Source organism: Chelonia mydas, chromosome 2 (genome assembly GCF_015237465.2).
Source record: "Chelonia mydas isolate rCheMyd1 chromosome 2, rCheMyd1.pri.v2, whole genome shotgun sequence".
NCBI classification, from domain to species: Eukaryota; Metazoa; Chordata; order Testudines; family Cheloniidae; genus Chelonia; species Chelonia mydas.
The window spans coordinates 31578213-31866570 of NC_057850.1; the positions used below are offsets into that span (position 1 = coordinate 31578213).

General features: G+C 41.6%; 3 protein-coding genes across 9 annotated transcripts; 1 reads left to right on the forward strand and 2 right to left on the reverse strand.

Moving 5' to 3' along the window:
- Positions 1 to 13706: 13706 nt before the first annotated feature.
- On the reverse strand, positions 13707 to 21474 carry ENY2 (ENY2 transcription and export complex 2 subunit). Of its 6 annotated transcripts, none has more exons than XM_037892120.1 (6): positions 21337 to 21474; positions 18361 to 18456; positions 16741 to 16811; positions 16224 to 16271; positions 15033 to 15107; positions 13707 to 13974 (listed from the first exon to the last, which is right to left on the reverse strand). In XM_037892120.1, exons 2-6 carry the CDS (start codon positions 18426 to 18428, stop codon positions 13898 to 13900), a joined length of 339 nt encoding a protein of 112 aa, XP_037748048.1. In that variant the 5' UTR covers positions 18429 to 18456; positions 21337 to 21474; the 3' UTR covers positions 13707 to 13897. The 6 variants fall into 6 exon arrangements, with proteins under 6 accessions (XP_037748048.1, XP_037748045.1, XP_037748046.1 ...); XM_037892117.1 differs by lacking the exon at positions 21337 to 21474 and adding an exon at positions 20973 to 21125; XM_037892118.2 differs by lacking the exon at positions 21337 to 21474 and adding an exon at positions 20516 to 20949.
- Positions 21413 to 166246, forward strand: NUDCD1 (NudC domain containing 1). Of its 2 annotated transcripts, none has more exons than XM_007065303.4 (10): positions 21413 to 21546; positions 35154 to 35308; positions 73153 to 73338; positions 83007 to 83190; positions 98977 to 99162; positions 102240 to 102444; positions 128740 to 128884; positions 137001 to 137126; positions 159012 to 159171; positions 164456 to 166246. In XM_007065303.4, exons 1-10 carry the CDS (start codon positions 21429 to 21431, stop codon positions 164767 to 164769), a joined length of 1779 nt encoding a protein of 592 aa, XP_007065365.2. In that variant the 5' UTR covers positions 21413 to 21428; the 3' UTR covers positions 164770 to 166246. The 2 variants fall into 2 exon arrangements, with proteins under 2 accessions (XP_007065365.2, XP_037748044.1); XM_037892116.2 differs by lacking the exon at positions 35154 to 35308 and adding an exon at positions 73823 to 74058 and having other exon boundaries at positions 21422 to 21546.
- Positions 166247 to 272707: 106461 nt separating this feature from the next.
- Positions 272708 to 285717, reverse strand: TRHR (thyrotropin releasing hormone receptor). The gene is made up of 2 exons (XM_007065302.2): positions 284609 to 285717; positions 272708 to 273230 (listed from the first exon to the last, which is right to left on the reverse strand). The coding sequence occupies exons 1-2, from the start codon at positions 285398 to 285400 to the stop codon at positions 272805 to 272807; spliced, it is 1218 nt and encodes a 405-aa protein (XP_007065364.1). The 5' UTR covers positions 285401 to 285717; the 3' UTR covers positions 272708 to 272804.
- Between the last annotated feature and the right edge of the window lie 2641 nt (positions 285718 to 288358).

Consider the following 288358-nt stretch of genomic DNA (forward strand, 5'->3'; position numbering starts at 1 on the left):
AAGAAGTGTGAGCAATTTCCCTTAAAGGGTTACCTCACCTTTTGACAGATAAATTTGATACCACAAATATCTGTAGAACCTAAAATTAAATTTTGTTGAACTTTTTATTGTTCTGTGCTTTTCATTTCTCACCTATATTTCCTTTCTTAAACACAGCTATCAGGTGTCTTTAACAGATGTTTCCACTAGCTATAATTAGTTATATATATTTATTATAAAATTGCTTTTATGAGTAAGTTTTTCACTAAGCAAGCTCCACGTTTGGCTAATCCACTTGCTTGTAGGCATCCAGACTTACATTTATTATGCTGAAATTCTTAAATTTTAGTACAGTCCAGGAATGGAACTGTGTTCATTTTCCATTATTGCAGTCCTTTCAATTCCATGACATGCTTAAATGTTTTGATGAATAGGATGGACATACTTCAAATTAAGAAAATATTTACATGCTTGGGTAGGAATTTAGACACAACATTTTAGAAACAAAAGGTAACAGATACAAGGACAGAAACTGGCTAAGAAACACAAAGTGGTTGTTGGCTTTTTGCTAATTCCTATGCCTTCAGTAAGAGTAGTCTCGCTTAATTTATTTTATGTATTAATACTGTGCATGTCTACTCATTTCTCTCTTAAAAGGAAGTAACATAGCTCCTTCAAATTTTCCCGACTGCTCTTATAAGTTAGAGCAAGAGCTTTGAATGAGAGCATTACAAAAGCTCTGCAGAGTGCTTCTCTTCAGGCCTGATCTAACACCTATTGAAGTAAATGGAAAAAAATCCAGCTTCTCTGATTCTACAGCAACTGTGAAGTACAACTAGAGCAAAACTACATCAGGTGACATTTAGGGCTTTTCTAGTTGGAGAGTTAGTGCACGGCAAGCTGTCATAAATCTACAGTGCACTGATCTATTCCTTTTTCAAATGGGAGTAGATTAAAGCACACTAGGGAACCTGAATGCATAGCAGCAGGGTCCACAAGGACAGTTAGCCAGTGGCATGCTACTTACACTCCTGCTTTTAGCATACTAACTCTCTGTCTAGATAAGCCCTTAGAATAATCACCAACATCCATTGTTCCTGAGACAAGCTACCACGGCAAGTTTGTGAGAAATCTAAAGAGTACAGAGATCTCCTACTAGAACTTGAACTCGAACAAGGGTAGAGGCATACATGTAGAAGGTTGCTTTAAAAACTGTTAATATAGAAAAGCTACATGACCAACAATCTAGCTTTCTGTCTTGGGAAACAGAAATAAGGGGGGGGGGATCATTTATGTATACACATATGCTTTTATATGGATCTGTAAACTCTGAGAAATAAAGTGAGCATGCTAACTGAGTGGCAAAACGACAAGCATGGCACATTGGGAATTATTGGCATTATGGGCATAGCCAGTGACACTTGTTAGGAGCATACAACCACTCTATGAACATTACAATCTGTGTATATACATGGGAAATAGTTCACTTCGAGGATAAATCAACACTTTAAACATATGCAAACACATGCATATTTTATAATTACATAGGCTCCCTTTCACACTTTAAAACACAGACCACTCTGTGATTGTCATATTAATGATGAAAAATCCAGGAAGTTTTGACAAATCTGTAATATTGAATAACTACCATCATGAATTTAAAAAAATAATCATGCAACTTCAAATGTAACATCTATATTTCTAGAAGGAAAAAAATAGGTAAAGATGAGGAAAATCTATTAGGATCTACAAAGAAGCATCTGTTCAAAAACACAATTAACATGCTGTTTTTAAAAAGGAGAGTTCCTTTGGATCATTTGGTGAATAATAGTGGTGGAAGTCGTCCAAAAGAGAAGTCTTCTGATGTTGCCAAAGCCTTATGTCTTCCATTGCTATAGCAACTGTATTACAATTGCAATAAGCAACTCAAGTTCATCAGGGAATGAACTGGAAAATGCCAATTAAAACACCTACACTGTCCCTTTGCAGGATTTCTAATGCGTTGTGCAGTGCCACTTTTACATGGTTAAAGCAAAATGACTTTATCACTTAATTCAGAAGATTGTCCCTCAACCACTGGCAGAAAGTTATTGGGCTTTTGTTCGTTTGTTTTGATGACATTCAGATTCAAATTTACTTTCAGTAACTTCATCCCATTTCTCATAGCTGTAAAGCCTATATCTCCCAGATCAGGATCCCCCTGATATCAGTGCCCATATCCCTCCTGGAGGAGGACCCTGAGGAGCTGCCAGGACTGCCATTGGATGAGTATCCTGAGGAGCTGCTAAGGTTGCTGAATACCCAAGTGAGATGGAGGACCCTTGGACTACAGAGCCTATCTGCAAACTGTGATAGGAAATAGCCCAGGAACACCAGACTTTAGTCTGGCTTTGCTGTCAGAGCGAGTCATCGTGTTTCGGTGAGATCCCCGCTGACCCAGTGGCAGAGCCCTCCGCCACTGTCAGGGCCCTGGGCTGGGACCCCTGGAGCAGGGTGGGCCCAGGTCCCACTACTGCCTGCTGCCAGCCCTGCCCCTGAAGGTGGCAGCCTCCCCATCTTAAGCCAGATGGCCTGCATTTGCTTATCGCTGTGCTGTACCTGAGGGCCAGAGCCCCCTAAACTGCTTACTGCGCTGCCCTACCTAGAGAGCCAGAGCCCCAGACTGCTTATTGCTCTGCCCTGCCCAGAGGATTGAGCCTGACTGTTGATTGCTGCCTACTCTGCCAGAAGGTTGGGCTAAAGGCAGCTCCTTGTTCTGCCCTCCCCAGAGGGCCAGAGCACCAGACTGCACTTGCTGTCTGTCCTAGCCAGGAGGCTAGGATAAAGACTGATAGTAGCAAGGCCCCACCCAAAGGGCCAGGCTATAGACTGTTAATCTGCTAATTCCCCTGCTAATTAACTTTGTCCTCTGGTATGTAGCGAGGCAGAGGGGCCTCCCTCTGAGCCTGAGGAGGAGGGATGACCACCAACACACTACACTCCGTGAGTACGGAGGAGGTGAGAAAACGCAGTTCTCAGGCTAAACAGGCATCTGTGAAGATCCTGGTATCTGATGGTGAAGCGGGAGCTGAGTTCTTGGATGAAGCTCTCGGTTTACAGGTCACTCTGTGTCCCTGTCCTCTCCTATGCTCATGAACTTTGGGTAATGACCGAAAAGACGAGATTGCGGGTACAAACAATGGAAAAGAGGTTTCGGTACAAGGTGGCTGGGCTTACTCTCTGAGAGAGGGTGAGGAGCTTGGCTATTCAGAAAGGCCTCGGAGTAGAATCACTACTCCTCTAGATCAAGAGGAGCCAGGTGAGGTGATTTAGGCACCTGATAAGGATGGCCCCCGGGAGGCTTCTTTGGAACTTTACCTGGCACGTCCCACTGGGCGGAGGCCCTGAGGCCGACTCAGGACACGCTGGAGGGATTATATTTCCTGGCTGGCCTGGGAACACGGGAATCCCCCAGGAGGAGCTGAAACCTGTTGCAGAGGAAAAGGAGGTCTAGTCCTCCCTACTGTCCATGCTGCCATTGCAACCCTCTCCAGGAAAAGCGACATAAAGGAAAAAAGAAAACGACGACTAATCCTCTTTCCTGAAGGTGCAGGAAAGATGCTTTTGGATCTCATCACTCCGGGTGGGAGCAACCCTGGATGCCACCCCCAACCCTGTATGGGTCTCAATGGCCATATTAGGATCCCTAAGTAGCCTATCATCAGCAGTTTTCTAGTACCCCAACCCTATCCCATTGGGATGATAAGGAGACCAAAGTTCCCCGCACACCTGGCAACAAGAGGAAACATTTGAGGAGAAAAAGACCCAGGCAGACAAAGAAGCTATGCCTCAAACCACCATCTTGTCCTCTTCACCAGATGAGGCCCTGTTACCTCCCCCTCCATCAATGGCCAATGATTTTTGGCAGTTCCAGGACCTCGTTAAGCAGGTGGCAGACTCTCTGCAGATATCCCTTGAGGAGGTTGGAGAACCCCAACACAAGCTGTTGGACATTCTATGCTCTATGACACCATCTAGAGTTACCCTCCCCATTAATGAGGCTCTATTGGAATCCACTAGGACCATCTGGGAAACCCCAACAACAGTGACACCCACTTGAAAGAGGGCCAATGAGAAATATTATGTCCCCACGAAGAACTCTGAATTCCTCTTATCCCACCAACCTCCCAATTTTCTGGTTGTAGACATGGGGAACAAGCGGGGCAAACAATATTGTTATAGATCAACCCCATACTACAGAGACCAAAAATGCCTGGACCTCTTGGCAAGGACCTACTCATCGGCTACACTGCAGTTCCACATTGCAAATTACCAAGCATTGCTGGCCAAGTACAACTTTATCAACTAACAAAATTTGGGTCATTTATTGAACACCTTCCTCCAGATCAAAGGGAACAATTCCAGGCTACTATTGTTGAGGGACAGTTATTGGCAAGAACATTGTTGCAGGTAGCACTTGATCCTGCAGAGACCACAGCCTCTTCTGTTTCTAGAGCGGTGGTGATGTGTACGGCTTTGTGGCTAAAATTGTCTGGCTACTCCAGAGAAATCCAGAATACAGTCAAGGATCTCTCATTTGACGGATAGAAGTTGTTTGCAGAGAACACCGACGAGTCGTTAACATACCCTTAAAGATTCCAGGGCCATTTTATGCTAGTTAGGCATCTAAACTCCTGCAAACAAATGGAAGTTCAGCAGATTGCAGATGGCTCAAAGATTCCACCCCACACAATTCTCTAGATTCCAAAGACTCCCAGGAAGAGACACAGATTCCAGAGGAAGAAAGCCTCTAAGCAATCTGATGTGGCTTCACAACAGGTGTCATCATCAAAGCGCCAGTTTTGACGGAACAGTCAAGGATTCAGATTCCCCGCTCTCAGCCTGCCAGCTTTATCATTTTGCTCATCTTCCCCCATTTGGAAACCAGCTTTCCAACATGCAAGGGAATGTGTCACCTCAGACAAATGGGTGCTGGAAGTAACATAATTGGGCTACACCATATACTTTACCTCCCTCCCACCTCCTCATTCCCCTTCCCTCTTCAGAGATCCCTCTCACAAGTGCCTGCAATGCAATACAGGAAATAAGGAAACACCCTTCTTTGTTTGGGGGCCATAGAACTGGTACCTGCTCAATACAGGGGAACATTTACACAGAAATGTTTAGTTCCACAGCCGAAGCCCCATGAGCCTGAGTCAGCTGACCCAGACCACCCATGGACATGCCACAGGGCTTTTATCTCTGTGTAGACATACCCAGAGTGTCAGAGCTAAACATAAGGTTACTTATATGGCCTTCGTCATTATAGCAGCCAGCAGTGAGATAATAGGCAGAGACAGGTGGAATTAATATAAATAAATAGACAAAGGATATTGCGGGGCAGGAGAAGCCATCTTCTCGTCTAAAAATTTAATTTTATCTAAAGAACTCTCTTTCCAAAGGAAGTGTCTGGAAAGGTCAGCTTATACTACTCAAGATAAATGGATGCTGAAGACTAGGTGGGTGCTTTCCCAAATTCTTCTTCTAAGGCTCTATTTATCCTAGATATTGCCATTTCAGGACACGGGAGGATATTTCAGGTTTCTGGTTAACACTTTGAAACGTAGTCCTTGGAGACATAAAAGGCTTTTCATTTACTATGGTAAGTGAGCCCAGTGAAGGAGACTTATGCAATGATTTAGGCTTTTGCTAACCTGTTACATGGTTTGTCTTGCCCTTTGAGAAGGCCATACTCACCTAAGCAGACTGTACAGATCTGGGTTTGTTTGTCTCTGAGCCCCAGTCTCTGGTATATGAGGCTCTGAAGACTGGAGCTGAAGAAGGATGATTCCTCTTCTGCAGATTGCTGAAGGGTCCTTGACAAATTGAGCACCTTTTATTCTTTGACCAATGTTATTAAGACTGCTCTGCCAGTTTAGATAGAGTAGTGGATGTAACTGGGAAAGAGTACTCTGGAGAACAGTCTCCAAGGAAAAATAGAATGTCATCTTTTAAAATTTTTTTTAGCCCAAGTTGCCAGGGGCCAGGAGGAGATGAAAAGTTAGGCAGAAACCATCTCTGTCCAGCTGAAGTGCAAAGAAAAGGAGGAGGAAAAGGAAACCTTGAACCACTGTACCTGTGTTGGAGGCAGGACTTCTAGGAAGGTGCCAGATAGGTAGGACTTGTATCTGGTGATGCTAACTGCCTCTGGTCTTTGCATGAAGAGGCCTCATTGTCCGGCTGATGCCTTCAGGTTGCAACTATCATAACTATCGGGGTAGCCTAAATTCCTCCTTACCTGTAAGGGGTTAAGAAGCTCAAGTAACCTGATTGGCACCTGACCAAAGGAACCAATGGGGACAAAAGATACTTTCAAATCGGGGTCGGGGGGGGGAGGGTTTTTTTGGGGTTCTTTGTTTCTGTGGCCATTCGCTCTTGGGACTAAGAGGGTCCGGACATCAATCCATGTTCTCCAAATCTTTCTAAACAAGTCTCTCATATTTCAAACTTGTAAGTAACAGTCAGGCAAGGTGTATTAGTTTATCTTTGTTTTCTCAACTTGTGAATTTTCCCTTTGCTAGAGGGAGGTTTATCCCTCTTTTGTTGTAACTTTGAAACTAAGGCTAGAGGGCGTTCCTTTGTGCTCTTTGAATTTTCTGCTACTCTGTAAGGTTAACTACCAGCCTAAGTTTACAGAGGTGATTTTTACCTTCTTCTCTTTAAATAAAATCCTTCTTTTTAAGAACCTGACTGATTTTTCCATTGTTCTAAGACCCAAGGGTTTGGGTCTGTAGTCCCTTTGTAACCAATTGGTGAGGATATATCCTCAAGCCTTCCCCAGGAAAGGGGGTGTAGGCTTGGGGGAATATTTTGGGGGGATAGGACTCCAAGTGGTCCCTTCCCTGATTGTATGTTAAATCACTTGGTGGTGGCAGCGATCCCAAGGCAAGAAAGGAATCTCTGCCTTGGGGAAGTCTTAAGCTGGTAAGAATAAGCTTAGGGGGTCTTTCATGCGGGTCCCCACATCTGTACCCCAGAGTTCAGAGTGGGGAAGGAACCCTGACAGGGATAATCTATGTTATTTATCTTTTTTAAAAGGGACCTCAGTGCTCATAGAAGTTGCTAGAACCATGTCAAGGTTCCTCCCCCACTCTGAACGCTAGGGTACAGATGTGGGGACCTGCATGAAAACCTCCTAAGCTTATCTTTACCAGCTTAGGTCAGAACTTCCCCAAAGTACAAAATATTCCACCCTTTGTCCTTGGATTGGCCGCTACCACCACCAAACAAATACTGGTTACTGGGGAAGAGCTGTTTGGAAACGTCTTTCCCCCCAAATACTTCCCAAAACCTTGCACCCCACTTCCTGGACAAGGTTTGGTAAAAAGCCTCACCAATTTGCCTAGGTGACTAGTGACCCAGACCCTTGGATCTTAAGAACAATGAACAATCCTCCCAACACTTGCACCCCCCCCTTTCCTGGGAAATGTTGGATAAAAAGTCTCACCAGTTTGCATAGGTGACCACAGACCCAAACCCTTGGATCTGAGAACAATGAAAAAGCATTCAGTTTTCTTACAAGAAGACTTTTAATAGAAATAGGAGTAAATAGAAGTAAAGAAATCCCCTCTGTAAAATCAGGATGGTAGATACCTTACAGGGTAATTAGATTCAAAACATAGAGAATCCCTCTAGGCAAAACCTTAAGTTACAAAAAAGATACACAGACAGAAATAGTTATTCTATTCAGCACAATTCTTTTCTTATCCATTTAAAGAAATCATAATCTAACACATACCTAGCTAGATTACTTACTAAAAGTTCTAAGACTCCATTCCTGGTCTATCCCCGACAAAAGCAGCATATAGACAGACAGAGACCCTTTGTTTCTCTCCCTCCTCCCAGCTTTTGAAAGTATCTTGTCTTCTCATTGGTCATTTTGGTCAGGTGCCAGCGAGGTTACCTTTAGCTTCTTAACCCTTTACAGGTGAGAGGAGTTTTCCTCTGGCCAGGAGGGATTTTAAAGGGGTTTACCCTTCCCTTTATATTTATGACAAACCACAACACCTAAGTGTCTTTGGGACTCGATCCTGCAAGTTCCTGAGTTGAGGACACTCAGCTCTTTCAAGCAGGTGCTCATTACCTTGCAGTACCAGGCCCTTTACCCATGTAACAGGTACAGCTCAGGAACTGCTCCATCTGTATACTTCAGCTCTGTTCTGGAGGGAATCCAGCTAGAGGTAAGCATGTTGTTCAGTTTCCGTGCCATCCAAAATATGTAATAAATAAAAACCTTACATAGCAGCTTTCCATCTCAAAGTATTTTACAAATTAACAACTGACCCTATGGATATCGCTAAGGGAAAAATCTCCGACTGTGTACATGGGCACGCACACACCTAGAATGGACATGAGCAAGTACTTGAAGAAGCATAAGTGCTTAATTCTGATTGCTGTCCAAAAAAACAAAACCATACTTTTGAGTCCGCACATATCTGTATATTATCAGATCATAAAAGTGCCAATTGTGATGGAAAGGACACTAGGAACTCTATTGAATCTACTACTTAATTTCACGTACCAGCTGCTGAATATCTCAAATGGTTGTTACTCTCTAGGGTCCAGATGTTTCCATAGCCCTTAATCATTCAGCCCCAAAGGCTTCCAAACCCCATGTTTTAGGATTTTTTAAAATATATGCAGAAATCTAAAAGGAGTGGCACACCAAGCATAGCAAAGTTATTTTGTGAGTAACTGAACCCAGTACTATCAAGTTGCATGACAAGGAGCAAATTATAATGAATCCTGTAGTACACTGTCAGATATTGGCTGGCTGGAGCAAAGATGAAGAAACTTCGAGATGGCAAAACAATTTCTATGGACAAAAAATGACATTTAGCATTCTATTATATATCTACAATTTATACAATTGTAGAAAATAGCTACCATTTGTTTACATTCCCTCATTACACATTTGAAATGTGCCCATCACCACAAAATTTAGTTTGACACACATTTCTTTTAAAACAAAACCTTATTGGTATTTCATATTTAAAAGCTAATTCTACTAGGACACCATTCTTGCTGGTTGCTTTATCATTTGATTTCCAGTGTAGTGTGTTAAGAGTCTTTCTGATATAATCCAACACACATTTAGCAGTGACTTGAATGACAAGAATCCCTTTTTCCAGTTCTCAGATTCATGTGGCTTCTCTTTATAAAAAAATTTGCCTCATTCATCTCCTGCCTCATTCATCTCCTGATTGCTCCTCCTCCATTCACTCCTGCCTATCTGATTATCTCCTGAGTGCACTGCTAACTCAAACTGAACATGGCAAAAGCCAAACACGTCTTCCCTCCTGCAAGCCCTTCACCCATCATCCTTGCTCATGGTCATTTTAGGGTTTTATTACTGTAAGATTTCTCTGCACTGATTTCCATGCCATATTTTGCAGAGGTTTTATCCAGTCGTTTCACAAGATTGGCGAGCTGACGTGATGGGATCAGCTCACATATCACTGTCAGTGGACAACAGCTGGAGACAGTGAAACAGTTCAAGTATTTGGGGGCAGTCATCACTGATGAAGGATCCAAGGCAGAAATTCGGGCAGGAACTGCGCAAACAGCAGCAGCAGTGGCAAAGCTAAAGCCAATTTGGAGGAATAAGAACATTTCCCTGGAATCCAAACTGAAACTGCTACATGCATTGGTCATCTCCATTTTTCTGTATGTGTCTGAGACATGGATCCTCATGGCAGAATTTGAATGGAAAATACCGGTAGTAGAGATCAGATGCTTCCATAAAATCCTGGGCATCTCCTACTTCGACCCCGTCACTAATGAAGAGGTCCGTAACATCATCACCCAATGCTCTGGGTCATATGAAGACCTCCTGACGACGGTGAAGAAGCGCAAGCTGAAGTGGTATGGCCATGTAGCAAGATCCTCTGGCCTATCCAAGATGATCTTCCAAGGGACAGTACAGGGGAAGAGAAGAAGAGATAGACAGAATAAGAGATGGATTGACAGCAGGTTGGATAAAAATCAATGATTTAAAAGAAAAAAATTTAAAAAACGGATTTTTTTTATTTAAATCAAATTTTTTTGATAAAATGCTTTTTGAGGAAAAACCTACCTAAAGAAAGATGTATCATAGCTCAAAGATATCTCATCATGGAATAGGGATTATACATACTAATTCTATAGTATGAGACAATATATTCATGTAATGTTTAAGAAAAGTTTTGTAAAGGAGTTCCAATAGTTCATGGATTAGGACCCAATTTTATGGGATTCCAGGGGCTTCTGTATAGATTATTTAGGTTAATCTTTCTATCTACCCAATGGGACTCAGTGCTCAGTCTAGAAGATACCATCAGAGATGCTTAGTTTTTCAGTTCTCAAACTGTGGATATGTCTCTCCAGAGATAACATACTTGTTAACAGCAAAAATGTTTGTAAATAAATATATAGAGGTGAGAAATAACAGACCTCAACCCTATTGTCCCTCTGCAAATTTGTGTACACAGAGTAAATCCCTTACCTCTCTCTAAAAGTGTAAAGTTTCAAAAAGGTCAATGAATAGAGAAGATTGTTGGGCGTGGAATAGATCTGGATAAGGAGAAGTAGTCTGGAGATAAATGTGAGAAGGGAGGGACAGGCAGTAGAAACAAAAGTGAAACGGTTTGAGCAGCATATTCCAGAAGTCTTGAGTGTAGCCTTCATTGATTTGAGATCTACCATACCATTGTCTCACTAGAAGGGCAAACCTATAATGGCAGCAGGCCGTAAAAGAGACCCAGTTTAGGAATAAGAACCATTCAAGAAATATATGCTTGCTCCTGATGTTTTAAAAAAGTCACACCTGTGAACTGGTGGAAGTCACTTAAGCACTTGGATTCAGTGACTGTTGAAGCAGTAATCTCACTTTTAACAGCAGTAGTTTCTTCTGTCGGTGTAGAAGGAATATTTTCTTCCTTTGGACTAATTCATTCCAAATTGAGAAATTGTTTGGGACCTGCCTGAAAAAGCAGGAAAGCTCTTTTTTTTTTTCTTTTCCCTATTATGAACAAATAGGAAAATGAAGGTGAAGACAACTGAGTTAGCTCCAGAAACCAATATTTTAAGTTTCTCATGTTGACCTGGCTGACACTGAAATATTTTTTTTTAAAAAATTGACTTAACTATTTTAGTTAAAAACAACTTTAACAAAAACAAACCTGATTTTAAAAAATTTTAATCTTTAACTAAATTCAAAAATTCATATGTTTGTTTTGTTAAAATATTGTATGTTTGCTGTTGAAGAAAAAAATCCAGAATACATAACGTCGTTGTTTTGGTTAAATAAAACAATTTAAAAGTCTGTCTGGTGATGTTCTCCTCCTAATACAGCATGGCAAAAAAATCCTCCAAATATTAATGATTAATCTGTTGAATTGGAGATAGTTCCCCTCTCAATGACTTCCTAAATATCTGCTTCAATTACCTTTATGAAATAACCAAACAATCATTCATTTTCTGATATAGCTGTAAAACTAATCTGAGAAGTTTTCAAAATAAATCACTTTAAAAATATATAGTGCGTGTATCTTCTAAAAATGAAACCTATATCCATCTCTGAGTTATGAAGAATATGTATTAAGGTTATAACAACCAACAAGAATGCTCTTTTATTTAGAAATCCATGATTAAATCGAGTCTTCCTGACTAGTGATTTAAATCAATTTGATTTAAATCAAATCCACCTTGACTGATAACATAAAAGAGTGGACAGGAATGGACTTCGCGGAGACTCAAGCACTGAGACACAATTGTCAGGGATGGAGAAAATTGGTTGATTCCTTATCAGTGATGGTGCCCCAATGACCAATACGGCTATGGGAGTGATGATGATGATTGTAAGTTATTTCAGTACAGTTATTTATTGTTTCAATTTGTGTCTGTTCTAGTCAGAATTTTAGATTCACCAGCTTGATGAAAAAGAAAAAAATTTGCCAGTATGTAGTACCTTTATCCAGAACGGCCTCTCTATATGAAGTGTACTGAAGCATAACTGGATCTCATACACCACTGGAATGCTGTAAGGGTGGAACACTGCAGTTGTTATGCAGCAGTAGCAGCATTTCTTTTTAACTAAAGAAAGAAGTTAAAGCAGCTTTTGGTGAAGCTGGAATGTGGATCCAGGTTCAACAATTATCCACAAGTCCTATAAATTATATACCTAAAAAAAACTCCAAAGAAAGTAACTTTCTGTCACCATATGGGATATTGGTTAAGTACTTGGTGGGAAGAATGTCATCAACAGAATTTTGTACAGAGTCCTTATTTTGCTTGGTGCAATCCAACTATTGACCATACTAAACAGGATTTATACAACAGAATACTGTTCTAATGTCCAGATAATTACTTTTTACAGATCTGCATTTCTATTATATTTACACACATTTTTGAAAGAGTGAATATGTAGTAGTAGGATTTTATGTTTGTATTTTGTATAATTTAGAATGAAGGATATATTAACGTAGCATGTAATAAATGTATTAATGTATGATTTGAACATATCCTGCCAGCCACCCTTTTTGAATAGCAGAAAGGAATGACCTAAGGGGCCATTGGTAGAAACGCATCAGACAGGCTGCCTGTGTCTGAACTGATGTTAAGGCAGGAACAGACCAGAACAGTCCTTATGGCTGATAATGGTCACCTTTTGTTTTAGGATAAGTTTACATCACAGTATTTGCTATAAGGTCTTGTTTCTTATCTGCATTGCAAACGAAGTTGTGTAAGGTTCTTTTGTAATCCCTTTAATAACTATATAACCACTGTTCCCTCTAAGCTGTGCGTGTGCGCGCACACACAGCTCCGAAACCCTGCGCATACAGCAAAACACTGTGCGCACAAAAATTTGCACAGAAGCACAACAATTTGCACAGAAGAAATTTTTTGCGCACACGGCCTGTCAAAAATTAGAGGGAACATTGCATATAACCCTTTCTAAAATGTAAACTTGTCTGAAATTTTCTGTAAAATTGTTTGGTGTGAGTAAAGGATGTGTGCATGGTTAAGGATGAGTGTGAAAGCCATCACAATGTCCAGATGGTCAAGAAGAAGTGAGAGACTTGGAGAGACAGCAGGAAACAATCAGAAAACATCCATTGCATCTGATGCTAAACGAGTTAGCAGCACTGACGACCTCAAAGGTGAGGCAAACACCCCCGAAGGCGAGACAACAAATAAGAGATAACAGTGGAAAACCCCAAGATTAACACCACTTACAGACTCAAAATCCATAGACTAACGTGGGAATTTACAAGTATAAAGCTGGGGTGTTTTGCCATAGAACTCTGGGTTCAGACCTGCAAAATCTCGGAGCATCGGATCGCGAGTGACAGAGCTCAGCTCCTCACTCGTGCTCAATCTAACTGGCCATTAGAGTGACTCGAGCTATGACACATTGTTAACTATAAGACCATCTGCAGGACGTGTGTGAGAGATTGAATGCATATGCTGTTGTATTTTCAAAAAAGGCGGCATGTTGCCTTTTTCCCTGAAAAAGATCATGTGTGCTTCTTATAAGCATAACAAATGTGTTTGTACTTACTAGGTTGATGTATTCAAAAATCATAAAAAATGTATTGATTTAATGTAAATGACTTAGTGCAAAGTAGCAAAAGATGCCTGGAAATTAACATGTCACCAGCTTAAAAATCACTCAATATAACAGAAGATAAGAGCCTTCAAAACATACATAACCACAAAAGTTTTTTTTTTTTTATTAAAACAGCAAGTTTAAGAAATTAATGCAGTGTAATGATACACCTATAACTAATCGTACAAAAATGAACTTAAATTCTAAAACATGAAAAATGTATTCCAATTTCTGGCATGACTTACATAATACAGACACACAAAAATACTGTACTCAGAATTAATGTCAATCTTAAAGACTGGCATGCTGGGCAAGGAAGGTTCTTATTCTTTGTAGGAGTTCTTTCTTTACACTGTCTGGTACCAAAGCTGAAATACAAATAAAAAAAAGCAGGTAAGAAATAGGGAAAAAAGAAAAAGATATATGTAGCGCAGTATATCATAAGTTGACCCTGCAATTCTGATGCATGATAGACTTTCTTAGAACTCCACCAGCCAATTCAGCAATCTCCTGTTGGGGTTGGAGAGCAGTCAAAAGAAAAAAGGAAGGATTTATATTCGGCAGTAGGTGGAATGCAAACAGGAGCAAAGGATCTGACTCACTTTCTGCCCCATAAGCTCTGTTCTCCCCCATAAGCTCTGTTCTCTGAAGAGAAGAGCTAGGGCAGCGATTCTCAAATTTCATTGCACCGTGACTCCCTTCTGACAACAAAAATTACTACATGACCTCAGGAGCCTGCCCAGGGGAGCGGGAGACGAGCCCCACTGCCCCAGGTGGGCGAGCTGGCCAAAGCTGAAGCCCAAGGGCTTCAGCCCTGGGTGGGTGGGCCTTTTTTTATTTTTTTTTTTTAAAGCAGCTTTACCTTCTTTAACACTAGAGGTTTCCTAGATGGCCTGACTGGCTGTGGGGCAACTGAATGGACTGCAAAAAGGAGACTAACACAAAGCACTTTTCTTCATGAGATGCAAATTGTCTCTCTTGCTGCTGCTCTTGTTATTGCCCCCTCCCCCTGATATTCTTACTGCCCTGTTAACCCAGCCTCACAGAGGTCTCCAGCCAAAACAACAGAGATATGAAAACATCTCTCCCATACACCACATGCACTTAATTCTAGTACTGTCAATGAGACCACTGGGGGCATTTAATTGTAAGCAGATTCTTCTGTCTTTTTCAAAGAAAGTTACATATAAAAATATTTTTTTAAAATACATGAGTCAGCGCAGAAACAGTAAGGCTTTCATGGCAACAGGAATTTACACATGTAGCCCATTTGTGATTACTAGTTAGGCTATTATATAGTTTCCCCTACATGCAATGTGGGCAAGTTATTGGTGCTTAGACAAAGTTTCTAGAGTATTTAAATGTGTAAGCTTAGTGTGGAATTATAGGTGTTTTTTTTTGCATTAAGTGACATTACTTTTCTTACCTCTACCTTTGGGAGTGATTTCTGCCACCAAGTCATCAACAGTAACATGCTCTAACCCTTTTTCTTTGATTACATCTAGGGAAGACCAAGAAAACCACTTGAATAGTTTAAATCCATTCATTAGAAAAACAGACCTATTCAAAGATTATAATACAAAACCTGCATATGTAGGTTAATCATATATATGTAATCCTATAATTAATCATATGTATGTTATCCTACTGTGGATTTAGTCTATTACTATATCAGTGGGCGTGGTATAAGAACCTGAAAAGGCAAGTGCACAGATCCGTAAACTCACTTGACCACCATTTAGCAAATCTATCCTGTATGTACCAATGACAGGCACTGTCTGGGCATGTAGCAATGCAGCAATTATTTACAAGTCTTTGAACTGCAGCCAGAACAAGGCTGTAATTTCAGTTAAATATTATATGTAACATTAACCAGAAGCACAACTGTAAAGATTTGAAGACAATTAAAGAGATAAACACACTAATACTACACGGTCAATTGCTCAGGAATATAACAGCAATTTTGAAAGTACTCCTTTAGAAAGATCAGACTACAGCAAACATATACACAGTATTTTCCCTGCTTTCCATGTTTTAGTGTTCTCAGTATGCATATTAGGATTATTTTTCAGAAAATCACTTTCCTTAAACATAGTAAATATTTTTGGGGAAAGGAATTTCAGCTTTGATCAGCACAGTCCTGCACTGTTGGAATGTGCTCTGTATTGGTAAATAATGACTGCTGTAACCAATACTGTAAAATGTTTCAGTTGACAAAAGAACTGAATAATCCTAGCACTATAAACTATTGAAAAATGTACTGTGACTGCCATAAAAAATGCCATTTGGGTAGAGTAAATCTGATCAGAAGAAACGTTAAAAGTCAATATTCAAAGTTTTTTGTTTTGTTTTGTTTTTTTGCTCTTAACAGGAAAACAATCATGTGCTGGTTTAGAAAGCTATTAGCCCTCCATGGAAGCTGAACATTTTGGTAATAAGAATTTTATCTAAATTTAATACATTCACTATTTACCTTTACTATAGACACTTGAAAACAAAATTTTGGTACTTAGCAGTTAATCTGATGATGTTTTCCTTCATCTAAATCGGTCATTTTCATGAAAAATTTTCACAAAAAAAGAAAGCACAAGCACTCCTCCTATTATTTATGGCATACCTCTCTTCTTGCTGCTTTTGCTTTTATCCTCTTGTGAAATGAAAATCACTTGTCAAAATGAAAAACTGTATCGGAATCAGTTATTTAGATGTTAGCAATCAAGCAGTCACACATTTTAGAACCTTAAATACAACAGACCTTGGCAACTACAATGAGGTCCAAATCAGAGGAAATATCAAAAACTCAACATCAGCCAAAGATGTGAAAATGCATTTTGGGCTACCCAGGTTGCCTGAGAATTCGTGAACAGAGATACATCCAAGATTATTCCAAAACTACAAATCACTTTTTCACAACACCGTACTCACATTGGTATCCCATAAGAAAGCATTCATACCCTGCCTCCCACATTTCTCCAAGATGCTCTCTTGCCCAATAGCATCATCTCCGTCTTATTCAAACTGACTTTCAGGTAGTCAAGCTTTCAACTGGAACTTTTATTTGGCTAGCAGTGATGCACCTATTCTCTTACCTTAGTCAATAACTAAGGGTATTGAATGTAGTTAACCTTAATTACCTTTACAGTGTGCCTTCAACTGATCCTTCCAGCCACATTCAATTAATTTGGCTCTTAGCAGCTCTTTAAGGCTGTAAAGATGACAAAATTAAACTTACTAGAAGAAAAAGTGGTTTTAACAGCAAAGAAAGAATATTTCACTTCAAAGCAGGTTATAAAAAATACATCACTGTAAGCCTTTGTATGCACAGCTGCACACTAATTCATGCTGCAAAATAAAAGAAGCTACTGTATTCAAAGGGATCCAAGACGGCCAGGAGTAAGAGTAAGTGACTTTCAGTGTAAGTGACTTGATTTCAAAGAAACGCTTGCAACTCTAAATCTGAAGTCTCCAAACTATGTTTTCATTGGAGATTTAAACTGGGCATTGAATATCCTATGATATTTTTATCATCAGAGAAGTCTAGGAAAGGGGGAACTTGCCTGGTATATAACCTCCTCTCAGCACAATCAACAAGTGCTGAACAAAACTGAAAAGGATTCAAGACAGGTTCACTCTATTCTATTCCTTCAGCTATTTGTGAAGGAGCACAGGAGCAACCCTCCTTTACTGCCAGGGGGTACACTGGATATGGGAAAGCAGTGGGATAATACTTAAAGAGGTGAAGGAGAAACAAATTAGAATAAGATGTCGTAAACTAGCATAGTGGCTTAGTAGCATAAATTTCAGTCCTTTACTCCATGGGCTGGGAGCGCACTTAACCTTCGACTATCCTGCTTTGCTCAAGCAATCCCCCATTTTTAACTGAAGGAGCTGGACCAACAGTCTGAAGCGTGAAGTCTAGTCCTCTTTGACCAGTAAGTTGTTAAGAGGTAAGATGTTTGGATGAGGAAGGACAAGGTAGGGGATTCTGGAAGACCAGTGGTTCTCAAACTTTTTTACTGGTTACTCCTTTCACATAGCAAGCCTCTGAGTGCGACCCCTCTTATAAATATATAAAAAAGGTGTTTTTAATTTAACACCATTATAAATGTTGGAGGCAAAGCGGGTTTTGGGGTGGAGGTTGACAGCTAGCGACCCCTCATGTAATCACCTTGCGACTCCCAGAGGGGTCCCGACCCCCAAGTTTGAGAACCCCTGTGGAAGACCAAATTAAAGCAATTGTGGTTGCTTTGTCGTTTTGGATAATTTGAATTCAAGAAAAAATTCTACTGCTCCACCATTGTATGTAACAGAACACAATCCTGATACCGTGCTTAGATTTTATTTGTGCAATAAGGAGACTGCACCTCTCCCTCTTGGCCTGAAAAAAGAATAAATTGGAACCTCGTTGTTTAACAGTGTAATTTTAGATCCGTACAAAGATGTTTTCTCCATTAACAACATCATCGGTGTTCACTTGGGATTTATAAGCCAACTTTCCCACCTCTTATTATTTTACCAGCTTTTTTGTTTTAGTTAAAAACTGGCCGAGAGGGTTTATTTTTCCTTACTTTTGAATATTTTAATTAAGTCTTCTTTACTGGTATAACACACAAGATTTTCTCAACGGTTTTGTAGCATTTAGAATTATAGGAGGGATTTGGCCTTTTTTACTTTTTAGGACATCCTTCATGCTACATCATTTTATGACATTTAATGAGCATAAAAATCATATAAGAAAAAAAAAATCTACTTACCGTTCTCGCTCTCCTGTTTCTATTAGTTTTTGGTTAATAGTTGCTCTCATCTGTGCATCTTTATTCATTTTGAAAACCTAGATTTCCACAGCAAATCTATAAAATTATAAAAAAAAAGATTTTAATAGCACTGTTTACTAATCATTTGCAACATAAGAAAACATGTATGTAATTAAACAATTAAATTTCCCTTACGCTCTCTACAGTTTGTTAGGCCTGGTCTAGAGTAGAAAATTAGGTCGGCTTAACCATGTCAGTCAAAGGTGTGGAAAATCCACTCCCGGAGTAGCATTGTTAAACCGACCTAGGTCCCCAGGTGGCCAGTGCTAGACTGACAGAAGAATTCTTCTGGCAACCTGGCAATCACATCAGGGAGGTGGATTACCAATAAGAGAACCCCTCCTGTCAGCATAGGTAGCACCTGCACTGAAGTGCTACAGCGGCGCAGCTGCAGCATTTTGAGTATAGACCCCTCTGTTTCTGGCATTTGTTTAATTTACACAATTAGACAAGAGAGAGATGTTAACTCAAATTACTGAAGACAGTCACAATAAGTCATCAGTCACACATTGTTTATATCAGAAATACTGATTAACAGAACTCAGCAAAGTGATCACATATGAGTGAACCTTACTGTCCTCACATAAATTCAGAAACTACTGTTCACTGCTGATGACCCAGCCAAATTGTATATGATAATCTTTGCTTCCTGATAAACTAGTGTTTTCTGCACATTCACCCCCACTTTAGAATGCTGGTAAAAAGAGAAAAAACTGTCACAGTTCTTAAAGTAGTGATGCTATAGCCATGTTGTTCCCAGGATATTTATCTCTTTTGTTGGATCAACTTCTGTTGGTGAGAAAAGCTACGGAACTTACACAGAGTTCTTCTTCAGTCCAGAAGAGCTCCACGTAAGCTCAAAAGCTTGTCTCCATCACCAACAGAAATTGGTCCAATACAACAGAATCTGAGAGTTATGAACACTTCAGGAATGGAGGTTGTTCGTAACTCTGAACAAAACGTTATGGTTGTTCTTTCAAAAATTTACAACTGAACATTGACTTAATACAGCTTTGAAACTTTACTATTCGGAAGAAAAATGATGCTTTTAACCATCTTAATTTAAACAAAACAAGCATAGAAACAGTTTTTTTACCTTCTCAAATCTTTTTTTTTTTAAACTTTCCCTTTTTCTTTTTTAGTAGTTTACCTTTAACACAGTACTATACTGTATTTGCTTTTTTTTTTTTTTTGGTCTCTGCTGCTGCCTGATTGCATACTTGCAGTTCCAAATGAGGAATGTCGTTGACCAGTCAGTTCATAACTCTGGTGTTCGTAACTCTGAGGTTTTACTGTAAAAGCTATTACCTTAACCACCTTGTCTCTTTACAGTTATTAAATCCATGGCTCTAATTAGAGATCGCCAGAAATTTTGATGAAGGTATGTAGAAAACTTTTGCTCCTAAATACCAGATCTGCCTGTGATAATCTGTTCTCATGATAATTTCTCCACCACTAAAGGAAAGGGAGGACAGATAAAGAATTATAGTTTAATGTTCATAAAAGGACTAACAGAACTAACTCACTTGAGCCACTTCAGACCCACAGCTCTATCACCTTACTTCGAGCCCTGATATTTCAGCCCTGATTTGAGGAAAGGCTGCTATCTACCCTGAACTATGGAGTGATTCTCTGACATGGTCAAATAAGAAACTGGAGACCATCAAATTCAGCTGTGCATGTGTCAGTCTTACTGAACTGATCGCTCTCTCCTCCCTGTATAATGATGCAACAGCCAGCACAGAGGGCTGCAGCACAGATTTAGCAAAGTGGGGGTGAGATACTATAAAGTTAGAAGAGTTGAGCTCAGATAACATTCAACCAGAGGTCCTTTGTACTCTGCTGCCGAGCCTCTACAGGAGCAAGATAGAGACTCCATAGCACATCTAATAGAGAGGGACAACCATCACCACTCCCCAATAACCTGCCGTCTCCCCACCCCCAGCCAGTGATCAGACCCCCCTCCCTCCCATCATCAGCCAGTGACCGGACCCCATTCTCCCACACTTCCCCGCCCAGTGACCCACCTTCTCCCCACCCCCCACCGAGTGACCACCTCTCGGGGCAATGACCAGACCCCCCGCCAGTGACCTACCCCAGGCCCTGTGAGTCGGGGCTGAAGTACACCCACTGCGGGGGAGGGGTCGCCACAGCGCAGCCGCCGGGCCCCGCCAGGGAGTCAGAGAGTATCAGGGGTGGAAGGGACCTCAGCAGGTCATCTAGTCCAGCCCCCTGCTCAAAGCAGGGCCAATCCCCCACCCCCGAGATCCCTAAATGGCCCCCTCAAGGACTGAACTCACAACCCTGCGCTTAGCAGGCCAATGCTCAAACCACTGAGCGATCCCCCCCAAAGCACGGGGCCAAGCCAAGGCTCGCAGCCCTTTGCGGCCCGCGGCGTGGGGAAGCTCGGGCCCGGCCCCAGAGCCGGGAAACCAACCGCGCGGCTGCGGGTGGGGATTTCAGGCCGAGCCCCGCGGCTCCCCACCCGCTCTGAGCGCGCCCCGGGCCCCGCCTGCGGAGCGTCGAACCCCGCTCGGGGCCCCGGGACTCACCCCCGCGGCGGCGCGCCCAGCTCTGTGGAAGGAGAAGCGACGCCGCCTCCCCGGCAGAATCCAGCCCGGCCAAGCTTCTGCCCGCCCCTTCGCGCGGGGGACCCTGGGAAATGGAGTGCGGGACGATGTCGTCCCTCGCTCAGTTTAAAAACTACAACTCCCAGTGTGGCCTAAGGTCTGGGCGGCCGGACGTGCCGGTTCCCTCGGAGGCTGGAACTACAACTCCCAGCACGCCCCGCGTTTCGGGCGCCCCCGTGCGGCATACAACTCCCGACATGCCTGGCGACTGACAGCAGCAGTCCCTTGCGGCTAGAGCCCTAAAACTACCATTCCCAGGGGGCTCCACGCTCTGCCTGCGCCTTACCTGAGCCAGTAAAGGCCCCCGCGCTTCTCACACAAAGTCTCCTTTCAAACTTTCCCCCTCGTCGCAGGCGGTAGCTGCGGGCCCGGCCGGGGATGGAGGCGGTGGCCAACTGCTCCCTGCGGGTGAAGCGGCTGCTCTTGGACCCCAAGTTCGAAGGCTACAAGCTCTCCCTGGAGCCGCTGGCCTGCTACCAGCTGGGGCTGGACTCGGGTGAGGGGCGCGGCCGCGGCCGGGGTTGCTCGGGCTCCTGAGGGGGAGCTGCCTCTGGCAGGGGAGCCCCGGGGCGGCAGCGCTGCGGGTGCTGCTGGGGCCGGGCCTCGCCTTGCCTTGCCTTGCAGGAGCCTGCGTTTGTTTGCCCTTGTTGTTGAAGCCTTCTCCCCGCCGCGGGTTGCTTTGCTGCGCCCCAGCTGCTGGCCCCCGGGCAGAGGTGGCTGCCCATCCGTGCGGGGTAAAGTCATTCCCGCCCCAGGTGGCTGGCAAGCTGCTGTTGTGCTCGCCTGCAGGGCAGGGGTTGGGGAAACAGTCTCCGGGGCCTTGGGGCAGCCCCTCGCCACGGAAAGCCCCAGGCCGGCTGGGAAACTTAAGATGGCTGTTCCAGGTCTTGGGGCATTCGCCTCTAGGCAGAGGTCGCCGGTGAGGCCAGGGCCGCTATCCTTGACTGATAGAGCTGTGCTGGCAGAAGCCTTCTCTACTCCTGGTGTAGGCCTGCGCTTTCTCTAGAGCCTAAATTTGTTAGTCTAGGGTGCCACAAGTACTTCTTTTCTTTTTTCTCGAGTCTCTGTTGGTGTTCAGGTCACTTCTGAGTTTTGTTGGCTTTGGGGGTTTTAGCATTTCATCGTTAATATTTTGTTAACACGTGGTTGTGCTTGTAATGCTCCCCTCTCCCCATTGGCCTTCATCAGTAGTATCCTGATGTCCTCTTGTAGTGGGGTCTTTGGAGCCTGCACTGGGCTCCATCTTTTAGATCAACCCCTTCCTAATAGGTGTCCTGATGAATTTGAAGCCCTCAGATCTTCTGGTTTCTGGAAGGGAAGGAGGAGCCCATTTTTTTTCCTTCCCATTCTGAGACTTCTGACAGTGTGTTTGTCTCCCAAGCTCCTATGGGTTAAGGTTTTTTCTGTATTCTTCCCTCAGCCCGTATTTTTTGGGAGTCCTTGTTCCTGGTGAATAGCGCTAGTGTCTGTATTTATAGCCTGCCTAAGATATGAACTGTCACATGTGAAATTTACATGTTCTTTGTTAGTTTCAAAGCTGCTCACAGAACAGCAGCTCTCAAACTGACCTTGAGGCCTTACAGCTCACTTCATCGGTATTTTCCACTGAATGCAGCTGATGAAGTGAGCTGTAGCTCACGAAAGCTTATGCTCAAATAAATTTGTTAGTCTCTAAGGTGCCACAAGTACTCCTTTTCTTTTTACTGAATGTTATGAGATTTGTGATAAAATTGTAAAAATTAGCATCACTAAAACTCTCCAAGAGATTGCTGCATTGGTTTATGCATTTGGAAGGTTACCTGCACAATCAACAGTGCTGTTTTGTTTTTTTTGTTTGTTTCTTTTAAACTTAAAGCTTGAATTTTACAGAATTTGATGTTCGAGGCTTGGAAAAATTGCCAGTTGTCATTGTAATACAATTAACAAATAGTGCCTAGAGGCCCCAGTTGGGAATCAGAGTACCATTGTGCTAGATGCTGTACAAACAGCAAATAAAAATAGCTCCTGCCCCAGAGAGCTTGGAGTCTAGGATTATGATTGGACCCGTCAGGTGAAGAAATAGAAGAAACTGGGGCATGGAATGGGAGGACAAGAGGATGGTAAATGAGCATATTTTGCTTCTTTTTTTGCTGTAAATGTAGCTGAGTTGCAAAGTTTGTCTGTGGAGGTTTCAGAAGATGGTCTTCAGAAAACCTTTGATTTATTTTATAAACGATAGGTCAATTACTTTTCCACCCAGGTTACAATTTCTTAGTCCTGTATGTAGTAGGGTCTAATTTTTATCACTGAAGCTCAATATCTGAGCCCAACGTGTGATCAGAAAGGAAAATGGCTTATTCAGCTGATAGTTATATTATAATTACAATCAATATGCATTGTTGGAATGCACTGTGTGTTTCATATTTCAAGGCATGTCTTGTAATAAAACATTAATCATGTTGTCATGGGCGAGACATCTTATTGATCAGTTTTGATTCCATACTTTGTAAATCTTTTATAAATAAGATGTCTTAGGACTGTAAAGTGCTTTAACTTGAAAAGCAAGACTTTAATGTTCAGCCCATGCAAAGAGCACATTAGACATAGCTGTAGTTTTAGTTGGTGGTTTTGGAGTAGCTGAAATCTAAGTCCTTGTATAGTTTATTATTTTTTATTATGGTAATGACCAAAATATGCTAGGTTATGTACCGCAGAAAGACGGAGACCCTGTCCTGAAGAAGTTGTAGTCTGAGGACTTGATCTTGCACTGGGAACCATGAGGATGGATCCTGTGCACGTGTGTAGTCCTGCTGAAGTCATGAGGTATAGTCAAGGAGTTCAGTGTGCTGTACTGGAGGAACCTAAGAGTATTGCAATAGTTAAGGGTTCTTGAAGATGCATGCAGAGATGTTTGCAGTATTCTATTCTGGCAGCACTTCTTAGATGATGGCAGTAATAAGATCAGTAAAAGAACCTCAAACACTGATGTGTGGAACTTTATTCATGAGAGTACATTAGAACCTGTCTGTTGTCTAGAATCAGAGGCAGGAGTGTGGCCTAAATAGACCAGTTGTCTGATCTGGAATTCTTGCTCTTATGTATTATATATATGTGTTGGTTTACTGTACAGACTGAACATTGGGGTAACTTATTGGGTAGAGTCTGTTCCATCGGAGTGTTCTTGTCCACTTTTCATTAGACACTTATAATGCAGTATCAAGAAAAGGAGTACTTGTGGCACCTTAGAGACTAACCAATTTATTTGAGCATGAGCTTTCGTGAGCTACAGCTCACTTCACCGATGAAGTGAGCTGTAGCTCACGAAAGCTCATGCTCAAATAAATTGGTTAGTCTCTAAGGTGCCACAAGTACTCCTTTTCTTTTTGCGAATACAGACTAACATGGCTGTTACTCTGAAACCTGTCAATGCAGTATCAGTTTACATTGCTGTGAAGTTACTGATAAACAGTTATGTTAGTACTGTTTGACTTCATCAGGGCTTTTCTTTTACAATTCAGTTTGATAAGAGAAATCTATTGTATAAGCACATGAATGTAAGACTTGAGGTGTACTATGAGCACACACAAACTGTTAAAAGATATTATTAAGGTTGTAAAACTAAGCACTCAAAGTTAGGAAAAGCCAGAATTAAGGTTGCCTGTGCAACTTTAATTTGGCTTCCTTTTGTGTATGCATTCTGATGGTCACATACAATCTTTTCCACAGGACTCCCTAATGTTCTTTTTATCATTTTTTTGTGTGTAAATTGCAAGCTAGTTAAAAAAGTAAACTGCAAAGACAAATTCCATCACATTATGTTGACACTCACATGGCTCATCAGCAGAGTTGGAACCTTCAGATCCACTGCATAGACCTCTGCTGTTTGAGCTAATGGAGTAACTAATAGCATTAGTAGGTTGTCATTCTCTGTGTGGACCAGCACTAGAGGTGGGATGGGACACTTGGCCAGTTAGTTTCACATATATTTTCTGTCATGAGAGGAATGGTGAGACTCAAATCTTGGATTCCATTCCAGTTTCTAGTGAGCACAGTCTGTTCTGTCCTAATTCTGTCTCTCCCCCACCTCAGGCTCCTCATCTGAGTCCCATTCTCTTCACCTAACTAGTCCCAGTCTCTACTCCTGGGGCTTCTCATCCTACTCCCAGTCCCTGCCCATAGCTCTTCATCTGATCTCAGTCTTCCCTCCTTCCACTTCACTTGTTCAGTCTCCCAACTCCTCATTCCAATCCGACCCCAAGCTTCCAGTTCCAGTCTCCACACCTGGCTTCATGTCAGTGATCCAGTGCTGGTTTCCTTCTCCCACTCCCTGCCACCCTCCAGTCCTATCCACAACTGAGGTTCCACTCTTGTTCCCTCTGCATTCGAATCAGGCAGCTTCCTTCTCCACTTTGACTGAGCTCAACAAGGGGGCATTAAGAATACAGAAGAGACAGGCTCCCTGCTCTCCTCCATTCAGGTGCTCAGTCCCAGACTGGAGCATGTTCAATGTGGATGTGATCTTATTGAATTGAATTGCTAAAATATAGGAAATCTTTACTGAGCATGTGTAAACTGATTTTTACAAAGGCTTTTAACTTAACCAAATGTAGGTGGATTTTCACAGGGACTTCAAAAGGCACTTATGATGCCAAATTTTAAATCCCTGCTCCAAAGCATAGGCGCACTAGAGCTGTTCAGAAAAGGTCTCCGGAATGTTTTAATGTGTACAACAATGTATTTTTACTAGTCTCCCTCTCGGACATGGCTGAAATTAAAAAAAAAAAAAAAAAAAAAAAAAAAAAAAAAGCAGCCTGAGGCAGACTCCCAGCATTAAAATTTCATCCTAAACAAAAGTGTCCACATGCTGACTTAAATTTGATGCTCCTGTGTCCAATATGGGTGCAAAAGAAAACCATTTCATTTTGACTGTATAATTTGCACATTAAAAAAGTACTCGCTAATCTTTTTAGAAGTATAAATAAATGGAGGTAAACGTCATGAGACACTTTTTTTCTCCAGAAATTTCTGAACATGGATGAGTGTCACCTAATTAAAAACATGCATTTGACATTTTCTTGATGATTAAACTGGTGTCATCTCTGAAAAATTACTCCTGAGGGTATTCTGCACTAAAAAAAGAAAAATTATGTGCCAAAAAAAAATTATGCACACAATATTTTAAAATTCTGCAAATTTTATTTGTCAAATAAAAGTGGAGGCTCCAGTATGACACCGGGGAGCACAGGCCACTGGCTGTGCAGAGGTGGGAGATAACTCTGCAGCTCCGCCCGCAGGATACGGACTCAGCGCTGAGGCTGCACCCGACCGTGGCACAGCGCAAGGACTGGGCATGCCCCAGAAATACCGCAGAAATACCCCCTGTCCCTCTATGCCAGGTGCACCAGGAGTGGGCAGGGAGGCTCAGCCCAACAGAATCCAAGTGTAGAGGGATACAGGTGTGAGTTGAGAGGGTTGTGTGTGGGGCAATCTGGATGTGGGCAGCTCATGTGGTGGGTGCAGGGGGGATCTGGATACATAGGTGCTTTTTGAGGGGTTCTGAGTGCAGTGGTAATGGGATTCTGCAGGGGGGTCCAGGTAAAAGTGGTTAGGGCTCAGCTGGGGGAGTCTGGGTGCGTGGGGGGGAATAGAGCTCGGCAGGGAGGTCTGGGTGTGGGGGGTTTGGTGCGGGGCCCAGATGCTGGGGGAGTGGGGATCTGGGTGCAGGGGGCTCGTTGGGGTGGTCTGGGTGCAGGGGGGAGTGGGGCTTGGCAGAGGAGGTTCTGGGTGCAGGGGGGTGAGGCTTGGCAAAAGGGTCTGGATGCACGTAGTTAGGTGGATGGGGAAGCAGCTCCCTGTACAGTGATCCCTCCCCCTGCAGCTGCGGAGTGATGGGTGCAAGAAATGGGGTGGTGGTGGGTGGGAGTTTGCAGAACTTCCTGAAGCCTGGGGAGAAATCTGGGGGTGGGTCTGACCCGACCCTGGATGCTGTCCGAGAAAGTCCCGTCCTCCCCAACCCAGCTGGGACTAGCAGCTGAGCCCAGCACAGGGTAGGAGCCACCAGCCAGGTTTTCCCCAGTCCTGCCCCACAGTGATTTACCTCTCTGTCAGCTGCTCTGGGCACCCAAAACATACTGCTGGGCAGAGTTGCATGACCGCTTTTTTGTGGCTTCCCTGTCAGAAAGTCATTTTCCTGCGCGGAAGCAAAGAAGACGGCTTATACTGCTTATACAACCGATATATTTGGACAACAAATGAGAGCTACATGGATTGACACAAGCTGAGAATTGATATGACCTTTTTCTAGTGCAGTATTTCGATAAGCATACATGAAATATTAGGTTTCATCCACAGGGTGGCATTGCAAAACAAAGAATAACAATATGTGGGAGCATAGTAAGCACTTTGTGTCCAAAATGAAGGCAAGTTAATAAACTGTTTTAAAAATGTTTACTAGTAGTTTTTCAACCTAGAATGTATTGAAGACAATAAAACATCTAGAAAAGCTTGTGAGACAGTTACTTTGCTGCTGCTGGTTCATTGGACAATGCTTATGGTGACAGACCTTTATCAGATTTCATTTTAAAAAAATCACTTGTGGGACAATGCCCTATTGCTACAGAAAAATAGTTAGTATCAATTAAAAAGACCCAAAAAACAAATACCAAAACTTTCAAAGGTGGGTAAGGAGGCCTGGTTCCTTCTGAAAGTTCTTGACACACTTCTTAAAAGGTAAACAAAAACACACTACAGTACTAGTGCTGATGAAGATGCTGGTTTGAGTGTCCTGGAGGCGCTTCCTCACATTTAAGCCCCTTTGCTTTCAGTTTAAACCAATTTTTACTGAAAAAATCCCAGGTTTTACAAAAAGTATTATTTGTGGGTTTTTTTTTTCCTGGATGGATTTGAACCAGTGAATCAAACACTGTGTTTCCTGAAGCGTTCCTGTTCTTCAGAATTAGTATTTTTTTTTTTTTTTTTTTTTTGTAGAAACAACATTTCTTTTCTGACCTGGCTTAAATTCTCAGTCATTTTCTTTTAGCCTAACCTCTGTTCCTGGTTTACCTCCTTTAATCTCTTAGCTCCCTTTTTATTTTTTTCCCTCAGTTCTTTTGCTTTCCTCTTCATCTCTCTTAGGACTGCCAAGAAAACTTGAGCCTTCTGGACTGTAGAAAGAAAGGGCTAAACTTCCTCATCGTTTAGGCCCTTCTCCCATAAACACTACCTAAGCATTTGGTAAAATGACAGCAGATGGCACTTGTGCACAGGCTTCTTTTATTTGTAGAACCTGCTTCATTTTATTTACTTAGGGCTGAAGAGTTTCTTAAGCAAAACTTTTTGGTATAATCTGAAGGATACTTATTACTATGCCTGGGGGAATTCTGTGCCAAAAATTAAAAATTCTGCATATTTGTCAAAATAACACAATATAATCATACCAGTTTCAATTATTTTGGTAATTTATTTCAAAATATCTCTCAACAAGTACGTCTAACAATACAGACAACCAAAAAGATAGAGCAAAGGTTTTTTGACAAAGAGATTCTTTAATATAGAACTATGAGTAACAATTCATTTAAACTACAATACAGAAATGGATTTCCTGCACCTCTCAGAAGCAGTGCAAAGGCTTGGGAGAGTCTGGGTTAATGGAGAAACTGAGGGAGGGGGAAGTAATTGCTGGGAAGGAGCCTGGGAGTGAACCAGGAATGTTGCTGGGTTGGGTGGGAGAAGTATGGAACAGGGTTTTTTTTGGGGGGTGGGGGATGTGTGTGTGTTGGGGGTGTTAGGGAGTTGACCTTCCCCATGCAGACCCTGGCCTGACCCTTAGTCTCTCCCATTCAGTCAGGCACCCTGTCCCCATGTGTCCCTGCACTCCCATTCAGCCCCTGTCCCAGTCTGTCCCCCCACTAGCCCTTCTGAACCTCCATCTGTGACTCCCAGCAGCCTTATGTGCCATGCTCTGTCCATATCCTGTGCCTCCTCACTTGGTTCCGCAGGCAGGGTGCTGTGAAGAATGCATACTCTCCTCTCTATCGGTTGCTGGTCAGTGAGCCAGCTGCCCTCAGTTCTGGTGCCACAGCAGACCCTGGCGGGTGAAAGGCATAACTGCAGTGCCTCTTTGACAGAATGTATTTTCTATGGAGGAAAAAAAAATCTGCAGGGGACATGAATTCTGCATGCGTGGAGTGGTGCAATATTCTCCCAGGAGTAGTTTACCGGCGTCTTATTTCAGTTATTTAATATAACCATTAATTTGGACATTTTTAAAAAAAGTACAACATGAGACCTTAAGTCCCACACTTGGGACTTGTTTAATAACATCTCAGTTTCATACAATACCTGGATCCCATTAATAGATTTTATATAAACTAGTTTCAAGTGTTCAGTGTTTTCTGAAATTATTTCAGGAGGGAAATTAAACAGATTAGTCCATTCACTGAAGCACATGTCCAAATCATCCAGTATCTTGAGTAATTGGTCATTCCAGATCTATGTATTATCTTTTTGTGTGCTGCAAGAGCTCTGTCCCCCATTCTCATGAGTCTCACCCTTGTTGATATAGCATAGCTTCATAGAAGTTGTAGTTGCATAAAGGGAGCATGGGGGTGGGGAGAGTTCCATGGAGTGCTTTGAATGTTGAGACTAAAATCTTGAATTTAATGACATTATTCTAGAGGGAACCAATGCAGAGAGCAGAATGTTCATAGCGCACACTGTTGATGAACAGGCAGATTACTGAATTTAGAGCCAAGTGGACCTTTTTCAGAATTGGTGGCTTTATTCCTAGGCATGATGCATTGCAATAGTCAAATTGTGAATGTGTGAACTGCTATGGCCAAATCAAAATCTTGTAGTATGAGGCACAGACTTCTGGCCAGTTGTGTTTCAGAGTTTTTAGCAGCCATGACTATTTGTCTAATTTGACTATTAGTATGTAAAAGTAACAAGGAGTCCAAAAAGACCCATGATGACTGAATGGCAAATTACTATGATGGAGGAGGGTAACATAGATATGGGGAATTCTTTGCAATTCTTCTTTTCCCCCATCATGCAACCTCCATCCTGCAGCAGTTTAGTTGTAGTCAACTGTTGATAGGATTGGCAGAATTCAATTTTTTCATGTGGTTTCGGTGGATATCTGTTTTTAAGCATTTTTCTATTTTTATTGATTTTAATTTTTCAGTTGTGCAGTATTATGGGTTTTAAGCATTTTTTTTTCAATTTTTCTGTTCAAATTTTCACAGATGTGGGAAAATATGGGGAGAGGTCAGACAATTTACTGACAGTAAATGCTGAGTTTCAAAAAGTTAAAGCTTTAAAACTGTTAAAGCACAAATTGTCAACATCATGTGAAAATTTACAAAGTATCCTTCAGTCTGTCAAGAATTATTTATCTTTGCATAGGTGTAAATTTTAATTATCAATGGAAATATTTTTTGTTGGTTTTGTGTGTGGTAAAATTGACATTTACCGATAAAAATCGAATCCTTCTAAGCCTCATATGGGTGCTGATGGCTCTTAAGCATCAAGATAGTAGGAGTAATTGCTGTTAGCATTTGATGTTAGCAAAATGTAGAGCTGGGTGTTGTCTATGACTGCTGGCTTTTCTGCTTATGCTATTTCAAAATCTCCCCCTTCAGCTTCTTGTAGGTGTTGAATAGAGTAGGAGAGGGTTGAGCCTTGTAGGACTCCACAAGTGAAAGTTCTAGACGTAGAAGAATAGTTGCTCTTCAACCCTGTGGATTCAGTCTGAAAGGAACGGATGGAGCCATCTGAGTGTTCTGTTCATCCCTGCTTTCTCTCTGAGACACAACAGGAGTATTGATGGCCAGCATGATCAAATGCCAGAGACATCCAGCAGTATAAGTAGTAGTTTGATATTTGTATCACAGTAGTGCCCAAAGGGTCCAACAAGGATCAGGCCCTCACTGTGGTAAAAATATGGTTCCCTCCCCCCAAGGAGCAACCCTATGCAGAGACTCCCTTTTCAAAATAGACTAAAAGAAGCAAAATGTTAATGGTATTTATCTTGTTGTTCGTATTCCCCTATCTAGGTGCTAATGTGCTGCAGATTGCTAATCCAATCCAATCCAATCTTTCTTCCATCCTGCCCATCCCGCAGAAATAAAATTGGGCTGCGTGTGTGAGAGAAGCAGCCAACCACATGATGCTTGTTTTACAGAGGTGCTTCTGTTACAAAGGATGGTCTTTCCCTCATTTTTAATGTGAAAGTTCATACTTGCAATGGTTCTCAGCAGGATAAGTGCAATTGATAACTTTGATGAAACTTGATTTAGAATAAGTTTTAAGTGCTGGGAAACTGTGCACAAGCAGAATGTGAATTACCACACATTTTAAGCAATGCACTGAAGTGAATTAATAATTGCGTCTCTATGGGTTACTGCAGCTTTCCTAGTAGTCCTTTGTGTTCTGGCAGTAAGTGTGAAGAGAAAAGCTTTATGTTCTATCTTGCTTTATTGTTCAATTATACTTACAAAAATGGTATTGGTATTTAATCTATGGAAAATAAATGTAATTTGTGGGGGAGAAAGCCTGTTTATGCTAATATGATAGGCTGCTATGTTATAGAAGTTGATTAGGACATTTTTATTGTAAATTGTGATTTATAATCCATTCCCCGGTAAACTTACGCAATAGGACTGAAATATTGTTTAATTTCTTGTATAATTTCTTATGAGTGAATGTGCAATAAAAGGGACCCAAAAATGGTTTACTACTAACCGGTTAGTCTATACGAATTAAAATGAATCACTGTTAAGCTCTACCTCCCCATTCTATTCACACCTACTCTTCTTCATACTTCCCTTGCCACTTCCATTAGTGCCCATTCTAAACCTCTTTGTAAACAATACTTCCCAAAAATGTAAAAGTTGACCATTTAAATAGCTGGACCTTTTCTGCCATGGTTTTTTTGTTTCATTTTAATACCTAAACTATTCTTTATAAATTGATTTATATGTTTCTGGAATTTAAAGTGTTGTGGAAACACTAATATTTTATCAAGAGAATAATACACTTTTTTCAAGGATGAAATTTCTTTTGTATTACAGTAAAAGCTGTGTTATCCAGTACTTTACCAACCGGAAAGCTCTATAAACCGGCATTTCTGATCTTCATTAAAAGTCTGGGTTATAGTCTGGTTGGTGTGGGGCAGGCAGGCTCCCTACCTCGCTCTGCGTGGCTCCCTGGAAGTGGCAACATGTTCCTGCTGCTCCTGGGTGGAGGCATGGCTAGGTGGCTTTGCATGCTGCACTGGTTCCACAGCTCCCATTGTTGTGTTTGAAAAGCTTGTTATCAAGTGAGACAATATTTATTGCTTCCTAGGTGAAAATCCTTCAAATGCTTCAGTATAGGAATTGTACTATGCCAAAAAGATTAGTTTTGTTAATATATCAGTACATGGAGCAGATGTTCCAATTCTTTGGTTCCACTGAAAGAATTGTCTTGGACGATCTTTCCTGTTAGTTTTTAAATAATTACAATATACTCACCCTATTCTCTGGTCTTTCATTTTGGGGATCATAGCCATATAGGGCTGGAAGGATCCTTGAGAGGTCATCCAGACCATCCCCACACTTAGGTAGGACCAAATATACCTAGACCATCTCTGACAGGTGTTTGTCTACCCTATTCATGAAAATCTCCAGTGACTGGGATTCCACAACCTCCCTTGAAAGCTTATTCAGGTGGTTAACTACCCTTGTAGTTAGAAAGTTTTTCCTAAACTACGTCTCCCTTGCTGCAGGTTACCTCTTGTGCTATCTTCAGTGCACATGGAGAACTATTAATCACTGTTCTCTTTATAACCAACCTTAACATGTCTGAAGACTTATCATGTCCTCCTTCAGTCTTTTTTTTCCCCCTCACTAAACATATCCAGTTTTTAAAAACTCATTAGGTCAGGATAACATCTCTTTGATAAAGCTTCATTTCACAAACACTTCTAGAGTGCCATTTGGCACTAGCTGTCTTTAATTTATCTTTGAATATTTTACAATAGTTAGCACTTAATTAATATGAACAAAAAATAAGAAAAAGGCTTACTGATTCCAGTCATCGCTGGTATGTTTTTTTTTTTTTTTCTCTTTCCATTTTTGATACTTTAAGAAAATCCTCTGAAAGCTTGTGGAATGGGACAGTAACTTCTTATTCACTGCAGAGAAGCTGAAATCCATTGTACAATTCTGCAAAGCCACGTGATTTGGGCTGCTGCGGGGTTGCTATTGTTAAGTTGCAAGTATCAACAGCTATGAAAAGGCATGCTTACATAGTCATTTTATAAAGGTTTTATATGAGAATATGACAGGATTTTTTCAATTAACTTTCTCGGTATAGACTGTGCCCTGGTCTGAAACCTAATGTCATATGTTGATGTGTGATTCTTTGTTGCTACTTTATCAGTGACTTTTGTAGGAGTGGGCAGATTAAAACACCTCATCCAGAGAAGTGACCCTGCTAAACTACCCAGGGAAAAAAATGCTGAGAGACCTTAAGGATTGAGAAGTTTTGGTAGGTTTGTTTGTTTGTTTTGTTTGTTTTGAGGATTGGATGGATGATAGTATTTTTCAAAGTGAGTGGTAGATTTGCTTCTCTGAAGGAGGTGTTGGTAACTTCCATTAGCCGTGAATAGTTTGATATTTATTAGCCAAGAGGGACGTTCAGTAGACTCCTTCAGCTTCAGTGAGTGTGAGGCCATATACCATCAAATAGTGGTATGGTGGCTAATGCGGTCAACTCTGGTTCAGAGTTTTCTGCCTTGTAGTGGCTGGTGATTTGACCCAGTGGCTGGATTATGAAGTCCAGATTGCCAGGCGGAATAACCCTGCTGGCTGTGGTTTTGCAACTGTGATGGAGGTAGAGTAGACACTTTTTTTTCTTTCCTTATTATGGTGGTGTACTTCTGTCAGAAACCTGTATGCTCTTGAATGGATTTGTAGTGAGTTTTTCACAACTGATGTTCTCACCTGCTGCCTATGTGCTTCATCTGCTGAAGTTTCATGGTGATTTCCTCAGCATGTGTGGGGGAGGGACAGTGTAGAGCCAAGTCACAAATGGTAGTGGTGATACGCTGGAGGGTAGGATACACAGGGACCTAGACAAATTAGAGGATTGGGCCAAAAGAAATCTGATGAGGTTCAGCAAGGACAAGTGCAGAGTCCTGCACTTAAGACGGAAGAATCCCATGCACCGCTACAGACTAGGGGCCGAGTGGCTAGGCAGCAGTTCTGCAGAAAAGGACCTAGGGGTTACAGTGGACGAGAAGCTGGATATGAGTCAACAGTGTGCCGTTGTTGCCAAGAAGGCCAATGGCATTTTGGGCTGTATAAGTAGGTGCATTGCCAGCAGATCGAGGGACGTGATTGTTCCCCTGTATTCGACATTGGTGAGGTCTTATCTGGAGTACTGTGTCCAGTTTTGGGCCCCACGCTACAAGAAGGATGTGGAAAAACTGGAAAGCGTCCAGCAGAGAGCAACAAAAATGATTAGGGGACTGGAACACATGACTTATGAGGAGAGGCTGAGGGAACTGGGATTGTTTAGTCTGCAGAAGAGAAGAATGAGAGGGGATTTAATAGCTGCTTTCAACTACCTGAAAGGGGGTTCCAAAGAGAATGGATCTAGACTGTTCTCAGAGGTAGCAGATGACAGAACGAGGAGTAATTGTCTCAAGTTGCAGTGGAGGAGGTTTAGGTTGGATATTAGGAAAAACTTTTTCCTTAGGACGGTGGTGAAGCACTGGAATGCATTACCTAGGGAGGTGGTGGAATCTCCTTCCTTAGAAGTTTTTAAGGTCAGGCTTGACAAAGCCCTGGCTGGGATGATTTAGTTGGGGATTGGTCCTGCTTTGAGCAGGGGGTTGGACTAGATGACCTCCTGAGGTCCCTTCCAACCCTGATATTCTATGATATTACACTATTAGCCTTTTGACCTTGTAGTTGGGTGGTTTGCCTTTCAAATTTATGCTGAAAGCTTAAGGGTTTTAAAGTTTTTTTTGCATGCAGACTGGCTTAAGGAGACTGAGGATGGGAGGAATTATGTTTAACTGTATTTTCTAGTTGTTAAAATAGAAGTAAAATAAGTCTTTCTGGCTTTATTTTTCAGCTGTAGCAGAAGTGAAACTTCGAGATGATCAGTATACCCTGGACCACATGCGTGCCTTTGGCATGTATAATTACCTACACCTTGATTCTTGGTACCAGGATAATGTCTACTATGTTGATCAACTTGGAAGGGTTATGAATTTATCAGTGACTCTGGTAAGAATAAAATTTCTTTTTTAAAAAAATGAGAGGTGTGGTGGGACAAGAGAAAAGAAAATGAAATATGCAAGCACAAAAAACTGAAGAGGGGAAAATCTTGGGGGAGGAGAGTGTAGAAGGGGAGCGGGGGGAATCTATAAGGGAAGTTGAGGGGGAGTTCTATGGCTTTTGTTATATGAGAGGTCAGACTAGATACCAAGATCAGAAGGGACCATGGGTGGTTTTCTACGACTTGGAGAAAGAGAAGGGTGCAAGGTAGGGTGTGGGGTTTGAAACAAAAACCAAGGAAGTGATGGGTTTCAGTACTGTTTTCTCCCAGCTCTTCCTTTTCTGAAAAGGGTCCTCCTTTATTTTCATTCTGAAAGGGGAAGAGGAGGGTGCCTAGTTACTGGATGAAGGGAAAAAAAGAGCGGGCACCCTTTTCTAGTTGGCAAAATGGTCCTCCTTAATTCTCCTTCATGTTCTTTGTTTAATTTGAAAAATCTCTTCAGTGTATAAGCATAAGAAGAGAGAGGTTGTGATGGGTGGGAGTCAGTGATGAGGGCACCTCTGGCATGTACAGACCAAAAACTTAATTTGGGCCAAGTAGATGGGTGAAGGACCTTTGGGTTTACTCAGTGGAATCTGAGTAAATTAGACCAGTGGTTTTCAAACTCTTTTTCTGGGGACCAGTTGAAGAAAATTCTTGATGCCCGTGACCCAACGGAGCTGGGAATGAGAGGTTTGGGTGTGGGAGGGGCTCAGGGCTGGGGCAGAAGGTTGGGGTGCAGGAGTGAGGGCTGCAGGGTGGGGCTGGGAATGAGGGGGTCAGGGCTCTGGGCTGGGGGTGCAGGCTCTGGGGTGAGGCTGGGGATGAGGGGTGTGGGGTGCAGGAAGGAGTTCCAGGTTTGGGGGGGGGGCTCAGGGCTGGGGCAAGGGATTGGGGTGTGGGGTTGTGGCACGGACTTATCTCCGGCGGCTCCCAGTCAGCAGCACAGTGGGGGTACAGAGGCAGCCTTCCCACCTGTCCTGGCACTGCGGACCACGCTACGCCCCGGAAGCGGCCAGCAGCAGGTCCAGCTCCTAGGCGGAGGCGCACGACCCTCACTCGCAGGCACCGCCCCCCTCCTCCCCCCCCTCGGTTCCCATTGGCTGGTTCCTGGCTATTGGGAGTGCAGAGCCAGTGCTTGGGGTGGGGGCAGCATGCAGAGCCCTGTGGGCCCCCCTGCTGGACCCGCTGCTGGCCACTTCCGGCCGCAGCATGGTGTTGAAACAGGTAAGGACTAGTGCTGACCACAGCGACCCAGTGCCTGACATGCCATGACCTAGTACTGCGTCGTGACCCGACCTTTGAAAAACGCTGAATTAGACTAAACCAGAAAAGATGGTGGTTCTGTGGTTTTATATCAGCATTCTCCAGTAGTAGAATCTATGCTATATTTTGAGGCTGTTTTATCTGGATTTAGCAATTTCCATTATAAGGTAATTCTGCAAGAGGAAATACTACCTGGACACAGTGTTTCTGATAAACGTCTGGTGTTGTACTTAACAATAATTGTAATAAGCAGACATTGGGATTCATGGGGAATAGGAGAACATGTTACTGGTGATATTAACTTTTGTAAATGCCATTTTAGTATTTTTAGCTTTGGACATGTCCATCCCCTGTGAAGTAAGTCTATATTTCTCACAATTGAGGCTTATATTTAATTGGACAACCTTTACAGGTAGTGTGATGTAAGAACATGGCTGAAAATTTGTGATTTGGTGTTAAATTTATGTTTTGATTGACTCAACACTTTTCACTTATCGATATGGATTTAAACATTTTCTTTTGTTTAGATAAACACTTTGTTCATAATTGGATCTAGTTAATTTAAACAGCAGTGCCTCATGCATTTTCTTGATTAACATTTTACAGTAAGAGGCAAAATGAAATACTGATAGATCATTCACATGATAAAGTTTTCTCTGGTAGCGAATGACTCAGCAGCTAATTCTGTTTTCAAAACAGTGATAAAGTTATATAACGTGTCAGTGGAATTGTGGAACATCGTTACAGCTTGAGGATTATAGAGACTATTAAACCTATAAAATACAAATTTGTCATTCACTATTCGTTTCCTGTTCCTTTCTCATATCCCATTCCTTACTGAAATGTGGGGGTTTTCCTAGGCTATGTTTGGGTTTGAAATGAAAGCCATTAAAGATTTTAGAAGGTAGGAGGGAATATCTGTAATCACTTAATTATAATCTTGTAGATGTTTAAAATCAGTGGTGATTACATATACTTTCCAATTTGCCTTGATTGAAAGCAAGTTGGCTGCAATGATGAGGATGAAGAGTGGCATTGTTAGAGACGAAAATGGAGGGGAATCCTTAAGTGACTCAAAAAAGGGGAAGAGGAAGGAGATCGTCTGTCTCACCAAAAGATTATCCAGATACCCTATTTTGCCTGTCTTCCTTCAAAAGGCCTAGACAATTTAACTTTTAGATACACAATCTTCTGCATAGTTGCTTTCAGCACCATGCAGTCTTTTCATACTCTTATCTCTGAACTCTACAGAACTTGGTTTAACCCTGCTCTCATGGATTTAAGCCACAATTACACTTAGTGGCAGTAATGAGATATCTGACCCTTTAAGACTGAGCATGCGAGTCTCCATGGCTATGCTAATCCATTTCAGTGATTGGACTGCAAAACAAATCTATGGGCTGAAAGAAACCACCACTGAGAGATTAAGTGGGTCCACAGTGGCAGTTCATAGTTAAGAGGAAACCCAGGTTGCTCATTCTGTTTAGGACTTGAAACTGGAGCATTCAAGTATGTGGATGGGTTGGTGCTCCCCTCTTTCTTGAGCTAAAAGTGTTTACCCAAAGCTACTAGGCATGAAATACCCCCATAGTAGGGCTTTCTGGGAAGAGTGACACTCTATAAGCTGCTTTCCCCTCATAAATTGAGGCTGTAGAAGGAGTTGACAGTCTCTCCTAGAGATACAGAAACTTTACCTGTGTGTTTTGGACTTTGCCAAATCTCAGGGGACAGTCAGTATACCCAGCAGAAATGCCTGGGAGAAAGAAACCTATCCAAGGGAAGCCTTTGTGAAGAGTGGGCTTGCAACAAGGCCAATTTGTAGTTTTACTGTATTGCAGGGCTGAGAAAGGAAGGGTTTTATGGATCCCATCATACTGAAGTCTAACTTTTTCCTTTGTTAAAAATAGTGAAATACTCTATCCAACTATAATTTTTTGAGCATTTAATCAAGAACATAATTACCCTACTTCCCAAGAGACAGTAGTTGTCATCTGTCATATGCAGTTAATTGAAATCATATGGATATTCTTTCATACTACAGCTCACTCTACAGAAATCCCTTGGCAACAATTAGGGAAATATCACAAAGACTCATTAATATCCTCCCATGAGTTTTTTTTTGTTCTATTAAAGTCTGATTACTTGTCACATTCTCATATTCTAAGCAGAGAAATCACTTGTTTCATGACTGTTTTGTTTGAGATGGAGAGAGAACTTTTTAAAGGTATGAAAATGAATTTGTATACAGAAACTTCAATAAGATCACTCACTATGAGCATGCTTCACTCATATCTATCAAATGTATATCTGTACATGATACTCATTGATATCATGTAGTTAAGTAGTGTTGCCATTGACTTAAGTGGCAATATCTATCAAAATAAAAAATGAAATGAATAAATATATTCTAAGTCCTGATTCATTTTCCAAGGGGATAGATCTTGTGCCCTTCCTTCATTACTTATCAGATTTTAAAAAAAGCAGGTAAATACCTTCTCTTGTGCTAGAGTCTACAAGATATCTACTTCTGTAGCAACTTTCCTCTGAGGATCAAAGTGCTTTACATACATCAGCAAATGTGATGTAAGTAACTGTTATAACTAGCTTACTGAAGATGCCATCCACAAATGCAGAGATGAGGACAAGGAAGTCTTTGCCACTTTTTCAGATGACAAACATAAAATGAAAAAGATGAGCGCTAATCATGATCATGTGCAATTGTTCTAAACTGCAATGTGGTGTTCAGAACACTCTTTAAACCTAGTTGAGAGAAAAGTAACATCATCTTGGCCAAAAGCACAGTGTGGAAATGTAAAAATTCTTCCACTATCACATTCAGCTTCATGGTGGTTTAGGAGGACTGATGCCTCAGTTTCTCAGTGATATTCAGTGGAACTCTTGAGAGTATTGTACTTCTCCATTTGCATCCAAGTATCATATGTTGAAATTTGCGTTGAGGTTGGGAAGGACTTTATGTAAAATGTATATTTTATCTTGATCAACTTAACTGTGTGGGGTATTGTAGGCTGCTGTGAGCCCTGTGCGGGACTTGCAGCTGGAGGCCCTCCCTGCTGCTGGGGGCTGACAGCCTGAGCTGTGAGTCATGCGCAGGGCTCATAGCTGGAGGCTCCCCCCCGCTGCCAGGGGCTGACAGCCAACAGGCAATGGAAGTAATGCAATGTCTACAAAGATACTGTATCACCCTAACTACATTGATCTAAGAGCTATGCCTCTTGCAGAGGTGGAGTTATTAGATTGGCTTAGGGGGCGACTTACATCGGTAGGATCAATGTTGTAGTGTATGGAGTTAGGTCGACCTAACCTGTAGTGTAGACCTTATTATTCAGGTCTTATTCAGAAGTAAATTTATTTTAGTAGTTCTTTGAGTGGTTGCAGATGTGTATTCCACTCAAGTGTATGATTGCCTAGTGCACAGAGAGCTGGAGACATTTTTCTTGTAACAGGATCTGTTGGGGTGGCATGCATGCCCTATAGTCCTTGTGGCTCCTCTCAAAGCTATATAATGTTGGCACTGCCCTGACCCCTCTCCCTACAGCTCCTTCTTACCACCTGCAGCCTGAATCAGAATTCCCTGTGTTGGTTTTCTCCTCATGGCTTTTCTTCTGCATCATAGTTTGTGGCTCAGACCTTAGTAGTGTAAATTAGCAGCAGATAGGAGTTGTAGTGTAGTTTTAGTGTAGTGTTAGTTTATTACATTCGGTTTAGAGTTCATAGTTAGTTTTTGTGCTGCCCACCACTGTAGGTTAAGCAGCACTCCATGGGCTTCAAATATTGCCCATCACGTGGGCTGTGACCTGCTGCTTTTTTCTCCTGTGGAACATCTCTAAAGTTGATTTGTTTGTTACAGAAGAAAACAAGAAATGTCACCACTTTTGTTCTTGGTGAGTGAGCCTGGATTGTGACCCTCCCAGTGCCTTTATGTTGGACTGAATCCAGGTTCTAATGTACGTTCTCCCCAGTCCATCAGATCCCACAGGTCGTTCACAAGTTGAGGCAAGACCATATCAGATTCATCCTGACTGGTCTGGCCAAGACAGTACTGTTTTTTCAGACCTCCTCAGTCTCTCTGTTCAGCTTCCTCTCCCTCTGCTCCTCCTCCCAGAGCTACTATCGCAGCAACACAGTCGAATGCTACATCCAGATTTGTGCAGAATCCACCTCACAGCATGGCTTATGAATGGTTAGATTAGGAGGAGTGGGCTTGTTTCTTTGTAGTTCAAAAGATTGTACTCAACACCAGAAGGCAATTAACAATGGTATACTTACCTGGCCAAGTGGGAAAGGTTCTCCGTTTGGCCCACTTCTCATGGGATACAACCAGCAGAAGCAAGAGCATTTTTTACACTTGAAATGCTCTGGCATTTTATTGAGTTCTCTGAGGGTGCACCTTGCTGCAATCTCTGCTCTCCATTCCTCAGCACAAGAGGGCTTGGTATTCTCCAGTCCTACGGTGGCTAGGTTTCTCAAGGGAGTCACACGCTTCTATCCATTTATTAAAGACACTATCCTCTTGGGACCTCACTGTATTGGTGGTGCTTATGGATCTGCTGTTTGAGCTCTTGGCTTCACTGAAGCTATGGGGTCCTAGAGCATAGTGTCACTTGACATTATGCAGTTACTGCCACTTCCAGATCTGATGTGAACTCTGATATAGCAATATTGCAGTTCTTGTTTAGACTCTGAATCCACCTTCAAGTGGTAATGCTTTGGAGCCACTTGAAAATACACATCTGCAACTGTTTGAAGAAGAAAAAATGGTTACTTATTTGTTCAGTAACTGTTGTTCTTTTAAGATGGGAATGTAGATGTGTATTCCGTGACACACGCTCTGTCCCTTCATCGGAGTATTGAACATCCTCTTTGGTGTGAAAGAAATGAGAGGTGCTGGGGAAGCACTGCCCTTATATAGCCTTGGGAGGTGTTACAAGGAGGTGTAGGGCATCCATGCCACCCTACTGGGTATTGCTCTCTGTGTGTGTGTGTGGGGGGGGGGGGGAGTGGAAGTGTCTCTGGCTGTTGGTACACTAGGTGTCCTCACACCTGAGTGGAAAACAAATCTGCATTGCATCTCCAAGAACACTTACTGAAGAACAGGTGTTTTTCATTGGAGCTTTATCCTCCTTCAGCTACAGTGAACTAAGGTCACACTACTTCTGAATGAGTGTGCCCACAGAGGTTTAGTATACTTTAACTAATGTGCTTTCATGTCACACCTCTGGTTAATTTGTCTTAATTTTCCTGGCTGTCCCCATGTAGACAAGCCCTTACAGAAGCAATTGAAGGAGGCTTGGGAGGCACTTGACAGAATAGAAGCAGACACTACTGTTGCAGTCTAAGTGGAAATCTGGTTTAATCTAATTAATAGCAAGGATATAGAACTACGTGAGGACAAAATCTAAAAATTTGAGAAGCTGTGGAATCTTTTTTTAATCATTTAGGGCTTGTCTACACGGTGCATTAGTATGCACAAGCTAAGATGTAAATTGTAGTGCACGCCAGTGTGTAGTGTACTAACTATTTATGTGAGACTACATCAGCACTCACTAAAGAACTTCTAGTGTTCACAGGGTTTAACAGGGTTCACAGAGACAATTAGTGTGCAAAAAGATGGTGCACACTGGAATTTACACCCCAGTTGTCGCTTACTAATGCACTGTAAATAAGCCTTTATCCAACAAGACTGATCCCAAGTACACGGGTCATAGGTGGACCAGAACAGGAAGAAGAGCAGTATTGTCGAGTCTCATGATTTTACTGAGAATCTTGCAATATTTACTGTATTTTTCTTGAGGCTCAGCTCCTGAAGATGGCATTACATGAGAATCTTGACTCTCATAAACAAACTAGGGAAATACAATCTAGCTGGAGCTACTATAAGGTTGGTGCATAACTGGTTGGAAAAATGTTCCTAGAGAGTAGTTATCAGTGGTTCACAGTCAAGCTGGAAGTGACTGTGGTTCACAGTCAAGCTGATCAAATGGGATCCCGCAGGGATCAGTTCTGGGTCTGGTTCTGTTCAATATCATATCTTCACCAATGATTTAGATAATGGCATAGAGAGTACACTTATAAAGTTTGCAGATGATACCAAGATGGGAGGGGTTGCAAGTGCTTTGGAGGATAGGATTATAATTCAAAAAGATCTGGACAAGCTGGAGAAAGGGTCTGAAATAAATAGGATGAAATTCAATAAGGACAAATGCAAAGTACTCCACTTAGGAAGGAACAATCCGTTGCACACATACAAAATGGGAAATGACTGCCTAGGAAGGAGTTTTGTGGAAAGTGATCTGGGGGTCATAGTGGATCACAAGCTAAATGAGTCAACAGTGTAACACTTCCAAAAAAAAGTGAACATCATACATCTCAGAATTAGCAGGAGTGTAGTAAGCAAGACACAAGAAGTAATTCTTCCACTCTACACTGTGCTGATTAGGCCTCACCTGGAGTATCGTGTCCAGTTCTGGGCACCACGTGTCAAGAAATGTGGACAAATTGGAGAGAGTCCAGAGAAAAGCAACAAAAATGATTAAAAGTCTAGAGAATGAAAACATTGGGTTTGTTTAGTCTGGAGAAGAGAAGATTGAGGGGGGACATGATAAAAACAGTTTTCAGGTACATAAAAGGTTGCTACAAGGAGGAGGGAGAAAAAATTTTCTTTAACCTCTGAGGATAAGATAAGAAACAATGGCTTAAATTGCAGCAAGGGCAGTTTAGGTTGGACAAAAACTTCTTGACTGCCAGTCTAGTAATCACTGGAATAATTGCCTAGGGAGGTTGTGGAATCTCTCATTGGATATATTTAAGAGCAAGTTAGACAAGGATGGTCATGGATGGTCTAGATAATACCTAGTCTTGCCATGAGTGCAGGGGACTGGACTAGAAGACCTCTTAAGGTCCCTTCCAGTGCTTCAATTCTATGATTTTTTTTTTTTTTTAAAGTAAGTTTCTAGTCCCCATAGATGTGGAGAAAAGCTGGAAGATGTGACCAAGTTTAGCTTAAAGGCTCAAAAACCAGAAGACAAATCCCAAATTTATTATTTTTCAGAAAGCTCATGATAAAGTCTTGTGATTTTTTTTTTGCCGGGGGGAAGGTCCTAACTCATGTTGTTTGAACACTTGGGATTGGCAGTACTGGAATTGGCTGAAATGTGGTTGATGGAACATAACCCTGAATTTCATTTTTCTTTTCTCTCTCCTTCCAACAGTTACATTTGGGGTTGAAATCTGGGCCTCCAACTTTGTTTGCAAAAAAGGTTTTGTGACAATTCATTTTGGTTAAATGCTCCTTTTAAGATAGGTACTTCCGAGTGTGAAGATTATTTTCCATATTTTTTTAATCTTTTACATTAGATCTGTCAGGTACTGATTTCCCTGTTCTGGTTGGAGGAGTGAAATGTGATCTTTGAAGGACCAGATAGGTGATGTCGTACAGTTCTGAAACCTGAATTTGAGACTATTTGGATACTTAGAGTTAAGACTCCCTATTTCCTCTCTTCTCAATTAGAGGTTGAAAGGTGTGTGGTCTCCTGTGACACAACCCTGAGCATAACCCTGTGTCATTGCTGTATTGTTGACACTTGTATTTGAGTTGTAGGGTGTTACAGGGGTCAGGAAAGACTTGTTTCTCTCACATATTCGTCAGTGCGCAACTTGCTAGATATTATAGCCTACTTCACCCTATAGAAAATCCGATGTTTCAATGGAAGCTTAAAAATCAAGTCAAAATAAGGGAGCTGAAATGACTGACTTCTGCTCTTGCTTGCTCTTTCATTCTGCCCTCCAAAAAGCTTTTTAAATAAGTGGTGTAGTTCAAGCAGTGTAGTGATGCAAATACAGCAACTCAGTATATCACCGTTAGGGAATTAATTTGGAACTTCTCAGTTACTAGCTTTCTAATTGCTCTGACAGCTTTGTGTAATACACTGTCATTTCTAATCTGAATTCAAGTAGGCCCAAAAGGCAGTTGAGCAATATGTTCTTACATCGGCTCATCAGCCAGTCCATCTTGCTACTGCTTATTAAAATGGTTCTTACCTTAAATCCAATTTGTTTTGTATACCCGTGTACATATTGTGAATTCAGGCCTAATTTTTAATTACATCTGGAAGATATCAGGAGTTTCAAGTCCCTTCAGAAATACAGTGGGTCAAAGGCAGACACAGCCTAGGTTTTCACAAAAATACATAATGGGCACAGATGATGAGGATCACTAAATACATAGACGTTGTTTAAATAGTATGATTGTGACTTCAGGATATGTAACAAGACATTTCTCATTTATCAACAGTGCACTGTTTCCTTGATCTCCTGCTGACCCTTTTTATACAAAAATGGTGAATTTGGCCTCAAACACAAGTAAATTACTGGAGAAGTTGTCCATGTTTTTTATATGTACCATATTTCCCCAGGATTTTATAAAAGCGGATGTAGCTTCCATTGTTGCACCAGAAAATATTTTGGTGGCATTAGGGTTTCTCATTTCAAAATGTAGTCCCCTCCCACCACTTTCATTATAAAAATATGCAGGTACTCAATTGGCAGTACTCCTTTTTAAATATATTGAAATATAAAATATGTCTCAACCAGCAGTCTACATCAGGTTCTGTCCCTGTCCTGTTTCTCGTTCAGGTATTATTTTTCCAGCTCTTTTTTCCTCAGTTTTTTACTTCCAGTTGTCTCCTTATTACGCTTGTCAGTTCTTCCTTAATTCCTGATTCATTTCTTTGATTCTATGTTGCTTTACTTAGCACTAGTCTACACTAGAAGTGCTATATCAGCGCAGCTGCAGCGCGTCTGGTGAAGATGCTCTATGCCGAAAGGAGAGATTTCTCCCGTCGGCATAATTACTCCACCTCCATGGGAGATGGAAGCTATGTCTACAGGCAAGCATCTCCCACCGACATAGTGCTTATGTGGACCGTGCTTAGGTTGCTGTAATTTGCATTGCTCACGGGGTGGCTTCTTCAAATCCCTGAGCAACATAAGTTATATCAACATAAGTGGTACTGTAGACCTGCCCTTAGTTTGATCTTCGTAGTCTTTGTTTTTCTCATGTTCCTCTTTGTTTAGTCTGTATTGTACTTCCTCCTTTTTTTTGTCTTTTTTCCTTTTCTATCTGCAGTATAGGAAGTATCCAGAATAATGCCTCATTTGAAGTGAAGCTGCTGTGATAAAACACCAATAATTGTTTAACACTTCAGATGGTTATATTTTTAATGACTACTGAATCAGGGCTGTCATATCATTAGGTGTTTTGGAGGAGTTCATTAGTCTCACATTTCCTTTTTTAGATATGGAAGGCAAGGAGATAATACAGGAAAAAAAGGGAATTGTGCATAAATTATAACCTTAATGTCAGTTAGAGATGCTGAATGTGCAGCACTCTTGAAAATCAGATCACTCATTTTGGTGTCTAATTATGGATTTATGAGCCTAACTTCAGGGTCCTATTTTTGAAAATCTGAGCATCTTCATCTTGCTTTTTGCATTGGCAAGATACCAGACTGGATAAATGATTTCTTTGTCCTGGTATATATTTTTCTTACGTTTTAAACATGGTCCATTCATGATTGTATTGGGTAGGGAAGTTGAATTTGGAAAGGGAAAAAAGTGATCCTGTCAGTCTCAAATAATATACATGGACAGAAGACCAACAGGTTGTATTTAAAACACAAACAATAGGTGATTTAAGTAAATGTGGGTCAAAGCTGATCTGCAAAAGGTTTTTAAAAGGATCTTCTGGGTGTTTTTATGATGTCTAAAAGTGAATGAGAGAGGAAGGGTTTAAGGTTTTACTTGATTTTTATCTTAGAACAGTGGTTCTCAAACTGGGTCGGGACTGCAAAGTAGGTCACAACCCTGTTTTTGTTGGGTCACCAGGGCTGGCTTAGACTTGCTAGGGCTGAAGCGGAAGCCCGAGCCCCACAGCCCGAAGTCATAGCCGAAGCCCGAGCCCCACTGCCCAGGGCCGTAGTCCGAGGGCTTCAGTGCTGGGTGGTGGGACTCAGATTACAGGCCCCCTATCTGAGACTGAAGACCTTGGGCTTCTGCTATGACTCCCCCCACCTGCGGCGGCGGGGCTCAGGTGGGTTCAGGCTTCAGTCCCACCATCTTGGGGTCATGTAGTAATTTTTGTTATCAGAAGGGAGTCTCAGGGTATGTCTACACTATGAAATTGGGTCGAATTTATAGAAGTCGGTTTTTTAGAAATCATTTTTATATAGTCGATTGTGTGTGTCCCCACACAAAATGCTCTAAGTGCATTATCTCAGTGGACTGCTTCCATAGTACTGTGGCTAGCGTCAACTTCTGGAGCGTTGCACTGTGGGTAGCTATCCCACAGTTCCCACAGTCTCCGCCGCCCATTGGAATTCTGGGTTGAGATCCCAATGCCTAATGGGGTAAAAACATTGTCGTGGGTGGTTCTGGGTACATGTCCTCAGGCCCTCCCTCACGTGAAAGCAACGGCAGACAGTCGTTTCGTGCCTTTTTTCCTGAGTTCCTTGTGCAGACGCCATATCACAGCAAGCATGGAGCCCACTCAGCTCACTGTCACCGTACATCTCCTGGGTGCTGGCAGACGTGGTACTGCATTGCTACACAGCAACAGCCCATTGTCTTATGGCAGCAGACGGTGCAATAGGCCTGATAACTATCGTCGTCATGTCCAAGGTGCTCTTGGCAACCTCGGTAAGGTTGGTCTGGAGCGCCTGGGCAGACATGGGCGCAGGGACTAAAATAGGAGTGACTCGACCAGGTCATTCTCTTTAGTCCTGCCGCAGTCCTATTGCACTGTCTTCTGGCGAGCAGCGAGGAGATGAGGATGGGTAGCAGTCCTACTGCACCATCTGCAGCCAGCCAAAGATGTAAAAGATAGATGGAGTGGATCAAAACAAGAAATACACCAGATTTGTTTTGTATTCATTTGCTCCTCCCCTCCCCCTCCGTGAAATAAATGGCCGACAATCGTTTCAGTTAGGCCTGTTAGGGGCACCTTGAAAAGTTTAATGGAGATTCAATCCTGCCTGAAATACTAGGGGGAGGGATAGCTCAGTAGGTTGAGCATTGGCCTGCTAAACCCAGGGTTTTGAGTTCAATCCTTGAGGGGGCCATTCTGTATGACAGTTATTTTTGTTTCTCCTTGATGTAAAGCCACCCCCTTTGTTGATTTTAATTCCCTGTAAGCCAATCCTGTAAGCCATGTCGTTAGTCGCCCCTCCCTCTGTCAGAGCAACGGCAGACAATCGTTCCGCGCCTTTTTTCTGTGCAGATGCCATACCACGGCAAGCATGGAGCCCACTCAGATCACTTTGGCAATTAGGAGCACATTAAACAGCACACGCATTATCCAGCAGTATATGCAGCACCAGAACCTGGCAAAGTGAAATTGGGTGAGTAGGCGACGTCAGCGCGGTGATGAGGACATGAACACAGACTTCTCTCAAAGCACGGGCCCTGGCAATGTGGGCATCATGGTGCTAATGGGGCAGGTTCATGCAGTGGAACGCTGATTTTGGGCCCAGGAAACAAGCACAGACTGGTGGGACCGCATAGTGTTGCAGGTCTGGGACGATTCCCAGTGGCTGCGAAACTTTTGCATGCGTAAGGGCACTTTCATGGAACTCTGACGTGCTTTCCCCTGCCCTGAGGTGCAAGAATACCATGATGAGAGCAGCCCTCACAGTTGAGAAGCAAGTGGCAATAGCCCTGTGGAAGCTTGCAACACCAGAAAGCTACTGGTCAGTCGGGAATCAATTTGGAGTGGGCAAATCTACTGTGGGGGCTGCTGTGATGCAAGTAGCCAACGCAATCAAAGATCTGCTGATATCAAGGGTAGCGACCCTGGGAAATGTACAGGTCATAGTGGATGGCTTTGTTGCAATGGAATACCCTAACTATGGTGGGGCCATAGACTGAACCCATATCCCTATCTTGGCACCAGAGCACCAAGCCGGCGAGTACATAAACCTCAAGGGGTACTTTTCAATAGTGCTGCAAGCACTGGTGGATCACAAGGGACGTTTCACCAACATGAACGTGGGATGGTCGGGAAAGGTGCATGACGCTCACATCTTCAGGAACTCTGGTCTGTTTCAAAAGCTGCAAGAAGGGACTTTATTCCCAGACCAGAAAATAACCGTTGGGGATGTTGAAATGCCCATAGTTATCCTTGGCGACGCAGCCTACCCCTTAATGCCATGGCTCATGAAGCCATACACAGGCAGCCTGGACAGTAGTCAGGAGCTGTTCAGCTACAGGCTGAGCAAGTGCAGAATGGTGGTAGAATGTGCATTTGGACGTTTAAAAGCACGCTGGCGCAGTTTACTGACTTGCTTAGACCTCAGCAAAACCAATATTCCCATTGTTATTACTGCTTGCTGTGCGCTCCACAATATCTGTAAGAGTAAGGGGAGACGTTTATGGCGGGGTGGGAGGTTGAGGCAAATCGCCTAGCCACTGGTTACCCACAGCCAGACACCAGGGTGGTTAGAAGAGCACAGGAGGGCACAGTGCGCATCAGAGAAGCTTTGAAAACCAGTTTCATGACTAGCCAGGCTACGGTGTGAAAGTTCTGTTTTTCTCCTTGATGAACCCCACCCATTTCCCTCCTTGGTTCACTCTACTTCCCTGTAAGCTAACCACCCTCCCCTCCTCTTTTCCATCACCGCTTGCAGAGGCAATAAAGTCATTGTTGCTTCACATTCATGCATTCTTTATTTATTCATCACACAAATAGGGGGATAAAGGCCAAGGTAGCACCGGGAGGGTGGTGGTGGAGGAGGGAAGGACAAGGCCACACAGCACTTTAAAACTTATTGAATGCCAGCCTTCTGTTGTTTGGGCAGTCCTCTGGGGTGGAGTGTCTGGGTGGCCGGAGGGCCCCCTCCCCCCAACCGCATTCTTGGGCATCTGGGTGAGGCTATGGAATTTGGGGAGGAGGGCGATTGGTTACACAGGGGCTGTAGCGGCAGTCTGTGCTCCTGCTGCCTTTCCTGCAGCTCAACCATACGGTGGAGCATATTAGTTTGATCTTCCAGTAGCCTCAGCATTGAATCCGGCCTCCTCTCATCACACTGCTGCCACCTATCCGCTTCAACCCTCTCTTCAGCCCGCCACCTCTCCTCCCAGTCGTTTTGTGCTTTCCTGCATTCTGACATTATCTGTCTCCACGCATTCGTCTGTGCTCTGTCAGTGTGGGAGGATAGCATGAGGTCAGAGAACATTTCATCGCAGTGCTTTTTTTTTTCACCTTCTCATCTTCGCTAGCCTCTAGGAAGGCGAAATCCTGTGATCCTTGAAACACATGCAGCTGGTGGAAGAAAAAAAAGGGACAGTGGTATTTAAAAAGGCACACGTTTTACAGATCAATGGGTACACTCTTTCATGGTAAACCTTGTTGTTAACATTACATACATAGCACATGTGCTTTCTTTACAAGGTCGCATTTTGCCTCCCCCCACCGTGTGGCTAACCCCTCCTCCGTCTCCCCTCCCCGTGGCTAACAGCGGGGAACATTTCTGTTCAGCCACAGGCAAACAGCCCAGCAGGAACAGCCACCTCTGAATGTCCCTTTAAGAAAAGCACCCTATTTCAACCAGGTGACCATGAATGATATCCCTCTCCTGAGGATAACACAGAGCAATAAAGAACGGATGTTGTTTGAATGCCAGCAAACATACACTGCAATGCTTTGTTCTGCAATGATTCCTGACTAAGAGCTACTGGCCTGGCATGGCAAAGTGTCCTACCATGGTGGACGGAATAAGGCTGCCCTCCCCAGAAACCTTTTGCAAAGGCTTTGCGAGTACATCCAGGAGAGCTTTATGGAGATGTCCGTGGAGGATTTCCGTTCCATCCCCAGACACGTTAACAGACTTTTCCAGTAGCTGTACTGGCCGCGAATGCCAGGGCAAATTAATCATTAAACACGCTTGCTTTTAAACCATGTATACTATTTAAAAAGATACACTCACCAGAGGTCCCTTCTCTGCCTGGCGGGTCTGGGAGGCAGCCTTGGGTGGGTTCGGGGGGGTACTGGCTCCAGGTCCAGGGTGAGAAACAGTTCCTGGCTGTCGGGAAAACCGGTTTCTCCGCTTGCTTGCTGTGAGCTATCTTCCTCGTCCCCAAAACCTGCTTCTGTGTTGCCTCCATCTCCACTGAAGGAGTCCAACAACATGGTTGGGGTAGTGGTGGCTGAACCCACTAAAATGGCATGCAGCTCATCATAGAAGCAGCATGTTTTGGGCTCTGACCCGCAGCGGCCGTTCGCTTCTCTGGTTTTCTGGTAGGCTTGCCTCAGCTCCTTAAGTTTCACGCGGCACTGCTTTGGGTCCCTGTTATGGCCTCTGTCCTTCATGCCCTGGGAGATTTTTGACAAATGTTTTGGCATTTCAAAAACTGGAATGGAGTTCTGATAGCACGGATTCCTCTCCCCATACAGCAGTCAGATCCCATACCTCCCGTTCGGTCCGTGCTGGAGCTGTTTTGCGATTCTGGGACTCCATCATGGTCACCTCTGCTGATGAGCTCTGCACTCACCTGCAGCTTGCCACGCTGGTCAAACAGGAAATTGAAATTCAAAAGTTTGCTGTTCTTTTCTTGTCTACCTGGCCAGTGCATCTGAGTTGAGAGTGCTGTCCAGAGCAGTCACAATGGAGCACTCTGGGATAGTTCCCGGAGGCCAATACCATCTGATTGCATCCACAGTACTCCAAATTCTACGCGGCAAGGCCGATTTCAGCGCTAATCCCCTTGTCAGGGGTGGAGTAAAGAAATCGATTTTAAGAGCCCTTTAAGTTGAGAAAAAGGGCTTCGTCGTGTGGATGGGTACAGGGTTAAATTGATTTAACGCTGCTAAATTCGACCAACTCCTAGTGTGGACCAGAGCTCAGTGCAGTGAAGTTTGAGAACCCCTGTCTTAAAAGTATCAAGAATGTGAAGTCTGGTCTTCCTTGGTTTTGCTGGAGGATCTCATGTGGGGATCAGTTCATGCCTATTGTAAACTCTCACACATTAATGGAAGGGGTGAGGAGGTGTTCCATGAAGAAATCATTTATATAATGTTAATCGCTGGAGTTTTAGCTATTAAACTAAACAACACAAAAATACTCCAAAGCAGAATTTTAAATATAAAAATATTTTCTGTCTTGATTGTTTGTTTGTCTCAATTTTTTTGATGTCATAGCTTCACTAGTTCTACCTTCACTAATCTTTCAAAATGTAAAAGACTTGAATTCCTAGGCTGTGTTTTTATTAGGAGAACAAAAGCGTGCTCTTACCTTGGCCTAATTTTTAATTTAACCTGTTTAACTCGTGAAAACTACAAACTACCTGGTCTTCATTAGGATTTTACCTCCAGTTAGTTAAAAATACAGCTATTTTTCATAATCAGCACAAAGCCCTACTAGATTTTTTTTTAAAAAAAACACCCTTTACTTAAGAGATTCTGTAATCCCATAAAGACACAAAAAAGGGCACAAGCCAAATATACTTTCTCCTACCCTCCTTGTACATTCTCCTTTGTATTGGGTTAAAAACCTCTCAACATTGTGTTTGCCATGTATTATGTCTTGCGTAGAAGATTGATTTGAAAGAGCTGTTACTCTTATGTGTTTGTTTACACTTACTGTGAGCAGTGGTGATTGCCAACTATGTTGGCTTTAATTACGGCTGTCAATTAATCGCAGTTAACTCACGTGATTAACTCCAAAATTAATTGCAAGTAAAAAAAATTAATTGCGATTAATTGCACTTATAACAATAGAATACCAATTGCTATTAAATATTTTTGGATGTTTTTCTACATTTTAAATATTGATTTCAATTACAACACAATACAAAGTGTACAGTGCTCACTTTATACTATTTTTAATTACAAATATATGCACTGTAAAAAAGAAAATAGTATTTTTCAGTTCACCTCATACAAGTACTGAAGTGCAATCATGAAAGTGTAACTTACAAATGTAAATTTTTTTGTTTTGTTACATAACTGCACTCAAAAACAACAGTGTAAAACTTTAGAGCCTACAAGTCCACTCAGTCCTCCTTCTTATTCTGCCAATCGCTAAGACAAACAAGTTTGTTTACATTGACAGGAGATATTGCTGCTTGCTTCTTATTTACAGTCACCTGAAAGTGAGAACAGGCATTCACATGGCACTTTTGTAACCGGCGTCGCAAGATATTTACGTGCCAGAATCGCTGAAGAGTCATATGTCCCTTCATGCTTCAGCCACCATTCCAGAGGACGTACTTCCATGCTGATGATGCTCCATTAAAAAAATGTGTCAATTCAATTTGTGACCTGTACTTCTTCGGGGGAGAATTGTATGTCTCCTGCTCTGTTTTACCTGAGTTCTGCATATATTTCATGTTATAGCAGTCTCACATGATGACCCAGCACATGTTCATTTTAAGAACACTTTCACTGCAAATTTGACAAAATGCAAAGAAGGTACTGATGTGAGATTTCTAAAAATAGCTCCAGCACTCTACCCAAGGTTTAAGAATCTGAAGTACCGTTCAAAATCTGAGAGGGATGAGGTGTGCCGCATGCTTTTAGAAGTCTTAAAAGAGCAGCACTCTGATGCGGAAACTACACAACTCAAACCACCAAAAAAGAAAATCAACCTTCTGCTGGTGGCAGCTGACTCAGATGATGAAAATGAACATGCATCACTCTGCACTGCTTTGGCTTGTTATCAAGCAAAACCCATCAGCATGGAAGCATGTCCTCTGGAATGGTGGTTGAATCACAAAGGGACATATGACTCTTGAGCGATTCTGGCATGTAAATATCTTGTAATGCCAGATACAACAGTGCCATGCGAATGCCTGTTCTCACTTTCAGGTAACATTGTAAACAAGAAGCAGGCAGCATTATCTCCTGAAAATTGTAACCAACCTTGTTTGTCTGAGTGACCAACGTGGCTGACCAAGAAGTAGGACTGAGTGGACTTGTAGGAGCTAAAGTTTTACATTGTTTCATTTTTGAATGCAGGATTTGTTTGTACATAATTCTACATTTGTAAGTTCAACTTTCATGATAAAGAGATTGCACTACAGTACTTGAATTAGGTGACAATTTTTTAGTTTTTTATAGTGCAAATATTTGTAATCAAAATAAATATAAAGTGAGCATGTACACTTTGTATTCTGTTGTAACTGAAATTAATATATTTGAAAACTTAGTAAACATCCAAAAATATTTAAAATAAATGGTATTTTATTGTTTAACAGCGCGATTAATTGCGATTAATTTTTTAATCACTTGACAGCCCTAGTTTTAATATGCATTTTTATGGGATTATAATAGAGGCTGCACTGCAATTTCAACATTTGCATGTGACATTTTTCCAGCTAGCTGTTTATAATTGAATTAAAATGAATAAGACCGCATTAAACAGAGTTTCAAATTACCTTACTAATCTCCTGTTTGTGATAAGTAGATATATGCAGTGTCACGCAGTAGCTGACAGCTATTTATTTAGTTATTTGGAGAGCTTTCCTCGTTGCTGGGTGGAAAAAAACCCTATGTTTAATATGTAGTTTAATATGAAGACTATAATGCTCATGAGGGTGAGGCAGACACAGTGCAAGCTTTTTTGCTTGTCCAAGTATTGCAGCTTATTCATACCTATGCTACAGATAATCCATGCCTTAAGCATCACTGCTAATTGAGTGAAAAAAAAAATCTTCCTTCGAAGATGCATGGCAGATCCAGACTCTGTGTTCTTAAAGTCACAGATCTCCACATTTGGATATGAAAACTTTTTGGAGGCAACATCTGAGGTATGGATCTGAGAAGTTTGTCCTTGAAGCTTGTTGAACTGTATGTGAGCTAATGAAAGGTTCCTTCTCGCTCTCTCCTACTGGCTCTTTTCTTTACAGCCTTTTTCTTCCAAATCAACCCCTCCAATCACTTCTCAGAGATCTGCCTGCCCTTTTTGTGAAGTGATCATCTGTTCTCCTTGAAAGTCTGTCCCAACTTCTTTGTACCCTGTTAACGTTTTCCATCCTGTTCTGGTGTAGGAATGCCAGATGAAAATTTAAAATGAGATGTGGGCTTCCACTCCACAGTGGGATGAGTCTGACTTGAAGTGCAGCACGACTTTTCATCTGATGGCTCACCCCACTGCATTTGTCCCACAATTTTTTCTCCCCCTTTCCAGAGGGACTTGCTGCCCTCACTACCTGCACCATACTGATATGGTTTGTTTATTTCTATTATGGTAGCCCCTATTTAATAAGTTTATACAAAATTAAAGATCAGGGTCCTGTTATGATAGGCACTGGACTAACAAGAAATAAAGAAGACTGCCTGCCTGAGAGGATTTACAATCCAGTCATCTGATATGAAACAGTCATTGGGCTCAGACGGAAGTTGGGGGGGTGGAGTTGAGAGGATAAGGTAACAATTAAAAAATGGAAGTCTTGGCTCACGTGTTGCCTAATCAGAATTGGTGTCTTAATAGTACTGTTCATCTCCATGATTCTTTTCTCTCACTGCCTCCCAACACATACACCTTACTTCCTTTTCCTTCTAAACGTAAGCATGATGCTCCTTAAAAGAATATACTCTACCTTCATTGTCTGTTTCTGGGCAGATTACTGCCTCCTGGACCTGAAGATGGCATATCCGTATGGCTTCGTCAGCTCTATAGTACCGATCTTATATATTGCAAGGATTCCCAATCATCTGGACATGTTTAAAATTGTAGGCTTGTGGGGGGCAGGTACTGTCTAACTGTGTATCTTTCACTGGCAAACAATATTGTCACAGTATTTCTTATTTGTTTATTAACAGTCTACTATGTCCCAATGTCCCTTTTGCATGGCCACATTTTTTTTGTGCCACTGTACTCTAGCAGTTCAAACATTTATTCACAAAAGACCACTGCAAAATTAGACCTGCTTAGATAGTTTTCACTGACATTAGGACGTTTTCAATGCAATTGTGTGACTATTGACAGTGTTTCTGAGTTACAGTCACTGCAATCTGCATCTTGTCTTATATCCCCAACATGCAAAAGCTGATGTGGATAGGAAAAACACAGCTGAGGACATGAAATCCAGGGCTGGGGGCTGAAGAGTATGGGTGACTTGCCAATGTAAACACAGGCCTATTGTTGCAAACACTACTATAGCTCCCTTCAGCACCGAGCAGAAATCAGCCGTTGCTACTGGAGCAACAAAATTGTTCTTCCCCTGAAATAGGGCATGACAGAGTGGGATATATCAGAGTTCCGAATTTCACACAATTTTGTTTTGTGTGGAAATATTGGACACTGACTGACTGCACAAGCCTGGACATGCTCACAGACAATCTGTTTTACTGCATTCCAAACAGATGCCCTCCCCAAGAAAGATGTTTGATACCTCACTGAAGGGCTATCATTAAGAGAAACCAAAGAACACAATCTGGGGCCAGTGATTTTGAGTGTCTTTTGACTAATGTCCTACCCCCATGAAACAATGGGTTTTCTACCAGAAGCCCTTGGGGGGAAAGGGGCAGGTGGGTAGATCTATAACTTTCTAGGACTGGGGTGGCCAACCTGAGCCTGAAGAGGAGCCAGAATTTACCAGTGTACATTGCCAAAGAGCCACAGTAATATGTAATGATTATATATGTTTAATGGCCAGGGTCAGTTACAGCGGCCCTTGCGTTCAGGTCAGCATGGCCTGGTGGCCGAAGTCAATATAACAGCCTCCAGACATGAGGCAATGCGGCCTAGCGACCGGAGTCAATATCATGACCCCCAGGCACAGGGCAGTGTAGCCTAGTGGCTAGAACCCGGAGGGTCTGCCACCAGGTGGGGGCGATGGCCTGGGTAGGACCGCTCAGGCCCACGTGACTCCACCAGACCCCGACCCAGGGCCCTAACAGTGGCTAAGTGGTCCACCTCTGGATCAGTGAGGAATCCCACCGAAACACACTGACCTCACTCAGGTGGGAAATACCACTCGTTCACCCGCCCTGGGTCATTTCCTGCTGTGTTTTCCGAAGCCGCAGTCCATGGGGTATCGGGGTCTTGGGCTCCTCAGTGTGGATGATTCCCTGGGACTCATCTGGTCACAGACCTCCAGTCTGACTCTCAGGATCTCTGGCTCCTGCAGACAAGGACTAGGACAGCTCTTCAAGGTCCTTCCCCTCCAGCAGCCAGTCCTGAATGAGCTGCTCCCTTTTATACCTAGTCTCCAGCTGGAGCATGCCCAGCAGGGCTGTGGGGGCATGGCCTCCTCAGCCCAGAGAGTGGCGTTAACCCTCACAGTATCAGTGCGGGGCAAGTGTGCCCCGTCACATGAACAGATTTCAATCTGTCATCTTACAAAATTCTGTTATTTCCATCTGGGATGTATGACAAAGCTCCGACCTTGTCTCAGTGGGTTCTGCGCTTCCAGGCGGATTACTTTAGCCTCAGAGGCTCACTGTGACCCTTCACGTAGCCCTTCTCTCTCGAGAGGCAAGGATCACACCCTACTGAGCCACTTTCATCATAAGCCAGGAAGGGAGGTGGGAAGAAGCAACCCTCCCTCGCACAGTCTCTGTTGTCTCACAGTCTGTGATTAATCAGGAAAAGTGGGGGCAGAAGAGGGGGGTTGGGAAGCCCAGGCCTGCCTTCTACCCTAATATAACAGCTATCGGTAGCTGACTTCTTGAAACCGGACGAGTACAATTCTCTGGGCCACTTCCCCACAGCAGCTCCCCCTCCCCCCCCCCGCCCCAACATCTACTTCACCCTTACCTCAGGACCTTCTTCCTTGTGCCTGATAGGATTTGTACTGCCCAGCTTCCCCAGCAGCGCGGCTTCCTCCTAAAGCTGCTGACATGCGTCTCTAACTGGGAGGCTTTTATCTAGTTCCAGCGAGCCCTTGATTGGCTTCAGGTGTCCCAATCAACCTAGCTGTCTCCACTGCTTTCGAGAAGGATCTTAATTGGCCCCAGGTGTCTTGATTAACCCGGAGTAACTGCCATTTGGTTACCATGGTAACAGGGATTTGTTTAGCTTGGGGCTAACATACCTATTTCTCACTATTTTCCTATAGTCATCTGGCCTTGCCCCGTCACTGATGTTGCTTCGTCAGTGACTAAAGGGGACTTCAAACAATCGGCTTCAGCACTAAAAGGATCAATCAGAAATCTGATTGAGGTCTTTTCCGCTGCAAATCTTGGAATCTTTCCTTAACTTTCCCAAACTATCCTTAAGATCTTTAATCACACTCGCTTATCAAGTTGTGCTCCGTTTTAGGGGTTCTTCTGCACCTTCTTTTGATCGCTTGAAGTTGTGGCATTTAGGGAAAGTGTCAGCTCTCTCTCAAGCATTTGTCTGTGAAACAACTGCAGTTTGTTCATTAATGCAAATATGCTTTGCACTAGATCAGACAGCAACTGGAATTTTCCTTGTAAGTCCGTATTTAGTTTATCCAAATGCAGCGGCATTTCTTCAAGAAATGTTAAATCTAGAACCCATCCAGGAGCTGTAAGCTCGGGGTGTATTCTGTGCTTCTTCTCCGTAAACAATTTTACTGGTTCCAGGAGCTTGAAAACACGGGAAATAACTTTACCTCTGGAGACCTATTGAATTGTGCAGTGAAATGGCAAATTAGCAGGAGAGTTGTCTTCATCCTGTTCTTCAATTACAATTTGAAATTGTCTGTGATTTGAGTGCATTTGAGTGAATGAAATTCACAATGTACAAGTGAGGTTTCATGACGTGATCAAATCTGAGATTTGTAGATACCAGTTGCTCCTGGTGAATAATACAGTGAAATGTCCAAAATTCAGGAAAGCTCTCATCAGACTTACAAAGCCCTACTAATCCATTCACAGATCCCCACATGGCCTGAGCCCCGTCCATTGCAATGGCACTGAGCTTCTGTAAAGGCAAGTTTTTTTGTTTTTTTGTTTTTTGTTTTTTTTCAACTACCAACATTAACATCTCCTTTAGATCTTGTCCACGAGTTCTGTCCTTTAGTGACATGATATCGAGGAGTTCTTCCCTTACAACATAGTCGTCAGACATAGTGTGAACAAATACCGATTGTGATGGATTGGATCACAGAAACCCCCTTTAGGACTGCCACCTGATGTGCTGAGACTACTCCTGAACCTGTTTCCCCTGGCAGCTTGGGACTTCAGTGCCCTGCCTGGTTTAAGCCAGACACGCTAGCCTGCTGCAAACCCAGACCTAGGTCTGAACCACGTTCCTCAACAGCTGCAGGCTTAACTGAAAACAGCTTAAGTTCCTGTCTTTAACACTCAGATGCCCAGCTCCCAATGGGGTCCAAACCCCAAATAAATCTGTTTTACCTCGTATAAAGCTTATACAGGATAAACTCATAAATTGTTCGCCCTCTAACACTGATAGAGAGAGATGCACAGCTGTTTGCCCCTCCCCCCCCTTCCAGGTATTAATACATACTCTTGGTTAATTAATAAGTAAAAAATGATTTTTTAGTAAATGCAAAAAGTAGGATTTAAGTGGTTCCAAGTAGTAACAGACAGAACAAAGTAAATTACCAAACAAAATAAAATAAAACATGCAAGTCTATGCCTAATACAGTAAGAAAGTGATTACAGATGAAACTTCACCCTCAGAGATGTTCCCATGAGTTTCTTTTACAGACTAGCCTCCTTCTAGTCTGGGTCCAGCAATCACTCCCACCCCTGTGGTTACTGTCCTTTGTTCCAGTCTCTTTCAGGTATCCTTTGGGCGGTGGAGAGGCTATCTCTTTAGCCAGCTGAAGACAAAATGGAGGGGTTTACAGGGGCTTAAATAGACTTTCTCTTGTGGGTGGTCCCCCTTCTCTCTCCTATCCAGAATTCATCTCCAAGATGGAGTTTTGGAGTCACATGGGCGAGTCACATGTCTATGCGTGACTGAGTTCTTTACCAGCCAGGCCACATTCCTGGGAAAGCGCAGATGTGGAGTGGCATCTCCCAAGTTCGTTGTTGGCTTAAGTGTTTCTTGATTGGGCACTTAGTGAGAATAATCTTTTTTTAGCAAGCTTACCAACTGTTTCACTGAGGCTACTTAAAATTAAACAAGTACATAGCCAATATTCATAACTTTGAATACAAAAATGATACATGCATACAAATAGGATGAATATATTCAGTAGATCATAACATTTAGAGATATGTTACATGGCATATGTAGCATAAAACATATTTCAGTTATGTCATTGTATACATTCATAGGCATGTTCCCATAAAGCATTATGGGGTGCAACGTCAACCGATAATTGAGGTTTATCCTATACATCACACGACTCATCCAAAGCGATCTCAAATATTCACACTGCTGAAGTTGAGTGCAGTTGTGATTTGATGTCACTTTCCAGGTCACAGATTTGGCGTTCTATTGTGTGGTGTGAAAGCTGCAGGCCAGAAATTTTCTTTTGTAGATTCTCGTTCTCTGGTGACAGGATTGAAATCACATCAGTGAGGCACGTTTTTATAAACTCGCCTTCAGAATGTGGCTTTTTCACACGGACTATGTGCCAGGCCACTTAATAGGAGGCTAACATTACAGCCTACAATCTGTTTGCACATCTGGTAAAGAACTGGGCTTCTACATACGTATGTTTGTTTTTTTCAAAGTTTTCAGTTTTAAAGTATGGCGTTCAGAACCTTGTGGGAATTCTTGATCCATATGTACATGGCTCGAAGTGAAATGGTGCTGCAAGGTTAAAGATTTGAATTGAGAGATACATGTCTGGCAAAGAAGACACATGGCCTTACCATTATGTTCAACAAAAAAGTACTTATTCTCCTAGTCCTGTTGGAAGCCTCGATTTTCATCTGCGTATTTTTTTTCCATTTTCACCTGCCTTCCATTGTTAGATGGTGTAAGAAAAATTTTGATAAAAATTTCCATAGCAGCACAAACAGTGTTTACACTCCCATTTCCGAGTCCAAACTGAGTAATCTGCTCACCGTGAGCAGTTGTGTAATGTCACAGGAGTGATGTGACATAACAACTATGGAAGCTACTCATCATCAGCTTGTGCAAAGATTCAAGGAGACAGGTGCCCACTTTCCAAAGTGCTGGGGGGTGCTCGACCCCCAGCTCTGCCCCGGCTTTGCCCCCACGCCACCTCTTCCCACAACTCTCCAGCCCCACCCTGCCTCTTCCTTCCCCCGAGCACCACATCCTTGCTCCTCCCCCCAGAGTCTCCTCTATGCTGCAAAACAGCTGATTGCGGTGGGTGGGAGGCATGGGGAGAGGGAGGCGCTGATTGGCGGGGCCGCTGGAGGGCAGGAGGTGTTGGGGGAGGGAGGTGGGGGCTGTTAGGGCTGCTGGTGGGTACTGAGCATGTAGATGGGTGGGAGACTGGGGGAGGAGCGAGGACGTGGCACGCTCGGGGAAGGGGGCAGGAAGGGGCAGGAGCCTTGGGGGAAGGGGTGGAGTGGGGGCAGGACCTGGGGCAGAACTGGGGGTTGAGCACCCCCTGGCACATTGGAAAGTTGGCGCCTGTGGCTCTAGTCCTGGAGTCGGCACCTATGCAAGGAGATGTATATTAACTTCTGAAGAGCCTCATGCAGCTCTGGAGCTGCTGGTTGGCCACCTGTGTCCTAGGAGCACAGGGGGAAGACATAGGTCTGTTTAAGAGCGGGATTCTGCTATGTGTAGGGGGATTGACCATGTGTGAGCAGGACTTGCACGAGAGAGGACAGGTGGACTCTGCCCATCCTGACACAGAATCCCAGAAAGGGTGAGCTGAGACTGGGTTTGTGTGTCTCAGGACTTATGTTTTCAAAGGTCGGTGACACTCAAGTGCTTTAACAAAGTCACTGTGGTTAAGAAATTCTTTTGCTTAGGGCTTGGCTTCAGTTGCGAGTTACAGTACAATAAAGCAGCTCCAGGCGCCCTAGCTCACTCCCCGTTCACACTGGCAAGGCTCTTAGAGCGCTCTAACTCCGCGGCTATGGTGCTGCTGGTACTCCACCTCAGCGAGAAGATTAACGCTTGTTGCATAGTGGCTGAAACGCCCAGGCGTCAGCGTGAACGAGGTGTTGCATTACTGCACCCTACATCCCAAGGAAGGGTGTCAGACCACAGATCTGACCCCGAGAGTGTGCCCTCCCAAAGAGTCCCAGAGCTAGGAGCAATGACCAAAAAATGCTACCCAGACCCAGTTGGCCTTGGAAGCATGTGGCACCCAGAAATTGTCTCTATGCACGATAGACTGGTGAAGGGGTCTTGGGCCAGGTTATCTCTCAGAGCGTTCCCTGGCTTTTAATCCTAGGAATAAAAGATGCTTCCACTGAAGCCCCTTTCCTACTTGCCCCCATGTGATAGCACATGTCACTACTGATGCCTTATTGAGCCTTTTCTAAACTGTTAATATTGATACGTTGGTGGGTGAAAAATATTTAAAATAAACACTTACCATATTTGTAGCCTTACAAAAGAACATCTTAAAATTGTTACATGGCCTGCCCATCGATATGTTAAAATAATACACCAGTAGGCAAATCCAAAGAAAAAAATAATTGCTGATTTAATATTTGGGGTGGATGGGAGGAATGTGGGACAGTTCTGTAATTTAGCAAGGTTAGAGATTGTTGAAAAGATGTACATCTGTGTAAACAAGTTATTGCATCATACATTGAGAGATAAGAGAAAAATTCAGTACTACTGCTGTGGAGATTTCACGATTGGCTTATAAAATAATACTTTTACCTTAGTGAAACTGGCAGTACCCTAAGGAATATGTTTCTGTTTCTAAAAATTGTGCTTGGGTGTGCTGCTTTAGAGTATCTGTGCCTCCCTTGTTTATTAATAGCACTCATAGCTGAAAAGTTAGAGTGACATACTGATCTAACTGCAAATTGATTCAGGAAGCAAGTCAGGAATGTATTCAGTGTGTTTGTTGCTTTACCCATAGTAAATGCTAACCATTCAGGCATGGTTACCTTGGAGATCTTGGTTATGAAACAGACCTTTAGATTTTAGGTAAATAGAAGCTGATATGATGATGGAATTGATTTTTAAGGGAAGAACATCTTCTGACCTTTGGCACCGTCTAAGAGAGCTTCTTTGATATTTTATATTGGTGCGACGATACACAGATTGAACTGTATTTGACAGAAAGCCTGGCCATACAATTGAATAATGTAGTATGCTGTCATCAATCCTATGTATTTTGTCTAATAGCTAAATAGCACTCATCACCATGGTGTCTTGGTGCTAGGGTATAGGCATAATATAATTTAAAAAAATAAAGGCAACATATATTTCATCTTTCAAATAGGTAATGAGCAATTTTTCTATACAGTGCAGTTGCAAGGCTTTATATGTAATTTTAAGATATTGGCATTCAGCTTTCTGTGCATAAAATGGACACCTGTTTGTGAAGATCAATGTTTGTTTTCCTGTTAGTAATTACATGTATAAGAAATCAATTGTATTTGATGCTTACAATTGGTAAGAAAAGAAGATGCATCAGATAAAATGTAGAGTATTACATATCAAGATATAAAATCCCATTGTATCTTTTTATTATAACAACACAAAACTTTTGTTTGAGTGGTTGAAATGTCCATTACTGCGTGCGTGTGCGCGCATGCATGTGTACCTTATGCACTGGTATGGGAGAATTTTCCATACCAGTAGGGGCAGCCATGCCAGCGACCTTATGTCCCTTGTACTCCAAGCCGAGGGTATAAATGGCGGTGCTGCCCTGTCCATCCTTCAGTTCCTTCTAACAGGTATGGATGATATTCAGAGAGTGATGTCAGCTTGATTCCTCCTGTGAAAGTGCCTTCGTAGTTAGTTGTCTATCTGGTTATAGTTAACCACACTTCTTTTGGGGTCCCTTTGGATCCTCTTTCATTTTTTCCCCTTTTGTCCCACTCCCCTCCCTTCCTCTTTTTTGTCAATAGTTTATGCGGTCCGGGCTGTGCCCTGTACTTGGGAAGCCTGTAACAAGGCCTTCCAACTTCAAGCCCTGCTCCAGGTGTGTCACATTGATGTCCATGAGTGATCCTCAGTCTTGCTGTTTTGAAGTGCTTGGGTGAGGATCACATCAGGATGGGTGTCCAATTTTCCAGGGCTTCCAGACAAGAACTAAGCAGCAAAGAGAACAGTATCTCAGATACATCCTCATGGAGGTCGCCCTTTTGCTTCGCATCAGACCCACTTGTGTTGGATCAAGGGAGTTCCTCAATTACTCCTTTCAGGAGTGGTCCTATGGCCTTATATCTATGGACATACAAGAGGAGATCCCCCTCACTGGAACAGTCTTCAAAAACACACAAGCATTTTGAACACCCTTGACCTTCAAAGCTTATAAAGAGGATAGCTTCAAGATCATCAGAATCCTTGGTATGGGACTCCTCTGCTACAGAAGTTAGCCATTCCGATACCGAAGATAGCACCCTTCAGCCTGCCGCTTCCCAGTACCACTCTTTTAGACTCTGGTGACTCTTTTAGAGCTGAGTCGTTGTCTCTGGTACCTGTTCCAAGACTGTTAGGCCAGCTACTTCCTTGACACAAACAGTGGAGCTATCGACCCTTTTCACAGTAAGGCAGAGACCCCTTGCAGTACAGACCACTCTGGAGGCTTGTTCAGCTGCAAAAGATCTTCTGAGCTTCTTGATACTGCCCTTGCTGATCATCCAGACCAACAGTGTCCTGCTGGGGCAGTTGCACATGGTGCCCATATCTGTATGTGTTATGGCACTTGTGACTTCAAGCTCAATATTGCTTCCCTCGATCCCCTAATGCCAGCTCCAAGATCACCATGGTACTGATGGCCACTGATACTGATAGCCAGGAAGGCCCTGATGTTGCCACCAGTATGTCCCATCATAAATCACAGTCTTGATCTCGGTATTGCACCACCCTTGCTTACAGAGTCCTGAGAGTGTGAAATGGATTCCTGCATTTCCCACTTCAGAAAATCCAGGGCATCCTCCAGGAACCATTTCCCCTCTCATCAAAGTTGTGCTAACAAGAACAGGTTGAAAGACTGGAGTCCTGGTGTAGACACAACTGGTGTCTGGTGCTATACCAGCCATACATTCACGTATTCTCAATGCCTGAGTTCAACTGTGCCTGACTTGCCTCATCTATCCAAGTGGCCATCAGTGCCCACATATCCACTTCAGATCAGCTGGCAGCACAGTCATAAGAATGCTACTGCGAAGACATGCTATCCAAAGAAATTGATTTCTGGGGAAACAGCACACAGTGTGCGCAGTGGTATGTGCTCAGATAAGTAGCTTCTAGAAACCATGACCGCTGTGCAGTGGAGTTCAGAAAATGGGCCTGACAGACCAGTTAATCAGTGACCTGTGCACTATGGGCTAGTACTGGGGAAATTATTTGCACCATAAGTACTATTATTCCAGCGTTACCCATCCATAATGACACTGCATTATTGGTATTTGGCACAGCAGAGAACTATATGGTGGTTAGAAGCCAATCTAATCCAAATGGCACTATGAACAGCTGTGTATTGTTGGGAGTAACTCTATATGTGGACATGAGGTATATTGCAGGTGTGTCGGGGAACCGAGCGGCAGTTAGCATGACACATTTCTGCAGTATTGATAAGGCCTTCATTAGGAAAAATAAACGTTTGCTAGTTCTCCCCATGAATGGGTCCATATGCATGACTAGGGATCAGTTTGGCTTGGGACTGACATTCTGAGTCATGGGTAAATTCACTTCATTATTTCTTTTGTGGTCCTTTTAGTGGCTCAACTCTGCTTGCTGTTGCCAGACTTCTCTCCTCCCTGCATGCAGGTCCCTTTCTCCCCCTTCACCTGACACTCTCTTTCTACTTCTATGGAAAATCCTTCCCCAGGTGGTTAGCAAGTCAATGACTGTATGTGGAAGTTTTATTAAAATAGCTGACAAATTTATGACCTATAGGAGTGTAAGCTAAGCCACTAATAACTGTTTATGCTTCAGTGTGTAAACTAATTCCTTGCAAGGGTAAGGAAGGAAATCGCTCTTAACACCCCACCATAAATAGTACAGTGCAGCCTGATGGTACATTGTGTATTATTTCATGCACTGGCAGAAGCAGGATATTAGGCTAGAGGGCCAGTGGTTGCATGTGGTATAGCACCTCGTACCACATGGTCAATTGTTGTAAAGCGATGGCTGCACTGTGAGGCAACAAGAGCCAATTTTATAATTTCTCAAGATTTTTAGAAATTTACTCATTGCGATTTCCTATTATGCTAAGAGTCTTCTCAAATTCTGTATACTGATGGAGTATACAGTCCTCCCCTCCCCCACCCCCATTTGTCAATAAACTAGTTCTCACCAATTTTTAAAACCAGGCACAGTATAATGTGCAACCATAATAACTTCCTAATTTAATTGTCATAAACAACATAGATGCTTCCTGTTAGTATTATTTTAAATGTACAAAATGCTGGAAAACTGTACTGGTTAGAGTCAGAGGCTGTGACAAACTTCTTCACACAAAACTGCCAAAGTACTTTGTTTTAGTCAGCTATCCCAGCCCTTCGTTCTGTTTCAAATCAAAGTTGCTGGTTGTGCCTAGCTGTGTGGTGATTTTGTCATGTAGTCAAACATTTAGCAAGATCTAAGGTGTGAAGAAGCCCAGTCAATTGCTCGTGCATTTTCTAATCTTGCCATCGCACTTCCAGGCACGTGGTATTACAGAATTAGACTTCCAAAGTTCTACTGTTTCAATATAATTAATATTCAGGTCAAGGTTGGGTAGAATTACCTTCTCATCTCTGAGCCATTGTTCATTCCAAATCAATTCAGACTTCCTCCTGCTAACTCTGGAGCTGAGAAAATACAACAAGGGAAGGCCAGAGACACAGATGCTTGAAAATCTTTGGACAGTCCCTTTACTGCCTGTTCAGACAGTCACTCACACAGCTAATGAAATACCAGCCACACCATTGGCCTTTCTGGAGATGCCATCAATGTCCAGGTCCTTGTCTCTGCTGCACTTCTGAAAGACATCCCGAAGAAGGGAAGTTTCCCCATCTGATACCAATGGACTGTTCAAAGTCAGTACTGAGCAACCAGTGCATTATAGAAATATGCCCGTCAAAGATGGAGATTTCACCAGATGATAATGACAGACCACTTGGTGTTGGTAACGAGCTTCTGCTGGGCACCAAAGACCAGGTCTGCCCACTGCCTGTATTAGCTATGTCTTCTACATTGACAGTTAAAGACCATCTTCAGGATGGTCCTAGCCTGCTGCCTCTGAATGCTTCATCCTTGTCACCATTCGAGGCTCTGGTACCAAACACACCTAATGATTTTAAGTCCTGTAAAAACTCCTGAAAAGGATGGCTATGTCCCTTGGTATACAAATGGAGCTTGTGGAGGAGAAAAACCTCACAAACTCAGACATTTTACCCCCTGCCTCAAGAGGGAAAGTTGTCCTCCCTATAAATAAGTCAATTATGTAACCTATTAAAGCCTTATGGGAAATTCCATCATCTATTGTGCCTGTGGCGAAGTGTACAGAATACAAGTACTAGGTTCCATTACATGGGTTCAAACAGTTCTGTCAGAACCCCACCAGGCTCCTGGGATTGTTAGCAGTAAATGAAAGACTTTGCGAAGATAGAGCAAAAGCTACACCCGAAAGAAAAGAATGCAAACAAGTTAAATATTTTTGGTAGAAAGGTTTATTAAGCTGAAGGTTTATAGCTCTGCATAACTCACCATCAGGTCCTTTGACCCGTTATAAGTAGGATGCTATGTCCAGGTTCATCAGTAAACTGCCTGAAGACTTCAGAGGCGAGTTCCAATTCCTCCTGGTGAAGGGTTGATGGGTTCTAAAGTATGCTCTGCAGACTTACCTGGATGTTATAGACTCAACTACCAAAGTCAGTGATGGCAGTAACCATGAGCTGCTTGTTGTGGCACCAATTGGGGATTCCTGTGGAAGTACAAAAGATATTGAAGATCTCCCCTTCAAAGGCTGTGCTTTAGTGTCCTGAAGACTGATGAAACATTACATAGGTTAAAAGATTCCAAGGCAGTGTTGAAATTGCTGTATAAACCATCCACCAAAAGAGCAAAGTTTTGACCTGAGTTTCAACTGAGGCAGTGGTATTCTAGTAGACAAGTAGACCAGTGTAGGCAAAAACAGGCAATGAAGGAGGAGTAGTTTTTGAAAACCAATTTAATCACATATAGGATCCTTCTAATCTGAAGAGATCAGTCATGTAACCAGGTAATATATGACTTGAGATCTTAACCAATAATCACACTGCTGCCAATCTGAGGAGGCTGCAGGAAGAGACATCTGGGCGAAATGAGTCTCTTCTATGGCCCATTGTGAGAGCTAAGGGTATGTCTACACTACGAAATTAGGTCGATCTTATAGCAGTCTATTTTTAGAAATCAATTTTATACAGTCGATTGCATATGTCCACACTAAGTGCATTAAGTCAGCGGAGTGCGTCCACAGTACTGTGGCTAGCATCGACTTTTGGAGTGTTGCACTGTGGGTAGCTATCACACAGTTCCCACAGTCTCCGCTGCCCATTGGAATTCTGGGTTGATCTCCCAGTGCCTGATGGGACAAAGACATTGTCGTGCATGGTTTTGGGTACATATCATCAGTTGCCCCTCCCTCCATGAAAGCAACGGCAGATAATTGTTTTGCGCCTTTTTTTCCCATGCAGACACCATACTGCTGTCAGCAGACGGTGCAGTAGGACTGCTAACTGTCGTCCTCCACCGCTTCTGCAGCAACTCTGCTCTGCTGCTCTTGTCTCAATAGCTAATTTCTCCATGTTGTCTGTCATGTGCTTGTGTTCTTCCTTGGGAAACGTGCGCGGTGCTAACCGTCGTCCTCCACCGCTTCCGCTGCAACTCTGCTCTCCTGGTGCCATGAATCCACCTCCCAAGTCCTCTCGTCGTTCTGTATAAATATCTATTCTCGTGGCATCGGTTGTCATCCTGTGCTTCCGCTGCAACTCTGCTCTCCTACGGATGCCATACCACAGCAAGCATGGAGCCCGCTCAGTTCACTGCTGCTATTGTGAGCATTGCAAACACCTCATGCGTTATCCTGCAGTATTTGGAGAGGGTAAATCTACTGTGGGGGCTGCTGTGATCCAAGTAGCCAACACAATCAGTAAGGTGCTGCTATCAAGGGTAGTGACTCTGGGAAATGTGCAGGTCATAGTGGATGGCTGTGCTGCAATGGGGTTCCCTAACTGTGGTGGGGCGATAGACGGAACACATATCCCTATCTTGGGAACAGACCACCTTGGCAGCCAGTATGTAAACCTCAAGGGGTACTTTTCAATGGTGCTGCAAGCACTGGTGGATCACAAGAGACGTTTCACCGATGTCAACGTGGGATGGCTGGGAAAGGTGCATGACGCTCGCATCTTCGGGAACTGTGGTCTGTTTGAACAGCTGCAGGAAGGAACTTACTTCCCAAACCAGAAGATTACCGTTGGGGATGTTGAAATGCCTATTGTTACCCTTGGTGACCCAGCCTACCCCTTAATGCCATGGCTTATGAAGCCATACACAGGCACCCTGGACAGTAGTCAGGAGCAGTTCGACTATAGACTGAGCAAGTGCAGAATGGTGGTAGAATGTACATTTGGGTGTTTAAAAGCTCGCTGGCACAGTTTACTGACTAGGTTAGACCCCAGCGAAACCAATATTCCCATTGTTATTGCTGCTTGCTGTGTGCTCCACAATATCTGTGCGAGTAAGGGGTAGATGTTTATGGTGGGGTGGGAGGTTGAGGCAAATCGCCTGGCCTCTGGTTACCCACAGCCAGACACCAGGGCGGTTAGAAGAGCACAGGAGGGCACAGTGCGCATCAGAGAAGCTTTGAAAACCAGTTTCATGACTGGCCAGGCTATGGTGTGACACAGTTCTGTTTGTTTCTCCGTAATGAAAACCTGCCTCCTTGGTTGACTCTCCTTCCCTGTAACCCAACCGACCTCCTTCCCCCCCCCACCCCCCGATCACCGCTTTCAGAGGCAATAAAGTCATTATTGTTTCAAAATCATGCATTCTTTATTAATTCATCACACAAATAGGGGGAAAAGTCGCAAGGTAGCCTGGGAGGGGTAGGTGAGGAGGGACGCACTGGGTGGGGTGGTGGATGAGGGGAGGAGGGAAGGTCAGGCTTGACAAAGCCCTGGCTGGGATGATTTAATTGGGGATCGGTCCTGCTTTGAGCAGGGGGTTGGACTAGATGACCTCCTGAGGTCCCTTCCAACCCTGATATTCTATAATGACAAGGCCACACTATAGTTCAAAACTTATTGAATGCCAGCCTTCTGTTGCTTGTGCAATCTTCTGGGGTGGAGCGTCTGGGTGCCCGTAGCCTCTCCCTGTCCCAGTACCCTCTCCTCCCCCCTCCCACCCCCCCACCCCTCCGCGTTCTTGGGCATCTGGGTGAGGAGGATATGGAACTTGGGGAGGAGGGCAGGCAGTTATACAGGAGCTGCAGTGGCGGTCTGTGCTTCTGCTGCCTTTCCTGCAGCTCCACCAGATGCCTGAGCATGTCAGTTTGCTCCCCCATTAGACTCAGCATTGCATCTTCCCTCCTCTCATCGCACTCCTCCCTCCTCTCATCGCATTCATTTAACACTTTCCTGGTCTCTGCCATTGTTTGCCTCCATGCATTCTGCTGAGCTCTTTCAGTGCGGGAGGACTGCATGAGCTCTGAGAACATTTCATCGTGAGTGCATTTTTTTTCACCTTCTAATCTGCACTAGACTCTGGGACGGAGATGATAGGGGGAGTGTAGAAACATTTGCAGCTGCAGGAGGAAAAAAAGAGAGAGTAGAATTTAAAAAGATACATTTTAGAGAACAAAGGGAAGACTATTTCACACTGAATCAAGCGATTCACATTACATAGCACATGTGCTTTTGGGACAAGGTCTCATTTTACCTCTTACATTGGGTGCCTCCCGGTTTGGTTGCTCGGCTGGGCAACAGAATTCGGCTTACAGGCAGCCATGGTAAGGCAAAGGGTTTCAGCTTCTTCAACCTTCATAACATGTGGGAACGGTTTCAAACAGCAACACCCTCCTTTCCCATACTAATCAAAGCCTGTTGGGTTGGCCATTTAAAAAGAGGGGCTGCGGTTTTAGGGTGAATGTGCAGCACAACCCCCGCCCACCCCCCACATGGCTGGTATCAGGGAAGATCCCTGTCAGACACATACAAACAGCTCAGCATGAACGGGCCTCCCCCCCTTAGCGTGGCTAACAGCGGGGATGATTTCTTTTCAGCCAAAGGCAAACAGCCTAGCAGCAACGGGCACCTCTGAATGTCACCTTAAACAAATTTCCCGTATTTGAACCAGGTGACCATGAATGATATCTCTCTCCTGAGGTGAACACAAAGAGATAAATAATGGATGTTGCTTGAATGCCACCAAAGCCCGGGCCCATTCGCTGCAATGCTTTTTTCTGCAATGATTTTAGACTACTTGCTACTGGCTTGGCGTGGTAAAAGTGTCGTACCATGGAGGACGGAATAAGGCTGACCTCCCCAGAAACCTTCTGCAAAGGCTTTTAAAGTACCTCCAGGAGAGCTTCATGGAGATGTCCCTGGAGGATTTCCGCTCCACCCCCAGACACGTTAACAGACTTTTCCAGTAGTTATATTGGCCGCGAATGCATCCCGAGTCTTGAGGGCAAATTTAATCATTAAACACGCTTGCTTTTAAACCCTATATTATATTTACAAAGATACACTCACCAGAGGTGCCTTCTCTGGCTTCATGGTCCGGGAACCTGCCTTGGGAGGGTTGGGAGGGTATTGGCTCCAGGGTGATGAACAGTTCCTGGCTGCCGGGGAGAAGGGATTCTCCGCTTGCCTGCTGTGCGCTATTCTCATCTTCCTCATCCACAAAATCCTCATCCCTGTTGCATGAGACTCTCCCCCTGCACGTGTCCACGGACAGTGGTGGGGTAGTGGTAGGAGCGCTCCCTAGAATTCCATGCAGCTTATCATAGAAGCGGCATGTATGGGGCTCTGACCCCGAGCGACCGTTTGCATCCTTTGTTTTTTGGTAGGCTTGCCTCAGCTCCTTAACTTTCATGCGGCACTGATATATGTCCCTGTTGTAGCCTCTGTCCATCTTGCCCTTGGAGATTTTGGCAAATATATTGGCATTTCATCTTTTGGAAGGGAGTTCTGCCTGCATGGATTCTTTTCCCCATACAGTGATCAGATCCAGTGTCTCCCATTCGGTCCATGCTGGAGCTCTTTTGCGATTCTGGGACTACATGGTCACCTGTGCTGATGAGCTCTGCATGGTCACCTGTGCGGATCAGCTCGTCACGCGGGCCAAACAGGAAATGAAATTCAAAAGTTCCCGGGGCTTTTCCTGTCTACCTGGCCAGTGCATCTTATTTGAGAGTGCTGTCCAGAATGTTCACAATGGAGCACTCTGGAATAGCTCCCGGAGGCCAATACCATCGAATTGCATCCGCACTACCCCAAATTTGACCCAGCGAGGTCAATTTTAGCGCTACTCCCCTCTCCAGAGAGGAGTAAGGAAATTGATTTTAAGAGCCCTTTAAGTCGACAAAACAGTCTTGGTCACGTGGACAGGTGCAGGGTTAAATCGACCTAACGCTGCTAAATTCAACCTAAACTCGTAGTGTAAACTAGGGCTAAGGGTCTTTATTGGGTCATGAAGCTTGAGTAGTCCATTCACTAGACTGGATGTAAACTACCTTGGGTGTTACCCTGGGAACAAACACACTTGAAATACAGCTATATAGCCAATATTAATCCAGAGTAACCTTTCAGTATTTACAGTTCCAATTATTTTTCTTTCAATAAAGACCTAGTGTCTGGATGAAGTAGAGTACCCACAATTCACTGTTGCTTTGAGCAGGCAGGCTTGATAGTACTGTATAATATTTGGAACAGCTACGTCCACTCTGTTTGTTAGGTCTGCACGTAAAGGAGATTTTTGGGACTCATTTGAAGTCTGATCCCTTCTTGATCATTAAGTATCAGCACAGAGGACTAGACTTGATAACTTCAATATTTCTGTGATTCTATCCCCTAGCACTTCTTATGAGAATAGAGATGTTAACTTTCACACTTCTGGTTAAATTCCAACTTGGGCTGTTATATTCTAACTAAAATGTTTCTGCAGCTTTAGGTAAATGTGGTGGTGGTCAGTTCAGTCCTAAACAGTCTAATGTTACTGAGAGCTGAAACATGGAAATGGCTTCATCTTAGATGAAGTGTTCCCGTGTTTGTACTATATGTCTATTTCAGTTTGTAAAGTGCTTTAAGATGAAAGATAATGTTTAATATAAAATATTTAGCATTTTCGTGGCGACAGATGTAAGAGCTAGCTATAAAATAGAATTAGCTTGTTCTGTACCATGCAGTTAAATTTGAAATGTGGATATATTTTGATTTATCAGTGGTTTTTAGTAGAGAAGCTGGTCAACAGGTGTAATAAAATTGGGTGTAATAAAACAGCTATTCATGAAGTGCTTTATTCATATCTAATTCTGCCAACATCTCATTGCTTTTTGCTTATAGGACACTGCCCTTCGAAAGCCAAGAGAAGTATTCAGGCTACCTACAGACTTGACAGCTTGTGATAATCGCCTTTGTGCATCAATACACTTTTCGTCTTCTACCTGGGTTACCATTTCAGATGGAACAGGAAGATTGTATCTTATTAAAACGGGCAAACGTGGAGATGCTGCATCTGAAAAGTGGGAGGTAAGTTTTGCTAAAATATTAGTTTTATAAGTGTCGTTCTCATAGTATTCCTGTTTTAGGATTCAATCTTGCAAAGGGCTGCACACTTTTCAGAGTAGTTCATACATTTATAAGCTCAGAAGGGACCACTGTCATCTAGTCTGACTACCTGCATAATACAGCCCACAGAAGTTGCCTGAGTTAGTTCCTGTTTGAACTAGAGCATGTATTTTAGAAAAACATCCAATTTTGTTTTAAAAATTGCCAGTTTTGGAGAATCCACCACAACCCGCAGTAAGTTGTTTCAGTAGTAAATTACTCACTGTTAAAAATTTGTGCATTACTTCCATTCTGAATTTGTCTAGCTTCAATATCTAGCCATTGGATCGTGTTACACTTTTTATCTGTGCAATTAAAAAGTCCATTATCAATTTTTTTTTGTTCCCCATATAGGTACTTATAAATTATGAACTATGATAAAGTTATACCTTAACCTTCTTTCAAGGGCGGCCTGTGGACACCCATTTGGGGAGGTTAGACCCTGAGCAGATCTGTAGTTGGTTGGCATCCTGTGTCCAGTTGATAAAGTCCTTGCATTCCCTGATGCTACACAGACTATCCAGCTCCTCCTGCAGCTTTCTTACCTGTTTCCTGAAGACTCCACCAAAAGATGTCTGTCACACTGGCTGGTGTCCCCCCCGCCTGGCTTTCGTTGGCAAGGACATGCAGGCTGAATTCCCAGTAAGTCAAGACCAAGGCCTGGGAGGAAGCCTCTAGGGTCAGGATGCCTGTGTGGCGGGGAGGCCCCACGGGCAGGGAGAGAAGAGCTAGCAGTGTTTTGTCAGCACGCTGTTTTTATCCCATAGCAGGTTCTTCCTTTTAGAGCACCAGTTGGAGTACCAGTATCAAGAACTGTTGCAGAGGGTAATGGTAAAACTTCAGATTCTATTAGAAGAATTGGATGTCCTGCAGCGCACTGAACAATTTTGGGTACTTCTTCCAGTGAATGAGGCCATTATGGTACTAGCTAAAGTGGTATGGCATACATTGGCAACATGTGCCCCTACCTCTAAAAGGGCTGAGAAGTGCAACTTTGTGCCTGCAAAAGGGGCAGAATTCTTGTTCACCCACCCTGCCCTCCCCAACTCACGAGTAGTACAAGCAGCCACAGAGGGATCCAGGCAGCAATGTCCTAAGACCACCCCCGCAGACAAGGGAGCTAAATACCTTGATCTTCTGGGGAAGAAGATATTCACATTCACCAGCTTCCAGTTCAGAGTCTTTAACTACCAGGCTATGTAAGCAAAATACAATTTTATGAACTATTTGAAGTTCAATAATGGGTCCTGTCCTGCTGGGGGAATTTAATTCCCAGCCCTTGTTGAGGAAGGTAGACTTGCAGATAAACCTCACTGCATGCTGATCTATAGTGACCGCAGCAGTAATGCATCAAGAGTCACTGCTTCCCTCTTCAGTTTCCCAGGAAGGTACAGAACACTACTGAGGATTTGCACTTCGGTGAAACCAATCTCTTTAACAAGAAAACAAGCTAACTTTTGCACTCGTTAAGTTTCCAGGACATTCCTCCACACCTTGGGCATTTATACTCCAGCCCCAAAGAGGAAGCACCATGAACAGATATATAAGCCACAGCCTCTTCCATAGCCTTTCTACCACCAACAATCATTTAAACTGCCCCATAAGCACCAAACAGTGCAGAGACCAAGGTATGCAGCTGTGATGTTCCCCTCTGGTGTTATCTGGACCGGTGATCTGCTAGGTCACTCCAATCCTTGACTCTGGGAGCCAGCCTTACCCTGCTCTCCTGTGCGAACCCTCAATCCTGAGCTGTTAACGCACAGCCTCTGGCATGTAAGCTGCTCCTTGGATTGTGCAACTTAATGACACTAGCCAACATCTCTGGTCCCAGACACAACCCTAGCAATGTCCAGTTATGCCTGCTGGATGCTGCAAGCTTATATGAGTTTCAGTTCAACAAATTGATATGTACCAGGCTTGTTATCCCAAGGGGTGTGTCTGACACGCTTCAAACCAAACGCACTGTTTCAGGTAGAATAAACAAACAGATTTATTAACGAAAAAGATAGATTGTAAGTGATTATAAGTCAAAACATAAGTCAGATTTAGTCACAATGAAATAAATGCAAAACGCATTCTAAGCTGATCTTAACACTTTCGGTGCTCGTACAAACTTAGATGCTTCTCACTACAGGCTGACTGGTTGCTCTTCTGCCAGGCTCTCCCATTTGATCAGCACTTCAGTCACTTGGTGGTGATGTCTGTAGATGGAGGTGGAAGAGAGGAAGAGCACGGCAAGTGTCTCTCACTTTTATCGTGTTCTTTCTTCCCTCTTGACTTTGTCCCCTCACCCTTTCAGAGTCAGGTGAGCATTACCTCATCACAGTCCCAAACTGACCAAAGGAATGGGGAGGTGACTCACTCGAGAGTCCAACAGATCCTTTGTTGTTGCTAGGCCAGTGTCCTTTGCTCCTGTGATGCTGGGCTGGGTTTGTCCCATCCCTGCCTTAATGAGGTGTGAACTGCCACTCTGCTCTTAGAGAGTTTTTGCCTGGGCTTGCTTTAAGCCATGAGGACACATTTTCAGCCTCATAACTATATATATGAAATTACAACCTATAACATTACTATAACGTTATCATAACAACAATGCTCAGTACATCATGGGCCTTCCGAAGACACCCGACATGACAAACTTTGCATTAGATATCACACAATCATATTATAAGGATGAACATGGGGGTGTAGGGTGTTCCCACGAGGTAGAGAACATGTCAGAAGCCCCATCCTTCTTGAAGATAGCTATCCTTCTTGCAACCTCATCTACTGGCTAAAAGTTACTTGTGACAGGACGCTTGGGAGTTGCACACCATTGCAAGGATGTGATCCCCACCAGTTTCCAAAGTCAGCTTTGGTGGCCAACAAGTGTACTTTGCCTACAACTGGGGAGCTACAACAATGGACAAGTGTGTACTAGATATCTTCCACTTTGGCTATGCTGTCAAGTTTTTCTCCACCTCCTCCAAAACCCCATTTCTGAGCTCCCTTCAGAGACCACTCACAAGGAGATCCTCTAACCAGAAGTGGAATCTCTTCTCAAGTGAGGAACTGTGGAGTTAGTGCCACCTCAGCAACAAGGGAAAGAGTTCTATTCCAACTATTTCATAGTTCCCAAGAAAAAGGGAGGCTGGAGGCCCATTCTTTACCTATACCAACTAAATATTTTTATTTGCAGATTAAAATTTTGCATGGTTACATTGACATCAATAACTTCCTCCTTGGAAAAAGAGAGTCTGCAGCTCTCAACACAAAAGAGGCTTACTTTTGTGCAGACATTCACCCATCCCACAGAAGGTTTCTCAGGTTTCTGGTAGAATAGGAACTTTACCAGTTTAGGATACTCCCATTTGGTCTGGCAGTTGCATCCAGGGTCTTTACAAAGGTCTTCACAGTGGTGTCTGTACAGATTAGATGAATGGGCTATGCCACCTTCCCATACTTGGACAACTTGTTTTTAACAGGTGGATCCTGTCTGGAGGTTTAGTCAGCAACCTTATCTTTCTCTGCCTCCTAGCATTCTTGGGTATCTGCATAAACATGGAAAAGTCTACTCTGAATGCTCCGCAGATCATAGACTTTATAGGGGCATTGGCATCCTACCTCCACACCCAATGCGGTGGTGATCACAGATGCATCCCTCGTAGGCTGGGGAACCCACATGGGCGTTCACACAGAACAACGCATATAGACACCTTGAGAAGCCAGAATGCATATCAATCTCCTGGAATGAGTGGTGGTCAGATGGGCCTGCAGTATACTCTTGCCACTCATAAAATCCCGACATGTCCAGGTAATTTCAGACATTACAGCAGTCTTCAATATAACCATATGGGGACAAAATCCCTTCTGCTGTGCATAGAGGCGGTCAGCTGGAACTAGAGTATCTGGAACTACGTCATGGTCTCTGCAACGTTCCTTTCCAGGTGCTTAGCATGCGCTTGTAGACAGTCTCAGCAAGTATTTCACCTCTGATCAATTACTCCTGAGGGTATTTTGTGCCACTGTGCAGGCACAGAATTCATATCATCCTCAGATTTCTTTGCTTCCCCACAGAAAAATGACTTCTGAGGGGAAAGAAAGGGAAGCCGCAATAGTGGTCACTCGCTCCTCCCTGGCAGCCCTGAGCTTCGTAATGGGAGCCAGATGGTACAACAACTTTTGTGCACCTCTGGAGTAAGGACACATAATCTGAGAAGCAGCTTGGAATTTGGAAAGGAGGAATCCAGAGTCAGAACAAGCTCTGTGAAAGTTTGCAAGTTAAATTACCTTGCATGGATAGTTAGTGACACAAGATCACCCCCTTCTGAACTACTTCTCAGACTTCTTGCCGCTACTTTGCTAAAACACAACCATACTTGATTAGATACTGGAAATATGCAACTGGGCTGCACTGTTGCCATTCGTTTATTTAAAAAAATATATCATATAGTTTAGTACAACAACTGAGAATTAATCATGTAAGAGAGCTCTTCAAATATGACAGTGTTTTTAAAAAAAATGTGTTTGTCAAATTGGGAAACTGGAGTGCCATTCAACTATGCTGCCAACCTGGAAAGGCACACTCAGAGGAGTGTGTTGCATTTGCTTTAGAAAAAATATTACAGACTAAAAATAATAAATGACGACAACATGCATGCAATTCTGGTGAACCCACATCAAGAAGTCTACTAAACACAAAGTATTTTGGACTCCGTGTTCACAACTAAGGCAACTACAATAACTATTGATGAACCTACTTTACTGGATGCTTGCCTAGAATTAATCACTGTAAATGGAAGACCATTTAAACTAATGGAGGATTCAGGATTTTGCAAAATTGTTGACCGTTTACTGGAAGGCCTGGGGAGGAAACTTAAACGGAACGGTGAATGTGTACGAGACAAAATTGCCACTGTAGCACCAACCATTCCGGAGGGGATCAAAAAAGAAATCAAGGGATGATTAATTTAATTGAAAGTGTATTGTGCCACACAATTTGGCTGATCCCTTTTAGGGATTAACATTTGATACATTATTGCGGAACAATTTGTTCTTTGGACCATAGCATTGAAAGAGGTCAAAGAAAGACACATCTCTGAATATTTAAAAATCTATGATTGTTAAAGTGGTTGGTATGTATGAAATCACCCCAAGCCATGTAAAATTTATAATATAATAATATATATATAAAAATATGAAAGCGGTGAAGATAATGACTGATGACCAGGAAACTGGAAAAACAGAATAACAAATTCAGAATGAAGAACAAACAAAGTTTACTCTTTTAGGAAGATGTTAAAGAAGATATGGACCAGATCAGAATGATTTGATTCATATGGTTGAAGAAGCTGTACTTAATATATCTGCTGAGGCCATGGGTGTAAGATTGAAGGGAGTTTACTGTCCTGCCCATACACTACATCTTGCAGTTGAAGACTAATTCAAGGAATATACAATCTGACCTTATTCATAAAGCTCAATATGTCTGTGTTTAAAAAAACAAAAAACAACCAACCAAACAACAAAACTGAGAAACCAAACAATATTGGTAGTGATCAGAAAATTCAAATAAAAAGCTCACTCTTAGATTGTCCTACCAGGTGGCGCTCAATTTATGACTTGAGTGACTCTTGGAGCTCTGGGATTTCTGACAGGACCTGGCCACATCAAACCATGAGCTTTATATGACAAAAAAAGAATGGAGTGCCATTGAAGGCATCACAATTGCATTGAAGCCTGCTAAAGTGATGACAAAGATTCTTCAATATGAACAACTGACCATGGGTGACTTAAGGTGCTTGGTTAGAATTTCTACTGGAAGTATCAAAAGTCTCTTTTCCTTTTACTGAATCGTTACTGGCTTCAATGAAAAAATGAAGAAAAAAAATCTGTTTTTGAAAATTATATCTTTCTCTTATGTATATAGCTTGATCCTAGATATCAGCTACTACTGTCAGAGGAGGACAAAGTCAAAGCAAAATTTCATTCCACTAAAATGTGGACAAAAATGGAAATGCTTCAGTCAGAAGTAAAAAATGTGATTTGAATCAATATCAGACCTGTCTAACATTGAAAGATCTGAGGATGAATTGGAACTTCTTAAAGCTTGTGAAATATCCAAAAAGGAAGATTTCTGGATGAAGAAAAGGATTGGGCCAGTTGATTCATTTGTGGATGAGCCGTGTCTCAAGTAAGAAAGAAAACATATTAGGCTGTTGACCTTTTCTTGGCAACATAGATTTTTCCATGGCAACAAAATCTTATGAGTGTGGCTTATGCTGAATGCCGTTGATGCTAACAATGTGCAAACCCAGCAGAACCAGATAGTGAGGATTGAGTGAATTGAGAAATTGCTGTAACCTTCTCTTGTGATTACCTCAAAAAAGTGTGTGAGGATCCATTTTTCCTGTGCCTTTTTAGAGCTCTTTACCACGGCTAGAGAGCACAGTTCCAATGAAAAGCCACCATTTGAATGTGAGCTCTGATGCACAGATTGGTTATAAAGCCAGAAAGAATCAGAAATCTACCCACTCAGTGATGATAGGCAGCAGGTTTAAAACAAACAAAAGGAAGTATTTCTTCACACAACGCACAGTCAACCTGTGGAACTCTTTGCCAGAGGATGTTGTGAAGGCCAAGACTATAACAGGGTTCAAAAAAGAACTAGATTAAATTCATGGAGGATCGGTCCATCAATGGCTATTAGCCAGGATGGGCAGGGATGGCATCCCTAATCTCTGTTGAAGCTGAATTGACCACGGGGGATGGGTCACTTGATGATTACCTGTTCTGTTCATTCCTCTGACGCATCTGGCATTGGCCACTATTGGAAGACAGGATACTGGGCTAGATGACCTTTAGTCTGACCCAGTATGTCTGTTCTTATGGTTCCCCATTTACAATTACATTGTGAGACACATCAGGCAATTTTAAATTTTTTAATGTGTGCCATGTTGGATTTGTATTGCTCTGGATATTTCTTAATCAAAATGTCGTTGTGCAGTACCAAGGCAAATGATTTACAGAAGTCTAAGCATATTATAATGACGTTATTCCCTTTTCAGAGTAGCAGCCGTGTTAGTCTGTATTCGCAAAAAGAAAAGGAGTACTTGTGACACCTTAGAGACTAAATAAATTGGTTAGTCTCTAAGGTGCCACAAGTACTCCTTTTCTTTTTGTTATTCCCTTTATCAACCAAATTTGTAATCGCATTTTAAAATATCAAGTTAGTTTGGCAAGATCTATTTTCTATAAAATGTGTTAATTAGCATTAATTATATTAACTTTATTTAATTGTTTGTTAAGAATCCTTTCTCAGCTGTTCCATTATTTTGCCTAGGATCAGTGTCAGGCTGAAAGGCCTATAACTGCCTGGGTCATCGTGTTAACTCCTTTTAAATGTTGGCACAAAATTATTTTTCTTTCACTCTTCTGGAACTTCCCGAGCATTTTGAGAGTTATTGAAAATCAATATTAATGATACAGAGAGCGTCTTGGCCTGCTCTTTTAAAACTTTTGGATGCAAGTTATCAGGACCTGCTGATTTTAAAACGTCTTGTGTTAGTAGCTGTTGTTCAATGTTCTCCGTAGTTACTGTTGAAATGGGAAGTATTTCATCATGATATGAATGTATCTTCTGTTTTTACAGAATAGAAGTATTACAGAACAGAAATATTTATTGAACAAGTCTTCCTTTTCTGTATTGACAGCTGTATCATTTCCATCTAGTAACATATCAGTGCCATTGTTAGGATCACTTTTGTTCCTAATATACTTGAAAAAACTCCTTTATTGTCCTTAACTTTGCTGGCCATCCATTTCTGCTTGTTCTTTTGCTACAATTTCTACAATTACTAACTTGATTTGTAGTCATTGCTATCAACTTTTGCTTTTTTTCCATTTGCCTTTTCATTTGTTATACACTGTGTTTTTAATTTTTATAACAGCTTTCACTCCCCCTCTAAGCCATATTTTTTTTTAATTTTTTTTTCTCTTAAACCAGTGTGGCCTTCTTTATCAATTGTGACTTTTGGGGCATCTAATAAAATGTTCATAAACAGTTGCCCATTATCATTCACACTTTTCCATTCAAATTCTTTCTATCGGCTGCCTTGGCTTATCATTGTTTTCAGCTTTGCGAAACTGGTCCTTTTAAAGCACCAGCTATTACTGGTTTGGACTTGATTCTGTTTGCACATGTGACAATTTGGGGGAAGTCTGTAAAACGTACGAATTCTGGTTGATATTGTGAAGTTGTTGCTCTGAAAAATTGCAGTGTCATAAATTACCCTGTGTGTGTGTGTGACCGACCATTACGGATAGACTAGGGACAATTGTTGCTTGTTAAAATTCAATGACTGCTTATTCAATGTGAAGCACCATGGAACAATGGGTTTTCTCCATCTTGTGGGTAGGTGCTTAAGGAGATAGTCATCCTGTTTTCTAGTGTGATTTGGTGGTCTGTCGCAGACACATAATAGTACCCTGTCTTTATTTGTTACGACATTGATCGGTCAGCATGCAAGATCATTTTCTTCTGAGTTGTCAGTGACTTGGAAATCGGTAATCTCATTTTTGACAGTTTGCCATTCTCATCCGCTTCTGTGCACTCCATTCTTCCTAAACAGGTTATAACCATTGATTTTAACATTACTGTCATGCCAATCGTCTCACCAGACTTCAGCAGTACCAACTAGGTTTAATTTTTGTTCAGAAATGAGCAATTTCTAATTCCTCTTGTTTTATTACACAGGCTCCTCGTATAGATGTATAGGCAATTAAAAAATTCCTATCTTCATGTCCTTTTTTGTCTTGATCAATTTTCTCAACATTTTGATACTGTGCTTGTTTTACCTGAGACAGAATAAAAAGATATATGGTCTCCAGAACCAAAGTTTCTATTACTGTAGCTCCCACCTCTGGATCAGTTTAAATGACTGAAACTCTTGGACTTTTCTTCTGCAACAATCCCACATTCTAATACATTCATCTGGTAACCACTGTATCATTCAAGATTTAAGATCAGGCTGTTCTGATCTGCTTTCATCAAAATGTGGGAGCAGAATGGGCTGCTCCAAACTCCACTCACAGATTTTAATAAGGAACTCCCCCATCTCAGCAATTTCAAAATCATTAATTTCCTCCTCTTCCTCCATTTAATAATAGGCATTTATCATACACAGTTTTCTACAGCTGTCTAGTAAAGGAACCCTTCAAAGTTTAATGATAAACAACTCGTTAACCAAAGAAGGTTGTTTTAAAAAATCTGATTTTGTTTTCCACAATTGATTTATTGTCAAAATCATCATGTATCCACTATCTTACTGTGTTTGCATAGTACCGAGCATAATAGGCCTTTTAGCTGCTACTGCATTATTAATTTGTATATTAAAGAGAATGTCAAAACTATGTGGGAAAAGCAGGCAGGACGAACAACCCAGAGGTGGAAGCCACTGAGTGATCTGTGTTGGCAGTGAAATCCTTGGGGTAGCTTCAGTAAACTTTCTCATTCCTTTTCTAGTGGATAGCAAAGTAGCTACTATGGACTCTTCTCTTTCCCCTCCAACCTCTCTTTCTTTCTTTCTTTTTTTTTTCTTCTTTCTGATTTACAGATTATGTTTAATGAAGAATTTGGGAGTCCCTTTGTTATAGCCCACAGTGTTTCCTTTGTAAAGTCAGATGTGCATTCAGTAGCTGGGCTTCTGCTTCGAGTAGAAAAAGATGAACTGGATGCAAAAGGAAGTGGCTTCCATGTATCCTTGGAGTGGGTTACAATCACAGAAGTAGACAAAGAGGGTGAGTATTTTGTTTATATTCTTGGCAGATATTTTGAAAAGCTGCAACCTCACTATTTAAAAAAATTATTGTATATGATTTGTCATTTCACAAGGCTAGTTATTTTAATTACGTTTTTCAAAACTTTAACTCAGTTTCTATCTTGATTATTTTTTTTTTCCAATTTGAGTTGGGGGTGGGGAATGTAAACCTTTAATTTGCTAAATATCTCTGAGGCCAATTAACGGATAAACAATACAGACACTTATTTGATGTGGGTGACTAGAAGAAAAGGTCAGTGCAGTAGTACTTCACATATGGAGATGTAAATGCAAATTCCCAGAGTGGTCCCAAATAAAAATGTTAGGTCCTCTCACCGTAGTCTTAGCAAACCTTTGTTCCAATCTCCAAACCACTGGACAATTAGGTACTGTTTTCAGCCTCTGGTCCTGGAACTTGAATGGTAAGGGGATTTACAAATTAGGATTAGAAGATGAATATAAGGGGACATAGTATAGGTATACAAATCAGTGGTATATAGAGAGAACATTGAATGCTCTTTAACCTTTTCTATAGTAAAAAGAGCAAGGAGACATTCAATTAAGTTGAAAGGCAACATATTTAAATCTGGCAGTGATTTTTGTATACAGTGATTAAACTGGAACTCATTGCACTTAGATATCATTGATGCCAAGAGTTTAGTAAAATCCAGCAAAGTATATATGTATAGATATATATGGCGAGATAGCTAGATGAATGAGTTAATAATATAAACATCCATAGTTGCATTAAATAGGCTAACTTTTTTATAAAGAATCTAAGACCACATGTCTCGGAATATAAGCCAACGAGTAACTCATTGCAGGGGTGGGGGAGCTCATTTTTGAAGTTTTAGGAATTAAATTATTCATGGCTTTTAAGGATCATAGAATATCAGGATAAGTAAAGTACAGAGCAGCTAATTTACTTTTTTCTGTCATCTTGGTTCGCTCTCTCCCCGCCCCCGCCTGTTCCCCTCTTTCTCTGTCTTAACATGTTTTCTGTTTTTTTTTTCTCCAGCCTTTTCTCCCAGATCAAATTTCTAAGGGTCTGTTGCAGCCTAAATAGCATATCTGTGCCTTCTGGTCCATAAGCGTTCTTTTAGACTCTTGGATGCAGAAGATACTGAGTTAACAAGACTGGACTAGTTTCAGAGTGGTAACCTTGTTAGTCTGTATCAGCAGAAAGAACAGGAGTACTTTTGGCACCTTAGAGACTAACAAATTTATTTGAGCATAAGCTTTCGTGCACTTCATCAGATGCTTATAGTGGAAAATATAGTAGGAAGATAGATAGATAGATACACACAGAGAACATGAAAAAATGGGCCATACCAGCTCTGACGAGACCAATCGATTAAGGTGGGCTGTTATCAGCAGGAGAAAAAAAACTTTTATAGTGATAATTAGGATGGACACAAATCAGACATCAAGAATTAGAACATTCAAAAACCAGTTGGAGAATACTTCAGTCTCCCTGGACACTTAATTACAGACCTAAAAGTCGTAATTATTCAACAAAAAAAGTCAAAAACAGACTCCAACGAGAAACAGCAGAACTGGAATTAATCTGAAAACTGGACACCATTAAATTAGGCTTGAATAAAGACTGGGAATGGATGAGTGATTGCACTAACTAAAAACTATTTCCCCATGCTAATTTCCCCCCTAATGTTACTCACACCTTCTTGTCAACTGTTTGAAATGGGCAATCCTAATTATCACTACAAACATTTTTTTCTCCTTCTACTAATAGCCCGCATTAATCGATTGATCTCATTAGAGCTGGTATGGCAACCCCCATTTTTTCATGTTCTCTGTGTGTATCTATCTATCTACTGTATTTTCCATTACATGCATCTGATGAAGTGGGCTTTAGCCCACAAAAGCTTATGCTCAAATAAATTTGTTAGTCTCTAAGGTGCCACAAGTACTCCTCATTCTTAAGACTGAATTATTTGATTCTGCTCAGCTCTGTTACCATATATAGTATCCTAGCTCTCAGGGAATTAGACTCCATTGAACATGCTTATGAGGTCTCTAAATGTTTTAATATTAGAGGAGACTCTTTTCTAGATGACTTGTCAGTTAAGAGGGAAATAAATGGCCTGAAGATGTAATAATAAAAAAAAGGTTTGGGTATTGTTGAGGAGGATTCTCCATCTCCTCCTTCCTTACCACTATGCTGAAGCACTCTAAAGATCAGGATGAAGGTCCCATGCTGCAATTCAGTGGTTGCAGGAGAGGAGCTCTGTACCCAGAAGTCCCACATTCTTTTTGAATTTATAAAGAAGCATCTAATATTAGCCACCCCTCCAATAAGGCTCAGCTGGGCACTGTGGGAGAACTATTCCAGCCTAGATCTACGTTAATTCCTCTTTGCATCATAGCAGTGGGAGGTGGGGATTTTAAAGGGAGTTGAGAATCTACAGTTTGGAGCATGAGATTAAGGAAATGACTTTTATGACCTCCCCTCCTCCTGGATGAGTATAACCTTCATCTGGGGTGTTGACACTGTTTGTGTTGCTTTTTATGCTGAAATTTTTTTGGCTAGATAGGCCTACCTCAGAGCTAGGATTTAGGGCTTGTAAAGAAAGCCTGCTAGTATTTTCAGCTGAATTTAGCTCTAATGTTGTATTGTTTATCTGTTTCAGTTGATTATACTTTTGGTTTTGTTGAGTCTTCCTTGTACTATCTTTATTTCTAGTTTAACTTCAATTTTTGTTTCGAATTTTTACAAAAATTCTTGGAGATCCCCTAATCAGTTGATACAGAAGAGTAAAGATGTATTCATTCCTATGTTCTAGTTAAATGACCTTTAAATTTCTTTGTATTGACTGCTGTTTTTCTTGTTACTTTTTGGGGGTAAAGATCTTCTTTGCTCCTTATCTGTCCTGCTTATTGTAAAGTACAGCTTTAAAGAAGAGAGTAATGCATACTTGTATATATCCCCTGTATTCCCATCTATGTGAGCATAACTGAGCATAACTGTGTGCTCATCCTGGTTTAAGTTTAGTGAGAGTATAAGAAATCATCTACTCGTAAAGAGGAATTTTTTCACTACGCTGAAAACTCCACCAGTGTTAGCAGGGAAGTGCAGTGTTACCGTACCATGCTAGCTACCAGCATTGACATTTAAGATGGCACGTCTGCTTTAAGGCAATCTATGTGCGCAGAAGGAGCCAATTCTATTGTACTGAGCTTTAGAAGGTTTTATACTATATTCCTTACTAAAGGTTGAGGGTCTTCAGCTTTCTCCATAGTCATTTTAAAGAACTAATGTGAACATTAAATGTTTAAAAAGTCTAAACAATGTTTAAAGAATATTCCCAGTCAATGGGAGCTGCAGAACCAGCACTTGGGGCAAGAGCAGCTGGCAGAGTCCCCTGGCTGCCCCTAGGCATAGGATTCCGGGAGCCACGTGAAGTCACAGCATTCACGGAGCAGGTCAAGTCCCCGACCCCACTTCCCGGCTGGAGCGTCACAGCAGGTCTGACGGGCTGGATGCAGCCCACAGGCTGTAGTTTGCCCATCTCTGGTCACGTGGGAACACTGATATTCATCCCAGTATTCTATGCTGCCTTCATATGTGGATTTTCTTTTTCCATTAATAAATTTGGTTATGTAAAAAGAGCAAAATATTAGAGCTGAAGTCAGCTATGGAAATCCAAAATTATTATCTTACTCTAACTTTATGTACACCACTAGAAATATATGGAAAAATATTTTTGTTTAGATAATACTTTAGGGAATAGGAATAATTCATTTTACCTGGAAATAACATGGCTGTTCTAATAAAATCATTTGTGCCTCTCTTCTTATCCTCAGTTAAAGTTTACAGAGTAGATAACCTTGAAGAAAAGGCTTTGCAAGAGGGCTGTAGATTAAAGGCAGGTGAAAATACCAATTTTTTACGAAAATGTTGGAGTTTCTTTAATTTTCTTCAGACTTCACCATAATGTTTTCATACTTTTTTTGTGAGTAACTTGGGAAAAAATCAATTTCCAAAAACTAACCCTTTTTGGTTTGGTTTTGTCGGAAAACCAGAACATTGTCAAATACAATTTTTCTGTATTAAAATATATATATATATATATACATATATTTTTACAAAAAGCCATTTTTCAAAATTTTGACCAGCTCTACTGTAGATGATACATGGACTATATACCTCAGAATAAGTTTTGCTTCTCTTTCAAAGAGCCATTTATATTATTTACTTTAATCTAGCAGGTAACACAAGGTATTCTTGTTAGTTTTCTGTGTAACAAGGTTTTTATCAATGAAAAGACTCAAACCAGCAAGAAGTAGTGATCAGTCCTTTCGACTGTGAAGTTAGGCAACGTAAACTTCTTCAATAACTTGGTACTGGTATAATGCCTTTTGTCTTCAAAGTGTTCTACACACATTAATTTTAAGAACCTAATACAAGATATTTTAATGTTAGTCATAACATTATTTAAATGAAAATTGTTCAATGTTACTAGCTGGTTGTATAATTGAAAGTGTACATTGAATAATTGAATATTTACACACTTATGGCTGTAGCCTTTACTCAGTTCATTCCATCAATAGGCATTCTGCATGGGGTAGGCTCTTACTGTTTGTACTGTACACCCCTATGAATCCAATACCTGTCAAAAAGCTCAGTACCATTGTGTGCGTCTGAGCTGTGGGAATCCATACCCCAGTTGTTCCCTCTCTTTTCTATAAAATGAAAAGCCCAGCAACAGCTTGGACTCTGAACTCCTAGGATGTTAAATGAATGTCTCATTGATTTGGTGAATATTTCTGCATGTCTTTATGCCTTTACAAGAATGACAGGTTGCCCTGCCACCTTAATGCACAGAGAGATTGCATTTACGTGAAATTTTAGGGTTTTGATAAGGGAAAGCTTGCACTGGAAAAGGAAATCTTGATGAATTTCCTTTGAATAAATTCGAGTGATAAAACAGCTGAAATTGAGACTGATTATAGATAATTTGCAACTCACTGAAGAATATAGCTTGGGATATTTGTTTCATTGCTGCATAATTTGATGATGTTGATTGAAGACCCTGGTTACAGGAAACTCTTCCTATCCTTGAATATTAATGATAAACAGGCACATTTTCTAACTACAATCAATACAAAAATAACTATGAAGTTTCAAAAAGCAAACTTAAATTGTAAAGAACTATATTTCTCTTTTTAAAAATATAATTCACAGTGATGGATGAGCCTGACTTGTAGATTAAATTAAGTAAATACATCCATGTGAAGTTGAATTGAGGCAATACAAAAGCCTTAAGTAAATTTTTTATAAGTGGGAGATCATGATGCTTCATTTTTGTTGCCACCTTTGAAGAAAATTCTGTATCACAGAAATATATGGATGAAAATATGAAAACTTTCAAAAGTGAAAGCTGGGAAGTCCTCCTTCAGAGAAGATTTTGGATGAACAATGTCATGCTCACTTGAAACTGTGTGCGAACCATCTGTGGTAGAAAACTTCACTTAGTTGTGAGGTATGCCCTTCAGGACAGACACGCTACTCTTGTGCACAGTGCTCAGATGATGCATGTTCTTTGTCCAACCCTTATCTTTTGATCTGGATGTTCCCAATTTCTGGTTGTCCCTCTTGGCCCCTTTTTCATTCTACCTGAATTCCACTAATTGGGACGTCTTGTTTTCAGATGTGTGATCTAATGTTTTAAGATTCTGGGAAAACTAGAAATTTTTGGTCAGTGTGTTATATCCTCAAGCTACTCCCTGGCTAGCCTGTGATCCACGGGTACCTCTAGTTCCCCTGACATCCTGGGCAAGAATGATTGAGACTAATAACTAATCCCCCTTTTCCTGGTTGGAAACAGGTTGCCAACTGCTCCTGGCAGAGGTGGTATAATCTTTTGTAGGGCTCTGGGCCAGAGCAAGTGGGGGCCCCTCTGCACCCCTTCCACATGCAGTCTCCCCCAACCCCACCTATGCATCTGCCGGGGGGTGGGGTCAGGGCGCAGGGGCTTCTCCCGCTCCCCAGCAGGAGTGCTGGGCAGGTGGAGCCCCTTTTTCCAAGGTTCCCCCTCAATTGGCCAGGGCACCTGGACATGGGCCCAGTGACTAATCCGCCACTGGCTCCTGGCGGAGTTCAGATGCACCTGTACAGAGCTTATAAATTCTGTACTGCTCTATTGGCTCTTTTAACTATGCACTTCTTTAAGACTGCTGTTGTTGCACGCAAAAACTGTGCATGTTTCATAGCGGTTAGGAAATACAAGTAGATGTTAGTTAACTTGGCCATATTACATACACTTTCCTTGTGCAACGTTGTCACACTTATGTTCTTCTTATGTTTTTGCATTTCCTGAGTGTGTGTTGCACTAGCCTAGTATTGTTCCACCTTTAACGTTGTATTAAGAATAATTTTGATTTATTGTAATTATAAAGTTCAGTGAAGGAAAAGGTGTGATTAATCATTTAAAAACTAAATTACAATTGTCAACATGCAGCAAAATTTAATAAGAATTATAATCTTTCAACCACATTTTTTTATAGTAAGCAATTAAATTCTCTAAACCTAGAACAAATATTATAGTGCTGTACTTTTTAGAGGGAAGTATAAAACTTGATCAGCAGCAAAACTTTATTTAAGGTTTTATATCAGGAGCAACTGCTATTTAATCACATTTTTATCAGTATACATATTTCTTTTTCCCTTAAATATAGTAGGAAATTTTTCTTTTTCTTATTAATTATACTGCTCATATCTGGGGTTGTCCACATCTGAAAATGTATTCATATCACTACTTTGATAGACTGGATGAAATTAAGGTATAAATCTAGATCTCACACACATTGAAGTGTCTAGACAGTTACTGTTTGGTGTGCAAATTTTTTCTTGTTTGAAAATAACTTCTATATTTGTTACCTGTTAGAGGAAAAAGTGTGTTTCTATCCTTTCATCAGGAATGTTGATTCATAATCACTAAATCTATATAAAACAGAGGATGTGAAGCCTAATAGAAACCAAAACAAAAAGTGAGGAAATGCCAAGTTTAGGCTGTGAACCTCTGTGCTTTAACTAGTTTCCAGGTATTTTATATCGGGGGTAGCCGTTTTAGTCTGTAGCCGCAAAAACAACAAGGAGTCCGGTGGCACCTTAAAGACTAACAGATGTATTTGGGCATAAGCTTTTCTAGTCCACTAAAGCTTATACCCAAATACATCTGTTAGTCTTCAAGGTGCCACCGGACTCCTTGTTGTTTTTCAGGTACCTAATGCATCTCATATCTGAGTCAAAATATATCTCTAGTGCTTCTCTGTGTATCAGATGTGTCCCAGTAGAGAGAGACAATTTGTCAGAGCTCTGACTGTCTTAAGTGCAAATGAACTGTGTGTGCACATGCATGCGTGAGGTTTTTTTGTTTTTAACACTACCAGATATCTCTTGTTCATGGTCCAATTGCTTGATAGGTTTTTTTTAATTTTGTTAGACCCCTGAAACATCTTTTGCTAACCGGATGACAGCATGTTTAACTAGTAAACCACAATACATGCTTCATAATCTATATAATAAAACTGCAGGATTGTCACTCTGAAGCCTAGAACGTACTTTGAGTCAGTGTGATGCAATGGAAGCATGGTTGAGAGCTTTTTTGTTTTGTTTTGTTCAGAGTATCACCAGGTTGAATCATCACTGCATTTTAGTCTATTACTATACAGTTTTTAATTTCTCAGCCATTTTGACTTTATGAATTACACCAAGAGCTTTAACCAATGTGATGTCAAAGTTAACTCAATCAGTCCCCACTCTTACTCTACAGCAGTGGTTCTCAAACTGTGGGTTGGGACCCCAGAGTGGATTGCGACCCCATTTCATGGTGTTGCCAGGGCTGGCGTTAGACTTGCTGGGACCCGAGACCAAAGCCCAAGCCCCCACTTCCCCACTGAGCGTCAGGGCTCAGTTTACAGGTCCCCTACCTGGGGCTGAAGCCCTTGGACTTTTGCCCACCTCCACAGGCTTTGGCTTCTCCCCTTCCCCGACCCTGGCCAGGGGGGCAGGGCTCAGTCAGGCTCAGGTTTCAGTCTCCCCCCTCCTGGGGTCATGTAGTAATTTCTGTTGTCAGAAGGGTGTCGCAATGCAATGAATTTTGAGAACCCCTGCTCTACAGATAACTTTATTGCAACAGTTTCATGGGCTGTGTGAGCGAGACTGCACAGGTGGTAGGTTACTTGCCTTAACTGCCGTACTCAGCACCCAACTATCACTCACACCAATCAACACAAATCTCCTGCCACAATCTACTCCAGACACAAATCAACACACCCAGCATACACAATAACCCCAAACAGCACTCTGAAGCCTAGAATATCTGAGGCCTTGTCTACCCTTGGAAAGCTAAAGCCGGACAGCTGTAGCGCTTCAGTGTAGACACTACCTACGCCAATAGGAGAGGTTCTCTTGTCAGCGAAGGTAATTCACCTCCCCGAGAGGTACTAGTTAGATCAATGGAAGAATTCTTCCATCAACCTAGTGCTGTCTGCACCGGGGGTTAGGTCAGCTTAGTTACATCACTCGGGGTATGGATTTTTCACACCCCTTAGTAATATAGTTCGGTTGTCTAGCTTTTTAGTGTAGACCCAGCCTGTGTCAGTGTGACATGACGAAAACAGCTGTAAGCATGGTTGAGAGCTCTTTATGTTTAGAATATCACCAGGTTCAATCATCACTGGGATTCGTAGTCTGTTACAGTCCAGTTAAGTTCTCAGTCATTTTTGGTGTTGGTCACATATGGCTTTACAAATTAAACCTGTGTGATCGTATAGGCTTTCAGCTACTAGTTTAAAGTTAACTAACTACAGTAACTCCTCGCTTAACATTGTAGTTATGTTCCTGAAAAATGCGACTTTAAGCAAAACAATGTTAAGCGAATCCAATTTCCCCATAAGAATTGATGTAAACAAGGGGCTTAGGTTCCAGGGAATTTTTTTTTTTGCCAGCCAAAAGAATATATATATACACACACACACAGACACACACACAGTATAAATTTTAAACAATTTAATACTTGTACACAGTGATGATGATTGTGAAGCTTGGTTGAGGTGGTGGAGTCAGAGAATGGGATATTTTCCAGGGGATGCCTTACTGCTAAATGATGAACTAGAGCAGCTGAGCCCTCAAGGATTAACACGTTGTTAATGTAGCCTCACACTCTACAAGGCAGCACAAATGGAGGGGGGGAGACAACATGGCAGACGGAGACACACACCCTGTGTGTGTGTGTGTGAGAGAGAGAGATGTGCATTGCCCCTTTAAGTACGCTGATACCACTCTAAGTACATTGCCTTTTTAAGTAGATCAGCAAGTTGAGACAGCAGCTGCTGCCAGCATGCTCCCTCCGTCCTGAGCCCTATGGTGTCCTGTCCCGTCCCCGCCAGCTCTATGGAGATGGGGTAAGCAGGGGTAGGGGGACGCCCTGACGTTAGCCGCCTTCTCCTCCCCCCACCCCCTGCAGCAAGCAGGAGGCTCCTGGGAGCAGCTCCAAGGCAGAGGGCTGGAGCAGCACGTGGCAGTGGCGGGAGGGACAGCTGAACTGTTGGCAACTGATAGCCTGCTGGGCGGCTGCCCCTCATCCTGCAAAAGAAGTGGACAAAGCAGGCGGCTGCCAAACAATGTTCGAAGGGAGCATTGTGCAACTTTAAATGAGCATATTCACTAAATGATCAGCAACGTAACAGCGAAACAACATTAACTGGGATGACTTTAAGTGAGGCATTACTATGCAGTAGAACTTCTTGGGAATGAGGTTGTTCGTAATGTCTGAAATGTTCGTAACTCTGAACAAAACATTATGGTGGTTCTTTCAAAAGTTTACAACTGAACATGAGACTTAATATAGTTTTGAAACTTTTCTCTTAATTTAAATGAAACAAGCATAGAAACAGTTTCCTTACCTTGTCAAATGTTTTTAATTTTTTCCTTTTTTTAGTAGTTTATATTTAACTCAGTACTGTACTATATTTGCATTTTTTTTTCCCTCTTTCCCCCGCCTCTGCTGCTGCCTGATTGTGTACTTCTGGTTCCAAATGAGTTTGTAACTCTGATGTTTGTAACTATGAGGTTATACTGCATTTTGAAAAGTGGGGTGGGGGAGGGAGCATCATTGCTAAGATCTTGTATGATATACTTCTATCCTGGAGCAAAACATTATGATCATCTTCAAAAAATAAATTAATAATAATAATGACATAGCTCTTCTATAGTGCTCTTTTATCATAGACTTCAATATGGTTTTTTTATGCAAGTGTTAGTACAACTTTAATGCTCGGCATTTACAAGTACTGCTTTACATTTTTTCAAAGTATATTAATAATACTAGTTATTGCCTCTACATCCTGTTGAAGTAGATAATTAGGGATAATATTACCTACCTTGTAGATTGGGAGTCTGAGCCAAACAGGTGACTTGCCTGAGTGGGCATAGTTGGGATTACAACTTGAGAATTTTTTGGCTCCTGGCACCACTATTACACCAGTAGGTCACACTGCCTCACAGTTATAGTGATTGTGAATTTTTTTTAATAACTTGATTCGAGGATCCTAAATCATTGTATAAATGTAATGTTGGCAGGCATCACTTTGCTTATTGCTGAGATGCAGCTACCTGTGTGAAGAAATGTGCTGGCTGTCTATTAGTGCTCAAAAACAATACTATGTCCAAATTGATCAGACCCCTTTTGGTGGGGATTTAGGTAGGCAGAATATGATTTGATTTCTTTTTTTAAGAGATCACTTCCAATGTGCAGCTTTTCCCTAACATTATGCCGAACGATGAGTATAATAGAGTATGTGCTCTTAGAGCCAAACAGATTCCAGGATCATTAATGCTGTCCACATTGTTGTTGTCTGCTGTTTTCTGGACAATGTCTCCAAGGACAAAGTGAACCATTTTGCCAGGAATGGACTCTATACAACTGAACTTCTAGATAGGTAGACATAGCCAAAAAGTGCACGTGTCATTATTGGGGTAGAATCCACACATGCAACAGAAATCAGAGATGCTTTGTGCATTCATATAATGGGTTTGCATGGTCCAGTGAGTTGGGGCAATTAAATAAATTATGTATATATATGTACAGTAATATGAGTGAATAGGGAATGAAATAGTATTTGTAACTGTGCCACAGTCATTCCTTGGGTGTAGGCCAGATCTAGAAGGTGGGTTTTTTTTTCTGAATTTGTATTATGCGTTTTGTATACTCAAGTCACATACCTCATCACACGGTTTGACTGTCATAGTATGTGTGAAAACTTTCATGCTGGTCTATAAAACCTGGCCATATACTTAAACACACAGCTTAATTGTGGGATTGATACTTTGAAATTTATGAGGGCTTTTTATGCGTGCTGTTTAAACTCAAAGCAGTTTATGGATTACTGTGATGAAGTTCCTCCAAAGTAAATGTAATAAACCACGATAATGACACCTTGTGTGCATGTTGAACTCTTTATTTGTAAACAAGCGTGTAACAGAAACTCACAATGTTAAAAACCTGATAGGCAGACTAGCTGCCAGAAAAACGTACAACGCAACTAACAGTGCAAAACCCACCGAATAGTGGATTAGTGGAAATACAGTGCACAATGGTGCAAAACACTTAGACACTGGCACTGAACAGAGTTTCTGTTCTTTTTGGCCTTTCTAGTGCATTTCATGTGCACAGGCTGCTACTGGACTAGAGTGAAGTGGAAGACCGTAGAGGATATGATTTAACTGGGAATTGGTCCTGCTTCGAGCAGGGGGTTGGACTAGATGACCTTCTGGGGTCCCTTCCAACCCTGATATTCTATGATTCTATGACAATTCCAACTACAGGTCATTCCTTGTGATATAAACCACCCAAGCCCGGTGTTATCCAAAGGGTGCATGGTCTGCAGGACAAGGTAGCATGGGGCTACCGTAGGAAGAGATCCAGCTGGAGCCTGCAGTCTTATTGCCATGAGCATCATCTCACACAGTTCTTTCTATGTGCTCTATCTTCCTCAACTTGCATTCCTGCTCCAAAATTTGCACTGCCAATTTCTTTATGCTGTTCAGCCTTTCTCTTTTCCCACCCCTGCCAACCACACCACCCATGCCTTGCATCTTTGTCTCTTTGGTATTCCAGCTGCTGGTTGGCCTTCTGCAGGATTTCACCCATTATTTTGACTTGTGCTTGCTTCCTCTGTGCCCGCGCAGCACAGTTCACACTCCAAGGCTCCTTGTTGCCCATGCAGGTCTTGCCCACATGCTCAGTGTCTAATTGCCATATTTGGGGTCGGGAAATAATTCTTCCCTGGGTCAGATTGGCAGACTCTGGGGGGTTTTCACCTTCCTCTGCAGCATGGGGCACAGGCCACTTGCATGTTTAAATTAGTGTAAATGGTGGATTTTCTGTAACTTGAAGTCTTTAAATCATGATTTGAGGATTTCAGTAACTCAGCCAGAGGTTATGGGTCTATTTCAGGAGTTGGGTGAGGTTCTGTGGCCTGCAGTGTGCAGGAGGTCAGACTAGATCAGCAGTTCTCAAACAGTGAGTTGGGACCCAAAGTGGTTCATGATCCCTTTTTAATGGGGTTGCCAAGGCTGTCTTAGACTTGCTGGGGTCTGGGGCTGAAGCCAAAGCCTGAGCCCCACTGTCTGGGGCTGAAGCCTGAGGGCTTCAACCTTGGGCCGTGGGGCTGACATTACAGGCCCCCTGCCAGAGGCTGAAGCCCTTGGACTTCGGCTTCGTCCTCCCCTCCCTCGCAAGGCAGCGGGGCTTTGGTCCCCCCACCCGGAGTGGCAGGGATCAGTCAGGCTAAAGCTTCGGTCCCCCCTCCTGGGGTTGGGTAGTAATTTTTGTTGTCAGAAAGGGGTCGCGATGCAATGAAGTTTGAGAACCCCTGAGTTAGATGATCGTGATGTTCCCTTCTGGCCTTAAAGTCTGTGAGGTGGAATGGCCTGCTGAGGCAAATGAAAACATGTTACAAGGAAAAAAAAAAATACATTGCATTTGCTGCATCTGGAGGGGCGTTGGCAACCCCAGGTGAAAAGATGCTACTTTTTATCATTGGGTTTTGTTTTTCACATGCAAAAATTTATTGGCTCACACAGTCCTGTGAGCTCTCCCCAGCTCAGCATCAAGACTTCAAACATCATGATAAGATGCACTTAACAAATTCAATGTAAATCATTTACAAATCCCCACCATTTTCCCCTGGGGTTGTGTGGGGTGGGTGCCACTCTCTCTGCTTTACTGCCTGTGGTTTTACTGTCTTTTTAGGCAGGGCAACCACTGGAGAATGTGTTAGTTCTGGAGATCCCTGACTGGCAGTGTAACTTTTCATCTGATGGCTGCTGGTCTTCTCTGGTGGTTCCTCTGACTTTGGGGATTAAAAAGGTGCATTGCCATACACCATTATGGGCTTGCTTGCTGAAGCCCTAGAAGCTACTCAAATGCTCATAGAAGAAGCAGTTAAAAAGCAAGTTCTCAGAGATGCTACTATCCCTAACCTTGCGGTAGTTGGTTTTAAGCCACATAACTCGATCTCTGTACTGATATGTGATCCAGATAATATCCCAAGCTTTTTTGAGATTTGTTTGTACACATGATCATTTCTTACACTCTTACTGAAGAAAATATCTTGCTCGCCTTCCAGTAAAGATTGATCAGAATTCATCTGTGTTCCTATGACTGGCTAGCAGTGCACTTGTAGGACTTCTTCCTATTGGTGGTCATAGCTAACATAGGAGACTGTTTTTAAATGTGTTTCCAGGTGAGTGGTGAGAGTGGAAAGGCAGAGTTAAATGCCAAGCAGCTGCATAGGAACTGTATTTGAACCAAGAGGGGATGCTTCCACTTCTTAGTAAGGGCTGAGAAACATAGGCCCAGGGGATTGTGGGATAGCATTGGCCAACTCTCCGGTCATGAATTTGGGGATCCAGCCTTGAGCTGCATCCATACTGCACAATGTCAGTGCTTGGACCCAAGTCCCAGCAGGACTAAGGCCTAGACTGCACCCAGTTTCCCTCGTGAGGGTTTGCTAACCTGAGTCAGAAAGATTTGAGTGTAGACAATAGGGGCGTTTGGGTTCAAACCTGAATCCAGGTTTACAACACAATATAGACATATCTATACTGACTCTTAGTGAATTGTGCCACCTACTGTACAGTGTTATTTCCTATAATAGTATCTTAATTTTCCTTGGACATAAGAACGGCCATAGTGAGTCAGACCAAATGTCCATTATAATCAAATAGTGACCACGCTTGAACTTACGTAACTTGTCTGTCATTATGTATTCTAATACAGTTTTCATATGTATAAAAATATGTCTAGCCTTTATATTGAAACATTGCCTTGGCATACAACATTTGGCAGATCTAAAATATTTGCTCATACTGGTGTTTTTGCTGGTTTTAAAAACGGATAACACCACTATATTTTGAGGAATAATAATATGTCCTTGTATAACACATCTCAACTTCCAGTAACTTCTAAGTTAGTCAGGTAATAACCTACTTACAAGTACGATAGTTTCATATTAAAGGAAATAGAAGTTAAATGTGGAGTACTGAAAACAACTAGAAATAAATGATCAAGAATAAATTTACGATCTGTAGAGAGCTTGAACAAGATCTAAAATATCTAGCTAGCTTCTCTGATATCAGTAGTTATTCAAAAGTGATTAGTTACTATAGAGCTGAGTGGATTTAGATGCTGAGGCAGAGGGGGAAATGCTCATACCAATGTCAGCATGTTATGCTTCTGTTTGTCTCAATGTATTTTGTTGGAAGCACAGCATGGGATGGATTGGTAGCTGTACATTTTGTACAAATGCTGGACAAGATGAGCATTTTGCACTAAGAAGAGCTAGTTAGCATTAACCAGCATTTGTGTGGAAGACCTGTAAAAGGCATTATCAGTTAAATACGGGCCATGCATATATAATGTTCTGCAAATGATTATTGAAAATTGTATTCTGCTCTGTATTTCTCAAGGAAGACAACTGAACTGATGACTCCAAATGCCATTAAAAATTAAAATTTCCTTAAGTTTGACAAAAACAAGAAAGCAGAAGCCGATTTCTAAAAGCTGAAAAACAGAACTTTACAATAGCAAGGCCGAATTCCATGTAGTAGTGGAGAAAACAAGAATTATGCTGCATTTTTAAGAATGAGGAGGCAGTGGGGATGCTGTGATTGCTGCTCACTATAACAAATTAGATTCACTGTTACTTGTTCTCCCTCATTCCATTGTTCATCCCCACCCTTTGGTTCATAATACGTTAAGATTGTAAATTGCATGGGGCAGGGACTGTCTTTGTTGTAATAGTTGTAGCACAGTGCCTAGCACACTTGGGCTCTAATACCTGCTTGGAACGCTAGATAATACAGAAGTAAAAATGATAAATAATTACCATACTGGAAGAAACTAATGGTCCATCTAGTCATTTATTTATCATGTATCTAATAATGGGTAAAGTGGGAGGCTAGAAAAATAGGTGGGAAAACCTACAGTGTACCTGATTGCAGAGCTTTAATTTCAATCTTAATTAATTTCAGTCTGCTATGGCTGCTGGATATAGGTTTGTGTAGCAGATCTCTTGTTTTGAGGACAGAGATGAACTGCTGTTTCAGGGCTGCAATATTATGAATTGACTGATGTGGCTGTATATTATTTTTAGGTACAATCCATTTGTCACATTTATAATTGAATTTTTTCCTCCTGGAAAATATTACTTTTCTGGTTTTGTATTCCTTTTACAGAAAATCAAAGATATGAAATCTTCAGGCGCAGAGTTCTCCGAGGAAAGTCAGTCCCTCATTATGCAGCTATAGAGCCAGGTGGGGATGGTCTAATGATTGTCTCCTACAAACCCTTCAGATTTATGCAGGATGAGGAGAATCAGCTTGAAGAAAATGAAGATGGGAAAATAGCAGATAAAAAGAAAGGTAATATTTGTTCTGGTCACGTTTTCCTAGACTTCTGTAACGAAACCATCCTTCACTGTAACAAAATAATGCTAGATGATTTAATGAATTTCCATATATTAGGACAATATTTTTTTTCACCGTCTTAAATTTCATTGTAAATGTTTACTTCCTGGACAAAGAGATTTAAATATTTATATTATTTTATGTATATAATTTCTCTTTGTATATGGTGTTTGCCTTTCTTAATGATAAAAGATGCCTTGTGCATAGAGATGTGCAAAGAGTTTTGCTCTGCAGAAGACACACAAAGTTTACGCTTTCATTGCCTTTGCATGAAAAATGAGTATTACGCATGTAGAAATAGAGATTGTAATTGAGCTGTAAGTGTCTGTGGAAAGAGGACATTAATTGAATTCTAACTTCTTCATGTGCAGATCAGTGGTGTGAAGGGCAACCACTAGCTCAGCAGGAAGACAAAATCCTCCATGTTTTCATCATCAACATGCTGAGTGATTGTACCAGTTAGCACAGAGGACCTGATCCAGTGAAGTCTGTCAGTGTCTTCTCATTGACTTCTTTTGGGATTTGAATCAGGCCCATGCTCTTTAGATTGGCTTTTGCTTTTCTAAACTGTTTGCCAGTTAATGCCTCCATCCTAAATAACCTCTAAATCATTTTCAAATCCTCTCTTTAAAAAAAAAAAAAAAAAAAGTTCTCTCTACAGGTAGTCATATTGGTTTGCCTATTGGGTGTATCCTAATCAGGATCATTGGTGGGCTATTTTATGGAAAACACCATTTATGGGTTATTTTCACATGAAAACATTTGCTGTGGTTCACTGATGTGTATTTCAAACCTTCCACAAAGCTGTAGCTAAAGGAAGCCAGAAACGTGCACAGGCTAGGTCTGTTAGAAAGGTGTGTGGGTTTTTTTGTTTTTGTAGGATTGTAGGCCTGGAAGGGACCTCGAGAGGTCATCTAGTCGAGTCCCCTGCATTCATGGCAGGACTAAGTATTATCTATCCTAAGTGTTTGTCTAACCTGTTCTTAAAAATATCCGATGATGGAGATTCCACAACCTCCCTAGGCAATTTATTCCAATGGTTAACCTCCCTGACAGATGGAAGTTTTTCCTAATGTTCAACCTAAACCGCCCTTCCTGGAATTTAAGCCCATTGCTTCTTGGCCTATCCTCTGAGGTTAAGCCGAACAATTTTTCTCCCTCCTCCTTATAACAACCTTTTATGTACTTGAAAACGTTTATCAGATCCCGCCCATCCCCCCTTAGTCTTCTCTTCTCCAGACTAAACAAACTCAGTTTTTTCAATATTCCCTTGTAGGTCTTGTTTTCTAGACCTTTAATAATTTTTGTTGCTCTTCTCTGGACTTTCTCCAATTTGTCCACAGCTTCCTAAAATGTGGCGTCCAGAACTAGACACCGTACTCCAGTTGAGGCCTAATCAGCATGGAGTAGAACGGAAGAATTACTTCTTGTGTCTTGCTTACAGTGTTCCTGCTAATACATCCCAGAATGATGTTTGCTTTTTTTTTTTTTTTTTTTTTTTGCTGCAGTGTTACACTGTTGACTCATATTTAGCTTGTGATCCACTGTGATCCCCAGATCCTTTCTGCAGTACTCCATCTTAGACCATCATTTCCCATTTCAAGGTATACCACATCTACTGCTTCCCCCCAAGCACAAAGCTTGTTACCCTGTCTAAGAAATCTATCAGTTTGGTTTGACAATGATTTGTTCTTGACAAATCCATCCTGGCTGAAAGGTCAGAAAATAACCACCCAAAGGTGATCTAAACAGGTGTTGGACTATATTAGCCTTTGCTGTACAATAGCTTGCCTGGACCCTCTGTGCAGATTAGAGTCCATTCCACCAGAGTTCAAGCAGCCTCTGCTGCTTCCCTACTGGACATTCCAATTTTGGAGATTTATAAAGCAGCTACCTGGAGTTCAGTTCACATGTTCACTCAGCACTACTCCTTGGTAGAGGGTTCCAGATCTGATGCCCACTTTGGCAGAGCTGTCTTAGTCATGGGCTCACTAAACTGAGCACCCACTTGGAGGACATGAGATCTCTTCTTATGAGTCGTCATCTAAAATGGAATCCATATGGACAACTACTCCAAAAACAAACTGTTGTTTACAATACAGTAACTGGTTTTTGTGATTTGTTGTCGTAGAAATGTAGGGATATAAGGGACCTCAAGAAGTCAAGTCCAACCCCTGGTGCTAGGCAGATCACATTAAAAAGCCCATCCCTGACAGGTGTTAGTTTTTAAGAAGAGATTTAACAACCAATATTGGGGATACCACAACCTTCTTTGGAAGACTATTTCCGGACCTTAACTACTCCTATAGTTAGGTTTTTCCTAATACAGTATCTAAATGGACACATGTATTTCCACAACCCACCCTCCTTCCCAGCTGGATTCTGTAGTTAGGAGACTGAAGGCTAGTTACGTCTGTCCTCCCCTTTATTCCCTTGGCTACAGTGTGCGAGAAGATATTGGGGCCATGCCTGCACCCAGTATGAACACTAGTATTTAAAAAGATTCAGACCTCACACACATGGGGCACATGTATCGGAAGTGGAATATATGTGGACAACACATCTCAAAGAACCACTGTTACTGTGGAGTCATGAAGATAACTCAAAGGGTGCTGAATCTAGATAATGGGATTAATGCTCACTGAGACGTAGTGCCTTTGCTTATTTGAATGAATTTTTGTATTGATTTCATAAAGTTGTGACTATTTAAAAATGCCATTTGAAATGTAAAAAAACTACAAGTGCATATTTATATTGTTCAGCTGAGTGTACACCTGCATATTTAAATATACACATGAGTGTAAGCAACTCTCCGTAACTGAGACACAAGTGGACTTTGGTCAAACACCTACTGGTAGCCAGAAAACGATGTTCCTCTCTATTTTTTATAGATCAGAATAGCTTTCATATGAAGTTTTCAGAGTAGAAAGTGAATAAACACACTTTACCAGATTTCTTTTTCCCACCCCATCAACCATATACTTTGTATTTTGTAACTGACTTTGCCTTTATATGTATGTTTCCATTTGTAGACCCTGTCTATTACTGGCAACAGACTGAAGATGATTTGACCGTAACAATTCATCTTCCCCAAGACATCACTAAAGATGACATACAAGTACAGTTTTCTCCTGATCATATCATTGTAGCATTGAAAAGTCAGCCTCCTTTGGTGGAAGGAAAACTCTGTTCATCTATTGACCATGAAAGCTGCACATGGATAATTAGAGATAATAGGTATTAATAATCTACATGTTGATTTTACTTTTCGTATTAATATATATTAAGTCAAAGTACAGTTTTATTTTTTTTAAAAATCCTATTTGTTTCTCTCCAATCCAGTCCTTGCAACAGGCACCATATAAAATCCATTGAAGTTGATGTCAACTAGTGAAGGATCAGGCCTTTATTCAAAAAGGGCCTGCTCCTGCAAACACTTCTGTAAGTTACTCATGCATGAGTAGTTCAACATGCACAATTGTCTCATGATTTTCCAGTCATTCTTTCTCTCCGAAATGAAAATGTTTTAAAAATTTCAAATTGACACACATGTAGAACTTTATAAGCAATAAGGTGGTTTGGAAGAAGAAAGGTTTTGAAATAAAAAGCTTATTCAGTCTTTCATCCCTATTCACTATATTGCCATCAGGGTCTGCAGAATTTGCACATACAAAGATCAGCTGTGGGTTCAAATTAGAAAGTTAGAGGCATAAGTACTCAGACTGCCACCCACAATTCATTCCTCCAGATGCAAATAGTGTGAGCTCCATATGCATATGCTAAAAGGGAGGCTGGAGCTCCTGCCCTCTTAAAAATGTACCCCTTTAAAAATTTTTGGTTATACAGTTTCAAAGAATGAAGCCTTAACTGGCTCAGCTTGTAAGCCAATTTCTTTGTTATTGTTAAAAGGTACAGTGAAACTGCCATGTATACACATTAATGTCAAGGTTTTAAGAGCGCCTTAAGAATTTTTGTTGAACTAAATTACTGTGCTTTCAAGGCAACCACTATTCAGAATGGTTTGATTTGATGTATTTAGATTGGTGTAAAATGGAGGGCTACTTATGGGATGGAAAATTCTTTAACGTTTTCTTTCTGGAGCAAAGGTTTGTGACATCTTAGCGGGAAATGCTCTCTAGTAGCCTCTTGGTTTGGAAAGAGGCTGTTCAATCAGACAGCTAAAGAAAGACAAATCTGGGAGCCAAATGGTTATTCCACCTGCAGCAAACTTGGCAAAAATATTCAAACATTTTTTCAACCTTCTTAATATTCATATCTTCACAGACATTAAGGACAAAAGGGACCATTATGAGTATCTAGTCTGACCTTAAATGAGGAGTTGAATAAATGTATATCTTCAAGATCTTTTGTTTGTACAATTGACAGTAGTGCAGCTGCTTCTCTTCTAAAATAATTGACGTTTGGTGATTGAATTTACCACCTTGTTCTGCCCTGTTGACTGACCCTTCAAGTATTTTGTGTCTCAGTGTTCTTTCCTTGTTTTTAACATATGATTAAGAGCATAATATACATGGAAATTAATTTTGTTTAAATATAAAATTATACTACGTTAAGTATCAGACTGCAGTGTATGTCAAGGAATTGTTGACACAAATTTTAATTTTAACACTTTTTCAAGAAGAAAGAGAAAACATATCAATGGGGTGCCAAATAACTAGCGTCATTAGCTTTAGGTGTTGTTCCATGAGCAAAAGTGGGCAGCCAAGAACATCTATAGTGTTCTTCTAAAAGCCACTGAGTCAAGTGCAGCTCCTGCTGATTCAATGCCAAACATCTGTTGAGTTCAGAATCTGGTCTTCTGTATTCACAGTCTAATATTCTGACACCAGAGCTTCATTTTTTTTCCAATAAAAGACACTTATTGTTGGGTAGATAGGTTTTTGACTGCACTGAATATGTTTGGCAGCCTGAGAAGCAGATACAGTTCTCAGCAGCCAGTTAACTGAAAAAATTGTTTCCGATCTGAATGTGTTTTTGTATCGAGGCGTGGATTCTGTTCCAACTGGGTATGAAATTATTTCCCTTATTGTTCAAAAATGGTCCTTTTCCTTCCAAGAGCAATTTTGAAAATGAAGAGTTCTCATAGACATGAAGGTCAGAAGGGACCATTATGATCGTCTAGTGTGACCTCCTGCACAATGAAGGCCACAGAATCTCACCCACCCACTCCTGCAATAAACCTCTCACCTATGTCTGAGCTACTGAAGTCCTCAAATCGTGGTTTAAAGACTTCAAGGTGCAGAGAATCCTCCAGCAAGTGACCCGTGCCCCATGCTGCAGAGGAAGGCGAAAAACCCACAGGGCCTCTGACAATCTGCCTGGAGGAAAATTCCTTCCTGACCCCAAATATGGTGATCAGCTGAACCCTGAGCATGTGGGCAAGATTCACCAGCCAGACACCCAGGAAAGAATTCTCTGTAGTAACTCCGATCCCACCCCATCTAACATCCCATCACAGGCCATTGGGCATACTTACCGCTAATAGTCAAAGATCAACTAATTGCCAAAATTAGGCTATCCCGTCATACCATCCTCTCCATAAACTTATCAAGCTTAGTCTTGAAGCCAGATATGTCTTTTGCCCCCACTGCTCCCCTTGGAAGGCTGTTCCAGAACTTCACTCCTCTGATGATTAGAAACCTTCATCTAATTTCAAGTCTAAACTTGAGTCTCCTTTCATAAGACAGCTTTTCCATTCCTCGGATCATCCTGGTAGCCCTTCTCTGTACCTGTTCCAGTTTGAATTCATCCTTCTTAAAAATGGGAGACCAGAACTGCACACAATATTCCAGATGAGGTCTCACCAGTGCCTTGTATAATGATATTAACTCCTCCTTATCTCTACTGGAAATGCCTCGCCTGATGCATCCCAAGACTGCATTAGCTTTTTTTACGGCCATATCACATTGGTGGCTCATAGTCATCCTGTGGTCAACCAATACTCCGTTACTTCCAATTGATACATTCCCCAGCTTATAACTAACATTCTTGTTATTAATCCCTAAATGCATGACCTTACACTTCTCAATATTAAATTTCATCCCATTACTATTACTCCAGTTTACAAGGTCATCCAGATCTTCCTGTAGGATATCCCGGTCCTTCTCTGAATTGGCAATACCTCCCAGCTTTGTATCATCTGCAAACTTTATTAGCACATTCCCACTTTTTGTGCCGAGGTCAGTAATAAAAAGATTGGTCCCAAAACCGATCCCTGAGAAACTCCACTGGTAACCTCCCTCCAGCCTGACAGTTCACCTTCCAATATGACCCGCTGTAGTCTCCCCTTTAACCAATTCCTTATCCACCTTTCAATTTTCATACTGAGCTCCTTCTTTTCCAATTTAACTAATAATTCCCCATGTGGCACCGTATCAAATGCCTGACTGAAATCTAGATAAATTAGATCCACTGCATTTCCTTTGTCTTCAAAAATCTGTTACTTTCTCAAAGAAGGAGATCAGGTTGGTTTGGCATGATCTACCTTTTGTAAAACCATGTTGTATTTTGTCCCATTTACCCTTGACCTCAATCTCCTTAACTACTTTTTCCTTCAAAATTTTTTCCAAGACCTTGCATACTACAGATGTCAGACTAACAGGCCTGTAGTTACCCGGATCACCTTTTTTTCCTTTCTTAAAAATAGGAACTGTGTTAGCAATTCTCCAATCATACGGTACAACCCCTGAGTTTACAGATTCATTAAAAATTCTTGCTAATGGGCTTGCAATTTCATGTGCCAATTCCTTTAATATTCTTGGATGAAGATTATCTGGGCCCTCCGATTTAGTCCCGTTAAGCTTTTCGAGTTTCGCTTCTACCTCAGATATGGTAATATCTACCTCCATAGCCTCATTCCCATTTGTCATGCTACCAAAATCCCTAAGATCCTCATTAAAGACTGAGGCAAAGTATTTGTTTAGCTTTTGGGCCATGCTCAGATTATCCTTAACCTCTACTCCATCCTCAGTGTTTAGCGGTCCCACTTCTTCTTTCTGAGTTTTCTTCTTATTTATATGGCTATAGAACCTTTTACTATTGGTTTTAATTCCCTTTGCAAGGTCCAATTCTACATGGCTTTTGGCCTTTCTCACTTTATCCCAACATGTTCTGACCTCCATAAGGTAGCTTTCCTTGCTCATCCCTTCCATCTTCCACTCCCTGTATGCTTTCTGCTTTTTCTTAATCATCTCTCTGAGATGCTTGCTCATCCAGCTTGGTCTACAACTCCTGCCTATGAATTTTTTCCCCTTTCTTGGGATGCAGGCTTCCCATAGCTTCTGCAGCTTTGACTTGAAATAATCCCAGGCCTCCTCTGCCTTTAGATCCATAAGTTCTTCAGTCCAATCCACTTCCCTAACTAATTTCCTAAATTTTTGGAAGTCAGTCCTTTTGAAATCAAAAAACCCTAGTCGCAGATTTATTTTTGTTTATCCTTTCATGCAGTTTGAACTGGGTTAGCTCATGATCGCTTGAACCAAGGTTGTCCCTTGCAACCATTTCTTCTATGAGATCCTCACTACTCACCAAAACCAAATCAAAAATGGCATCCCCTCTAGTCGGTTCAGCAACTACTTGATGAAGGAATCCATCAGTTATCACATCCAGGAAAATCTGAGCCCTATTATTATTATTAGCACTTGTCCCCCAGTCTATATCTGGGAAGTTAGTCTCCCATGATCACGCAGTTTCTATTATTATTTACTTCAATAAAAACATTAAAGAGGGCTCTATTCATATCCAAATTAGATCCCAGCGGTCTACAGCACACCCTAAGTACTATCCCAGAGGAGGCTCTAGTAGTTTTCTTCCCCAGTGTGATTTTTGCCCAGATGGATTCTGTCTTATCCATTCCATTGCTTCTTATTCCTTTACAGTCTACCTCATCGTTGATATACAATGCTACTCCCCCACCTTTACCTTTATTTTGGTCTTTCCTAAATAGCACATACCCTTCAATACCTGTAGTTCAGTCATGACCACTATTCCACCATGTTTCTGTTATCGCTATAATATCTGGTTTCACTTCCTGCACCAGTAACTCTCGTTCCTCCATTTTGTTACCTAGGCTCCTCGCATTAGTGTACAAACATCTTAATTTTTGCTGTTTAGCCTTGCTCATGTTCTTTACCTGATTAGGCACAGACATTCTACCACCAGTATCACCTATTAGACTGGTATCTACACTACCCTTCCTCCTTCTGTCCATTCTCCTACCCACGCCTGTATCCTTTCTTACTTCGTTTTCTTACCTCTCAATGTTAAAATCCGGCATGGAGATTACCTGGATATCTCCCCCAAATTCCTAGTTTAAAGCTCTCTTAATCAGTTGTGCCAGCCTCCATCCTAGAAGTCTATTTCCTTCCCTACTCAGATGAAGTCCATCCTGAGAGAACTGTCCTCTGTCCTTGAATGCCTCCCAGTGTCCATACGTCGCAAAGCCCTCCTTATAGCACCACTGCCTGATCCATCTGTTGATAGTCATCATCTTGTCACACTTTTGTTGCCCTTCTCTAGGAACAGGCAGAATCCCACTGAAGATCACCTGAGCCTCGATTTCTGTACGCGTCTTCCCCAGCCTGGCATAGTCTCCCTTGATACATTAGAGCGAGAATCTAGACATATCATTTGTTCCCACATGAAGGACAATCAGTGGATTCTTTCCCGCTTCCTTTAGGATCCTCTTCAACCTCAGGTCCACATCCTGTATCTTAGCACCCGGCAGACAGCACACCCTTCTGTTCTCTGGATCAGCTCTGGTTACAGGCCTGTCCATCCTTCTGAGTAAGGAGTCCCCAGTCACGTAGACCTGCTTTTTCCTGATGATGGTGCGATTCTCTAGTCTATACCCTGTTCCCTCTGGCTGCAAGTTCTTTCCATTCCTATTCTCCCTTGTAATCCTCTTCAACCCAACCTTTATCCTCCTGGGGCTCATATTTGGTGTTGTCTCCATTGACTCTTCCCCTTTTCCTGTAGGATTAGCTGCTCTTCTCTTCTTCCTTGCCCTTCCACCTTCAGTGACCTTCTGCTGTGCCCCTTCTTCATTTTCCAACTCTGCATACCTGTTCTTGAGCTCTATTTCTCCTTCACTAGCCCGTCTTTTCCACTGCCTGGTTCTTTTAGTCACCTGCTTCCACTGTCCATTTTCTTCACCCAGCAGTCTCCCCTCAGACTTCTTCGGTCCTGCTTCCATCTGCAAGTCTGAGCTTTTTCCTTCAGCCGCCTCGTGTCTTTGCTCCATAATCTGCTCGAGCCCCCTTCTAAAGTCAGCCGGAGTTCCCACCTGCATCTCCAATCCTCGGATCTTTTCTTCCATCAGCTCTATCAGGCGGCACTTCATGCAGATGAAACTCTCTTTTCAGGTACCCCTTCCAGGATCATGTACATGCAGCAGCTTCCACATCCAGTCATCTTCATTGTGTCTTCCCCTGCTTGGGTCTCTACCACTGCTGCCTCTGTATCTGTCATAGCCTTCTCACCTAAGTCCTGTTAGTTCGGGAAGCACAAACCAAACCAAACCACCACCACCCACAGCAAAACAAACCCCCAACGAGCACCAAAACACTGCCAGAACACCCCACGCTCCCTTCACTAGCCTGTCTACTCCTCTGCCTGCCTCTCTTAGTCTTCCCCCCAAACTCCCCTTGCAAACTCCCGCTCAAACTCCCCTGTTTACAGCTCTGTTTGCTAGCTCCTGTGCCGCTGCAGCTGTCAAGTAGGTACAGCCATGTATTCCACTTAGGTGTGTGCACAAACCCAGTGCACTGGAGCCTAAGAATTTTGCCTAGCAGTACCGATAGATGGCCAGCACTCATACCTAGCGGCTACATCCCCACCCTTGGTTATGTGAGAGGCCCCCCAACCCTCCATTCCTTCTTACTGCCTGTAGTTGGAGTGGGACCTCTTTGTGTTTTCTAACCTCACAACCTCTCTACTTCTTAGTGACTTTTCTAGTTCTACACAGCTAATTAGTACTAGGGTTGTCAAACAAATTAAAAAAATTAATTGCAATTAATCATGAGATTTAAAAAAAAATAATCACAATTAATTGCAATTTTAGTTGCACTGTTAATAATAGAATACCAATTTATATTATAAATGTTTTTGTATGTTCTTCTACATTTTCAAGTCTATTGATTTCCATTATAACACAGAATACAAAGTGTACACTGCTCACTTTATATTATTTTTATTACAAATATTTGCACTGTAAAATAGATAAAAGAAATAGTATTTTTCAGTTAATCTCATACAAGTACTGTAATGCAATCTCTTTATCGTGAAAGTGTAACTTAGAAATGTAGAATTATTTTTTTGCATAACTGCACTCAAAAACAAAACAATGTAAAACTTTAGAGCCTACAAGTCCACTCAGTCCTACTTCTTGTTCAGCCAATCGCTGAGACAGACAAGTTTGTTTACATTTATGGGAGATAATCCTGCCTGCTTCTTATTTACAATGTCACCTGAAAGTAAGAACAGGTGCTTGCATGCACTGTTGTAGCTGGCATTGCAAGGTATTTACGTGCCAGATATGCTGAACATTATTATGCCCCTTTATGCTTCGTCTTGTAGGCTTTAAAGTAATAGTATCTACATTTGTAAGTTGCACTTTCATGATAAAGAGATTGCACTACAGTACTTGTATGAGGTGAATTGAAAAATACTATTTCTTTCATTTTTTACAGTGCAAATATTTGTAATAAAAATAATATAAAGTGAGCACTGTACACTGTGTTCTGTGTTGTCATTGAAATCTACGTATTAGAAAATGTAGAAAAAAATCCAAAAATATTTATTATAGATTTAAAATGGTATTTTATTAACAGTGCAATTAAAACTGCGATAAATAATGACTTTTTAAAATCTAGTTAGTTTTGAATTCATCTTTTGCATTAATTGCGATTAACAGCCCTAATTAGTACCTTAGTGTAGTGTTAGTTAGATTTAGTATTCCTTAGATTTAGTTGAAGTATTTCCCTGGTTATGCCCTCACCAATGTTAAAACATGTCCTTCGGTGGAGGAGTAATCCCCACACACGTGCTTGCTGTGCTTAGGTGAAGCCCATGGCAAGGAATGGTGTTTGATTTGCAAATCATTAACAAAGTGAACTCCGATGACGATGGATCTTTGTCTAAAGCAGCACCTACTCGAACAGGCCTTGCAGTCTGCTTCAGCTCTGAGTCCCATGTTGGATCAGAGGTCACCTTTGGGTTTTGAGGGAGCATCCGCGTCACATCCTGGAGCTTGTGTTTCTCCGAAGGGACTGAGGAGTTGCTTCCCATCAAGTGCACCGAGGAAAAGGTTGCATAAGACCAATAGTGGCCATTCCTTGTCGCATGGAGACTCGTCTGCCTCCTCCCAAAGGAGTGTGGACCAGCACAGTGTGAATGCCAATGCATGGGATGGGGCAGGTCCCATCTATTGCTCCGCAGTATGATGCAGGGAGGAAAGAGACCCTTTACCTTTGACTCCGGTTCCAGCCCCAGGGCGTCTGAATCCTATACTGACGAGAGCAGTGCCAGTACTGACTGGTTTTGTGCCAGCGGCATATCAGGAGGCAATGGACCTTTTCTCTCTTTCTGTCCTGACCTTTCCATTGGTCCAGGACCTTCCCAGAGCTACATCCTCTAGGTCAGGGGTTCTCAAACTGGGGGTCGCAAGGTTATTACAGCTGGGGTCGCGAGCTGTCAGCCTTCACCCCGAACTCTGCTTTGCCTCCAGCATTTATAATGGTGTTAAATATATAAAAAAGTGTTTTTAATTTATAAGTGGAGGTTGCACTCAGAGGCTTGCTGTGTGAAAGGGGTCACGAGTACAAAAGTCTGAGAAACACTGCTCTAGGTCATCTTTGCAGCTTGGGGCATTCTGATGTTTGAGCTATTTGCCATGAGACACAGCAGGAAATATCATATGATCTCAAGGGGGCCTCATCCCTGGCTCCCTGTCTGACACCTTCCATCTCAGCTGGCAGTTGGCTCTCCTTTGGTTCTCCAATGTTCTTGCACTGTCAGTTCAGCCTCTCCCTTCCTCGCAATTCTGACCTACTCACACAAAACTTACACCCCGTGCTTAGCTCCCTGCATCTCACGGCATTGCTGCTTCATGACTAACTGAGGAGGAAGAATGGTGGTCAGCAGCTGTTCAACAGGTCCTACTCAACAGTAGAAAGCCCTCTACCAGAATGGCTTATTCAGCTAAATGGAAGCTGTTTTTGGTGTGGTTGGCCTGTGCATTTCAGCCAATGGTGACTTCTGTTCAGGACATCTTGGAGAATACTTGCTGTACCTTCAGTTCTTCGGATTTGCACTTAGCTCATTGAGAGTGCATCTGGCAGTGAAAGTGGAGTTTCATCCCCCATTCAGGGAATATCAATCTTCTCCAATACCATGATAGCAAGATTCTTAAAAGCTGTTCTTCATCTTCATTGTCCAGTCTGAGAGCTGGTTCCTCTGTGGGACCGTAACTTGTTCCTAACAGCTGTAATGTGACCTCCGTTCAAGCCCCTGCATCTTGTTTGTCCCTTTCCGCTTTTGTGTCAGAAGACTGTGTTCATGATAGCGATAACATCCACAAAAAGTGAGTGCGAGTTGCAGGCTCTACTGCTTGAGCCTCCTTTAGGACCAAGTGACTTTACGACCACACACATGATTTTTGTGTAGGGTGATATCTCAGTTTTATTTGAAGCAGGCAGTATATTTTCCTGTGTTCTTTCCTAAGCCACATTCATCTCTGGAGGAGCAGTGTCTCTATGTGTTAGATGTCAGGCAATGTCCGGCATTCTATTTAGACATCGCTAAATCGTTCCATGCTTCACCTTGCCTTTTTGTGTCATATGCGGATTGTACGAAGGGGCAAGTGGTCTCTTCACAGATTATCTCTAAATGGTCTCCTTGGGAGCCTAAACAGTTCATCGAATCATAGAAGATTAGTATTGGAAGAGACGTTAGGAGGTCAGCTAGTCCAACCCCCTGCTCAAAGCAGGACCAACCCCAGTTAAATCATCCCAACCAGGGCTTTGTCAAGCCAGGCCTTAAAAACCTCTAAAGATGGAGATTCCACCACCTCCCTAGGTAACCCATACCAGTGCTTCACTATCCTCCTAGTGAAATAGTTTTTCCTAATATCCAGCCTAGACTCCCCCACTACAGCTTGAGACTATTGCTCCTTCTTCTGTCATCTGCCACCACTGAGAACAGCCTAGCTCCATCCTCTTTGGAACCCCCCTTCAGGTAATTGAAGGCTGCTATCAAATCCCCTCCTCTTTTCTCCTCTGCAGACTAAACAAACTCAGTTCCCTCAGCCTCTCTTCATAAGTCATGTGCCCCATCCCCCTAATTAATTTCGTTGCCCTCCTCTGGACTCTCTCCAATTTCTCCACATCCTTTCTGTAGTGGGGGCCTCAAAACTGGACACAGTAGTCTAGATGTGGCTTTACCAATGCCGAATAGAGAGGAATAATCCCTTCCCTCGATCTGCTGGCAGTGCTCCTACTAATGCAGCCCAATATGTCATTAGCCTTCTTGGCAACAAGGGCACACTGACTCATATCCAGCTTCTCGTCCACTGTAATCCCCCAGGTCCTTTTCTGCATAATTGCTGCTAAGCCAGTCGGTCCCCACCTGTAGCAGTGCATGGGATTCTTTCGTCCTAAGTGCAGGACTCTGCTCTTGTCCTTGTCCTTGAACCGCCTCAGATTTCTTTTGGCCCAATTGTCCAATTTGTTTAGGTCACTCTGGACCCTATCCCTACCCTCCAGCGTTTTTACCTCTCCCCCCAGCTTAGTGTCATCCGCGAACTTGCTGAGGGTGAAATCCATCCCATCATCCAGATCATTAATGAAGATGCTGAACAAAACCAGCCCCAGGACTGATCCTTGGATCCACTTGATACCAGCTGCCAACTAGATATCAAGCTATTGATCACAACCCGTTGAGCCCAACGATCTAGCCAGCTTTCTATCCACCTTATAGTCCATTCATCAATCCATACTTCTTCTTTAACTTGCTGGCAAGAATACTGTGGGAGACCGTATCAAAAGCTTTGCTAAAGTTGAGGCTAACTAGTGTGTATTTGGGTCTTTGTCTTTTTCTTTTCTTTTTTTCTTTTTTGAAAAAACGCCCTCATCAAAAACCAAGCCCAACATCTAAAACCTCCTCACGCTTCCAGAACTTTGGGCAAGTTCAGATATGGATTTGAACTTTGTGACTTTTGGGCCTTTTACTCACAAGAACACGCAACTTTATTTGAACATTTTAAGTTTTTTTTCATCATGTTAGGATTCAAAATTTTATTAATGAGGCAGGTATTGTAAAACACTATCTTACAGTGAACTGGAATTGTCCAGTTTATCTCATTGGAAAACTTTTTAGAAACTGGTATTCTCAGAATATCTGTGACTTCTAGCAAACCAATCTTTTTTCATGAGCCAAGTACAGCAGATACAATATCTTAGCTCAGGGTAGTTTTTATTGCCACTTTCACTGTGTGAGAGCTATTGTGGTTACATGTTCAGGGTGGCAGCTGGTCCCTAATGCAAATTGCGTAAGAGTTTAATAGGAATGAACTTAGACCAATGTTTTTAATTATGTTTGTCATAGTATTGAATTTCTATTTTAATACAGAGGCAGAGTTAGTAGTAGTGAATTACAGAGTGAAAAATAAACAATTAGGTATCAACAGCATCCTGTTTTGAGAAAAATAATATATGGTTTATTGGTTTGCACCTCCATTGTGAAGTGTAAATGTTGAGCAATTACCTATTTAGAAAAACAAAACAAGACACCTTCTACATACACATTTGCCCAACATCCTGAAATTCTCTTAAGGGTTATTCTCGGCTTCCTAGATCAAACTGAGAAGCTAAACAATTGGTGATATAAATTAGATGTAGGGCTGTCAAACGATTTAAAAAAAAAAAAAATCCTGATTAATCACAGTTTTAATCGCACTGTTACACAATAATAGAATACTATTTATTTAAATATTTTGGATGTTTTTCTACATTTTCAAATATATTTATTTCAGATACAACACAGAATACAAAGTGTACAGTGCTCGCTTTATTTTTTTATTACCAATATTTGCACTGTAAAAAGATAAAAGAAATAGTATTCTTCAATTCAGTTTTTCAATGGGATAAGCAGGTGTAGCTTATAATGTGAATTTATATCACCAATTATGTTCTCTGAATCTGTGCCAATTACATTCTCTGAATCCATGATTTTTTTTTTATAAATGGCATATTCTTGTCATCAGTAATATACTACAGTCTGAAGTCTCTCTGAAGTAGAGACATTAGTGTTAATCCAAAATCCATATTAAAAATCATGATTTAATGGAAAAGGAGTATTTGTCTTGTTTTGAAAATTAGCATCATCCATTACACTTTTTTTTTAATGAATTTTTGGCATTCTGTACAACAGGTAAATGCATTACAGAATTGCAATATTTATTATTTGAATGGAAGCTTCACTGGAAACAGATTTCTCCTCTTTTTCTCTTCACACTTGTTAAAAATTGTAAAATCAAAATTAAAGTATAATTACTAGAGAGATTTGAATCCAGTCTAGTGGACTTTAAGATTACTATAATATATATCGAAGATGGAGCCCTGAGCTTGTTTTATGACTCATAGAAATGGGGTAAAGTGCTCTTAGGTTCCTCCAGTTCATCAAAGTACTTAACTATGTGAATTATGTTAATTCTCTGGGTTGTGCGGGGCAAGAGTGAAAATTACTTTGGGCTGACCCCTTTGACTGGGACAAGAAACTGCCTATACCACTGTACCATATGAAAGGTTGCTTTCATGAGCGGCATTTGAGAGTTGGTGAAAGAGGAGTGTAAAATAATGAGCCTCACGGCCTGTAGGGTGATCCAGTTGTGGGAGAAGGGGGAGAAAATTGGTACACAATGATAAAACAAAGGGTTGATCACAGTGATTTTATACGATTGTTTAAACTGTAAGAATAATCTTTTATTTGGTGATAGAATTGGGCCAGTAATATAGCACAGCTGAAGTGTCTGCAGATATTGAACCAGAAAATATGTCAATTTAGAAGTAAAAATACCTATGTGGTGAATATATGTTCAAAAAGAGATTCATTCCCCTAAAATAACCTACTCTGTGAGAGTCCTGCAGTGGCAGGGACCTAATGGCTATTTCACTGAAAGACAGAGAATAGAAGAGAATGATACCAAACAAGACACTGAAGGAGAGGTTGGAGGAGAGCACAATGAGAGGACTAAGGCAATAGAGTGCAGGGCTTTAAGGAGGAGAATGTCTCTTAAATAAGCACTAGGAAAATTTTATGTAATATTTGATACATTAAACTTCTGTAGCACTTCCTCAGACACCAAATACCCCTGTGAGACAAGTATGTATAATTGTCCTCATTTTGTAAATAGGGAAAAGGAGGAACATAAAGACTGAGCAGCTTGCCATGCAGCAAGACTTGGACAGAGCTATGAATAAAACCCAGATTTCCTCATTTGGGGTTTTAATTATGTTTTTAGCTGTAAGACCAGTATGGCAAGGCTGTACATAGAATGAGTTATATAGTTGTGCTGCAAGTCTTGTTGTTCAGGTGTGGTTCACAATGGAGTTAATCTTGTATGTTGTCTTTGATATACAGTATAAAAATAGTTGTCCTCAACGAAGCATCTCAGTATACAATAACCAACATGCCAAAACATTAGCCACTCTTGCTTTCTTCTAGGATAAAGTAACTGGCCACTAACTACTGGCACAAACTGGTTCTCTTAGAAATTAATTTTTAATTGACCACCTTTGTGTGATTTTATCATGTGGTGAAATTAAGAAGAATTTTTTTTCCTGTACAATAAAGGTATTTCATTTCAACTAGATAAGATGTAGTCTTCTATGAGAAAGTACAGTAATTACTTCCATGATTAAGCCAAGCACCAGTATAGCAAAACATGCTTAAGATTATAGGTGTAATTGTTACCTCTTTATTGTGTGGAACAAATATATTGTACATTTACCAGATTCAATGTTCTAGAGCTTTTTCTGCTAAGAAAAGAAAAACATAACTGCAATGTCATTTATCTGTTAATATCAAAAGTCCATCCTTTATAACTAGAAAAAGTGGAAGATGCATTGGATATATATTTAGTTTTCAAGACCATGCTAAAATATGTAGTTATCTAAGACATTTAAAATGATGTCTTCTGTGTTACCAACAGCTCAGCCCCTTCATAAAGATGCTCTTCAAAGTTAAGAACATGACAGCGGCCGTACTGGGTCAGACCAAAGGTCCATCTAGCCCAGTATCCTGTCTTCTGACAATGGCCAATGTCAGGTGCCCCACAGGGAATGAACAGAACAGGTAATCGTCAAGTGATCCATCCTCTGTTGCCCATTCGCAGCTTCTCTCAAACAGAGGCTAGGGACACCATCCCTGCCCATCCTGGCTAATAGCCATTGATGGACCTATCCTCCATGAACTTACCTAGTTCTTTTTTGAACCCTGTTATAGTCTTGGCCTTCACAACATCCTCTGGCAAGAAGTTCCACAGGTTGACTGTGTATTGTGTGGAAAAAATACTTCCTTTTGTTTGTTTTAAACCAGCTGTCTGTTAATTACATTAAGGTGGCTTCACTTCTGCAGCACTGAAGGTTGTGAAGAACATGATGGTGAATGAGATGTAATTGAATGACAGGCATGAATCCTTTTTCTTGCCCCATAGCATGTAATCCCTTTACTCTTTGGTAAACAGATTTGTCAATGAAAATTGCCTAAAGCCGATAAAACAATATTAGTGCGGAAAACCTTTAGTTATTGGCTGTAAACAATATAAAACACAGAGGTAAAATCATTATTAAATGTTAATAGAAATGTACATTTAAAAATTTGTCATGTACTGCTTTTTTGCAGGAAGGTAATTGTCAAGAACACTGGGTTCCATAGAGCAATCCGGTGATTCTTTTAGTGATATTTTGTGTGTTATTAATCTGGTTCAGCTATAAGTAGTTGGCCAACTTCTCTTAAAAGAGCAGTGTATTAACCAAATCATCTTGAGTGGGCCTATTTCAGGGAAACCTTTCTTGTGATTACTGTATCTAATGGGTTGGTGTTCAGTAAGATATAGTTTTGCAAAACCATTCTTCAAGCAATCTGTCATTGTAGAACTAGCACTCTTTGTTTCATAGAGGATACTCACATTTTATTTTGTCTTTGCTGCAGCTTGAATACTGTTTTTCTTTTTTTCCCTTTTTTTAATTTTAGTGATCATGAATAAAATATATAGTAGCAGTGATCATAGAATCATAGGACTGGAAGGGACCTCAAGAGGTCATCTAGTCCAGTCCCCTGCACTCATGGCAGGACTAAGTATTATCTAGACCATCCCTGACAGGTGTTTGTTTAATCTGCTCTTAAAAATCTCCAGTGATGGATATTCCAGTGCTTAATCACAGGACCGTTAGGAAGTTTTTCCTAATGTCCAACCTAAACCGCCCTTGCTGCAATTTAAGCCCATTGCTTCTTGTCCTATCCTCAGAGGTTAAGAAAAACAATTTTTCTCCCTCCTCCTTGTAACAACCTTTTTTACATACATGAAAACTGTTATAATGTCCCCTCTTAGTCGTCTCTTTTTTCCAGACTAAACTAACCCAATTTTTTTCAATCTTACCTCATAGATCATGTTTTCTAGACCTTAAATCATTTTTGTTGCTCTTCTCTGGACTCTCTCAAATTTGTCCACATCTTTCCTGAAATGCGGCGCCCAGAACTGGACGCAATAGTCAAGTTGAAGCCTAATCATCGCGGAGTAGAGTAAAAGAAGTACAATACTCCTGCTAATACCTTCCAGAATGATGTTTGCTTTTTTTGCTGCAGTGTTACACTGTTGACTCATATTTAGCATATGGTCCACCATGACGCCCCTCTACCTCAGATTCCTTTCTAGGCAGTCATTTCCCATTTTATATGTGTGCAACTGATTGTTCCTTCCAAAGTGGAGTACTTTGCATTTGTCCTTATTGAACTTCATCCTATTTACTTCAGTCCATTTCTCCAGTTTGTCCAGATCATTTTGAATTTTAATCCTATCTTCCAAAGCACTTGCAACCCCTCCCAGCTTGGTATAATTCATAAACTTTATAAGTGTATTCTCTATGCCAGAGATTGGCAACCTTTGGCATGAGGCCCATCAGGGAAATCTGCTGGCAGGCCAGGACGGTTCATTTATCTGCGGGACCCTATGATGTGCAGTCAGCCAGGAAGTGCTTTGATTTTTTACTTTCCATTCACCAGAGAGTGTCTTAGAGCAAAATAGGCATTTTTCCATCTCAAAAACCCCTATACTGCTTTTAGAAAATATACTAACCCATATACTATTTCATGCCCAAAGCTGCTGCTTTAGGCCCCAACTCAGTCAAGCACATACATAGTTTCATTGATGTCAGTAGGACTATTCACATGCTTTTAATTAAGCATGTATGTAAGTGATTGCAGGATTGAGGCCTTAAAGATTCATAGATATTTAGGTCAGAAGGGACCATTATGATCATCTAGTCCGACCTCCTGCACAACGCAGGCCACAGAATTTCACCCATAACTCCTGCAAAAAACCTCACACCTATATCTGTGCTATTGAAGTCCTCAAATCGTAGTTTAAAGACTTCAGGGAACAGAGAATCCTCCAGCAAGTGACCCGTGCCCTATGCTACAAAGGAAGGCGAAAAACCTCCAGGGCCTCTTCCAATCTGCCCTGGAGGAAAATTCCTTCCCGACCCCAAATATGGCGATCAGCTAAACCTGAGCATACGGGCAAGATTCATCAGCCAGATACTACAGAAAATTCTTTCCTGGGTAACTCGGATCCCACCCCATCTAATATCCTATCACAGGCCATTGGGCCTATTTACCATGAATATTTAATTACCAAAACCATGTTATTCCATCATACCATCTCATCCATAAACTTATTGAGTTTAATCTTAAAGCCAGATAGATCTTTTGCCCCCAAAACTTCACTCCTCTGATGGTTAGAAACCTTCGTCTAATTTCTAGTCTAAATTTCCTGGTGGCCAGTTTATATCCATTTGTTCTTGTGTCCACATTGGTACTGAGCTTAAATAATTCCTCTCCCTCTCCAGTATTTATCCCTCTGATATATTTATAGAGAGCAATCATATCTCCCCTCAACCTTCTTTTAGTTAGGCTAAACAAGCCAAGCTCCTTGAGTCTCCTTTCATAAGACAAGTTTTCCATTCTTCGGATCATCCTAGTAGCCCTTCTCTGTACCTGTTCCAGTTTGAATTCATCCTTCTTAAACATGGGAGACCAGAACTGCACACAGTATTCCAGGTGAAGTCTCACCAGTGCCTTGTATAACGGTACTAAAACCTCCTTATCCCTACTGGAAATACCTCTCCTGATGCATCCCAAGACTGCATTAGCTTTTTTCACGGCCATATCACATTGGCAGCTCATAGTCATCCTATGATCAACCAATACTCCAAGGTCCTTTTCCTCCTCCGTTACTTCTAATTGATGCGTCCCTAGCTTATAACTAAAATTCTTGTTATTAATCCCTAAATGCATAACCTTACACTTCTCACTATTACATTTCATCCTATTACTATTACTCCAGTTTACAAGGTCATCCAGATCCTCCTGTAGGATATCCCGGTCCTTCTCTAAATTGGCAATACCTCCCAGCTTTGTATCATCCGCAAACTTTATTAGCACACTCCCACTTTTTGTGCCGAGGTCAGTAATAAAAAGGTTAAATAAGATTGGTCCCAAAACTGATCCTTGACGAACTCCACTGGTAACCTCCCTCCAGCCTGACAGTTCACCTTTCAGTATGACCCGCTGTAGTCTCCCCTTTAACCAATTCCTTATCCACCTTTCAATTTTCCTATTGATCCCCATCTTTTCCAATTTAACTAATAATTCCCCATGTGGCATGGTATCAAACGCCTTACTGAAATCTAGGTAAATTAGATCCACTGCGTTTCCTTTGTCTACAAAATCTGTTACTTTCTCAAAGAAGGAGATTAGGTTGGTTTGGCATGATCTACCTTTTGTAAAACCATGTTGTATTTTGTCCCATTTACCGTTGACTTCAATGTCCTTAACTACCTTCTCCTTCAAAATTTTTTCCAAGACCTTGCATACTACAGATGTCAAACTAACAGGCCTATAATTACCCGGATCACTTTTTTTCCCTTTCTTAAAAATAGGAACTATGTTAGCAATTCTCCAATCATGCGGTACAACCCCTGAGTTTACAGATTCATTAAAAATTCTTGCTAATGGGCTTGCAATTTCATGTCCCAATTCCTTTAATATTCTTGGATGAAGATTATCTGGGCCCCCTGATTTAGTCCCATTAAGCTGTTTGAGTTTCGCTTCTACCTCAAATATGGTAATGTCTACCTCCATATCCTCATTCCCATTTGTCATGCTACCATTATCCCTAAGATCCTCTTTAGTCTTATTAAAGACTGAGGCAAAGTATTTGTTTAGATATTGGGCCATGCCTAGATTATCCTTGACCTCCACTCCATCCTCAGTGTTTAGCGATCTCACTTCTTCTTTCTTTGTTTTCTTCTTATTCATAAGACTATAGAACCTTTTACTATTGGTTTTAATTCCCTTTGCAAGGTCCAACTCTATTTGACTTTCAGCCTGTCTCACTTTATCCCTACATGTTCTGACCTCAATAAGGTAGCTTTCCTTGCTGATCCCTCCCTTCTTCCACTCCCTGTATGCTTTCTGCTTTTTCTTAATCACCTCTCTGAGATTTATTTTTGTTAATCCTTCCATGCAGTTTGAGCTGAATTAGCTCATGATCACTTGAACCAAGGTTGTCCCCTGCAACCATTTCTTCTATGAGGCCCTCACTACTCACCAAAACCAAATGTAAAATGGCATCCCCTCTAGTCGGTTCAGCAACTACTTGATGAAGGAATCCATCAGCTATCGCATCTAGGAAAATCTGAGCCCTATTATTATTACTAGCACTTGTCCTCCAGTCTATATCTGGGAAGCTAAAGTCTCCCATGATCACACAGTTTCCATTAGTATTTACTTTATTAAAAACATTAAAAAGGGCTCTATCCATATCCAAATTAGATCCCAGCGGTCTATAGCACACCCCAAACACTATCCCAGGGGAGGCTCTAATAGTTTTCTTCCCCAATGTAATTTTTGCCCAGACAGACTCTGTCTTATCCATTCCATCGCTTCTTATTTCTTTACAGTCTACCTCATCATTGATATACAATGCTACTCCCCCACGTTTACCTTTATTTCGGTCTTTCCTAAACAGCACATACCCTTCAATACCTGTAGTCCAGTCATGACTACTGTTCCACCATGTTACTGTTATCCCTATAATATCTGGTTTCACTTCCTGCACCAGTAGCTCTAGTTCCTCCATTTTGTTACCTAGGCTCCTCGCATTAGTGTACAAACATCTTAATTTTTGCTGTTTGGTCTCACTCACATTCTGTACCCTATTAGGCACGGTCATTCTACAGCCAGTATAACCTATTAGACTGGTATCTACACTGCCCTTCCTCCTACCCATGGCTGTATCCTTTCTTACTTCGTTTTCTTTCCTCTGAATGCTAAAATCCAGTGTGGAGATTACCTGGACATCTCCCAACCATCTCCCCCAAATTCCTAGTTTAAAGCTCTCTTAATCAGTTGTGCCAGCCTCCATCCGAGAAGTCCATTTCTCTCCCTACTCAGGTGAAGTCCATCCCGAGAGAACAGTCCTCTGTCCATGAATGCCTCCCGGTGGCCAGTGGGACTTTCAGAACTGAGTATTAATTCTATTTGAATGTTTGTGTGAATGTTTGTTTTGAAATAATTGCCTGTATCTATACGTTTCTAAGGCATGTACCTTAGAAAGAGGTTTCTATTAACAGTTGCCATAAAAAAAACAAAAATGGTATCGCGTTATAACACTGCTTCTGATACTACTTTCAAGAGAAGTATTTTTGTTGTTTCTTAATGGTTCCTTTCACTCCAAATACTTTTATACTTAATATTGATTGACAAAAATATTCCCCGTTCCTGAAGATGCAAGTCCTATGCAAATGATAGTTTTGGGGAGGGAAGAATAATGGAATGGCTAGGCATTAAACTTTGAACTCACTTATACTAATGTAACATTTCAGTGATTAATTTGGTATTAAATGCTCTAGTGAAAAATTACACAGTGACACTGAACTGACTCTCATGTGGGTTATATTTCATGAATCTGTTTCTCAGTCTTTCAGTGAATGGGAAAAGGTATAAGTCATAAATAGTAAATTGTACATTTCAATATATTAAACTGTACTTACTGTTCTTCATTTTACTAGTAACCACACTAATAGTTTTGCACTTTGGTGCAGCAATCGGTCAATTATAAAATCATTTTCTATTGTAGGATACTAGATGCACTTCAGACGTTATCTTATAAAGTTATACAAAAAGGGCCTGATTCACAGTTTCTTCATTCCAGTTTTGGAAACTAACTGGAGTCACACAATGGTGAATCAGGCCCAGTATCTCCAGTTTCTTTATCTGATTATTTTTGTGGAAAAGCGGTTATTCATAGGTTTTAGAATTCTTATTAGTATAGACTAATATACATCCTAATTATGCAAAATATACTTTTTGTATTGGAATGAACATTTCATGTCTTACCATATTTATCTTTACACAGTTAACACATCCTTTCTGAAAACTAATTTTATACAAAGGACAGTAGACAGTTGTTGAATGTTTTGTAGCTGTATGAGCTCTATCAGAAACGCAAGAAATAGATGTATTAACCCCAGATGACACACTGTGAAAGTGTACTTTCAAATAGTCATCCTAGTAAACTCTAAATAAACATTTCATCACGATTAATCGCACTGTTAAACAATAAAAGCATACAATTTATTTAAATATTTTTTGATGTTTTCTACATTTTCAAATATATTAATTTCAGTTACAACACAGGATACAAAATGTACAGTGCTCACTTTGTAGTTATTTTTATTACAAATATTTGCACTGTAAAAAAAAGAAATTGTATTTTTCAAGTCATCTAAAATAAGTACTGTAGTTCAGTCTCTTTATCATGAAAGATGAACTTACAAATGTAGAATTAAAAAAAAAACTGCATTAAGAAATAGAACTGCAAAACTCTAGAGTCCACTCAGTCCTACTTCAGCCAATCTCTCAGACAAACAAGCTTGGTTACAATTTGCAGGAGATAATGCTGTCTGTTTCTTATTTAAAATGTCACCTGAAAGTGAGAACAGGCATTCGCATGGCACTGTTGTAGCCGGCGTGACAAGATATTTTCATGTCAGATAGGCTAAAGATTCATATGTCTCTTCATGCTTCAATCACCATTCCAGAGGTATGCTTCCATGCTGATGACAGGTTCGGCTCGATAAGAATCCAAAGCAGAGTGGACCGACGCATGTTCATTTTCATCATCTGAGTCAGCTGCCACCAGCAGAAGGTTGATTTTCTTTTCTGGTGGTTCAGGTTCTGTAGTTTCTGCATCAGAGTTTTGCTCTTTTAAGCCTTCTGAAAGCATGCTCCACACCTCGTCCCTCTCAGATTTTGGACGGCACTTCAGATTCTTAAATCTTGTGTCGAGTGCTGTAGCTATTTTTAGAAATCTCACATTGGTGCCTTCTTTGCGTTTTGTCAAATCTGCTGTGAAAGTGTTCTTAAAACGAACGTTCTGGGTCATCATGTGAGACTGCTATAACATGAAATATATGGCAGAATGCGGGTAAAACAGGAGACATACAATTCTCCCCCAAGGAGTTCATTCACAAATTTAATTAACGCATTTTTTTTTAATGAGCATCATCAGCGTGGAAGCATGTCCTCTGGAATGGTGGCCAAAGAATGAAGGGGCATCTGAATGTTTAGCATATCTGGCACATACATACCTTGCAACGCTGACTACAAAAGTGCCACGCGAACGTCTGTTCTCACTTTTAGATGATGTAAATAAGAAAGGGGCAGCAGTATCTCCCGTAAATGTAAACAAACTTGTTTGTCTTAGCGATTGGCTGAACAATAAGTAGGACTGAGTGGTCTTGTAGATGCTGAAGTTTTACATTGTTTTGTTTTAGTCCACTTATGTAACAAAAAAAATCTACCTTTGTAAGTTACACTTTCCCGATAAAGATATTGCATTACAGTACTTATGAGGTTACTTGAAAAATGCTATTTCTTTTATTTATCACTTTTACAGTGCAAATATGTAATAAAAAATAATATCAAGTGAGCACTGTACAGTTTGTATTCTGTGTTGTAACAGAAATCAATATATTTGAAAAAGTAGAAAACATCCAAAAATATTTAATAAATTTCAATTGGTATTCTATTGTTTAACAATGCAATTAATTGTGATTAGTTTTTTTAATTAATAGTGTGAGTTATCTGCGATTGATGGCCCTAATATATATATTTTAAATAGGTATTTTATTTATTTTTATTTATATGTGTGTGTGTGTGTGTGTGTGTGTTAATCACTGAGACTGGGAGACAACAGAGACTGTGCAAGGGAGGATAGCTTCTCCTCACCTCCCTTGCTGGCTTATGATGAAAATGGCTCAGTAGACTGGGACCCTTGCCTCTAGAGAGAGAAGGGTTACGTGGAGGGTCACAGTGAGCCTCTGAGGCTAGCGAAATCTGCCAGAAAACGCAGGACCCACGGAGACATGGACAAAGCTCTGTGTGTGTGTGTGTGTGTGTGTCTCTCTCTCTCTCTCTCTCTCTCTCTCTCTCTCTCATATATATATGAGAGAGAGATAATAAATGCGCGTGCGCGCGCACACACTTTTAATATCTATTTTTAATTACACTAAATTTAAAATGAAAACTCAGGAACAATGAGGAGATTCTGTATTTAGACTCTTAAAGTTGATTAAGATGTTGACGTAAAACACTTAGACTTCGGTAAGGCATTTGACTTGGTAGCACATGCCAACTTGATTACAAGACTAGAAAGATATAAAATTAACATGACACACATGAAGTGCTTTAAAAGCTGGCTAACTGATAGGTCTCAATGTAATTTTAAAAGGGGAATCATCATTGAGTGGGTGTGTTTCTAGTGAAATCCTGCAGGCATCAGTTTTTGGTCCTAGCTATTTAACATTTTTATCAGTGACCTGGAAGAAAACTAAAAATCATAGCTAATTAAGTTTGCCAATGAAAAAAATTTGGGGGAAGCGGTAAGTAATGAAGAGGACACGTCGCTGACATAGAGGAATGTGGGTTGCTTAAGTTGGGCGAAAATTAACTATGCATTTTAATATGACTAAATATAAATGTATACATCTAGGAATAAAGAACCCAGGCCCTACTTACAGGATGGAGGACTCTCTGTTAGGAAGAAGTGACTATCTAAAAGAATTGGGGGAAGTGGTGGAGAATCAGCTGATCATGAGCTCCCAGTGCAACACTGGCTAAAGGGGCTAATCATAGAATAGAATATCAGGGTTGGAAGGGATCTCAGGAGGTCGTCTAGTCCAACCCCCTGCTCAAAGCAGGACCAATCCCCAACTCAGTCGTCCCAGCCAGGGCTTTGTCAAGCCTGACCTTAAAAACCTCTAAGGAAGGAAATTCCACCACCTCCCTAGGTAACGCATTCCAGTGTTTCACCACCCTCCTAGTGAAAAAGTTTTTCCTAATATCCAACCTAAACCTCCCCCACTGCAACTTGAGACCATTACTCCTTGTTCTGTCATCTGCTACCACTAAGAACAGTCTAGAGCCGTCCTCTTTGGAACCCCCTTTCAGGTAGTTGAAAGCAGCTATCAAATCCCCCCTCATTCTTCTCTTCTGCAGACTAAATAATCCCTCCGCCTTTCCTCATAAATCATGTGCTCCAGCCCCCTAATCATTTTTTTTGCCCTCCGCTGGACTCTTTCCAGTTTTTCCACATCCTTCTTGTGGTGTGGGGCCCAAAACTAGACACAGTACTCCAGATGAGGCCTCACCAAGCCGAAAGAGGGGAATGATCACGTCCCTTGATCTGCTGGCAATGCTCCTATTTATACAGCCCAAAATGCCATTAGCCTTCTTGACAACCAAGCCACACTGTTGACTCATATCTGTAATGGAATCCTGGGATCCATAAAGAGGGATTTCTCAAGCAGGAGCAGAGAGGTAATTTTACGTGTGTGTTTGGCACTGGTGTTGACCGCTCTAAAATACTGTGTCTAGTTCTGGTGTCCACAGATATTGTTAAATTGGAGAGGTTGCAGAGAAGAGCCACAAGAAATATTACAGGATTAGAAAACGTGCCTTATAGTGGTAGACTCCAGGTGCTCAATCTATTTAACTGAACAAGAGAAAGGTAAGGGGTGACTTGATTGCAGTTTATAAGAATAATTACAATATATTCACCCTGTTCTCTGCTCTTTTCATTTTGGGGATGATAGCCATAGAGGGCTGGAAGGATCCTTGAGAGGTCATCCAGACCATCCCCACACTTAGGTAGGACCAAGTATACCTTGACTATCTCTGACAGGTTTTTGTCTAACCTATTCTTGAAAATCTCCAATGACTGGGATTCCACAACCTCCTTTGAAGGCTTATTCAGGTGCTTAACTACCCTTGTATTTAGAAAGTTTTTCCTAAACTACGTCTCCCTTGCTGCAGGTTACCTCTTGTCCTATCTTCAGTGAACATGGAGAACTATTAATCACTGTTCTCTTTATAACCAGCCTTAACATGTCTGAAGACTTATCAGGTCCTCCTTCAGTCTTTTTTTTCCCCTCACAAACATATCCAGTTTTTAAAAACTCATTAGGTCAGGATAACATCTCTTTGATAAAGCTTCATTTCACAAACACTTCTAGAGTGCCATTTGGCACTAGCTGTCTTTAATTTATCTTTAAGTCCTAACTATTGTAAAATATTCAATTAATATGAACTAAAAATAAGAAAAAGGCTTACTGATTCCAGTCATCACTGGTATGGTTTTTTTCTCTCTCCATTTTTGGTACTTTAAGAAAATCCTCTGAAAGCTTGTGGAATGGGACAGTAACTTCTTATTCACTGCAGAGAAGCTGAAATCCATTGTACAATTCTGCAAAGCCACATGATTTGGGCTGCTGTGGGGTTGCTATTGTTAAGTTGCAAGTATCAAAAGCTATGAAAAGGCATGCTTACATAGTCATTTTATAAAGGTTTTATATAAGAATATGACAGGATTTTTTCCATTAACTTTCTCGGTATAGACTGCCCTGGTCTGAAACCTAATGTCATATAGTGATGTGTGATTCTTTGTTGCTACTTTATCAATGACTTTTGTAGGAGTGGGCAGATTAAAACATCTCATCCAGAGAAGTGACCCTGCTAAACTACCCAGGGAAAAAAATGCTGAGAGATCTTAAGGATTGAGGAGTTTTGGTAGGTTTGTTTTGTTTGTTTGCTTGTTTTGAGGATTGGATGGATGATAGTATTTTTCAAGGTGAGTGGTAGATTTGCTTCTCTGAAGGAGGTGTTGGTAACTTCCATTAGCCGTGAATAGTTTGATATTTATTAGCCAAGAGGGACGTTCAATAGACTCCTTCAGCTTCAGTGAGTGTGTTGAGGCCATATACCATCAAATAGTGGCATGGTGGCTAATGCGATCAACTCTGGTTCAGAGTTTTCTGCCTTTTAGTGGCTGGTGATTTGACCCAGTGGCTGGATTATGAAGTCCAGATTGCCAGGCGGAATAACCCTGCTGGCTGTGGTTTTGCAATTGTGATGGAGGTAGAGTAGACACTTTTTTCTTTCCTTATTATGGTGGTGTACTTCTGTCAGAAACCTTTATGCTCTTGAATGGATTTGGAGTGAGTTTTTCACAACTGATGTTCGCACCTGCTGCCTATGTGCTTCATCTGCTGAAGTTTCATGGTGATTTCCTCAGCACGTGGGGGGGAAGGGACAGTGTAGAGCCAAGGCACATAGGGAACAAATATTTAATAATTAGTTCATCAATCTATCAGAGAAAGGTATAACACAATCCAATGCCTGCAAGTTGAAGCTAGACAAATTTTGATTGGAAATAAGGCATACGTTTTTAACAGTGAAAGTAATTAACCACTGGAACAACTTACCAAGGGTCTTGGTCTGTTCTCCTTCATTGACAATTTTTAAATCAAACTTGGCTCTTTTTCTAAAATATATGATCTAGGAATTATTTTGGGGATGTTATTCAGGAGATCAGACTAGATGATCACAATGGTCCCTTCTGGCCTTGTAATTTATGAAAACCCTCTAGATGTCACCTGCATCTGTTTTTGTTTTGACTTTCTGATGGATATCATTACTTTGGAGTAACTACAAAAGGAAACTTTTTATTGCAGATTATGTGAATTGCAAAAATTAGGATATAATTTTTGGATTGTTAATCCTTCCCCTCCTCTAAAATCCACATTTAGAGGTGGTGATTGTCAGCTTCCGAATATAATATTATCTTTAATGTTAAATATATTCTTACCTTCCAACCCCATATTTGTCCTTTAGTTTGGAGATTTCTCTAATTAAGAAGGATGAAGGACCCATGTGGCCAGAGCTGATAGTGGGTGACTCACGAGGAGAATTCATCATGGACTCTTCCCAGTGTTCTGCGGTAGCTGAACGTCTGATGCATCTTACCTCTGAAGAAATGGTAAGAAATTAAAATTAAAAATAACACTTGAAAATCCTCATAGAGATGCTCAAGTTGTACCTTCTTGGGGAGCCAGGCTCTCCTTTCCCTGACATTATGTAGTCAGTCAGGTCATTTAGGATTCTAACTACTAACATTTCTCTTCTGGTCAGTTATAAGTATCAAACCATAGTGGCACCAAGTATCTTTTTCATAATTTTTCATAATCGCTACATACAATATGAGGTTTAAATTATAATGTAATCCACACACAGACTGAATTCAGCTGACATACTGTTTGCTCAACAAAGCACACAAGGATGATTGAGTGTGGTGTGTTGTGTGTTTGTTTTCCTACTGTAGTTAGTCGTTGGGTGTGTGTGTTCTTTCTGTATGCTGTCCCAGCTCTGCACAGATAGCTGACACAACAGACCTCGATCGAACTGCCAATAAAACCACAGACTCATTTCAGTAGCCAAGGAATGCGTTTGCATGAGTGTCCTGTGCCTAGTACTACTTAGGAATGTGTGTGTTTTTGCAATGCCAGCCCTGTTCTTGCCAGGTTCTGTGAACTTGCAAGCAAGTATGTGAGTCAGCTGTGAATGGTGAGAGGTCCTGATCTTTTACCAGAACTGGTTTTGGGGAAGGACAGTATTATCTGGAATGGAGTATAGTAATCCTTACAAAGTCCATGAGCTTTAAGGGTGGCGCTGTGTTGTTCTTCCTGCTTGTAGAATCAAAGGCGTTAGGGAGAACGTCTTTTCTTTTTTTTTTTTTTTTTAAGGAAGTGATGATCAGGCAAGGATATGGACTCATATGATTTTTACGTTTTTGGTGTGTCTTCTGCACTGGAGATCTAGCCATGTCTGAGTGGGTGAGACAATTGCCTGCCTGAATGAGTCTCAGTGTAGCTACCACGGAGATGAGATTGTTATCTTACAACACTATATTGCAGGTCTGACTGTTTACAATGATGACTATTTAATACAATTTCTGCCCTGGGTGAATATTTTCTTGAAAGGCACTTTTGCCTCACTCCCACTGAGAGCGAATGGAGCCTTTTTTGGAAAGAGCAAAGTTGTCAGTCATAGAACACTGCCCATCATCCCTGCTGAAGACTTAAGTTTCAGTTTGAAAATGAATGGCAAAAAGTTCAGTAATCATAATTTTAAAAAAAAATGTAGCCCTGGTATGAAATGTCAATGAGTTTTAACTATATGAGAAATTTGAAAGGTCTTAATTATTCTATTATGAAAATTGTTCATGACAAAAATTTGTCTAACAGAGTGGTAAATTTCTTAAAGGGCTCATTTTAAAATTAATTGTAACTCCTAAATTGATTAATACATTTACTTGCAAATTTCTCAGAAAATTCATTCAGTACTGAGAGTGCTGTAACTTTGGGGATGGTAAGGTGAATTTTTCATATATAACAAAGTAACTGAATCCCTGCTTTAAGTGCAAATCTCAACGCTCTCAATTATGGAACAGCAAATGGCATTTTCATAATTAAGTATTCCACTGTTTAAAATATAACACAAAATATATTAAAAGAACAACAAGGCTGCAAATTCAAGCACTCAAAAGGTAGAAAATGCTATGCGTATACAACCTAAATTTGACCCCCTCATGCGAATGCATATTGATACAGACTTTTCAATTACATGATCACATACTATTTTTTTCACAGGCCCCCTGCTTCACTTAGTACACAGGATAGACAGTGTTTATTTGAATGGTCAGAAGGTGAAGCATGAAGTAGAACCGATCTATTAGGTGTAACCTTAGACTGCACACTGAGTTACCATGCCCACCTGAAGAAGGCAGCAGCTAAAATTAAGACAGGTAACAATCTTCTTAGCAAACTGGCAGGTTCGTCATGGGGGTGCTCGTGCTCCAACTTTGCAGACATCAGCTCTTGCCACCTCGTATTCGGTGGTAGAGTACTGCGTACCAGTTTGGAGTTGATCGTCACACACCAAACTGGCGGATACGCAGTTACATGTTGCCAAGCGTATCATCTCTGGCACCCTGCGTCTCCGGCACTCCACTCCCGTGGCTTCCAGTTCTGAGCAATATTGCTCCTCCTCATATCAGACGAGAGGTTGCCACTGGCAAGTTACTGGAGAAAGTACGTGCCAACTCAAGCCAGCCACTGCACAATGACCTTTCTAAACCACCAACTACACGTTTGCTCTCACGTCGCCCATTATTGTCTCATCCACCCCGCCAGGACATTAGGGCGGAAACACTTTGGCAAGAGGAATGGATAAGTGTTATAATCCCCAACCAGTCCCTTGTCGCCGTCTCCACAGTTTGCCCACCTGGTTTTGACCTGCCCCATCGCTAGTGGTCCCTGTTGAACAGGTTCTGGACCAGGCAAGGTCTCTGTGCAGCCAACCAGTATCGCTGGGGCCTTTGTGACAGCCCGTTGTGTAGCTGCAGTGCAACACAGACGATGACGCACATTGTCGATGAATGCCTGCTGACTAGGTTCAGCAGCGGCTTAGAAGAACTGCATCACGCCACTGAAGATGCCATCGCTTGGCTAGACGACTATGCACATGCTAAATAAAAATAGTTACACAGCAGCTATTCAGTATTGTGTGGCCCTATGCTTTATTTAGTGCACACTATTCAAACCCTGATCTGAAGACAGAATTATTGCTTTCCTTATGGTTTATCTGTGGTGCTCATCACTATAGAATCCAAATGCTTCACAAACATTAATGACTTTATTTTCACCACTCTCCTGTGAGGTGAGGAGGGTGGTATTATCTCCAGTTGACAAAGGGAAACTCAGGCACAAAGATTAAGGTCAAAAATTTCCACTAGCTTTGTGTGTCCAAATTGAAATGCATAGGACCTGATTTTTCAGAGAATTTAGCGTTGTATAGCACTTTGTGTTCAAAGCGCAGCTCCCATTGACTTCAGTTGGAACACTAGGACTTGAGAGGCTCAAGCATGCTCAGTGAGGATGGAACCTTTGGAGATTTTAGCTGTTAAGCTCTAGCAAGTCTCTACTGAGCATGTGCACACTGATTTTTTTTTTTCAAAGGTTTATAACTTGGCTAAATTTTTCATAGAGAGGGGAAAAAGCTCATCCCTGACAGGTTACCTTCCTACCAAATTTTGAGTCCCTGCTATAAAGCATGGGAGAGCTAGATCTTTTCAGAGGTCACCAGAATTTTGTAACATGGGTAAAAGAACATATTTTTCCCCCTCGCCTCATTGTTGGAAACAGCTGGACACTTTTTGCTGAGAAGTTCCAGAAAAATCAGTCTGAGGCAGACAACAGCATGGATAATTTCAACTTAAGTGGTTAAAGTTTGGGAAAGCTATAAACCACTAAAAACAGGGTTTTTTAGTGAGAAGTGTTGGGCAACTTTAATAGTCAGTGCAACCATCCCTACCTATAATAATCTGCAGTATATACTGCAATACTGTGGAGAATTACTGGGTTGAGAATTACGTAGGTTTTAAAATATATTATGGTCATGTAAATATAACCGGTAGAGTATATAGAAACTCCAGGCCAAATTAAACTTTGGCGTAACTTGACCTTATGAATGTTGCATCAAGGATTAGTTTGGCCCATGAATACATCAAAATAATAAGTGAAATTCCAACCAGTATGATTTAAATTCTTGTTTTTAATAAATTAGAGTATCCCCTACATTTTCTTTTCTGGGGAAATTGTACATAGTTTTTTGATTGAGTGTAAATGACATTTAAAAAGAAAACTGAAAAGATAAGCTTAACTCACATTTATATGAAGTTTTCTCTTTTTTTTACTGTCCTGAAAGTCCTATTTAAAACAAAAACAAAAAACCTGTCATTTTAACTGCTGCTTGGACTTAATTAGAAAGTGATATCTGATATAAAATCTGAGAAATATGACTCCCTGTGGATCCTGATGTATGAAGTTTTGGATTAATCTTTTTTTCCACCCCTCCAGATGGGGTTAAAGAGAAAAGAATTGGTCTTTTGGTCATTAAGTCACAGTTAGTGAATTGTGATGTAATTTTTTAGTTGTTTTTTTTTGTTTGTTTTTTTGTTTTTTTTTTCCAAAAAGTCTGTCTCTGGGATAGGTGTTTTGGGGGGGGGGGGAGGGGGAGGGTCTTCCAGTGTTTAAGCTGTAGCTTGAATTAGCTAAGTAATTCACCTTATTTAACAAATCTCTTAAGCACGTGGTAAAATATTTTTTTTGAGCTTGGATTTTTATAGCTATAAATGCATTATATAAGGCTTGATCCTGCTCAGTGCCCTCAACTCCTATTCATGTCAGTGCTGATAACCTAGGAGGTGATGTAAAGTAACCAGAGGACATTTTATTAAAATCATTATTTAATTTTGCAGGTCAAATACTGTGGTTTGTAGGTGATATGATTCAATATTTGGGTGTGTTTACAGGTAATCTTAAATTATACACCTGTTGTTTTATTAGTGAATCAGGAGTGTTAAAATTTTATATTTACAAACAATGGATTTGGCTACTGAGATAAACAAAAATGCTAATTAATTTTAAGATTTAAAAGGCATAAACTGCCTTTTTTAAGCTAAAACCTGAAGTTTAGTATTTTATTTTAAAACTAGTTTTTGTTGAAATGATGCTGAACTACAAAGTAACAATTTATCAAAAATGCCATTGCAATTGTCAGATTTTTAAAATATTTTAGAAAATCCAATAAAATATATTTTTCTAACCTGCACAATACTTTGATTCTAATCCTTCAATCTCAAATGAAGGCTCATTGTCACTCATTTGCATCTGTTTGCTAACGAATAAATTTTGTGGTAGAATAAATTGAAGTGCTCCAGGAGAGAGTGTTTTCTAATAAAAATTTTAGAATACAGGGTTCTGTTTTATTATGAACTTTGAAAATGGACCTACAGCAATATTGTGCTTGGTAGACATTGCATGTTCTTAATCCGGTCTTTTAAATAATTGTTTTAAGATTAATGGGATGTGGACCTGATTTTAAGAAAGACTGTCAAGAATTAATGTCCTGGAGCAGATGCTTGAGAACTAGATGTAACTGTTTTTCAGACTAAAACAACAGGTAGTCTAAGGGCTTGTCTATACTATCCGCTAGATCAGCAGGGAGCATTCGATCCAGCAGGGGTCAATACGAGATGCAATAAATCGACCGCTGAGCGTTCTCCCGTCGACTCCGGTACTCCACCAGAACGAGAAGCGCAAGCGGAGTCAACGGGAGAGCGTCAGCTGTCAACTTACCGCAGTAAAGACACCGTGGTAAGTAGATCTAAGTATGTTGACTTCAGCTACACTATTCATGAAGCTGAAGTTGTGTATCTTTGATCGACCCCGTGCAGTAATGTAGACAAGCCCTAATTCTGCACCTCACTTTGGCTGTGAGCTCTTTGTCTCCTAAGCAAAGCAGGTACCAATTATGAAGAGAGAAAAGGGAGAAAGGTGCTGTTTACTTGCAATGTACCCTTCACCAACTCATCCTAAAAGGAAATAGCTTTAATTGAGGTATCCAAAAACTTAACATAAATCATCCAAAAACTTGAATGGAAAAGTTATAGAATATCATAGAATATCAGGGTTGGAAGGGACCTCAGGAGGTCATCTAGTCCAACTCCCTGCTCAAAGCAGGACCAATCCCCAATTAAATCATCCCAGCCAGGGCTTTGTCAAGCCTGACCTTAAAAACTTCTAAGGAAGGAGATTCTACCACCTCCCTAGGTAACACATTCCAGTGTTTCACCACCCTCCTAGTGAAAAAGTTTTTCCTAATATCCAACCTAAACCGCCCCCACTGCAACTTGAGACCATTACTCCTCATCCTGTCATCTTCTACCACTGAGAATAGTCTAGAACCATCCTCTTTGGAACCTCTTCTCAGGTAGTTGAAAGCAGCTATCAAATCCCCCCTCATTCTTCTGCAGACTAAACAATCCCAGTTCCCTCAGCCTCTCCTCATAAGTCATGTGTTCCAGACCCCTAATCATTTTTGTTGCCCTTCGCTGGACTCTCTCCAATTTTTCCACATCCTTCTTGTAGTGTGGGGCCCAAAACTGGACACAGTACTCCAGATGAGGCCTCACCAATGTCGAATAGAGGGGAACGATCACATCCCTCGATCTGCTGGCTATGCCCCTACTTATACATCCCAAAATGCCATTGGCCTTCTTGGCAACAAGGGCACACTGACTTATATCCAGCTTCTCGTCCACTGTCACCCCTAGGTCCTTTTCCGCAGAACTGCTGCCTAGCCATTCGGTCTCTAGTCTGTAGCGGTGCATTGGATTCTTCCGTTCTAAGTGCAGGACCCTGCACTTATCCTTGTTCTAACAGGCATCTGTGAAATTGAAGAACTCTAAAGCAGCTCAACCAGTTAACTTGTGCTTTGGGTTGTTTCCTTCCTTAGTGAGGGCGGCTAAACATGGCAAGATTGAAATTTCTAGCATAAACTGCTTTTCTGTTGTTCAGGTTCAAAAATTCCAATCTATAGGCAAAATGCAAGAAGGAGGCAATAAATACAAAGCGCAAACAGATTCACTTTGGTCAAACTTCAAAAAACACACACACCCACATGATCACACCTCATAATTTTGAAGGCTTCTGTTAGAAAGTGAATTTGAACTAAGTTTCTTCTCCACTAAGAAACTCAACTTCCCTTAGAAGAAACCTTTCCTCATAACAATCATCTCCTTCTCCCCCTCCCCCTCCCTCACCCCCACCTCCAAAAAAGTCAGGCTGCCCTCTGTTTCCTCCATCCAGATGTTTGTAAAAATTGTCTGTACTATGACTAGCTGTGATTTTAGACTAATACCTTTGACCAAAGTTCCACTCTTCTGATTCCTAGAAATTAGAGATGGAAAATACTGTAGCTTAACAGTAATAAATTCCCTTTCAGTGTACGACTCTTCTACAGTTGTAGATTGAGTACTTTATAAATGCCTAGCTGAAAGCAAGAGAGAAATTTTAGTGCTTTGTGAAGTCCAGTTTATTAAAGTGATTTTAAAAAAAGGGCTTGGTTATCTGCTTCCCTGAGTGCATCTCCCTTAGCACATATCCACTACATACTGTGCTCTCAATTTTTGTTCACTTTCTGCCTTGAGAAATATCAGCCAAAGGCCAGGTGTTTATCCTTTTCCATTATCAGAAGGATAAGAGAGCTATAAATCTTATGTCAATTTTAAGTGATTACTAGAAGTGCTGAGAGGAGGTTTGTGTTTGGAAGATAAACAGGAGCTACTACACAGTGAGTCAGCCCATCACTTTCTGGCATTTCTGCTAGGTTTAAAACTGAAGGTAAAAAATACCTGTCTTGCTGAGATGACACTTTACTGTGCAGTCAATCTAATAAGTGTGGGGGAAGCATGGCAACTGGTAAAAGGTATAGACAATCGAAAGGGCCTAAAAATTATTCATTACACCCACAAGTGAACAAAGTCAAAATAGAAACACTCCTTTTGTGAGTATTCTTTTGTCAGTATCTTAAGCAAATGAAAAGGCTCTACAGCTTCAACCCCGATGAATGCAAAATTAACATACACACATGAATCTAGGAGTACAGCTGTGCTATGGCAAGTAACATAACCATTAGCTGAAGGGATGACTTTAGTTTGAAATACCTAGTTTGGAACCATATTCATCCCTGATTTAAATCCATTGACTTAAATTTGGCCCTGGATAAACTGAAACCCTAATTCTCATTCCAGCATGGTTCCCAGCCCTTTATTCCAGAGCAGGTACCAGGTACAGTAGCTAAATTGATTACCATGAAGTTTACTTCGAGTTTTTTGGAAGAGACCTTTTAAATGGAAGTTTTATTTGATATACATGGACGTTAAAGATTGCATGGCACTTTCCTCAAGGGAATTGTCAAGGTATTCTCAACAAAAAGTTCCCCTTCCAACACTGTTTCACCTTGTGTTGCATACCAGTTATCTACTGCCTTCCACCCCAGAAGTGGCGGCTTTTCTGGTAGATAAGTAAACACATGAAATTCTTTTGGATCATTGAGTATGAAAGAAGCTGCAGAACTGTAAATTGTTATATAAATCATTGCTGTTGATCTGTAAAGCTTCATTATAGTTTAGTATAATATTGTGTACCAGGTACTCCAGATTTTCAGTGCATTTCATTGTTTTCTGGTTTCAGCATCCAAACCCTGACAAAGAAAATCCTCCTTGTAACGCACAGGAATTGGAGGAATGTGATATTTTTCTTGAAGACAGCACAAGCTTATGCAGATTTGATGGTAACACCTTGAAAATCACTCATGTGGTAAGTGAAATATGAAATCCAGTTATACTTACCCAAGTAGCTCCTGTTCAAGATTTTTAAGTAAAGAAGTATGATTTCTGTTTTCTGTGGTGAGAAGTCTAAAAAACCATGCCAGACACTCAGCTGGTATAAATTGGTGTAGCTTCATTGAAATCTTGTAAATACTTTCTATAATGAAAAACCTCAGTAGTAGTTAGCTGCATATTTGCACAAATATATATGCTGTAGCAGTACACTTTTGCAAAAATTGAAAATCTCTCCCCATCACAGGTTTTAATTGATGATCCTTATACAAGCATGCTATTTTGGAATTCTAAGTTTTTCCAAGTATATATTCCTGTCGGTGCTCCACCATAGGATGTGTGCGTGCCTGTGCAATTGCAACCAGAGAGTGCAGTGTAGTGACCATAGGCCTGTGGAGAGCAATGCCTCATTCTCTGAATGAGAGGTTATGGGGAGGCATGAGCCTGCCATCGCACTGTTCTTTCTCAACTGCCTGTGGCTTGAGACAGAGTGTTCTATTGTATGCAGCTTCCTGCCTTCACTTTGTGAATTCTCTACCTTATTATTTATTTTAATAGTTTTTTCTGCATTCATTTGATATCTATTTATTTTATTTAACACTGGTGTGTTAGTAGAAGAGGGGAGAGGGGCTCCTTCCCCTCCACTTCTTGGATCTTTCAGGTCTAGCTCTGGAGAAGTCCCTATCCCCCCGAACACTGGTCTCTACATCATAGGCCACCTTGGTCCTGGTTGCTGCTTCATTTGCAGCTCTGGACATTAAAACTCTAAAGAAGAGGAAACCTATCTCTTCAAACAAGGAAATGAAGAAAAGAGGTAGATTGCCCCATAAGACCCATTCTCAGGAGACCTCTCGTCCCCCTAAGGGTATTGTAGGAGCTCTGAGTGTGGTACTGAAGCCTTGGTACAGAGACAAAACCTCATTTGGACATAGCTATCACCAGAGCAACTACTGGGGCAGCACCGTCTGACATCTTGCAGCACTGCAAGAGACACAGGTCTATCATCATTGTCATGGTACCAGCATCTAAGCATACCTCTGAAAGAGGAGATGAGACAACAATTACCTCGATACCTCAACAACCTACATCTCGCCAATTGGAACCATCCCAAACTTCATGTAAGGCTATCAGAGCCCTCCACCTCCTTCCCAATTCCTTTTTTCAGAGAATCTCATTATCTCTCATGAACCCAGAGTCACCAATATGGAGAAGATCTACTCGTGTCATGTCCCCAGTACCTCTGAGAAAGTAGCAAGTTGAGACTTGCTTAAGTCTCCAGTCTTTGGTACCAGTTAGGACATTGGAAGCCACCCTGATCCTTAGCTCTGGGAAAGATGTGTTGTACTCAGAGATTTCGGTATTGGGATCCATCCTGATACTATATTACCCTACCACCATAAGTCCCTTTCATGATGAGGATCTTAGGAAACCTACCAAACATCATAGGCCCAGAGAGAGATTATCATTGGGACCCTTCCCTTATCCCCCACTCTAGTGGGGTTACTAGGACACATGGGGCCACTATGGCGACCAGCTCCATTGGCTGCCTAAGAGAAAGCACTGGCACTCACTGGTATCATACCGTCCACCAACACCTACAAACCGTTCTCCAGTACTGTGCACTTCAGTACTGTGCACTTCTCCAGTATGGGGCGATATACAGGAGGAGCAAGAGTCTCTGGCTTAGGCGCTCTCATCTCCATCTGTAAAGTTCTCTTCATCTCAAGACAAGGCAGTAATACCACCTCCACTCTCCTATGCTGATGATTTTAAGACCTTCCAGAATGGCATGGAAAGGCTAGTGAACACTCTTCAAATTCCAGTAAAGGAAGTCCAAGAGTCAAAACATTCTTAGTGAACATCTGTCCCCAGGGAAAGGTCCCATTTATGTGCTTGCAATGAAAAGGCACTATATTAGATCCCAACCCACTCAAATATCAAGATCATTCTGGTACCATCCACACACTTTCACTAAGCTTCAGGAGCCCTTTAGGAGAAAGTCCAGTCCATAGAAATGGGGGCCTCCCACCCCTACTTCTACTCAATCAGCCACTCCCTCTAAAAGGCACTTTCGACACTTCAGTCGAGGGCATCAGGCAATCCGATCAGCTGTTGTGAAACTACCCCTCCTTTGGAGATAATCTATCATGCTACTTACCTGCCTAGGAGTACCTTCTGTTACCTGGGGTTCTTTCAACCCAAAGCTCTTGGTAACTTTTACTCTGTGCGAGGTGGTGTCAGGAAATAAATCAGGGGAGACACGGCCGTCCGACCAATAGATGGCTGGCACAAACAGGACAACACGACTGCTTTCACTTAAAGCTAAACTTTACTTAGTCTCAAACACTTATACACATGTCCGCAACAGGTTAGTAAAACACCCCCAACCCTTGATAATTACCAGAGCTGAGTGTGGCTCTCGCATGGCACAGCAGCAGCCCGTCTGCTAGTGGGGAACACAAGATGCATCCAGAGGGAGAGTCCAGTCCTGAAGAGTCCCACTACCTCAAACTTTTCCCCCTTATTTATACGTTAGTAATAGAATGACATGTCCCTTAAAGAAAACTTGTTAAGTAAGCAGTTTCAGTGGTCAAGCGAGAGGTTCCTTCTGATTATCGATTAACCAGGTATGGGTTTTTCCAGAGTTTGCAGCCTTGAGGCCCCAATAGACATTCCTGGGGCACATCATGCTCTTGTAAAATGTATCAGCAACTTCAACACAATTCTTATCAGGAAGGACGCAGAGTCAAGCTGCCCTCTCTGGCACCCAAAAACCCCCCTCCCCTCCTTCCTTGGTTAAGCTAAACCTGCTGACTTGGCTGCTTTTAGCAATAAGCCATAATGGTTTCAGGCACTTTCCTGGTTTGCCAAAGTCTCCCTGTACACTTACCTCAGATAAATGGATACTGGAGCTCATCAAATTGGGTTACTCTATGTACTTTCATTTCATTCCTCCTCCTCACACCCATCCCTGACTCTTTTCAGGGACACTCTGTTACAAGGAGCTACTAAAAAAAGTTCCTTCTCTCCTCCTGTTAGGAGCAATAGAATCAGTCCCACCAGAGTTCCTCAAAAGAGGGTTCTATTCCAGTTCCTTCCTTGTTCCCAAGAAATGTGGAGGGTGGACACCAATCCTTGACCTCAAGAATTTGAACTGTGTCCTAGCACAACACTTCAGAATGATGACACGAGCTAACATAATTCCATCATTCAATCCAGGAGATTGATTTGTTGCCCTCCACCTACAGGAAAACTACTTTCATGTAGTCATCCACCTCTCCCATAAGCATTTCCTATGCTTCGTAATAGGGATTGATCACTATCAACATCAAATTCTCCCTTTTGGACTCTTCATGATCCCAAGGGTGTTCACAAAGGTACTCTCAGTGGTAGCGGCTCAGTCAGGAATATCTGTGTTCCCATATTTGGATGACTGGCTTCTCAGTGGTCAGTCTCCTCAAGAGGTCCAGTTGGCAACTCTGACCCATTGTGCCTGGGGCAGCCCTCACTGGAAATGCCAAGGTCAGGGCAGGCTGCAAAAGGGAGAGCAGATAGAATCATAGAATATCAGGGTTGGAAGGGACCCCAGAAGGTCATCTAGTCCAACCCCCTACTCGAAGCAGGACCAATTCCCAGTTAAATCATCCCAGCCAGGGCTTTGTTAAGCCTGACCTTAAAAAAACCTCTAAGGAAGAAGATACTCCCAAGACTGGTGGGTAACGCTGAAGTTAATCTCCTAAACCAGTCATAAACTGTGCTTCTGATCCCCCCACACTGGTTATCAAGAAACAAATATATGTATCATAGAGCCCCATTTATTGTATTCCAGTCTCTGGCTCCCAGTCAGCACCTAGGTCCAGTACAGTGAGAAGTTATTTTAAACTCTGCTCACATATACAAAATGTTCTTCTGACCCCAAAGGGTCAGCCCCATTACCGCGTCAGTATGGGTTTGGATCTTACTCAAAATACCACACTGCCAGCCAATCCTTTAGTGTCTAAAACTAAAGATTTATTATAAAGAAAAAAAAAAACAAAAAGAGATATGTTAAATGGTAAAGCAGTCACATACATACAAAGACTTCAAAGTCCATATATCAAGTTCCTAGCAGTATTGGTGAGTTTGCTGAAAGTCCCTCTGGAATACATCCATAGCTTGGATGGATCATTCAGTCCTTTGTTCAGAGTTTCAATTTGTAGTAAAGTTCCTCCAGAGGTAAGAAGCAGGACTGAAGACAAAATGGAGAAGATGCAGCTGCCTTTTATATTCTTTTGCCATGCGGCTTGTGCTTTGTTTGTTTCAAACAAAAAGCTGCCCAGCACATGGCTTGGAGGCCTTAGCGTTCTGTCCATATGTATGCCCGTGCATGCCTTGCTGAGTCATAAGGTGTATCTGCCTTCTCTCAGTGGGTCACTTGTATAGCTGATGGTCCTTAATGGGCCATCAAGCAGACTAGGCAGAGCTGACACCTAAACTGTCTGGGGGTGACAGCCAGAAGCATAGCACAAGTTTGAACTACAGACATACATATCTATAACTCATAATACAAAGGTGATACAAATACATAAATGAGATTATCATATCTGGCAAGTTATAACATTTTTGCAAATATCTTACATGGCAAATCTGGCACAACTCATTGCAGTTTTATAATATTCATAATATTCTCAAGTGTCCCCCAGAATCCACAGGGTCACAGAAACATCCAGAGCATTAACACTATTCCAATCTCTGGATCTCTGTGCCAACCATAAAAATCCATACTACCTTCAGTACAGAGAATAGGAGCTTTATAAAGAGCTGCTCTAGGCACCACAACAGCAAGAGCCTACCTGTTCAAGGTGAGATTCTCCACTCCATCCAACCTAATTTCAGCGTTACAGTTCATCCCACAAACAGTGAGGGCTTTACTACGGATCTTGGGCACATGTCAACTTTCATGTATGTGACTCCCCACATGCGGATGCACCTCAGATGCTACGAATATGGCTAAGAGCAGCGTACACCCCAAACAGACACAAACGTGTCACAGTGCCTTGGAATGTAATGGACTCTCTTACATGGTGGAAGAACCCATGGAGGATCTATATTGGAACCCCATTCTTGCATTCAGCACCTTTGACGATCCTCACAACAGATGCATCTCTGTTAGGATGGGGAGCTCACCTACAGAGAGATACAGCACAGGGCAAATGGTCGACACAGAAATCGATACTTCATTCAGGATTCTAGAATTTAGAGCAGTACGTATATGCTGACCAACACTTTTTTGTATGAGGTCACTCAAAGTGCTGCCCTGTTGTCCAGCATTAATGTATTACATTAACTGCAGGGGTAAAGGAAGATCCCAGTCCTTACCCCAATTCCACAGGTTTCGTGACTCTGAGCATATCTCCCATCAGATAAAAATGTCAGCAGTCTATCTACCAGGTGTCCAGAATACAATTGCAGACTCCCAGTGCAGATGCTTTGGATAAGATCACAAATGGAAGTTCTGGGTTTGCAGCAGGCCAGCGGGTCTGGCTCAAATCAGGCAGGGCACTGAAGTCCCAAGCTGCCAGGGCAAGAAAGCAGGGGCAGAAGTAGTCTTGGCACATCAGTTGGCAGCCCCAAGGGGGTTTCTGTGATCCAACCCATCATAGCATGTAACAGCCATTCAGCAACACTTGCTGCCCCACCCTCTTTGCCCTATAATAGAGAGGTAGTTTGAACAGTGTTTCCAAGATGATGTGGTCTGACTGATTGACAGGTTTTAGGGTCAGGAAGGGATTTTTCCCTCATGGCAAGACCAGCAAAATATCCATGCCTTCCTCGCAGCAAATATGTTAAGGGCAGTTAAAAAGAGGATGGTGATCAATTGTTCTCCATGTTCACTGAATGTAGGACAAGTAGTAATGGTCCTAATCTGCAGAGAGGGAGATTTAGATTAGATGTTAGGGAAAACTTTCTAACTGTCGGAGAAGGTAAGCCCTGGAATAGGTTAGCAAGGGAGGTTATGTAATTCCTGTCATTGGAGATTTTTAAGAACAGGTTAGACAAACAACTGTCAGGGATATTGTAGGTTTACTTGGTCCTGCCTTAGCACAGGGGTCTGGCATAGATGACCGCTCAAGCTCCCTTCCAGCCCTACGTTTCTATGAATCTGCATAAGAGATCCAAAAGTTGGCTTGTTGACCTTGCTCGTCTGGAGGTAGGAGGAGAGTCTTTAGTTCTTCACAGACTGAGGTATCTTTTGAGTGTACCGTCATTTTGTCTTGTGAGGAGTGCAAGAGAATTCAGAGGCTGGCTGAATCCTAGCGGGTAGGCTGAAGGGGGCCAACCCTGAATGCTAGATATTTGGTATGGAAGCCCTGTAACATCACATTGTACACAAGTAAATGCCTGGAATTTTTTTGGACAAATGGAGAGTTGGTGTCTCCCTGATTAAAGTTAAAAATATAAGAAGTTGTGGCTTCCTGCTTTTAAAATCTATCTTTTTTGTTTCATTCTCATGTGTGTCATGGTCAGTTGTGGATGAGCATCTGTGATCCTTTTCAGAAAAGTTAAATGTCTGATCACTTCAGCAACTTATATTTTGTTTACTGAAATTTGGACAGGACACTCATATAGTGATGATGTTTAAGTTTCTAATCCTATTATTTTTGAAAAATTGTCCTTGGGAATTGAGGGAGAGTTTTGTAGGTTATTAAGTTAGCCAGAAGAGAAGGTCTGACATTTGGTTTACACAGTTTTTATGTTAGGAAACTCATCAAGACAATAAAATGGACCAAAAATACTTGTAGAATTGGCTCATTATCAGCTTCAGATATCTATTGAGACAAGTAACCTGGTAAAAGGAATTCCTGTCTGGGTGAAATGGACATCCTCAGATCCACCTTGCTGTAGGCCTCTGGATTCCACTAGAAGATCCAGAAAAACCATGAGGACCTGCATGATCATTGCGTGGTGGGGCTATGAGGTTTCATTTTCAAAAAGCCCTCTGAATTTGTCATCCAGATAGCCTCTTCCCAGGAGGGGATGCTGTAGGCAATCCAAAAGACCTTTTGGTAAAGAAGGCCATAGTCATTTCACCAGATGAAAGGTGGTAGTAGTACTTATTGTCTTGTAATAGGGGATTGTGTGTGTGGCCAGCTCTTACAGACGCACACGTCCCTACCCTTTTAATCTAAATGAAGTTGACTTTCAGATTTGTGGCTAAAGAAAGGCTCAGGGCAAGAACAGTTAGTAAGCAGCCTCTAAACTGTCTAGAAAGATTCTAAAACAAATTCTGTTCATGAACTGTGTATCTTCACTTATATTCTTTGTAGCTTAAAGTTACACATCTACTTTTAAAAAGTTGATGCTTTTTGTTGGTGATAAAGCTAGTATAAATTAGTTAAAATGTTATGGAATGAGCAGCAATGCAAATTATTTTAGCCTACAGAGTATATATGCAAGATAGTGTCCAATGTGCAACTTCTTTGAGTTGGCTTTTGATATCAGAAACACTGAGCATTACATATATGTTTCATTCACTTTCTCCCTTCCCCTACTTGCAAGTTAAATTTATCCATAACAGTTCTTGTATCATGATTTTAAGATATAGCTGTTTTCCAAGTAAGGACTAGTTATGAGAATGATTATATCTGGGGCAGGAAAACTTAACCATTGATTAAGCAGGCAAACATTTATGAAAGAAAATTACTGCAATTAAAGGATACTGTAGGTTTATATATATATACGTACGTGTGTGTGCGCGTGTGTGTTCTCCTTACAAGTCTGCAACAGTTTATGTCCAGGCATTATCAAAATTGTTCTTCCTTTTCCTTTAAGAGAAAAAGTGCACCCCTAGAATCAGGAAGCTAATAGCAGTTATTGACATGTTTTGTTTGGCTGTCTCTCTTTTTCAGACTAAAGAAAGGACAGCTGATCTTTTATCTCATATAGGTGGATAGTATCATGTAAATCAAAAGGGATAACATGATTCTAATTAATTAATGTAATTATAGACAGAACTCTCATAATTTTAATAACTGACATGGTGGCTTTATTTTAATTAGCTGTAAAATTTGATTAAATTAACTTAGACATTTGTTTTTTTTCTGCTTGCTTTGTGAGAACCACGTGAATAATGGTTACAGCAGTGTTATTAAGTTGACCTGAAATATGAATTTTCATGATAATGTTCAGATTCTAGAATTACCTAAAACTAACTCCTAATCCAAGTTCTTCTTTTTTAATAAATCAGTTCCACAGTCAAAGTTTTTACTTGGTTGCTGGGACATCTGCCTTGCTCTTTATTAGGTGCTGACAATAATATTTTAATGAATAGCTTTTGGTCAGTGTTAAAATTTTAATCTTAAAATTAGTCAAGAAGATCATTAAAACTTCATTAAGAACCAGCCTTCATGGAAAGTAACATTGTGATCTGAAGATAGCTATTTCAAGTGAGTTTTAGCAATGGCACAGTATGCGACAGCCCATTTGTTAACCTGCGCATCTCAGTGGTGGCATATGTTACCGGTGCTCCACATTCTTCACTGGCTGGCCATCGGCTTCTAGGTGGAGTTAAAGATGTTGGTTATGACCTAAAATCTATAAATTCCTTGGGCCTGCCTACTTGAATGAACAACTTTTTCTCTGTGCTACACTGCCATAGTTGAGATCCTATAAAGGTAGCCAGCCAGTCAGGCAGCAGCGCGGACAGCTGCAGCGGCACAGGAGCCAGCAAACAGAGCTGTAAACAGGGGAGTTTGAGTGGGAGTTTGCACGGGGAGTTTGGGGGGAAGACTAAGAGGAACAGACAAGCTAGTGAAGGGAGTGTGGCATGTTCTGGCAGTGTTTTGGTGCTTGCTGGGGGTTTGTTTTGCTGTGGGTGGTGGTTTGGTTTGGTTTGTGTTTCTCAGACTAACAGGTGAGAAGGCTATGACCGATACAGAGGCAGCAGTACTGTGACCCAAGCAGTGGAAGACACAATGAAGATGACTGGATGTGGAAGCTGCGGTATGTACATGATCCTGGAAGGGGTACCTGAAAAGAATTTCGTCTGCATGAAGTGCCGCCTGATAGAGCTGATGGAAGAAAAGATCCGAGGATTGGAGATGCAGGTGGAAACTCTGGCTGATTTTAGAAGGGGGTTTGAGCAGATGATGGAGCAAAGACATGAGGAGGCTGAAGGGAAAAGCTCAGATTTGCAGATGGAAGCAGGACCAAAGAACTCTGAGGGGAGACTGCTGGGTGAGGAAAGTGGACAGTGGAAGCATGTGACTAAGAGAACCAGGCAGAGGAAAAGACGGGCTAGTGAAGGAGAAATAGAGCTCAGGAACAGGGTTGCAGAGTTGGAAAATGAAGGGGCACAGCAGGTGGTCACTGAAGGTGGAAGGGCAAGGAAGAAGAGAAGAGCAGCTTGTCCTATAGGAAGAGGGGAAGAGTCAATGGAGACAACACCAAATATGAGCCCAAGGAGGATACAGGATGGGTTGCAGAGGATTGCAAGGGACAATAGGAATCAAGAGGACTTGCAGCCAGAGGGAACAGAGGATAGACTGGAGAATCACACCATCATCAGGAAAAGGCAGGTCTACGTGATTGGAGACTCTTTACTGAGAAGAATAGACAGGCCTGTAACCAGAGCTGATCCAGAGAACAGAAGGGTGTGCTATCTGCCGGGTGCTAAGATACAGGATGTAGATCTGAGGCTGAAGAGGATCCTAACGGGAGCGGGAAAGAATCCACTGATTGTCCTTCATGTGGGAACAAATGATATGTCTAGATTCTCGCTGGAACATATCAAGGGAGATTATGCCAGGCTGGGGAAGATGCTTAAGGAAATCGAGGCTCAGATGATCTTCAGTGGGATACTGCCTATTCCTAGAGAAGGGCAACAAAGGTGTGACAAGATTATGATCAACAGATGGCTCAGGCCCTGGTGCTATAAGGAGGACTTTGGGATGTATGGCCACTGGGAAGCATTCATGGACAGAGGGCTGTTCTGTCGGGATGGACTTCACCTGTGTAGGGAGGGAAATAGACTTCTAGGATGGAGGCTGGCACAACTGATTAAGAGAGCTTTAAACTAGGAATTTGGGGGGATGGTTGGGAGATGTCCAGGAAATCTCCATGCCTGATTTTAACATTGAGAGGGAAGAAAACGAAGTAAGAAAGGATACAGGCGTGGGTAGGAGAATGGACAGAAGGAGGAAGGGTAGTGTAGATACCAGTCTAATAGGTGATACTGGCAGAAGAATGTCTGTGCCTAATCAGGTAAAGAACGTGAGTGAAGCCAAACAGCAAAAATTAAGATGTTTGTACACTAATGCGAGGAGCCTAGGTAACAGAATGGAGGAACGAGAGTTACTGGTGCAGGAAGTGAAACCAGATATTATAGCGATAACAGAAACATGGTGGAATAGTAGTCATGACTGGTCTACAGGTATTGAAGGGTATATGCTGTTTGGGAAAGACAGAAATAAAGGCAAAGGTGGTGGAGTAGCATTGTATATCAATGGTGAGGTAGACTGTAAAGAAATAAGAAGTGATGGAATGGATAAGACAGAGTCTGTCTGGGAAAAAATCACATTGGGGAAGACAGCTACTAGAGCCTCCCTGGGATAGTGCTTGGGGTGTGCTATAGACCACTGGGATCCGATTTGGATATGAATAGAGCCCTCTTTAATGTTTTTAATGGAGTAAATACTAATGGGAATTGTGTGATCATGGGAGACTTTAACTTCCCAGATATAGACTGGAGGACAAGTGCTAGTAATAATAATAGGGCTCAGATTTTCCTGGATGTGATAACTGATGGATTCCTTCACCAACTAGTTGCTGAACCAACAAGAGGGAATGCCGTTTTAGATTTGGTTTTGGTGAGTAGTGAGGGACCTCATAGAAGAAATGGTTGTAGGGGACAACCTTGTTCGAGCGATCGTGAGCTAATTCAGTTCAAACTAAATGGAAGGATAAACAAAAATAGTTCTGTGACTAGGATTTTTTATTTCAAAGGGGCTAACTTAAAAAAATTAAGGAAATTAGTTAGGGAAGTGGATTGGACTGAAGAACTTGTGGATCTAAGGGCAGAGGAGGCATGGAATTACTTCAAGTCAAAGTTTCAGAAATTATCAGAAGCTTGCATCCCAAGAAAGGGGGAAGAAACTCATAGGCAGATGTTGTAGACCAAGCATCTGAGAGAGATGATTAAGAAAAAGCAGAAAGCCTACAAGCAGTGGAAGATGGGAGGGATCAGCAAGGAAAGCTACCTTATGGAGGTCAGAACATGTAGGGATAAAGTGAGAAAGGCCAAAAACCATGTAGAATTGGACCTTGCAAAGGGAAAATTGAAAAGTGGATAAGGAACTGGTAAAAGGGGAGACTACAGTGGGTTAAACTGAAAGGTGAACTGTCAGGGTGGAAGGAGGTTACTAGTGGAGTTCCTCAGGGATTGATTTTGGGACCAATCTTTTATTTAATCTTTTTATTACTAACCTCGGCACAAAAAGTGGGAATGTGCTAATAAAGTTTGCGGATGACACAAAGCTGGGAGGTATTGCCAATACAGAGAAGGACCGGGAAATCATACAGGAAGATCTGGATGACCTTGTAAACTGGAGTAATAGTAATAGGATGAAATTTAATAGTGAAAAGTGCACGGTCATGAATTTAGGCATTAATAACAAGAATTTTTGTTATAAGCTGGGGATGCATCCGTTGGAAGTAACAGAGGAGGAGAAGGACCTCCGAGTATTGGTTGATCACAGGATAACTATGAGCCGCCAATGTGATATGGCCGTGAAAAAAAAGCTAATGTAGTCTTGGGATGCATTGGGCAAGGTATTTCCAGTAGAGATAAGGAGGTGTTAGTACCATTATTCAAGGCACTGGTGAGACCTCATCTGGAATATTGTGTGCAGTTCTGGTCTCCCATGTTTAAGAAGGATGAATTCGAACTGGAACAGGTACGGAGAAGAGCTACTAGGATAATCTGAGGAATGGAAAACCTGTCTTATGAAAGGAGACTCAAGCAGCTTGGCTTGTTTAGCCTAACCAAAAGAAGGCTGAAGGAAGATATGATTGCTCTCTCTAAATATATCAGAGGGATAAATAATAGGGAGGCAGAGGAATTATTTAAGCTCAGTACCAATGTGGACACAAGAACAAATGAATATAAACTGGCCATCAGGAAGTTTAGACTTGAAATTAAATGAAGGTTACTAACCATCAGAGGAGTAAAGTTCTGGAACAGCCTTCCAAGGAAAGCAGTGGGGGCAAAAGACGTATCTGGCTTCAAGACTAAGCTTGATAAGTTTGTGGAGGGGATGGTATGATGGGATAGCCTAATTTTGGCAATTAGTTCATCTTTGACTATTAGCAGTAAATATGCCCAATGGCCTGTGATGGGATGTTAGATGGGTTGGGATCTGAGTTACTACAAAGAATTCTTTCTTGGGTGTCTGGCTGGTGAGTCTTGCCCCACAAGCTCAGGGTTTAGCTAATTGCCATATTTTGGGTCAGGAAGGAATTTTCCTCCAGGATAGATTGTCAGAGGCCCTGAGGGCTTTTCGCCTTCCTCTGCAGCATGGGACATGGGTCACTTGCTGGAGGATTCTCTTCACCTTGAAGTCTTTAAACCACGATTTGAAGACTTCAGTAGCTCAGACATAGGTTAGGGGTTTGTTACAGGAGTGGGTGGGTGAGATTCTGTGGCCTGCGTTGTGCAGAAGGTTACACTAGATGATCATAATGGTCCCTTCTGACCTTAAAGTCTATGAGTCTATGATTCTAGGTGGGAGAGGGAATATCTTTTAATGGATCAACTTCTGCTGGGGAGAGAGACAGGCTTTCGAGCTACACAGAGCTCTTCTTCAGGTCTGGAAAAGGTAGAGTGTCACAGCTAAATACAAGATTGAACACATAGTTTATCATAAGTAGCTAACAGATATTCTAAGAGGCCCTTCAAGGTGAAATGGCCTGTTAACACCCCTGAAGTCATAGAACAAAAAGGGGGGTTAGTGGATTAGAGATGGTTGTAGTAAGCCATAAATCCAGTGTCTTTAAGACCATGATTTTTAAGACCATGTCTAGCAAAATTATGAATTTAAGCTCCCAAGCTAGTCTTTTGAAAGTGTTTTGCAGGTTTCCTTTGAGGGTGAGGACCAATAATTCAGATATAGAGAGTCACATATCAAAAAATTCAAATATATGATTTATTAATAGTATTACTATAGTACCTAGGAGCCCTATTTATGGACTCGGACCCCATTGTGGTAGGCACTGTACAAATATAGAAGTCCCCCCCCCCCCCCCCACCACGGCAGGCAGGGCCACCCGGAATGCAGGGGCTTTAGGGGCTTCAGGGCCCTGGGCTAAGGGGGCCCCGGGGCCCTGGCCTAGAGCTCTAAAGCCCCTATCGGAATGCGGCCCTGAGAGCACGGGCCGGAGGACTCAGAAGGAGCAGGGGCAGCCGTGCAGCCAGCTTCTCTCCGGCTGGCTTTTAAGGGGAAAGTGCCACTTTTTCCTGGCTGCATCACGGGCCGGAGGACTCGGGGCCGCCGCGTCCCCCCGCCCCGTTTCCCCCCCCCCCCCCTCTGGCTGTGCTCCTCCTGCCACGCCACCCTTTTGCTCCAGCGGTGCTCCTCCTGCTGCGCTCCCCAATCGATCGTCTTGCGCACCTCACTTTGGAGCCCACTGGTGTAATCAACTGGAATGCTAATGAACCGCACCATTTCCAAACCCTTTCAATGGGAAAGAGAATAAATACATGTCTATTTTTAATTCATGTTCATTTTTATCTATTATAAAAGCAATAATCTTTAGTCATAGTTTTCAGCATTTTTGAAAGATGTCCTAAATGTTTTGCCTTTGCGTCTAATCCATCCTACTCAAATGTAATTGCTTTATATATCACAAAGCTTACAAATCACTTGAACCATCTTTTTTAAATTTTAAAACACCAAACACTTTAAAAAATATTTTCCTTTTAATAGTTAAGTTTATAATTCCTTAATGTTAGAGTATTCCAGCTTGGTAGTCCGGAAGCAGATGTCTTCATGTTTTATAATACATTTCAGTGATATGAAGAAAAATAAGGTAAGGCTACTATGGGTCAGGGGAGAAATACATGACATTTCGTGACTAGACTGTATGATTTTTCTTTGTTAGGGGAAACAGTGTATTTGTGTATTTTCATTCTAATTTTCCACCATGTACTTCGTTGTGTTAATTCATTTCTGCACACTTTGCTCAAGTTATACGGCTGAAATCACTTGGCACCTCTGATTCTGAAGTCTGAAAATCCTCCTTGCATAAATGATTCAGGGGAATATCAGAATTCCTTTACAGAGATATGAATGATAGTTATTGTTCACCGGTAATTAGATGATGGTATAAAATATTAAGCTTTGTATATCTTTGTGCTCATTAGAGAGGTAGAACTTTTGTGAAACATTAGCTCAGGTTATGTCTACACTACTGATTTCTGTAAGTACAGCTATGCTGGTCAGGATAATCATAGAATCATAGAATATCAGGGTTGGAAGGGACCCCAGAAGGTCATCTAGTCCAACCCCCTGCTCAAAGCAGGACCAAGTCCCAGTTAAATCATCCCAGCCAGGGCTTTGTCAAGCCTGACCTTAAAAACCTGTAAGGAAGGAGATTCTACCACCTCCCTAGGTAACGCATTCCAGTGTTTCACCACCCTCTTAGTGAAAAAGTTTTTCCTAATATCCAATCTAAACCTCCCCCATTGCAACTTGAGACCATTACTCCTCGTTCTGTCATCTGCTACCATTGAGAACAGTCTAGAGCCATCCTCTTTGGAACCCCCTTTCAGGTAGTTGAAAGCAGCTATCAAATCCCCCCTCGTTCTTCTCTTCTGCAGACTAAACAATCCCAGCTCCCTCAGCCTCTCCTCATAAGTCATGTGCTCTAGACCCCTAATCATTTTTGTTGCCCTTTGCTGGACTCTTTCCAATTTATCCACATCCTTCTTGTAGTGTGGGGCCCAAAACTGGACACAGTACTCCAGATGAGGCCTCACCAGTGTCGAATAGAGGGGAACGATCACGTCCCTCGATCTGCTCGCTATGCCCCTACTTATACATCCCAAAATGCCATTGGCCTTCTTGGCAACAAGGGCACACTGCTGACTCATATCCAGCTTCTCGTCTACTGTCACCCCTAGGTCCTTTTCCGCAGAACTGCTGCCTAGCCATTCGGTCCCTAGTCTGTAGCGGTGCATTGGATTCTTCCGTCCTAAGTGCAGATGGTTTTAAGTAAGACAAAAAAATTGTCTTAGGTTGAGCCTTTATGGATCTTCCCACCTCACATACCAGGGCTGTCTGAAAAATTAGGGCCTATGTGAACCCAGCTGCAATGGAAAAGCTGTTGGTCAGCAAGAAGGAGGGGATGATATAAGGAGGAAAGGCCTTGGAGAAATAAGAGGTTGAAAATCTTATCTGGATTAAGACTGGAAATAAGGATGAACGGTCTCAAATTGTTTTTTAGCTGACATCAGTAATTGGCAATGACATCAATTTGTGTGTTAAAGGGTATATAAAAAAGTAATCTCTTATAGGGTTCATTGCTAATACCTGCCTGGTCAACTTGGAGCCAACCAATATGGGTCTAAACACCTCTGGGTTTAGTCCATTTGTAAGTATGCTTATAAATGTTTTGTTTCTATCTGGATGTAGAAAATCACTTATTTATTAGGTTTGTTTAGCACGTTTAGGGCAATTGTACAAATACCATTCAGACTTTGAATTTAATAAAGGAATTTATGGTTAAATTAGTGTTGTGGTAAAACCCTGCATGAATAATAATTTCAACATATGTAAATTAGCTCGCTGAATAATTTGTGTATTTGCAAATGTTATAGGGATATGGGGATGATCGGGCAATATTCTGCATAACTGTTACATTCCCTTTCTTCCTGTATCTCAACTTAACTTCTTGCTGAAGCACAGTTCTGACTTTTCAGGACTTTTTGAAAACTATTACGCACAGTTAATCCTCAGGGCTATTGTAAGTAAATCCTTGATAAATAAGTGTTAATACTTCCCAGTCAATTTCAAATAGTACTATACACTTTTGTAGTAACACATTTAATGTACACAGAACACATTTTAATAATAATACTTTGAATAACTTTGAGGGAAAGCTATTGGACAATAAATCTACTGGTGTTCCTAATACAGAATCTCCACCTTTGTTTCTGTTACATATATTCAAATATGAAGTTTCAACATAATATTTTCTATACTTTAGCACACACATCAAAACACACTTGCCCTCTGATCTTGTCTTTTTCAGTCTTCACTGTGTGACCATAGTATGTAATGTGTGACCTGGACTCATCAGACCTTGAGAAATGGCAGTATCTCAATCCTTTCAAACACTTCAGAACCCTGTCAGCGAACAAGCAGTCTGCGGATTTCCATAGCATTCCAGCTCTCACAGCAAACACAATTGTCCTGCATCAATCAGCAGGTCAATTCTAAAGAGCTATTTTTAACATCTCCATTTCTAATCTTTGCCCCTTTGCTGTCTGGGTGATTAAGCTTTCAGAGGATGATTAAGGTATAACCTGACAGGTAGGTTTCCCAGAATGAAAATTTGCCATTCGGCCTCAGAAGAGCTACTGAGCATGTCTGGTAAACTACTGTTACTACTGGTAACTTCCTGTACTGACAGTTTCTGGTCTTTCTGAGTTGCTCTACCCTGATCTTTGTACGTGTGCAAAGACACAATGTCCAACTAATATTCATGACTCTTCCCCCACTGCTTCACTTCCCCTCCCCTGGAGAAACAAAGTCAAATGTTGCAAGATAAAGCATGTGGGTTACCCAAGTAATTTGTATAAAACCATACACTTCAGTTTACGGTCAACACATCCTGCCCCAAGTAGTGGTGGGAATAGGACAAGGAGCTGCAGAAAACGTGGCAAGTGAATAGATGCTGAAGGGTGTCTGGGACATAGATGGGTACTGGATAGGGGCTCTCTGGAGTTGGAAAGCCAGGGCAGCTGGGTTTGTGATAGTGTCAAACTAGAAATTTGGGATGAGTAGGATTGTCCAGTGGGAAAGATTAGAACAGGCTCAGCAATTGGGAGAGCAGGGTGGGCAGAGGTCTGGGGATAAGGAAGATGAAAGTTTAAGACAGCTGGGTTTGTGGGGGTGTCCGGGGGGAGCTGGGGAGAGATGAGTGTGGTTGGGGGTAGAGTTCATGGAGCTGGAAGGTGTCTGGGGAAAGCTGAAGGTAGGTAGCTGGGTAGAGTGGCTGAGGGCTGGGTGGAAGCTGGAGAGGGTATCGAGGGGTGCTGGCTGATTTGCAGAATGGGTAATCCCTAGCAGCACTCAACCCTACCCCTCTTCACTTTATGTCCCTGCTTCTACTTGGTGGCTCCTCCCAGCTTTCAAACCCCCACCCCCCCATATCCAGTACTGGGCCCATAGTGGCCTCTGATGTCCATGAGCCACAAATGCAGGCTACTTGTGCCTAACTGAACACCTAATATTCAATCTGGACTACAGGACTATGTTAGGTGTGGCCTGCATGATTGAATGTCACATGAGATGTCTTGCATAGATTTTTGGGAGGAAAGCCAGTCTAACAGGGTTGTGTGAGGGAAGAGGCAGGGGCCTCCCTCCTAGATTCATCTGGTTCCTGCTGCTGCAAACCCATGACTGCTTCAAACTTGCATAATTCTTTTCTCTGTTTGGTTGTTTCTGCTTCTTTTGGATAATAGTGTGAGATAATCCTTTTGCGAAGTAGCTGGTTGCGGTATACGCCATGCATCCAAATGATCTAGTCATAGAAATGTCAATTCCATGCAAATTATATACTTATGTCGTGCCATTTGCCATGCTGAAATACAATAATATGTCTCAACCATCTTAAACATCACTGATCACGTCTTTCAAAATACTACAATTACTTCTGGAAAAAGAGTAATTGTTTGAATTCCACAAGCCATCAGACTGCATAAGAAAAACATTTTAAGCTTAAAACATAGTGAGGGTTCGCTATTTGTCTTTTATTATTATAAGATCCTTATAATGTTCAGTGAGCTTCTTTAAATTCTGGGGAAAGGGAAGAAATTGATGGTATTTACATATATTTAAAACTGCTTGTTTTTTGGAAGGAAAGCCAGTCTAACAGGGTTAGAATCATAGAATATCAGGGCTGGAAGGGACCTCAGGAGGTCATCTAGTCCAACCCCCTGCTCAAAGCAGGACCAATCCCTAATTTTTGTCCCAGATCCCTAAATGGCCCCCTCAAGGATTGAACTCACAACCCTGGGTTTAGCAGGCCAATGCTCAAACCACTGAGTTATCCCTCCCCCTCCTCTGTGAGGGACGAGGTAGAGGACTCCCTCCTAGAATAGACATTCATAGTGATAGCCCAGATGTGACATTTAAAACTATTCTGCATAATTGCATACCACCATTTCAGACAAAATTAGTGTTTTGAGCTGGATTTCATTTCAGTGATTTGTTACTGGTTACTGGATATCAAATAAAGTGTAGGTTCTTGTTAAATGCTTATGTAGTCCCTGACATCATAGTATCTGTTTTTAGGTATCTGTACTTAGAGGTGCGAGGCTAACAAATAAAACTCTGAACTCATTTGGAAAGCCAGCACCCTATCCCCTTCAAATCCCTCCTCAAAACACACTTCTACCAAGATGCTTATGTTGAAGGGCCAGCGGACAATGGCAAGGCAGATTGCCAGAAGGGTGGATTATCTGCTTTATTTGTACCTTTCTGATTTTGTTAAAAACAAGCACTTGGGCCCTCAATTTGTATACATGTATAATCTATGTGAGACACTCCTATCACTGTTATCCCGGTTCTCTCTCTTCTTATCCCCTTATTTGTTTTTTTATACCCACCTGACTGACTGTATAGGTCCACCCCCGCACCTGCATGAAGGCCCTCTGAAGTCAATTTATATGCGGGTTCTGGGCTAAATATGTATTTAGGAACTTAACTTTAGGCATCAGGTTTGAGGTTTGGCTGTGCTATCAAACATGGGCTATCTTTCATGCATGCTGCTGATTAGCGGAGAGATGCAGGGATATTCCTTATACATGGAAAAACTGATTTAAAGGTCACATTTGCTAGGTGAAAAATCTAATGTACTTAACTTTCTGTTGAAAAGATCCACCAAATTGCACTGTGACACCAGCTGAACAGGTAAGGACTGTCACAAACTATATATTTACCTGCTTATAGGTAACATTGGTTCCTGCAGCAGCCTCTGTGCACGAGTGAACTGTTTTTATTTGTAAAAAGAAAAGGAGTACTTGTGGCACCTTAGAGACAAGGTGCCACAAGTACTCCTTTTCTTTTTGCGAATACAGACTAACACGGCTGTTACTCTGAAACCTGTTTTTATTTGTGTTGGTTTCTTTCTTTTCTTACAATGTCTTGTGTATTGCGAATTAGAATTGAGGTTGGTCTGTTGATTATTTTTGGAGTAGGTGGAGGGAGATGATTGCTAGTCTGTTGGAACGATGGAGGCTTTAGTCTTAAAGGACAGAGTGCTAACCATTGGAGTCCACAGACCAAGCAGTACTTGGGTCACAGAATAGATGCTTACTGTAGATGTCACAGTGCTTTTTGCATTATCAGTACCTCAGGAAGATAAATAGGGGTTAGTAGGGGCTACAAGAAACCCTGAGAGTTGTCATAGAGAGCTAGGTAGGTGTGGAGTGCATGTGTATTATCACACAAATTCTCTGATCTTAGGGCTGTGGGCCACTTCCTGAGAGACTATTTCATAGATCTTGATCCCATTTGTGATCCCACACTATCTCTAGCAATTGTAGCTCTAAGATACCATGGGGATAGGGACCCTAGAAATTTCAAAGATACAGTTACAGTGGTTGGTTAATCTATACATGTATAGGTAATGTTAAAATCAAAGCACATCTCTAATTATGTGAATTGAAGTTTACAGTTAGTAAAACCTGAAAAATCTAATTAATTTCTTTTCCCAAAAACTTCTCACTGCCATTTTCTTCTTTTCATTTCAGTCCCCACTTCCTACACACATCTCTCTATGACGCTCTGTTGTGTTGCTTGGTGTCCACTGCGACTGGTCTGCTTTTTTCTGCTTTGCTACTTGACACCCTTCCGTCTGCTAGATTGTCAACTTTTTTGGAGCATAGACTACTTGGACTTTCCATCTTGCCCAGTGTTGAGCACATTTTCAGGCCTTAGTAAAAATATAATTTCTTACATCTCACTGCCCAGTCTCCATAAAGTACCAGATTGATGCTCTTGACTCCAGCCATACTGGCAGCTCTTTTGCCTGTTGATGGCTAGGAAATCTGTCCTTGCTGTTCTCCTTGTTGCAGTAAGCCCCTGTTGACTGCTAGGGTTACTTCACATCTTTTACAGCTGCTAATACATCTGAAGAGCCTGGATACTTATGGAAGCAGCTGTCGAGGAGGAGGAGCTGCTGTCCAAGGAAAGATGCTTTGTAGCTGAGGCTTGACTTACAAGATTTGGGTTCAGTTCCAACCTCTATTGCAGTCTTCCTGCATAACCTTGGGCAAATAATTTAATCTCTCTGTGTCTCAGTTCTCCATCTGCTGTATGTATGTGCTATGTTTCATATTATCCTTAGAATGTAAGTTTTTTTTGCGGAACGGACCATTTCTGTTATATTTTTGTACAGTGCCCACACAATGGCGCTGTGGCCTCTAGATACTACCACAATACAAATAATTAACAATCAATGTAAAAATCCAAGTACTGGGGGCACTGCCCTTACCAAACTACTAATCTATGAGATTCAACATCATTCAGAACCTGCTTAGAGGAGTAATAATACTAATAAACTTGTAGCAAGATCTGAAACCAGGTGTAGCAATCTCACATCTCCATCACCTGCTTCAAATTACAGTTATTCAGAGTATCTTAATTTAGCAACAACTGCTATACTCTTGCAGTGTGAGAACATTTTCAGGTGTAAAGGAGATCTCAAGTACATTTATTCCTCTAGAAAATATAGGTGTGATCTGAGCATCACACTGGTAACAAGGAACTCCTGCCTGCTAATCCTTCAGTGGCCTTGGCCATGTCACTTAATTACTTTCCCTTTTTCATATAATACTAACCTCCTTCTTGAGGATTTGGTAGCTAGTGCTACATAAGCATCTTGTTGTTAATTATCCGAGAAGACTGTTTCATAGTAAATTAAAGTGATATGCGACATTTAATTGTGTGGTGTTGTGTTTAGATAGGATACTGGGATGAATCCTACGAGCTTTTCTCATACAAGGCATCGTACAGCAGTCACTGGGAATCACTCACGTGGAAAGTGAATAGGATTTGTCCTGATAATTAGGGCTGTGGTCTGAAACCTAATAATTATGATCAAACTGAGTCAATAAAATTAAATGGCTTGAATTTCATATTTTCAGTGTACTAAACAAACTATATCAGTGCTTACAAATCTGTTCCATACTGGGGCAACAGCCCTGCCCCAGTTAACTATATAGAAATTATTCCTTGAAACCTTTTTGTGACCCCATCCTGAGTGCCTCAACACCCAGCTGGAGAACCCATACCCTAGAGACCATCAAGCTGTAGAGCTCTGCAAAGCTTGTAAGCTTCTCTTCCACCAACAGCAGTCGGTCTATTAAATTATATTACTTCATCCACCCTCTTTCTCTCATATATCTTCTGGGCCCAACATGGCTACAACAACATTCCAAACAAATATGTTTCAGTAATACAGTACTGCAAGAAAACATTCCCGGGGCCTAAAATTATAGCCAGTGTCTTAACTGTACAGAAAATCTGCTGCTATTTATATTGTGAGTATTTTGCAATTTTTGAATTCATCTTCAAGATTTATTTAATTTCTTTTTTAGGTGAATCTTGGAAGCAACCAGTATCTCTTCTCAGCAGTGGTGAATCCCAAAGAAATGCCTTGCTTCTGTTTGCGGCATGATGTTGATGCTCTTCTCTGGCAGCCACGCTCTGACCAACCGGACAGTATGTGGGAGCACATTGCAACTTTCAACGCTTTAGGTATGGAATGAACTGCTCAGTGGCCTGTCTCTTTCTAACAAATGATACTCAAGATTTTGCCATCTCATTTCCATTAGATCTATGTTTTGTTCATGAGATACTCTAACTAAATTTTGATTGATTAGTGCATTAATTCTATTGATAAGAGAATGTTGGATTAATTTTAGAAATACTAGAACAGAAGTTATAGGTAATGTGTGTGCCTTGACAGAAGATCAGCTTAGAAGTTAAAAAGGTTATCTAATCACAAGAACATTGAGGTCAATGCATCATTCTTCATAACTAAATGTTTATTAATATGTGAACAAGAGGTTTAAGAATACGTGACAGAATATTAGGGAGAAGAGATGGGCCTTAAATGTCAACAGACTTGGGCTATTTCAGATCATGGAAGGAGCTCAACAGTCAAAGACGCTCCCTTTTATAATGAGATGTTTCAGCTTGAGTACCATTGCTGACCTCAGCTGTGGCCGTATGGCCCAGGAAAAGAGGTAGTCTCTTGGGTAAGTAGGCTCCAAGCAATTTCAAGCTTTTTAGCTCACAACCAGCACCTTTAAGGATACCAGAAACCAACAGGCATCTAGTGCAGGGCATAGAGTACAGATGTAATGTGTTCATGGCAAGATACATTTTTAACAAGTGGTCTTCAGAGTCTGGTGACTCTTTAAGTACCAGGTGACAGGCCAAGTAGCCTCACATTCACATTTCATATTATTTTTCAACTTTTCACATTTAAAATAAAGGCTCGTCTTAGTAACCATCATGTAATTTTCTTTTAAATAATTAACCTTAGCAGCAAGGAGACTAATATTGTTCATCTTTTACACGTTGGCTATTTTTATCTAGCTGCTGGTCTGTAGACATCATGATCATAGAGTTCAAGGCCAAAAGGTACCACCAGGTCATCTAGTTTGACCTGTGTTTCACGGGCCATCAACACCATCCAGAAGCTGAAATTAGACCAAAGTATTACAGCCCACAGGAGACTAGACCTATTATGTGCCACAGGCAGAAAATAGGAAGGAACAAGGTGCACAAGACCCCACAATGGCAGGAAACAGATGAAGTGTAATATACTCAGATAATCCTAGCAAGTGACCTGCACTCCAGGCTGCAGAGGAAAGCAGAGCCCCTCCCTAAGGTGACTGCCAATCTGACCTGGGGGAGAATTGCTTCCCAAACCTGTACATGGCAATCAATTAGGCCTTGATCATGTGAGCAAGAATCCCAGCAAACCAAGAACCTGCTTGGTGCCACCTTAGAGCTTTGGCCCTCTCCAGCTTATGTCCCATCTCCATCCATAGCCATTCCTAATGCATCACAGAGACTTTTTAAAAAAAAAAAATCTCAGAATACACTGCGGGGAGAGAAACATCCCTTCTTTACCCCTGCAGATAGCCAGCTGAAACATGAGCTTTTAGGAACATAAGACATAAACCAGAAGTAAGCCCCAGGGCTGCTGAATGCTACCCCCCTACCATCACAAGCAATCCCGTCATACAGTTGCACTCATAAATTTGTCTAGCTCTCTCAAAAGCAATTACGTTGTTTGCCCCCACAACTCCTATTAGAAGACTATTCCAGAACCTCACTCCTCTGATGATTAGCAACCTTCTTCTATTTCTAGCTTGAATGTGTTCATCACCAGTTTATATCCGTTTGCTCTTATGCCAATGTTGTCCTTTAGTTTATTAACCAGTTATTAATAAAATACCTCTTCTTGTATTTCATCCTTTTGAATCTGGTTTCTATTTCTGAATCTAAGGGTTGTAGCTCTGAGATCTGTATATCTTATTGCAATCAAAATTAGTCAAGCACAAGATTTCACATAGACTGTGATAACTATAAGATACCTCCCAGTGGTCTCTGGATCTTATTTTCTGCCTCAGTGAGTGTGCTGGAACCACAGGAAAAACGTCTAAACTATTGTCCCAGCGTCTCCAGTTAGAGGCAGACATAACTGTTGTTGCATGCTTGCAAATTTATGAATCCCATAGATTTCCAGGACTTGCTGCTAGGAAACAATGAATAACTGCCTGACAAGGGTATTGATAAGCTAGTAGAATGCAACAGGCCTCAGAACACTGCTCCCGTGGTTGCCTCTTGCCTTCACATCATTTGTTCTAGTCATCGTGACTCATGAATGACTTCCAACAGATGAAATAGGAGGGCAGAAGAGACTAGATCTCAGTACAGTAAACATGGGGCATTGATGCAAGCCCACATTAAATCAGTGAGAGAAGCTAAGAAATCCTTCACTTTCATTATAGCTTCAGCAAAGTCTGAGAACACACGTGTTCTGGATAGTGGCCTACCTAATCAGACCAGACTGCTTTTGTTGTCTGCTTTGGGACTTGAACTCCCATACCTGATTTTCTTTTCTTTTTGGATTTGTTGTTTTGTTTTGTACTTGAACTATCTTTTTATCAGCCTCTTACCTTGATTTAATGTCACATTAGGATTCAAGTACCTTTAAAATCTACTGTCATCGCTCAGTCTGTATATTTGTCATTATTTTTGTATGCAAAGTGGTTTTATAATGCTTAAAAAAAAGACAAGGCAAATCTTTTTCCAAACTAGTAGTGATTAATTTTAAGCATCTTACAATTAATCATTAATACTGTTTTAAGACTTTAGGTGCACCAATATTTCTATAATTTTGGAAATAAATGGACGAAAATTAAAATTCCTCTTCAAGCTTTCTGTGCTTGTGGGGGTAAAAACATCATTGTTCCTCCACATTTTCCTCCTTACTGTACTATCATTTACAGTACCATGTTGAAGTTTACACTTCTGTGCTAATCTAGTTTACCTTTTATTTGCCAGAAAAGACATACGTCACCACCTTGTTTATCTACAACCAAACATTAAAAATATCATGCTAGAGCCAGTGGTAGTAAGTGAGCATCTTGTGGGATAAAGAAGGTAGTTTTAAAGGATCCACGGTGCTCATCTTGTTCACTAACACAATGCCTGTAGTCTTGTTCTCTTCTTTTCCCTATTTTCATTGCTGGTCTAAAATTAGTCCCACAGTACATAGAGAGTGATTGGAGAATTGTGATCCTTTGTGGGCCAAATCCTCCTCTTTGTGCAAAGTAGAGCCAAAAGAACAATGCCTTCACTCCCTCTCCTTGCAGTAGTCACCGTTGTATGTGTGTGAGGTGGGGTAAAGATTGTCCATGTCCCTGCATCCCTAATAAAGCACAATTTTTTTAGTGAGGGTGATTAAACATTGCAGCAAACTACCAAGGAAAGCGGTGGATTCTCTATCTCTGGATGCCTTTCTGGAAGTTATGTTTTAGCCAAACACAAATTACTGGTCTGAATACAGGGGTAATACGGTGAAATGTAATGGCTTGTGATATGCAGAAGGTCAAACTAGTTGATCTAATGGTTTCTTCTGGCTTTGAGCTCTCTGAATCTGTAAAGAAAAAGTTGTTTTTTGAGGATGTCCCCCCACACACACTTACAAGTAACTCTTGTTTTATTCCCCTCTCATTACTGCAGCTGAATGGAAGGATGGGAGTGTTTGGCCTTGCCCTTCTAAATCCATGGCTGACTTGAAGGCCTCTCTTCCTTCTCTTCCGGCTGCTCAGCAGTCTGTATTCTGCTACCAGGCCCATGTAGCTGCCATGGCTATGTCTAGACCAGTGGACTCCAAACTTTTTGGATCGCGCACCCCCAGGGCCAGGTGTAGGGAAGTAAAAAAAAAAAAAAAAAGCTGCTGCCAGCATGCCGCCGAAGACAGAGCGGCGAGAGCCGAGCAGCCGCCGGCATGCCAGTGGCTCTTCTTTGGCGGCACTCCTCCTGCCGCACACCCCCAGGGATGGTCTTGCGCAGCCCCTGCGGTGCATGCACCCCACTTTGGAGACCACTGGTCTAGACTGAAAAATAGGGCATTTAAAAATTGTTAATTAAAACACGTTCATTTACTTTTAAGCCCCAATGTAAACAGGCCAAGACGTATTTCAACATATGATATGGTAGCGATTGGCTCTAGACTCCCTCGCCCTCTGGATTGTTTTTAAACCCGACTTGCCTTGTCTACACTAGGATTTAAAAATACGTGAATTAAATGTATTAGCTAACACTCTTTATTAAAACTTTTCCTGGGCTGGGCTGGGCTAGGCTACCCCTTGGAGCAGCCTTGGCTCCTTATCTGTGCCATTGGCTGTCTAGCTTAGTAGTAACAAGTTATTCCCAGATAAAAACTGTGTTAAACTAGAGTTAAGATTGAGCAAATATCAGTAACTTAAGAAAACAGACATTGTAGGAATGTTGTATTTATTCCAAAAAACAAGCATTTACAAACCCAGGAAGTTTTGAGTTAGGGTTAAACATAAAATAAATCTAAATATGTTAAGGTATGGAAATACATAGCTAAGGTACCCAAACAACCTAAACTATGCCCTGTAATGACACCTTAGGGGAACAGGAAGAAATAGAATGTGTCCCTGCTACTAACAGAACTGTCTTTTTCAAAATGGCCACTGCCTCACATTGTTTCTAATGAGAGCGAAGCCAAGCTGTCCTTGGAAGATGGTAGCCCATTTTGCTAAGACCGGCCCTATAGCCTCACTCCCATTCGAAAAAATATTGGATGGCAATCAGTTTGAAAGAGGGCAGTTGTCCATGTTATTCAGTGATGGAATATATTTCTTCTTCAGCCCCTGATGTAGCCTGTGCATAATAATTCAGTGAGTTGTAACTCTATGGGGAATTTGGTGGATCTGTGTTTTACTGTTAGGATGAGTTGGGGCAAAAACAATGTGACACAGGGTGCTACATTTCTTTAAAAACCAACTCAATTTAACTCATGGTTTTGAAGAATAAATTTTTTTCAGATGTAGCCTATAGATGATATTTCAGTCAGTATTTGGTATTCCAAGAGTAAGTGCTGTACGTTTTTGAAGAATACGGTGTGTGGTATTTAGAGTTTTGCTAATAGCTGTTTTGTTCTCGTTTCTTTGGGAAGTGGTACCAGACCTTATAGTTCTCACTGAAGAAGTATGTTCTGAGGAGAAGACAGTGGAAGAATGACTCTGTCAAGAACAGGTCTTCAGGCATAGAGAGGGGCATGCATAGAGGTGTCAGAGATAAATGTTAAGAGGACAAAGGGAGCCATTAGTACTAAATTGTCCTTTATGTATATTTTTATCTTTTTGTGACCTTTTGTGTATTAGTTTTAAAATATAAGCACAGGATTCTGAAATGACAGAATAAAGCACAGTTGAAACATATATTGACTTTCTTTCTTGCCTCTGTATATCTGTATGCTTTGCAGGTTATGTCCAAGCATCAAAGCAAGACAAAAAATTCACTGCTTGTCCTCCAAATTACTCCTATGCTGCTATTTGTGAGTGCCTGCGTCGAGTGTTCATCTATCGACAGCCCACTCCTCTGTCCACAGTTCTCTACAACAGGAAGGAGGGAAGACAAGTAGGGCAGGTTGCTAAGCAGCTGGTAGCAACCCTGGAAGCCAGTGATCCTATCTTGGGCTTTCAGGCTACAAATGAGAGATTATTTGTTCTCACAACAAAATCCTTGTTTTTAATAAAGGTAAACACTGAAAATCAATTATCCAATATGTCATGTTGACTTGGATGTATTCACAATTGGTCTGAGAAATGATGAGATATTACCTAAAAAATTAAATCACATACTGTTGAAGTAAAATATCATAGTACCCTGTTTAATTTTTAAAAGGACAACCAAAATATGTTCTCTGGAACATGTGCCCAGTTGGATAAAGCTTTTCAACTCCATTGTCAATGAATTTTTTGGGGACTTCCAATTCTATGGAAAAGTGCAAGAAAACTCTCTGTTGTGCTAGCAGTATTTTAATCAGTTACCGGAGGCATGTATGAAATGATCCATCCATGCATTGTTTTTTTCATATAGTTTTTCCACCACAGTTCTGCCATTCAAGAAGATCTTGAGTATTCACTTATTTCTATTTTGTATAATTGCTATAGTTTCTCTCTGTGGGTATTATTCAGATAAATAAAACAAGTCTTTGTTTTATTATAAGCTTACATAAACACAAGGCAAAGGTCACACTTTACCCAAATAATAGATATTTTACAGAGCCATTTAAATTATTTTTGAAAATTTTAGTCTGTTTATGTTTAAATGTCTTCACTTAGTATTAGCAAATCATGGTTCATTGGCTAAATGATGGTGTGTTGGGGCATCTGCTTTTTTCCAGGATATTTTTTGATTCAGGTCAAATAACCTTATTATATATGTGCAGTTGTAGTAATCTGTTTGAAACACATTTGTGCTTCCCATTAAATCTTCAAACATTTTAAAAACTTAAAAACTAAAATGGTTTTGGTAGCTTTCTCTTGGGAGCAGAACGTTCTAAGCTTCAAACAAGGTCACATTTACTCAGAAGAAAAACTGACTAAAGTGAAAAAAGTGTTCATCCTTTTTCTGAATACTCTGCTCACTTGTTAACAATGGGAATGGACCCTGAAATGTATTCCACTCAGAATACTTGCATAGAATCATATGTTTCCATGTCCTTTTGAAGAATTAACAGTATTGTTTATTATTTAAAAGATCAATTGCCTTGATGAGCTGATATAAATCAACCTACTTTTCTGCTCAAAAAATCCATAATTAAATGGTTTCCAGTTGCAGAGCCATATTTGTTACTTTTGCATTCCCATTTTACATTCATTTTATTTTGAGGCTTATATCTGTCGTATGCTGCCACAGACTCCGACATAGCAGAGTGTGATTATTCAAAATGTATGGGGTGTGGTCACCTGATTTTGTACCAGGTTTTTGTTTTGACTGAGACTCGGCACCTACCAGAGAGCACTCTCATTTTGTAAGGTACAGTTCTTTATGAATGCCCCAGCCTGCAAGCAAATGTGGTGGATGCTATTTACAAAATGTCGGGGAACCCATTTGGCTGTTATAGATGCAAATAATCTATTTTAAATGCTCTTTTTGTAATGTTCCCTCCGCCTGGCTGTGTACGACTGCAACATGTATTATTCTGCAAGTTAAAAATAATTAAAACATTACATTCATAAATAAAACTTTTAAAAACTGTTTAAAATGACTTTTTATCCCTTCCGTTTATCATTTCAAATGTGTGCCCTTCCTTTTGCTAAAACCACAATAAACCATTCTAATTTTTTTCTGAAGGTTATAATATATAAATACCAAAGATATTCCATACCTGGGCCAAATTCTGGCTGATGTTTGCACTGCACCATAATGACTTCTGCCAAAAGCAGTCTGCTGTGCTCCCAGATCCTTGCTATGATAATCCTTACATTCACTTCCCCAGGGATAGCCTCTTTCTGGAAGCAGTAGGAATAATTTGCAAGGGGCCATAGCTCAATTTGCATAGAGTGGTCATTGCATAGACAGGGAGTCAAATACGCATATGCCCCTAAACATGCACATTCCATCCATTCACCCTTTGGCTGTGTCTTGTTGCATCTCTGTTCACTGTAAGTCACAGAGGACCTGCAGAGCAGTTCCTCACTTTTTCCAGGAGGAAGAACTGGAGTGGTCAGCATTGTCCCACCGGACAGTGCTGCTGGCTGTTTTTTTATTTTCTGGCCCGCATGTATGCACTGTGCAAGCCAGAGTCTGGATCTAGGTTTGTGAAATGACTAATACAACGAGATTAGTAGTTGAGGCTGAAACTCTTTTTGACTCCTACTTCTGTGGCTGGTTTGAATAATGGACATTATTGCAGCTATAACTTTGATTTTTTCTGGCTTTTGTCAATTTGTGTTTTTCTCTTCATATTATGCAGATCTAATGTTTGTATTGGGTGGAAATAAAGGCTGCAGTTGATTGTGCATTAGTGTATATATTAACATTTATATACAAATGGTTGTTTTTCTGGTTCTATCATATCAGTAAGGATTTTGAATAGCTTTTTGAGTAAAACTATGAATCTTTATTATCCCAAAGTCTAAGATGTAGAGAACCAGGTGCAGATTGCCTCACTTACGAGCCATATTAATGTAATTACAATGGCAGTAGTCCAACTCCTACTTAGCTCTAGACTCAGTTCTCTTATCTTACTTCTGTGGGAGATCTAATTGCTATGATAAATGTAGGTATAAACACTTACCTATAGACTATCTAGCATTTTTATTTTTTTATTTTTTTTGTTCTACTGGGGCCAAATAACAGTTTGCCGTTCATTTTTTCAGGAACCCTAATGGCACTCCAACCTGTTAAATAGAGCAGACATGCACAGTTAAATTCAAGTGAGCATTTTGGGGTCTGATTTTTTTCAATGTAGCCTTATTTTGGAATTATGTATACTGGGGAGTACAAATACCTACATTTGTGCTTCTCAAACACTAACTACTGCCCTGTGGACAAATGGGATTTGTGTGTGTGCAAACTGTTTAGTTTCTGCGGGCTTAGTGTTTTAGAAGTGTGTGCAGGTGTTTGCCTTTGCAACTGGAAACTGCTTTTCTGAAACCTGTTCGTATGTATTTATTTGTATATAAAAACTATATACCTTGTATGTGTAAGCAGTAGAAAAGGTCAAATTCTGAATGTATATTTAACACATGAGAAATCTTAGGTATAAAGAACTGGGTATAAACAAAGATTTTTCCAGTTAAGTCATGTTTTGTTTAATATTTCAAAATCAAAGCTGAGTAGTACTCTGATTAATAATTTATTGGATGAAGAGTCTTTTAATTGATTTAAACAATTTCAAAACAGTCTGAATCTATTTGCAAATATTGAATATCTTGTGATGTCTTTCATAATGAGGTGAGAAATGTGATCAGTGAGAGTTACCATTGAAACCTGTAAAAGATATTTTTTAATCTTTACTGGTATAATGTTTTAGGTAAAATAAAATGTATAATCCGTTTAAACTGATGGTAAAAGAATGTTGAAATGAACACTTCTGGGGAATGATCAGGAACAATGCAAAATACACTCTTAATGTAGCAAAATAAGTAATTGTACAATGTGTAATCTTTGCTACACAAAGTATACATTACCAGGCATAGTTTAGCATCATATAAAAGAAGCTCTCCATATTGTCCATACACCGTCCACTCCCGTTGGTGCTCTTACATGCATTCTGGACATGTCTCCAATTGGAGATGTATTCATAAGCAGTAAGACACACAATGTATTACATATAGAAAGTTCATCTTGATGTTAATTGTGCTTGTTATGGACTGTGAAGGATGTCACAATGGATTTATACAAAGAGGTCTCTTCATTTAACATTACTGATGGCAAAATATCAAATCCCCAATAACTGGAAACCTCTCCAAGCATTCAGGGACTGCTGATGTATCTAAAGGACATTAAACGACTGGAGAACATGTGTTTACAGAGCTAACAGTCTGCCCAACTTTGAGTGAAAATCTTTCATCAAGTGGACCTAGAAATAAGTACCTGGATGTCAAAAAGATTTGAGATTGTGAGCTCAATGGCCACTACAAATGTACATTTTGTTTATTTTTTTTTTTTTTTTTACTGCTTTGGTTTCCAGTTCTCTTTTTTCTTTTACCTGTTTGTACCAATATTCCTGCCCTCATGGTTGTAATTTCTAGTCCTTCATCAAAATGAAAAAAAAAACTTCGTAAACTTTAAAGTTTTTTTGTTTTTACAAAATTGTTAATGTGCTTATGTAATTTTAGTGACGTGGGAGGAGGTGCATTGTAATTCCAGTCATGACACCCGACTGGATAGAAAACATCACCTATGGAGGTTTTCAGCTATACAAAACTGCCTGCACTTATTAAGTACAGTATCTTCGGGACCTATGCTGATTACAAGTAATGTAGCCTTTGGGGTTCATAGGCCCAAAAGGCCATGTATGATATGTAGACTCTGGCTCAACCAGTGAGTAGACATGCTGGTGTAAAACAAAGGCTAAGAAAGTAGTAAACATTTATTTTTGGCAGAAAACTAAGCAGTTTTGATTGGGAAGGGGATAAGAGCTGTTGAAGTACCAGTTGACTGGAGAAGAGCACAACAGAATCATAGTGTTTAAAGGGGACTGCAAGGGTCATCTAGTCTAACCCTCTGCCACGAAGCAGGATTTGTTATATCTAAACCATCCAAGACAGATGGCTGTGCAGCCTCCTTTTGAAAACCTTCCACAACCTCTTTAGGCAGTCTGTTTCACTGTCGTACTGTTCTTACAGTTACGTTTTTCCCTGAGATTTAATCTAAATCTGCTATGCTGTAATTTGAACCATTGCCTCTTGTCCTGCCCTCTGTGGCAAAAGAGAACAACTTTTCTCCCATCTTTTTTATGGCAGCCTTTCAAGTATTTGAAGACTATTATCATGCCCCCCTCCCTCAATCGCCTCTTTTCCAAACCCAGTTCCTTCAGACTTTGCTCATATGGCTTGCATTCCGTCCCTTTGACCATCTTTGTAGAATGTAGAAAAGTGAACAAAATGATTAATTTTAAAATATATATTTATGTAGACCAATGATCAATCCTTTGTGACAAGTCATGTGATGCAGTGTATATGGATACAATAGAAGAGATTCTACCAGACTTACATTAGTACCATTGGTTTCAGTATGACTGTTTGTAAAGTTAAGAAGCAACTCAGAGGAAGTGACGGACTCCAGCCTGAAATATTTATTCTTGTCTACAGATAAACACCACCTAAAGGAAAATGCAACAAAAAGGTTTGCAGAGGATAAGATTTAACAAAGTATTAGAGAAGGGTTGCAAAAGTACCAAAGGACTGTAGTTTTTAAAAAAAACTGCTGCCCTTTTTAATGGTGAAAAGTCTAGACCAGGGGTTCTCAACCTGGTAGTGGCGACTCCTCATGGGGGTTGTGAGGTTATTACATGCAGGTTGTGAGTGCATGCACAAAACAGAGCAAGTGCTACAAAATATATAATTTAAAACTAGCATTTTGGAAAATTACACACACCTTTCTGTTGCAATGTAGTGTATTTACTTCAAAAAGTATTGTAAATGTATAATGCAGCGATGCTTGTTCCTAAACAAAACATATATTTGTATTATCACCATTTTAAGGAAATTGGACTCTGGGGATTATAGTATTGTGTGTGCAGGTTTGTTTTTAGATTACAAAGGTGGAACTGAGACAACGTTAGAGGGCTTGATTGTTCAGCAGCTGAAGGAGCATTAAATCTTAGACCAATCAGAACACAGATCAGCACAATTTTTTTTTTTTATAATTTAACAGTCTGACACACAGGCGGGGCAGTGCTAGCGGAGGACTTGTGGGGGCTATAGCCAACCCCAAATTTGCCATAGCCACCCTTCCCTGTGGAAAGGTCAAATCTTACACAGAAGTAAGGGTGGCATGGTATGGCATTGCTTCTGCAATTCTGCACTGCTCCTGGTGGCGGTGCTGTCTTCAGAACTGGGCGCCCGGCCAGCTGCCGCCACTCTCTGAACACCAAGCTCAGCAGCAGTGCGGACATAAGGGTGGCAATGGGGAGCTAAGTCTGCTGTGAAAATTGATGTTGACAAAGTTTCTTCTCTCCTCCCCTCCCCCCCCCCCCCCCCCGCAGTATTAAACAGTAACTATTGGGGGGGGGGAAAAAACCTCTTCCACTTATAACAATTATTTAATAAAAATATGTTTTAGTCTTAATTTAAAAGTGGTGAGAAGATAAATTCATTGTAAACAATAGGGTTATAAATGTAGTATTTAAAATAGTGTAAAATATAAAAAAAAGTGTTTTTAATTTATAAAGGGGGAGGGAGGCACTCAGAGGCTTGCTGTCTGAAAGGGCTTGTCAATACAAACAGTTTGAGAACCACTGGTCTAGGAATTCATTTTTAGGTCTAAAAAAAAAATCACAGATGACAAGATAGTTTAAAACTAAAACTTTTGATCTGCTTCTTGGAGCTGTAAATTGTGCTGTATCTTTTTGGATTTCTGAAGTACATGAAAGCCATGTTTGTTTTTTTGGTTTTTTTTGTTTTTGCCTTCATACAAAAAAAAAAGAGAAAATTTATGTGAAAGGTCCCAAAAGCCTGTTTCCTTAACAATCCATATAGTTCTTCTTTGTGTAGTGTCTCTATAGGTGCTCCACTTTCGGTGCACATGTGCCTCTTGAGCCCTCAGTCGGAGATTTCTAGCTAGCAATGTCCGACCTGCGCATGCGTCCTCTGCCTCCTCATGGGATACACTGAGGCTACAGATGGGTGTGCAGATCGTTTTTTTCACTCTAGGAGACTTGTCTTCTCCTGGCAGGGTATGACTGGTTTGCCAGGCTTCCAATGCTGCCTCTCATGCCAGGAGGCTATACCAGTAAGTGACAGTCACTCCAAGTATGTCCATTGCCTCCAGGAGTCCCACATCTCCCAGGAATGTTCCTTCTGTTTGGCCCTTAAGCCCAAGGCTAGGAAGAGAAGGCAGATAAAGCTCAGAGTGTTGGCTATGGAATGCTTCCTGGACAGTTTGGAAGTCTGAGCCACAACCTCCCCAAATAGGGACACTCAGAGAAAAAAGATTTCCCCAATGAGGTCACTCCTCAGTGCCGAGCTTGAGTAGGGTGAGCACCTTTGACGTTCTGGGCATCTCCAGCACCATCCCTCCGTGGACCTCTGCCAAGCTCCACCACTCCGGAACGGAGTTGAGACGCTCCTTCTCCATGGCACTGACCACCCCAGTGCAGGAGTCTGCACCGAGATTGTTACAACCAACAATGCCACCCCCACTGGCACCAACCCAGTCATCAGCACTGACACACAGACCAAGAACAGCACCGACCATCTCAACAAAGGCACCAACTGCATCTACACCAGCAGCACCATTGCCACAGAAACAAGCGATGCCACAGCATTTTCTACAGTACAAGGAATGGCAATCACCTTGGTGCCGCAATCACCCTTGCTCAGTACTGAGCAATCTCCGGGCCAAATAACTGAGCAGTTATCCACTTCTCCTGCTCCCCAGCCCATCTCCAGTGATGAAAAGGAGAAAGTACATGGGAGCAGTTTCTCCTCCCACCATGCTTCACGCACAGGATGAAGACCACCACGGGAAGCTGCTAGGACCAAATCTCACCAGCTTTTCAAGATGCAGCAATGGTACAGACAACCCTGACTGTGTCCTTCCCCATGAGCAGTGATCCCCCCTACACTCCAGGGCAGTGTATAGGGCTCAATACATTAGGCCCTCAACCCAAGTCCAAAGGAAAAATGCATTCCCCACCTTCCCCAAACAGGGAGATGTCAGAAGCATCAGGGGACATGAGAGATGAGAAGGAAGAAGGTACAGACCATGCAGACACTTCTCCGGCCCACAACTCATCGTCCTCCCCTGACAAGGCAGTCATAAAGTAATTCCTCACTTAATGTCATCCTGGTTAACGTTGTTTCATTATTCTGTCACTGATCTATTAGAGAACATGCTCGTTTAAAGTTGCGCAATGCTCCCTTACAACGTTGTTTGGCAGCCACCTGCTTTGTCTACTGCTTGCAGGAAGAGCAGCCCGTTGGAGCTAGCTGGTGGGAGCTTGGATCCAGGGTGAACCGGCAGCCCCCCTATCAGCTCTCCTAAGTTCTCTGTGCCGTAGCCGCCCAGTAGGCTGTCAATTGCTGAACAGTTCAGCTGCCCCTCCCCCCACTGCCATGTGCTGCTCCTGTCCTCTGCCTTGGAGCTTCTGCTGGGAGCCTCCTGCTTGCTGGGGGGGGAGGAGAAGGGTGCTGATGTCAGGGTGTCCCCCTCTCCCCGCTGATGCCCCCCGCTCCTGTACTCCATCTCCACAGAGCAGGGGAGGACACGACAGGGCTCAGGACGGAAGGAGCTTGCTGGCAGCATCTGTTGTCTCAACTTGCTGATCTACTTAAAAAGGCAATATACTTAAAGTGAGGTCAGCATACTTAAAGGGGCGATGCTCCTGTCTGTCTGTCTCTCTCTCTCTCTCTCTCTCTTTCTCACACACACACAAACACACACGCATGCACACACACACGGTGTGTGTCTCTGTCTCACACACACATGCATCACGCGACACTTTGGAAAGTGGAGGGAGTGTTGTGCTCCAGTGGGATAGCATAGATTCATCATCATGTTCAGTTTCTGCAGGGAATGTTTGCAGCCACTGCCATGCGTCTATTGTATCTCTTCCCTCCATTTCTGCTGCCTTGTAGAGTGTGAGGCTAAATTAAATGTGTTAACCCTTGAGGGCTCAGCCGAGTGCTAGTTCATCATTTAGCAGTAAGGCATTCCCTGGGACATATCCCACCCTCTGATTCCTCCACCTCAACCAAGCTTCACAGTCGTCATTGCTGTGTACAGTATTAAATTGTTTGTTTAAAACTTATACTGTGTATGTGTATATAGTATAATATGTTTTCTGGTGAAAAAAATTTCCATGGAATCTAACCCCCTCTATTTACATTAATTCTTATGGGGAAATTGGATTCAACTTAACATCATTTTGCTTAAAGTAGCATTTTTCAGAAACATAACTACAACGTTAAGCGAGGAGTTACTGTACCACTGCCTCCAAGCACAGTAGATGACCTGAAACAATTTCAGGAACTCTTTTTTTTAAAAGAGTAGCTTCCAGCCAAGACATCTGCCTAGAAGAGGTGCAAGAAAACGAGCACAATCCACTGCAAATCTTAGACATGCACTACCTCCAAAATCACTCTACCAATCACTAATGCCATAATGGAACTGGCAGAGGATATCTGGCAGACCTCCGCACTCCTGTGCATACATCCTCTGGAGTGTAAACGAAAAATAGTTATATTGTCTTGAGATGTATAGAGATTTATACAGCGTAAGCTCATGAAATTCACCTCCTCCCTCAATGTGGAGGAAGATATGCACAGCTTTCCCCCACCTCCCCAGTTATGAATTGCACAAACTGGGTTTTAGAATAAACAAAAAAAACAAGTTTATTAACTACAAAAGGTAAATTTTAAGTAATTATAAGGGATAGCAAACAGAATAAAGCAGATTACTGAGCAAATAAAACAAAACATACAAACTAGGCTTAATACATAAAAGAAATTGGCTACAAATAGTAATTTCTCACCCTAAATGTTGTTTTATGTGGGTTGCAGAGTTTCTTGAATGTAAACTGCGCTGCTTGCTGCTTAAATCTCCAGGTATACCCTTCATTGGCTGACCTTTCTCGCCTGGGCTTAGCCCTAGCCTCCCCCAGCTTAGTTCCTTTGTTTCTTCGGGTGTTTTCAGCAGTTTTCCTTCTTGGGAGGGGAGGCAGTGGAGACGAGCCAAGATTAACTCACTCCCCAGCTTTAAATAGGATTTGCTTATGGTGGGAATCCTTTGTTTCCCAGTTTGAACCCCCACCCCCTTCCCATGGAAAAATACCAGCATTGCAAAATGGTATCCTGTACCAGGTGACATAATCACATGACCCTGTAGTGTCAAAGCAGCATCCCAGGAAACTTCTCAAGAAAGAGAGAATTTAGTATCTTCAAAGTTCTATTGTCCTTCCTAATGGCCCATCCGGGGTGTTTGCATACTGTCTGGTGGGCGTTCCCCAGGTGAAAACATAGTTGTAACTATTACATAGTCAATATTTCTAACTTCAGATATAGAAATGATACATGTATACAAATCAGATAATCATATTCAGTAAATCATAACCTTTCTAATGATATCTCACATGACCCATCTTGCATAAAATACATCTTAGTTATGACATATTCATATCATGAGCATATGGGGCATAATGTCACAACTCGAACTCAAAGAATCGGGCTTATCCATAAACTCAATCAAAGTACACCTAGCATCTATTACAGCCTTTCACCACAAGGTGGAGGGAATGTCAGTCTTTGCTCACCCAATCACCAGATGCTTCCTTATTGGTATACCCAGAACCTGTGCCTGGAAGTCTGACAACCTACACCCCCATTAGACTTGAATGTAGTACTCAAATGCCTCACCAGAGCACCTTTTGAACCACTGGTGACTTGTTCACTCCTTCACATGTCTATGAAAGTCGCGTTTTTGGTAGCGATCACCTCAGCTAGACAAGTCAATTAAATCGGGGCACTTAAGGTTAAGCCCTCTTACACCATGTTCACTAAAGACAAGATTATGGATTGCTTTCGGTAGTCACCAGGAAATCGATGCTGATTCAGGGACATCAGGCCAATCCTGGAGGGTTGGCAACCCTATATGCAGGCTGCCACATGGGCATCATAGCACACCTTTGCAAAACACTATGCCATCACTCAGTGCACTATGTCAGGTGCTATACTAGGCTTTACTGTGCTCTCGGCCACAACACATACAACTCCAAAGTCCCTACCATCCACAGTAGGGCACTGCTCTACAGACACCTAAAGCGGAGCACCCTCTTCGCTAGTCGGGGCACTACTCGAAGAAGAAGCTACTCATCTTGTGCAGAAATGATGGTTCTTCGAGATGTGTGTCCCTGTGGGTGTGCCACTAGTCAACCTCCTCCCCTCTACTTCGGAGTTCGTTCATCGAGCTCTGCGGTAGAGAAGGAACGAAGGGTCGGGTCATGTGCGCACTACATGAGGTGCCAACGGCACCGTAAGATGACTACTGCACATGTGCACCCTGACTTAGCACGGCTACCAAAAATCTCTTGATCTGCACTGCCAAGATACCCCGACACCTAAAGTGGAGCAGCCACAGGGAGACACATCTTGAAGAACCATCATTACTGTGCAAAGTGAATAACTTCTTCTCACCACTAATCTACCCTCATCCACCATCGTGAGAAATTCATCTCATGTCATCTGGCAGTCTGTCTGTTAAATTTTAATATACTCTGACAGAGGCTAAAGTCAGTGCCCAGCAATGCCTGCTGGTTAGCAATCCTGAGCTGTAGGCCAGAGTCAGAAAAAGCTTTCTGCCAAATGTATACAGGTTTTAAACGTCCTTTGATTTCAGGTTAAATGCCTGTTACTCCTGATGTTTTCTTTAATTGGCAGCTGAGACTACAGTGACCCTGTAGGGCAATGGGTGTAAAAGTGCTCAAACCCCACAATACCTATGCTCAACCTGCTTTGATGTGGGGGGAAGGGAAGATAGAGCACACCACTTTACTTTGGTGGGCTCCAGGATAGCTTCATTCATTGCTGCACTACCCAAGAAGGTCCTACAGCAGCTGAAATGTCAGTCAGCCTGTCAGATGACTCCTGAACCTCTTCCACCTGGATATCAAGGCAGAAGCCACCCTCTTTAAAAGGTCCTGATGGGCCCTGTATTCATCGGCTGGAGTAAGGAATCTTCTGATACTAGTGCCTTGCCAGGTGAAGAAGAGGATAAAGCCAAAATGGCTACGGTGGAGCTGTTTCCTGGGATTTTCAGAACCCAAAGCAGTGGTGAATAAACTGTTTGTCTCCAGGTGGTGTCAGGAATAAATCAATGGGACCACACTGCTTCCATCTCATAAATGATTGATACAAGCAAGCCTGCTCTTATCTGAAACTACAATTTATGAGATATTAATCTCTCACACACATGCACGCAATAGGTTTAGGACATCCCAGATATAGTTACTGTCTGAGATGATTTCAAGTGATCACCAGCCAGGCTTCCAGGGCCCTCTTTCCATCCAGCTGATGGGGAGTTTATATGTCAGCTCCTCTGGACTGCTCCGAGGTATTTACTTTTACCTAATCTTGTATAGCTAACTCGAACAAAGCACATAACCTATAGTGACTCCGAGTGAGTCAGCATAATAACCTCTACTGGTTCACCAATTCTTCTCATTTCAACAAACTGCTTATCATCTCAAAACATTTCTAGTATTTCTAGCCAAAACAACAATATGTCAGGGGCACTGAAAACCAAGATTACTATTCACTCACTTTCTTCCATAACTCTCTATCCCATCCTTCCATTCTGATTAGCAAACAGCAAGCATGCAGCTGTCTGACCTTACCTCAAAAAGATCTAAGATTATTCCTAGCTATGTGGTATTTGGTTTTCAGCTGACCGTGACTGAACATACAAAATGGCTGACTGCAGTACTGTCAAGTTCTAGGGTACATGCAGGAATGTCAAATTCCGGGGTAACAGAGTCACTTCCAAGGGGAGATTTACTTGAGCAACATCCTTTTGTTCGGTACCAATCCACCTAGGGATGGAAGTTCTGAGTCCCAGATGTCAAAAAGTGTGGGAAACGAAAGTATCTGAAAGAAATTTTCCAATCACTGACCCAGAGGATCAATGGAACTGTCTCTTTTGAGGTCATTTACATTTGGACTCAATAGACTTAACCAGTGCAAGTTATTCCTTCATTATCTGTGGAGAATTATTTCATAGTTAGATTATTGACATAATGGCTTTACAGGTTTGTCACATTTAATATGGGTGCCAGGATTTTTGAGTCAAAACGTTTATTGTTCATGCTCAGTTTTTCCTAACCAAAAAAGCTTTATCATTCTCAATTTTTCCAAAATAGTAAAAGTAACAAACCTAAATTGTAAATTAAATGCCTGCAATATTTCATTTGGCAAATTTTCCTTTAGGATACAGATGCACACGTATCATAGAATCATAGAATATCAGAGTTGGAAGGGACCTCAGGAGGTCATCTAGTCCAACCCCCTGCTCAAAGCAGAACCAATCCCCAACTAAATCATCCCAGCCAGGGCTTTGTCAAGCCTGAAAATAAAAACCTCTAAGGAAGGAGATTCCACCACCTCCCTAGGTAACGCATTCCAATGTTTCACCACCCTCCTAGTGAAAAAGTTTTTCCTAATATCCAACCTAAACCTCCCCCACTGCAACTTGAGACCATTACTCCTCGTTCTGTCATCTGCTACCACTGAGAACAGTCTAGATCCATCCTCTTTGGAACCCCCTTTCAGGTAGTTGAAAGCAGCTATCAAATCCCCCCTCATTCTTCTCTTCTGCAGACTAAACAATCCCAGTTCCTTCAGCCTCTCCTCATAAGTCATGTGTTCCAGACCCCTAATCATTTTTGTTGCCCTCCGCTGGACTCTTTCCAATTTTTCCACATCTTTCTTGTAGTGTGGGGCCCAAAACTGGACACAGTACTCCAGATGAGGCCTCACCAATGTCGAATAGAGGGGAACGATCACTTCCCTCCATCTGCTGGCAATGCCCCTACTTCTACATCCCAAAATGCCATTGGCCTTCTTGGCAACAACGGCACACTGTTGACTCATACCCAGCTTCTCGTCCACTGTAACCCCTAGGTCCTTTTCTGCAGAACTGCTGCCTAGCCATTCGGTCCCTAGTCTGTAGCGGTGCATGGGATTCTTCCGTCCTAAGTGCAGGACTCTGCACTTGTCCTTCTTGAACCTCATCAGATTTCTTTTGGCCCAATCCTCTAATTTGTCTAGGGCCCTCTGTATCCTATCCCTACCCTCCAGCGTATCTACCTCTCCTCCCAGTTTAGTGTCATCTGCAAACTTGCTGAGGGTGCAATCCACACTATCCTCCAGAATCATTTATGAAGATATTGAACAAAACCGGCACCAGGACCGACCCTTTGACTGGCTGCCAACTAAGCCTGGAGCCATTGATCACTACCTGTTGAGCCCGACAGTCTAGCCAGCTTTCTATCCACCTTACAGTCCATTCATCCAGCCCATACTTTTTTAACTTGCTGGCAAGAATACTGTGGGAGACTGTGTCAAAAGCTTTGTTAAAGTCAAGGTACAACACGTCCACTGCTTTCCCCTCATCCACAGAGCCAGTTTTCTTGTCATAGAAGGCAATTAGATTAGTCAGGCATGACTTGCCCTTCATGAATCCATGCTGACTGTTCCTGATCACTTTCCTCTCCTCTAAGTGCTTCAGAATTGATTCCTTGAGGACCTGCTCCAGGATTTTTCCAGGGACTAAGGTGAGATTGACTGGCCTGTAGTTCCCAGGGTCCTCCTTCTTCCCTTTTTTAAATATGGGCACTACATTAGCCTTTTTCCAGTCGTCCGGGACTTCCCCCGATTGCCATGAGTTTTCAAAGATAATGGCCAATGGCTCTGCAATCACATCCATCAACTCCTTTAATACTCTCGGATGCAGCGCGTCCAGCTTTTCTATATAGTCCCGAACCACTTCTTTCTCCACAGAGGGCTGGTCACCTCCTCCCCATGCTGTGCTCCCCAGTGCAGTAGTCTGGGAGCTGAACTTGTTCGTGAAGACAGAGGCAAAAAAAGCATTGAGTACATTAGCTTTTTCCACATCCTCTGTCACTAGGTTTCCTCCCTCATTCAGTAAGGGGCCCACACCTTCCTTGACTTTCTTCTTGTTGCTAACATACCTGAAGAAACCCTTCTTGTTACTCTTGACATCTCTTGCTAGCTGCAACTCCAAGTGTGATTTGGCCTTCCTGATTTCACTCCTGCATCCCCGAGCAATATTTTTATACTCATCCCAAGTCATTTGTCCAATCTTCCACTTCTTGTAAGCTTCTTTTTTGTGTTCAAGATCAGCAAGGATTTCCCTGTTAAGCCAAGCTGGTCGCCTGCCATATTTACTATTCTTTCTACACATTGGGATGGTTTGTCCCTGTAACCTCAATAAGGATTCTTTAAAATACAGCCAGCTCTCCTGGACTCCTTTCCCCCTCATGTTATTCTCCCAGGGGATCCTACCCATTAGTTCCCTGAGGGAGTCAAAGTCTGCTTTTCTGAAGTCCAGGTTCTGTATTCTGCTGCTCTCCTTTCTTCCCTGTGTCAGAATCCTGAACTCAACCATCTCATGGTCACTGCTGCCCAGGTTCCCGTCCACTTTTGCTTCCCCTACTAATTCTTCCCGGTTTGTGAGCAGCAGGTCAAGAAGAGCTTTGCCCCTAGTTGGTTCCTCCAGCACTTGCACCAGGAAATTGTCCCCTACACTTTCCAAAAACATAAATATACAAGAGTTTGTGGATTCTTAAACAGGCCAAGTATAGTTAAAGCAAATCTGATGGACAGATGTTGCCTGTGAATAAAACATTGTACATTGGATTTCAACCCTGAGCAGATTTGTTTATAAATTACAAATCCCTGGAAATAAGGATGTCTAATGGAATTTCTTACAGACCGTTAACCAATGGCTTTTTGCTGAAAACTTTCATCTAGAATTAGAAATGTCTAGCATTTTATTTTCATTACTGTTTTTGTTTTTGATCACCTGAACTTCAGCATGTGAGCTGTCATAAATATAAAGGGAAGGGAACATAAACCCCTTTAAAATCCCTCCTGGCCAGAGGAAAAATCCTCTCACCTGTAAAGGGTTAAGAAGCTAAAGGTAACCTCGCTGGCACCTGACCAAAATGACCAATGAGGAGACAAGATACTTTCAAAAGCTGGGAGGAGGGAGAAAAACAAAGGATCTGTGTCTGTCTGTAGGCTGCTTTTGCCGGGGACAGAACAAGAATGGAGTCTTAAAATTTTTAGTAAGTAATCTAGCTAGGTATGTGTTAGATTATGATTTCTTTAAATGGCTGAGAAAAGAACTGTGCTGAACAGAATGACTATTCCTGTCTGTGTGTCTTTTTTGTAACTGAAGGTTTTGCCTAGAGGGATTCTCTATGTTTTGAATCTAATTACCCTGTAAGGTATCTACCATCCTGATTTTACAGAGGTGATTCCTTTACTTCTATTAAACGTCTTCTTGTAAGAAAACTGAAGGCTTTTTCATTGTTCTAAGATCCAAGGGTTTGGGTCTGTGGTCACCTATGCAAATTGGTGAGGATTTTTACCAAACCTTTCCCAGGAAGTGGGGTGCAAGGGTTGGGAGGATTTTTGGGGGGAAAGACATGTCCAAACTATGTTTCCCAGTAAACCCAGATAAAGTTTGGTGGTGGCAGTGGAAATCCAAGGGCAAAGGGTAAAATTAATTTGTACCTTGGGGAAGTTTTAACCTAAGTTGGTAAAAGTAAGCTTAGGAGGTTTTCATGCAGGTCCCCACATCTGTACCCTAGAGTTCAGAGTGGGGAAGGAACCTTGACATGAACTAAATTTCTTCAAACATTTTCAAAGAGCTAGTCCCCTTTGAAGCCCTTAACAGCTATAATAAAGACCTTGAAGTAAAGCCATTGTGCAGTTCCTGAACTACTCACTGAAAGAGTAAAAGCTTGTTCTGAGTGCTATAGCACCATCCATCCAGAGGTCTCAGAGGACATTGTGAATGGATAAGGAGAGAGGATTTTTTTTTTTTTTGTAGCTAAGTGGCCAGCTTTACTGAACTGTCTCTAGCTGCCTACTAAGAGCAACCTTTCCAGGCAGTGGTGAAAAGGCAAGTGAAGACCACAGGTTTCCACTCTGTAGTTCAAATCTATGGCACGCTGACATTTATTGGGTTTAGGAGGCCCTTCTTATTCCCAGGCCTAAACAAGGCCACACCCAAATGGAGCCCCATTTATCTCCATTTTCTCCTCCTGTGGGGCCTTGTCAACACTCTAAAGATCAATCCGCAATAGGGTGACCAGATGTTCTGATTTTACAGGGACAGTCCTGATTTTGGGAGCTTTTTCTTATATAGGCACCTATTACCCTCCCATCCTGATTTTTCACACTTGCTATCTGGTCACCCTAATCTGCAGTGCTTTGGTGGATTGTGATAATCCCCTCACAATCGATTTAGCATCAGTGTGGTAGTTGATAGCTGACGCCTTTGGAGGGATGTAATGCAGAGGGTACTTGCTAAGAGTGGAGAAGAGTGAAGTCCCTCTCTGAGCTTGTCCACACTAGGGCTGTGTCTTCACTATGAAAAAAGTGTGTTTTAAACCTGTTTCAAGCCAACATGAAAACTCCAACTGCCTTGTCTACACTAGGATTTTAACATGTGTTAGCTGGTCAAAACAAACCCTAATGTGTTAAAACTATGGTTATGTCTTCACTGCCAAAAAAATCCTAGTGGGGACAAGGCAAGATGGTTACGCACTCTGTGCAGTAACTGAGGTTCTTTAAGATGGGTGTCCCTGTGGATCCTCCACTTCAGGTGAATGTGTGTCCCTGCACCTTTGATTGGAGAATTTCAGCAGCAGTGCTCGTCTGGGTTGTGCATGCACTATCCTCATCTCACGACATTGTTGGCACCTATCTAGTGCACGCGACCAGACCCCCCTCAGTTCCTTCTCTACCATAGAGTCCAGAAATTGAACTCCAAAGTAAAGGGGAGAGGACGGTGGGTAGTGGAGCACCCACAGAGCTACCCATCTCAAAGAACCTCAGTTACTGCACAGGGTGAGTAACTTTCTCTTCTTCAGGAGTGTCCGTGTGGGTGCTCCACTTCAGGTGACTCGTTGAGCAGTGTCCCATATTGGATGGAAGGGGCTTTGGATTTGCATGCGTAAGTGATGATAACATTGTAACACCTAGCAATGCATCTGATCTTGAACTCTGGTCAATTGTGTAATGTTTTGTGAACTTGTGTGCAGAGGCTCAAGTGGCTGCTCTGCATAAGTCCACAATTGGTACGTTGTTTAGAAAGGTTACAGAAGTTGATGGGAATCTGGTAGTGAGAGCTTGTATACATTACCTGCTGGATCGACGGGCAGCGATTGATCCAGCAGGGGTCGATTTATTGTGTCTAGTCTAGACACGATAAGTCAACCACCAAGCGCTCTCCCGTCGACTCCGGTACTCCACCGGAGCAAGAGGTGCAGGCAGAGTCAATGAGGAGCATCAGCTGTTGACTTACCACAGTGAAGACACCGTGGTAAGTAGATCTAAGTACATCGACTTCAGCTACATTATTCACATAGCTGAAGTTGCGTAACTTAGATCGATCCCTCCCGCACTTTCCCCACCCCCGGTAGTGTAGACCAGGCCTAAGTTCATATCCTCAATGGGGATTGCAGGTCCGTCTGTTGGTAGCAGTCGTGGATGCACCTGGAAATCCATTTAGATAGTCTCTGTTTGGAAATAGCGGAACCTTTACAGTGTTCCCCAGTGGAAATGAAGATTTTCTGAAGGGCTTAGTTCTGTCAAGGTAGAACGCTAAGGCTTGCCTGACATTTAGAGTATGTAATACTGAGTCCTGTGTACTCCCATGAAGTTTAGGGAAGAATGAGGGAAGATGGATTGGTTGGTTTATGTGGCAGGAGAAAGATACTTTAGGTAGAAATTTTGGGTAAGGTCTTAGGGTGACCTTATCTTTAAAAAAAGATGGTGTAAGGTGAGTGTGCCATGAGGGCCCCTAACTCACCGTCTCAGTGGGTTGATGTGATAGCTACTAAGAATGCCACCTTCATCAATAGATACATCAGAGAGCATGTTGCTAAGGGTTCAAATGGGGACCCAATGAGGCAGCATAGTACTAATTTCAAATCCCAAGGTTGGGTAGGTACATGTTCTTCAGGGTAAATGTTTCTGATACCTTTAAGGAAACGTTTGGTGATTGGACGGGCAAATATCAATATCCCGTTGATCCTATGGTGAAAGTGGTAATAGCCTCAAGATGTACTTTGATTGAGCTAATGGATAATTCAGATGTCTTTAGCCCAATATATATACAAATACCAAGTGTAGGGGGACAGAAACAGCCCTCGACTGTTTATTTTGACACCATATGTTGAATCTCTTCCATTTGTGCAGGTAAGTATTACACATGGTTGTCCTTCTGCTGTTTAGTAATATGTCTTTCACCTGTTCAGAGCAGATTAGTTCATCATGATGGAACCATGTAGAAGTCATGCTGTCAGGTGAACCCTCTACAGGTTCGGGTGGTAGACCTGTCCGGCATCCTGTGACAGAAGGTTAAGCAGAAGTGGAAGAGTGTGTGGTGAAGATAGTACCATCCGCAATGGGTATAAGTACCAATTCTGTCTGGGCCATGTTGGGGCTACCAAGATGACTTTGGCCTTGTCGGTTTGTATTTTGTGTATAACCCTCAATAGCAGGGAGACTGGGAGAAACGCATATAGCAGAGATGCATCCCATTTGAGGAGGAAAGCATCCCCCAGATTGGGGCCCCAACCCTGCTCTCGAACAGAATTGCGGGCATTTGTAGTTCTGGGATGTTGCAAAGAGGTCGATGGATGGGTGATCCCAGTATTTGAATATGTTCTGTAGGACCATGTTTTTTAGTTCCCACTCATGATTCTGAGAAAATTCTCTGCTTAGCATATCCACTGTAGTGTTTTGACAGACTGGGAGGTACAAGGCTGAGATGCTGACATTGTGCCAGATACACCAGTTCCCTAGTTTCATGGCTTTGGTGCATAGGGAGTGCAACCTTGCCCCTCCCTTCCAGTTTATATAAAACATGCAGGCAATGTGGTCTGTCGTTACCCATATAGTCTCATTCCTGATCAATGGCAGGAAGTGCAAACATGTGTTGTGAACTGCACTCAGTTACAGAAGATTTATGTGTAACGGCATCTCGGAGGGAGACTACCTGCCCTGAATTGTGTGGTGTTGTAGATAGGCTCCCCAGCCTATCAGGGAGGCATCAGTTGTGAGAATCATTAAAGATGGAGTCTATGTGAAAGGGACTCCCACACACACATTGTGGGGTTGGTCCACCCATGTAGAGAGTCTTTGACTTTGAGTAGCATTGTGAAGCGTCTGTTCAGGCTGTGTTTGTGTGGTATATAGATGGTTCTTAGCCAACCCCAAAGGCAGCACATGTGAAGACGCATGTGGTGGCTTCGATATGGCCTAGTAGTTGGAGGCAGGTCCGTGTCGATATGCGTGGACTGTTCAGTACCGAGGAGATTAGATTGATTATAGTGATGAATCGGGTTGGTGGTAATGAAGCTTTGGCCTCCAGAGAGTTGAGATGGGCCTCTGATGAAGTCCAATTTGTGTCTTGGTGGTAGAGTTGATTTTTGTATATTTAGTTGTAATTCTAGTTGCAAAAAGAGGGTGATTGTCCTGTGAGTAACACTGAGGGCAGAAGCTTTAGTAGACAATAGTCCAGATGGGGGACACCTCTTGTATCCCACAGGTAGGGGATCCCCATGCTTGCAGAGATGCACTGCCACTACAGCAAGAATTTTGGACAACACCCACGATGCTGCCAAAAGACCAAAAGGTATAACTTCGTATTGGTAATGTTTTCTTCCCAGGGTAAATCTGAGGAACCTCCTGTGAGCGGGATGTATGGTATGTGAAAATAGGCATCTTGGAGGACAAGGGCTGAGAACTAGTCCCCCTGTTCAGTGCTGATATTGTTGTTGCTAGTATGACCATCCTGAATTGTTGGATTCTTATGAATTAGTTAAGTTTCCTGAGGTCTAGAATAGGCCTCCATCGTCCATTCTCTTTCTGGGTTAAGAAGTAGTGGGGGTAAAACCCCTTGCCTCTGTGTCACGGTGGTACCTGTTCAACCCAGATGTAGAAGGTGGTTTATTTCTTGGCATAGAAGGGGCAGAGAGGGAGGGTGAGTAGGGGGGATGGAGGTAAATGGTATTGAGTAGCCTGTGTTGATTATTTCTAGGACCCATTTGTTCAAGGTGATGGAATGGCATGCTGAATAGAAAGGGCTCAAATGGTGTCCAAAATGGAGGATAGTTGGTGATGATGTCAGCATTGATGGATGGGGAAGGTTGCTCAGGCCCTCAACCAAAAACATTGTTTCACAAAGGATGGTTGGGACGCTGATGATTGAGGTGGAGGTGATCGACACATTGGAGGTCTCTGTCTCTGCTGTTGTGTATCGTAGTGTCTCTGTTGTTATACCTATGGGGTGGATCTTGTGCACTGGGAGGGATAATATTTACTCTGTTTTCTTTTGGTTGCAGGTGTGTATATCCCACAGGTGCAGAGAGTTGCCTGAGAATCCTCCAGGGTATGGAGGGCTTCATCTGTCCTTGAGGCAAACAGTTTCTGGCCATCAAAGGGGAAATCCCCCACTGTGGACTGTACTTCCCTGGGGAAGCCAGACTGGTGAAGCCATGCCACTAGGTGCATAACCATAGTGGTGCCCGTGGAGCATGCTGCCATGTCTGATGCATTTAGAGATGCCTGTAAGATGGTTCTAGCCAGAAAACGGCCCTTGGCTATGACGGCTTTGAATTGGTCCCTTTTGTCTTCCAGGATGTAATTGATAAAAGCTGTGAGTTTGGAGTAGTGTATGTGGTCATATTTAGCCATCAGTGCAGCACAGTTGGCAATCTGAAATTGCAGAGTGGCTGATGAGTAGGCCTTGTGGCCAAAAAGATCTAGTCGTTTCCACTCCTTGTCATATGGGATGGTTTTAAATTGGTGTTGTCTACCATGCTGGTGTTTGTGTCAATGATTATAGAGTTCGGTGTGGGGTGAGAAAATAAAAAGTCCATCCCTTTTGAGAGGACATAATACTTTTGTATCCAAGCTCTTGCAAGTCGGCGATACTGTTGCCGAGGTCTGCCATATGTTTTTGGCTGGCTCCAAAGTGCTCGGTTTATCGGAAGTACTATTTTTGATGCTGATGAAGTTTTCAGAATGTCCTGTAACTTATGTTGGAATTCTGGGACCTCCTCTAGAGGGATCTCCAGGGAGTCTGCAACTCTCTTGAAGAGCTCCTGGAAATGTTTCAAGTCATCAGCACCTGTGGGTGGTGGAGACGTTATAGCCTCGTTTGGGGAAGAAGAGGAAATGTTGGCTGGTGGTGTCGTGCCCTGTTCCGGGCCATTTCCTGTTCCTCAAAACTTTCCTCAGGGGGATCTGATGGTGCTGCTGATGAGGGTGCTGGGGGAAATCTAAACCTCTCCTATAGGAACTCGGGGGCCTGCAGTATTGTTCCTGTATGCTGCCCAAGGGTCCCAATAAGGCCACTGGGTGGGAAATAGCATAGAGATCTGGGTATCAATTCTGTGATGAGGTTTAGGCTGTACAGGTGGTCCTAAGGTTGCAGTTGTTTGGAAGGGTGAGGAGTGGTGCGATGAAAAAACACCCTCTTCTTTCCCCCCCTCCTCCTCCTCCTCATTATGTTCCTTCTTGCTAGAAAACAGAAGGGCCAGCAGTGAAGCAGGTTGATGTGGTACCATGCGTACCAGAGATACATCGATACCGAAGAGTGGAGATTCAGGCAACAATGAGACAAGTAAGTCCTTGTTCTGCAGGAAATGGCACAGTGCCAACGGTTTCAGCATCAAAGTGGTTGGTGCCAATGATGCAGTTGTGGGTGTCAGTGCCAACATCTGAGTGCTCTGCACTATTGGAGCAGGCGGTGGTGCCATAGCCTGCGGGGAGCATCTTGATGCCATGTCTTTGAGTGGTTCCGTCCGTGCTGCAGCGGAGGAGGTGGGCTTTTGTTTTCCTCTCGACTCTGAGCCTGCCTGCTTGGGGTCATTGTCTGTCATGTACACACGATACCGGAGGATCCCAGTGCCTCATATATACTCAGCTGTGGTGCGGTCAGTACAGAGGGCAGAGCATGAGCCGGAGACCATTTCTTTTTCCGTGGCTCTTTCACAGGAGAAGTTGATGCTCTTTTCCTCACTGCCTTTTTGGAGGAATGAGCCTTCCTCTGTGAAGAGGATGAAGTCTCTGGAGATCATTGTCCAGAGGGGGTCTGGTGGCCAGGATCGAATGCTGGGCGCAGAGACTTCTCCATAAATATACAGATCTCTATCCTTCGTGGCCCCAGTCTTTAAATTGCTGCAGTGAGACCACTTTTGTGGAATGTGTGTCTCACCTAAACTTCGGACGCATTGAGAGTGACCGTCTGAAACGAGTACAGCCTCCTGGCAGAAAAGCCAGCTCTTGAAGCCTGGTGAACCAGGCATGGCTTGAACTATGGTGGTTCAGCCATGAGGGTGAACATGAACTATTCAAAGGGGTAGGAAAATATATGAAATTTTTTTAATGAGAAAATAAACAGGGAAGAAAAGGGTAAGTAAAGCTAACTGATATACTAAAACTACTCTAAAAAAAATTCTAAACACTAAATTTTCACACTGCTGGGAGCTCTGTCTCAGGCCGAGGATGCTTGAGAAGGAACTGAGGAGGGGTCTGGTCACTTGCACTAGATAGACACTGACAACGGCATGAGATGGGGACAATGCGTGCGTGACCCAGACAAGCACTGCTGCTGAAATTCTCCAATCAAGGGTGCAGGGACACACATTCACCTGAAATGGAGCACCCACAGGGACACTCCTTGAAGAAGACTCTGTAGTTTTTACTGCAATGTAGCTAGGCCAAGTCAACTGGAGAGGGCCGGGATAGTATACTGTTGACCTCCTGTAGTTATATTGTGGTAAAAACTACCTGTGCCTTGTCTCCTCTAGGATTTTACACCAGGATAGCTAATATGCATTAGTCATCTAGCTGTAAAAAAAAATCACATTTTTCTGACAGTGAAGACATATTTCAGAGTAGCAGCCGTGTTAGTCTGTATTCGCAAAAAGAAAAGGAGTACTTGTGGCACCTTAGAGACTAACCAATTTATTTGAGCATAAGCTTTCGTGAGCTACAGCTCACTTCATCGGATGCATAAAAGTGGAAAATGCAGTGAGGATATTTTTATACACACAGACCATGAAAAAATGGGTGTTTATCACTTCAAAAGGTTTTCTCTCCCCCCACCCCACTCTCTTGCTGGTAATAGCTTATCTAAAGTGATCACTCTAAACAATAAACAATAGCAAAGTGGGAACTATAATGACAAAACAATACAGAAGTGAGGATTTCACATCCCAGTATTGATAAGTGAGTTCTTGCCAGACAGGATGCTATCAAACTAAGTTTCCTTTTACATGTTCTAGGCACTTCCCTTTCTCTGGAGGTGATAGGCACTATCAGGACAGGATTGTATTCCTAACAGCCCAATAGCACCTGATTTCAATGTGACTAGTTTGGAATGTGAGGATGTGACCGTTCACTTCCCAGCTTATGGCTGCCTCTGTCGCTTAGCCAAAGGCCTTAGCCTAAGAAAAGGGCCTCAGACTGTCACAGTAAGAGAAGGACCTTACACTGGCAGACAGTGATTTTGATTCTTTCTTTTATACCTCTAACTAGCCAAGTGATAAGAATACACCTAAATTCTTAAAGTACAGGCCTTTACAGACAGGCCTGAATATCTATATCCTAACATTTTCCACGAAAACATACGGGAGAAATGTGGGAGAAATATTATTACAACTTTTCACCAAAAGCAAAGAATGTGGTAGCAAGTTGGTTTATTTTTAATTAATCAAGTATCATGTTTGTCTGATATAAATGTGTACAGAGTAAGAACAGAAAAAGTAAGCCATGTCTGAGTAGCTACAAATGTGCAATTTAAAGAAAATCATAGCACAGAGCACTAATATATGTGATTCTGCTGGAGTTCGGATGTGCATTTACTCAACGTACCTCAAGCAACTAGAGATATCAGGAAAGAAGCAGATAAAAAACAAAATTGCATTCACTGTCCAACATAGGGACTTGGAAAATAAGTCCTTAACAACAAGCTTGAAAGAGATTCTATCACAAAAAAAAAAAGTCTCCATATAAGAACTCCTACTGGGAAGTACAAACAGGAATCCATGCAGCTTGTTTATTTTTGAATTTCTGTTTTTCCCTGTTCGGTAATCAATGTTCATTGTCCAATAGTTACAGTCTTTCTCAAACGCTCTAAATGCAATGTTAACTAAGACATATTTTTTTTTAAATTGCCTTTCTTAGTATTTTATTCTTTTAATTTTCAAGGCAGTGCCATCAAAAGATCCTTTTGGAGCTAGCTCCTCCGTCATGTGGATTTCAGAAGGAATATTTTCCTTTCATAAAAGCACAAAGCACCTTAAGACAAGATTCCTCCCTTCCCTCTGTTACTTGTCATGGTGAGAGAGAACAGCAGACTATGTCTAAGTGATCTGTAAAACACTGTCATTGCCATAGAACAAGTGGTTTTCAGTCTATGGTCTGCAGATCGCTGGGGGTCCACAGACTATGTCTAAGATTTCCAAAGCGGTCTGCACCTTCAGTTGAAATTTTTTAGGAGTTCACAAATGAAAAAAGGGTTTAAAACCACTGCTTTAGTGAGATAAAATAACTGCACTGGGACCAGCAGGCATCAAGCCATGCCCAAGCAAGTATTGTTAGCAGGTGCCTGTATAGTGCTTCCCACCTACCATCCTAAAGGCAAAGTTCTTTCCCATGTGTGATCAGTGAGAATGGATATATGCCGAGGCAAAACACAGACTCTGGTACGGAGTTGATTTCAGCTGGCCCTAAGCCATGTTACTAGACTGATACTGCCTCAACAGTGAGGATACTTAATGTGTTGGGCTGCAGAGTTAAAAAGCAAACACACGCAGCTGCACTGGGAGAAGCCACAAAAAGTGGGGGAGTGCTGCTGCCGGTTGGCTGGAAAGGTTCAAAGACTGCAGCTGGTGCTGTAGTTCTGAAAGTGGAGCTACCCCTGGGAATTGTAAGCTGCACTTTTCCTTTTTGACATCCGCATCCCTGATTAGGAATGTAAATACCTGTGAGTAACACAAACTAAGAATATGGTGTTCTGTGTCTACCCATTTCTTCTCCATGGAAGGAATAGCCCATGCCAGGGGCCCTTCCTTCCCAGGCTGCTCAGAATCCATGACAATATGTTTATTTGCAGGGTAGCCCTATTGCATTCCAACGCAAATTACATGGATGGTCAAAGGATCGTGCACTTAATGACTCTCTTTTTGAAGTTTTATTCTCCATGTTATAGAAATTTTTGCAAAAGGTCCAGCTTTTTGGCCACAGACCTTGTGCCCTGGTTATTAATTTTCTTTCTGTTTCCCACCGTCTGTGCAGTGTGACTTTTTTAGGGTCTGATCCAAGTCTCATTGAAATCAGTGGGAGTCTTTACGTTGGCGTCAATGGAAAAAGTCCAGCAAAACCCCTCAGAAATTTGCTACTCTGAGGGTTTATGGTTGTCTAGTGCTGGATTTCGCTCAGAATGCCCTCCCAATTATGATCCACGTCTCTCTCTTCATTCCAATTCTCCTTAAAGCTCACTTATTTAATTCTGATGAGTCAATTAAAATAATAGTTTTTATAAAAAATTACTTGTAATTGAATCATCAAGATGCATATTATAGAGGGGCAGTAGCACTTTCTGGTTAACATTGATGTGCCATAAATTAGTAACTGTGATTTTGGTGCTCTAACTCTTGTTTTATCTCACCCCATCCCTTCCTCCTATGTTTTAATTTTGTTCATTTCATGGCATGTAAATTTATGAGCTCTGTGGGGTAGGGATCTCTATTTGCCCTATAAGACATCCAACACATGTATGGATGCTATGAAAATAAGAAAGAAAAACTGCCTCAAATAGTGAAGGCTCCCTGGAGTCTGACTCCAAAGCATGAGGATGAGGTCACACTAGAACATTGACACTGAGCGCCATTAAGAACTGGGTATTTGCATGTTGTGGTTTTTATTGCTACTGAGATACTTATGATAAACCCTGCTCTGAGAATGGGAAACACCACAAATACTGCTAAGAATGGAACTTCTGTGGGAGGTGGTCATCCAGTTTTTCATGGTGCCCAGTAAATAAACTGAAAGTATGCTTTTGTGCAAGGTGTCCAGCATTAATCCTGAACTGGTATGAATTAAGGTATGTCTGCTCTGCATGCTTTTTTTGCAGGCATGCAGAATCCATACATGGGTAACCCCCCTTGCATGGGTATAAATTGCTGTGTAGACTATGAGGAATGGCTTAGGTGAGTAGAGTATGGATGTGCCTGAAAGGTGTGGGTATGTACCTGAGTACATGCCAGACACAGCTTTTTACTTGCCCAAACTGTGCCTCCCTGTCTACACTGTTTTCACATGTTTAGTGTCCCTCTGCAGGAAAAGCCTTTAGCAAGGGGGAGGCAGCGGGGAAAAGATCTGAACACCAGTATCCACGATGAAAAATAATGTAGAGCTAAAATGTGTATCTTTTGAAAGGCACTGGGCATTTTTAAATATCTGAGTGGAATAATAATCACGTATTTCTTCCCCCCCAGTCCTGTTTTTTTCAAGCTGTTTAATCTCCTATGCAAAAATCTGTATACCCTTTTTCCTCCCTTTGTACTGTATCAAAAGATGTTGCACCAAGGAGCGCTCCTTCACTAACCTGTTCCTACTCGGTTGAACTCAGCAGCTAGGCAATTATAAAATAATTATTTTCTTTTTCTGTGATTATATAGAATTGTGAGTCAGAGTGTATTACCTTCGATTTGAGAAACCTAGTTAAGTGAAACAGGACACCTACCAATAAGGTAAATAAATGGGCTTATGTCAAAGTGTGTAGGCTGAAAAATTAAAATCAAGTGAACTATGTCCAGACTAGAAATTAAAGCAAAAAACACTGTAGGCAATTATTTTATGTAACTAGCTAGCAGCTGCCACTTCAGGATTTGGAAAGACGGTGTATATCACAGTACAACTGGATAGGGAAAAAGGCACAAAGGAGAAGAATAGAAAAATTTCAACTTATGAGAAGACAGTAGAAAAAAAATCTATAATTATATTTACCATTCTTCAGAGATTGTGACAGGGATCGAGGCAAACAATTGCTCTCTCTGTTAATGGATGCTTTAGTGACTTGAATTACTTGTTGCTAGGCAAAGGGAAATCAGTTAAGTCATAATGGGAAATAAACTGAGGCAACGACAGATTTAGTGTAATCCCCAATTTAAATGGATGAAAATTGTTCCCTTTACGTGCTTGCTAGGTCCACCTAGTGCATAGATTGTAAACTCTTTGGGGTAGAGACTGTCTCACTTTGCACACAGCATGTAGCACAATGGGACTTGGATCCTGACGGAGGCCTCTGGGCACCATGCTGGGGAAAAATAGCTGATTGCTTGTCCACAAGCAGCTACGACTTCAAATCTGGTTGTCTGAAAAGCAAATGTGTTTTGTCCCACTTTTAGGGCTGTGGTCAGTTCTCTCGAGTAAATAAAAATAAAATATTGCTGCTGTGATTGTCTACAGAAATTTCTCAGCTTTCTGTTTATTCTCTTCCGGACTGATTGTGAGTCACAACTGAGATTTCCATTTAAAAATAAAACCTCTGTTGTCTCAGTGATGTTGTGGGTAATCGCCACCTGGTTTGAAATCCAGTTCAGCTCATGCAGATCCATACTGGCCTCTGCTAGTGTTGCTGGCTACTGCTGTTGAGCACAGACTATGAGTGCACTCATTACTATGTATTGTTCCTGGTCCCCCTTTCAAGCCAGGGTGGAATAGCCTGATGGGTTGGAGAACACTTGAACTTGGGATGTTCATTCACTGTGCTGTACTACACATGTGCATGCATGGGATTCTTTTGATTGTTTTTATTACAGAAAACCCGTACCACTGCAGTGCTAGAGGACAATAAGAGCAATATTTCCACCATGAGCAATATGTCCTAAAAGGCAGATGGCCTGTTGGTTAAAAGCTTTGTCCATATGACTGCAAACCTCTCCTCACAGCACTAAAAAGAATACATTCAAATGGAGGCTCAGCCTCGGGCACACTCCACCGTGCTTTTTTTTTTTTCCTGATCACACACCATTTTCCCAAGTCATCACTTGTGAGTCTGACAACAGATTGGCTCATTCCCCTCCCCTTGACTGGCTGCACTATTCTATTGTTCAATCTGCCCACTACGTGGCCCCTCCTCCAACTGGCAGAGCAACTCATTATGAGCTAACTCTGTTCTTTTTGCTCTATTTGTGTTCAGCCCTTCTGGTCACCCTCCTTTCTGACTGGTAGCTCAGTGTTCCTTTGCCTGCTGGCGCTCAACTTGCTCAGCGCCTCCCCTCGTGTCCTTGCCTGGCAGCAGGAGACATGGCCCTCTTGCTCAAAGAGTACTAGTATTTCATCTTAGCTTCTGGGCAAAAGGATTCTTTCATCAGCCTGTCCAGTGCTTCTGTAATATAAATAACACATAATGTTCTATATGGCTCTTTCGGTAGAGCATACATTCCACTGTACTTTAGTTACTTGAAAGATCATGGAAAGTGACTGAAGAACCCAGCCCCGTACTTGCCCTACGTGCAACACTTCCATCTCAGTGCTGGCTTGTACAAGAAGGCGCACAGGGGCAGCAGGGGAAAGAGAGAAAGTTACACTAGACTTTAACACAATAGTAACCCTTCTCTCCCCTTTTCCTAATACCATCTCTCCCTGCATCACATAAAGTCATATCTAGGAGTGACCAGAAAATAAGAATCCCCTGGAATGAAAAACGTTGCACTTTTGAAATTTGGCTTCATTCCATACCAGAATGAAACTGAGATGTTACAATTGTTTTGTGAAAAAAACTAGAGAGATTGACTGAGACAGGAAGAGCAGGGACTTGAACCTGGGTCTCCACATCCCATGTGAGTGCACTAATGGTGGGCCTTAGAAACAGTTAGATACACCCTCTCTTGCACTCTCACCAGAAATTTCATCCTGGATCTGAGCAAACCTGCCCAACAAAAGTTTGGTTGAAACCGATACATTTCCATTACAATGTTTGTTTTCAATGAACTGGAATTTTCCAATGAAAACAAGTTTGATAGAAATGACCAGCTCTAGTCATAGCTGAGTGCCTGATCCTGCAATCACCTATTATTTGTATGTATTTATATGTTGTACCTTGGAGTGCCAGTTATGAACCAGGACTCCATTGTGCAAGATGCTATTCAAATAGAACAAAAAGTCAGTCCTTGCCGCAAAGAGCTACTACTAACTGCAATGCTTAATTTTAATGGCATTGCTCATGGTATGAAACTCCACACCCAGAAGCAAGTGTTTGTAGGATCAGGCCCCAAATCCTAAGATTCTTGGAGCAGGGCTTATATCTTCATTTTCTTTGCAAACTGCTATGTTGGGCAATGATGCTAAATGTAAGTATAGAATAATAGCAAATTGATATATGAGAAATAAAATAGGAGTGTAACTCTTACACACTAGTTTCACCAACTTAGCAATTATAGCCATTGAGTTTTAACTAGTTTATTATTTCTTATTTATGCAATGTCATCCACGAGTGTATGGTGTTTTACAGCTAGATAAGACATGTAGCAGGTGTTTACATTTTGGTTAGGTTCTGAACACTGGTGAATTTGATACGGTGTATTTTGTGTAGCAATTTGAACAAATACTTCATGCTAACTCATATTGGGCCATATTTTCTCCTATGCCAAAAATACCTTTGGTGTAAGATGGGGAGTGACCCTCAGAAAGCAAGTCATGGTTCACAGGTTGTCAAACCGCTCCCCCCCCACCTCCCCTGCCAATGATTTCGGTTAGAGCCGCCTTTAGGCGGCTCTAATTTATGACAGCTAGCGCCGGTCACTATGGGATCATATGCTGGCTGAAAATTGGTGTAGTGTTGTGAGGTTCTGCTATGCTCCTTTCCTCCCTGCCATGTCCTCTGTGTTAGTAAAGGAGAGGGAACACTTGAACTAGAATCCAGTTATGTTACTTTGCACCTGCTGAGAATCCCCTTTTGTGGGAGAATTCTGAACTATTAAGTTGCATTCAGACTCTGTCCTCTTTGCACTGCTCAGGGGAAACGAAGGGGACAGAACTGGGGCTAAGAATCTGGCTAATTAACTTCTATGCCAGCAGCATTAATTGATGTATTTCAACTCTAGAATTAATCATTGTCTCTGTATGTGAAAGAGCATAAAGCATTACTTGGCAGACCCCACAGAAAGTAGTTACTGGATTGCCTTCTGAGTGATCGATTTAAAAAGAAAAGGGTATTTAGAATTCCAAGCATTTCTCTGTCTCCTCCATGTCTGACTGTCTTCACAGTGGGGCATTTCCCTTCTCCGTGGCAACTGGAGGCACACACATCTTTTCTGTAAGCCTGGGCTTAGGGCTGCCCAGAATTCTCTGCTTCCACGTGGCTCCCACGGCAGAGTCCAGGTGGTCTCCCTTCGATAATGATAGCAACCTCCTTTGTGAATAGGGACCCTGGCGGCTCTGGTCAGCACTGCTGACCGGGCCATTAAAAGTCTGGTCAGTGGCGCAGCTCCCTGCCTGCCCTCTCAGAAGCTTCGCAGATCCCATTGGCCAGGAGCCGCGACCAATGGGAGCTGTGGGGGTGCAGCCTGGGGCCACGAGGGCAGCGCATGGAGCCAACCTGGTTGCCCATGTGCGTAGGGGCTGCAGTGACCTGGCGGCCGCTTCCTGGGAGCTGCAGTAAGCATTGCTGAGACCCCGCACCCTGAACCACCTCCCACATCCCAACCTCCTGCCCCAGCTTGGAATCCCCTCCCACACCCAAACTCCCTCCTGGAGCCCACACTCCCCCCACAACACCCCAACCCACTGCCCTATCCCTGAGCCCATTCCTGCACCCCAAACCCCTCATCCCCGGCCCTACCCCAGAGCTCTCACCCCAGCCAGAGTTCTCATCCCCATCCTGCACTTCAACCCTCTGCCCCAACCCAGTGAAAGTGAGTGAGGGTGGGGGAGAGTGAGTGATGGAGGGAGGGGGGATGGAGTGAGTGGGGGCATGGCCTTGGGAAGGGGCAGGGAAAGGGGTGGGGCAGGGGTGTTCGGTTTTGTGTGATTAGAAAGCAATGCTCTGACTCAGTTTCCCACTATGTCAGGGAGATTCCTGTTTACAAGAAAAATCTCCCAACTTAATGTTATCTCCCACAACAGCAATAATCCCTCTCCATGTTGGCCCCTGCCAATCCAGTGCTTTTCTCAGAGGTCTATTGCTTTGTGCTGGGAAGGGGAAGGGGAAGGGTCGGGGGGGGGTCAATTTGTTGGGCATGTCAGCTTGGTGCTGCTGAAGCCAGTGGGTTGGGGGGTGTGGATCCAGGTGTGGGGTGGGAAATGGACCCCCCCCCACAATGTACCTGGCTCTCTAGGGGGTCTTGCCTGCTGTCTCGGGGGGAACCTGGTGGGGGCAGGGGAAATGAGTCTGATACCAAACTTCTAGACCTGAGGGCAAGGAGAGCACAGAGGGATCCCTGTGGGGGTGGGGGAGAGGGGAGGGCAGGGGAAGTCTAGGGGGATGTGCACTAGGTGCAGGGAGAATATGGGAGCCACTCAGGAGTTGGGGGGACCAGAAGAGGGGAGCTTGGGGATACAGCTGACTGGGAGGGGCAACTCTTAGGCTCTGGGGGAGCCAGACCTGATTGGGGTGTCAGGGATAGAGTAGGTTAGGGGAGCCCAGGGCTGCATTCCTCAGGGCGACCCATCTTGATGGTGGCAGCAGCAACAGCTAGGAGGAAGGGAGTAATGTTCCCAAATATTGCCCCTGTGCTGGGGCTGGGGGTGGGGAAAGCTCTTTTTGCTCTGCTGTCCCCTTCTGGGACCCCATAATTTAGGGTCTGGCCTGAGTGGGGAGGGAGTGGCACCCCATAGTGCCCGCCATTCACCAGTGCTTTGCCGGGAAGCACTGTAACACTCCATCCCCTCCCCACCACAAAACAAACTGACGGTGCCTCCCGCGGAATGCCCTCCTGAGTCCTAGACCCTGGGGATGGGGAAATGTCCCAGCTACTGTGTGCCAGTCCCTGGAGGGGGACCGAATCCCCTCCACACATTCAGATCCTGCTGCTGGAAAGGCCCCCTGTTCCTAAATACTGTGACCACAGCCCCCTATACTCAGGCTCAGATCCTGCAAATAGGAGGAACAACACCTGCAAACCAAATAGTGTGACCCAACCCTAGAGGGGAACACCCATGCGTTCTCTGAGCCAGACCCACATGGAGAGGGAGAGCGGGGACTGTCCCCAGTACTCAGAATTTTGACATAAACCCCGAAGGTTGTGTGTCCCCAGCTATTACAACGCTGCTTCAACACACACTAATAGTGTGTGTGCGGGGGAGGGGCGGTTCTTCAGATTATTAAGGCTGTTCCTAGCTAGTCTCTCCCCTCCTGCAAAGGGAGCCCAGGATGCAGCTGGGACTTTCCTTCCTTTTTGGATTTATTAACAATTTAAGTACCATCACAAGTCTCCTTCAGATTAATTGGAAAATGTTGGTCAGTGTGGCTGGAATGCAGCTAGCTGTGGAGGTCCCCAGACTGTTTGAGAGGGTTCCCAAGTGTTTGCAAGGACGGAGATGCTACCATTCTTCTCAAGCTCTGAAGAGTCCACGTGATTCAGGCTACATATTATGACCACGGCACAAAGACCAAGGGCTTCTCTACACAAGCATTTAGTTTGCAGCAAGCTGGAGTGTGAATCTACCCTGCATTAGCCTGCTGCAAAGTGTCTGGGTAGAGCTTGCTGAAGTGCACTAAAGGTTCATTAATGCGCTTTGATCTAACTTTCAAAAAACTGTTAATGCACATCAGCAGGGTCCACGTGGACAGTTAGCTTGCGGCAGGCTAGTGTGGGGTAGTTTCATGCTCCAGCTTGACTAAAGTGGACTAAAGTGTTTGGTGTATACAAGTCCTGAGAAATCATCTCTCAAAGGAGATAAGAAAGGAGTATGTCTGTGTGCGCGCTAAAATAGAAAAGTATAGAATGTTACATTGAACTCTTATATTTGAATATATATAATAGCAACAAAATGGGAAAGTCTGAGGAACACTAGTAGATTTACTGTCTAATAGCTCTTGTTTAAAAGTGATTCATAGTATTCTAAATGCTGTTTACAATATTTTACATAACAAAATATTTTCTGTGTGCATTGAATGTTTGTTTTACTAAGAAAGTGTATGGATCTCTCTCTTTTTGAAGCTAATTTGGAACTATTAATATCTATTTACCTTTTACGTATAATAGCTTGCAGTTTTAACTCTGTGTAATACTTCTGAAAAGATAGAACTTTGGCGTGTGCTTCAGCAAACGATTAAGCTGGGGTGTAGGAAGAAGAGGAATGTAATGCTTATGTGTAACTGTAAGGAGGCAGCGTGGTTCCCCGGTGCCCCAGAGAGGGACGAGCTCCACCGGACACCAGAGTGGGTGGAGCCAGAGCACTCCAAGCCCACACCTCAGAGTTGTCAGGAGCTGGACAGGAAGTATAAGAGTCCAACCCCAGAGCTCACTCAGGAGGCAGCTGCTGGAGAGGCCAGATGCCTCCAGCCCAGCTCCTGCCGGGGAGACTCCAGCAACCAGAGGCGGACCTGGAGGCTGGCCTGACCGGCCGACACTTGACACGGATCAGCATGTGGGAGAGTCACTGAGCTTACCCCTCGCCAGCTACCCAGAAGAGTCGCTGAGCCTACCCCTTGCCAGCTACCCCAAGAACCCAATGGTGATTGACCTCCTTGAAGACACCGCCTTGACCCAGGTCCCTTCAGAGGGGGAGTTGGAAAGTAGCCCGGGGGCAGCCGACCCAAGTCTGGCCGCAACACTGCCAGAACCCATGTCAGTGTGTTGTGGCCAGGATCCCCACTGACACAGCAGTGGGCCTTTGGCGGCTGCTAGGACCCTGGGCGGGGATGCAGTGGAGTGCGCGTCTCCCCCTCTCCCAGGCCGCTTGAAGCCTGGGCTTTTTAACTGTTACCTGTGTTTGCTCAGCCCCTGCCCAAGGGCCTGAGCTGTGATTCTTTACTGCCCCACCCTGACCTAGGGCCTGGGCTTGTTAACTGTTACCTGTGTTGGTTCAGCCCCCGCCTGAGGGCCTGAGCCTTGAACTCATTGCTGCCCCACCCTGACCTGGGGCCTGGGCTTGTTATCTGCTAACTGTTACCTGTGTTTGCTCAGCCCTGCCGGACAGCTTGAGCCTGGACTCCTGGGGCCCAACTGATTCCCCAGAGGCCAGTGCAAGGACTAAAGGAGGAAGTGTGGTTCCCTGCCGCCCCGGAGAGGGACGAACCTCGACGAACCCTCTCTACAGTAATATTGTCTCAGCATTCCCCTACCCCTTTATACACCCAACCCAGAAGCTCCTTTCACTGAGAGCAGCACAGAATCAGTAGCCAGGAGCAGGGGTTTGTAAGTTTGTAACCTCCCGCTCCCATCTATCTGCTAGGCATTGGACCTTTGTTCCCAGAGCTTGTAGAGCAAGCAGGAAAGTTTCAATGGAGCCTTCTGAATCTCCGGGCAATACAATGTCCCCAAAGCATTGGGGAGGAAGAAATTTGACATTCCTACTCTCAGCCACCATTCAGGCAAGGTCTGTGCTGAGGTGTTTGAAGAAGGCCCCAAATCATCCTCTTACCTCAGGCTCTTTTACCTGCAAGGCTTCAGTGGACATGAAAAGTGTCAGGTCCTGTGACATCTCTGATATCAATGAGTCACTTGTGTCCGATGACTCCAGCTTACTCATTCTGTGCAGTTGTTTCCTACTCAGCCTGGACCCAGCAGGAGGGAGCGTAGAATGACAAAATCATAAAGACGTAGGGCTGGAAGGAACCTTGCTAGGTGTAACTCATGTTGTGCCTTAACTTTTCTGATGTGTCTATATGCTTGTGCTATTCTTTTGTAGTTATCCTTAGCCATTTGTCCATGTTTCCACTTTCTGTAGGATTTCTTTTTGATTTTTAGGTTATTAAAGAGCTCCTGATGGAATCATATTGGCCTCTTACTATTTGTTCTATTTCTCCTTCACATTGGGATGGTGCGCTGTTGTGCCTTTAATATTGTCTCTTGGAGAAACTGTCAGCTCTCCTGAACTCCTTTTTCCCTTGGATTTTCTTCCCATAGTAGGTTTGAGTTGAATAGCACTTTGAATTTTTTATATAATTAGTGTTTTTCAGCTTTGGAAACTGTTATTCTGGAGAGCTCTTCCTGAGGGGCAGCCCTAAGTCCAGGTGCAGAGAAAAAGAACTGGCCTGTCCCCCATTGCCACAGAGATGAGGAAGAGCCCATTGTGAAGCCTGTCTGAGATGGAGGGTCCTAGAATGAAAACTCACAGGTATGACCAAATTTTGCCTTTCTCCTATTAGATCATCACCATTTTAAGGAAGGTAAAATTTGGAGCATAAAAGTTTTGTGTCCTTTTACTTGTAGCAAACCAAGCTATGGAAAGTTTTTGGGTTTTTTTTTTTGTAAGACTGAAGGCATCTTTTGTTATTGAAGATAATTTATTGGCCTAGGAAGACTTTTTGTTCCTGGAATGGAGTGCGAAAAAACCCTAAGGGCATAGGCAGAAGGAGATCAATCTAGACCTGAAAGGAAGCACAAAGGAGAGAGCTTTGTGAGCAAAGATCTTTCATCTCCTAGAAACATCAGATTTGTAGGAATAGAATACACTAGTCATCCTTTTGTGGCTCTAGTAAAGGTCCTTGTTGGCTGTTTTCCTTTTGTTAAAAAGGAAAAGGGGAAACTGAGTCTTAGCTTTTGTGTTTTGTAGCCATGAAAGGAAAACAGAATTGATTTCTATTGCATATGTTGTGATCCAAAGGATATAGCTGGAGTGTCGTACCCCAGCCCTTCATTTGTGTGAAAGAAACCTTTTATTTTTAGGTACTAGATGGCTTTACAGCAGAATTGATATTACTGTTCATTCAATTCTTAGTGGATGTTTTTCAAAATGCGTAGCAGTAACATGATGACCCCCTAAGCTAAAGTGAACACAAATAGATTGTGACTGAATGAATACATTTTTTTTTAGGAGGGATTGAATGGTTGTTGGGATCTGAAAAGGGAAGGTATATGGTATTTGTTTCCAGCATCTCAAGCACGGGTAAATTGCAGAAGAAGTTTGAAGATATAAGAAAGTAGAAAGGACACTGAGCTACTCAATAAGGACCATCAGTATTTGAGAAGAGATTTTCAAATGAGGATCATAGGAACACATAAGTATAATCCAGCTATAAATGGGATTCAGTGTCTGTGTAATGTGACACATTTTAAAATTAACAATTACTTAAAAAATTATAAAATTTAATATGAGATCTGTTGAACACTCTACAGTTGTAACAATGTTGGTTAGGAGTAGATTTTTTTTTAACTGATATAGTTACAAGCCCTCATGTGGATGCAGTTATATTGATAGAAAGTTGCTTATACAAGTATAGCTTATTTCCCTTCCAGTAAACCCTGGTCTATATAATAGAGTTAGGTCAACATAAGCTGCCTTGTGTCGACCTTGGGGGGAGGGATAGCTCAGTGGTTTGAGCTTTGGCCTGCTAAACCCAGGGTTGTGAGTTCAATCCTTGAGGGGGACATTTAGGGATATGGGGCAAAAATTGGGGATTGGTCCTGCTTTGAGCAGGGGGTTGGACTAGATGACCTACTGAGGTCCCTCCCAACCCTGATATTCTGATTCTATGACCTAACTATGTAAGTGTCTACACTAAAATTTAACTCCACTGACATAACTCACCCGCTCCACCGACTTAATAATTCCACCTCCACAAGAGGTGTAGAATCAATGTTGATGTAATTCGGTTGATGCAGTGTCAGTGTAGACACTATGGGCAAGTTTACATTGCAAGTTGACCTATGTTACATCGACTTACAGCCACCACAGTAATTAAATTGCTTTTGCACGTCCACACTATGCTTCTTGTGTCCGTGGTGTGCGTCCTCACCAGGAGTGCTTGCACCGATTTAAATGTCAGTGTGGGGCATTGTGGGACAGCTTCTGAAAGGCAGCAACAATCGATGTAGGCAATGCAGTGTCTACATTGACGCTGCATCAACCTAACTATATTGACCTAAGCGCTACATCTCTTGTGGAGGTGAAGTTATTAAGTCAATGTAGTGGGTGAGTAACATCAGTGGGAGCTACATTTTAGTGTAGACACTCACAGAGTTAGGTTAAAGTAAGCTGCCTTACATCGACCTAACTCTGTAGACTAGACCAGGCCTGCATGGCTTACATCAACTTTTGCTGGCTCCGTAACCTTTCCAATGGCCATTTTGGAACCGTTGGGGCTTACTGCCTGCCTCCAGGTTGTCTCTGCACCTTCCTCCTCTAAATCACTGAATAGGCATCAAGACCCACTTGACCAAGTACAACAGGAAACCAGGTACTGGGATCAAAAGGATGTTGCTCAGAAATCTTCTCTTCGAAGTGCCAGAGGAGACGCCACCACAGCTGATTTTGGCTTCATACTCTTCTTCACCTGGCAAGGCACTGGTGTCTGAAGTTTCTTCACTCCAGCCTGATGAATACAGGGCCCATCAGGACCTTTTAAAGAGGGTGGCTTCTGCGATGGATATCCAGGTGGAATAGGTTCGGGAGTCATCCCACAGACTGATTGACATTTCAGCTGCTGTAAGACTTTCTTGGGTAGTGCAGCAATTAGTGAAGCTATCCTGGAGCCCATCAAAGTACTGTGGCAGGCTCTGTCCTCCCTTTCTCTCACATCAAAGCAGGCTGAGCATAGGTATTAGGTACCGTCTCAGTGGTTCAAGCGTTTTTACACCCACTCCCCTCCGGGGTTACTGATGGTCTGAGCTGCCAAAGAAAGAGAACACCAGAGGTAGCAGGCATTTAACCTGAAATCAAAGGATGCTAAAAAACTCTATTTCTTTGGCAGCTCAGGATTGCTAACCAGCAGGCATTGCTGAGTACTGTAACTTTAGCCTTTGGGACAGTATATTAAAATTTAAAGACACTGCCAGAGGATATGAGACGTGAATTTCTCCTGATAGTGGATGAAGTTAAATTAGTGATAAGAGCCTCTCTTCAAGTGGGTTTGGATGCTGCTAACTCTGCAGCTAGAGCCATGGCATCAGCCATTACGATATGCCAGTGGTTCTCAAACTTCTGTACTGGTGACCCCTTTCACACAGTAAGTCTCTGAGTGCGACCCCCATATAAATTAAAAACACTTTTAAATATATTTAACACCATTATAAATGCTGGAGGCAAAGCGGGGTTTGGGGTGGAGGCTGACTGCTCGCGATCCCCCATGTCATATCTTTGTGACCCCCTGAGGGGTCCCAACCCCCAGTTTGAGAACCCCTGCGATATGCATATGCTCATGCCTCCACTCATTAGGTCTCCCTCCAGACATTCAACAGACCATATGGGAACTGCCCTTTGAGAGGTCTCTGAGCAGACTGATGACAAACTGCACAACCTGAAGGAATCCAGAGTGACCCGTAACTCTTTGGGCATTTATACACTTGCCCCAAAGAAAAAGCCGGTTTGTTCTATGCAGCCACACTGCTATCCTGCTTTTGTGCCTTCCCACCTAGTGAGAAAAAAGGACCTAGTGAGAAAAAAAGCAGAGGTTATAGAAGAAGTCCCACTCCTCCTTTTTCTGCTGTAGCTCCTAGTTCATCTAGACAATCTGGGAGTGCTAAGTAAACCTTTTGATGTGTTCGTCAATGACAACATGCCAGCTTCTGCAATGCCAGCCTCTCCAGCCCCTCTGTTTGTCAACCAGCTATCCCATTACCTAAATGCTTGGTCCCGCATCACGTCAGACCAGTGGGTCCTAAGCACAGTGGTATTGGAATACATCCTTCAATTTATTTCTATCCCCGCTTCCCACCTCCCTTTCCCATCCCTCCTCAGGGACCACTCTCACGAGGAGGTGCAATCTTTCCTCCTGTTGGGAGCCATATAGGGTGTTCCTCAGTTATACAGAGAGAAGAGGGGTTACTCTCTAATCCTCAAAACAGAGGGAGGTCTCAGACCTCTGTAGACCTGCAACAGCGCTACAAACATCTGAAGAAAATAAAATTTCAGTTGGTCATGCTGTCTTCTTCTATTCCTTCTCTGGATCATGGAAATTGGTATGCTGCCCTGGACTTGAAAGTTGTGTATTTCCATGTGGCAGTTCATCAGAACTACAGCTCCATGGGTTTTCACAAAGTGCATGGCAGCGGTAGCAGCTTTCCTGAGGAAGTCAGGAGTACAAGTGTTTCCCTACCTGGACGACTGGCTGATAAGAAGCTGATCCCAGACCAAGTGCTGTCCAGCATCTCTCTCCTACAGTCCACATTCCATGCTCTAGGACTGCTTATCACCACAGTGAAGTCTATCCTGTGCCAAAGATGGAATTTATAGGAGTGGTCCTGGATGCTATGGAAGCCAAGGCATCCTCCATCAAGGATGGATGATGCTTGGCATTGCTTTAGACCTCAAGGGTTATCCTACCATGATAGTGTGAAATTGCCTCCAGCTTCTGTGGTATATGGCCTCATGCACTCGTACAGTCTGCTACACCAGGCTCCATCTCAGGAAGCTGTGAGGATGGCTAGCTTCAGGGTACTTTCAGATCTTAGCCTCTCTAGCCTGGTGACCAAACTCTTCAAGTGTGTGTGTGTGGTGGTGGTGGGGGAGTTCATTTGCTCCTCCTCAGCCATATTTAAACCTAGGTACAGATGCTTCTCCTCTAAATTGGGGAACTCACCTGGGTTCTCTGCAGATGCAAGGTTTATGGTATACACAGGAGTTTGACAGTGTGCACTCTATGTGTGCAGTCCCAGCCCTGTACAGAGAGTTGGTTCAGCAGACCTTGATAGCACTACCCAGAAAGAAGGACCACTGGAACCGTTTGGTGACAAAGGCCCTTGGCTAGGTTTATTGCCCTCAAGACACAATCCTAGCACCCCATAAGAGCTACAGGTAGGCTAACACCTGAGTGCCCTGTGGCAAGGAATGGCTCAGTCAGCTGTGGGAATTTCTGCTATCCCCAAGGCCGCACAAAGAGTTAAAGTGAGGCACCCCAATATTTATGGACGGAGACAAATAATTCTCATACCATTTTATGAGTTTCATGACATCTGCTTGTTACCTCCCCTTCTGTCATGCTGCAGGTGTCTCGGGCACAACATCCCTATTCATTACTTCTAGTAGACTCTTTTGTCTGGTGTTAGGCCAGGATGTCCCCCACCTAAACTTTTGGAGTGTATTCCCAGTATCTGTTGCTTCTTAGGAGTGCCTGAGCTTTAGCCACACTAGCAATACTTTTGCCAAGGTCATAGAGTGAACTTGTAAATATCTACTTTAATACATAGCCTAACTTTGATTCACCACCTGTGGCTCAGGCCTCAGCTCTCAGGCCCAGTGCTCCAGGCTCTCTCTTTTTCCTAGAGAGTTAACTGTGCATAGAAATGGCAGTGATATGCAGGTCATTTGACTGGTTTGTCAAGCCTTCCTTTCCCAGGTCAAGGGGAGAAATCTGCTTGTGCCTACAGATAATACAGCAGCCACATTCTGTGTGAACAGGCAAGGACAGGCTTGGTTGGCTCCAAGAAGCAGTCAGGCAGTGGGACTCTTGCCTTGCCAATTCAATCAACCTCAAAGTCTCTTGCCTTCCATGCATGCAGAACAATCTGGAAGACTACTTAAGCAGATCTTTAACTGGTTATCCAAGTGGTCTCTTTGCCAGATTCATTTTCCAATTAGGATGACTCCCATATAGATCTGTTGGCAATAAAAGACAACAGGATGTGTCATCAGTTTTGTTCTCAGGCAGGTCACAGCCCAGCGATTCTCTCAGACACCTTCCTGTTTCCCAGGTCAGACAAGCTCCTGTACTCAATTCCTCCAATTCTGCGCCTATCCAGAGTGTTGCTGACAATCAGGCGGGACCATGTTTGAGTCATACTCATAGCCTCAGCATAGCATCAACAACATTGGTTTTCCACTATGCTATCCCTCTTGAACAGAGCTTCACTGCCACCAGACCCAGAGCTAATCTCTCAGGACCATGGTTGTCTCCTCCACGGCAGCCTGCAGGCCCTCTGCCTGACAGCCTGGACTTTCCGAGGCTAATACTCAGGGAGAGTTTTGTTCAAGGGGAGTTCGAAATGTACTTTTAAACAGTAGAAAGCCATCTAATAGGTCTGCTTACCTGGAGAAGTGGAAGAGATTATCCACCTGGTCCCAGGAGAAAGGCGTTGGCCCAGTCCAGTCTCCAATAGAACATATTCTGTACTATCTGGTATTCATAAAATAACAAGATCTGGCCATTAGTTCCATGCAGGTCCATTTGGCAGCTCTCTCTGCTTTCCACCCTGCAACTGATAATCATTCTATTTTTTCCCAGTTCTGTATCAATCAGGTTTTTGAAGGCTCTGGAAGAGTTGTGTCCTCACATAGAGTATCCTATTCCCCCATGGGACTTAAACCTGACTTAGTCAAAACTAATGGCTCCTCCCTTTGAACCTCTAACTACTAGTTCCTTGCTACATCTTACAATGTAGCTTTTTGGTGGCAATTACTTCAGCCAGGAGAGCAGATGAACTATGTGCTCTAATGTCTAGACCTCCGTATATGGTCTTCTTTAAGGACAAGGTTTACTTGTGTCCCCATCTGAAGTTTCTCACAAAAGTGGTGTCTCACTGCCATGTCTATTAGGCAATACACCTACCTTCTTTCTTCTCAAAGCCTCATGCTCATAAGGAAGGGGAAAAACTCCACACATTGGAGGTCTGGAGAGCATCAACATTCTACATTTCACTCCTACTCATTTTACTCCTACTGATTTTGACTTCCAGGAGAAATCCAGTAATGAAATCAGCACAGATACTGTACTTCAAAATTCAGTCTCAATGCATTTAATAACACAAATCTTTTAAATTTTATTTAACTGGTGTATTCATCATAGGTAATGTATTGTCTTAAGTGGCAGTAGTAGAAGTACGTGGCTCTGAATGTGAAGATAGTGTGTTATGATTTCACAAGTATTTCCCTAAGGGACATTTTTATTAGCAGCACTAGAAGCATGGTATCAGAGACTGGATACAGTTACAGCAACATTATTACCAGAAGGAATAACAAACTCACCATCCTCATAATTGATGGCCTGAATGATTTCATTAGGTAGAGACACAGCCATGCTACTGCAAGCTTTGATCTCCTCTGTTCTCATAAACTATGGAGGCTTGGCTTGGAGGGGTGTTTGGAGGGGTGACCTCTTGGGAAACAGTGGGTGCTGTAGGAAGAAGTCAAAGTAGATTGCCTTCTTCCTTCTGAATCAGTGAACTAACATCCCAGAATTGTGCTAGGAAACCTTTATCACTAGATGGGCTGTTTTTTGTGGGTAATGTAAAACCTTAGTCATGATGACTTGTGGTCATTATAAACATCTCACAGCACTTCTGGCAAGATTAAAGATATTAATCTAATTGTTCTGGACAGATTCCAGTTTGGCTAATTGATGTACAATTCCCCCATGCCCCTATTTCCTCTTTAGTTTCATTTGGAAACAGTAGTCTTCACTTGCCCTACACTGTTGAATAGCATTGCTGTACACTGTTGAACGTTTTCTATTGTCCTCACCAAGGGTGGCTACATTTCACTGGTGGGTGATGTGATTCATATATCCTGTAATAAGTGCATTACCTCACTTTGGGATCTGTCAAAGTGAAAGTACAATGTAAGTTTAAGGTCAAAGAGCCATGGTGTGATGTCAGTTTTTAAACAGAGCTTCCCATTTGTATGGCATAAGGCCATTAACACCAAGATCTCCCAAAGTAGTTTTATTTTCCTGGCTTATGTTTCTACTTTTCCATTTTTTGTAATAGCGGGAGGAAAAAATAAAAACAACAAAAATGTAAGGTCTTCAAGGAGAAGACAGAGATTAGACAATTCTTGATAACAGAAATATGATCATAAAAGGAAAGCTACAATGAAAGCAATTTCCTAAATACTATTCATAATAACAAAATAAATAATAGTAATAATAATAAAATAAATGCTTCTCTCTTCTAACGTCATGGCATGATATTGCCCATCTCAGAGAAAATAAAATGGTTGGATGGCAAATGCAAGTTCTGTAAAGAGGGATTTATCAGGCAAAGTAACCATGTGAAAGCAGTGCTAATACATTAGAGAGGCTGAGAGAGAGAGAGATGGAAGTGTGCTAGTTGCCAGGTTACATAAATATTTAACAGTAGAGCAAGCAGATAGCAAAGTATATATTTTCCAAGATGCATATGAAAATTGTTTATAACTGTAGGTGTCTGAAATTTGAAAAGTTAGCCCATCTCTATTAAAACAAAAGAAGCAGATTCACTTTAAAGTTCAACTATTTTAAGAAAATAAATGCTCTAGTTCTCTGAATACCTCAACTAGTTTAAACCTATTTATTTTCAAATACAAAACATTAGATAGGAGCTAAAACTCCAGAAAGATGTTTATTTTTTTTCTATGTACCTACATTGTTGCAAAGGATTTAGTGATACTGATTCAAATTCACCCCTACTTTTGAAGTATAGCAACTTTTGGTATCTTCCATGAAAGCTGCTTCCTCTTATGCCTGCAATGAATTTGTGTCCACTATGTCTAGTTGCTGTCCTCTGGTGTCTGTGCCTTGTCAAGGTGGGACAGCTTGCATACTCTAATAATCCCCAGAGTCTTTTTGCTCCTGGTAGGTTCAACCATGCTGGATTGGTTTGTGGGGGACGGGCCAGACAAAACAGACACCCTGGTCCTCCAGGTTGGGGGTTAGGCAAAGGGCTAGCAATCCTGTCCCTTAAAAAACAAAATATGTTACAGAAACAGCAATGGAGAAATCGACCGTTACTGTGTGTGATGGCCTTCAGGAGTCAATGACCCATATGCCTGCCAGTTGTGAAAGCCAAAAGGAAGCCACTGGCATGAAGATGGAAGTGCTCAACACCAAACTTGTTTTTTGGAATATACAGACAATGTACAAAGCAGAGAAGCTAGCTCAGGTCACAGCAGAAATGAGATGCTACAGCTTACACAACCTGGGTGTCAGCGAGAGCAGATGGATGGGATCAGGAAAATTAACAACAGCCTTGGGAGAAACTTTGCTGTTTTCTGGACAGGGTGATGGATAACACTATGAGGATGTTACCATCCTTTTGAAGAAGGGAGTGGAGCATTTCCTGCCTGAATGGAAATTCATCAGCAGCAGGCTTATGAGAGCCAGACTGAAAGGGAAACATAATAATATCACCCTGATTCAGTGTTATGCTCCGGCAGATGACAATGATGAAGAAGTAAAGGACAAATTCTACCTTACACTACAGGTGGAATTAGAGAGAGTACCACACCACAACCTAACTATTGTCATGGGAGACCTGAATGCCAAGGTCAGTAAGGACAACACAAACAATGACAGAGCAATGGGAATACATGGGTGTGGCACTGTGAATGAAAATGGAGAAAGGCTTCTTGATTTCTGTAATATGACTGACCTAGTCATTGGCGGAACCCTATTTGAACATTGTGAAATTCACAAGCTGACATGGTGTTCTCCAAATGGCAGAGATAAGAACCAGATCGACCATATCATGATCAATGGCAAATGGCGACGCTCACTAGCAGATGTGAAAGTGAGAAGGGGTGCAGATGTTGGCAGTGACCACCACCGTGTGACAGCCGCCATCAAGCTAAAACTGAGAAGTGTGGGTCCACCAAACAAGGGTTATAGACATTATGATATTGACAAGCTAAAGTCCCTTGAAATACAGAAAGCCTTCGTTCTGCAGTTAAAGAACAGGTTTCAAGCACTTGCAGACCTTGATGAAGAGGAGGGGAATGTAGATGAGGAGATAACAAGAAGTGTGACAAAGTAACAGCAATTTATAAACAGAGCAGTGAAGCCTGTCTAGGCTACAGGCAGAAGAGAAGGAAGGAGTGAATTACACCCAGCACATGGAACACCATAGAAACCAGACGAGCCCTGAAGAAAAAAGTTTTAGACACAAAATCCTAGAAGCTAAAGGACAAATACCACGAGCAGTATAGTAAGGCACACGGGGAGGTCAAACGCCTTGTGAGAGCGAACAAACGACATTATATTGATAATCTGCCAATACAAGCAGAGGATGCAGCTGCTCGTGGTGAACAAGGAACTGTCTACAAAATGACATGGCTTCTCAGTGGTAAACGGCAGACACCAACAAACACTCTCATCAGGAACAAACAAGGACACCTACTAACAACCAAAAAAGAAGAAGAAATGTGCTGGACAGAGCATTTCAAAGAATTGCTGAATAGGGAGCCACCTAAAGAGGAAGCAAACATCTAGGAGGCAGAAGAAGATCTTGATATCAACACAGACACCCCAACTGAGGAAGTGATCATTCAAGCCATCAGATCCTTAAAAAATGGGAAAACAAGGATAACTTGAATGCAGAATTGTTCAGGTATTGTTTAGGTAAATTGTTTAGGTAAATCCTAAATTAGCAGCATCTGTCCTGGCCCCTCTATTTACATCAGTCTGAGAAAGGGAAAAAGTGCCAGATGAGTGGACCAATGGGATTATATTGAAGATACCAAAGAAAGGAACTCTCACTGATTGTCACAACTGGCATATCACATCACACTTTATCTGTGCTAAGCAAAGTATTGTGTAAGATCATAGTCCAGCATATATCAGAGGCAGATGATAGCATTCTCAGAAAAGAGCAAGCTGGTTTTTGGAAAGGGCGTGGATGCACTGACCAGATCTTCACTCTACGAAACATAAAAGAACAGGGCTTAGAATGGCAATGGCAACTCTACATAAATTTCATGGACTTTAAGAGGCTTTTGATAGCATTCACAGGACCAGACAATGGCACATTCTGCTGGCATATGGAATTCCTTTCCGTATAATCAACTTCATCTAAAGTGTCTATTTCAACTTTACATGCAGTGTTGATCACAGTGAGCTCAGTTTTTAAGTCAAAACAGGAGTACATCAGGGGTGTGTCGTGTCTGCAATCCTCTTCAACATTGCCATCAACTGGAAAATGCAGCGTACAACAGAAGACATGCCAGGAGGCATTAAATGGACACTCTTCTCATCCCTTGAAGACCTGGACTTCTCAGATGATGTCACTCTCTATCACAGCCCCAACACCATATACAAGAAAAAACAACTGGACTCAATGCATTCAGCCAGAAAATTGGACTGAAAATCACCTGCAATAAGACAGATTCATGACCTTTAATATTGCCTCACCATCACCAGTATGGATAGAGGATTATGTTCTCACCAGTGTAGAAACATTCACATACTTGGGCAGCATCATCAGCCAGGACAGTGGAACAAGCCAGGACATCCGGAACAAAATCAATAAAGCCAGGAACACCTTCAGGAGCTTAAATACAGTCTGGAAATAATCAAAATACAACATCAAAACCAAACTCAAGATTTATCAGAGCTGCGTACTTTCAATACTACTTTATAGTGCAGAATGCTGGGGAATGAGAAATTATGACATGTCCAAACTATCTTCATTCCATACAACCTACCTCCGAAAAATCCTCCGTATCTTTTGGCCCAGAACAATCTCAACCTAAGATCTATTGACACAGTGCAGCCAAGAGGATCTGAGCACCATCATTGACAGGAGGCGGTGGAGATGGATTGGTCGTGTGCTTTGGATGGAAACTGATTCCACCACCAGAGTAGCAATAAGATGGACACCTGAAAGCAAGCGAAAATGAGGCCGCCCGAAAACAACACAGAGAAGAGCTGTGGAAGCCGAGCTGAAAAACCTGGGGCACAGCTGGGGAACCATTGAAAGATTTGTCAGAAACAGAGAGGAATGGAGGAGCTTCGTCACTGCCCTAAACGCCAGAGGTGTAATAGGAACATGATGATGATGATGTCTAGTTGACTAGCACAATGGCCCAACTTTCAAAAGAATGTCTTAAAGGACCTCTGGATCTCACATTCAGACACTCCCATTGGCACATGGGTATGTAAATGAATAGTTACAAGCTAGTCTAAGTGCCAAAAGGGGTGTCCAAATGGACATACCCAAGCTGAAAAACGATCTCTCTCTCTCTCTCTCTCTCTCCCTCTCTCTCTGTGCACACATTCACAAACATGTGTTCATATATATGTACACACAGGTAATTGTTTTTATTTTGAAACATGTTAGAAGAGTAACAAAAGTGATAATGTGAAAAGAGTAAATTCTTTGCAGCCCACCTGATTTGAAATGTCCTTGTCTCTCGGAGAGTAGGTTTAATAGTTGTCAAAGGTCATCTATTTCCTTTTATCTGATGACATGTCAGTTCTTGTGCTCATTAAACTCAAGGGAGCTTTGGTCTTGTGTGTTGCAGAATGGATGAACAAAGGAAACCCAGGCCACACCCCAAGCAACATGGCCAAAGTGTGCTCTTGGGAGTGAGAGGTTTTGCACAGCAGTTGGGGTCAGATTAAGTGTGAAAGCAGAATTTGCTGAAGTAAGCAAGCAAACAGGCAGTAGGATCAAGCTAGATTCTTTATTCCAGTTAACTCAGAATAGGTACTGTCAAGGTTCTTTCCCCACTCTGAACTCAAGGGTACAGATGTGGGGACCTGCATGAAAGATCCCCTAAGCTTATTCTTGCCAGTTTAGGTTAAAAACTTCCTCAAGGTATACACTTTGCCTTGTCCTTGAATCCTATGCTGCCACCACCAAGCGTGTTTAAACAAAGAACAGGGAAAGAGCCCACTTGGAGATGTCTTCCCCCAAAATATACCCCCAAGCCCTACACCCCCTTTCCTGGGGAAGGCTTGATAAAAATCCTCACCAATTTGCATAGGTGAACACAGACCCAAACCCTTGGATCTTAAGAACAATGAAAAAGCAATCAGAATCTTAAAAGAAGAATATTAATTAGAAAAAGTAAAAGAATCACCTCTGTAAAATCAGGACGGTAAATACCTTACAGGGTAATCAGATTCAAAACATAGAGAATCCCTCTAGGCAAAACCTTAAGTTACAAAAAGACACAAAAACAGGAATATACATTCCATTCAGTATAGCTTATTTACCAGCCATTTAAACAAAAGGAAATCTAACGCATTTCTAGTTAGATTGCTTACTAACTTTTTATAGGAGTTCTGAAGAGCATTCCTGCTCTGTTCCCGGCAAAAGCATCACACAGACAGACAGACCCTTTGTTTCCCCCCTTCCAGCTTTAAAGGTATCTTGTCTCCTCATTGGTTATTTTGGTCAGGTGCCAGTGAGGTTGTCTTAGCTTCTTAACCCTTTACAGGTGAGAGAGTTTTGCCTGTGGCCAGGAGGGATTTTATAGTTCTGTATACAGAAAGGTGATTACCCTTCCCTTTATATTTATGACAGGTACTAACTTTCCACCATCTTGTCCTTCTCTTTTCTCTTCCTAGGGATCTTTCCCAGGCTCCCTCTTGTATTCCTAAATTTGTATTGCATTTATTGATTCTTCTATTCAATTTACAATAGATACAACAACCAGTCTGACTGACTGGAATTGGAAGAGCTGTTTCTTTCTGGAGTGCTGAAAGTGTTACTTCTTGCTCAAAACATTAATTGGAGCTATGGGCCTAAATTATAGAGAGCTGAGCACCTACAGTTTCCACTGAGGTCGCTAGGTGTATGTTAGAAAAAAAACTAGGTCATACACTTTGTTGCTTCTGTAGGCCAAACAAACCAGGGACTCCTTGCTTTCCTCCATCTTCCCACAAGCTCACTAAACACCCCTTTTCCATCCCCCTCTATTTCAGGGACTCCTGCAGCCCAGTCTGTCCTCTTCAACCCGATGCCAGGGACTCTATGTGGCTCCACATTTCCCTCCACTCATGCCAGCCTCTCCCATTCTCCCTACCCATACAAGGGACTCTGTGTGCATCCCTTCTCTCATGCCAGGGACCCCATTTTGCCCTTCTCCACCATGTCAGGGGATGTATCTCCCCATGTCCTCACCCACCCCATACCATTATCCCCCATTCCCCCCACCAGGCCAGGGGCTCTGAAAAAAACACTCCCCTGATGGTCATATCTATGCTGATCTAAACCCCAATGTAGATGCAGCTATGTTGACAGAAGAATGCTTCCATCGATGCAGATAACTTTGTTTGGGAAGGTAGTGTTTCTGCACCAATGGAAAACCCACTTCCACTGGGGTAGGATGCATCTGTACTATGGGGTTATGCTGGCACAGTCTCTATAGTAGACACAGCCTATCATTATTCAGTTATTTCTCTGCCCAGGAGAAATTAATCCACTGCTGAAGTTTACTTGTACACTCTGAAGCCAGGACAGATGCAGGAACATGATTCTCATGTATTCTATTAAAAAAAGAAAAGGAGGACTTGTGGCACCTTAGAGACTAACCAATTTATTTGAGCATGAGCTTTCGTGAGCTACAGCTCACTTCATAAGCTCATGCTCAAATAAATTGGTTAGTCTCTAAGGTGCCACAAGTCCTCCTTTTCTTTTTGCGAATACAGACTAACTGTTACTCTGTTACTAACTGTTACGGCTGTTACTCTGAAACTATGTATTCTATTAAAGTACAACCCATTTTACAGGCCAAATCTGAATAAAACCGGGGTAGTTTGCGTGGAATAAAGCTATCTGCTCAATGGATAATATTTTTGCTGTAATAGGACCAAAACTCAGTGATACTGCCATAGCACAAACTTTATAAAGCAAAGCGTCATGACCCACAGCTGCAGGGTTCATGGATGCAGCCATGCTTCCGCCTGCCACCTGGCAACCTGCTGACAATTGCTTACCTGGGACCATGAAGCCTAGTCCCACTGCAGTGATTGGCCCACAGGCCCTATTGTAGCCAGCAGCAGAAACAGGAAGCTATCTGAACAACTGGGTTCCATTCTGCTCTGGACTGTGTGCTTCCTGCTCCTGTGGCTTGCTATCCTAACATGGTGTGACTCCTAGCATCTGACTTATGGTTCTGATCTTCAGTTTGTCTCCTGTCTCTGACTCCCTGGTATCCTGACCAGGCCTGGCCCTGACATGTAGTTCTGATCTTCAGTTTATCTCCTGCTTCTGACATCTGGGTATCCTGGCCCAGCTGACTGTGACTCCTGTCCCATGACTGCAGACTCTGGGTCTGACTGCTCACAACCCAGCCATCACACAAAGGAAGAAGCAATTATTTTGTGTGTGTACACAGTATTGATGTTCTTTTTTTCTGAAGATATTATGTGTGTGTGCACGTGCACATGCAATGCCTGCATGATCTCTGGTTGTATCTAACTAAAGTGGCAGTTACCTCTATAGCAGGGAAGATCACTTAAAGGGGATGAACCCAGAAAACAAGTACTCATGGGTAAAAGTGACTCACATGCCAGTTTTGACATGACAGAAATTAGTTTTAATAAGGAAACTCTTATTTGGTATTTTTGCAAAGCAGAGTAGAAGGACATTAACTTCTGTTTGGTGTCTATATAGAACAATGGAGAATGGAAGCAGCCACAGGCTTGTTCTGGGCAAACAGCTAATATTGCTTCGTTTGCCCACCTTGAATGATTCCCTAAGGCAAGAAACCAATTGCTACAAAATGATGGCACTGTTACATTCCCAAAGCTCAGAGCCATAGTATATTGCAATAATATTGCATTTTGTGATAATACAATATGGCACTGCATATTGGCTGATCTGACATCCAGTAGCATGCAGTATTATTCCAACTTTTGCCCCTGCAATATACTGAAATTTTAGTGAAACAGCAGGTAGTTGAAAACTCCTACTGTTTTAAATGCAGTTTACCATCTCCTATTCAAAATCACTTGCTGTGCTACATACAGGTTCGAGCTATTCGTCAGATGCTGAAGTAACAGATAACCAGATGTACATTTTGCTTAGAGCATCAGACATCAGCAATTAATTGTACTGAGCATCCCAACACAGGATATAATAAAATCAAATGGCATTTACCATGCAGGTGTTTGTTAGTCATAGCATGAAGTTGAGATGTTCTCTGTAGACTCTAGCCAAAATTTGAAAACTTTAGGCAACTAAGTCTATAGTTAGGCATCTAAATTAGTAGCCTGATTAGTAGGTGCTGAGTAACCCAACTTTCACTGAGAACTGAGGATACTGTCAGCACTTCTGAAAATCAAGCCATTAGGTTAGACACTTAGCTGTGGATTAAGGTATCTAATTTGGCACCTACATTTAAAGACTTGGCATTTTGCTTTTTTTCACCTCTCGCCAGTGTAAGTAATGGGTAGAAATTGTTTGCTTCAAAACCATATATATTCACAATAAAAGCTTTCACACTAGACTTATTTTCTGTCCGAGGAGCTCAAATATTTTCTTACCACTGGCATTTTGATACTGAAGAAATAAGGGAATAAAGTTCCCTCAAGGGATTGTTTGCTTACGTACAGATAGTTCAGATTCCCATTGGTAGTTCAGCTATCGTTATGATTTTTCTTCTTTGAAATTACAGTAGTCATGTCATTAACTAAGGAGGGGAAAGAAAGCAGAGAGGATCATTCCTTGGAAAAACACAACAAAAAGGAGTTACAAGTACTAGCCTTGCACCCTTAGAGACCCTTGGTCAAAATTTGATTTACAGTAGCGTAAATGACTTTGTTTTTAAATTAATCTAGAGCAAATGTTTTTCCATAACACAAATACACTGCACTAATTGGAATATGTGATAGTTCCCAATCATATGAGGCGCAGGATTGGAATAGGAGGGGATGCTACAAGTTAAAACTGAAATGCAGTGGTAAATATGTCTTTTTTCCCCCCTTTATTTTAAAGATTGAACTTCTTTAATGTGACTATACCACCATTGGCTATTCAGGAATCCCAGACATTGTGTGCAGTGATAAACAAATTTGCATCCATCATCATAAATTCCATTACTTCCACGTTCATTTTAGAGCCCTTGAGTCAAATTCTGCACTCTGTTACCCTGCAGTGACTCTTAGAGCAGTATTAAACACCATGGGCGAAATCCCAGCCCCACTGATGTCAATGGTTGTATTACCATTTACTTTAGTGCAGCTAGGATTTCACGCCTTCTGTTTTTATAAAGACACATTCAGTATCTAAATATATCCCTGTGTTTTAAACTCCACACTTGGATATGATGGGACTTAGATCCCAAATCAGCTTTGTCTGGCTTTCAAAAGCACTCATTGATTGTGCAGTCCTGCTTAGGGACGTGAATTCCAAAGGGGAAGGGTATAGTCTTGGCTTCAACTGCCTCCAGAACATTACTTGCAAACTCTCAGAATCTCAGCATGCTAGAGTTGCAACATGGGTGTAACAATTCGAGCCTGGCAAAAGTATGCAATTCCATATGCTAACATTCTAATGCAGTTTCTGTTCTGTGTTTTGTTAGTCTCTGCAACCTGCAAAATTTGTATTATTTAATTGAAAGCCTAGATGGCAGAGTGATGGAAACCCTATAGCTACATAAGGTTGGTTGGTGGATAGATTAGATTACAGAAAAATTTACCTACTGCAGAGAGCAATGATCCATCAAAGAAGCTACACCCCCAACCCCATCCCTAACACGAGAGAGGTGGCGTGCGCAGGTCCAGTAGTCTGGTATGTCTGTGTTCTAATCATGGCTCTCAAATGATTTAACTGGGACTTAGTCCTGCTTTGAGCAGGGGGTTGGACTAGATGACCTTCTGGGGTCCCTTCCAACCCTGATATTCTATGATTCTATGATTCTAAATGGATTCCTTCCTTGGCCTTGAACAGGTCATACAAACGCTACTTGCTTTAGAGAAACTGAGGCAGCGGTTTAAATGACATACATGCTGAAGCCCTAAAAGGGAGCTATTTTTAGAGCTCCATCAAGAACGTGGTGATATTCCCTTCCTCATCAGAGTGCAGTGCGAACAAATTAGTAAATACTTGCCAAGTGCTTTGAAGATGAAATGCCATACACAAGTCCTACGTATTCATGCTAAAGCTGTCTTTCTTTGAGCTGCTGAAGTTTTCCTTACTCTATCTGTTATGACCGAGGCAGGTGCACCTGTGTTTACAGATTTGTTTTTAATCCTTGTGGCTGAAACAGATGGACTCTCTGTGGAGCACAGCCAGCATTTAAGAGATATCTCCTCACAACTTTGATTAATTTAAAAGGTTAAACTTCAGCAATGGGGGTGGGGGAAATTCAGAGCTGGGGTACTGATGGGGCTCTTTAGTTCTACTTCCTCCAGAGATTGACAGTGTCTTCAAGCTTCCAATCTTTAAATGTTTTGTAAATCAGGCCCCGAGTATCTCGTGTTTCACAGGAAAACATTCAATTCTAATTATTCAGACAAACATGAAAGTGTGCCTAGCTCTAAGCAACCAGACAGTTTGCGGCACTGATTAGCCACCCAAGCATAAGCATCCTGCAGCTTTGATTGTTCATCCAGTTGGGAAAAGAGCTTCTAGTGCTAATAAAAACAAAAGCAATTAAACGCAAAACCCCCTATATATTGCTGCAAAGTTAGGAGACCATTCTGATTTGAGAATTACAGCAATTGGGAACTGCATCTCATAAGTAGGGGAGCTGATGTGCTATGGTCCATCAGTCACTAACAGAGAGAATTAAGTACATTAAAACTTTGGTGAAGAAAGTTACAACAGTTTTGCTGAGAGTAGGAAATTCACTTGATAAAGGGCCGCTTTGCCATAGATAACCTGTGAATTGCTGATATGATGCTGGTATCTAGACCAGCATTTCACCAAGTTTTAAAAGCCAAGTCCCCTTTCAGGAAAAATGAAATAAATTCTATCCCTCTTCAACCTCACCATGTATTATTAATAGCCTATGCAAAATGAGTTGTCACATATGGCAGATTGTACAATTTTCCATAATATGATATCTTGTTTCTTTTCTTACATACTTCGATGGGCAATGAAATAGTTAACATTTACATTTCAGGTATTCTCAACGGCATCTGAATTAGCACCAGTTGAAATGAATGAGGTCATTTCACCTCAGAGCTGTTGTGCCAGGATCTCTGCAAACTCAGGCCATCATTGCTGCATCGGTAATTATACTCAGGTGACCATTTGAATGTTTTCTTCACAACCACAACAGCTACTGCCATTTTTTAAAAACTGAAAGTTGACATGCTGGAGAACAATTGAGGCCTATCTATGCCTCCTTGCTAGCCCTTCCCAACAGCATTCAGGCACCCCTACACCTACAGCTTGGGAAATGCGGGGGTAGGTGATAACCTCCTTTATAGCTAATAGCAAGTTAATAGAACTGCAGCAATTCTTTACAGCCATTAATAGCCAGAGGCTTGGGAGGCACTTTGTTTGCCATTGCATTGTATCCTCAGGCCCTTGAGACACAATTATACAATGAGGTTTTCTTGGAATGAATAATAAACTCAGTAATCCAAGATCCATAGTTTGATTTCACCTTCTTTCTTTTTCTGTTTACTTACAAATCATAATTCATAGATTCTAAGGCCAGAAGGGATCATTGTGATGGTCTGGTCTGATCTCCTGTATAGGTCAAGCCAGATAACTTCCCAAAACAACTCCAAGAGCATATATTTTAGAAAAACATCCAATCTTGATTTAAAAATTTTCACTGATGGAGAATCCATCACAACCCTTTGGTAAATTGTTCAAATGGTTAATTATTCTCACCATTAAAAATGTATGCCTTATTTCCTGTCTGAATTTGACTAGCTTCAACTTCCAGTCATAGAATCACAGAATATCAGGGTTGGAAGGGACCTCAGGAGGTCATCTGGTCCAACCCCCTGCTAAAAGCAGGACCAATCCCCAACTAAATCATCCCAGCTAGGGCTTTGTCAAGCCTGACCTTAAAAATCTCTAAGGAAGGAAATTCCATCACCTCCCTAGATAACCCGTTCCAGTGCTTCACCACCCTCCCAGTGAAAAAGTTTTTCCTAATATCCAACCTAAACCTCCCCCACTGCAACTTGAGACCATTACTCCTTGTTCTGTCATCTGCTACCACTAAGAACAGTCTAGATCCGTCCTCTTTGGAACCCTCTTTTCAGGTAGTTGAAAGCAGCTATCAAATCCCCCCTCATTCTTCTGTTCTGACGACTAGAGGGGCATGATCACGTCCCTCGATCTGCTGGCAGTGCCCCTACTTATACATTCCAAAATGCCATTGGCCTTCTTGGCAACAAGGGCACACTGTTGACTCATATCCAGCTTCTTGTCCACTGTAACCCCTACGTCCTTTTCTGCAGAACTGCTGCCTAGGCACTCGGTCCCTAGTCTGTAGCAGTGCATGGGATTCTTCCGTCCTAAGTGCAGGACTCTGCACTTGTCCTTGTTGAACCTCATCAGATACGCTGGAGGGTAGGGATAGGATCCGGAGGTACCTAGACAAATTAGAGGATTGGGCCAAAAGAAATCTGACCATTCCCCTCTATTCAACATTGGTGAGGCCTCATCTGGAGTACTGTGTCCAGTTTTGGGCCCCACACTACAAGAAGGATGTGGAAAAATTGGAAAACATCCAGTGGAGGGCAACAAAAATGATTGGGAGACTGGAACACGTGACTTATGAGGAGAGGCTGAGGGAACTGGGATTGTTTAGTCTGCGGAAGAGAAGAATGAGGGGGGGGGTTGGATAGCTGCTTTCAACTACCTGAAGGGGGGTTCCAAAGAGGATGGATCTAGACTGTTCTCAGTGGTAGCAGATGACAGAACAAGGAGTAATGGTCTCAAGTTGCAGTGGGGGAGGTTTAGTTTGGATATTAGGAAAAACTTTTTCACTGGGAGGATGGTGAAGCACTGGAACGGGTTACCTAGGGAGGTGATGGAATTTCCTTCCTTAGAGATTTTTAAGGTCAGGCTTGACAAAGCCCTGGCTGGGATGATTTAGTTGGGGATTCGTCCTGGTTTGAGCAGGGGGCTGGACTAGATGACCTCCTGAGGTCTCTTCCAAGCCTGAGATTCTATGATTCTCAACCATACTGGAAGGTTTTATGAGGTACAATAATTTGTATGTAAGGAAAAATGTATGGAGCATCTAACATTCAGTGGGCTTCAGTATTACACAGTACACAGTATTATCACAAAACACACTATTATTGCAAGTACATCATGGCTTCAACTGCTGATGTAATATTATCTTTATTCTATGGCAATTGTTTCCTAACCTTGGATAGTGTTTTTAGGGCCAGATCTTGAAAACAAATACTACTGAACCTAATGCTTGCTTCTTGAGTATACTCATTGGTTTCTATGGGTGTGCTCACTTCAGTTACAACTCCACTTGGTGGTAAATTGTATAATCTGGCTTTCCAGATAGTAATTATTACTGCAAAATTCCAATTTATAGTGATTTCACTGAAAGTTATTGTGATAAATGAAAAATGTATGTGAAGAAAGTCCATAGCTGCACAGACATTTTGCATTCAGTACATTTCTCCTAAAGGGCAGGTACTATACTTGCATTACTATCCTTGCTGCTGTTGTGTCTCAGCTATTTTCTTAGGACCAGTGTGAACCACTCACAATGGTGAGAACTTACTCACATACATAGTCCCATTTACTTCAATGGGACTGTGCATGTGAGTTTGAGAATCATGACATTAATATATGGCCCTAAATTAGTTTTTGTAATGCCAGAAAACCTTGAACCAATTTTTTTTCCTCTGGCTATATCCATGGAAACCTGATGACAGAATTTGGCCTCATCTAAGCAGTACGTTTTGCTTTATTTTAGGTTTTTTTCCCTCTGCTTAACACATTTCTCTAATTTTTAGCTAAGGGCTCTGACATAGCCTGAAGAGAGGGACTATGCAGAATTACATAGGTGGATTGTAATAATGCTGGATTAGGTTTGCACAGTTACCAGTCATCATGGCAGGGAATGATTCATGTGACATTTTCTCTTCTTATTACAATCTTTGTCACAAAAATTAGGTTTTAAATTTCTTAGTCATTCTGCAGAAGAGAGCACTTTGATCTTTACAATGTTTTACAATTTAATTAGAGAAAATTCTCCCCACTTCCCTCACCCCTTGTTCCTCTTTTACAGACTCACTAACTGATGAGAAGGAAGTGGAAGGGAAAACTGCACTTACATAGCTCCTTGCTCAAAGGCTTCTATAAACTTTAATTCTGAAGCCTCATAAGGGCATAATAATATCGTCCCTGCTCAGGCAAAACTCCTGTTGATTACAGTGACCTCAAAGGGAGTTTTGCAGGAGTCAGAACAGCATGACCTAGCCCTCATCATACTATTTTACAGATGGCCAAAATAGAACCCAGAGAGGTGAGCAGACAGATTTTCAAAAGGGATGATGCGGGTGCACAGCCAGGAGTCTGAAGAGTCAGCTTTAGACACCATAGAAATCATAGGAATTTCATAGGTGAGGGTGGACAGTACTGCAATATTGAAAATGTTAGTGCTAATGTGATCCTGGGATGCATAAACAGGGGAGTCTTGGTAGGAGTGGAGGGGTTATTTTGCCTCTGTATTTGGCACTGGTGTGACTGATGCTGGAATGCCATGTCCAGGTTTGGTTCCCACAATTCAAGAAGGATGGTGATAAGTTGAAGAAAGTTCAGAGAAAAGCCATGAGAATAATTAAAAGATTAAAAAGCATGACTTATACTGATAGACTCAAGGAACTCAATCTATGAAGCTTAACAAAGAAAAGGTTAAGGGGTGACGATTACAGTCTATAAGTATTTACATGGGGAACAAATGCTTAATAATGGGCTCTTCAGTTTAGCAGAGAGAGGTATAACATGATCCAATGACTGAAAGTTGAAGCTAGTCAAATTTAGACTGGAAATAAGGCATACATTTTTAATGGTGAGACTAATTAACCATTGGAACAATTTACCAAGGGTCATGGTGGATTCTCCATCACTGACAATTTTAAGATCAAGTTAGGATGTTTTTTTCTAAAAGATCTGCTCTAGGAATTATTTTGGGGAAGTTCTATGGCCTGTGTTATGCAGGAGGTCAGACCAGATAATCATAATGGTTCCTTCTATGAATTTCATAGAATCTATGAATCTAAGAAAAATTCAGTTCCTGCTCTGGGTCTGAAAGCTGCATGCACAGCCATCAACATTTTCCAAAACCAGCTGTTTTGCCTTCCTGCTTTACACTGCTGCCCATCACTGCAGCATCTGCCACATAAATTGATAGCACTAGCAAAGTCCCTAGTTGACTTCATGGAGTCTCTGGCACTTCTCTACTGGGGTAAAAACAAGGGGATAGGGTTTGTGCTTTTGATGTTTTAGAATTTTTTAGTTTCCTTTTTTGTTTGTTATGTGAGATTATGGTACCCAGGTACTGCTAACGATATATCACTTCACCCTTCTCCTGCTCTGGGTTCCAAACCCTGTGCAAGGAGCTACACCAGTTCTGTTTTGTGACCTCCAAATAATAAAGACCTTGGAACTATAGAGGAGACATAGAGATGGAAAAGGTATTTTACAGATAAGAGTAAACCTTCATGTAGCTCATATTATGCTAGTTCTGGTCGGGCACAAGAAAAATGTTGGAGACGGGATAGATACCAGATATGCTATAGCAGCTGGGTATTTTGACCTCAAAATGATACATTGCTATAAACATGGAAAGCCACCTTAGGCAATATCCTTTGCCCACTGCACCCCAGAAGACAGAACTCCACGCTGGCCCAGGGAGCACAATGACCCACTGTGTAGCTGTGACAAAGCGGGACTGTTCTTAATGTTTCCTCTGAATAGTGTGGGGGTGCCTCAGTTCCCCCTATGCAGTTCTTAAGTATCTAGGTGGTGGGATAAGAGTATATGATCGTTGCAGAGCCCTAGAGGGCAGGTGTGTGCAGGGGTCTGGATACAGGGAATGGCCGACACCCTGTTTCCTGGCAACTGATGACTTGGCCCTTCCCCCCCTGCAAGGTGAGAGCTAAAGGATTGGAGAACAAAGGAATCGGGTGTCCTCCTAGCCGGGAAAGGGACAAAGCCCAGAGGAGGAGGGGCTGGAGGGGGAGGCAGTTTGGGGCTGGCTGGAAACATGGAATGAAGGGCAGACGTGGTTGTCTGGCTTACTGCCCCACAAAATGGACCCAGCTGAGGGGTCCGGTTCTCTGCACCTACAAGCTCTGTTTTAGACCATGTTCCTGTCATCTAATAAACTTCTGTTTTACTGGCTGGCTGAGAGTCATGTCTGACTGTGGAGTTGGGGTGCAGGACCCTCTGGCTTCCCCAGGAGCCCGCCTGGGCGGACTCGCTGTGGGAAGCGCACAGAGGGGCAGGGGATGCTGAATGCTCCGAGGTCAGACCCAGGAAGGTGGAAGCTGTGTGAGCTGTGTGTCCTGCAGACAGTCTGCTCACAGAAAGGAGACTTCCCCAGAGTCCTGACTGGCTTCGTAGGGAGCAGTTCCAGAGCATCGCCAAGGGACTCCGTGACAGTAGTAGGTTCTGCCCTGTGAGCTGCAAATGGCACTGATCGAATTGGCCCTATCAACACTGGTTCTCCACTTGTGAAGTAACTCCCTTCTCTTCATGGGTCAGTATAATAATGCCTGCATCTGTAATTTTCACTCCATGCATTCAGTGAAGTGGGTTCTAGCCCACAAAAGCTTATGCCCAAATAAATCTGTTAGTCTTTAAGGTGCCAACGGACTAAGTGAGTTAGGAGCACAAGTCCTATTGCCTTTTAAGAGGACTTGTGTTCCTAAGCTTCTTCAGCACTTTTGAAAACCCTACCCTTTATATTCTTTTTTCAAAGGCACTCAGCTCCCATTTAGGCCCTAAAACTGGCCCAAAGTGTCCCAGTGTAAGCTGCAGGGTGCTGAGCCCTCGAAAAATCCAACCCTGCACTCTTTTGAAAAAGTCTTGTCTTGAGTCACATTTTCAGTCCAGCTTCAATGGGGTACTATTTTTGAAGATGCAGAGTTGCAAGTACCAGTAATTATGCTCACAGTTTTGTTCCTGTGATTATTTGCTCCTTGACTGTACTCACAAATCAGGGACTTTAGATAGTTAGATATAATAAATGCCTGGAAATCTGCTCCCTAGTCCTCTTACTTATAAAGCCCAAGGGAAGGAAAAGTCTTGACATTACATGAACAATAAAAGCAGGCAAAACTCCCCTCATAAATAAGGTAACTATTAAGAAAAGAAAAATGAAAACTAAGATAGACTCTCGCAAAATCATGATGGAATCCCAAACCCTGAAGGGAATAGGAGCAGAGATGAATTATACCTCCAGAGTCCACTGCCATCTGTTCAGAATAAGCGTCTCTGGAAAAGGGATAAAATATCAGTTCCCAGGATAGGCTGTGTAAGCACTCAAGGCTTTATTGGAAAATGCAAACAAACAATAAAAGTACGAACCAGGAAAAATCCTTTGTGAAAAGAAACCAAGAATAGAAATAAGTCAGAAAACTTGTATAAAGAACACAAAAACAAATCTTCTAAATCCAAAGAAATCCTTTGGGAAATTAAAACTTTCTTCTATATTTGAGGGATGTACAGGTCACACTGAGTAATAATGGCACTGCCGCTCTTTCCCAAAGTCAAACTTTCCCAAAGTCTTGTGGGGAGCTGTAGTTTTTTGTTTCCAGTTTCTCATGGAGACATGGGCCTTTGAGTTCAAATCTGAAATCCTGATCCAAATTTCTCGAAAGTTTACAGGTGTTGGAACTGGGGTTTTGGTTCAGGCATATCTCTAGAAAATGTAGCTTGCATCAGCTCCACTAGAAAACATGCATCCTGAATGTTTATTTTTCTATCAATCATGTGTTCTGCATGAGGGAAGACTTGTACAAAGTCCAGTCAAATTCTTAAAATTGCAACTTTACTAGTCGCTAGAAAAACTGGAACGGTTAGTAAACTCTCAGATATACTAGTTTATACATATTCTAAGCTGAACATAATTTTGTTACCAGTCAACCTATTCAATTGGGAAAGCCAACTGAATAAAAAAAAATCCAACTTGAAATTCTTGATTTGTATTATCTACAGGTCAATGGGGAGAGGAAAATGAATTGACCATAGACAAAGAGTAACAAATCACTGAGAGAATATAATTTCCAGGTGAACATTGAAAACCACTCAACTAACACACTGGAGACAGAAGCAAGTTTTACCAGGAAACAGTTTGAATCCACTGCAAAACTCCACTCCACTGTAAAAGTTACTTGACCTGCTTGAAAAAAAATGTTGTAACAAACTGTAAGAGGCAAAAGGGTAATGAGGGTGATCAGGGTGTATTGTACTCCTTGTACATGGGATGTTGCATGGCTGCTATTAGCAGGTCAGACTTCTGTATCTGATATGGACTGGCTGCAGAGCTTCCATCATGGAGAGAGATATGGCAGATGTATTTAAAATACTTTAATGTTTGCCAGAAGCTGGGAATGAGTGACAGGGGATGGATCACTTGATTACTTGATTACTGTTCATTCCCTCTGGGGCACCTGGCACTGGCCACTGTCAGAAGACAGGATACTGGGCTGGATGGACCTTTGGTCTGACCCAGTAGGGCCGTTCTTATGTAATGCTGTGCTAAATATGGCTGTTACCAGCTCAGGCAAAGTATGTCGTACTTTGCTCCACCTAGTAGCTGAACATTATAATACAATTTTAGCATTCTACCACCTCTCTCCCTTTTAGTTTTACATTCTTACCATTTACGAAATTTACACTATCATGCTGTTGTGAAAGTATGGTATGCATCAGTCAGTTAAGCATCTCTAAACCAAACCAGTGCGTAACAATGTGGTCATCTAGCTGTCCTTAGTTGCAACAACTGGTTGTGGTTGGGTTGGAAACTTCATATCTCCTTTTTGTTCTGCGTCTACCAGCTGTAGAGTTTGCTCTGTTGATTGTTCCTTCTGAGAAACAAACTGAAGATATCAATAGTTTCTGCTGAACTCTCCATTGTCAGTCTTCTGTTCCCAGAGAGTAGTTATCAGTTGCTCACAGTCAAGCTGGAAGGGCATATTTAGTGGGTCCCACAGGGATCAATTCTGGGTCCAGTTCTGTTCAATATCTTCATCAATGATTTAGATAATGGCATAGAGGGTCAGTGGCAGATTAGCCACTGGGCCAATGGGGCCTGTGCCCAGGGGCCCTGGCTTATTGGGGGGCCCTGGAAAAATGGGCACCCCCACACCTCATTCTGCTCTGTAGGGCAGCAGGGTCAGGGCACGGGGGCTTACCCTGCTCCCCGGCAGGAGCACCAGGTGAGGGGTGGGGCAAGCCCCTGTGCCTGAACCTGGTCCCCAGAAGGAGCATGGGAGGGGGGCAGAGGAGGGACTGCAGGTGGAAGGGATGGGGAGGGGCCCCCACTTGCTCTGGCCTAGGAGCACCCAAAATGCTAATCTGCCTCTGTAGAGGATACACTTATAAAGTTTGTGGACAATACCAAGCTGGGAGGGGTTGCAAGTGCTTTGGAGGATAGGAATAAAATTCCAAATGATCTAGACAAACTGGAGAAAGGGTCTGAAATAAATAGGATGAAATTCAATAAGGACACATGCAAAGTATTCCACTTGGGAAGGAACAATCTGTTGCGCACATACAAGGAATACTGCAGAAAGGGATCTGGGGGTAATAGTGAATCTCAAGCTAAATATGAGTCAACAGTGTGACACTGTTGCGAAAAAGCAAACATAATCCTGTATTAGCAGGACTGTTATAAGAAAGACACAAGAAGTAATTCTTCTGCTCTACTCTGTGCTGATTAGGCCTCAACTGGAATATTGTGTCCAATTCCGGGCACCACAGTTGAGTTTATCGGCTGCCCACACTCCCTGTGATCCTGGTAGCTCAGGGAGAACCTGCACAACGCACACACGCTCACCTGGAGAAGAATAGATCAGAGGCACATTAGCACTAGACTTTTGAGATGGTATTTGCAATGAAGGTGACTCATGCAAATTTAAATGACACCCCAATTTTCGTAACATATCAATTCCCATTATTGTACTTTCGGCTTGTTTTGGCGCATAATAAAATCGCCCCATCCAAAAACGTTCTTCTGTCTCGATTAAAAGGGGCTTTGTCAGATATGCTTTCATACTTGCTCCCCCCAACCCTGTTAAAGTAGTAAATTTAGAAGTCAAAGGTAATCCTGGAATATCAGTGATGGATACTGAAGCTCCCGTATCTATAAGGATTTTACACGACATGCCCCCAACCCTAGCATTTAGAAAGAACGTGCAGATGAGCCATACTGGCTCGCTGCAATGGGGACTGAAAGCCCCTAATCAGAGGATTTGTATTAATTGGTCCCAAGACATAGTCTCAAGAGGTTCTTTACCCTTGTTACTAAGGCAATTCTTGGACCAATGCCCTGTCTGGTCACATTTCATACACTGGTCAGCTCTTCCACCCCCTTTCTTATAACATTCCTTTTTGTTATGGCCCAACATTCCACAGTTACTACAGTTATCACCTCCTACATTTGCTGCTTTAACTGCAGCAACAAAGCTATCTTCCAAACTCATGTTCAGTTTTCCTTTTCCTTTCTGTCCTCGGGTTTGCATTCTGTGCACCTTTTCTCCTGTACCCTGTTCCTCATTGTGTTTGCTAATGTTTGAAGCCCATGTTAATAATTCAGCATAACCCGGAGGCAGAAAGCCAGTTTTCAGGGCTGCCTTATACAGGCCACATACCCCATCAAGTACCCCCTCTATGAATACAGCATCTTCACAAATAGCATTCTGTTGTCCCCCATACTGTTGATATAACTCAAACTTGTTTTCCACATATTTTTCAAATGGGTCATTTGGATGCTGTTTTTGGTTAGCATATAATGAGTACAAATTAGTACCTGGCCCCAAAGCCACCATTACAGCCTGTTGGAAATCCCGCACTACCAGCTGAGGAGGCAAAAATAGCAGTTGCCCATGCAGAGTTATTAAAACCACCAGCAATTCTACTCCAGGCTGTGCCAGAACATTTTGCTTTTACCATGGTGAAAACATCAAAAGCGTGTAAGCCTCCCACTACCATCCACTCCTGTACTTTTTCCCAGAAGGGTAGGTTTGGGTTATTAAGCTGCAAAGATGGCAATTCTTTTAACATGCTTTGCAAGTCAGATGGACTCATAGGTGTATGCTCTAAGCGACTAAGAGTAGCAGGGTCCCTTTCCCCTTGATTAGGATTAGGGGCAGTGTGCACTCTCACCGGAGCCATGAAACTAGACTGATATCCCCATGTTCCACATGTAGGGTCCAAAGGTGCTGAGGGACAAGATCTCTTTCCCTGCGAGTCTACTTCTTTACACTTTTTTTCTTCAGCTTGCAGTTTTTCTGCCTCTGCTTCTAACTCTCCTACCCTTCCTTTTAGCAATCACACCAGCCATTTTGTCCTTCTCTTTGCTGTTTTTTTAACCCCATATACCAACAGGCAACATAATATGGATGTTTAGTCGGGTAATCATCATGTGTTGGATATCCTTGTTTCAATGCCTTGTCATACTGAGACAGGGCAGATTTTACAGTCAGCAACCTTACATCTACACGGAGGACATTATCTTCCTCTGATAAATATTGTGGTTTATGCACAATATCAGTGTTGCCAACCTGTAATGGGGGGTGGTCATTGTTCTTTATTTCAGTCATACAGCCAAAATATCTCAACAAGAAAACTAATAAACTTATTGCTACAATAGTTATAAAACCACTAATTATACACTCTTCATATTATGGATCACTATATCCCTTCATCTTTCCCTTTTTTTCTTTTTTAACCAAAATATCCTCCAATCTCCAAATTTTTAAATACAATTCTATTTACAGACTAATATCAATTTATTCAAATCGAACACCCCAGACTGGAATGCCCAGTGGGCAGATTGATCCATTTTTCAATTTATTTTGATCTGCACAATTACAATTTCCAATTAGGAGATCTGGGCCAGCCAACACATTAACTAGAGGTACTTAGGGCTATACCTGCCCCTACACTAACTGCTGGTCCGTATGGCCTCTTTGATTTCCCACTTCAGCAACACTCAGTCAGAGGAACTTACAGCTTAACCAGCCCCCACACTAAGTACAATGTCTTAAGACTGTGACCTAAATGTTTCAGAACTGCAACAAACCCCTTGAATTCCCCAACACCAAGACTTGCTTACTACAAAAGGTATGAGAGTCACCAGTCAGGTCAGAGACACACAACCAAATAAAAAATGAACAAACTCACCCTCTAATTGGATTGTAGGTCATGACCCTGAAGGATATTTCTCACCCTGCTCGCTGCGCCAAGAAACTGTTGGGATTTTGTGGTTCCCAAGAATAACCAAATGAGTCAGATGCCAGGCAGAATCAAGGATCTTCGATACTTTATTCAATTCAATTCAACAAGACTTTATTCAATGTGCACAAAGGGAGAGCCCTGGTACAAAAATCAGACACAGTCCCAACAGCCAGGAGCCCCTCCCATTGCTATTTTATAGCACATGGTAGTTACATAACAAGTTACATACCACAAACCTCTAGCCAATCATATTTAACCTTTCCATATATGGATTTGTTCATCACATGCTTATACTTCTCCACTCCACATGTTGAGCTCATCCCCCTCCCCTTGGCCTTTTCTAGAATGTTCCTAGGGTCGTGAGCCACAGCATGCTTCTTTATGCATATGTACCTTCTAAATCACATATTGTTTAAATGAACACAAGCATACCCTTCACAAGGTAGTTAAGCACTGGAATAAATTGCCCAGGGAGGTTGTGGAATCTCCATTGTTGGAGATTTTTAAGAGTAGGTTAGACAAACACTTGTCAAGGATGGTCTAGATAATACTTAGTCCTGCCTTGAGTGCAGGGGACCGGACTAGGTGATCTCTTGAGGTCCCTTCCAGTCCTATGATTCTATGATCACATATAAAGAAAAACAATCTGGGTGATGAATTCTGACAGCTGGAGTTCTTCATCCTTTTTCTCCATCCAGTTTGACACAAACTTGGTCACCAGGCTCTAGATCTGGCAGTTCTCTAACTGACTCATGTCAGTTATAAAAGTGTTTGTAAGATCCTTTTGCCCTTTTATCTGATTTAGCTAATCTCTTCATGTCTGTCCACTTTGGAAATAGATTCTTTTCCAAAGTCAGAACAATAGTTCTGAGTTATCTTCCCACGAGCAGTTTGCTGGGCTATATCCAGTAACTGCTATTGGTGTTGATCTGTAGCTCAGAAGAGCAAGGAATGGATTGTCCTGCTGTAGGATTTTCTTGGCTGTCTATACAGCTCTGTCTGCCTTTCCATTCACCGGTGGGTAATGCGTGCTGCTGGTAATATGATCAAATGTTTGTTTGAACTGACTTAAATCTGCTGTGATGAATTGTGGTCTGTTGTCTGTCACTAGTTGATATGGAATGCTGAAATGAGCAAAAGTGCACTTCAATTTCTTGATAACACTGTGACATGTATGTAGAAAAATAGTCCACTATGACCAGGTGATGATGTCCGCTGAATGTGCATAAAAAGTTCTGTCTGTTAGAGGTCTTGTTATTAAAGATTGTGTTGTGTTGGTCTATTAGTTCTGCAATTTTCACATGCAGATACTTTATTCTTTATGTTCTTGCTGATGCCCAGCCCATTCACAGAGCTTAGTTAGTCCCTGATGTCCTTTATAAATAAGATTTAGTATTTCTCCTCTCATTGCATTTAGAATTATGATGCAGTTGCCTTTAATCATGAGTCCATTTGACTTGCTTTATTGTCTACCTACTGCAAAGTAGTCTTTTTGCTTCTTTTGTGTCCTTTAGATATGTGGGCCAGATGGCCTTGTCATAATTTAGAACTTCTTGAAGGTGTGTGTGTGTGTGCTAAGGTTGCTTTTTGTACCTGGTGTAGTCTCTTTTCTGACACTGGTCTCTATATATCCACGTACACCTTTATGTCATGTGTGAGCTCACAGGGTGTTGTGTGTGATGCTAGGCTCCATGACAGAGTGTCTGCTACCACCAGATTTTTTCCCCCTTGATAACATGTTTAGCAACTAGATTAAATCACATTGACCTTATCAAAAGACGATGGCAACTCAGAGGTGCTTGATCCAAGTCTTTTCTGTTGATGAGGATTACAAGCAGTTTATATGTAGTTAACAGGGTACATGAACCCAATCCACAAATATATCTGTAAAAGTTCTCGCAAGCCTATATGCTGTTTCTGAGAGTGTGTGAGAGAAAAAGGTGACTGGCTTCCACTCAGATCCATGTTGTTGCAACAGTACACCACCTTGGTCATAGCTGCTTGCATGCTGACCATTGTGGGCTTGTTCACATCATAGTACTTGAGAACTAGAGCTTCTGAGATAATTTCTTTTACTTTTTAGAAGCCATTTTTCTCGATTTGGCCCGCATTGCCACAATGTGTTGGTTTTTCAGAATTCATTCAATGGTTTTGTCATTGTAGAAAGGTCTTGTAGATTTTGATCAAGGTAATTCACCATCCACAGTACACGTCTCAGTTCTGGTACATTCATTGATGCATTCAATTCTTGAATTCCTTTTACTTTCTCAGGGCTAGGACTGATTCCATCTTTGTTTATTATCTGCCCCAAAAACTCAGTTTGGCAGAGGTACAAAATGCACTTTTCCTTGTTTAGCTTCAGTCCAAACTAATTGATTAAGCTTGGAACTTTGTTGAGGGTCTTGTGGTGTTTTTCCATCGATGACCCTTATATCAAAATAATGTCCATGAAAACTACAGCTCCATTTGTATTTAACAGTTCTGCCATCTTTCGTTGGAAAATTTCAGCTACATTGGTAATCCCAAAAGGTAATCTTTGAAAATAAAATCTCCCAAGGAGTGTGCTAAATTTAGTCAGCACTCTCTTTTTCTAAAGGAATTTGCCAGAATCTGTTCGAGGCATCCAGCTTGGAGAATACTGTAGCTCCTTTCACTTCGGGAAGGAAGTCATCCAGTTTTGGGAGGATATATTTTTCTTTCACAATTGTTTCATAAAGTCTTTTAAGATCCACAAAGATTCTTATTTTTCCATTTGTCTTTATAACCAGTACCATTGGAATAAACCATAGAGTTGGCTCAGATTTTCTCAATTATGCCAACGTGTTCCATTCTCTGTTTCCACTTTATGAAGTAATGGGATAGTAATATTGTGAGGTGTATGTATACGATATGATTCAGCATTGTCTCTAAGGGTTATTTGTACCACATCTCCTTTCGAAAGCCCAATACCACCATATATGCCACCAGGTTCTTCCCTCTTTCTCACTAGGCCCATCATGGCTGTCATGCTGTGGCTGAGAAGGTTTTGGTCTTTGATCACATGCACTCTGAATGCAAATCTTTTGCCTTTGTAAATTATTTCTGTGGTGAACTGGCTACAGTTCAGAATACTTCTAGGGCTAGTCAGGGCTGTGTCAGATGATTTCAGCTTTGGAAGGGGTAGAAGGTGATTATATGTCCCTTCTGATATGACTGTCATGTCTTCTTCTGAGTCAAGTTTAAAGTCAACAGTGTTTCTGTGAATATTCAGTTTCACTCTCCAGGCAGGCTTTGTTTTATCACATGTAATAGATCCCAGCAACAATGGCTGCTGACTGTTTGCAGTAGTCTTAGTGCAGCTAACAGCTGCAAAATGTCCATTATTTTGTGCATTTATTAAATCTTGCACCTTTAGCTGGACACACACATCACTTGACTATGAAATTTTCCACATCTTGTATGGTTAGTCTGAAAGGTTTTGTAATACTTCTCCCTTTTTGCCTTAGGGGTTTTATGATAATTACTTGTAGCAGTCATGCAGTGTCTCTTTATAGCTTCTAAATTAGTTTCTGGTTCTTCAGGTTTTTCAAGTTGCTCCTGCCTTTTGTTTTGCTGCTTCACTGGCTCAATATGCTTTGTTATTTGGATGACTGTGTGTAGGGTTACATCTGTCTTTAATTGTAGCTGCTATGAGAGGCTTTGCTAGTAAGCCAAATAACCAGTCTGTTTGTGATATTTTCATCTTTTACTGTCCTCAAATCATAATTTTCTTCCAAGGCGTGCAAAACTCTTATAAAAGATTCAACAGATCCCCCAGGGTTCTTGAATTCTATGGTGAAAACACACCTTTTCACAAACAACATTTCTCTGAGGTTTAAAGTAGGCCTCAAACATAGCCAGGATTCTTTCATAAAGTCATCTTTGTGACTGTCATCAGTAAATGCAAAAGATTTAAATATGTGCTCTGCCTGTGTCCCTATAGCATAAATTAAAGACAATACTTGAATATCTCCAGTTTCCTGGTAAGAGTTTAGTAGCAATGCAAAGCCTTGCAAAGACTCTCTGCTTCCAGTCTGTCCATTCCAAAGGTCTGTCAGGTCTGAAGTTCTCTGGGGCATTGAAGAGTAGCATGTTTATGAGATTGATTCTGCAACCTTTGTGGCTTTTCTTTGTCTTTAGCAGCCTTTGTTGTTGTTTTCCTTGTATTTCTGTTCTCCTCTGGGACTACTTAGACTCCCTTTACTTCTGACACCATGTCATGTTCTCCTAGTACATGGTATATTGCAGGGCTGTTACCAGAAGGTCAGGCTTCTGTACCTAATTTGGACTGGCTATCTTGCTTCCATCATGGAGAGAGCTACAAGAGGTGTGTTCTCTTTAAGATGCACTGCCAGGTATAGCTGCACTGCCAGGTATAGCTATTACCAGCTCAGGTAAGGCATGTCACACATGGCGCCACCTACTGGTTGAACATTATAATATAATTTTAAGATTCCATCACACAGGGGAGTCCTGAAACATGGGAGGACCGCTGAGGGAGTACTGAGACAAAGGGAGTGTCAGATTAATTCATTGGAGTGTTGGAGAGGCCTTCAAATTTGGAAGCAAAACTAATGATGAAAATGCCTAGACCACAGACTTTTTTTTAAATTTCTACTAGATGCCTTTCCATTTGCCCAACAAAATTACTTTACTACAAGAAGTGCATAGTAGTTATCCCTATAAGATGTCCTACATGGACATTCAAACCATGCCTTCATTTCTTGCTGGAGATTTTTCTTTGTCTCTTTTTGTGCATCTGAGACAGGTGTATAGTACTACTTTTTTTGTCTGCCAGGGAATGAAACCAACATCTTTGAAATCCTGAACAACCACCTAGTCATTTAGCTGAATCAGAAGACTGGATGAATCTCCCTATTTATTGCTCCCATTAACCAGAGAGAGCAAATTAGTTCCAGTGTCTTCTCTCATTGCAATATTTGTCAGCAGAATCAGATTGTAATTTGAATCACAGAACACATCAGGCATGAAAATTCTATAATAATTCATTACTGGAATAAGAACAGAAAATAAAAGCTTTATTCAGGATTTTGATGTCAGATGTTAACACAATATTATTTTATATTTGTAACAATTACTTTTTTCATGTATTCTTTGCTGTAGGCATCTGATTAACATTACTGTGATTCCGAATGGTATCACAATACCGTTGTTTATACTGTTATGCTGAAAGATGCTATGGATGCTGCCTGCTCATTCCTTGCTGCCCAGTGTGGTGCTGTGGGTGACTTGACTTAATTTCCCTGCCAGTTCATAAGGTCCTCCCTCAGGAACGTGGTTCAGAGCTCCCAAACTTAAAGTACATAACATCAACTCTCTGAGTCTGCTTAGTATGGTCTCCAGGAATCTGAGGCCTAGTCTACACTTAAAAATTAGATCGATCTAGCTAAACTTATCAGGGCTGTGAAAAATTCTGTGCCCAGTTTATCACTTTTACCTGTCTTTGTCTTAAACATATTCTAGTAACATTATATAGAGGGAATTCATAACTTCACTTATAAGATTAAGACATGCATTTTACAATGATATTAATGACCGGTGTGTTGTTAGTGTTCAAATGATACTTTATATTTTGTACAAACATCATTGCAGTAATGTTTGGGTGTGAATACATGGGTGTTCACAGTCACACCACTTGACCACCATGGGATTTAATCAGATTCCTAAGTGAGCTGTACGTGCATGGGGATTGAGTTCTTGATCTCCAAGCAGAAAGGCAAACTAAGACTGTTGGGTTCACCATACTGCTCAATTAGGTTTTGCTAATTTTATTTTACGTGAACATAGGATGGTTGTTTTCCCAACTCTAAAAGGTTTTTGTGGTTCTGTATTCCCAAGGACTCCGAAGTGCTTTTCAGTGGAAAAGAAATACCTGAAAAGCAGGGAAGTTACATTTTAGTTTCCTAGAGCCAGGATGGGAGTACTGTACAGCTTTGTGTGGGAGATTGAGCTATAAGTTTTATTTAGTTTTGAACCTGGTCCTTGTTGCTGACTGTCAAGGTTCCTTCCCAACTCTCTGAACTCTAGGGTACAGATGTGGGGACCTGCATGAAAGACCCCCTAAGCTTATTTTTACCAGCTTAGGTTAAAAACGTCCCCAAAGTACAAACTTTGCCTTGTCCTTGAACCCTATGTTGCCGCCACCAAGCGTGTTAAACAAAGAACAGGGAAAGAGCCCACTTGGAGACGTCTTCCCCCAAAATATACCCCCAAGCCCTACACCCCATTTCCTGGGGAAGGCTTGATAAAAATCCTCACCAATTTGCACAGGTGAACACAGACTCAAACCCTTGGATCTTAAGAACAATGAAAAATCAATCAGATTCTTAAAAGAAGAATTTTAATTAAAGAAAAGGTAAAAGAATCACCTCTGTAAAATCAGGATGGTAAATACCTTCCAGGGTAATCAGATTCAAATCATAGAGAATCCCTCTAGGCAAAACCTTAAGTTACAAAAAGACACAAAAACAGGAATATACATTCCATTCAGCACATCTTATTTTACCAGCCATTAAAGAAAAGGAAATCTAACTCATTTCTAGCTAGATTACTTACTAAGTAACAGGTGTAAGGCTGCATTCCTGCTCTGTTCCCGGCAAAAGCATCACACAGACAGACAGACCCTTTGTTTCCCCCCCTCCAGCTTTGAAAGTATCTTGTCTCCTCATTGGTCATTTTGGTCAGGTGCCAGCGAGGTTATCTTAGCTTCTTAACCCTTTACAGGTGAAAGGGTTTTGCCTGTGGCCAGGAGGGATTTTATAGCACTGTATACAGAATGGTGGTTACCCTTCCCTTTATTTTTATGACACTGACATTGACTCCTGGCAGAAGGATTTCACCACGATACTTAGACTATTTGGGTGAATGTATTCCCCGGTCTCTAGTAGGTATGCTGGTTTTGGTTAGAAAGATCGCATGGCAACTTTAAGAAAAGAGTGGTGGATAAACCCCTGAGTTCTGGCCAACACTCCCCATCTTTGTGACTAATATCTGTTTTTAAGCCATTGTTGACAGGAGAATGGTAGCCACCCTGGGTGCTGCCTGCAGTGCTGGGCAAATTCTGCGGGGAAAAAAGTCAGTTGAACTTTTGAATTGATTTACTTTTGAAGTTGTTCTCACCTATTCTGTGTTTGCTTTTGCAAATATTTGAGCAAGTAAGATTACTGACCAGAATGCTCACCAAAATACCAGTTGTATTCAAAAATTGATGTGTACTAATGGCGAGAGAATTTAGAATTCATATTATGAGTAAGTCTAAGATTTTGTCAAGGTAATTTTTAGTAAAAGTCACGGACAGGTCACGGGCAAAAAAGAAAAATTCAGGCAAGCCCGTGACCAGCCTGTGACTTTTACTAAAAATAGCCCTGACAAAATGGGGAGTAGGGGGCTGAGAGGGGGAAGAGGGGGCCCAGTACTCACTGCTGCTGCTGCTCACAGCAGCTGGGAGCTGCGGACCCCACTGCCCATGGAAGATCCAAGCTCCAGGACTGGCGTCTGGGAGTTGCCAGGCCCCCACCCCAGCTCAGAACTCTGGGGGGCATCACATTTCTTGGAGCTCCAGGAAGCTGCCTGCCCCCTGCGTGGCTGGGAGCTCTGGGATCCCCCTGCCATGGCATGGCTAGGAGCTCCGGGGCTGCCTAGTGTTCACAACAGCTGGGAGCTCTGGGGGCCACCCGTGGCACCTCAGACCTGCAGGGCCCTTGCTGTGGCTCAAAGCTCCAGCAGCTTGGAGCGCCGGGCAGACACCTGGAAGTGGGGATCCCCCACGGGGACTGGGAGCTGTGGAGGGTCCCCGCCACAGCTGGGAGCTCCAGGGGTTGCAGCTGGGAGCTGTGGGGCCTCACAGCTTAGAGCTCTGGTGCCCCCCACTGGCCGGCAGCTCCAGCTCCTCTGCCCTGGAGCTGATGCAGAAAATGCCATGGAGGTCCCTGAAAGTCACGGATTCCATGACTTCTGTGACATAATTGTAGCCTTAATTATGAGTATTTGCTCCTGTAAACCGAATTTAAGAGTTACCTTCTACTCATCAAGAAATAGAAGCATACTACGTGACCCAGTGTGTTCAATCAAAACAGCTTGTATTTTGAAGGTATATAACTTTCAAGGAACTCCCTTGAAACAAGCTACAGACCACAATCTATTTGCAGAACTTATTAATCAAGGGTGGGATTTCCAAAAGCATGCAGTGTTGGTCTAATTCTGCTCCTAATGATCAATGGGAGTTCTAACATTCACCTGAGTAGGGGCGGAAGTTATTTCAAAGATGAGCACTTGTGACAATCTTACCCAAGTAAGTTAGAATAACTACTATACAAAAGAAAACAAAAATTACAAATTGTTCACAGAGAATTTTCAAACTCAAAAAGAATAAGAATTCATTGAGTAAATGAGTTCCTATGGATTATTCATCTATCTATAGCCTTCATTATCTAAATCATTATTTTTAAATCACTCTGGGATACCTAGTATATGAAAGGCAAACTAGTCTGTTCTAAAAAGCCTTGTATATACTTAAAACTATTTTCTTGTCCTCATTATAAATATTAATGCACAGTTTCTCCAAGTATTAGCTGTCCAACTTTAAACTGCTTGTTCACTATTCACTTGAGTTTTGATTGCATTATATTTATCATCTAAATGATAAATTCATTGCTAATGGAGCTGATTATCAGAAAAGTATGCCATGAGCTTTTAAATTATTCATGCTTCAGGAGACCTGCATCTTATTTAGGTATATTTAGGTATAATTAGGTAAAATTCTGCTGAAACGTAACATAAATAAATTTGTTAGTCTCTAAGGTGCCACAAGTACTCCTTTTCTTTTTATAGATTGTATGATTTTATCTTGCCTTTATTCTGTTCCTAGATATTTCAATATCTGTGGAGCATGTCCCTCGACCATACCTAAAAGTGTCAGTGTTTCTTTCCCCTGACTGAACCTTTAAATCACTAGTTCATTACTCCAATAAGCAATTGTGTGTATGGGATGTAAGCTTGCGCTCATTCCTTCTCTACAGTCTTCGGCTGAAGTGGATTTGCTTTTCCATTTGCAAATGGCTCCACTCTGAAAAGGTGTGGGACTTTGTGACATTACCCAGAGTACAATCTGGACTGTTAAACAGCTGTATCCCCTTAGTTGTCCAATCTGGGGTGCCTTTTACAATGTTTTGCTGTAAGAGCCACCATTCCTGGTCCTGCTCACACACAGCTTCCAGCATACAAAATCACTCCCCGCTGAATTATAGAAATGCTTCTAGCAAGCCACTCCTGAATTACACTGCAGAGCAACATCAGCCAACTCCCAGTATCAGCCTTGTCCCCCAGAAATGAGCATCTTGCATTGCCCAGATCTCTACTGGTCAATGCAAGCTCATAGAAAGTCTGTCATTTCATGGAAAATGATATGCATAGGCCCTGTTATCTCAAGTGAAGATTCCCAAACACTTCAATCAAAACACACTGATTTTAGGTAAAACAATAAAACAAGTTTACTAACTGCAGAAAGATACATTTTAAGTGGTTACAAGTAATGAGGCATAAAAGTCAGAACTGGTTATAAAGAAAATAAAAAAAAATAAAATGCAAGCTAAATGCCTAACTTACAAAGTTAGGTGAACTCAAAAGCAAAACCTCAAAAAGGTTTCTCTCACCATAAGCTTACAACAATCTGTACTGGATGAAAAGCCTCAGTCAAGACCTCCCCTTCCTCAGTTCAATGATGCTTCCTTTGTCTTTCAAGTGTTGTTGATGTTGTGAGCAGAGTTGGGGGGAGAGAGGTGATTTGGGATCCTCTGTTTCTCCTTATACCCTTCTCCCATCTTTGAGGATTGCCTCCGCTGGGGTTCAGGCAACAGCCAGTCTGTTTACATGGAAACTCCCAACAGTGTCTTTGCCAATATGTGCAGTCCTTACTCACACCCGTATTCCTGCCAAGGAATGCCTGCTTCCCCAGGTAATAGCCGATGATACGTCATTTGATTATACTGATACCTGTCTGGGATGCCAGAGTGTCTTTGTCACTGAAAAATTAGTTTGGTCTGCTTTTTCTAAACTTGGAGCACGTCTCAACAAAGTCATACAGTAAAATGTTATACCTTTACATACAATGTTGTTACACACATTTTACCAATAATTTGCAGCAGATTATGAATTTTCAAATGATACTTCACAAAGGCATACCTTGTACAAAATTTATCATGGTCTTGTAAGAAGAATGAACACAGGGACACGGTCTGTCACAGACCTATACATGCAATTCCTGCTTTATAGTGCTCCCAGAACAGGTGCCCAGGATCTTAGGGCTGTTCAGGGAAAACTCGTTTCATAAGAAGTCGTGGGGGGTGGGGAAGATAAGAACCTCAATCTAAAACACCTGACTCTTGTTGATTTATTTAATCGTAGAAATTTACCTTTAGTTCTGTATTTAATTACCTTAACTTATTGTATTTTAGGATTTCATTCTGGAAACATTGGAAACAGATTTGCTTTTCCAATGTCAGAGATATCCAGTGTCCTGCCTCTGATAGTGGCCAACACCAAATGTTTCAGAGAAAGGTGCAAGTCATAGTAGGTAGTATTGTAATAATTGTGCCTATAAATTTACCCTGACTGTGAGCTCAACTGTGGGAATGTGAATAAAAGTTTACTAAATATTCCAATCACACATCATGATAAATGTTGATCAGAAAATGTGCAAAAGGGAAACAGACTGAATTAGTCCAAAAATAAAGGCCTACTGATATAACTCAATTAGTGTGTTGAGATCATGTCTGCCATAACAAAAGTGTGGGACTGGAAATCAATGAACCAAAATTAGTGTGTGAAAAATTCGACCTAATTGGTGGACAAAATAATGGGAGGATGGGCTATTCCACACACAACTCCCTTTTTGAGGAAAATAGGATATGAAGGAGCGCAACAATTGTTGAGTGAAAGAAGGAGAGAGTTTCATCTTTATGGCTACCACCCCCATCCTGGGATCCACTCTAACACTATAGGGTCTTTCTCATTCTGATCCTGTGAGATATCCTGACCAGACTGGATCAGAGAGATGAGACTGGGCCAGAGACTCAGATGACATCATCACCTCCACTGGCTCTGGCTAAATACCAAACACCATCTGGGAAGTGAGACTTGGTCACACACATGCCACCCTCCTGTGTGTCCGTTTCCTTTCTCACCTTATCTCTCTTCATTCCTATCCCTTTTCTTTTTCCTTCCAGTTGGCTGAGACTGTAAATTTTCCAACACTGCTCTGACCCTGTGACTGGAGAGGCAGTTAAAAACAATGCTCCAGACAGTACTGTACCAGTACAAATCTTTCAGGTCTTGGAGTGGCTAATAAGACTGCATGCCATACCTTTGTTCTCCAGCAATGACAGTGCAAGTGAGAGTCAATAATAGATACAGAAGTGGCATTCTTTGCCATTCTTTTCTCTCGCTGTGCATGTGTGTGTGCAAGCGTGTGTGTTGGGGTGATCAGATGTCCTGATATTATCCAGACCACACCGCTATTAGGGGCTTTGTCTTATATACACAACTATACTCCATGGGCAGTGGGTATCAAGGCCAGGCAAGGCTGAGCTTCCCCAGACAACCCTGTGTGGCTATGCCCACACTTCACTCCCAGCCCAGGCCCCCTCCTGCTTCCTGCATGCTCTGCTGCACCTCTTCCCCCTTGGCTGGGGCTCAGGCTGGGGCTGAAGCTAGTGGGGGATTGCCTGCGGCCAGGGACTCTGGGCAGCAGGGCTTGGTGCTTGCTCTGCCCACCTGCCTGGCACTCAGGGTCTGAGGGTGCTGGGGTACAGGCTGCCTGCCCAGTGCTCAGAGGGTATGTTGCGGGGGGTGGAGGGCTGGAGGCATTCAGGTAGCCCTGGGCTGGTGGGAAGGCCTCTGGGCTCTGGCGGGGAAAGGAGCCTGGGAGGGGCATGGCCCTGGGCAGAAGGGACGGGCCAGGCCGGGGGCTAGTCTCCCCGAGCCTGTGGTTCACCTGTCGCCCATGACTATACCCTCACCCGCACCCCCGGGAAATTTTTTTTTTTTTTCATACTTGCTATCCGGTCACCCTAGTGTGTGTCTGTGTTTCTTGTTTTGTCATCTAGGAAATGGGACTGAACTTTAACAACAGCTACAATAACAACAGCTCCAGCCCATTTCAACTAATGCCTTCTCTTTTTCCCCAAAAAGGACAGTTATTACCATTGTCAGTTAGGGTTTTTTTCCCTTTCTAAAGCCCCACTACAGCTGAAGTGAAAGGGAGAAAGGGATGTTGTTAAAATGAAAGCCTTACTTAATACTTTAACATTTCAAATGTTTTGCCTGCTTTTCTTCCTCTTCTGTATCTTAAATAAAAGGTTAAAAAGATTCTTAATAATGTGTTTGCCATGGTACTAAGCAGGCTGAGGTCTCTGCATCGTACCTTCCTGAACCTTGTTTAAAACTGTTTAATGTTGGGCAATTACAGGAACATGTTAGCATCTTCAGTTCCTTGGGTCCTTATATTTCATCAAAATTAATACAACAGAAATTATGGGACAATCTGGAGCACATGAGGCCGCTTCAGCTTTTGTTTTTGTCTTCAGGATTACACATGTTGAATCGACACAGTCAAGGTTTATCTATTTTTAAAAACACATACCTAGCTCTTCTAATTGTTCTTCACACCTTTTAAAACAGGTGTTTCTTTATACATAATATGTCTTTCTCTACTTATACAGCTCTGCTGTAAAGATATGTTATTTTGTGGTTCACATGATCTCATGAGGAGGAGATGATAATTCAGATATTTGGATCAAATCTTACTTTCTAAAAGCTAGTAACTATTGGTGCTTGTATTTGCCCCTAAATTATATGATATTGGAAGGATTAGATTGGGAATAATTTATTAGATATTTATGAGTAATGGAAAGAATTTCATACCTTTTTTGCAAGCCTCCTGGCTACAGGAAAATAATAATTTCAAGTTAATGCCCTGCTCATTAGAGCAGATAGCAATTTGACTGAAAATTAAACTAAGATGGAAGATTTCCTACATTGCCTATGTCTGATTTGGAAAGGACTTGGGAAGTTCACATCACTAGAGATGGTGCCTGACCCAAAGAGCTTGCAAGACAGATGGGGGTGGGGGGAGAAAGCATTATTCTTAGAGCAGGTTGGAAAAGGGATTTTCCATCCTATGAAATATTCCCAAGATTTTTTAAAAAATCATCCTTAATTGGGGCAAAAAGTCAAAATGTTCATGAAATGACATTTTAAAAAATCGTTTTGTGCCAATTGAAATATTTATTTTAGATAAATTTGAATTTTTTTGTTTCGATTTTGACTTTTTAAATTTTTTAATATCAAATAAACTTCAAAACAGAAAGTCCCTTGGAAATAAAATATCACAACATTTTTCTGAATATGCTGAAATGGGATGTTTGAACATTTTCAAAATGTTTTTTTTAAATAAAATTTTGTTGAAATTGATATAATTTTGTGAACAATACCAATTTTACTGAAACTTCATTTCCAAGCAAAAAACTGTTTTGATGGAAATTTTCTGACTGGCTCTATGTATTCTCTCATGTTGCATGTGGTGAACTAGATACGGAAATCTCAAGTTAAGTGAGTCAAGGTCACACAGTAAGTGTGTGGTAGACCTGGAAATTCAACCCAGTTGTTCTGAGTTCCAATTCAAATCTTAATCATAAGACCACTATTCCTCTGCTGTACATTGGGTAGTTCCTTAGGTCCTGTGACTTCTGGCCTGGGCCTCAGACAGTTGTAATATTGAGAGAGAAATTCTGCATTTGGGGAAAGAAGGAGTAAACTCTGTCAGGTTGATTTTTTTAAAATGGTGGTGGTTTGAATCTGCTTAAGGGCTAGAATGTTAGAAGAAGTTGTGCAGAGGTAAATTAGTGGGCAGAAAGAAACGATGTGGTCAAAATGGTCAAAATTCACTTATCACATAGTTCTGCAGTTTATCATATGGATATCACTACTACAAATATACACAAAATATGCCAATATAAAATGAAATTTATCATCAGTGGGATTCAAAAACAAGAAAGCAAATCATTATATGCATGACAAAGTCAACAAATTTTGCAGTTTCCTGCAGTGTTAATTTTCTTTGTAACATTCTCTAATCACCTTATTCAGCGGCTATGAGTTATTTCCCTGCAGCTTTTTCTCTGTCTTTAAAGTGGATTCCTTGTGAGAGAACAAGATTATGTTCATTATGAGAGCTGTAGCAAGCTGTTTGCAAGAGATTCAAACTCTGGCAAGCAAATCCCTCCAAGCTCACTCCTGTTTGCCTCTGAAAACATCAGAGAAACATAGGAGGAGACACAAATGACAACAATACCAACTCTTTCCTCTCAGTTCCTTAGTAAATTGATCCTGTAGGATATGCCCACTGGACCCTGTCCCCACAGATGTTTAAGCCTATAGTGATCTATAACATTTGATCATGAGCTAGTTCCAAATGTGATTTTACTTCCCTTGCATGGGCAAAAGAAGGCTGAAGCGTCAGAAAACAAAGCAGGGAAAACTGCTGATTTAGCCACTGACTGAATTATAGTCAGACTTTACACTTCTTCAGAATCTTTCATCTGAGCACCTGAAAGCACTTTATAAACATCCATTAATCCTCACAGGTGTGTTGTGACACACTTAAGTATATTAAGGGTAGAGAGCGGTAAAGTGATTTGCCCAAAGCCACAGAGAAAGTCAATGGCAGAGCTAGGAAAAGAACACAAATTATTTTATTTTATTATTACTTAACACTTATCTGCAGACCATAAACCAATTCACAGAGGAAGGGCTTATCAATCCTATACCTGGACTATGAGGTGGATAGAAAGCTGGCTAGATCGTCAGGCTCAATGGTTCGTGATCAATGGCTCCATGTCTAGTTGGCAGCCGGTATCAAGCGGAGTGCTCCAAGGGTCAGTTGTGGGGCTGGTTTTGTTCAATATCTTCATTAACGATCTGGAGGATGGCGTGGATTGCACCCTCAGCAAGTTTGCAGATGACACGAAACTGGGAGGAGAGATAGATACGCTGGAGGGTAGGAATAGGATCCAGAAGGACCTAGACAAATTGGAGGATTGGACCAAAAGAAATCTGATGAGGTTCAACAAGGACAAGTGCAGAGTCCTGCACTTAGGACAGAAGAATCCCATGCACTGCTACAGACTAGGAACCGAGTGGCTAGGCAGCAGTTCTGCAGAAAAGGACCTAGGGGTTATAGTGGACGAGAAGCTGGATATGAGTCAGCAGTGTGCCCTTGTTGCCAAGAAGGCCAATGGCATTTTGGGATGTATAAGTAAGGGCATAGCGAGCAGATCGAGGGACGTGATCGTTCCCCTCTATTCGACACTGGTGAGGCCTCATCTGGAGTACTGTGTCCAGTTTTGGGCCCCACACTACAAGAAGGATGTGGATAAATTGGAGAGAGTCCAGCGAAGGGCAACAAAAATGATTAGGGGTCCAGAGCACATGACTTATGAGGAGAGGCTGAGGGAGCTGGGATTGTTTAGTCTGCAGAAGAGAAGAATGAGGGGGGATTTGATAGCTGCTTTCAACTACCTGAAAGGGGGTTCCAAAGAGGATGGCTCTAGACTGTTCTCAATGGTAGCAGATGACAGAACGAGGAGTAATGGTCTCAAGTTGCAGTGGGGGAGGTTTAGGTTGGATGTTAGGAAAAACTTTTTCACTAGGAGAGTGGTGAAGCACTGAAATGGATTACCTAGGGAGGTGGTGGAATCTCCTTCCTTAGAGGTTTTTAAGGTCAGGCTTGACAAAGCCCTGGCTGGGATGATTTAACTGGGAATTGGTCCTGCTTCGAGCAGGGGGTTGGACTAGATGACCTTCTGGGGTCCCTTCCAACCCTGATATTCTATGATTCTATGTCCTAGCTCACTGGGGTTGTTGTGGGTGGGGAAAATGTTTCCTCTCAATTCTTTTAACCAGCTGTAGTCCAAGGGAACCTAAGAATATAATAAATGACTAATCAGCATAAGTATGTGTGGCAGAATCTGGTCCAGTGCTAGCAATAGTGATTGTCTTCATTTATGTTTCTTCTGGTTTGCAGTTGCTGTTGCACCATAATCAAACTTCAGACAGAGTCAAAGATAATTCCTTTAGGAAACCAGGGATTTAGTGAATATTTCTTGTTCCATATCTAACCATCAGATTAAAAGAACTTTCATATTCTTCAAGAAGAAAATGTGTTAACCTTCTATTTGACATATACAAGCCTGGGAACCCCAAGAGGCCTTTGAACTTAATACCAGAGGGACATGATTAGACAGCACCTTATCTTCTTAACTGTGCCTGCATCTAAACTTCAACAATGATGATGTACGTTTTTTTTTCTGTGTAAGAGCTAGTTCTGAAGCTAGTTCTGAGCTAGTGCTTGGAGTTCTGTTTCTCTGTCTTGTGACTCATTTTAAAAGATCATAATAAGCTATTTGTATTTTAAAAGAGTGAATTAATGAAACATATCCAAAATTAAAATACTTCACAGATGAAAAGGAAGGTGCAAAGAAAGCAGCCAGTTCTATTATGATAAGTAAGCACTTAATGTTGCAAATTTTCAAAGTACTGACCAAATATTAACCTAAAGAAATAATCTGCAGCTTTTGATTGATTCTTTCTTTTGGCTGACAACAGATTCTGCAAGTGTGAGTAAAACATACTACTGCTGACATTCTTAGCCTGTTTTAATTTTGTCTGTGTATCATCACAGATGTACCTAAAGGATTTTCGAATCCAGTTCTAGCAGTGCACTACAAACAAACAAATAAAAGAAAACAAAAAAAAACACCTTCATATTTCCTACTCCGAAAAGCTCAGTACACAAAGAGGATGACGTCTTTCAATAAAAAGGTGAAAACCTATAGAAGCTATGTCTGACATACTGAATGTTATGCTATGTACTTTTAAAACTGTACCACTAGCACTGTAAGGTGAATATGTATTTCACCCCCTTTTAAACCTGGGGAATCTGAGGCAGACAGTTTAAGGGTTTTGACTAAGGCAACAGAATTAATCTGTGCCAAAACTGGAGTTAGAAATAGGGAACGCCAGGTCCCAGTCTTGTGATCATACCATTTCCTTTACAGTATGAGTACTTTGCTTCTTGCAATATACTCATTTATCCAGTACATGTGACATAAGACTCCTATGCCAATGAATTCACTACTACTTCTATTCCCAAGGGAAATCTGGAACATACCAGAGCTGAATGAGTAGTCTGTAAGGCAGAGGGAAACCCACCTATTTCTGCTTTAGATTTTGCTTTCATGGTAGTAAATGAGATTGTCTTCCAAGTTGTGGGGGTGGGTGTGGGGGGGAAGCTCAGAGTCTTTTATAAGCAATGGTGGAGGAATGCCGTTACTGGTAGCAGTAAAGGAGAAGATCAACCTGGTGAGATTATGTTCGGCGCATTAAGGAGATGCTCTGTGAAATGCAAATAACAATTTAATCTTAGTTAAAAATAAATGATTTAATATAACACATTCTCTGTTTAAAAGAACAAAAAAGCCCCCACAGCAGCTTCCGCTGTGATGGAAAAGGGGGCATTTCTGTTGAATTATCTGGGGATTATTAGTATGACTGTCTTTCTTCTTGGGTTTAGTGAGCCCAGCATGGAGAAAACCAAAGAGCTCATATCTTTAGCAGAACCAAGGCAATGCTCAGATATTTCTCCAGTGGCGGTGTTCAGCTCCAGAGCTAGACCACAGAGCTACGTTAAGTTAATGGGACATTAACACAAACAGTAGCTAAAATGAAATGATAGAGCTTTACCAAAATAGAGCTGCACAGTGGGCAAAAGTACAGACTTTTTTGTCCTTCAAGGATTACTATTAAAATCTAGATGGGTTGCAAATCTGGTGCTCTCCATTTGAGCCCAGTCTGGGACAATCACAGCACAGGAGAGAGGCCTAGTATAGAACAGCAGAAGGAAAAGAAATAGAAGCAAATGGGTGAGTTCTAAATTGTTTCAGGGCTTTTGAAAAAATAGATCTGTACATTACATAAAATACTACGGGAGTTTCAGGCCTTTTATAAAATGTTTATAAGGCTAGTTACACAGTAAGAAAAATAAAATCCTTTTTTGGGGGAGAAAGCTTTCATTATAACTATTTTAATTCATAAAGTAATTAGGTGTGTATGGTACTCTACCAATAGTCAGAAGTAACATGGACCACAATCTGACTCCATAGATCCTAATTTTCACATAGATATAACTGGAAGTGAAAATATACTCACCTAGCTTGTGGGTCTGCCACAGAGCAGACTTTGATAAACTGCCAGTAAAGACTTTTCAATTTATCTTTCTGAGTGTATGTGACCTGAACTTAACAGTCCCCAAGGCAACCTGGAAGACAAGAAAGCAAGAATAATTTTACTTTTATTGAGAGGGAAAAATTACCAAGGGAATCATCTAAGCAGCTGGAGACAAATAGCAAAGGGGAAAAATGCAAGGCAGACCTATACTCAGAATCCAATGCCAATATGTGGGCTTCCCAAGAGGAGAATTCTCCACTGTGACCCTTAGAAAACCGGATGAATCAAAAGGATCCCTTCTCAGGTTTCCAGATTTGGCTAGCCTCCTACACAACCACATAATGTCAATCTCAAGTATTTAAAAAGCATAAGGAGCAGGAATTAAAGACAATATATTTTGAAGCCATGATCATAAACACAAATTGCCAGACTATCCTTTGTCCCATTTTCTGTTCCAGCAAACTGAACCAAATCAAAACTGTTTAGGTACATATTAATACATCACTTATTAATCGAATACAGGAAACATTAATTCAGGCAGGGTTATGCATGCAGACAGCTTTTTAAACTTGTTATTAAAATCCTCCCTGTTGTATTATCTTATTTCCTCGTTCTTTTTCTCAAATGGGAAGGTACACATTCTTGCTGCCCAACCCATTCATTACAACAGTGGGTGGGTGGACTTCCCAATGCAATTTTTAAAATATGCTAGTAATGATAGTTGTTTATTTTCTGTTGTTCTCTGACAGTGTGCTCAGAGCTTCACAAAGCATAACGCCCCTTTTCTTGGGAGCTCGCTGTCTACATAGATGGGTAAATAACTTCGAGACATATATCTGGGACGATCCAGGATGGTTTATTTCAGTGCACTGCATTGTATGACAGTGTTTCTTTCCACACTGTGTAAGGAGAGATGTGAACGAAGCAGATGGTTGCTTTGTGGAACAGATGAGAGAGGTGTTTGAAGTATAAAAGGCTGCATGGAAGCAGCCGCAAGCAGGGGCGGATTAACGCACAAACCCATGGGGCCTGTGCCCAGGAGCCCCGGCTAATTTGGGGGCCCTGCAGGAGTCCCAGAACCTGGGAAGAAGTTGGAGGGGGGCACCGGTGCCAGAACTGTGGCCCCACCCTGTTCCTCCTCTTCCCCGAGGCCCCATCCCCAGCTCCTATTCTTCCCCCTGGAGCCACACCCCCTGTTAGGCCAAAAGCTGGAGCTGGAGTCAGACCAGGGTAAGAGCTGCCCAGGGAGCTGTGGGGAGCCCTGGACCCTCCACCTCCTCTCAGGGGGCCTGGCAAGGGAGTATGTGGGGGGGCCAAAAAGTTCTTTGTGCCCAGCGCCCCAATAAATCTTAATCTGCCTCTGCATCAGGATGCAAGTGGGAGAAAGATACAAATAGAGCAGTGAGATTATAGGGTTGGGTGGACTGAATGGGTGGTAGAGGGAGAGCAGGAAGAAATGAGAGCAGATATACAGAGGAGAACTGGCTTGAGCAGATCCTTTCTTGAAGATCAAGGGAGCAACTGAAACTTGACATGGTGACCAACTAAAGTTTTATCTCTAGTGCTAAATCCATCCAGCAGGCTTCTGAGGTCAGCTGAGACAGAGACATCATGCCCCTCTGCCATGTTCATTGGCCAAACCGGACAGTCTCTACGCAAAAGAATAAATGGACACAAATCTGACATCAGGAATCATAACATTCAAAAACCGGTAGGAGAACACTTCAACCTCTCTGGCCACTCAGTGAAAGATTTAAGGGTGGCACTTTTGCAACAGAAAAGCTTCAAAAACAGACTCCAATGAGAAACTGCTGAGCTTGACTTAATATGCAAACTAGATACCATTAACTTGGGTTTGAATAGAGACTGGGAGTGGCTGGGTCATTACACATATTGTATCTATTTCCCTACAGTTAAGTATCCTCATACCTTCTTGTCAACTGTCTAAATGGGCCATCTTGATTATCACTACAGAAGTTTTTTTCTCCTGCTGATAATAGTTCATCTTAACTAAGTAGCCTCTCACAGTTTATATTGTAACTTCCACCTTCTCTGTATGTGTACATATATATCTTCTTCCTATGTGTTCCATTCTATGCATCCGATGAAGTGGGCTTATGCTCGAATACATTTGTTAGTCTCTAAGGTGCCACAAGTACTCCTGTTCTTTTTTCTGGTTTTTGGAGATGGCTGCCCTGGCACCCAGCAGTCTTGGATGTGTCTGAGGTTTGTAGGTTTTTTTTATTTCAGATGTATCCATCTGGGGTCTGCGTATGTCCAAACTGCCCCGTCTCTGTGTCAAATTCCTTTTTTGCAACACTTGAGCACAGACTGCAAAAAGCTGCTTTAATATCCCTTCTAAAAAACAGCGACAAGCTGCCTCTACCCTTTGTGGGCTTTCTTACAATCTGCGGTGCTGGTACAGATGATTATCACAGAAGGTCCCAGGTGCCACATGGGAGGAATGACATACTGTCTGAAGTGACCTTAGATGGGAAGGTGGGCTTAAGAGACACAGGGAATTTTGAAATGGGGAGCTTGGTCTGGAAACAGCAGCTTACAATTGAAAGGAGTTTTTAATTGTATCAGGCTTGGGGATATTTATCAAATAAACTATTTGATTATTATTATTTTAACCCATCTTATTTTCAAACACTGTTATTAACTCTTAAATGCTCATGGTAATTGGTCAACTTTTCATAATGTATGGAAATAATATGCAAATATTTATAGATTTATTAATAGATTTTAAGGCTATATGGACCATTAGATTATCTAGTCTGACCTCAGTATAGATAACATATAATGTATATATTTCATTAGATAGTTATTTTAATTAATCCTCTTTTATTACCTATTTGTGAATTTGTGAAGTGCTTTGAAATCCTTAGTGAAGAAAGTAGCTATACTATGTAAACATATTAGTATTTATCATATCAAATGTACATAGATAATAGTTTAGATCAACAAAGGCACAGTTTATGATTAAATAGTTCATTAATAAAATCCTGGATTCTTCATGCACTTATGCAAATACTTCTATTTCAGTTTAAATTTTAAGTACTTTAAATGTAAACACTTAAATTGTTAGATACAAAATGTTTTTACTCTTTCTCCTCTAGGTGTCAGCAGTTCAGAGGTAGCTCTGAGAATATAAGAAATATAACTGACAAATTTTCTTTCCTTTCTTTTCCTTTTTATTCTTGACTTCTGTAACCCTTCTGCCAAGTAGAGCCAGCAGCAGCCAGGGTCGGGTGCAATAACTAGTGGTTCCTTTCCACGGATACACCACAGAACCTGCTCGAGCCCACACCCAGTGACCTGGGAAAATTACGTATCAACCCTGGGCGCCTCTGAGAGGCAATACTTCCTCATTTGCAAGCACAGTCTGAGTGTAGAAAAGAAACTTTTAATTAAAGGAGGGAAGTAACTTGGTGTTAATTTGGGAAAACACTGCAAACAGGGTTATAGACATAAACCTTGACTAAAAGACCCACCCCCAAGTAGGTTGGGCAGTGTGCTTTTCCCCTCAGGTTCTCAGTCCAGCAACCCAAAAGTCTCTTTCACTTGCCCGACCCTTCTCTCTACCCCACTCACAGTTGCTGTCCTTGGTCAGTGCAGACCCAGAGTTCAGAGGTGCATCTGCAGAGTTCACCTCCCCCCCAGGGTGGGGTAAAGAGGTACCTTACTTGCTCCACTGCTCAGGCACTCGCTCACCACCCCTCTCTGCCGGCCACCCTGCTGGCCACTCATCGGCCACTCCTTCTGCCCACCTACTCACTGTTCTCATCGTGCCTCTCCGCTGCTGCCCGTCTGCTCACAGTTCTTGCTGCGCCTCTCCACCAGCTGCCCTGCTGGCCGCTCATTGTGCCTCTCTGCTGCACCAGCCACTCATTCACCAACTGGCTGTCAGTCGCCTTCTGCTGCCACCAGCCTCTCTGTTGTGACCTCCGCACATCAGTATCTTCGTAATTTTCAGCTCTTTGCAGGCTGGGCAGAAACATTGCCCCATCTCAGGTGACTTCAGCTCTCAGTGATTTTTAGCTCTTAGCAGGCAGGGCAGGAACATAATCCTACCACAACTGGTTTCAGCTTTGATTGGGCATTTAACATAACAAAGAGGCTCCTAATGAAGCCTATTTAGCTCTATTCTTTAAACACTGGGGAGGAACAGGTTAAACTAGTCTAGGAAGGACCCTTGAGGCTGTGCAGCCACCTGGTTACAGATACCTGTCCCCACCCCTCTTACTTTCACAGGGCTCTGACACTCGAGCCCCTGCTTAACAAGGTTCTTTCAACTGCGGATGGTCCCCCTCATTTGGGACAGGTTAAGCACAGTCCTGCTTTCCTGTATTCCTACAATAATTACTACACTGGTAACCATATTTCACTACCGCTGCATTCAGTACTAAGGTCATTTGCACCCAACACCAGCCAGAGTTGATCCTTTGACATAGCTGTAAATGATGAATATGTAAACACAACAGGGCAAGATATATTTACATAAATACACCCATAGTCTCTTCCCCTCCCAGCTAGCTGTCAGAGAAGCATTCATTCAGACCCTGCTTACACTTCTATTCTTATTTTCATCTGAAACATAGATACCAATTGGGCTTGGTAGTTGCTATGGAAAGACATAGACTCTGATCTTGCAAACACTTATTCATATAACTATGCACAATGAGACTACTCCCATGAAGTTACTCACATGCATAAGTGTTTGCAGGATTGGGGCTTAAGTTATTTATTCAGAAATGAATCTAATTCTTCAAATTGTCTCTTCATGCCCATGGCCTGAGTAAACAGGTGGCACATGGTGAGAAATAAAAACAGATTGGGAAGAATGGAACCAGTTTCCTAAGCCACTGACTCAGGCATTGCCCTTCTGCGGTTGTTATTCTAGCCTACAAAATTGGCAACCCTTCTGCCCTCTTTATTTAGGCCTGTGGACCCTGATCCATCCCCCCCAATTTCCTCTGAACTAGCCTGTTGGGTTCTGCCATGGCTCACACAGAGGTGTGTTCATCTGTGCATCCACAAGCCCATTCCCTTCACAGCTGCACTGTGGGATATAAATAGCAAGCAGAGCTGCCTTTTGTTACTGAATACATTTCTACCTCCATTCTGACTAAAATCTGTAATGACATCTTGGCACAATATTATGGTTCAGTGCTACTTTCCAATCACAGATTCATTAATAGATATGATCAGCCCAATGGATGAATGGAAACTATTCCTACTGTCAGTGGTAGGAGAAAAGTGATTAGCATTTTTTTTTCCAGGATCATTTGCAGTTTTTTCCATTACATGAAATAATACTTTGCCATTCAATAGAGTTATACATCTGAGGCTCTCAAAACACTTTTCGTACGTTAATTAAGCTCCACATCATCCCTAGGAGGTAGTTAAATATTATGCTCATTTTACAGATTATAAAATGAACTACAGAGAAGTGAAGTCACTTGTCCAAGGTCACACAATGAGTTAGTGACAAAGCCTGCAGTAGAACACAGCACTCCTACTGTGAAGCCCCTTGCTCTCATCGCTAGACAATATTTCCCATTAACCTGGGAACTTTCATTACTTTAAATAGCAGGCTTTAAAATCCAATGGAACTGTAAACCCTCAGAGTGATCTTTCCATTTGAAACTGATCTTTTTCAAAGACGCTGAGTAAACGAGTCAATTTCTTTCATATTCTTGTTGTGGTAACAGCTTATGTCTTTTTAGTTGAGTAAAAAAAAATCTGAGGCCTAACTTCAGGCCAACACATTTGAACATTTGTTCCTTATTGGTTAGTGATCACTGAGGTCCTGGTAATAACACTCAGTAATGACACCCTGGTGAGATTTATTTCCAGAAGGTATGGGGTTTTTTTCTGTATGATTCCCCAGTAATTTTGGACATAACAGCAGATGAAATACCATCAGAAATGTCCTACCTCTCTAACTCATATCTCTAGTTATTGTTCCCAAATAGGCAGCTTTAGGACATAGCTGTAGCTATTAGTCCTCTCTTGTGATTTTTCCAGTGGATGATTTATGTTCCCAAATGGGCTGGTGTAGGCTTAGCTGTGATTATTAATTCTCTTTTTTGATTTTTCCAGTTTCCAATATGATGTAATAGTTCAGAGGAGAGTCAACTATTGTAGCAGTGAGATGTATAGAAAGCACTTGCCTGAGAAACAGAATACAAAAAAATGGAGTGAAAAATTTGATTAACTAGGTTGTATTATTAGCTACTGATATCAGTTCTCCATCCGACCAGACTCATTACTGCTTGTGTTAGTTTGATAATGCTTGTATTTACTATATATTCTTGCAGAAGTATTTCTACAACAAATCTATACATTGCATAAGTTTTTCCAAGGCAATATGACATTTGTACATATCCATTGTTTCCATAAGTGAAATGTAACATAATTGTTTAACGTACTACCTGTAATGATTAGTGAACATATATTTAGCTTGGTTAATTACAGTTCATTAGTTACTTTGTATTTGTAACATAATCTGTAAAAAATCAAATGCACATTTCAAATGACATCAAGCAGATATTCTCCCTCATTTTAAAATGCCTGCAACCCTACAATTTTGACCTGTGCTCTTTTCATAAATTCATTGATTTTAAGGCCAGAAGGGACCATTAGATCATCTAGACTGGGTCTGGTAAATGAAATTACTGTAGCATAAAACCAGGGTAATGGAGTGTTGAATCAAATCCAGTCAAATCCCAGTTTTGGTGACTTTGTTTAGCTTCCCTAAATCCTTTTGGCAGTTTCAGTCAGATAGTCTTTTTTGGACCCAGCTGTCAAGAGATCTGGATATAAACCTGGTTCTGACAATGGCTTGCTGTGTGACCTGGAACCAGCACATTAAGTTTATCAGAGTTTTCCTATTGACTTCAGAGGGAGAGAGTAGGGTGAGACCTTTAACCTCACTGAACCTTATTTTGCACAGCTGTGAAACACGCAAATGACTGATATATTGGGGGTGTGAGGTCTAATTAAATAATTGTTTGTAAAGTGCTAGATAAATGAAATATTATTAAGGCCAGTCAGTGGCAGGATGGGATTAGGATTTTCTGGCTTCCTGGTTTCTGGCCCTATCTTTATAGGTCTGTAGGTTTTTTAGATCTTTGGGTTCTTGGGTACATTAATGTTCTTATACAGTGTTTGTGGCCGTACTATATCAGCACCTCCTACAGTTATAAAGTGTACAGATAAAGATATATTTCTCTGTTTCTTCTCTCCAGTCAGCAAAAACTGGACATTGTCCACCATCCATTTAACTTTGGTGAAGTACCATCCTCCATCCTTAAATGTCATCAATCCTACCTGAAAATTCACCTTTCCCTTCCTGATTGAAATTTTGCACTGAAGACGCTTCTTTGAGTTTTTTGCATGTTGCCCTGTGAAAAACGTCAATCTCCTTAAGTGTCAAATGAAAAATCTGAATTTTGTGAGTGCTGGAAATATGCACAGTGAACAAGACAAAAAATTGGCCTGGATATATCAACATATTTTCACCAGTTTCACTTAGCCTCAGCAAGAATCCCTCATAAATCTGAAACAGGACTGTGAGTTGAAAGAGGAAACCCAATAGGACATTCCAGTTTGAAATTTTTCTCCTGAAGTCCAGCAGTGGCATTGCTCTGTAACAGCTAGTTGCTGAGCTATCATGTCTTGACACAACATGTCCTGAAGCCCTCTGTGATCCCAAGGAGAGCCATAAAAACATGCAAGTGAGGGTGTTAACTTGTTAAATTACAGGCTGTCTCACTCAGTGTGAGAGGCTTGAAGGGAATATGAGAACTGAAATCTTTAACCTTTCCTCTCTACCACAGATGGCCACTAGTTTGTGATTGCATGGTTGCTGCTGATACTTTTAAAAACAGCATTTGAATAAATAAATAAAAAATATAGGATTTAAAGACATAGTGCAGTCTTGTTGTCATGAGACCATAAGAACCTAAGAATGTTCATACTGGGTTAGACTAATGGTCCATCTAGCTCAGTATCTTGTCTTCCAACAGTGGCCAATGCCAGATGCTTCAAAGGGAATGAACACAGCAGGGCAATCCACCCGCTGTCATTCAGTCCCAGCATCTGTCAGGCAGATTTTTATCATAAGCCTCCTTAGTTGTCTCTTTTCTAGGCTGGATAGTCCCAGTCTTTTTAATCTCTCCTCATATGGAAGCTGTTCCAAGCCCTTTCGTCATTTTTGTTGCCTTTCTCTGTATCTTTCCATTTCTAATATAGCTTTTTGGGGATGGAGAGACCTGAACGCATGCAGTATTCAAGGTGTGAGCATGCCAGGGCTTTATAAAGTGGAATTATGATATTTACTGTCTTATTATCTAGCCCTTTCCTAATGGTTCCTAACATTCTGTTCGCTGTTTTGACTGCTGCTGCACATTGAGTGGATGTTTTCAGAGAACTGTCCACAATGACCCCAAGCTCTCTTTCTTGAGTGGTAACAACTTGTTTAGATTCCCTTTTTTATCAGTGGAATTATGTTGATGTGCACTACTTTGCATTTATCAACACTGAATTTCATCTACCATTTTGTTGCCCAGTCTCCCAGTTTTGCGAGGTCCCTTTGAACCCAGTCTGCTTTGGACTTAACTATCTTGAGTAAGTTTATATTGTCTGCAAACTTTGCCACCTCTCTGTTTACCCTTTTTCCAGATCATTGGTAAATATGTTGAACAGCATTAGTCCCAGTATAGATCTTTGAGGGACACCACTATTTACCTCTCTCCATTCTAAAAACTCACCATTTATTTCTCCCCTTTGTCTCCTGTCTTTTAACCAGTTACTGATCGATGAGCGGATCTTCCCTCTTATCCCATGACTCCTTACTTTGCTTAAGAGCCTTTGGTAAGGGATCTCATCAAAGACTTTCTGAAAGTCTAAGTACATTATATCCACTTGATTGCCCTTGCCTTGCCCTTGCCTCTCACCACCTCTTTTACTCTGTTGTTTGGCCATGGTAGCCCTTTTTTTGGGTCCTCTTACTATTTTTTTTTCCATTTGGGGGGTATACGTTTAAGTTGAGCCTTTATTATGATGTTTTAAAAAAGTTTCCATGCAGCCTGCAGGCATTTCACTCTTGTGAATTTTTCCTTTTAATTTCCATTTAACTAGCTTCCTCATTTTGTTTCATTCCCCTTTCTGAAGTTAAATGCTACTGTGCTGGGCTTCTTTGGTATTTTCCCCCTCAGAAGGATGTTAAATTTAATGACATTACGCTTGCTATTACTGAGTTGTTCAGCTAAGTTCACTTCTTGGACCAGGTCCTGTGCTCCAGTCAGGACTAAATCAAGAATTGTCTCTCCCCTTGTGGGTTCCAGGCCAGCTGCTCCAAGAAGCAGTCATTAAAAGTGTCTAGTAACTTTATCTCTAAATCCCACCCGGAGTGATGTGTCCAGTCAATATGGAGATGATTGAAATCCCTATTATTGTTGAGTTTTCTATTTTTATGGCCTCTCTAATCTCCCTGAGCATTTCACGGTCACCATCACCATTCTGGTCAGGTGGTCGGTAGTAGATTCCTATTGCTATATTCTTATTATTCATGCATGGAGTTTCTATCCATAGAAATGGATAGAACTCTATGATACAGTTTGATTCATTTAAGATTTTTTACAATACTTGACTCTGGGCTTTCTTTCACATATAGTGCAACGCCTCCACCAGTAAAACCTACTGTCATTCCTATATATGTTGTACCCTGGTATTACCATGTCCCATTGATTATCATAATTCCAACAAGATTCAGTGACGTGCTGTGATGCCTATTATATCAATATCCTCATTTAATACCAGGCACTCAGATTCACTCATCTTAGTATTTAGACTTCTAACATTTGTCTGACTACAGAACTGAAATGTTGCCAACCCTGATGAGTCTTATGATGTTTCATGGTTTTTCTTAAAGCCCCAACTCCTGGAGTCATGTGATAACATGAGAATCGCAGCTTTCCTCGGGTGGGGTGAAGAGAATTTCTACCTCTCGCTGTCATGGAGAAAAGAGTGAAATTGTGACCCACATGTGACCTAAAGACTCAGAAACCCAAAGGCAAAGAAAGAGATCCCAAAATGTATTATTACTGTTTAAAATCTCAGAATTGTTAAAACAATCTCATGATTTTTGGGAGGGGGGGCTGAATCTTGATTCTTACATGCTTGGGACTGTTGGTATGAGGACTGGGATCCAGGAACTCATGCGCTGCTATCCTAGTTCTGACACTAACTCACTGTGTGACCTTGAGCTTCTGATTTAACCCCTCTGTGTCAGTGATGTGCTGTCAGTATTTTAACCAGGGACATGCACAGCAATACTCTGTGATCAATCTGTCTCCATGGTGGAAATGCTCACAGAGAGGTGAGGAGGAACTGGGGAAATGTATCCTTTTATTTTTCCATTGAACTTTCCTATAACCACAGCCAAAGCAGGAGGCACCACCATTTGGCAAACAAACTTCTCAATAGCTGCAATGTGTTGGAAATGTTGACACTTAGATCTCAAAAATAAAATACAGAGTATATTGATGGTACGGTGTAGTGTTCAGCCAAGAAAGGGGTAAGATGAAGACCTTGTAGAAGGAATGTCCTTTTATGGGACTTTTTTTCATAAATATCTGTGATTAAAAACAACCTGGCCCATTCCAAAAGTAGAATAAACTGCACTTTAGATATATTTTGTTGAGCCCGTGGGATACGTCATTTTGCCAAGGAAGGGTAGTGGTAACCAGAGTGGCGCTGAGATCCATAAGAGGTGGTGGAATCATTCCACTCATTCTTTTATTTTAGTGACAGGATTTTCACAAGGCCTCCCGGGAGCCCTGGCTAGCTCCCTCCAGCACATCAGTGCTCTGTTTCTCAGCTGCCACATTTGAAACGACATGACTAAGTCTTGTTGGATGCCTCATGAGAGAGTTGAGAGGATTCATTTGATGACATATGTAAAACACTGTATAAATGCTTAGTGCCATTCTATAATAGGAGGAAGAAAAGGTAATGACAAGGTAAATTCTGGGCCTCCAGCCTTGGAATCTCAATCTTGTGAGGTGCTAAGTGATCTCAGTGCCCACTAAAACCAATGGGTTTTCAGAGTGCTCAAAGCCTTAAAGGATTGGGTCCTGCCAGTATTTCTTTGAATTTCTGCCAATTCTACTTATCGCTAGAAGGCTTTTAGGAAAGAAATACAATATATTTTTCTGCTAAGCAAACTTGATGATATTGAGCAGTGGGTGATAGAATCAAATACTATTCCACTGTACTTTAGAGTTAAAACCCAGGGTATTTGTAGTATAAAAATAAATCTCTCAGCATAAAGGAATGGAGCTTATATATTTTATACTTATTGCATTGTAAGCGTTTTTTTTCCCAGAAGGCTCTCTAGCTAGTTAATTGATGCTCTTTGGCTACTTTACAGGAAATAGTCTTAGGGAGCAGTGGCAATCAAAAGGGAAATCTCTTATTTTAACACGGTGACATGCTGTGACAGATATATTCCAAACATGTTGAATGCTTCACTGTCTCAAAACATTGTAAAATGCTTCTTGCTCTTGCAATATGGGAAAATTAGACATCAGATACTAGTCAGGAATGGAGTGGAGTATGAATGAGGCCAATTTGACCCTTTACCAAAAACACAACCCACACCTGAATGGAAACACTTTTGAGGTTTAGAAGATTTTAATGAATGGGATCTGGACCTGGTAGTAGAAAACTCTAACCCATTTTTCTCTCTAAATGTTCTTTTGCAAAGGCCACTCTAGTGTAATTTGTGCAACAACCAAAAAAGTTTTACCACCTCGCAACAGAAATGTAAGTGCAGCGCTACTATGCATCTATCCAACAGGGTCACCTGGTGCTTTTTTCTCTTTGTTTGTGTAACCCACACACCTCCCGGGTGCGGTGTTCTGTCCCATCTAGTGGCACCAAGACCACGTAGAGAGAGAGAGAGAGAGAGAGAGAGAGATTAATGAGTCTGCTCTACAGCCTTAGCTAACAGCCATATGGCTTTTAACTCATGTAGCAGAGGCTCATGCGTTTAGCTCCAGAGGATCCAGGTTTGATCGTGCCCGCCGACAACCGGGGTCTGTCAGTGTTACAATTGTAAGCATCTTGAGGCAGAGACTATGTCTTGCTCTATGTTCTGCTTAGCACAAGCCCAACCCCACCATCAGTACTCCAACACATAAAGAATAATATTCTTTCTAATTTAGGGTCTTGACTCAGAAAACACTCATGAACAAGAGTAACTTTACTCTAGTGAGTTCAGTGAGACTACTCATATGAGTGTTTGTAACATTGGCACCAATAGGCCCCAACCATGTGAAGATTGAGTGTGTGTGTGCTTAACTTTCGGTGCTGTTAGTAGTCCTAACTTCTTTTGGCAGACAGACGGCTTTTCTGTATGTCTGTACAGTCCCATGCACCCCAGCTGTGTTACATAACTCATAAAGCTGGCTGAAATCTATTCATTGAACACATTACTGGACACATGTAGCATTTTATGGAATTGTATATTCAACTGATCCATTTTTCTGGTATTTGACCAGGTGTAATGAATGATCCTAAAAATACAAAATTTATATAAGCATCTCAACTTGTGGCTGGTTTTCTGCACTGAAGCACTGAACTTTTATAGGGTTTCTTGTCACAGATATCAGTGCCTCTATGTCTTGCTTCTGTTTAAAATAATCTGATATGCTGTAGCAAGCTGGGAACCCCCTTACTTTTCTTCAGAATTCTCATACATGATGAGTGTAGGTGAGCTACCTTTCTATACTATTGGAGAGTAAAAGCAAACAAAATATATGATTTAATTTATATTGTACAAATGAAAGCTGCAGAGTAATTAATTAGTTTGACACTTTATTAGAGATGCGACAAAAAATCCCTGTCACAAAGAATCTTTACAGTGGCACATATCGAAGAATAAAAGATGGGTTTTTTTTAACAAATTCATTAGAATGACTACACAAATCAGCAGCACATTTTTCGACTTCAGCACTGATGAATTTCTGGATTTTATTCATAACTTCCTTATGAGCCACAGGCAGTAACAGAATGAGATCAATACTAAGCTGGGTGGGAGACAAAATCGGGTCTTTCCATAGCTTCAGTCTTTGAACCATCCAAAGAAATATGTAGGTTTCCAACAATCCACTCCCATACCAAATGAATGTGGCATCCTGATGATTTGGACTGGTCCAATTCAGCTTACTTTGATGCATTCGGATTACCCAGAGCTAGCTGAAGGCCCCTTAGAAAACAGTAAGTTATGAAAAAAGTGTGTAACAAAACTATTTGAGTTTTTGCAGACGTGACAAAACAGTCAATGATCATTTTGCAATTTCACCACAATTTGTAACAAATAATACAAATACATAATAGAATTCATACACTATTCAGAAAATAAAGAAGCACATACAGTATTGTTAAAATTCACAGCAACTTTTACTTCAAATATTTATGCACTGTTGAAATAATTAGTTTGTTCCATAGTGGTAAAGTTCAGGCCTGTTTTTTTATGTATGTGTTTTTTAAAATTGATCAGGATCTCTTTTATGCTTGTAAAGGCTAAAGGACTGATCCCAGTAGGTGCTGTGCAATGGGAGTTCCTGGTACTTAGTGACCCTCAGAACCAGTCCTTCAGTCAGTTGCATTAGGCTTTGAACCTGGATGGCTGAAGTCAGTAGGATCAATATGCCATTGATTTTAATGGGAGCTTGATCAGACCCTTTTAGAATAAATCGGAACTGCTTTGCGCTAACCTTAGCTCTGACCTGAAAGAGCTACACTAATTCTTTTTCTGTTCTGAGAACACTTGTGTGTAAAGAAAATTGTACTAAATTGCAGGGTATTTTATTTGCTCTCCAGTAAAATCTGTATAAGAACTTCAATTTGCATACAGACCGTACTTCCAGAGATTAGGTGCCGGAGCTGTATCTAACATGCCAACCATCATGTTTAAAATTATATGTCTAAATATCAATGCACTAATCCAATCTTCTTTTTATATGAATTTCATTCACTGAGAATTCACTGAGATAGATATTGCAACATTACTATCATTCAAGACATCGTTTCCAAACTGAATGTCGTAAACATAAGCTAAGTAACTTGCTAAGCAATAATATTTGAAAATAAATAGTTCACTACTCCATTTGGTAATGACATCTAGTCTCTTCTAGTTCAAGCAGACAAGTTTTGCTGTAGTACTATTATTGAGATTATACTCAAACAACTGTATAAATGAAACGGACAGTATAGAATCATAGAATCATAGAATATCAGGGTTGGAAGGGACCTCAGGAGGTCATCTAGTTCAACTCCCTGCTCAAAGCAGGATCAATCCCCAACTAAATCATTCCAGCCAGGGTTTTGTCAAGCCTGACCTTAAAAATATCTAAGGAAGGAGATTCCACCACCTCCCTAGGTAACGCATTCCAGTGTTTCATCACCCTCCTAGTGAAGAAGTTTTTCCTAATATCCAACCTAAACCTCCCCCACTGCAACTTGAGACCATTACTCCTTGTTCTGTCATCAGCTAAGACTGAGAACAGTCTAGCTCCATCCTCTTTGGAACCACCTTTCAGGTAGCTGAAAGCAGCTATCAAATCCCCCCTCATTGTTCTTTTCCGCAGACTAAACAATCCCAGTTCCCTCAGCCTCTCCATGTATCATGTATCTCTATCCTTGTAATCTGTACAAGGATGAAAAAAGCAGATCAGTGTTATAAACAAAATTGCAAAGAAATAAATTGATAAGTCACAATAGTTAGAATGAGATGGGGCACAATTTCTAAATTGTTAATTGTAATGCATATAACATTAAAATACAGTTAATGAATAATGCGAACATATCTATATTTAATCACAACAAATGAATCTAAAACAAAGGGCCATATTTTCTAAAACAGTATCTGAAGTACACACATAATGTGTGCAAAATCACTTGTGCCCACAGTTTTACATGTGTAATCATTTCTGTCTGCAAAAGAGATTTTAGGCATGCAAATGATTTGTTTTTTTTGTTTATTGCAGGCCCAAATGATTTTGCATGCAAAATTGTGGGTGCAAATTTAGAGGCTTTGTTGATACACCATTAAGATGTGGGCCTAATTTGAACCCACAGAACATGGAAATATGGGCAAAAAACAATGATACTCAGTTTCTGGCAAAAGTGTAAATTAAGGGCCAAATTTGTGCTGGTGTAAATCCAGAGTTATTCCAGTGAAATCAATGCCCTGAAAGCAGCAAAAAATAAAAGCACAGTTTGCTCAGAGTGACTCAAGAATGTTTAGCTCTGCTCTCAATATGCTCACTTCTCATACAATAACATAACTTTAATGTAGTTGTATGTGGTTTGTTTTTCTTCGGTTTGTTGACTTTTATAACAGATTTTAAAACCCACTTCTAGCTCTCATTGCAACCTCTGGCAAGAACTAAAGGAATGGGATATATTTCAGACCAACAACAATATTTTCAAGTATTCATATTGCAATACAGAGAAATAAAATATTCTTCTTCAGGAGAACATAAGCTTGTCATTGCATGAGTCACAAAGGAAGATTTCTCCCAGCAGAAAGCACTGCACAAGTATCTAGCTGTACTGTGGGGTTTCCCGCCCCCAGCCTCCTCTAAAGTGAAGTCAAGGCTAGTGGCAGGATATTGAAGTTGATGCACAAATTGCCTGATATTGTATGGCAAATACTACCAGTCAAATTCATCCCAGGTGTAACATTGGTTTCACTGGTGTTATACCAGGGATAGATTAACCATGCTAAAGAAATACACATCTTCCTCTCTGTTCCTTATCTGACTTATCCAGTCACTCAATTTCTCTGTCCCTGTGACTCCTGCACCATCATTTTTCAGCATAATCATAGACCCATAGAAATATAGAGCTGGAAGACTCTTGAGAGAGCTTCAAGTTCAGCCTCCTGCTTGGAAGGAGCTCATCCCCGATGGGTTTTTGTCTAATTTGTTCTTAAAAACCTCCAATGAGGGGGGATTCCACAATCTCCCTTGGAAGCCTGTTCGAGAGCTTAACTATCCTTATAGTTAGAAAGCTTTTCCTAATATCTAACCTAAATCTCCATTGCTGCAGATTAAGCCCTTTACTTCTTGTCCGACCTTTAGTGGACATGTACAACAATTATAACAGCCCTTAACATATCTGAAGACAGTTAGCAGGTCCCTACTCAATCTTCTTTTCCCAATTCTAAACATGCCTAGTTCTTTTTTTAACCTTTACTCATAGGTCAGGTTTTCTAAACGTTTGTCATTTTTGTTGCTGTCATCTGGACTCTTTCCAATTTATCCAGATCTTTCCTAAAGAGTAGTGCCCAGAATTGGACACAATATAGAATAGACTATCAGGGTTGGAAGGGACCTCAGGAGATCATCTAGTCCAACCCCCTGCTCAAAGCAGAGCCAATCCCCAATTTTTGCCCCAGATCCCTAAATGGCCCCCTCAAGGATTGAACTCACAACCCTGGGTTTAGCAGGCCAATGCTCAAACCACTGAGCTATCCCTCCCCCCACTGAGGCCTCACTAGTGCCGAGTGGAGTAGGATAATTACCACCCAAGTGTTGCATATGACAGTCCTGTTAATACACCCCAGAATAATATTAGCCTTTTTAGCAACTGCAGCACATTGTTGGCTCATATTCAATTTGTGATCCACTATAACCCTCAGATCTTAAGCAGTTAGGTGATAGTACTGCTGAAAAGGATTTGGGGGTTATATGTATTTTTCAGTTGTGCCTTTGATTTAACTTCCTAATTCTTGTTGATTTCAGTCCAGTTCTTTAATATGTCAAAGTCATTTTGAATTTTAATCCTGCCCTCTAAAGTGCTTGCAACCCCTCTTAGCTTGAGTCATCCACAAAATTGATAAGCTTCCTCTCCACTCCATTATCCAGGTCATAAATTAAAATATTGAATGGTACCAGACCCAGGATTGGCCCCTGCAGGATTCCACTAGAAATGCACTCTCAGTTTGACAGCGAACTATTGATAACTTCTCTTTGAGTATGATCTTTCAACCAGTTGTACATCTACCTTATAATAATTCCAGCTAGACCACATTTGCTTATGAGAATGTCATGTGGGACTTTGTCAAAAGCCTTACTAAAATGAAGATATATAGTCAAAGAAGGAAATTAGGTTGGTTTGGCATGATTTGCGCTTGACAAATCCATGCTGGCTATTCCTTATAACCCTATTATCCTATGGTGCTTACAAACTGATTGTTTAGTAATTTGTTTCAGTGTCTTTCCAGATATCGAAGTTAGGCTGACTAGTCTATAATTCCACTGATCTATACTGTCAATGCTTGTTTCACTATGCACTGTAATATCATTTCCCATCTAATAGAGATGGCATTGTATAAAAAAGTCTATTTAAGATTTTGTTAGAAGTACAATAAGACTAATAAGGCTTGAAGTCAACATGAATTGTTGGAGCTTTATATAACCCCTTAAATGTCAACTAGAGGGACTTCACGTTTATTATTAAATTAAAATCATATTAATTTAATTTTTTTAAATAGTTCAGTACATTAATACATGTTTCTAGCAAGGACAGCAAGCATTTAGGGCTGATCCTGCACATATTTTCTACTATGTGGAGAGGCTACTATTGTGAGCATTCTTATTGACTTCAGGGATTGGGGGATGAGGGGGGGAGATCTGCCCTGAAATATTTATAATTACCACAAGCAATCTAAAATTGTACTTTTAGAAAGAGAGGCTAGCACTTGGAAGACAAGATACTGGCCTAGATGGACCATTGGTCTGAACCAGCATGGGCATTCTTATGTTCTTATTTTCACACTTGAAGCCAAGTGATAAGGGTTATGTGTTACATTCACACAGGATTGGCTTCATAGAAATAACACAAAGGTAGTTCAGCATATTCTCAGGAATCTGGAAAAATATTTAGGCTACAATTGCACAAACCTGTACATGCTTAACCTGATGCACTTAAACTCAATGGGTCACAGTACATAGGGTTAAGCATCTGCATAATTATTTTGCAGATTAAGGGCCTTCATTTGTTATTTGTTAGCTGATGGTAGCTAGGTTGTGGGGCACTTGGGGATAGCTGATTTTGTTTTCAAAAAACTTTCAGATGACAACTTGTGAGAATAGCTAATGATGAACTTATTATTATTATTATGTTCCTCCTCCCTCCAATCTTCTGTCCTACTGATTATCACACTCACTTTGTTTCAAATTTTATGATCTTCCTGTGCATTTGTACAGTGCTTAGCACAATGGGCTTTCAGTCTAATATAGTAATAATAATCTTGACAATTAAGCAGACTAGTTTCTGTTTCAGCAGATTCACCGGTCCTATCATGTCCACTCAATTTCTCTTTTATTTTATTTATTGGACCTGGATAGAGGGATGTTTGAAAAAGAGCCTGACATTACATATAACAAAAGGATGTTATCCACTACTTTATCTTTTCCTATCCCCCATACCTCCAACACATACATTCATATTATTATGGTTCAGGAATAACCTATGAATCCAGTTCTGCAGTTTTGATTTTACCATACACTTGGTTTTGCCTAGTTGGAATTTTTTTGATGGCATAGCACTATAAAATTGCGTTTATATTTTTCATCTCTGCTGAATAAACATAAATGCCTATGTAAGATTGCCCAGAAAATCTTATTTTATTATGTCATTTGTGAAACTTAGGTGGCTATTCCTTTTAATTTCTCTTGTAATCAGATACCCATAGTTTAAGGCCATCACTTATGTTGAAAAATGAAATAGTAGAGAGCTGAAATTGTATTTTCAAACCTGGAGGGAAAAAAATTGTTCATATTGAACATCTTCACTATACAGTATTAAATCTTAAAAAGGTTTTTGTCATGAGATATAATCACCTAGTACTCTACAAAGAAAAACTTTTCTCCTGTTCTGACCATTGAGCTTCTGCTGAGCTTTCTTGTTTGATTTTTGTGTGGCCTATTTTCAATTTTTTTCCATGTTATTTCCAAAGTACCCTAATGATGCTGAACACTCCCTTTCACTTGATTCCCTATGTGCAGAGATACCAAAGTGATGGGGGCATTTCAATAGATAGAATGTTAAATATGCAGGGTGGCCTGTGTTGATTAGTAAGATGGGCAGAATTAATTTTTTATTTTTGTACAGTTTTGATGGACAATATAAATGTTCATTTTAAAGGATTTTTTTTATTTTTTATCAATTTAAATTTTCACAGTTGTGCAAAATTATGGGGTTTGTGCATTTTTTCCTGTTTTTATCCATTGAAATTTTCACACACATGGCAAATTGGAGTGTGTGTCACACAATGGCGAGGTCAGCCAATAATTTATTTAATGGCTGTGGATGCTGGGATTTAAAAACGTAAAGCTTTATAATGGTTAAAACACAAATTGTCAATATCACACATCATAATTTACAAAGTAAATATCCTGAAATCAAACTCTAATAAGTTCTCAAGCAGAATTTTTCTGCTTTTGCCTATCTGTAAATTTTGATGATTAGTGATGGAAATATTTTTCCATTGGTTTGTATGTGTGTGGTGAAATCGATGTTTACCTACTGTGACAGGGCACCTGCCCTGCACTGGCCATGAGAGGATTAAAACCAGCCTAGGGAGGCTGAGCGGCAGGCAGTGAAAGGAGGGGCTGCAGGGGAAACAGCCAAATTAGGGCGGCAGCTGCAGACAAGTAGGGCAGCGGCTGGATCAGCCAATCAGGGCCTGGTTGGCCCATATAAAAGGAAGCTGCAGACCAGATTGAGGGAGTCTGCTGCAGGGAGCCCTAGGGAGAAGACTGGCTTCCTAGAGGGCTCCTGGCAGGCTGCCAGGACTTACAGGCTCAAGGCCCTGGGAAGAGGGCAAAGGAACCGGAGCCAGAGGCCAGAGCAGAAGGAACTGAGGCTGTGGGGAAGTGGCCCAGGAAATAGAGACAGTGAGCTGGAAGGAAGAGGCAGCAGGAAGCTGCTGTTTTGCAGGGTCCCTGGGCTGGGGCCCAGAGTAGTAGGTGGGGCTGGGCCCACCCCCCTCTAGCTGCTGAAGGAGCAGCAAGGCCTTGGACTGCCAAGCTGCTGCAAGGAGTCCCCCGGAAGGGGGAGAAATGGGATGGTGACACGGCTGGAGGGCTGTGCCATGAAGCAGATGCCGAGAGGAAGGAGCCGTAATGGCTCTGCAGGCAGAGGTGAGGATGAGAGAGCCACCACCAACTGAGGCCACACCTGCTAGGACTGAGCTACTTCCCAAAATGCCCAGCAGGAGGCGCCAGTGTGGTGAGTGACCCTGTGACACCAACATTTACCGATTAAAAAATCTAATTCTTCCAAGCCCACTAATAAGGTAAGTCAGACTGAAAAGACTCATCATGCTCCATTAAAAAAAAATGACTGCACTTAAGGGAGAGTTTTAAGAAGAACCTACGATATTGAGGATTTTTTTAAATTAAATTTTTGGGGAAATCTTGAAATATTTTGAAATTTCAAACTTTAAATGTTGAGAGAAAATAGGAAAAAGTTTGAATTTTTTTTATTTTTTCTCCTTTTTCTCAGCCAGTGCTAGGCATTATCAATATGGAAGCTTCAATCCACTTGTAGCGGTCTGAGAGAGACTTGCTGTTGAGCCAAGTTAAAATTAACTAGCAGAACATGTAAGTCTGCTCCAGTACTTTTGAGTACAGAGCAGGTATACATAGGATTGAGTATGAGTAGACACTTGTATGGCAAGTAGTGTGTCTGTATACCAGCTGATTAAAATATAAGACTTTGAAAATCTTTATACAGATTTTGTTTTCTCGTTTATTCCCAGCTGTGAATTTATTGATTGTTCTTCCTATTTCATGCTATGAAAAGTAAGAAAATGGATTTCATGCTCTTTACCATCAGAAATCTATTCATTAAAGTGTGTCATGATCTTACAATTAGATTCACTCTAGTCTGAAATTAGGGAGTCCATGCCACACAATAACTGTAACCAGCAATGGCTCTGGCTGTTCTCTAACCTTTGACTCAGGATTGTTTCTTTAAAAAAATAGTTACATTTTTTTTCAGTGTTAGTCAAATAGCCTGTGAGATTCTGACTGAGCACTCTAGGAAAAGTGATGAGTGCTCTCAATTCAGCACCTTTCAGGAGGCATTCATTGCCTTGCAGTTTTGAGCATGGAAACATTGCGAAGTGTCAGTCAGATCAGCCTACTTTTGTCAGATGGACTTCAGGTTTAGTTTGATTTCACTGGCAGAGAAAATACATTTGCAAACTTCTTGCTATATTTGATAGATCAGCGTAAACAGAGCCTGATCCTGAAGTCTCTGCTTAGGCAAAAACCTCCACTGACCTCTGAATCGATGATTCATGATGTCAAATGGGAATTTTGCCTGAGTAAAGACTGCAAAATCAGTGCTAAAGTGTGCCTGACCTTTTAAAGGAGAGCATGAGAACTTAGGCCACAATTCAGCATACATGTAACACTAAGCAAATCTGTCATCCCACTGAAGTCAACTCTCATGCTAAACTTATACACACACTTAGGTATTTGGATGAATCATGCCCATAGCATGTTTTCTCCGGCCCCATGAGCCTGCTTTTGCTTAAAGCAAGAAAACTGGTGTGTAGAGATGTACAGCAGCTCCTGGGTTCTGTAAGCAGAAACAACTCTCGGTTTAACACAGGCTGTCGTAAATATTGCATCAAAATATTAATGAAGACCAGAGTGATCCAGAATGGCATAAGCCTTAGGCCTGAAATTAAGAGAGAAGAAGCAGTATGGAAAGAGAAACATCTTTCTTCATTCTCACATCACCTGTAAAAGGACATGGAAAAAATAGTTACTCTGTGGATCATCTGTTGTGAGATCAGAGGAGTAAATGGGACCATGACACTATTTCAGTCATACTGCATGAAAAGCCATCACAAAGCCAGTAACATTATGCACCATTAGAGCCAGGTAAATTTTTTTGGCCAAAACTTCTTGTCAGCAAACAATGTAGCTTAAGTGACACCAAAATATTTCACCAATTCTTGCTGGTTATCCCCAAATTGTTCATGTTGAAAAAAGGCAAACAAACAAAACAAAAATCCAGAGAAATCAAAATGTTTCATTTTTGACATTTTTGAAATGAAATGTTCTGAAATTTTTTTATTCAAGATTACTTTTAATTTAGAAATTTCCTTCCATTTTATTTTTTTTAAAGTAAAAAACAACTTGAGATCAAAATGAAATGTTTAATTTGGGTCAACATTTCATTTGACTCAAAACAATTGTTCTTTAACTTTGATTCACTGAGAATTTTGAAAAACGTTGGTTTTGGGTTGTGCCAAAAGGATACTTTTTTATTTTTCAGAATTTTCAGTGAACCAAATCAATTATTCACAGAGCTCTATTTTATGTGGGTGTTTGGGAAATTAGCACCTCCTGGGTTGTGCCAGCTATGTGTGTGTAGGTGTGGTAGATGAGGAAAGCATAGTTTACCCCTAAATTGTGGTACTTAGTTACGGATATGTGTTGGGACGGTGTGTAAGTGGTTGCAGAGTGGGCCCACAAGAGAATGCCACACCTCTTTCATGCAGAGGAGCTGGACCCATGCCAGCTGTGCATAAGTCTCCATGGATGGGAATTTTGGGGCAGGACATAGTCAGAAGCACTGGGGTCACAATAAAACGATCATGATATCTCCAGTGCACTCATATGAAGTACATAAGGCTTGCAGCCCTATTCCAATGGTTGGAATAACAGCCATGGATGGGCTGCACCATTGCCCCATTTTCTGACCACAGAAGGAGTGAAATGCGCAGCCTTCCACCAACAGATGACGCTGACTTATGGCTTGATCCTGCAAGATGGTGTGCACCTCCTGTGAGGTGTTGAGTGCCTTGAACTCCCATAGCTGCATTCCATCAATGAGTACTGAGGGAGCTCAGTACCTTGCATGACTGGGCTTTTTGGCCGACTGTGTAGGGGAAGAATTTTACTCCAATTCGTTTGGTAGGGAGAAGGTGATTTGATTCCCACTCAACCAATGCAGTGTTGACTGTCATTCTGGTAAATCCAGTGCTTTAAAAGCATAGCACTGTATGCTTCTGGGAAAAACTAATGCTTCTCCTCTTTTATTTGTGCAAAAGTTTGATTTCCAATATTTTTTAAGGACTAGACAGCTGTCAAAGGTATAAAGGCAGCATCTGTTCACTAGCAGATACTTTGTAGATAATTGGCAATTGCTGCAGAACTGTCCAAAAGAATTTGCCATATAAAATGTGTTGTGACAACTTTGATATTGTTTTGGTGGAAAAAAGCAACAAAAAAATCGCAACTCTTAGCAAGGGTAATTTTTATCAAATAAACAAAAACTACCTTTTTGTTTAACAAAATTAGGAAGTTTCATGATATCTGAGAACAAATTTGTGAAATGTATCAAATTGAAAAAAATCAGGAAAAATGCCTCAAAAATGAGAAAAGTAGTTGAGGAAGTCATTAATGGTAAATTCACAAAATTGAGCAATAGCTGAAATTTTGGACTGCAAACTATTTGCATATTTCACACTTTTAATGTGAATTTTAGTTTTAAATCTGCAAAAAGAACATTCAGAATAGTTCTTAAAGGTAAAGAATACCATCTGCTAATGGAGTAGGGTAAAGTATTCTATTTTTCTGCTCTCTGCAGGTACAAATGTGTTTTTTAACTCTCCTTGTATATCTTCACAAGAAATTTCTTGGGCCCTGATCCTCAGCTGGTATAAATTAGTGTGGCTCCATTGAAGTAAATGGAGTTGTGCTGATTTACACCAGATGAGGCTTTTTGTAATCTGGTTCCTTATAAACTAAATATACACAATGTATGAATTTCTGCTAAATGTTACCTCAGAGGATAAACAGGTATCATCAAAGGACACTTTTGTTGGGGACAGATAGGTATTGGTGACAGTAATGTCTTCTAGTTCAGTGCTGAAGTGATCAGACTCCTTGATGGCACTGTAGTTTAGGGCCACACTGTAACTGGCAGGTTTCTCTGACTGCTTCTGCTGGCAATTGCAGAGTTTCTTGAAGGATGCTCTGAATTTCTGGGACATGAGATTGTAAATCACGGGGTTGATGGCACTGTTTAGATAAATGCAGATTCTACAAAATAATAGGAACCAATTTTCTTGGAAAGGGTTGGAGAGAAAGGAGTTTACAACAACCAGTGTCCTATAGGGCATCCATAAAAATGCAAACAGGATCACAACCACAGCCAGCATCTTGGTAACCTATGGAAAACACAAAGATATACAGTGAAAAAGTAGAAAATCAGTACTCAGTGCTTTGTAGGGATGTGCATATAAAATTTGTATTATATGTTCATGATGGACCCAACCTAAAACTCTATATGTAAAAAACCCTGAATTGGTGATGTTCAGACCAATGTCTGGCTTTTGGTTAGAATTTTGCAACTTGTCCCTATCTCCTTACCACTATAATGGGCTGACCCAAATTTATGGATCCAAACTCTCCTGAACTTTCATAAGAGATGGATGAGTCCTTATGGCTAACATTCATATTATTCAATTAATATCCAATTAATCCCCATTAAACATATTATTTTAGGTCTGAGTCTTTGCAACGACCATAGTTAGAAACAAGTGTCTATTCCCTTGGAAAGAAAGGCACTCCCATCCTCCCTTCAATGCTATGGAGCACCTACTTCTAGCACTGATTGTTTCTGACATATTGTAACTGAAACCAACCTACCTACTTTAATGACTACTGTCACGTAATAGCAGACCACCACATTTAATACAAAGAAGTCTGATTTAGATTTGTTTCTAATAAAAACAATTAATTCAGACATAAGTTCTGACCAAATGATTGATACATAATATTCTGAAACTCTTAATGATTGCCTTAAAATTGCGGGTTACCCTTAGAACGTAATAATCTTAGAAAAACTCACTTATTTCACTTAAACAGACAAGGTGGGTGAGGTAATATCTTTTATAGGACCAACTTCTGTTGGTGAAAGAGAGAAGCTTCTGAGCTTACATAGAGCTCTTCGTCAGGTCTGGAAAATGTACTCAGAGGGTATGTCTACACTGCAATAAAACACCCATGCTTTGGGACCCTGGATGGCTCAGCATGAGCCCAAATGTCTACACGGCAATTTTATAGCTCTACAACCCAAGCCCCACGAACCCGAGTTAGCTGATGTGGGCCAACAGTGGGTGTTTTATTGAAGTGCAGACATATCCAGGCTGTCACAGGTAAATACAAGGTGGAACAGATTGTTAACACATGTTGCAAAAGACCTTTTAAGGTGAAGTGGGCAGTTAACACCTCACGGTTGTAGGACAAAAGATGGTTAGTAGGTTACAGATTGTAATGAGCCAGTGCCTTTATTGAGTCCATGATTTGTAGTATCTAGCAAAGTTATGAATTTAAATTCCCAGGCTCACCTATTGAAGGTGTTGCGCAGATTGCCTTTGAGGATGAGGACTGAGAGGTCAGATGTGGAGTGATCATTTTCTGGAAAGTGTTCACCCACAGATAATAGGGTGTGTCTGTCATGTAAGATTTTATTACTTAAGTAAGTTTGCTTAAAAAGAATGGCAATGAAAAACTCTCCCTTGAGGGAATCCCAAAAAATAGAAGTAAAGCCAATAAAAAATAAAAGTGAAAAATGGGGGCAGTAAAAACAAAACAATGTGTAAATCAATATAGAATTATGGCCACTGTGTATGTGGGAAATGGGTAGAGTGGGGACTCTTTCTGGTGAACTAGGAATGTCTTCTTTTAAAGTGCTTCTTTGTATGTTGCCATCTCTTGTTGAAAAAATGCAGTTGCATCTTGCTGACAAATTAATGGATTTTCCCTTTCCCTGCTCATTGATGCTGTTGCACTTTACACGCTTTCTCAGGGTAGCTGTGGCAATAGGACAATGGTGCTAAAACTCCTACGATTATACAAGATATTCACAGTATATAATTTCATTGCTCCTAGGGTGACGATGTAGGCGTGTGGGATATGAATTTTTATTGACTCTGCAGGAGGACTGAAAGTTACTTCTGTAACTCTCCTATTGACACTAATATTGTATTTTTAGTTGTGCTGTTTTTTGTGTCTTTGTTTAAAGCAATAGGATGTATACTTTTCTTGCCTCTTGTGATCAGATTTTTCATTATGTAGAAAATATGCAGTCTCATTGCCTGAGGTATATGTTTTCTCCTATCTGGCTAGAAGCCCATATATTCCAGATGTACATATTTATATATACTTATAAGTGTTGTTTTTTTACTTATGGGTGTTGGTGGTAATGTATCCAGTTGAGAGTCTTATAATTTAACTTTTACAAAAAGAAAAGGAGGACTTGTGGCACCTTAGAGACTAACCAATTTATTTGAGCATAAGCTTTCGTGAGCTACAGCTCACTGCATCGGACGCAGTGAGCTGTAGCTCATGAAAGCTTACACTCAAATACATTTGTTAGTCTCTAAGGTGCTACAAGAACTCCTTTTCTTTTTGCAAATACAGACTAACACGGCTGCTACTCTGAAACTTAACTTTTACAGTTTAGGGCACTGCTTTATTTGCCCCTCTCTGGTCACAGTCTTACAGCAGTGTTACAAAAAAATCTTGGTTGGCTAAAACAGATTCTTGTTAGACAGAAGTAAAAAGAAGAGAGATAGGAAAGAGAAGAAATAAGGAAGGGAAGGAAACAGACACATCGGAGGGGAGGGAGGCAAAGTTTCCTTAAAAGTGCTTGTACACAAATGCTAGAAATCTAAATAATAAGATGGGTGAACCTAGAGTGCCTCATGTTAAAGGAGGATATTGATATAATAGGCATCACAGAAACCTGGTGGAGTGAAGACAATCAATGGGACACAAGCATTCTGGGGTACAAAATATATTGGAAGGACAGAACAGGTCGGGGGGCAGGGGGAGTGGCACTATATGTGAAAGAAAATGTAGAATCAAATGAAGTAAAAATCTTAAATGAATCCACATGTTCCATAGAATCTCTATGGATAGTAATTCCATGCTCTAATAAGAATAGAACAGTAGGGATCTATTATCGACCACCTGACCAGGATAGTGATAGTGACTATGAAATGCTAAGGGAGATTAGAGAGGCTACCAAAATAAAGAACTCAATAATAGTGTGGGATTTCAATTATCCCCATATTGACTGGGTACATGTCACCTCAGGATGACAAAATTTCTTGATACTTTAAATAACTACTACTTGGAGCAGCTGGTACAGGAACCCACAAGGGGAGAGGCAATTCTCGATTTAGTCCTGAGTGGAGTGCAGGATCTGGTCCAGGAGGTAACTATAACAGGACTGCTTGGAAATAGTGACCATAATATAACAACATTTAACATTCCTGTGATGGGAAGAACACCTCAGCAGCCCAACACTGTGGCATTTAATTTCAGAAAGGGGAGCTATGCAAAAATGAGGAGCTTAGTTAAACAGAAATTAAAAGGTACAGTGACTAGAGTGAAATCCCTGCAAGCTGCAAGGACACTTTTCAAAGATACCATAATAGAAGCCCAACTTAAATGTATACCCCAAATTAAAAAAACAGTAGAAGAACTAAAAAAGAGCCACCACGGCTTAACAACCATGTAAAAGAAGCAGTGAGAGAAAAAAAGGCATCTTTTAAAAAGTGGAAGTCAAATCCTAGTGAGGTAAATAGAAAGGAGCATAAACACTGCCTAATTAAGTGTAAAAATGTAATAAGAAAAGCCAAAAAGGAGTTTGAAGAACAGATAGCTAAAAACTCAAAAGGTAATGACAAAATGTTTTTTAAGTACATCAGAAGCAGAAGTCTGCTAAACAACCAGTGGGGCCCCTGGACGATCGAGACACAACAGGAGCACTTAAAAATGATAAAGTCATTGCAAAGAAACTAAATGAATTCTTTGCTTCAGTCTTCACGGCTGAGGATGTTAGGGAGATTCCCAAACCTGAGTCGTCCTTTGTAGGTGACAAATCTGAGGAATTGTCACAGATTGAAGTGTCGTTAGAGGAGGTTTTGGAATGAATTGATAAATTTAAGAGTAACAAGACACTGGGACCAGATGACCCAAGTGTTTTGAAAGAACGTAAATGTGAAATTGCGGAACTATTAACTATGGTTTGTAACCTGTCCTTTAAATCAGCTTCTGTACCCAATGACTGGAAGAGAGCTAATGTAACGCCAATATTTAAAAAGAGCTGTAGCGGTGACCCCGGCAATTACAGTCCGGTAAGTCTAACGTCAGAACTAGGCAAATTAGTTGAGACAATAGTAAAGAATAAAATTGACAGACACATAGAAGAACATAAATTGTTGGGCAAAAGTCAACATGGTTTCTGTCTTACTAATCTATTAGAGTTCTTTGAAGGGGTCAACAAACATATGGACAAGGGGGATTCAGTGGACATAGTGTATTTAGATTTCCAGAAAGCCTTCGACAAGGTCCCTCACCAAAGGCTCTTATGTAAATTAAGTTGTCATGGGATAAGAGGGAAGATCCTTTCATGGATTGAGAACTGGTTAAAAGACAGGGAACAAAGGGTAGGAATAAATGATAGATTTTCAGACTGGAGAGGGGTAACTAGTGGTGTTCCCCAAGGGTCAGGCCTAGGACCAATCCTATTCAACTTATTCATAAATGATCTGGAGAAAGGGGTAAACAGTGAGGTGGCAAAGTTTGCAGATGATACTAAACTGCTCAAGATAGTTAAGACCAAAGCAGACTGTGAAGAACTTCAAAAAGATCTCACAAAACTAAGTGATTGGGCAACAAAATGAAAAACGAAATTTAATGTGGATAAATTTAAAGTAATGCACATTGGAAAAAATAACCCCAACTATACATACAATATGATGGGGGCTAATTTAGCTACAACTGATCAGGAAAGAGATCTTGGGGTCATCGTGGATAGTTCTCTGAAGACATCCATGCAGTGCACAGCGGCAGTCAAAAAAGCAAACAGGATGTTAGGAATCATTAAAAAAGAGAGAGAGAGAATAAGACAGAGAATATTTTATTGCCCTTATATAAATCCATGGTATGCCCACATCTTGAATACTGCGTACAGATGTGGTCTCCTCATCTCAAAAAAGATATATTGGCATTAGAAAAGGTTCAGAGAAGGTCAACTAAAATGATTAGGGGTTTGGAACGGGTCCCATATGAGGAGAGATTAAAGAAGCTAGGACTTTTCAGCTTGGAAAAGAGGCGACTAAGGGGGGATATGATAGAGGTATATAAAATCATGAGTGGTGTGGAGAAAGTGAATAAGAAAAAGTTATTTACTTGTTCCCATAATATAAAAACTAGGGGCCATCAAATGAAATTAATGGGCATCAGGTTTAAAACAAATAAAAGGAAGTTCTTTTTCACACAGCGCATAGTCAACCTGTGGAACTCCTTGCCTGAGGAGGTTGTGAAGGCTAGAACTATAACAGGGTTTAACAGAGAACTAGATAAATTCATGGAGGTTAAGTCCATTAATGGCTATTAGCCAGGATGGGTGAGGAATGGTGTCCCTAGCCTCTGTTTGTCAGAGGGTGGAGATGGATGGCAGGAGGGAGATCACTTATGTTCATTTAGGCCTAATATCCAAAATACCAGTTTTGGTTCACTGATTTTCAGTCTCACACTGTTCTTGTTTACCAGGCATGGACTTAACGTAGTCCTTGAATTTTATCAGTTGGCCTTTTTGTTTAGATTATTCAGTCTGTCTCCCTTTTGTACATTTTTCTATCAATATTTATTCATAAGATGTCACAATAATTTATAATATCAATGTTTGTGGGTTATTGTGGCATGGGTTATTGTGACATGAACTTATACTCACTTTTTATAGTTGAACTCACAATTATGGTAAATTTATAGGCCTAATTATGACAGTTGGCCACAATTTCCTGAATTAATTCCAATTTTAGGTCCAATAGCTATGGTTAAACTAGAGCATGTCTTTTAGAAAAAAAAAATCCAGTATTGATTTAAAAATATACAGTGATGGAGACTATACCACAGTTGTTGGTAAATTGTTCCAGTGGTTAATTACCCTCACTGTTAAAAATGTGTACCTTATTTCTAGTCTGAATATGCCATTTGATTTTACCTTTGTTTGTTGGATTGAAGAACCCATTATTATCAAATTTCCATTCCCTCTATTTTTAGACTCCGATCAAGTGTCCCTTAATAATCTCTTTAGTAAGCTAAATAGATTGAGCACCTTGACTCTACGTTTAATCATTGTCATGGCTCTTCTCTGAAATTTCTCCAATTTATCAACATCCTTCTTGAACTGTGGACACCAGACTGGACACACTATTCCAGCAGTGGTTGTATCAGTACCAAATACTGAGGTAATATAATCTCTCTTCTTTTACTCAGTATTCCCCTCTTTATCTAGAAGATCCGGGTGTCTTTCTTCTAATTTGTTTCTTGTTTTTCTGTTGGTGGTGTTTGTGATACTGAAGCCTCATTCTCAGTTTGTGCTGGAAGCTTGAAAAGCTGCATATTTATCCACAACCTGTGACATCACATTGGATTGCATAGTACTTTGAAGAGACACGGGGGTGAAATCCTGGTCCCACTGAAGTTAGTAGCTAAACTCCCATTAACTTCAATCAACAAAAGGATTTCACTCCATATATCAAAACTCTTCAAAGATCCATCTTTGACCTTCTGGGCTATCTGGCTTCAAAAGGAAGACTTGCCAAGACACTCAGTCTTTTAATCTTCTTGATCTTACTCCATGTCAACTTTACAGCTTTAACTGGATCAACTGGAGTGATTTGGACACTTCTGTTTTCTGACCCACGGTGCCATTTACTATGGTAATGAGAACTGATTGGTTTCCTGAAACAGTAGTGTGCAACAGGATCATTCTGTTCCATTTTCTCCTGCTCAGATTGTGCTTGAGTGCACTTACAGTCTGCATGGCCATCTTACTTCCAAAGTGATATGACTTCACTCTTGGTGACTTGTGCAATTTCTCCAAAATGAGTCTATTTAACAGTAGAACTGCAGAACACTATATAAACAATTGTCATTAAAGTCAGTTTCCATTATCACTGGAACCTTTCTCCAGGCACTAGCTGTGCCCAAACCTTCTCACACCTTATTGCTTACCTAAATGTGGAACGCATTGGTTCAGCTGATTACCTACATCATTTTCTTTTGCTAAGTATTTCTGAAACCCCATCTGATATCAACATCACCCCCTTCATTAGATACCAGATGAATCTTACAAAGTCTATAAAAATCATTGGGGCTAAACCTATGCTTAAAGTTGAGCACATGCTTAAATTCTTTGTTGGATCAGAGTTAGAGTGCTCAGAACCTTGCAGGATTGAGGCCAAACTGTGATTCTGCTCTGAAAAGGGAAAATGTCAAATTTGCACCGTCTTCCACTGCAGGTCTCTTCCCTGTATCGAGTGGCATACCTACGTATGCCACTTCATGCTTTAACCACCATTCCAGAGGACATGCTCCCATGCTGATGATGGGTTCTGATCGATAATGATCCAAAGCAGTGCCGACTGATGCACATTCATTTTCGTCATCTGACACCAACAGAAAGTTGATTTTTCTTCTTGGTGTTTCAGGTTTTGTAGTTTCTGCACCGGAGTGTTGCTTTTTTAAGGCTTCTGACAGCATATTCCACACCTTATCCCTCTCGGATTTTGGAAGGTACTTCAGATTCTTAAACCTTGGGTCAAGTTCTGTAGCTATCTTTAGAAATCTCACATTGGTACCTTTGCATTTTGTCAAATCTGCTGTGAAAGTGTTCTTAAAACGAACAATAGGTGCTGGGTTGTCATCCGAGACAGACATCACACGAAATATATGGCAGAATGCGGGTAAAACCACAAAGCAGGAGACATACAAATCTCCCCCAAGGAGTTCAGTCACAAATTTAATTAACACATTTTTTTTAATGAATGGCATCAGTATGGAAGCATGTTCTCTGGAATGGTGGTCAAAGCCTGAAGGGGCATATGAATGTTTACCGTATCTGGCACATAAATGCCTTGCAACACCAGCTACAACAGTGCCATGCGAATGCCTGTTCTCACTTTCAGGTGACATTGTAAATAAGAAGTGGGCAGGATTATCTCCCATGAATGTAAACAGACTTGTTTCTCTTAGTGTATGGCTGAATGAGAAGTAGGACTGAGTGGACTTGTAGGCTCTAAAGTTTTACACTGTTTTGTTTTTGAGTGCAGTTATATAAAAAAATAATTCTATGTTTGTAACTTGCACTTTTATGGTTAAGAGATTGCATTTGTATGAGATGAATTGAAAAAACTCTTTTGTTTATATTTTTATAGTGCAAATCTTTGTAATAAAAAATAATATAAAGTGAGCCCTGTACACTTTATATTCTGTGTTGTAATTGAAATCGATATTTTTGAAAATGTAGAAAACATCCAAAAATATTTAAATAAATGGTATTTTTGTTTAACAGTGTGATTAAAACTGTGATTAATCACAATTTATTTTTGAAATCGAGTTAATTTGTTTTGAGTTAATTGCTTGAGTTAACTGCGATTAATTAACAGTCCTACTGAAAATGTGAAGTTAATGTGGATTAGTTGAAATATGTTAAATCCCCATATGAATATTCTCATTCAGGAGTAAGTGGCCTTAGTTTGTGGTATCTTAATCCTCTTTGGATGTGTCCTAAGAGAAGAATTTGGCAAACCATATTAATATAGGAAGATATGTAATAGTTCTATTAAACTGTATTCATAATTGCACTGAAAATTTATCTTAAGCAACTACACAAGAGGAGCAAAAAATGAATGTCTACCAGAGATGGGCTTTACCTAATAGTAAAATGAAAATGCTCTTCAAATGGAGATACTTAAAAGATGGCCCAAAGAGGAAAAAAGCGGGTTTTGTGCCTTTCTCCCTCCTTTGGACTGTATCAAGAAGGCCTGAAAAATTTTCAAAAATAGGAGGCTTTTTCGGCTTCTCTCTACCTTAGAATTATCAGGAATATCAAATCTGGTCTTCTCTAGTTTTGCTGGAGAACTCCTTGGAGGATGCAGAGATGTGACTTGGAGGCTTTCTCCACACTTTTAATTATACATATTGGAGTGTTAAATCTTTAACAAATAGATTTTCTCCCTCCTGTCTGTGAGGCATTTTAGTTAAACAGGTGTTAACTAAAATTAACACAATTCAATGAGTTTTAAGCCATCTGAGAGAGAAAAAACAATAGCTTCCCATCTCATATAATTCAGTTTCACTTGCTTGATATTTCTGGTTCTCCAGTCATTCATAGTGTTCCTGAAAAAATATGGTAGATTTTCTAATATAAAAACATTTCAGGCCTTTTTACATCATAAAAAGGGTAAAAAAAAAACAAAACTGACCCACGCCAAATATTCTCCATTCCTGCTTTGTCCTCTCCATTAGTGTTGCCTTTTACCACTGGTTCCAGACATGAAAGAACATCCAGGACCATCTGGACCAGTATGCAAACTAAGAGCATGCAATTCAGGCTGCGTTGTAAATTGTTCCATTTGCATTTTCTATCAGCCAGTTTCTATCTTGGGCAAACTCTCATACTCAGGGCCAAAGCAGAGAGCAGGCTGCCTAACTTTACATACTTTTAGTCATTTTTCCTGCTGCTTGCACCCTGGGGATCAATTTCTATTCTGTTGCATCAGTGCAACACCAATTAAGAGAATGAGGATATACTGATATAAACAAGGACAGAATCTGGACCTTAGAGCTCAATTCTGCCCTCAGTTATGTAGGTGTAATACCCATTGATGTCAGTGGGAGTTTTCCCTTGGTGTGTCTTGGACTTTATTTAGACTGTAAACTCTTTGGGATAGGGACTGTTTTCCCATATGATTTTGCAGCACTAAGCACATTTTGGATGCTACCATAATATAAATAATATTACAAATCATAATAATAATGCCACCCTATCATGTCTCCTCTCTACATACAGCACTGCTTGCAAACATTAGATTTACTGAAAAATAATCCAAGAAGTTGATGGTCTCCATGAAAAGTCCTTTCTCTCTTCACAAAACAGAAAATATATGTTGTATATGCTGTAAATTGTCATTTTAATTTTAGAATATGGCAAGAGCCATTGTCTGCAACACTTAATAAAAAGACTATTCAATTTTTTGAAAGGATGCTAAGCAATACAAAGCACACATTTACGAGCACATGAATGTATCCTTTGTGATGATAACTTGAAAATTAGTCAAGAAGAGAAAAATATTAACTAATAGATGAGACACGCTCCACTATTTCTCACCCAAATAACCAAGCACAAACAGATATGTGTGAACAATTACAAACCACAAAACCGAAGGTAGAAAATGTAGAAAACAAAATAGAAGGAACAGTTTGTATTTGCCTTAACCTGGGATCTCTAGATCTGTACACGTTTGGTTCTCTGCTAACCAGCTCAATTAACTTGTGGGGTGAATGTCAGTCCCACAGCAGGAAAAACAACTAGCCTCACTAAATATCAACAGTCTACACAAAGAACTATGAAAATCTGACTCAAAATTCTCATGTTTAGTTGCCTTATCCCTCACCACAAGGATGCAGATGCATTGGGCATTTCAAAAAAGATGACCACTTCAGGTATAATACCTACAGAAATTATGCTACCTGTTGGTTGCTGAAACATCTCTTTTAGTCTGTACTGAGACTCAAAAGCATGAGGCTTCTGAAAACAATTTTTATCAAAGCAGGTCAGTGTGGAGGAATTGGGTACCCACATTAATATGAAAATATAAAGCATGATGTGGGCCTGATCCTGAAAGATCAATGGGAGTGCCCTGCACTTTCAGGATTGGGACCTAAAAGTGCTAAATGGTACATGACAGCTGAGTATTGTGTATGATTATGACGATGGTTGGAATAGACACACACCTTTGTGCTATTTTAGCATATATACCAATTTATAATGAATATGATCAAATCTATTATTCAAATTTAAAGCCTCAAATACATTCAAAATATTTACCTATTGTTAATTATCTGAGAGACGGAAATAATAATAGTCATTAGCATTTGTACAGCATTTTCCACCTACGGATCTTTACAAAAGCAAGAATATGTTTATCTCTATGTCACAGAAGGGGAAACTGAGACACAAAAGGTAGTAACTTCTCACGTCACATAGTGATTCATTAACAGAGCAGGGATTAAAACAGGACTCGTGCCTTCCAGTTTAGTATCCTATCTGCAGATCACAAAAATAACTCTGGAATCAGTGTATTTGTCTGACTTCTTAGCAGGCTGTAATATGGTGAAAAATAGATTTTTCTTAATGTTTCCTTTTGACAGTATCTAGTTGATTTCTTGACATGTCATGATAAGAGATTTGACTGTCTTTCAATACATGCCTTCTGTAGGAGTAGGCAGTCATTTGTAGAGACTGGAATAAATTCAGTTTACTTAATTAAATGCTCTAATCACATGCCCTGAACTGGTAGATTTTAGGGGTTTTTTATATGCCTTAATCTAAATAAAAGAGAGAAAGCACATTTTTAACATTTTTTCATGTATTGTAACCCAATCTCTCTACTTTTTCATTTGTTTTAAAATCTAAAGAGAGTACATGTGTGTGAATATCATATTTAAATACATTTCCTACCTGCCTTCTAGAAGCAATAGTGCTATTGAAACCCCTGTTAGTCATCTTGGAATTCATAGTCTTGTTTTGGTGAGTTGAGTTGTTTCTCCGTGTCTTAGGGTTTTCTTTTGGATCTGAAGGGATGGGATTCAGGAACAATATTCTGGCAATCAGTCCATAGAGGACAGTGGCCAATATCATTGGCACAACATAAAATATACCAAAGTCCATCATATATATAGGGGAGTAGTAGCTCCTGGACACCTTGTAGCCGCAAGAAATGATGATGGTATCTTTGTAGACTACTGTGTTGAGATCTAGCAGGAAAAACCAGAGGGTACAATATATGGAGGTGAAAGCCCAGACAAAAATAATGATCTTTTTGGCTCTTGAGAAAGTACATAGGAATTGGGCTTTGATTGGGTGGCAGATGGCAATATATCTCTCAACAGTGAAGGCGGTGATGGAACAAGAAGAAGCATTGATGCCTAGGTATTGGAGATACGTAATGCAGAGACATCCCACGTAGCCATAGACCCAGGATCCATACAGGCTCTCAGTGATGTTGGGAAGTCCTGCAGCCACCAGCACCGTGAGATCAGCCACAGCCAGACTCACCAGGTAGCAGTTAGTGGGAGTCCTCATGTGTTTGGTCCTGAGGACCACCAACACCACCATGATATTGCCCACTATGCCCAGTCCACAGATGAGGAGAACCAAGAGAATGGTAACTACTTGGTAGTCAATACTGATCACCTCTTGGCTTGGCAGCAGCCCTGTTTGGTTCTGTTCATCCCCTGTGCTGTTCTCCATCTTCACCAGCTTGAAGCTGCTTCTGCTGGGCAATTGCTGTCAGCACATTTCCTCTTTTTCCCCCTGTAAAAACGTTAAACACAGTAGAGAGTGGATGATGAAGAGCCCTATCGCACAGTCTCCATAAGGTTACAGTCCCCACACAAGCACCTTCACTTCAAGACTCCTGGGCTTTTTTCTTCACAAGTTCAATTACCAGACAGGTAGATCCCTCTCGGATTCTGTTTCATTAGCACAGGATAAAAGCTGGTTCTTTGTAGTCCGTCTGAGACACTCATGAGAATGAATGCAACTAGAGATCAGAGCTTTCTCTCTCTGCAGAGCAGAGTGAGGGGAGGGGAGACAGGGAAAGAGAGGGGGAAGACAGAGAGTCCTTTCCCTGCACTGACAGAGATTGCCAGCTAGCTATCACAATGCATGGGACTGTACCAATCCAATACTACCAGATTTCAGCATCAGTGCTTTTCAAGGAGCAATCACAGTGTAAGGACAGGTGAAAACAAGTATGAGGAGGCAAAGGGAGGAAGTTCAGTCATGTCCATCAGAATTCCTATGCCTTTACACTGTTTTGCCGTTCTGCTATCTGGTGGCAGTTGTCATTTTGTGTATTCCTCAGCGCTATACAAACAATTTGCAACAAAACACACATTATAACATTCTGATTTCCTATGTGCCCCTGAGGAGGGTAACACTTACCTTGTGCTCTGCAGGGTTCTCAGAGTACTTGTCCCATCAGAATGGATGCAATGAAAACTGTCCCAACTTTTGAAACCTGCAGAAAGCCCTATCTTATACGATACTCCACAAACATTTTGCTTCACAGTGGTTTAGTCACTAGGGCTATACAGTCCCTCCACCCCCTAAACACTCCCAGTTTTCATCTAGATCATATCACAGCAATAAGCTGTCATCACAAATTGTCCCACAGGACAAAACACACACACACACACACACAGAGACACACTATACTGACTCATAGTCTTCTTTCCCTTGAAGAATCTTCTCTGGTAACACAATCCTTTAGGAAGAATAAAACCATGCACAAACAAGGCAATCAGCACAAACCATCTCTCTCGGATTCACTAATGAAAAATCTAAAACAGTGCTTCTAGTAATAGCATTCCTTAAACAATCTGCACCTGGAAAATGTGTGCAGTGCTCCTTGCTTTGTAACATGCTAGGAGTCTCCACGTTTTACAGAGAGTGGGTAGGAAATCCTTCACCAGTACTCACTTAAAGGGACACTGCCACCTTGATATCAGATGTTTTCAACTCATTATTTTACTTCTGTTTTTAGTAGCACATTAGAAGTCTGAAGCTGTTTTGAAATCCATTTTCTCTTTCTCCATTTATGGAAATGTGCAGGTTTTGTCTGAAATTGCAAGGATTCCAAAAAATAACAAGTTGCGTGAATGACAACAGATCACTTGGGTTTCAAAACAGATTTTGGTTTTTAAAGGTAGTTATTAACACAGGCACACAGAACAATAATTTTTTAAAAATGGGATTTTAAAGTAGGCCTGGCAAAAATGGTGACAAAATAAGAGACACTTAAACCTTAGTTGAAAATTTGAATTAAACATTTTTGAGGTTTGAAGGTGTGGTTAACTTAGTCCATTATTTTTCAATCTGTTACCTATAGTGATAATACGTATGTATCTTTTTTATCTGTAGAACTGAAAGCACTTTACAAAATAGGGTAAGTACCATTATCCCCATGCAACAAATGGGGAAACTGAGGCACAGAGCGGTGCATTGATTGCCCATAGTCTCGCAGATGGTCAGTAGCAGAACCAGGAGTTGAATTCAGGTGCCCTGTCTGCCAGACCAGTCTTTTATCAACTGGGTCACCCTGGAAATATCATAAGAAATACTGTTCCATACAATTTCCAGTCCAGTTTTGCAGACCCAATTATTTTTTATAAAGCTGAAAGAAGCACATGGTCCCTGCTAATCAGATGCTTGGAGGTGTGGGGAGGAGGATTAAGCCCTTCTCCCCTCACCCCCCAACATTTTATCCTCAAACCCAGGACAGATCTAACATAACCAGATTGAGGCCTTAATCCTGTGAGGTGCTGAACAGCCTTAACTTCCATTGACTTCAGTGGGAATTGAGGAGCTCAGTGTGTCACCAGGGCCACTTTTCACTGGCAGCTGACTACTGCAGCCTACCCACTCCTGCCTCCAAAAGTCATTTCTCAGGTAAGTTCTGCTTCCCATTGAGGCCATATATTCAGACATAGAAGGGAGAAAGGATAATATGAGCAGGGGCTGAAAGAGAAGTGTGGTTAGGAGTTTGGTAATCTCCACATTGCCAGTAATATTGTGCAGGGAGGCAGGTTTAAGAGGTGATGGGGGATCTCTGGGTGGGGACAGGACAGAAGGAGTAGATGGACTGGATCGTGACAGGGGTGGGACAGATATCTAGAGCAGTAGGTCAGAAACTATTTTAATAGTGTGGACCCCATCTTTAATCAATTGAGCATGAATGCAGTCAAACCCAACAGCAGTACCAGGAGGAATCCTGAAATCAGATGACCCAACTGGCACCGTGGAGGTCCTAATACATGTTTGTCTACTGGTCCATTTTATAGTATACACATATATACAAGCACATACACACATTTAGATTACATGAACAAATGAATATGAAGACAGAGAGACAATCTATCAAATCTATAACAGGCAGAAAAATCAGACTGCTGATGTGTGTTGACTCTTATTAATACATTTCTGCTCCATCAACCTTTATGAGGGCATTATGTTTCCTAAAAATTGAAACTCCCTGTGCTGGTTGCTGCTTAGCCAGCAATGCTAAGGGGCAATGTTTTTTTTTTTTCTTTTCACTTGTTTCAATTAAAATGTGTCCAAGTTCACCAGGGCACTATATGCCCATCAACATACCTTCTCGTTATTTCAAGCACACCCAGGAATTGAATAATGAGTCACTATAAATAA

Bases quoted from the DNA above. Each gene is read 5' to 3' on its own strand.
- ENY2 (XM_037892120.1), bottom strand. From the start codon at position 18,428: ATGAATAAAGATGCACAGATGAGAGCAACTATTAACCAAAAACTAATA. The intron at 15,108-16,223 runs GTATGCCATAAA...GGTCTTCCCTAG, and splicing joins CAAAAGCAGCAAGAAGAGAG to ATGTAATCAAAGAAAAAGGG. The intron at 13,975-15,032 runs GTAAGAAAAGTA...TTTGTATTTCAG, and splicing joins AATCACTCCCAAAGGTAGAG to CTTTGGTACCAGACAGTGTA.
- NUDCD1 (XM_007065303.4), top strand. From the start codon at position 21,429: ATGGAGGCGGTGGCCAACTGCTCCCTGCGGGTGAAGCGGCTGCTCTTG. The intron at 21,547-35,153 runs GTGAGGGGCGCG...TTTATTTTTCAG, and splicing joins CCAGCTGGGGCTGGACTCGG to CTGTAGCAGAAGTGAAACTT. The intron at 73,339-83,006 runs GTAAGTTTTGCT...TCTGATTTACAG, and splicing joins CTGCATCTGAAAAGTGGGAG to ATTATGTTTAATGAAGAATT.
- TRHR (XM_007065302.2), bottom strand. From the start codon at position 285,400: ATGGAGAACAGCACAGGGGATGAACAGAACCAAACAGGGCTGCTGCCA. The intron at 273,231-284,608 runs GTAGGAAATGTA...TGTTTTCCATAG, and splicing joins CTATTGCTTCTAGAAGGCAG to GTTACCAAGATGCTGGCTGT.